The sequence below is a fragment of the Manacus candei genome, unplaced genomic scaffold (genome assembly GCF_025592945.1).
Source record: "Manacus candei isolate 608988 ecotype Guabito, Panama unplaced genomic scaffold, ASM2559294v1 h1tg000069l, whole genome shotgun sequence".
Classification (NCBI taxonomy): Eukaryota; Metazoa; Chordata; class Aves; order Passeriformes; family Pipridae; genus Manacus; species Manacus candei.
In genome coordinates this window covers 3,206,189-3,424,834 of record NW_026138117.1, presented here as the reverse complement: position 1 = coordinate 3,424,834, position 218,646 = coordinate 3,206,189, and the positions used below count along the sequence as shown (strand labels likewise).

Genomic DNA, 218,646 nt, shown 5'->3' with positions numbered 1-218,646 from the left:
AATTTTATATACTTTCTCTGTTAATCTTCTATAAGGCCTTCCTGAGCTTTGTTATCTGTTTTTTCCCCTCTTCCTTCCATTAATAGAATTCCTTCTCTACTGCTGCTTCCCCTTCAGGCAACTCATCCCTCCAGCAGCTTTAGCAGTTGGGCTGTTATTCAGCAGCGATAGGTTGTCATTGTTGATTGTCATTTTGATTTCAAGTTAAGTAAAATTTATATAATAGTGTAACACAATAATTCAGAGCACTCTGATTTCTGTAAAATGTGAAGAATGGAACATAAAAATGTAATTCTGTTGCCACTGAGTGTTTGAGAACTGCCAAATACAATTTTATTTGTGTGAAAGAGGACTGAGGACCACAGGTGGAGCTCCATGAGTTAGTTTTTCTAGTTACACAGAAAGAAAAACAGTGGAAGATAAAAACCCATGCTGCTTTCATTCAAAATGCAGAAAGAGAAGATGCTTGACAGGTAAGAATTCCTAAATTGCAAATAAAAAATACATCTGCATGCGTCTTTGTGTGTGTGTGTGTGTACATATATATTCATGGCTGGGCTTCGCCAACGCAGATTTGGGAAGGGCTCTACCCACATTTGCTACAGGCAGGCTCCTCTACTATGAGGGAATCTTCCACAGGGCTCCCGATGCAACCTGGAAGAGAGCAGGGCTGCAGCAGAGCTTTGGGGTTGAAACTAGTTAGTGGGACAGCACAAACAATAAGAACTGAAATACTCTTAAGGGGAGAGGATGCTGAACCCTGGAAAACAGCTCAGCAAAGGCCTTTCACATGGATAAAGTGGATGGAAAGAGAGCAGGGGAGAGCCAATGCATGTGTTTGGAGATTTGAACAAAAATACAAAATAACCACATAAAATTTCTTAAGTGCAGGTGTAGAAATGAGTTGTAAAAATGTCCTGTGTGAATTGGAAGAGCTGAGTGTCTTGAACATGTACAGAATATCACAGTTAAAGAGATTCAATATTGGAGAACTAATTTTGTTACATGAGCAGATACAGAAAAAGACATACACTGAAAGCATGTAGAATAGTGGTTCATTTTAGAAAGTTTGATGAAAGAAATATTAAAATAAATACAGGAATACCTAGTTTTATTGCATTAGGCTTGTCTGGCATGTTGTGAAACTATGCTTGAAGAGGAGTAAAAGCCTGGTATGACTAACTGTTCCCCAATTTGTGGACTTTCCCCGTTGAACTGCAAGAACTTTCCAGTTCCTCTTGGTTTAGGACTTTTAGTGCATTCCTGTTGAGCAATGGTAGCTGTATAGTCTGGAGGTGGGGAAAGGAGTGTTAATTTTCCCAAAGCACAATGTATTAAAGCAAACTGTTACTACTGTAGCTGGGATTTTGTTTTCTAGGTGTCAGGGAAAGCCGTAGCGGAAATCGTAAGGCCAGCAGGCACTGCTGTGACGGCCAGAATGCTGCTCGTAGCCACAGAGGGGTGCTGTTTATCCAAATAGTAGGAAACTCATTCTTCACTCTGCAAAGGGAAGAAATGGCATTACTCAAATTTATTGAGTTGGGGGAAGTGTTTTCCAGTGTGCCGATTTAATCAGAGTTCCTGAAAGCCTTTTTTTCCTCACGAGTTAATATTGCTGTATAGACCAAATCAGTGACTTTTCACAAGGAGGCTCCATTAAAGTAAAAATACCATCTATTTTCTGATGCTTTCTGGTGCTGAACCTGCTGACTTAAGCAATATGCAGTTTTTATTGTTCTAATAACTGCACCATATGGATTTTTGCATACAGTTGATGGATGTAAGGGCACTAAGTCAGCACACATTACAGCTCATTCTCGTTCCACGTACCTGGAACCATGGTTTCAACTCACAGCCAGTGGCCAGCTCCCATATTTGCACATCTGAAATTAAACTCTTGCATAATCATTAGATATTCAGTTGTGCTGACTGTTGTAGCATGGATGTTTTAGCTGTGATGACTTATCCTTTTGGAGTATTTCTTTAAACTGCTGCATTCAGCTGCTTCAGAGAAAGGAATCATCTTTTACAGAAACGTAGAATCATAGAACCATTTAGGCCAGAAAAATCATCAACTGTTGATAAGGACAAGGTATAGCAGGAGGATGGCAATGTAAAGCTGAAGGGGCTGAAAGTCCTTTCCCCTTCCAGAAGGCATTATAGTCTGTGCATATGGTGAAGGAGCATTAGAGTCTCCTGATTCCAGCTTCTGTGTATTTCCCTCGAGAGGCAGTGAGCCATCCTCCCGAGCCTCTGTTGTCTTCTACAGTGCCGTAAAGCAGGTTAATGTCCTCTCTCAGGGAGTCTTGTCTTCCGTGACAGCAACTCCAGAATGTGCCACTGAGTGATCCTGGGAGAGGCAGAAGCTGCTCCAGGTGCTTCCCAGCCAGTTCCTTGGAACTAAGCTAAAACAAGTGATTTTGTCCTGCCATGGACCCGTACTAAAAACACTCAGGAAACTTATCAGAACAGGTTGTGGTGGGTTTTGGGGTGCTTTTTTTTTGTTTTGTTGTTTTTTGTTTGGTTGGTTTGGATTGTTTCCCCCCCCCCCTTGGGAATATTTTATTAGCCCCAGAATTATAAAATGGGCAGTCTGTACCTCTTTTCTAGAATTATCTCTCCACCCACCTCACCCCCTTCATGCCCTTCCCAGCCAGTGTCTTTTGTCTCTTGTAGAATGACAGGCTCCAGATCCCATCTTGTTTAGGGCAAGGAATTGAACTGTGATTTTTCACAGCTTGCAAGAGTCCCATGTGAATCCCATTACTGCAGTGTTGGAACATCCCACTCACTGCTGCCACTCAGGGACTACTTGAGTGTTAACTTGTAAAATTTCGGGAGAGAGTCAGTGTAACCCTTGAAGGTCCCACAGTATTAATGACACTGACTCAAATATTTGCTTCACAATGGCACAAAGAGAGCAAAATCCAGTCTCAGATACAGGTCCTTCCTGAAGGACCACTGGAGATTCCAGCTTGACAGAAACACCTCAAGGGGATTTTATTAGGGGGCTATAAAATCTTTATTGGCATTTCCTTCTGCTTTCTGCATTTTTCTTGGTTAAAAAAAAAAAAAAAAAGAAAAAAAAGTTTTGTTTATGCCAGTCCTTGTGTTTCAGCAAATATTGTGATATTAGGCTTTTCACTGCTTCTTAAGATGCCTAATTTTTATTAGTTTCCCAGAGTTTAGGCTAGTATTTCATTATATTTTCTCTGGCTCCCACAGATGCTTGGGGCTTTGCTTTCTGGATATTTGATTTTTTCTTTTATATATATATATATATGTGTATACACACATTAAAAAAGTCATGCTCTGCTTGCTGCTAGATAACACAGCACACTAGCAGCAGTAAGCATGGTTAGCTGTTGTGTTTGGAGGGCTGCTGAAGAGTGTGCTGATCCAGTCATCTTGAAGACTCCTTTAGTATTTATGTGACTAAAACACCAGTTGAGCATAAAGCCTGTCCTTCAGTGGTGTTAGATATAAACAAGCACTGGGCAAAAGACTCAGTTTTGAAGCAGAACCTGTTTAACATGAGGTGACTGGACACTCTTCCAGCTGCACCAACCATGCAGTAGAAGCTGGGTTATTTTCAATCCCAGCATGTGGCTCTCTTCTAATGAACTGACTCAGCTGAAATTGTCATGGTTTCATGAGGCTGAAACACTGGAGCTCAGAAAACTTCCTCATAATTACAGTTTGGGGAAACAGACAAGGCCCACTCAAAGCTGTATTTAGTGTGAAAACAGCACTCTGGGTGAAATGGTTTCAGTGACAGAGAGCTTCTTACTTTGGGCACTCTTAATTTTACTTCTCATTTAGTCAGGCACTGTTCATTGTCAGCTAAAGTGCAGTGGACAACTTCAGTACAATTTCACCACAATGCTCCAGTGGTGAGAACCTGTTGTTTACTCACATTCTGCATCCTAGATCCTCCTAGAGTTTTCCCCAGTTTGGTGTTTCTCTTACAGGGCAGTGGCCAAGCTACATTATGTACCACTGTTGACAGAGCTGTGGCCAGGGCTGGACCCAGACCTGCTCATTGGTATACTGCTTCATTCCAAGTGTCTGCATCTGTGAAACAAACACTAACTTTTCTTTGACTGGAATTTTATATCCCATTCTGATATAGTCTTACACTTTAACAAAATCTCTAATGCCTTTCAAGAACTTCTGGAAATACAGCCCATTATAATTAAACTGATTTCACATGTTAGGGCCATACTTACCTACCTCAGGCTTCCTGGTTTTAGTAACAGGCCAGAAACTTTTTAGGCTTTTAATGTCTATTTCTTAATGTTAGCAGAATAGAATTGCTCTTTAGAAGCACCAAAATAATTACCAAAATTAACAGTAATTGCTTCTCTTCCTTGCTGGGAACTTTGCACTCTCAGTAGCTTCCAGGTCTGGAAGAGTAGAGTTGACTCATGGCAGTTTGGCCCCGATTCTACTCTGAAGAAATGTTTAAATTATCCTAAGCTCTGTTAGCTCCCTGGTGCTCAGGACAGTCTGTCTTCTGAGCACTCTGAGGTGTTTTTTCCTCTGTTTTTTTTACTCCAGACGGAACTTCCCTCATGTCTGAGCTTCTGTCTTCACTCTGCCTGTGAGAACAGTCACCTTTGCTGTCAAGCTTTTGACCTTAGATCTCCCTGTATTCAGGTTGTCCTCCCAGGATGCTGCAATGTTTTCAACCCCATGTAGATTTTTATGTAAGACTTTGCATATGCTTTGTCAAAAATATAATTTTCTTTTATTTTTACCCCATCATACGAGCTCTGTCCTATTATTCTGATTGTGGATGCTTCTGTCTCATTACCACCTCACCCCCTCTTAATATGAGTTTTCAACGCATGTAAAGAGTGACTATACCATAAAAGCTGGTGAGTACATACCTCAGGAGAAGGCAGCAAAAGCCATCTTGGACATGTACTTACCACCTCAGAGGTTTCTTTAGTTATACCAAACTTTTGCCCAGATTTTATTTCACCTAAATTCTGTCAGTGACAACTGTCATTTTAAGGCAGCTCTTTTGCTTTCTGTAACTAGGCATAAGAAAGTAAAGGTGCTTTCCAAAATAACCCTGGAGAAGGAAAATAGGACACTCAGGAGGTTTTTAGGCCTTGGATATTTTCTTTGGGAGAAAAACATGTTTTTTCCTCTCTTAGGAAACTGAAAGCTGTGTGTCAAAGATATTGATAGTTCAGGTGGTTTCACCTCAGAACTTAATGTTTAATTGGTGCTCAAAGGGAAGCTCTTCCAAAACAAGAACTAAGAATATTCTAATGGTGGATCAGGTTACTTGCAATATCACAAGGCAACATCTCACAGTTTTTTTGGGGGGGAAGTCTAAATGACTTGTGTTTTGCCTTATCTTGTTCAAAAGGGATTTTAAACCAGAATTTTTGTTTCCTGTCCTCCCTAATTAAACCACTGCAGACTATTAGTATCTCAGAATCCATTTCTGCTTCTACCCTCCACAGAATCAATTCCAATGCAAACACCTGCTGGGAAAGAAGTGGCACATGACCTTAAGCAGCTCCTTTCACCTTGAAGTTATTGCTAGTTATCTTCCCAAGTTCCATTTACAGAGCAGCAGGCCTTGGCATGTCAGGAGCTTAACTACTAATTCTTTATTTTCCCTTCATTTTCATGCAGTAGGAGACTCAGTTACTCAGAAGGAAATTGCATACAAATCCAAGTTGAACATTTCATGACCCTGCACGGCTCTAGAAATACCCAAATTTTAAGAACAAAGGAGTTCCAGCAGGTTCTTATTTGAGAGATCTTTATCTTCAAGCTTCTGCTGGTAGCAGCAAGAAGCCAGCAGTCTGACAGTTGTAGAGATTTTGTTTACATAATGCAAACTGGAAAAGGGCTCACTTGGTTAAATAAATAAGACACTCATTTCATTACACACAAAACCTTTATGCTACAAGCAATATTAATTAAAATATACTGTTCTTACTCTTTTGAAGGATGGATTCTGATAAAAATCTGCTGCTGTAAATTTTAAGCAGAGCCACTGAGTCATGAGTAATTTTATGTTGTTAGTCTCTTAATTCTTTCTGGTAATGGAAGGGTTCACTTTTACTTGGCTTTAGCTCAGAGGAATATACGCAGTCACTGGGGCTTGCCCTACTGTTAATGAAAGGAAACAGGCACCTTAAAGGGACAGATAAATTATATCTAAGAATAGCAATGTTCTTGTTCAGACCTATGCATGAACAGTGTTATAAAGGTATGGGTGTAACATAAACAGCAGCAGCTGCTATTATGCCTCATAATTGGAAACTCAAAACAGCACAGACATTTTTCCAGGTTTTTGCTATCCAGTGGATTGTCAAGAGCATGGCACTGTGTAACCTTGAAGAGTTTCTATTCTCTGCTATGATACAAACCCACGCTGTTGAGAAGCCAGGTCCCCTCTGCAGGGAAGTTTCTGGAAATGCAGGCCCTGTGCACAGTAGATTTTGGCCTAAAGGCAACACCAAGGAGAGTCATGCATGCACAAGTCCAGAAAACATGTGAGGAACAGAGCTATAGCACACAAACCTTGAAAAAAGCAGTATTTATTTTAAAGTACAACCCAAAGTTGTATCTGTAAGAAATGCACAAGGTATCTTGTTTCTTCCACAAGTCTTGGCTGTGTGCATTTCAGTTCAACTTAAAAATGCATTCAGGTTTACAAATGTACAAACAGCACAAAGTGTATTACAGTCTCAACAGAATGCTCTTACATTCAGCCACTTTGCTCTTAAGGTTTTCTGTTGGATTTGTTGGTATTTTTTGTTGATTTTTTTTCCTTTTTACATTCTTACAACCTGTGTTAACAAAGCCTTATTTTAAAAAAATACTCTGCATTTTAGCACAAAGTGCTTTTTGATTTTAAATTAGAACTTGGAGGATAACACTGGAAAAAATTTAAAAAACCAAACCAGTACTTTTCATAAAAGTATTGCATGCCAGGACCATTTTATAGTTCAAATTGTTTCCTAAAGATGGTGGATGGTAAAATATGAAACCAGTGAAACTGTTCATATTTACAGGTTTCAGCTGTAGTTGGGATTTGTGACCACACCCAGACTTTTTCAAGCTTATCTGCAATCTCACACTACCATATTGCAGGACAGACTTTAGAAAGGAGCAAATGATGAAAGCATGACTGACAGGGGGAGTGGGGGGGGAAGCAATGACCAGCAACGGCCTGAAAATGATGTTTCAAAAATTTGCATTCAGAATTGTATCGTGACCTGTATAAGAGTTCTTTCCTTTTACTTAACTTTAGTTTTCATGAGGATAGTGTGAATTAGACCAAGGATCTGAACTTCTTCTTCCAATCGTTGGGCTCCAAATTCTCCAAGGATTGTAGGTCTGTCCCATGTCTTCAGCAGGATTGGCAACGGTGGCAGCAGCAGGTGGCGGAGGAGCAGCAGAGGAGTTTTCACTACCCATGAGATCGATGCCTGACAACGCGTTTGTTGGAGTGGTGAAAGGAAGGCCACTGTTGAGGTTACTTGACCAAATGGAACTGCTGAACGGAGTAGTGGACCACAGGCCACTGGGGTTGCCAAGGATTGACTGCAGTAAAGACAGAGCCAGGTAAGTGGCAGTTTGGTAACCTCTATTTTCACCTTGTTTACAGCCCCCCTGAAAGAAAAGTATCTGAGCAGCAGCAGCAGCAGCAGCAAGCCTGCTCTGGAACCCCTCCTGTCTTCCCTGCAACATGGAGTTCTGAACTCCCTTTAGGAGAGCTTTCCCACAGGAACCACATTACTATGTAACTGAACACATTTGGGAGCTTCCCTGCAGAGTGCAGTCACATCATAGGCTTTTAGGCTGTTTTCATTTGAGCTTTTACATCCCCATACCATTGCTAATTTAAGCACTATGAGTATTCAAGCTTTAAACACACAAGGGCCAGAACACTCAAGCTTAAACAACCTAGTTAGAATGAGGTAGATAAATACGGTTCAAGTCTTGAAAAACCAACAAATTCAAGTTGCAATGGAAGGTAACAGCAAAGTCTTTTTATGATTTTTTTTTTTCTTTTCCAGCTGTTTGCAAACTTATCTCCCTGTATTCAGACATTTCTGTTTTGGATGAAGCTACCTGTGTTCAGCCCCACTGTTACTCCCCCATATTCCCAGTATATACTTTTCCCCCCATCCAAAACTTTTCCAGATGAGGGGAGAGGGGATAGGAGACCTAGCCATTTATCACTGAGTTCCAGTAAGTTTGTCCTGGCTCAAGACACTTGGAAGCCTCTGATGTGGTCACGGTGCAGATGCAGGTGTGCTGCATCATGTCACAAATGCATTTGGGATGCACAGGACAGGTACAGAAAGCCTAGAGAATACATGCAGGAACGAACAGGGCCCAGGTTCTGTCAACTGCTTTATTAAAGGCCAAACAGTAGCAAGCAACCAGCAGAGGAACCTAACCCGTGGTGTGGGGGAAAGTGATACCCAGAAACAGCCAAAGACAGAGATGGGAAAGGCTAGCATAACTTTCATGCTAATATTAGCAGAGAACCTGCCACATGTAGGCTTAGCACACCACATATCTCAGTGTCAACAGATTTAATGTACATATGCTGTAAATTCATTTGCAAATATACAGTAAACTTGATACATCCCAAAGGCAGTGGACTTGTTGAGTAACTGCTGTTAAGGTACAAACATCCTTATGTTTGGATTCACTAGGGGGAGAGATAGGGCACCTCTTCCCAAGATCTCCGCCTCTAGAAAACACACACTAAAGGTTAACCAGTATCAGTGTTCTCTGCATCTGGAGATTTAAATTAAAATCTCTTTAGGAAAGAAAACAAGGTAGACTCTGAAAATTTCTTCATTTCAGGTTTTTATTCTCTCCCCTGGAATGAAGAAGATAGGCTCAATCTAATCATACCTGCTATGGCTTGGACGCTAACACAATATCAAAGGGTCCTCACAGAATTTGCTACCAAGGGCTGGAGCATTGCTACCAAGAGCTGGCAGCTTTGAGCATTACTCGGGGGTTAACCCAGCCAATGTCATTAGGACTCTTTGATGTCACTGAGAAACTGAGCCAAATCAGGGTGACAGTGTATTACTGTCACACAAATAAATGGTTATATTTAAGCTATACAAGCATTAGGCTACTAAGCCTACAGCAGGAAACACTCTGCTGCACAGGCACAAACCCTAACACACTAAAGGTCCACCCTATTATGGGAAATAAATCAGAAGCAACCAGGAAAGAAGCAGAAAAGAAGAGTGCCTGATATGCCCTTTGAAAGCTGGTAGAGGAAGATAAAAAGTGGCTGGCAGGCAGAACTACACATGGGGAAACAGAGAAAAGGGGAGTAGGGGAATGTGCTTAGAAAGAAACCTGGATAAAAGTACCACAGCAATGCAGCCAAGGCTGAGGGGAGACAGGACCCAGAAGTCAAATGCTATTTAGTATAGAAGCACAGTTGTGCAGAAAAGGGGAAAGCAGGAGTTAGAATAAGGAAGGAAAACAATCAAAATCAACCCCCCCGAAACCTTCCTAGAAAAGAGGGTAACAACAGCCACTGTCTAAGTGCTGTTTGCAACAATGGCTTTGGCTCTTGTGCCAGAACAGAGGAAAGGGCAGGGCCCTGGCCTGGTACCTGCTCTCTTATTGAGCACTTAGAGCAGGGAGGCCCAGTAATAGGAAAAGCTAAGCTTTCCCGTTCTGGCTTGCCATAAGCATTTGAAAAAAATCACTGTTATTAGAAAGGTTTTGAATGTTTCAGTCAGTTTGCTGCTTCTTGTTTATTAAGTGACCTTCTCCTTGAATAAGCTCCTAAAATGTCTCCTCCCTAAATCAAAGAATTTAAAGGGAGTAACTGACAATTCTTCTATACCATTTGTCTTGGCTTCTGTCTCAATGCTTCCTGAAGCACACTTCCAAATATTTTTCAGAAGCAGACAGGAAATAGGAGTTAGGAGCTAGAGAGCTTGTTCCGGTTGTCCTCAAGCCCTCCTTCCATCAAATGCTGATGAAACCTGCCCTCCATGTGACCAAAAAGCAAAAAACTCTCCTTACATAGTTTTAGAGAGGTTCCAGCTCCAGTGTAACCACATGACAAGGGCAGGATCAGTGAGTCTGTGTATATAAGAAGCTGTGTGACCTTCTTCGGCTTCCCCTGCCCCCCCCCCATCTGAACTGCTCCCAGGTGAAGTAAACACTGCCTATTACTCACTACAAAAACATTTTCAGAAGTCAACATGAAGAATGATTTCTGCTGGCAGTGGAGGCAGCTGTTGCAGTCTAAGTTTTAGTCTGACAGAAGGATGGCACAAGGATGACAGTGTAGTGCTACAACCCATAAAAGGTGGGTTTTTTTCTTCTTTTTCTATACTCGAGATTTCCATCAAAATTAGTAGTCAGTTTAAAGACTTCACTTTATGCTCAGTCCTTTAGTGTTTTTTCTAAGCTGAAAAGAATATATTTAAGGTCTTTTAGATAAGCTTTTTGGGGACGTTTTGTTAATTTACAAGCAGGTGCGATGCTGGATTCAGAAAGCAGAATCAAACTCTGAAAGTTATCATACTGGCTAATTTGCAACTGTCCCTCAAACTAGAAGTGACTGAGCCAGTGCCCAGCCACTGCACAGGAGCAGAACACCTCTTTCTAAAATCCTGAAATGGAATACACTAAGTGCCGCAAGATGCTCTCGTAAGAAGTATTTTTATGTGAATATAAATATCCAGTGTACATGGATTCATCATCTGCAAGCAGGCAGACTTTGTCCAACAGCCATATCAACTTAACTACACAAAGATGAGTATGTGTAAATTCCCTCTTCCTTTATTCTTCAGTTTATTTTTTTCACCCCCAAATCCTCTGAATTAAATTAGATGGAGATACAGAACAAGTTGGTAACAGTAATAAAACACTGTATTTGGACTGAATACTTACTGCAGTCGTATGAGTTGGGGAACTCGAGCTTGTTGGCCAGGAGGGTACAGAGTCTGTAGCTGAAGGATCCCAGATGGATGATGGAACATTATTGAATTCACTCCAGTTTCTCTGAACATCCTGCCCATACGCAGATCGAGCTAAACCAAGTTTGCTAAAAACCTCTAAAAATAAAATGAAATAAAACTGAGTACATTACTCTTACTCTTTTTCCAAGAATAACACTCTTCACAGTCATTCCCCATACTTTTCTTGCAGGTCCTGCTGCAGTGAGATTAGAAGAGGTCACACAGTAATACAGATCTCATGTCACCTGGCTGACATCAGACAGTGGCTACAAAGTTAGTCACAGTTATGGTGGAAAAAGGGTTAAACACTTGCTGTGTATAATTCAGTACAAGCCTAAGAGATTGTGGACACACTCAACTGTGGATGCAGCAATACTGAGAGTCCTAGCAGTTCCTGGTAACAAGGTAACTACAGGTGGAGCAGGTGACTGGGCTGAAGGAGCCTCTAGTAGTGGCAGCATTCATTGGCCTCACAGCACTCCCTTCCCAGGTGACTCCTGGTAGGAGGCAACACTGGTGGTGCCCCATCCCCATCTCTGCTATGAAAAGGAGAGGGCAGCACCAGCAGTCCCAGCTCGCCTCTTCCCTGCACATGGAACTGGTCCCAGGCTCTTACTGGTGTCCCTCAGAGTCACTGGTGCCAAGGGTTGCTGATGAAGATGAAAAAACTCCACAGCAGCAGCATCTGCCATTGTTTGCATTTTTCAGCAGACATACAACTTTTTTGGTAGATAGCATTTTTCAGTCGACACACTATCCATTTTGCAGATGCCACAGTTTGCTTTGCTTATCATCTTTTGCAGCTGCCTTAAAACACACCATGGATCCCCAAATACCGTATGGAAATCTTCCCAAGTACACAGAGCATCCATGCCCTGCAATATAGCCCGCCTGCCCATCTCCGTGTCATTTACTAAAGGTTTACCTAAATATTTAAATACAGGAATTGACTGCTGGGCTTAGTATGCATCAGTTCATTGTACAGCTATACAAATACTGGAGGAAAACACAAGAGGAAAGCAGCAGGTCATCTGGGGCCATTGCCTCACTTACAGAGCAATGGTTTTATATGCTGGTCTTTATGCTCAGGAAACCACAGGCCTATTGGCACTCTTGTGAGACCTACAGTAAAGCTTTGGAGGAGGGGTGGAGGGAGGGGAAAAGACTAAGAAAAAAATTCAAATATCAGAAATTCCAAACCCAAGCATTTCCAGGCCATCAAACACTCAAAGAATTTCCACTAACACTTTCTCTGGACTGAAACAGAATATATCACCAAATTCTTAACACACTTTCCTACACAGTCTTCCCTTTTAGGTGTGAGGATGGGAATGCTGTCTGCACTTAAGACTATGCAATGGAGATACACCATTTCTTTACCTGTATTTGAATATGGAACAATATCTGAAAAGGAAAACTCACCTCCAGTTAAATTAAAAGAATGTCCAAATGCAGAGAATGAGTTGAGAGGCGTGAAATCGGGACTGCTGGGATTGCTGATAGGACTCCACAAACCCGAACTACATATTATGGAGTAACAGGAAAGCAATACACAACTTATTAACAAAGTACTATTGACAACATTAAGTTACTGATCTATGTACAAATGTATATGTACAAGTGTGTGTATATACTTAACCATATATGTATTTAATGGTGATTGAGAGTTATGAAATCAGCTTATTTTTGTTTCATAAGGGATCTCAGTGAAATACCATTTTCCTGTGTATACACCCACCTTGGAGCAACACAGTAATACAGACACAGTGCTCTTTAATCTGTAGATTGAGCATAAACACAAACTTGAGAGTGGCTCTTTTGAACAGTTTTTCAGCAAACTCACAGGGTCCAAGCCATAGCGCAGTTTTTTTGGCAAGCAGGTAAAAATTAGAGCCACTCAGAAGGGATACAAATGCTCATGCTCTGGCTTGTGGGTAAGCTTCTTGAAACTAACATGAGTTAACTGGAACCCGTGAGAAACATTCACAAAAACAAACACCCTCTCTTCCCCACCCAACTTCACTCAGAAAAACAATTCCTTTGCATATTGAAGCTTGAATTCAAGTCTCTTACCTATTCCACAAAGATAACCAGACACTGTTTTTTACAAGCGAGATCAGGATTCACTGCCAAAATATGCCAGAAAATACACGTGCCTTGGGGAACGTGACTGAGTGTAGCTGTATTCTGCTCCTACTCAGAACACAAAGCCCACTGATAGTTCTGATCTTGGTGTTAAAATTGGGAGTGAAAGGTATTGCTGTACAGCAAGATATTCTTCCTGTGAACTATTTCAAGAGACCTTGGTACACACTCTTCAGTACTGAGAGAGCCAAGCTGATTTCTCATTGTTCGAATGCCTGAGAACACAAGATTGTGTAAGGGGAAGTTCCTATCACATGTAGAACATCCTTCTTTCTAGTTTTGAGTCACTTGCAATTTCTAAACTTTTACACAACGTGAGAGATGCTGTGCTCAGGCTTTAAAAAATAGCTTAAAAAAAAGTAACCAGAATGAATTCTGTCACTCCCTTCAAAATGCCATTAATAGTTCACAATCTTCTTTTCTAGATGCTCGGTATTTGCCTAGAGAATATAAAAATTACCTGTCAGAGCCATCACTGTCAACAACTGTGTGGGAAATGCTGATATTGCTGGAAACATCCATCTTGCTTGGAGAAGCCTTTGGTAAACCACTGCCACCTGCAAGAATATGTATGTAAAAAATGAGGAAATAAACCCTAGCAAAATAACAGAACATTCAGGAAATATTCAGAAATATTTACAACTCCAGACTGGTTCTGTACCTGGGCTCTTGTCATAACCTGCAGCTACAGCAGCAAAAGTGGGGTTACCATTCCTGCCTGGAAGAGAAGCTGCCTTTGACAGCTTATGTTTGGTACCATTAGGCTGCTTGCTTTTCATTTCACTAAAAAGAAGAAAAAAAAAAAAAGAAAAAAAAAGAGTAAAGTTCTGGACTTCAGCAGTTTGATAAAAAAACCAGCAATTTAAGCTAGAATTTACGAAAACTTTCACAACAGCTCAACAGTTCCTGTAATTGCACCTTTTTCCAATCTACCAAGTTGTAAGAAACACCAGAAAAATATAAATAGTGTGGCAAGATATGCACAGTGGTGTATCTGCAAAAAAGCAGTTTCCACAGGAAGAGGAACCGGCAGGTTCCACAACTGCTCGGTGTCTGTGAAATCAGTAGGAGGCACCGATCTGGACTCACTTGCTGCAGCTGCTGTTCACAATGCTGCTGTAAGTGCCTCCTCGTGGCCCAAAAGCAAATGATGTGGGAGGAGGAGGAGATGGAGAGGCGGGTGTTGGTGAGGGCTGTCGCTGTTTCAGGAAAGCATCTGCATTCAGGGTTTGTAGAGAGAGCTTATAAAGGTTGTCTGTAGCTATAGAGAGAAACACAAAACATCTTTCATAGTATTTATATTACTACAAAGGCTTCTCGAACTTCTGCTATCCTTTCTGTTCAAATGGAGGAATTATGACAAAGGCTGTTTGCTCCCAGTGATGGAAGCAGCAGTTTCTTCTCTATGTTCACCTCTGGTTATTCAGGTTTACCATCTATTTTCAGAGAGACTGTATTGCAACAAAAGTGCCAAGACAAACAGATCTGTACAGAAGAAGGAATCTTTCCAAGTGAGTGCTGTGGAGAGGGATGATTTAAGTTCACAAGCAACCAAGAGGAAGGTGATTTGGTTCCCACACGAGGGAACATATAACGCAACGAAAATGCTTGTAAGAGTGTCCCCTGCCAACCACTGCATTAAAGTGTTCTCAGTGTTCCCTCTCAAGGACAAATCATCTAATTAGTTTCAACTTTGGCTGCAGCAGACTTGACCAACCAAAACCCCATCTGCTGTAGAAAATGCATATTTTTTGAGCAGTAATTCTCATTTCCTCAATTCCTCCAGCAGCTTCTAAATCCTGTTCATCACTGAAGAACTGTAGAATGGTCCATGTTCTGCCTGCACCATTTTCAAACCTCCCAAATCAAATCAGATGCTATCAATAAGGGGTCTACAGCAGAAAAACACAGCATAGCTATGCAGTGAAAAGGAGACAGGTTTCTATCTACAGATATTAATTGCAGAAGACTCATTCTGTCAATTGTCTAATGATTACTTACAGCTGCCAGCTTTGTGGAGAGGCACAGAGTCCCACTCTGGTGGTGGAGAATCCTTTTCCCCTTCTGAGCTGCTTGTGTTTCCTAGTTCTGGCCCAGAACCACTGGGGAGAAATTTGGCTAATACTGATGGCCTGCTCTCCATTAATTTACTGCTTGGACCTGTTAAAACAAAAGAAGAAAAGCAAGTGTATGGATAATAAACTGAACAGCTTTCTTCGCACACCAGACTTGTAATTAAGCACTCAAGAGGGGTTACAAACAACCAAATAAAAGTCTTGATGTATTTATAAAAAACAGCCTCACACTACCTCTTGTTTTGGGGAGGTTTCTTGATTTAGACCCACTCGTCAAAAGGTGCTGTGTAGAGATCTTGGATGGAAAGGGTTTGCGCTGCTTGTTTTCCAGTGAGGGAGTATAAGACAATTCCAAGGGACTAAATGAAAACAGAAATTCATTTATTTTGAAGTGCTGAAAAGGACTTTATACACATACATACATACACATTATATATATGGGCCATACATGCTTTCTAACAAAACAGTGGTCTCTTGTGGCTTTCTTATGAATAAGCAGAATTATGTTTTTCTCCTATATGCAACTCCACCCTTCATAGCCCTAGCTCATTTTCTACCCACACTGCTCCACATTTGTATTAGGGCTCACTCACCTTCCAGGAGCAGCTTTCATCCTGGAGCTCCAGGATTACAAAACCTGTTTGATTATAGAGAGGCAACAAGAGATAGCAACTACCCTTTTTCTACTCCGCCCCCACACAACCCTGTTAAGATCATGTGCTCCTAATATGCTATTGCCCTAAATGTATAGGACTGTTTTTTAGTCAATGATATAAAATTATTCAAATGCACCACCAAATTTATCTGGCTGTATACTGCTCTTTTTCTGTAGGTATTTGATTCCATCTCTCACACTTTCTAGTAGAAGGATCCTTCTTGTAGAAGGATTCCAAACCAGCTCTCATTGTGGTCTTTGAAAACTGTCACATGTAACGAACTTCTGAGTTATATGATAAAGGAAAGTACATAATGATAAGAATAAATAAGATAAGGAGGAGACTTTACCAGGCACGGTTTTGAGAAATATTTTGAAAAAAAATAATTTCTTCTAACTACTGAACTCAGTCTACTATTAAATACAGCAACAGGGAAAACATAGCCAATATACTACACCTCAGTTCAGTAAAGTTTACTTTTGTGGCACTTGGATAGCGACCTGGTTTCAGAATAATACTTTGGAATGAATTAGCTATAGTAAGACTAAGATTCTTCATTTTGCCCATTTCTATTTGCTGCAATCAACCACTTGACACTATGAGACAGCAGCAGCAGCCTTCTTTCATAACATATCCAAGACTCTGACCTTACTCCGTGATATGAAAATGAAAACTGCATGGCTGCAGTTTCACCAATGGCACCAACTAAAGGCACTCCTGTTGGTGCTGCCTCACTGTGCTGCCACTAGAAACATTAACCCCACTTGGTGTATGCAATGCCTATTATAAAAATCTTAACATTGCTTTGCCGGATTTTCATGTCTGGATTTAGCTGTCACTTATGTGCTATATTCCCCTTTAACTAATTTATTATTTACAAGCTTCAGATATTCCCTGATATCAAGGAAGGAAGAAGAAACTGTTTAAAGGTACCTGCTGTTGGTATTTGCCAAACTGGCAGCCACAACAGTCAAATACAGAGATTTTTATCAATACATCTTCCCTTCAAGCACAATACTTTCACTACTAAAAAAGTCTTTATTATGCTTACCTGGTTTTCACATCTACAGGGATTTCTTTCTTGATACCTGTAAGCACTTTTTTAGTTTTCTGTTTTACTGGGACTATTTCACTTTCAGGTTTTTCTGCTATAACTTTTCCCTTTTGTTTTTCAGGTTCCTATAAAAGACATAACATATTAATATTAATTAAAAGCAAAGTTTTTCTTGCATCACAACAAACATAGTATAAACAGGACTGAGGAAAGAATGCTATTGGAAAACATGAGCATTTTTGTAGCACTGAAGTTCTCTTTTTATTACTTAGTGAGTTTACCTATAAAATGTGGTATCTATTTTTTCCTATTTGGAGAAGTAGAAATCGAAATAGCAAATTAATGTGCTTCAAGCAGATCTGGTGTTTGCAAATACACAGCTCCTCCAGCCACGGCCTCTGAGTCTACTTAATAACATGCTAGCTCTGTACTGAGACGTTTACTGCATCTGCTGTAACGCAGTCCAGGCCACCTAAAACAGACTCTTCAACAAAGCAAAGAATATGAGACACTTTACCATTCTATTTATTATTTCCTTTAACCGTACTTCTAATACTTCCTAAATACACGTATACTCTCAAATAGCCATCTTGAAAAAAAATCAGTGGTGATTTTCAAGTGACAACTTACTAAACCATAACCTTTAAAATATATCACAGGGATTTCCTTTTTTTTTCCCCCCCCCAGTCTTTTCCAAAGTTCAAATTTACGATGTCAATTTAGGCTTTGTTTTCTTCCTTTCGCAATTACCTCTGCTCTGTTTAGTCCCACTACACAAACTGGGGATTTAGTTTATTACCTAGAAGCAAGTGAGTCAAATGAGTCAAATAAAGGTAGGGGTATTGTATGAGGTAATTAAGTTAGCTACTTACTGACAAGTTACTACCGTTGATCTGACCCTTTGTAATTGACAAAAGACATGGATTTAGCATACACCTTAATTATGGAGTGAAATTAGTGTCCATACTGTGGCATTTTATTCCACAAATAGAATAGGCCAGGAGGGTACCGAGAAACAATTCCCACAATGCTGCTGGCAGCTGGTGGCTTATTCAAGCCACAGTCACCCAGGCATTTTCAGTCCTGTGACTACATGATTCAAGAATGTTTGCACTCATAGAGGAGCAAATTTGATAGAGAAATGAAGGCAAGGATCGGGAAAGATGTTTTTTAATTAATGTTCTTCCTTTGTTAGGGTATTATATGAAAGCTGAGGGTGGCGTGGCGGAAAGAGACTGTGTTCCTACTTCACCAGGGGACACACCAGCTACACAAAGGCCTCCTTTTCTGAGCAGTGCTGTACCTCTTTGAGCAGTGGTTCCGTATCTGGGTTTGAGGTTTCTGTTGTGGTTGAAGAACTGTCATCATCTGCCAAGGAATCCTTCAGCTCATCCTCTTGTTGCTTTCCTTTCCCTCTTCTGTCCTTTTCTTCCCGTTTTTTCTGTGGCTTAGCCTTGCGCTGAATTGTTTTCCCTTTTCCTAGGAAGATATGGATGCTTCAGATTCTCAACAGCAGTACTCAGAGACAGGCTAGTTCCCTTCATTTCAGAGGCTAACCCACATGATTAAGCCTCTGAAATGTGTTGCCTATTAGGACACACCAACCACTTAACTGCCCCTTCACTGTGAGCAAAAGCATTAGACTTGCAGAACTCCGTTCTCCACCATCTCATTTATGCTCCTGAGCTGTACCCTCAGTGTCTCTCTGTGGATGTGGGCACTTGGCTCCCTATTATTCTTCTCTGCTCTTTTCCTGGGATTGCTTTTAAACACAGAATTCAATTTGACAGTTTAACCATGTAAGATTACATTTAAACATAAACTTCAGAAGTTGACACAAGCTTTATCATCTGAACAAACAAAGAACAGAAACTATTAGCATGTTTGTCATTTAGAAAAAACACAAAATAACTTGAAATAAGACTAGTGTGAATGAGAAAAATCACTAATAGTATTTGTCTAGCAAACAGCTAAAAAAACCAAACACCTCAAACCTGAAAATCTTACACCCAAGTATGCTTTCTCCTCTTTCAGAGTGGACTATTCTAAGATGTCTGACTAAGTTGACTGTAAAAAAGTTTAGCTTGACACATTAAAATGTTACTATATCTCAAAGCAGGGAAAACAATGCATTAAACACTCCAAGGGATGTCTGATCAATTTTCTTGAAGCAATACGCATACAAATAAATAATGCTTACTTTTCCAGCCATTTCAGGTTAACTGAGGTGCAGCACAGTAGAAGGTCAAAATGCAGAGGTTTAAGAGCCTTCAAAATCAAGCCAAAGGTCCTGGCTTGTGAGACAGGCAGGATTAGGCTCCCAAGGAATAAAAAAGTCATCAAAAAAAAAAAAAAAAGCATCATGACAGAGCAACTGTGCATGTGCGTGTGTGGAGTCTTCATCAGCTTACCATTGCCTGTTGCTGTTCTCTTAGAGGATGTAAGCTTTCACAACATTCTTATGTCTTTTATTAGATGTAATATGCCTTTACTCATAGGATCTTTCTAATATTCTGCCCTTTAGAACAAGCATTTTCATTTATGAGCCACACAGTGCCTGCATACAGCCTCCTGGACAGACTCAGCAGCTCACTCAAGCCTCAGTTAACCTGTGCTGAATAACTGGATTCAGCCTCTTCTTGGTTTGTACCAGCATGAGTTGGAACTGAGACTGGAAGCACCATGACAGCTGTTATATTTCATCTGGCAAAATGGTAAAGTTCGTACCAAACCAGAAATTTGCCAGTATTTTGGGAAATACCAAACCAAATACATATAAAGAAGTAGTTCCCTTAAACTTTGTTTTTTTAACACATAAATATCAATGGCTGTATCAAGAAAACAAAAGTAGTGGAATTACAAATATGCTTTTCAGCATGAATGCAAACAGATGCATAAATACAAGCACATCTTTCTACGGAAATTTTCTAAAGGTCTGCTTCTGGTATATTGGGGGTATTTTGGATGTGCCTCAGGTAGCCATGCTCCAAGATTTGCTTCAAATGCAGTCTAAATTCAGGATTGCTAAGCAGTTTAGTGTTCATCATTAGAAAATCTATGTAAAGTGTTGTAATGACATTAAAATATAATGCAAAGTAGCTTTTTAACAAAAATCTAATGCAGCCTCTGCAGCAGTGAGCTAACACACAAGTATTAGGAAGCTGAAAAAATAGACTATAAAAACAGGAATCCTGCACAGCATCTTATGACAGACAGTTTAGTCCAGAAGCTCGTGTTTCTGCAAATGTTTGTGACTAGTTCTATCTACTTACCTAAAGACAAATATCAGTGTGTGTATATAGATCCAGATAGAACTTCCTCTACAGTTTTACATTTTTAGAGAGGGCAAATGGAAATGGGTACACTACATTATCTGGATTGAGAATATGCTTTTGAAACTGAACTCAGTGGTCCCCATAAAGCATGTGCAGCTGCATCACAAAATCACACTCGAGTGCAAGAGTTGGTTCCTTCTTAGGCTGAACTAGAAATGGAAGATGTGCTCCAGAAGCACTCCTACCTCTTTAAGGCATTCAGTATGCAGACTGGATCAGTCCACTGCACATCTGCTCACACATGCCCTATGAGGACACTGCATCCTTACTGCCAGACACTTTGCTTTCCAGAGCTCCAGCACTGCACTGTTTGCCAACATAGACACTGTCCATGAAATCTACCTACTGTCACACCACCTTCTGGAAATCCATTTAGCCTTTATGGAATGAGTACCTGACAAACTGGTTGCAATTCTTTTAATTCCCCCAACTACATATACCCTTGCCAAAACCAAAACAGCATAAGTAGCATATTTCAGCAGGATCCCAAAGCCTCTCATCATTTCAGAGTCTCCACTTTGAAAGTCCAAATGCATTGTAACAGCCACTCTGAACTAATTAAGAACTTTCTGCTCATTACCACTTAACAGAGTGAAGCTTTCCTCTTTGGTGGTCCATGATCACACAGATGCTGTGGTGTTTATATGCCTTCCTATGACTCATTTTCTTAACTTGATCTCTAATAAGCAACACAGTATCAGTACCATTTCTGCACAACAGTATTGGTAGTAAAAGTGAAAATATGTTTAGAAATAAACACATTAAGATTAAATAATCACATAACTCTGAGACACAACTGAAATTGCTCATACAAAAATCATTATGAGAAGTTCTACTCTAACAAAGTGTTCATAAGAAGGAAATAACTGATGTATAATTTCAGAAGTCTAAACATATCTAATGTACAATATTAATTTTAAACTCTAGGCAACTGAAACGATGGATAAACAGTTCCAACTCAACTCTAACCTCATGCAAAAATGAATGTAACATATAGATACAGGTGCCATATGTTAATTTGCCGACCACCTGACATCAAGGATTTTTTACAACTGCAAGTCTGGACATGAAGAATTCCATTCCCAAACAGTACCACAGGGGCTTACCCATCTTTCTCTCTTCCCCTCCTCCCTGCCTCACTTTTCACAATACACTAGGACAACTTCCTTTTCCTTTCCTCAACCCTGAGCCTCAAGTATAAATCATGGAGGTGGGAGGCATGGATGCTAACCCAAAGGCAAAGGAGTAGCAACCAAAAGCATCTTTCTTCTCCCCGGGGATCAGATGTTTAGATATTCACACTTTGTTTCATCAAAACATTCCAGCATTTTTGCAGGAAGAATGACAAGCTAGCACAGCACAAACTTCACTGCCATAAAGCAACAGAAGTGTTTAAGACACAGGCACATACTGCAGGACAGAGAACACCAGAAGTTATTGTTTTTCACACTGTGAAAACATGACCTTTACAGCTGATTAAATCTTGTCCTGCGCCTTACATAATGAATCATCCTGTTAAAGCACAATTGTATTATTACCTTTGTTTTTTGCTAGTGGAGATGGGGGCTGCTCTGTAAACACATCAGGGGAAGGGGATTCTGGGTGGTCAAAGTCTTTTTCCATAGTTTCTATGAGCCCAGTGAGATCTGAATCCTCTGAGCTGTGCCTTCTGCTGCTGGCACATTCGCCATGAGGTGGGCTGAGAAGCGGGAGCTGTGGCAAAGTACTTTCAGTCTGTTGCTCTTGCTGCTGGGGCCCAGATGCTGGGGGTTGCTGGAGGGGCTGCTCTGCCAAAGCTGGTGCCTGCTGCTGCATTGGCTGCTGGTTCTGCCTCGTCCCCTTGGCTCTTCTGCCTGCAGCATGAGTCTGAGCTGTGGAACCCGAATCCAAGGTAAAGGGGCCCGTTCTGTTCACTGACTGCATGGAAGCTGCTTGTGCTGAAGTCCTGTTAGGTATGCTTGAACTGGTTTTGGATTTGATGTTTTCAACATCAGGTGCATTTCTATTGCTGTGAAGGTGTGCTGTTGCATTGCATTGTTTATGATTCCCTGCACCGGATCGTGAAGACGAACTGCCTGCTCCATAGATCCCTCTGGTTGAACTGTGATTAGAATCCGATCCAAGCATATTCAAGCTGGAAGAATAACATGTTTAAAACACACTTACAATGTTTCCATTCTTCACCATGAAAAAAGAATCACCATGTCCAAAAGAAGCCTTGAACTACACTGCTGTTGGCATGCAACCAGCAAAAATGTCTACAACTTGTCTGATAAGTCAGTAGCCTTCACCATTTCCCGTTCACTTGCTTGCTCTACATAGGAACCAAACTACAGTAAAATGACAGTCAATATATATATATATGTCAGAGGGAACACTGAAAGGAGAAGTTCTTTAGTTAACCTAAGACACCAAAGGTAGGAACTTCTGGCCTGCAATTTTTCTGCAGTCTATAACTTTCATTTTTGAGAGCATTAACAGCAATCTTGGTACAGTTTGGTTTTGGTGGGATTCTTTTCTTTCCTTTTTGTTTCAAAGAAAGGACATTCCTCACAATCACAAAAGTCATCTTTTAATCCAAGCCATCTTTTTATAAGTAACTGAGAAGATCTTTATTCATTCACCTATTCTATAGAGCAGTATTACTTTTTTACTGGCTTGATAATTAAAGAGGAAATAAATGGGAAAAATACCACAAGAACCCCAAACATTTACTTACTTTCCATCAGATGAAATTCCAACTATTCTCCTGAGATCAAGTGGCCTTCCCATATCAAAGGGAGGGTTTGAGGCCTCAAAGGACAAGCGTCTTCTAAATGGCTCCCAAATTCCTTGAGCTTCTAGATAGGCTGTTCCAATCACCAAGAGAAAGAGTACACTGCAGAGAAGAGAGGCAGTCATCTAAGGATTTATTTCTTAGTTTTGAGCATCTTAAGGTTAATGAGTTTAATCACACAGGACAAAAATTGTACCTTGTACTGAAAACGCTGAAAATTGCATCGAAACCACAATTTTGTCTGATAGAAACATAACACACAATAGCATAGTGTGATATATGCACATCACCAGCACTGAGAATGCAAACTAGATGCAAGTCTGACATGCAGTTGCCAAGAATAATAATCCAAATGAAAAAAAGTTGGACTTCAAAACCTGGAGCCACAAGCATGGTAAAAATCCAAACCAACAGTGATTTAGGGAAGGCTACAATAAACACCACCTTATCAAATTAAAAAACATGAACTATACAAACTCCTAGTGTTCATTCCTAGAAATTAAGGATAGCTTTGCAATGGTATGGAAGAATTATTTTAGTGACAACTACCAAACCCATACATGATGGCACCCTAAACGTAAGTGTGGCTGCCTATGCACAGGAACCTTGGAATATTATGAAATATGTTAGGACTCTTCTCTAGTTTGCTGCTAAGAAGGATGTTTGTACTTATAAAAAAAGACACAGTAAGGGATTAGTATTCTCTATTCTTTTGTAAAGTCTAATTAACAAGTACAGTAGATATAAATTATCCATGCAAACTACACTTATGAGCTGGTAAGCATTATTCACTGTCAAAAAACAAAAAAGAAACTCAGCCTATACATATCTAACAAATATACAGAAGTAAACCATGTAAGTACTTACTCAGCACTTTAAGTAATGCAGTGTTAGTGACTGCATTACTTAGGAAAGTGCTGAAGAGCAAAAAAAGAAAATGAAGTGGGCTGTAACTATGTTCTCTATTTCTTTTGTCAATCCCTAGAAGGAAAGACACCCTAAGTGAACATTTGTGTAACACAGTACAGCAAAATGGAAAAGCCAGTAACTTACTTTGAAGAAAAAAAAAAGCGCAGGAAATTACATGTACGTGAGAGTGTGACAATGCTTTGGATTTGCAGCACATAGAAAGACCACATTTTCATTACAGGCATCTACAGCACCAACTCCTTTCACACTTAGATATAGGCTTAACAGTAATAAACAGAAAAACAGCATTGTTGTTAGTGGTAAATCAAAACTCATACTGGTAAGTTTCCATGGTAGGGTTTTCCCTGGACAAAAGCAGTGGGGGTAAGTGTCTCACATCCAAGAGGTGAGCAGGGACAGACAGTTTATAACCTCAGATTTCAAATAAATAAAATAAGTAGATGTTAGACTATGTAAATGGTGGAATTTTCATCTCATAATTCAACCAGGCATAATGAACGTGTCTGTTTGCTGAGGAAAAAAGTGCATTAATATGCTGCTATGTAACCTGTGAGTCTGCAGTGTTGCAAACAATGTCCTTCAGGTTCTCAGAAATCCCATTATTAGTATCACCAGTTGTCTGTCACACAGCAGTGGCAGCAAAGTTAAATTCATCCAAGGCATCTGCTAAGCTCATTACAGTCACTGCCTCATATCTCTCTGAAGCACAATACTCCAGAAGGATGCTTACATTTCTATAGGAATTCATGGCTAGCAGTGCTTTAATACCTAATCTGATTCAAGACCCTACAAATTACCAGGGCTAAGAGGAGTATGTATCTCATTTAAGGAAACAGGCTCAAGCAAGAAGTATATTTTTTGTCCTTGCTTTGAGCACAAAGTTAGTACTCCTCAAGTCTTAAAAACTGTTCACACTCCATCTAGAGAAGTGTTTATTAATTTGTTCTCCTTTCTGACCTCACCCTATTTTACTTTACACCAATTACAGCATGTATGGAATACATATGTGCTTCTCTGTAACCTGTATTCAAGCAGCAGTAGTTCGTGTGTCTAAGAACAAACACACACACTACCTCATTATTCCTGAGATGATTATGTACAGTGCCAGTTCCCAATTGGGCCTGGGGAGAGCCTCTGCACATGTTGCCAACATGTGATATGGAAGTGATGCATTCAAGATAAATACGAATTCAGAGCCTCCTGCAGTGATGAATTTTAATTCACGTATGACTCTGGAAGCAGTGAAATCTGGTGTAAACCTGACAACAAAGTAAAGCATGTTAGAACTTTTCATGTGAATAGCACAAAAGTTTGAGGCAATTTTTATGACTCATAAATTAAAAAAAAAAACAAAACGACAAAAACCACAAAAAAACCCCCACAAAACCCCCACCAAAACAAACAAACAAAAAAATCAAACCTTATAACCCAACTCCATCAATTACCACACAGCCTAAACACACTTAAGAGTATCTATCAAATACCTCAAGAAGTGTTTGACTACATTCATTAATACCTATGCTTAACACATCTGATACTAGATTACTCCTGAGATACCATATTAAGTTATAATAACCAAAAATAAATTTCGACCAAATCTGTTAAAAAAAGCTATGAATACAGTAAAAATTTAACAGCAGCTCTAAGTAAGCAATGCAACCAACTACTATGGGAACTACAAAGTTTTTAAACATTTCACCTTTAAGTCATTAACGTGTGCCTTTTCAAAAACATCCCTACTACGTCATGGTCTCATCACAAACTAAGATTGTGTAGAAATACTAGTGAAGTTTCACTGCCTGCAGTATTTTGTACATCCACTTGCAGAACAGAAGCATCTTCTGAACTTGTTAGACAGAATATTCTGAGTAGTTAACTTTAAATCAAAGCACTGTTAAACGATCGGTGTTTGGTGCAGAGATCTTTTACAATAAAAACTGACAGAATTACACAATCACTATCATTAAGGCAACAGACAAAATATTCAAGACTAAAATACTGTTCATGACAATAACAATCCTTAGACTAAGGTTCTTTTCTACATACTGTAATGCACCAAAACCATATGTAAACCTAGATCCCACGTGCATTCACAACTAAAATGAAGGAAATGTATAAAATGCCATACAGTAACATTATTCTGACTCAGTAAGATATACTTACTGAATAGTAAGAGAAGTAATACTATATCCAGTCACAAAAACACAATATAATGAAAAATCAAAGTGTTTCCAAGTAGAGAGAAAAAATGTCATGATTGTGTAAAGTTATATAAAACCCCCAAACACTCAAAGCTTCAGTAAAAAGCCCTTAGAATTTAACCAAGAGAGTTTTCCTCTGAAACAAAATTAAAAATCCAAATGTAAGACTTGATTTAGATGTAAGAAAAAATACTTACAATATGACAATGTCTTTAGAGGCATTGGCACTTAGTGCAAATTCCTGACAGTTAACTACTTTAAATCCGTATCCTTCACATGTATAGCCACTGATTTCCATTGTTTTCACATTAATCTGCAGCTGTCCTGTATTTTCCACTTTAAATGTTCTTCTCAGTGTGAAATTTGGTTCTTTGTATTTCATTTCTAGAAAAAACCAGCAGAAACATGGTTAGTGTTATGCTAAACAGACATCTTTCACTACATTCATACTCTACAGCAGAATAGAGTGCTGTCAGTACTACAGCATAAGAGAGACTAGTGAGGCTCATGGAAATAAAATAAGTAACCTGTAGGAACATATCTCTGCAGCCAGATTCTTATCATTGTCAAGGCAGGGCATTTGTACAATTCCAGAGCCCTCTAACTCATCAGGGAAGAAATACCCTGAACCTCTGACAGCACTGCTACCTCATAAAAAAATCATCTAAGCTTCAAAGTTCTTTGATGTACTGCCTAATACCTTTGTGGTATTCTGTGAACAGTCCCATCAAACGAAGAATTAAAACTGTTGGGTTTTTTCTTTTGGTGTCTTAAAAATAAAAATCCATGGTTAGCTACACATATCTTATTAGTAAAAAAATACCTAAACCACAACATGTAAGAGGTAATGAGTAAACTTGACTTGAAGTTTTCTTATTCCTTCATCAAAAAAAGCAGAATAATCTCAGATAATAATTACCATGGTACCTTAGAAATATGTCTGGAAAACTGCAAAGTGGCAGAGCAGATTTTGACACCAGATACAACTAAACCTCTTCTATCAGTTCCTTCGGTTAATACAGGTACTCCTGGCTCTCCTCACAGAAGCAAGCCTGGGGCTACAGGGCAGAAAAACCTCTGATCTACAGTAGAATCTGGCTGCAATTTAATTTTCATCAAGGAGCATACCCGAACTTTTTCCCTGTTGGGTATGTGCTTAAAGATTCTGAAGGTGTGAGAAGAAAAAAAATACACAGAAGTTATGCCTGTGATCCAATTTGTCTTAAATTTAGGAATTACAGATTATGCTAATAAATATATCACGATCTTCATCTCCTGTGTCTTGCATTTTAATGAACACAGGGCTTCTGTTTTATCTTTCCTAGTTTTCAAGTTAAAATGAAAGACATATTTAATATTCTGCCTAAATAAAGTAGCAATTTTAAGATATTTAAAGGAAGGAAATTTCCGGGGCACTAGAACAGGGGGAGAATATTTCCACACATTTAAAGTTTTACATGTAAAATATAATTTCTTTTCTGTTCTGCATACTAGCTCAAGAAGTACTCACTTTCTGAACAGTCTTTTAATAATGCTTCTGTGATTTTAAAGCGTAAAGAACTTCCTGGACCTGGAGGTTTTCCTGCAATCCTCAAGCTCTCAGTTGTTCCTTGTCCTTGTACCATTATGGCATCTATTACAGTCAAATTATTTCTGTGTACAAAAAAAGGGGGAAACATTTATAAAAGCTTCTCTACGGACTATGAAGTTATATTCCAAATCTGGAGAACAAAAATATAAACAGTTCCACAGATAATTCCCTACAACATGGAAGTAAATACTGGGGATCTCAACCATAGTGTTTGCAAGACAAAAGGCCTAAGAAATCACAGCATATACAAATACAATGAAATACTTGTTAAAATTTGAATCTCTTATTAATGCATCACACACTTGATACAAAAGTGGAGTAGTTATTCAGAGCTCTTTAGTAAAGCCTGAACTTGCATTGTAGCTTGATCTTGTAATTGGCATCTGTAACCATTGTCTCTACTTTCAAAACAGTGTAGTATGTAGTTAAGAAATCAAGTTTCCAGGTATTGGTGGATGAAAAACCGGACATGAGCTGGCAATGTGCGCTTGAAACCCCCAAAGCTGACCACGTCCCAGGTTGCATCAAAAGCACAATGACCAGCAGGTCAAGGGAGGTGATTCTGCCCCTCTGCTCTGCTCTTGTGAGACTCCAACCTGGAGTACTGCATCCAGCTCTGGGGTGCCAGGACAGGAAGGATATCGACCTTCTGGAGTGAGACCAGAGGACTCAGGTCTGACAGGGCTTTGAGCAAGCTGAAGATGTCCCTGCTCACTGCAGGGGCGTTGGACTAATGACCTTGAAAGGTCTCTTCCAACCCAAACCCTTCTGCGATTCTCTGATAACAGTGGATTATATATTTATATTACTGAATATGTACTGAATACGGTTTAACAACTGTATAACGTCACAATTACATCTAAATTAAACCTTTCTGCAGACACACAGGATTTTACAATTATTCTTGTAAAAGCAACAGTTTCTTGACAGTTGATCATAAATATGACCTCATATATAAATAAAAAACATCAGAAAAACTCATACTCATTTTGGAAATATCTGTCTTACCTGATAACAATCAATGATGAAACAGTTTTATTAAGAACTGGAGTAAACTTTACTTTGACAGACTTTCTCTCACCAGGTTTTAATATCAAGCTTAAAACGGAATGACGAGTCAAGCCCTTTGTAAGTCCCATGGTGGTCTGCAGTGGTTGGACCTTAGAGTAGAGAAAACAAAGCAACACTTCACATATATTTGCTATATGGTATGGAATGGTATTATTTCAGCTAAAAAATTGGTCTTGTCATAAATAAGTGTACTACCCAGTGACATTTCTGTTTTCTTAACCAGAAACTCTGATGGCACATTAATTTCCCTATTTATTAGTAAATTGTTTTTGTTTATGGAGAAATAGAACAACATGACAGAACAGAACTGACCTGAACTACACCCATGTAGATTCATAAAGTTCTAGCAGAAGAAAGAGTTCAAAAGTTCTTATGTATGTATTTCAAATACTAAATTAGCTTTAAGTAATTATGGAATATTTTCTCTCCTCAGAATTTTCCATTGTTTATATATTCTAAAAATGTTTTAAGGGGAAAAAGCAAATAAAACCGAACTACCCAAAAAAAAACGTATTTTGCTAAGTTTGCCGTTTGACTTTAGACACTGCACAAACTGCAAATGGAGGGGAAAAGCCAGAGGAGAAAAGAAGTGCTTAGGATGTGGCACGCTCTATGTGAAAAGGCACATGAGGGTCCACAAAACTTAAATCACTTAAAAGAACCAACAAACCAATGGAAAACTCAATACTTTGCTAATTTTAGGATTAGTAACCACTATACTGAAGAAAATAAACCTCCGTCAGTAAGAGAACAAGTAAATGCAGTTTTCCTAGAACTTCTACAGTTGTATTATAATGTAAGCACATAGAAAAAGTGACACTTTATTGTTATATTTGTAGAAATATTACTTTTCTCAATTTCCTGAAAATATCCAAGAGAGGTATCACATTTTGCACAGTAATAATGAAACTTGAAGACATGTATGGCTGAACTCTTACAAAACGTTAAAATAACTAAATTGAAAATTATGAAGAATGTATTGAAGTACTTACACAATTTCTGAAGACCTGAAACTCTAGAGTCCTCTGATTGAAATTAGTTGGTTTACTCAAATTAAACCTGAAAAAAAAATCATATTTTTTATTTCTCCCGGATCAGGGAAGATGGTGACATACTTGCATTTAGAGATTTTAGCACAAATCAAGAATCCATGGTAAAATTCAATATGCAGCTGAAAGAATAATTTGTTTTTATTTTTCCATTTCCCCCCTTGTTCATCAAGTTAAGAAAGAAACGTAAACACAATTTAGCTCAACAAAAAATACATATGTGTGCTCAATGGCAACAGATTCACATCTCAACTGGCCTAATGATTCAAATTCTAGAACTGGCCAACACTGTAACTACCAACAAAACTGGCAAATCATGCATGCATTTTTTGTAAAATGCATTTTGCTGTAGAGTGAGAGCACTCCAAGGACTCCACAACAATACTCACCGTTCTAAGAGCTTATCAACAAAAGTGGATGGGTTAGAATACAGAGCTACGGGAAGAAACTGAATATACACAGGAACATCTGCTGGATTTTCTAGAAAAATTTCTTCTTCCTATTCAGAAACACAATTTTTAAAAGTTTGTTTTAGAACTAATGTAATTAGAAATACCTATTAAAATGATACTATCACCAAAATAACTTACTGATGAGCTGTTTGTGTTGGTGAGAGGGAAGTTTAGATGGCGAGGTGAAATAAGGATGGAAGGCCAGGCCATTTCTGCTGTAATTTTCAACCGGACATCCTTCTGAAGATCTGTGTCTACTTCAAATACAGCATTCAGTCTGGAGAAACAGTGGGAAAACTTACTTTAAAGGACTAAAACAGAAAAGCCTGTAAAAACCAGAGGGCTTAAAAGCATCCTGAAAACAACATTAGTTTGAGAAGCAAGAAGAGCTACACCTACTGCAGAAACAAATTTTGACAACATAACAGATTCAGATCAGTAGGAAAAATAACCCAAAGCTTATCTGATGATTTACAAAGGTATAAAGAGTAGAAAGGAAAAACTCCAATACAGCATCGAGACATCCACTATCCAGAAAATGTATTCTGCCTGCACATGTGTGATATACTGTAAATCTGTATGCATACTTTAGATGCAACGGATACACAGTCTCTGTGCCTATATTCCTAATAAATCTAAACCAAATTTGAACTAGTCACACTGTGAGCCACTATTTCTATTGCTGAATGAAGTTCTTTGCTATTAAGATACATTAATACATCTTAATATATGATTTGTTACAATGCTATAACCACCCTCCACAACAGACTTGGGTCCCATTCTCCTACAAGCTCTCCACATAATATAACAAAGAAGTGATAAGAGAGGTTATGCTTTTGTTGCTCTATTTTATTGTATACAGACATTTTGCTTCTTCACATACCTTTTTTGAAATGGCAGTCTGGATGCTATCATCACAAAAGACACGCAGTTGCTGTTAAGATTAACTTGTGTCTCTTGGAGATTAAATCAACTTTATGTATGAGAAGGCACACGTTTAAAAGGTATGTAGTAGTCTATGGAGTTTGACTTTTTCTAAATATTAAGTAGCAAACACTGATCATCTTTCATTCAGCAAATCTCAAAGTACAAGACAATTTACTAATTCACTGAAATGCAATAACCTCAGTACAGACAGAGGAATATTGAGGTTACTATTTTAAAGAAGTTTAAGCAGGGATACTGCACAAACAACAAAATCTGGTTTTGGAAGTTTTTTCAGAGTTAGAGAGTGCTTTGCTGTTGCCATCTTTTCAAAAACTGCAGCAAACTCCAGTGAATAGTAACTTTCCGTGTTGTGTTTGACTTGAAGAAATTATTACTGTTTTTTAACTTTTAAAATGCTCTCTTTAGAAGTTTTGCAGAGAAGGCCGAGCAATTCCTTTCTTGGTTCCCTCTCAAAAGGCAGAAAGAAAGAGAAACCTTGTATTAAGGTTTTTCAGAAATATAAGGTATTAAGAAACCTTGTATTTTATAAGAGCACACATATCAGAGTTTTCCAGTGATTTAAGGTCTGAGAAAATAACAGGGATAAAATACTTACCTATGGCTTGAGTTCTCTTTTATTTCTGTCCATTCTTTGAATAAGTTCTCATGCAAATCCCAGTCAGAATCCCATGCATCTTCTTGCATTGCTATGCTGTGCTGAACTTTAGATTCCGCTTTAAGAAATAATGTGGTTTTTTAACTCCTCAAATAACATCATTGCTTAAAGACAAAACTTATTTAAAATTATTTAAATTATGAAGTTGAACATTACTTACATTTAGTTAGAAAAGGCAATCCTACATAACAGCGATCTCCACATTGTGCACCAGGATCAAAATAAATATTTGCAATCTGCAAAACAGATAAGAGAAGATAAATCAACAGCACAGTAAATCTAATGACCAAAGAAAAAAGAAATAAGATTTCTGATGACTACAGAAACTTAACATATGTTATATAGAAGAGAGAACTCACAAACATTTAGAAATAAGGCATAAACAAACCTTTGATTTTTTCCCTGGTTCTAAATCGTCCTTATTACTTCTTAGCCTTCTATAAGAAAACCTTATATCTTCTGACAGGGACCGTATGTGTTGTATCTTCACTTTCTGAGAAAAGGAGTTCATAATATTCAGGCTCTGGTGAACTACTTTCCCCTAAAGAAAACAAAAGAGGGGAAAAGTGTGCAGGATATGCATTTTCCCTAGCATATGTATTTATTTATGCAGACTGGCAAGGACCACAGCAGTGCTGAAATGTTAAATCGAGATTTTTAACTATGTTATCTTAAAAAAATGTCACTTGCAACACTTCAAGGTAATAACTTTCTTGTTATTATTATATAATTGTATTCTTTCCTTCACCTGCTTCCAAACACAGTTCATCGCTTTCTAAAAATTAAGATTACCTTAGGAATCTTGAGGAGCTAGGAAAACAGTTCTCCTTAATCACATCATGTTTAAAAAAGTACCAGAAAAGGAAAGACAAGAGAAAACTTGCTAGTAATTAGAAATAACCTTAAAGGAATATTAAAGGGAAGCTATGGATTACAAACACTACAGGTGACAGAGGGCATTTAAAACACAGATACAACCCTTCTCCCTGCTCCCAATGTGATTAAGATATCAGTCACCAAAATGACAACATTTAAGAAGAAAACAGTGCTCTGTGCTCACGTTTTACACTTTACTTCAACACCCGGCCCTGACAAGTACAGAGTAAACAACTAATAAAAAACAAAACAAAAGGAAGAAATGTGCAATTCAGGACTGGTGGTGAGACTTCAGATTTATATAAAATAATACGAGCAAATATAAATACCCAAGACTATCTTCCAATGAACATGACTTGAGGTTTTAATATTCCCCTTAAACCAATAATAAAAAAAAATTCCCTATAGTAAGGACTGAAGTGGAGACATGAGAGAGATGGAACTTTTGTAGGCTCAATAGAAACAGGAAATAGTCACATACTGTAACACTTGCAATAGTAAAAACTGCAGAGGGAAAGAAACTACAAATCCCTAAACAGTACAGTCCTGTTAAACTGAATAGGAGGTACGTCTTCATCTGTGGAATCCTATGAGTAACAAACTGCCATCAACTGGGCAAGATACAGGTTTGTTAAACCCTGCAGAACAAACAAAATTTTACTGAGACCTTTATGTAGTATTTAGACATGAAACAACAGATGAGGGAAGACAGTTTTACTCATCAGCAGTAAGAAAACCAGAACAAGGCCTTTTAGCATACAGGCCCTCAAAGATGAGCTTTGATCAGGGAAAAGCTGAGAGGTGGCACTGTGAACTAAAGATGAGACTATGAAGCAGGAGTCAACACAGCTAAGATTTGTTTAAATCAAGAAACTGATCTTTACAAGGTCTGTATACACTGTCTGTGTATTGCTGACAAACTTCAATGGAACACCAGAAATCAGACTTAGGTGCAAATACAGTAAAATTATAAACAGAGACAGACAGTACTGGCAACCAGACAGCTGCAGGAGAACTACATCCCAGGTATGAACTGAAAAGCAAGCGTTACTAAAACAGTAGCACCAAGTTATTTCTGGATGGTGTAGATGTCAAATTTCTCTACCAAACACTGAAACAAGACAAACTGATGCTATTTTAGGCTTACTTTCATAAGTAATGGAGGCATTACAGAATAACTAGATGCAAGAGTAGCATGAATTCAGTGAGCACAAGTTTAGTTTGAAATGAATCCAAGAAAAAATACAAGTAAGCCTGGTGTCAATGTTCTCAAATATCAAAAGAGCTAAGTGATCAACTAATGGAAATAGTAAGTGAAGTTGACTACTCTGAAAAGCTTGGGGCTTGAACACAGGAAACAGTCTAGAATCTTGTCAAAGGTTATTATATCTGAATCTATACTTCCAAAGAAAAAGCAGGAGGCCAAATGTCACCTGAATGAATTATCATATGAAAACATCACTAGAAAAAGTACGAAGGCAATAAAAATCACACCAATCTAAGGAAGAGAAAAAATGATGACAGCAAGGAAGCTATGCCTCAGAGGCTGAGAAACACCAGTACTATAAGAAGTAGCACCTGCCAAAACAAAACAAAGCAAAAGTAAATAAACAAGGAAAAAAATGAAGCTGACCAAGACTTCTTTATGGTCCAAAATGGAACTAAATACTTCAATGTGGAATTCAAGAGGGACAATGAATTTGACAGGAATTCATCATTACAATAATTCCTAATAAATTAGGACACAGAACATAGAAACTGCCTTATCTGTGGTGAAGGGGAAATGGACCTTTAAGTTAGTTCAGTTTATCAAAAGCTTATGCAGCAGTTCATACATCAAGTTAAAAAAACGGCACTCAGAGTAATAAATACTCATATAATGGTGAGGCAATATAGTCAAATAGAAAATATGCATCCTAAAGATAAAAAATAACCAGTGATTTTTGCAACTGTAGGCATGAATGCTTCATCTCAAGAGTAGCAAAAGACTTCAGAACAATTTGTGACACAGGAGGTCAGAAGGGAGATGGAATGAATAATGACGCAAATGTCACTGAAGTCCTGCTGACTGACCTATCTTCCTCTGATGAGACCTATTCCATCACTTTTCAAAAAAGTTATCATTTATTTGACATGTAGTAAAACATTTGATAAACTGCCAGTGAAAAATTACTAAGTAAGAGTATACAAATTGCAAGATAAGCAGGAGATACTAAGGAGCTATCAGAAGAAGAACACACATTGCTCTACAATAGATTGACTCTATGCAGGCCACACAAGGAAACAAAACCCCCCAAAAATTTACACACACCATGCATGGAGTTAGTTTCATCCTTTTAGAAAATTGCCATCTCTATCTCCTTTTGCTCATTCCCAGCCCCCTTGAGTTTTAAAACTCTATCCCGATGATTTTTCCATCGTATTACATTCTCCACTTATCAGGAAGTCACATCAAGTTCAGACTTCATCAGAATACTAACTGCAAATTCCATATGCCTTGACTGCCCATGCTTCTATGGTTATTCTGAATGCCAAGTGAGAAGAAAGTATTACATGGTTCATATCTTGCTGCTTGAGTCTGCCCTGAGCAAAGAAACTGCTTTCAGCACTCACTGAATAAACACTACTGCAGGAGCATGGATAAAAACAGCCATTACATATTTCTGCAGAGACCTGTAGACCCACACAGCTTTCTTGCTTTCCTGTTCATGTACTCGACCATGCACCCTTCAGATCTACTTTCAGTGTGGAAACAGTACAACAGCGCTCCCACAGAGATCAAGGGCTCCTTATACTAAAGTATCAGTTCATTATCTGACTTGGTTGACTTTGTTGCCTTTGGTATAATACTTTAGGGATTTGGAGAAAGCATTTGTGCAATTTCATCTCTCTTATTCATGGTGCCAACATGCATGAATTGGTAATAACCAAGTCACCACAGCTACAGCAGAATGAAGCTGCAAAGAATCAGGTTTGGGACAATATCAGTATTCCAAGATGCTGTTCAAGCGGGCTGTAGAGGAGATGTAGGGGTAACTCATGTGTGAAACACGTGGGGGAAAAAAACCCCCAAAACCAAACCCCAAAATAATGACAAACTAAATCCTAACAGTTCAGTAGCACAATCTCTCCAGCAATTTGACATACAACAATTCAGGACAATGGTCTCCCCTGAAAAGGACAGATAAAGAAAAAACACAGCAGGAAAACATTTAATAATATGATCCAGCTCTCTTACCGGAAAAGAAGGTGGAAGAAAAATATGTTTTGGGGAGCAGGTCAACGAGCCTACAGCAATCACTGCCTTCACTGGTATAGTTAAAATCTGGACAAAAAAAAAAAAAAACAAACAACATGAAAAGTTTAGAAATTAATACTTACATTCCAGACTTTAAACATCTCTTCCACTTTTAAATTGTATAGAATAAAAAACCCCTTGAAATTCTGCAATTAATGTAGTCTAAGATTATATAAACATTTAAAACATGGAGACATGAATTAAGATTTCAACACATCATCACATTCCAGTCACTCCATACCGTCACCCATACATCCTTAGCACCATTCTATACGGAACAGAAAGCATACTTAAAATATAAGCTCTCTAGTAGGGCATTATATAGGTATCACTTTGTTGGAAAACAAGAGGGTAACATCTTTAAAGTAAATGAGTATGAGGGAAGAGGATACACACCCAACTTCTCAAAAAAACATTAGGAAGTCATGGTAAGACCTTGACATACATAGAAAAAATAATGTGGAAAGGATGGCAATGATATTCTTTCTGCTTATTATTAAAGTACTAATACAAGTAGAATAACTTTTAAGAACAAGAAAGAAAATTAAATGCTTCAGACTCTATAATTGAAGGGTCACATACATGTACAGACACATTAAAAAAATCTTAAAACCTCAGATAACTGGCAAAAATTAGGAATTTCCCATGTTCTGTAACATCATCAGAACACAATAAGTAATATAATTTCCTGACTTCAAAAGCAGAGAGTCACATTTGGGTTTTTTTCTACATATATCACAAAAAGATATTAAATTCACATTCCATTATCCAGTAGAATCTCTCTCCTGAAAAAATATGGCATATGAAGTTGAGAATTAACTGGTTGTTCTCTCCTGTACTAATCTTAGCATAAGAACTGTTTCATCAGTTGCCAGGAAACTGCAATATGATTTAGTGGACATGGTAGTATTTGGTCAAAGGACGGACTTGATCATCTTGGAGGCCTTTTCCCACCTTAATGATTCTATTGTTCTACAAAACAGCTTTCACAGTGGGTTTTGACCAAAAAAGTCGGAAATTATTGCTTAATTTCAGTAACTGATAATGTACTGAAAAGAACACTGTCAGCACGTGTTACACCCACAGATCCATGCACTGATGCTTTGAGGATGTCATGTCATTGAAAAATCCATACTGCAAAGCAGTAGGTCAGATTTAAATGGTTATTTCTGAAAGTCAGATGAAATTCGTAATGAAAGCATACTGTTGTATGACACAGGGTTAACTTGCAAAGATAACCTGACCTCCAGAGTTCCCTTCCAACCTCCCTCCCAGACCATATAACCTGTCCACTAATTCAACTCCTAAAACTTCACACTTAAAGACTCAACATTTCTTTTGGGCAACACCCATGAATATACAATAAATATACCTCATAATCTGTTGTGATTTGTACAGCTCCATCATGAATTCCTTCAAGTTCTTTTGCTATTAGATTTACTCTGAACACAGCATAATAGCCTGATGCTAGGACCACCTGTAAATGGTAGGAAAAGGGTCATCCATTGTATTCCTTTAAACGGAAAGAAGTTTCACTAAAAAAACATACCCAGTATCCTCTGATTCCTTTAAATTAACTCAAAATCCATTTAAAAGCACTGTCACTGGTACACAAAAAATTCACACACATAAGGGACTAACACTATCTATTCCTTGTGGTGATAAATTTCCACTCTTCTCTGATGAATGATGAGCATTATCTGAGGGCATAGAGATTGCTGTTTCTGCAGTTTACCCTTTCAAAATCTAACCAATTTGAATAAAATATTGCTTCTTAAAATAAATTTAGAAAATCTACATGCTTTATCATACTCACATTCAGATAAAAATTAAGAATTCTTACCTCTGCCCTGCCTAAAGTCAAACTGCAAGAAGTAGCAGAGGTTCTCTCTTTTTTTCTCCCCACCTAAATCTAGCTTTAAGCAATGAATTCAAAGGATTACTTACTGAAGACTGATCGGATGCAGTAGCATTTTGTAGTTCATGGTGGTTTGCAATTATCGTTGTTCTGTTTCCCTTTTCGGTTGTTAGAAGTTCTACGGCCAAACCATCCCCTATAATATGCCAACTTTTTATAGCCAGCTTAAAAAGAACAAAGGTATTCTTTTCAGTAACAACACTGATGTGAACTTTTTAAAAGATAAAATAAAAATAAATCCACCCTTACCTCTATTGGATTGCTGTTGATGACTGCAAATAAAATGCTGGTAGCTTCTGTTGCACTCAATATGCCAAAATCTATAAATCGTTCCTCAGTTTTTGGAGGCAGTACAAAGTACTAGAAAGATTGATAAAAGTATTTTAGCATGAGTTAAACATAAAGTGTGCTCAAACTCTAAGCTCATTAAACAATGCATTAATAAGTCTAGTCCCAAATCTTCGTTCGCGAAGCCAAGCCATGATGATGAATAAGTCTAATACAACAGTACCATGACAAGCTCAAAATTCTACACATTTTCTATGCAAAACTGAAGGGAACAAAAAAGAATTTTTCATCAGTAACTGAAATAGAAAAAAGAATTAAAAAGAGTCCTAGGAAGTCTGCCTCCAATTAGATTGAAGTAGCTAGAAAAAAAGAAAAATACTTACATCTAGAAATCCTGTGTATGCTCGGACAGGTAGGTGAAATTTAGAAGCATTGGTGATAAGTAGAATATTGTTATCTATGTGAACGGATGATGTGGAAGGCATAAAATGAAGTGTAAAAATATATCTGGATTCATTAGGTGGAATTAAGACTGGTTTACTGAAGTTCTGGACCTAGATCAGTGAACAATGAAGATCAATGTTATAATTGAACAAAGTGCATCACATTTAAGCATTTACAATTATGTAAAAGTATTCACTGAAATGAGACTTACTTTAAACATTGGTTTTGCTTCTTCTGGTAACACAACATCATGTATAAGGACTGCAAAACTGAATGTGTTAGTTAGATAGATCAGTCTTTCCACAGAATCAGCAGCACTGTCACGGATGTGAAAGAGTGTGGCACCATGATCAAATCCTAAATATCTATTAGAAGAAAACAGTGTAAGGAAATAAAGATTTTCCTCCAACATAAAGTGTTTTCCTTGCACAAAGACAAGAATTCATCAATTCAAACAGCAAAAAAGGTACATATCCCAATGCATGTTGAAGCTATGTTATTAGCATTACAGGGACTTTGATAATTAAGTAATTCAAATGAGGTAAGAAAATATGTAAAATAGCATAATAGGAGGACGTACTAAGATAGTTTGCAAGTCATGCATATTTCTTATTAATGAAATCAGGTGTCTGCAGCACAAGAGTTCTGATAGGTAAGGTTTAGCTTGTTTGCCTTTAAAATACTCTCTCAGTTTTGTTGACAAAGTAGCATCTCATTTAAAAAATTTTAAAGTCGACATAGCCATATTGTGTAAATAAATAACAAAAACCAAGAAAACACTGACAGTTCTTTCAAAATTTTGCTCAAAACCAAAAATATTTTCTCTACCCTTACTCATATTGCAACAGAACAGCAAATGCAAAACCAGAAAAATTTCCAATACTGCATTTTTAAAATGTCTCATCTGCAGTCTTCAGCTGCTCTGAAAAACAACTCCCTTCAAACAATTTGAACTCAAGCCTTGAAAACAGTTTATGAATTGCTAAGACTACCTCATCTACTTATTTAAAAACAGAAAAATTCAAACAAGTAATTGTAGTTCTAAATGAGCTCCAGATTCAGAAAGTTTGGGTATCACCTCTTTATATCCCACTCCCCCTCAAAAAGTCTAAATTCCCTGTTAATTTACAGCATTTAGCTTTTGAACTATGTTCAGTTACTGTAAGCTTACCCATCCAACACTTCTGCTTGATACGGTATTTCAAGTTTGGAGTAGCTCTTCTCTTTTGCTTTAACAGTTATTTTCCCAGAAGACTGTGATGCTTTTTTTGCTTTTGATGCTGTACACACAAGAATGTAAGAAGTTTGTTAAAGTAGACAAAAAAAATGATCTATTAGGTTAGACTAGAATTGAGTGGAAGAATAAAAGCACAGAGCTAGCTCAGAAATGTAGTATCATGGAAGGAAAAAAATGGATTTTAAGGAAATTTCAATAAGCAACTGGCATGGTGTAAAGCCTATGAAGCAAGGGATCTGAGTTCTGAATTTTTCCCATTTAAGACCAGTTAGATGATCTACCTGATTTAGTAAGCTTATCTACGATAGGGAAGCCTGGTTGTTTCTGTCATATAACTAACTTGAACATTTCCAGATGATAATATGGATCCCAGATGATCTGAACTCCCCAGTAGGGAGTATGGAATACATCTATCCCTCCACTAACAGAATAGAAGCCTGAGATTGCTGGGCTCCCCATTTAGAGCTACCAATTGAGAGGAACTTTGGGCCAGAAACACAACATCTTAGTAACAAAGTAATGAAAGACAAGTAAAACTTTACAGAAATAGAAGCAGAATCCATGTAAGAACCCAAACCACACAAGAACCAAGAATGATGCTCACAGGTCTGCTCCAAGATCACAGGTCAAGTAATGTCAGCTTGGTAGCAACAGTGCCAGAAAAGTCAAGGGATTCAAATACTAGTTAAGAGAAATCACCAAGCCCCTGAAGCTCCGTATGTATTTGGGCAGCTGAAATTGCAAATATTTAGAGCTGGCTGCTTCACTGATAAGAATTGGTCAAGTCAATTCCTTAAACACATTAAGCAGTTTGACTAGGCATTTGTCCCAGAACTTCCTTCTAAGACATACCATATGTTAGCCAGGAGGTCCTCATATAACAAATCCTACCAGTTTCAAAACCTGAACATATTATGACCTCAGGTTGACAGAGTTCAGCTATTTCAGGACTTATTTATAGGTTAAAACATACTTCACTCATCTTACAAAGCGTAAGCTATTAAATATCTAAAGTACTAATCACTAAATGATAATTAAAAAAAAAAAAATCAATCTTTTCCTCTTTATCCATATAACTTCTAAAATTATGTCTGTCACAAGTATTGCATCTATAAGGTTCCATTTTTAAGCAATCCAGGAAGAAAGACTTACAGCACCAATTAGTAGTTTAAAGCAGTAACATAGGAGTAGTTACCACCATTCTGACAGTTGATTAAAATCTCTATAAAAATTGAAGTGCCTTTCTACAAAATGTCAGTATAGTATTTACAGTCACACTATGGAATACCAGGTTGGAGGGGGCCTCAAGGACCATCTGGTCTATCCTTTCCCAGTAGAAGCACAGTCTAAACAAAATGGCTGAGCACCTTGGCCAGATGGATCTTAAGTGTCCAATACTGGGGAATCCACCCCTTCCTAGGGAGATTATTTCAATGGCTGATTGTTCTCATTGTGAAATTTTTTCTCTTCTGCCTAACTGGAATATCTCCAGGAATAACTTGTACCTGGTTTATTAGGATTTCTCAAAAACAATTGCCTGTTTAGACTAAAAATACATTTAAATCATCAGTGTCTTAACATAAGAATACTGTCATGTTTATTAGAAATATTAAGAATACCTTCTCTTCTCATCAGTCTAAGTTACTTGCCAATTATGAACAGAGACAATCCTTTCAAAAATAATTGAAGTTTAAAAGAACCATAAGCCTTTTCCAGGTAGGAAAATTCCATTTCCTTCTCAAAATTACAAATAGCATTTTGTTAAAAGAGTGAAAATAATTCATGAAGTTTCAGTAAGTTTTCAGAAGCACTTGAAAAGTTCTAAGAAGAGAGGAGTACTACTTACCATCAAAGCTAATACTTGCAACTTTGGTATATTTACTTTCAGAGGCTTTTAACGTAACTGGCTTGAAATGTACTGTTATAGCTTCGTTCTGTGGTGTAGGTCTAACGCTCTGCAAACAATCAAAATATGAAGCACCTGTAAATTCACGATTGCTAACAAGCGGTGCAGTTTTCACACATCTTTCACAATGATACAAGTGCAACTAGTTCTGCCCAAGTTTTTGCAGGTGTCTTTCCTATAACAAAGTATCCTAAAAAGCTGTTTTAGAATTTTTTTCAGGTACTGTAAATTACTCGGTCAGTATTCAGAAATATGGGAAATATAGAGTTCTCCTTGGAGATATTGAATGAAGTGACAGTATGGCCAGAAACATGTTAATAGAGTAGAAAATAAGCTTTATTTAAATTAAGATTTACTTTTTATTCTTAATGCTGCAGGGGTTACAATAGCTAGACTATTTGTTTCTGCGGCACTCACTAAGAAAGCAGTCAACTGACTTGTGCAGCTACCAGTGATGATACAGACATCTACCTTGTCTGTGATCCCATCTAAGTCTTCAGAGCTGCCACAGAGAAAAAAAATAACTAACTATATAGACAAAAGTTTTGCAAATCTGAGATGACACTCGTTCTACACTAACATTTTACAAGGTTACCTTTTACATCTGAGGATTACTGGTTTAAACTAAATGGAAAAGTAAATTGGGCATTACTGGAATAGCTGTTGTGTCAGTTATTAGCCAGAGCTGATTTGTAGAGGTACTCTTTGCTATGCAGCAGGATTAGGAATTCCATGTCATCATCTGGAGACTTTATAAAAGTTGCTAGCAAACTCTCTATTCTAGATTCCGCAGAGAGAAACTGGGCATGGAGCATTTAAACACTCTTATTCTTGTTTTGCTTAAAATTAGGATGGCTGCCATGATTCTTCCTCCCCAGCTGTCTTTTGCTTTAAGAACAGCTCAGCTGCTCACATAGCAGCTGTTAAGCCACAGCAAATTACAGGATGCTGTATTAAGGAAACTGAAATGAGTGCTGGTTTACCTTATGCTGGGCTGCAGTGGTTTAGCACCTGCTTGACAAGCAGCTGAGCCTTTCTTGGCCAGAGAGGAGCAAGGCAGACAGTTAGTGGTACAAACCAATTACCCTTCTTCCAAGCTAAGCTATCCTTGATTGTAAATTGAAGTCATAAAATTGTGCATACATAACTAAATTCTGCAGACCACATGATCCTTAGAGGAAACAAGCAGCACTACTCTAGCAGCTAATGAATAATCTCTGCTAACTCAACCGAAGTTTTTTATTTTGGATTTATAGTACTGACCTTTGTCCACCACCTAAACACACATGGTGCAGATATTTGCTATTTCTCCTCATGAATTGATTAAAAATGATCTCAATTTTCTTCTAATGAAATCCACACTACAAAACTGAAATCTTGATGTGTCTTTAAAAAAAACAACTCTCTTAAAGCAGATAAAACCAAAGAAGTAATGAAATTCACAACTTTTGCATGACAGAAAGGTCAACCATTTCTAGAAGCTAGCTTCATGCAAAATGCTTTCTTTAATTACTGGTTTGAAATAATGTTGATTTCATTTAGTAAATCAAAGTGGAAATATTCAAAAGGACAGTCTGTTGTCAGAAAAACAGCATCTCTTAAACCATGACTGTAACAAATCTAGATGTCTACAGCTAATTAATTTAGTAAAGTAATTTACAGTGTTTTGTTGAAAATTTCTGAACTACATAATGTATCTCTCACTTGTTGCTTGATTACATGCTATAAAGGGAAATACAGAATTAAGACAACTAGAGGAAAAATAAACATGCTTAGGAATCCTTTCAACTTCACGTTGTGCAAATTTCAACGTATCTCAATTAAGGCTCAAGCAAAACTTGTCCTGAATTAAAATTCATCAGATAGGGACATGAAAATACATGCAAAACAAGTTTCATCAAGAATCTAATACCACTAATTTTCTCTGAAAATTTTCTAACAGCAACTTCTGTGGGAAAGAATAATTCTAAATAGATATGCTTCAGTAACACATGGCTCTCCCACAGAATGCCCCATTCAAGATTCCTGACCCTGCTCTATGAAGACACATTCAATACTTAGCATAAGAGCAGAAAATTAAGACCTTAAATTTCTAAAGGACACAGAAGGGGGAGAAAACTTTGTGCTGTTGCGCAGTTCTTGAGAAAGATTTTGAAGGTTTAAGTACTCTCAGACTACATGTATTCTAATAAACTAAAAGACTGGCACATGTTCTTCCATGCTGTTTACCTGTCAGAAGCTCCAGAACTCAGTTTTATCTTATCCATCCATCCATCTAGTATATTGATCTAAAGACTGAGCAGGCTGTAGACTTTTGATTACAGGTAGTAAAGACACAGCTACCCTACTCCAAGATGAAAAAGCTCTGTGGCTACAGATAGCAGACCAAGGCTAGTTCTATTAGTGCAGAACCAACTCTCTACTCTTTTATTCAGTTTTACAGACACAATTGTCAGTAATTACTCGGCCTTCTGTTTAAACAGGGAAACACCTAACTAACTGAAGTTCACTATCTCCATAAGCACCATTCAGAACAGCCATCGAATAAACTACTACCAGATTTTAATCCTCAGCTTTGAGATGCATGCACTTAAATGTGCAGATTGAAAATATAATGCAGAAGCAAGCTACTTCTTGTAGGTTGATAAGAGAAATTAACCAGTAAAGTATGAGTATATGAGTTGTGACAGAATGAAATACTTGCTTATACATTTGTTTTCAATTTGACAGAACTCAGCTTCACTATGGCTGTCCTGAAGTTCCTGGTTCTTTATGCATCAAACATGATGAGGAACTCAAGTTTTGAAGTGTGTCTTTACTTTTAGCAATCAAATGGGCTCGAACTGCCTTAAGGAAACAAAATTTTCATTCTAGAGAAGGGATAAAAGGAAGTGTTCAATAATCTAAATTTACTAGGTTTTTGACAGCATGGTTTAATTGTTGCAGCAATGCAATAGTTTATCCAGTCATGAAATAAACATTATACTCCCCAGTAATGGAGCAAATCCTACAACATGAGGAAGATTTTATAAGGAGTTTTAAAACTTAAAAAAAAAAGTCAAGTGTCTAGCTGTTATTTTCCTCAACCAATTTTCTGGACTACAGCATGACTAAGTACTTGAAGGCAGAACAACTATAACTCTGGTAACAGTATTAGCAGTCTGTCACACACTGATGACCTGAAGATATTTAGTTCCTCCAACACCCAGCTTAAACATATGCTAAATATAGCCTTGGCCTTTTCTTCTGACATTAAGATGAAATTTGTCACACAGCTCTGTCTCACTGCTTTTAAACTCTAACTCTAAAGGGTCAGAACTCCATTTCTCAAGCTTTCCTAGAAGTAAACTATTCTCCAGGTTCCTTCCAAAAATTCTTTACTCTTGCTTACCACTTTGAAATCCCTTAATCGGCACAGAAGCAGAAATTCATACAGAGCTTCAAAAGGTAGAAAGGTTACAAACTTCCCAACAAAGCTGTGCCTTAATAAGAGGAACAACTGACTTGACAGCCATATGTGACACACTGAAAAATCTGGACCACATCTGGACTGATGTGGTAACTTTTTCATTGCAAAAGTGAGTCCCAAAGGCTTTAAGAATACCAAATTTACTGCTTTGATACACTGTAAAAGAATAATTTATCTGAAAAAGTTTTGTCATGACATGTCTAATGGTTATCAAATGACAGCCATCATCTTTGGTTTATAGTCCATGTTGTAAAGACCACAGATTTAAAAAAAATGGATAGGTTTTTTTTTTTTTAAATAGTGGAGTATGAATTAGGCACTACACTATCAGATATTAGAAGTGATACTGATGGTGTGAATACATGGTTACTTGCATTGTACTCAGGAAATATATTACATACTTAAAAAAACCCTCCAACCTTGAAAAAGTGTCCCTATGCCAAAATCCCATCAAATCTAAGAAGATGGACACTAAGATCTAGCTGGAAAAATAATAAATCTACCAACCTTCTGATTGTAAAAGTCATATACAGTTTTTTTAAAAAAAAACTCCACGGAAGGTGGGTCATAGCTTACAAAACCAGGAGAGACCTTATAGGATCACCTGACCTCATAAATGCAATAAAGCATTAGGAAGTCAGTGAATTAAATTCTGTTTGCACTATACTGCAAGTCTCTATTGACTTGAAAATCATTAGTGAATAACAACTTAGCAAGCACTGCAATGGACTGTCACAGTGAAAGGTTACCTTCATTTCTAAAAATGTGTCCTGTTTCTACTTTAAATTCATTAAGCCTCAGTTTCCAGTATCCTAAGGTTTTACTAGATCTGTACTATGAAAACACTGTTATAGTTACAACTATAACCTTTACAAACACACATTGTCTCCAAGAGCTCAGTAAGAAACCTCTGCCAATCCTTCAGTCATTCTTCTCGCTCCTCTGGTTTCTTTTCAACACTTCAACACTTTTTGAAGTGTACTGGGACAAGGTATAGCTAGCTAGCTACACAACTAAATCTGGAAAACACGGAAGACAGGAAGGGGAGAAAGAAGAAGTGAGAAAAATAGTGGGCAATGAGAAAAATCACACAGGAAAAAGGTATGAATGAACAAAGGCGGACTACCAGACTAGAGCCAAAATTCTGTAATAAAAACAGAAAATCCAAACTCTAGAATTCTGAAGCTGGTTGCACTTCACATCCAGCTTCAGTGATCTTACTGAAAAGGGCTCTAGAATGTGTGGGGTTTTTTCTTATTTCAAGCTACAAAGCAGATAAGCTCAAGAAAACAAAGGTCATTTTACAGTCAGCTCTTGAAAGCTACTCATTGCTTATCTTAAAAGATTATGTTGGGCAACCACTTTTTACACTGATGTGTAAATGTGATCTGTGTGTGATGAGGACAAAGAATCTCACAGACTCTGCATTAATCTCATTCAATGAACATGAGTTACTGCTCTCAAGTATAAAAGCTTTCAGAAGTTCAGATACTGCAGGCACAGTCTATAAATGCTGTTCAAAGCATCCGAGCATTCAAAGAAGGCTATGAAGCAAATTAATTTTACCATGCACAAAAATTATTTGCCTTCCTATTAAGTTACATTTTCAGTCACACTTCACCTAGCTTCTAATTCTGAACACTGCATGGCGAACCTGTGAATGATCAATTTTTTTGAGAGAAAGTAAATCCATATAGAAAGTTTCAAATTGAAAGGAAATAAAACTTACTGTAATTGGCACATCTTTTGTTCCTGAATTTAATAAATGCAGATTTAAAATTTTTGGCAGATCTGTTAAAGAAAAAAAACCACACCTGGCTATTAGGCTATTTTAACATAAGAAACATATACAAAGTCATCTGCACTAGCTGGTTCCTCAAATAAATCCACTGTTCAGAGTTAAAAAGTTAAGACTAACACGACAGAACAGCCAGTCTAAATAGCTAGTCCCAAGAAACTGACACACTTAAAAACTACAGTTTTGTGTATTAGTAGGTATTACAGGCTTCAGCTAACTACTCGTATTCGTAACATATTAAGAAACAAACAGGTTAAAAATACTACAATGAATGATTTTGCCAGATGCACCAGCAGAAACTAATCTTACATGTAAAATCTTTGTGTGTTAAGGAAGTTGCAAGGAAAAGTACCTCAGAAGCTATCTCTTTTTACTTGAAAAAAGATGATCTCTTTTTCTTCAGTAACAAATCCCTTTTACAGTTTCAAAAGATACCTTCAGTTTTACAACTTTCCAATGTATATGTTTTATTTCACCAAGCAATATTAATTTAATTAATGTTAAGCACAAATATGTAAGTAGTACTTGAAAAAAAATCTTATCATAAATAACAGATTTGATTAAGTTTGCACACCTTCACTATCCCCCGTGTCTGGAAACATTAAAACTTATGCAGATGTAAGGCAGTATTTCAAAACAAGTTCACAGACTAAGTAAACTGAAATGGTTTTCAGACTAAGTAATGTACAACTGTGTGAGACTAATGTTATTACTAGACCTAGAACCAGATGTGCAAACTACTGTTCGCTTGTACACATCTCAAGTATACTTGCTGGTGAATATATCTGTGCACTGTTGTAACACGCTATTATCAGTCTTTTAAGAAGTATCATTCCACAAGCAACCCTGAACAATACAAAGATAAGTGGGCTTTCCTCTTCCCACCCTACTCCTTATAAATACTTAGAGACCTGAAGAATGCTTTACCTTGTGTTCGTAGTGTACCAAAATCTAGCATTTCTGTTGATGAATAGATTCCTGGTGCTTTAAGGAAAAAAAATAAAAGTTATTTTCTTATTATACTAATATTATTATACTACTATTTTCTTATTACACTAAGAGTTAATTAATTTGAATAACTGAAAAAAAAAAAACCCAACCAAATCCACAAAACAAAACAAAATCAACGAAAACAATCACTCTTCTACAAACCTGTTGTAACTTCTACTTCAACAGGGAGAATGATAAATTCTGTGTTGTCTGAGGCATTTGTTTTTATTCTAATAAAGGCTGTATGATTATCTGCTTCCCTTGAAGAAAAGCTGGCTCTCATCACTCCTTTTGTTTCATACGGAGGTATTTCCTGATAAATAATCAAAGCACATTTATGAGAGTCCAGTAATTACCAAAAAAGCTGTCATACCAAATAATTACAATAGAAGCATTGAGTATAATTGTATTAAGAGAAAAACTTGCAAAAGCAGAAAGAGGTATACTCCATATTATTAAAATTACACTTTCATTTATAAATTAAATTAATATAGTTGTAAACACGTAAAATGACACTGATTAAAAACAGGTATATGCACGAGAACTTCCACATCCCAATTCTAAGTTTTATGTATTAATTTGTGGTAAAAGACAGTAGACTAAATTAACAGAATTCTACCAATAAACAAAAGTTGTTAATAAAAATGTTGTTGAGTACTGTAATATAGAATATTGGGTTTGCATATCCTAATTGTTTTTTCTCCAAAGCAGACACAAGCCATACAGTTTCAGTCCTAAACACAAACTGAAATAGTGCAGAACTCCAAGTAGCCAGAAGCTTGTGGGGCCATCATGTAACTTACAGCAAAAAGTCAAAATGCATTTTAGTTTCTGTACATGCCTATTCCATCAGTTCCAATCTGCATTCTTTCTGTATTTGGTGTACACAGCTGCAGCACAAGACTAACTTCAGCTCCGTAACTGAAATACCAATATCAGACAGCCTTCCCAATCACTTTACAGAAGGTGTGAGGATTGGGATTTTTATTTTGTTTTTAACAGAGGATGAAAGGTTTGATTTGAAATTTGGAACTTCCTACACTAAGTGGAAATAAATACAACAGAAAGCAGAAATTTTGGATGAGTAGTCCTTGCAATGATTGGTATTGTTTCAGTTGGCAGCTTATTTCATGTTTTTGAGGTAGGAAATTGGACAGGAAGTAATCAATTGTTTTATACTTCATCCAATCATCCGAGCATTTGGTATCAGAATAATTTTAGACAATTATGTAAATCCATATGTCAAAGTATCATCACCATAATTCAAATAATTTCTTCTACTTTGCAGCTTTTTCTAACTGCAGTGAAGCTCTTGACATAGTCAATACAATGATGTATCTGGGTGTTTCCTCCTACTGGTTTGATTTTTCTTATTGTTTTGAAATACCAGTGGCTGATAAGGGAAACAAGAGGATTAGTCTGCAAGACACAGAAAGTTTTCACATGCTAGTCACCAGTGCTTTTGCTGGTAACCTGGCCCAGAGAAGCTGAAAAGCTACATGCTCTGAAAAACATTCCTCTTGAGTTCTTTTGACAACAAGGAAGGGGCTATCTTTAGAAGCAATACAATTTGACTAAAACAGTGTCAAGACATTAGGACCTTCACCTTTTAAAATCAATTTTCCTGTTTACATCTAACCCTCAGCATCTCTTTCCACTGCATTTTTTAAAATGCTTGTGATCTGTGTTAGTACTTACTTGCAATTTTTGTATCTAACACTAAAACACTGCCATTCTAATGGACTTTCTCCAGAAAAAAGAATTAAGTATTGTGACTGTCCTTCATAGCTCACTTGGCAATATCCTAGCTTTACTCTTACAACAAGTTAAACTGTCACATGACAGCTGGACATTACCAACAGTGTAATACATAGCATAACGCCAAAACTTTACCATCAGGATGCTTCTAAATTTTATTTCACTTAAAGATATCAGGTGTTACTTAAAAACTATATTAAGTGAAGAACACAACAAAAAAGACTTAATGGGCCAGACCATGAGTCTGTTCAACCCACTACCTTGTCTCTAGCACCAGAGAGTAAAGAGTAACTGCAGGGCATGCATGTAGGAATATTTTCTAGAACAGTTTCCAGCCACTCTCGACTCATGATCTAGGGATTTACTGCAGCTAGACAAGCTGCTCTTTTATGTAGTAGTCCTTAATAGGACTTTCTTCCCTAAGTTTGTTCAGCTGCATTTTCAACCTATCTGTGCATTCACAGTAATTTGCAAGAAGGACTTTCTGAGTTAAAAAACACCACTAACAACAAAAAAGCCAACACAAAACCCCGTAACCAATAAATCTAACAAAATATGTATTTTTTTTCTGTGGGTTAGATCCAGCTCACAGGCGTCTGGGACATTGTCCTGAAAGCTCAGGTAGGTGTACTTTATTCTACTGGGAATTGTTTTGTTCTTTGCATTCCGAAAAAGCACAGCTCAATACATATGGCTTACTGTAATTAAACGTTTCATTTGATTCCTACTCCCATTACAGTAACAGACCATTATTATTTCCATTTTTATGGGATATTTTAATGATCACAAAACAAGAAATGAAGTAAGTAAAAAACCCCCAAAGCCTGAACTCATCAAAATAAAACCTCCCCAAGCAAGTACAATGAGTGCTGCAAGACACGGCTACTCACCCATAGCTTCCTCGTACCTCCCTGCTGACCTGTTGGAAGCTCTAAATGGAGATCACCTCCACTGGAATACATTTCTACCACCTGAGGTGGATAACAGAAAATCATTAGCACTCAGTTTTAAAGGGATCCTGTTCTAGTTATCAGGTATTATCACATGCAATGGCATAGCTTAGTGACTATTTGACTACTGGAGTATCTTATAAATTCACTTTAGTGACGATATAGCCATTAGCTAGTGCTACATTTATGTCTTTCTATAGCATTTCATAGTTTGTGGATCACTTACTTCACAGAATCAGAATTTGGTTAGGTAAAGACATCAATCCTGCCTTAACATAAGAATGCTTGCCAACATTACATACTACGTTACACCTTAACACCACCTTACACTGTGCAAAACAGGCAAAAGGAAGCTAAGAGGCATCACCAAATTAAAAGCACAAGATCTATTTAACTTTGTTTGCTTCAGTGTTCTTCCTAATTACCACTGAAGTTTAAATCTTTATTTTGCCGTAATTATAGCCATGTTAAAAATTGAAATTTTACTGTAAAACCTCAATTAGCAAATTAAGAGATCTGTGATTATAATCTACAATTTCTAGAACTGACTTGCATTTGAGCAGAAAAAACTTCACACAATATGAAAGACTTGACCTCAAACAGCTTTAAAATTCAAATAGAATTTTAAGAAGTTTCAAAATAAAAATTTCAGTTTAATATCATAAATGAGTATTTAATGATTTTCCTCTTAGGCTCACCTGCAAAGGTTCACTGTGGGGGTTATGTATATTTATTATAGGAGAAAAACTGCTATTTACAGGAACTCGTGCCCCAATAAATGGGCGCAATCGATAGGGGTTCGGAACTCCAATGCCAAACACCTGGTTCAGAAAAAGAAACACAAGCTTAAGCAGCTGTATGTAACTGTTGCAGAGCCTAAAATATGCTCACCAGTTTTAGTAATCCACCATGTACTCTTTTGATTAATTTTACAGTATAATTCTAATAAAATATTTTAAACCATTATCGTTTGCACCTGAAGGCCATTTCTCATAGCTACTACTTACTTACACTGACATACTGAGAAAACAGGAAGTCAAAATACCACCTTTCTTCTGACATTCTGAAACACTAAATACCAGCCATAGGTTAAAGAGATGTGAAATGTTCCTTTAATCATACTGTTATGAAACTATCCATATGGGAAGCGTTTCTGTTGTTGTTTGCAAAATGTTGTCATGGTAAGAGTCATAATCTTTCAACAAGAGTATTTTTATTTTTTTTTCATTTTTCATTCTCTCTCATCTGTCTGGTTATCTTTCTGAATCTCAAGTGAGTAATGCAAGTGACTTTTTGCCAGCCTAATGAATAGCAGTGTCTTGTCACAGGAGTAGATGAACACAGAGCTACAGAATGAGCCAGATCAGTACAATAAGCCACAAAAATAACATAAAAAAGGTGTTGAGAGGGTTTTAAATCCTACATAATTTCATCAATCTGGTTTACAGTACTGCCCTACAATATTTACAGTGGTGTATTTTTGTTTTACAACAGGCAGCAGGGATGGAAATTCCTTCAACTGGGTTGATGGAAAAAAAACCAAACCAACAACTCATCATTATTGTGCAAATATCCTTGGATGGTTAAGTGTCCCATAATAGATACTGCTTTGATTCACACAACTTTTTCTGAAACAGTGTAATTCTCTTACCTGATAAGTAAATACCCCATGATTAGAAGTGTTAATAAATAAAGTGTTCTCTACATTTCCCACTACTCTTGCGAGGAAAACTACATCAAAGGATGTATTCCCTCCTGGAAGAATTTTCTGGAAAAAAATAAAAGCAAGCAAGCAGAGGGATAAGCAAAACTGTTTACTGAAGACATTACACTACACAGATGAACAATGGTTTTTGTGCTACAGAAGATCTCTTATGTTCTTTATAGAAATACCGAAGTTAGAAAGTCTACTGCAAATTTAGAAAAAAGGAGTAGAAGTTTCAGACAAATAAACTGTGTAAAAAAATAATAAAAATACCAATAGTTTACAACTATTATCTAGTGCAGGATCGTATTTAATTGAATTCTTATGTTAAATTCTGAGTTCAGTTTATCACAGAAATATTTTAGTCTGACAGTTCACAGATCACTGGAGAAAAGCAATTACTTCAAGACTTCCATAAATGAGAAAGGTTGTTTATGGACAGGTTTTCTGAAGTTTTTAATGTTTATATGGCCCCTGCTAAGCCACAGGCCCTGCAGACAAAACTGAAACTAGAGGACTATATCTGACAACAAGGTGGTTAAGAGTTAACCCTGCTGACACCACGCTCTTGAACATGTAAGTTCCTGTAACATGATTACTTACAGCTGTTAGCGCATTGGAGTGACTGCTTCACACTAACACTACTTCACATGACTTAGAATTTTCAGAAAAAGTATAGGAACAGTTTGTTCCTGTAAGTGCTCTAAGGCAATGGAGTCACTTCAGCAGCAAAGAGATCTGCCGTTAAACCTTCAATTACAATATACATTTCCAACACAGTCAGAAGTCCCAGTGTTTCTGTGCTCAGTTCAAATTTGCTCTGAGACCAAGAACTGCAATACCTTAATACTTTTAGGTATGCCATTATTGCAGCAAGTTGCTCTTTAAAGAAGCTCTCATTTATACTGCAGAGGGGAAAGAAAAGTTCATTTTGAGAAAGCAAAATAACTTACCCTATTTTGGAAAAATGATGCATGAAAATGTGATGTTGTAGCAGATATTGATACTAATGTAATTGTTTCTTCTGAGCTAGGGTTATGTAGGTAAACTTTTTCCATTTTTGGCATTCCAACTGGCCTGTCAAAACACAGAAAATATTTTCGAAGCATCAGAAATCTAGACAATAGAGCATTGGGCTTTTTTCCATTAACCAGAAAGGAGTATAAAAGTGATGCATACTGACAATAGAACTTTGTGTTTAATGCTTTTTTTTTAAGTAACGTGTAAATTATACTTAGACTAATTACTTAGTTAACATCTTTTCCATTATTTTATTGCTTACTTTTCCTGAAGGTTTACCTAATGTTGCATCATCCTCATGAAATTCTATTGTCAGGTTTTTACTTCAGAATAGGTCAAGTTTTCTATTCCATGCTAGAATCCCTAAATAACTATCTTAAGACAGGGTTTACACAGTAACTTAAAATAAACAGAATATACCCTAGACAAAATTTGAAATGCCAGGTTTTTTTCCATTATAGATTTTAAGCAGTTTTACCCAGAACCCAGAATTTCTCTGGCATCATATTTTATAACATGCTCTACAGAATTAAGTAGGTAGACATGTGCAGCAACAACTTTTTTATATGTATAGTATTTGAACTCATACCTTAAGGAAAAAAACAAATGCTTGAAATAAATGTTAGAATTTAAGAATTCTAAAATATGGTAGTCACACAGTTAAACAACAGCACAATTTCACTAACAAAACATTCTAACAATTTATTTGACACAAGATTTGGGTTTGGTTTTGCTTACAACAGCTCCAGTTTCACCAACTATTTTTCAGACTTTATTGTCTTTTCAGAATTCTTTTCATGCCTTTTAACACACATGTTAAGCATCAGCACCAAAGCACTAATCAAGATGCAGATTACAAATTGCTCAATCTGGAATTTAAAATAGTTAACTCAACTTTCAGGCTACATGTACTCCATGTAGCACTCTCTCCCATGTCACTTGCTCCAAACGTTGCAAGGACAGCAAAACAATTGGTAAGAATTACTACCTGTAGTACCTGAAGTGATGATGACCAGCAACAGGCAGCTGTTCTACCCTCCTCAATTCACTTTAACAGGCCAAATTAGTAAGTGCTATTGCATTCACAGTTTTTCAACCTGGAGGGGGGTGTGAAGTATGTCCCAATGCACGAAGTTTGCTGTAAATTAAAGGCTCCATTGAATGGAGAATTTAGTAACAATAATCAAACTGCACTACAATTTACAAAGTGTTTGTGATGACAGAACCTCCTACTTATGAAACATGGGGTAAAGAGACAGATGCTAAAGACTATGCTAGTAATTCAAAGACACAATTACTAACCATCAATAAACAGCATCTTCATTAACAGAAGAATATATCTGCACTCTACTACTGTAAATTTCTTTGCTACTCACCACTACAACACCAAACACACGCGAAACCACACCAGAAAAAAGTGTCTGCTGATAGGGAGCTACCCAGCACTCCCTGAATTCTGAATCCACTGCTTCAAACACTCCTTCACTGACATCAGTACAGACGGCCTTGAGGATTTTATCTGCTAGGTAGCTATGAAAGGCATAAGCAAGCTTGTATAACAGTCAGGACTTTTGCAGCAAATTCCTTGTTTAGACAAAGCGGTCAAGCCTTAAAGTACTCTCTGATTTTACTAACATCAAAGTAAACATAAAAGGGACGAAATAAAATAGTCAACCTCTCCTAACACTGAAGAAAGCTCTTTGAGTCTTTCCTGAGGATCAACTGTCTGTTCCCTAGCTCTCATTGCAATTTCTGATTCTCCTTAGTGGAAGACGCGCTCCCAACATCTTGGTGCAACTCTTCTGCTTGCCACAGTGCAGTTTCTGGATACTTCCCTTTCCCACAGCATGTTCAGCAGCTCCTCAAGAAGGGGAAATCATCCTTCTCCTCTATTACAAAGCGCTCCAAGCTTCATAAGAGGAGCTAAGAGCTGAAAACAAGAATCAAGCAGAACAGTTCCTTAAAACCACAACAGCAGTAAGTGAGAGATGAGGTAGATTTTAAGCACTGTGAGCAAATGACATGATTACTATATCACCTGTGGTCTCTACAGAAAACCAGCTATATACTGAAAACCTAAAATCAGGGTTGACTTCAGTGACACTTTTTATGATGCATCATGTGTCAAACACCACAAAGCCAAGAAAATGATGTTGAATGAACTGGCAATACTGAAGCACCAGTATGTTCCTGTCAGAAAGGAAGTAAAACTCCTTATCTAGGAAATATTCCAAATATTAACAATCTTTTAAGGCCTTCATGCTTTTCTAGTTCTGAAGAGAAGGGACTATAAGACAGTCTATTTGAGAGGCTAAATTTATGAAAACAAACAGCCATGACTAACACCACAGTTCACTAACTTCATATTCCAGACTAAACTACCATGGTATTAATTATAAGTGATAAAGGCAGAAGGAACTTAAAAGGAATTCTGTTGTTAGGACTGTGTTTTATTTTACTGTTTTGCTGATCATTCTGATTTTGAAACAATGAGTCCAGTACTACATTTCGCTGAGATACAGCTTCCCTTATTTCTTTAAGTTTGATGTTAGCCAAATCTACAGAAATAGGACTTCATAAACCTCACCTGTTTTTCTGCTACCAGACATGGTAAAATCCAGGTAGAGCAGTGGACACCAGACACCCTTAATGAACATACATTCAAAGCAATAATCTCATCAGGGATGCTCTCCAAGCTGTAGATTATCAGACCACAATGATCTGCACAAGTATAGTGTTACCTGATGCCAAATTTCACAGCAGAATTTCCTGGAGCAGTCACAGCAAGTACTTTTCATTGTGAGAAGCTGGTACAGACACACATCTTCAGGTAAATATGAACTGTCAAGGCATGTAAGATTTTGCTCCTGATCCTCTGTCCCTGCATAATGCTAGGTCCACCTACACTGATAAAAAACCTGATACCACAACCTAGATGAGATGATGGTAATTAACAAAGGGGAGGTGCCTGTTCAAATGAGTCAAGATGCCTCTGTTCTGGTTCTTTACTGCTGGAACTCAACTCTTTTTGAAGTCTGAGTTGGTATCTGCAGTTACAGTAAGCATGCCCTTGTAATGGAATTAACTGCTACTCCAGGGATCAAGAGGTAGTTTCTTTTAACAATGGAAATCAGCTGTTGCAATTTCGGGGAGATGAGTCCTTGAGTTATTGGCTCAAAGCTGACTTGCAAAAATATCTAGCTACTCAGATTGAGAAAATGCCTTTTTAAAAGAGCAATTAATTTTTTCTTACTGTACATGGTTTAAGCACCTCTGTAAAATGCTCACTTGATTTATGATACAAATCTATTACTGAAAAGTAAAAGGATATAAATTCAGCAGATACATTCTTCCTGTTTCATCTCCTATTCTTTGTAATGAGACTGGAGAGAAAACTGAAGTCAATCAAAAGCTTCACAGTTATATTTTGAAATGCTGGGAATATACGTAAACATACTCAAGATTCAATTCCGGTAAATTCCTAATGAATTTGAGAGTTTTACATATGTTTTCCCCCAAGAATTTTTTTCATTTAGCATCTTCGGCCATTGTGGAAACATATGTAAGACTGGTTGTTGCCCAACATATCAGAAGTGGGTTAAATCATAGGTTAAATCAGTATCCTGTCATACAGTGTCCTATCAGACAGGGGTGAATAGCGTAGACGCCTAGAAGGCAAAAGTGTCATGTGAAAAGCATATAAAGTCAGGTGCCCAGAACACTCTCCTAGCCTCTAAATATATGTGGCTTGGGAACTTCCATAACCAATGAAGACAGTTCTCCAGTCAGAAGATCAGAGTGAGCAAGCTTCAACAGTAAGAACTTGGGTGTTGACTTGTAATGTATCCACCTACTTTTAATTAAAAGAAACAAAATGAGCTGGTTGTACAAGGTTACATCTAGAGACTGAAAGGGAGTGCCTTTTGTGCCATTCTGAAGAAAATAGTGGTTCCTTACACAAAGGAAGACTGCACGATGTACAAAACCAGAGAATTAGTGACTAGAGCATTCTTCCTGTTTCACATGAAACCGTATGCATCGCTGGTTGAGTGACACAGGCAAGTGGCTTCTTTAACTGAAGTCAGTAACTGGAGCACATATGTTGGAGAAAGCAAATGCATCTCCAACTCAGAAAAGCAAAGAAAACAGAAGGGGTTTGGGTTTACACACGTACTAGCCTACAAATCACTTGTTTCAAAGTTGGTGTCCACGTAACGTACTAAATGGAGCAAATGCCCCATTTTATGTCAGGAATCCAACTTAGATTCCATACAACAAAATCATACCTTTTCCAAACAGTTAGCAAACCCCCATATATAAAACGCCAGCAAGAAGATTTTATCCAACCGTGTCACCAAGTGTGGTCAGAATTAACCTAAAGGTGTAATCTAGGTGTAATCTAACTCTTATTTGTTTTGGCAGCATTTTGCACTCTAGCATGATATGCAACCAAAACCTGCAGTAGATCTGGACAAAATGTCAATACACTGTCAACACTTTCTCACGTTTAAAAAAATCCAAGGGAAATGAAAGTCTCATTTTGCAACATTTCTTTAAAATTCCAACAATCTCAAGCTCTCACACATTACAAGCGTATCAAATGTACTGTGTAAACATTTGGCTCTACATTATACATAACTTATAGGTCCTTTCACCAGGTGTAAATATACTTGTTTAAACTGTAAGAAAACCAGTGATTTGAGTAAACTCTCTAGCTGCTATAAGTATCCACTATTTACTGCTAAGAGATTAGAGTTCTTGAAGAAAACAGACCGATTTGCTAAACTTATACTAACCTTATGTTAAAGTAACTTCCATGATTTTAAGAACATTTATATCTACCATACCTAGTATATACAAACACTTCTTCTATAGCTCAGGGAAACTTGAAATAGTTAAACTGTTAACAATATCATTCTCCATTCTCTTACCATGCTTCTCCTCCCATACGTTTTTACAGCAGGAAAGCCTTGCAAGGGTGAAAACTAGTTTTCACTGCAATATAACACATTCATTATATGCCTTTACTTTTTAAATGCCCCTTTGCCTTGGTTTTCTTGGTTTTGGTTGATGCAATTAGAAGTATAACTGAAAGCAGTGCAGTCTAGATTCAAAGGGAGACATATTAAGACAGATTCAGCACAGCTGTATTCTCCAGATCTTTACCTATTCTGACACTATCCTGTCCTTAAAGCTACAGGAGTAAAATATGTCCCTTATGTTACCTAAAGTAACATAAGGTCTCCAGACCTGGAAGAAGCTCTCAAATATTTGAACATTGCCAAACAATTGCTTTCAAGGTCAGTAAAATCTTTCATAGAATATCCTGCTAAATACTACAGCTCACAAACAAGAAACACAAAACCATTACAAAAATCCCCTAATGAAAACACTTCAAAGGAAATGCAATGAGATTGTTTATCAAAAGAAAACTGAAAGACAGAACTTCAGAATACTGTCCTACCAATGAGAAAATTTTGTCTGAGAATGAGACGTTGCTCAAATTGAGTGAAGCAAGAACCTCCATTCACCATAAAAGCATATGTTCATCAAAGATTAAAATATTACTGTTGCCAAAAGTATGGTTTCATACAGTAGCAATCATTTATATGAAACAGGGGTAAGATGTCAACTTCATCTTTAAAATAATGCCACATTTTAAAATTTTGATGGTAAGCAGTTCTTCCTTATATTGTGTCAGTGTTCTAAAAGTACCCAAAGTACCTAAGTGCTCCATTATCAAAAGCTACTTCTACCAAAAAGCTTAGTTGTGAAGAACTTAAAGTTTACTTTTGATACAGTCAGATTTGAATTAATAAAGATTAAGGCAATGTATCAAGATCTGTGAATATCCGCATTCACCTACAAAGCAGGTGCAAGAACTGAATATAAACTGCTCTGCAACAACCTTCATTCACATGGGCCACCTGCAGGACCTCTCATATGAAGACCAATCTTAAACACAGAAAGCCATATAGGTAATAATTGTTCTTCCAAAATAGCCTCTGAGCAACCAAGTCCCAAAGCTATGGAAGATGAAATTATGGTTGCTGTTTGTACATTAGAACACCTCAGTTACTCCATTTCCATTTGACAACAGAGGAGAGGTAACAGTTTAAAAATGGAGAATATAAGCAACAGAATGCAGGTAAGAATGAAGTCAACTAGTTGTGGAGCTGGTTTTAGGTGGAGGGGTTTTTGCTCATTTTCTTTAAAGCCCTGAATCTCGAATATCCAAGATGTTGCAGAATTTGTTCCAGAAAAAGACTGGTGTTGCTTTAGAAACACAAGGAAGACATTTACACATTAAATAACCAAATGAGTATTCCACACGTAGTCCAAGCAGTCCCTTGGCACAGTGATACGGGATAACCTGCCACAGTTCTATCCCATTCCCAGAGGCTTAATATATACAGAGAACATTTGGGATTTCTTCAAGTGAGCTAAAGATTTGCATATCCTAACTTACAGCATACATTTCCTTTGATAAATGTGAGATTACCTGGACTGCCTTCAAAGTAGTAGAATATGGTAGTGTTTGTTTCATATTAAAATAGCATTAAAAACCCCCAACTGTTAATAAATCAGAAGTATAAGACCATTGTAATCTCATCTCCAGGGGAACACAGGAAGTGTGTCTACAGCACCTATTTATCAAGTTAATACAGATTTTGATTTTCTGAGATCCCTAGATAAAGTAACTTTTATTAAATATTATTCCTGCTCAAATTGGCACGTTTTTGAAACATCTGATTAAACCCACACACTCTCAGCAGACCAAAAATGTCACAGGAAGAATGACTTAGCTTCCAACTGAAATTAAATATTAAAACTGTCTTTAGCTTGGGCATGATACGTGTTGATAGCTCAGCTCAAACACGAACTTTGAACAAGTTTGCTCCATGAAGTGCTACATGCTACCTACTAACAAAACACCCTTTAGGTATAGTACTTATTCAGAAACTAAATATGCATTTTATGCCTTTCCTAAAATCCATGAATAACAAAGACAGAAAAGTCAGAATTTGAATGTGAAACCCCTGTCTGTTTTAGAAGGCAGAAAACCTCAAAAGCTTAAATACGCATTATTTGACTTCCAAGGTACTTGGCACCTGCAGTTTTTTCTCACCATAAGGCTGAATTACTCAGGATTTCTTAGAGCTGGCTCACAGATTTTAAATTGAACTTTGGGCCTCCATATCTAAACCTTTTCTAAAACTGCCTTTGACATCTTAGTGAAGTTTTAATAAATCAGAAGAGGGTTTCTACCTGAGACTATGATCTAAATGACAACAGATAAATTAATTATCATATGTTGTTAAAAAAATAGAACACATAATGAATCAAGATCTAACATAGAGGTTTCCTATTTATTTACAGTGCAGTTCTGCATTTACTGTACAGAGCCATTCCCAAGTAAGAGATCTGTTGCTACTTTAACACTGTACTAGATGGACATTATTTGTTCAGTGCTTTTAGCTCTGACCACGAACAGCTTACATAAAAAGCCAAAATATAATGAACAACAACTTAAAGTATTTATGATACTGTCTTGGATCTACTTTTAGCAAGGGGGAAAAAATGGTCTTTGGAAATCCACAAAGAAGCACATATAGCTTTTTCCGGATAAGCATGCAAACTCTAGATAACCCTTAAAAGCAAGGTATTTCAGAGCACATCACACTTTATTCATAGTAGAAAAAAGTGCATAAAATACATTTCAAATATCAAATTCTGGATTTACTATGAACTAGAAAGTTCTACCATTTTGAAGAGAAAATAATTTAAAACCAAATCAGTAGGTAAGTTAGAGGTAGGTAAATTAGAGGTAGGTAACTCTAACAAAAAGCACACTGCTCTACAAGTTTGAATTTGTACTGCAGTCACCAGAATGATTTGTTAACCATAATCTCATTTTGTTATAGCAGAACAGGGCTTACCACAAGGTCATTTGCTATTCAATTTAGAAACTCAATATCCTCTTACCTAGGACCAGTTACCGACATTAGAAAAAAACCAACAAAAATACACAACATCAAAAGCTAGAAGAAATTCTGAAAGAAAAAGGATGAGGGGACAGAGTGACTTATTCTGTCTTTAATCCGAAGTAGGATTACAATTTTGTTAGACTGAGCACAAATAAATTCTGCAAAATGAGGCACTTTCATAATAGCTTTGTTATTTAGTGACATTATATTGGATTGGGGTTTTTTGTATAGAGGTTATTTCTGAAAAGCTACTCTGTGCAAACAAAGTTACAGCTTCGCTTCTTTCAGAAAGACAGGAGTATACACCACGTCAACACACAGGAGCTTCCTTGCACATCTCTGTAGTCACACCATACAACAGTCTTTCCGACAGAAAAAGGGTACTATATTTTTATTAATAATCTGTGGTTTATCTGTAAATAAAGCAGCCTTTCATCCAGCAGTTGCACTGGCTGAGTATGGGGGAAGCAATGCTGTGTTCAGGCATATCTGGGCTGTTTTCATTCTTCCAGGTTGAACCGTTAATGAAATATTTGAAATGCCCTCACTGCAGTTTACATTGATCAAAGTATCAATCATGCACAGAGGCTGCATCCATGAACACCAACTCTAGAACCAATTTTGACTGCTAAGAGGGGTGGTAGCTACCCATACACAGTAACCAATTACTGTCAGGAAAAGTTAAGACTGAAATACTTCTCAGACAAACTGATTACAAACAGGTACACTGATGAAATTGTTAAATTTTCTTCCTCCTCCCTCTATGTTTTAGAGAAGTCAGAACAAAAACAGCAACCAACTGCGAGGTAGAGAGTACAGAGCTAGGTTCCTGGAGGCTGTTTGTTCTCCTTGAGGTTGTATTTTCCCAACTTGACATTTCTGTTCTAATAAGTGCAGATCCACTGCCACGTTGTTTGCCACCAAAGCAATAGTAAAATGGATGTGCTAGAGTAGATACTCCCTGATGTGGGTTATACACAGAAAGGTAATCACACCTCAGTATAAGTTCTAGACTTAAAACTGTCTGCTCCACAGTGCAGCTGTACAAGTATCTAAAAAATAAGTACAAGTACCTACACCACCAAAACCATGGCCACTGACAAGTCACTATACAATGTTTATAACTGAGTACACCAGCTTTCTGGAACATGTCGGTCAATTACATTTACAATCTATTAATGCAAATTATGTATACAACCTTCTCCACCAGCTCCATCTGCTTTAAATGCTCTTGTTGCTTGTCTGGGTTTTTTTGTTTGTTTGTTTGTTTAGGGGTCCCACCCACCCATCCCAGCTGGGTTTGTTTTTGGTTTGATTTTTAAATTTTATTTTAAAATTTTTTATTTGTCTAACTAAACAGATCAGATGACCTTTTCAACTTACTGTTCATGGAAATCCAGCATTGGTGGCTCAAACCGGAGGGGTCGGCAATTTCCCCGATACAGGGATACACTGCAAGAAAAATTGAAATGCTGTAAAAGATACTACTAACTGATACATTTTTGCTCCCTTCACATTTCAAATAGCCCTTCCTTAGCAAAACATTCATTAATACTAATAGAGTAACTAATTCAAAAGAAGAAACAAACAAAACAAACTCATCCAGTCAGAATATCGTAATTTTACCAGGCACTTATATGATTATGTGGTGTCTCCAAAGAAGATTACGTAAGAGTACATATCTTTAAAACGAATCTAATTGAGTGTAAACTTTTCCTCTATATAAGGATGGCTAAGTGAAACAGCTAAATAGGTTTACATCACCTTTCACAGAAATGTTCAAACATTGCTATAAAGGATGTTTTGGATATTGTCCAATGTCTAGCAGTAATTTACGTACACCTAATGAGTTTCTCTAGCTACATCTATATTACAACATAAACAATCTCAGACCCATCCGATGGTACTGAGGCCACACACAGAAAACAGCCCATATATATACTGTTCAAAATTTGCAATATCCTGAAGATGATGAGATTGCTCTGGAAACATTCTTTAGCTTTACCTATACTAACGCCCCACTGGGAACTCTTCAGGTGACTTCTAATAGATGAAGACCAAAACTTAGATAGCACTCAAACAATCCAGAAGGGAAGATGACAAAGTACCTGGAAGCAACCACTGCCACTTATTTTACCAGTACAGTTATACAGAGCACAATCAATAACCCACAACTGAATCTATGCGTGCTGATCAATTTACAGGTCTGTAAATTTGCATGTCGAATCATCTTTAATCCTACTTAGAGATTAGTCATTAAAAATACCTTTATCCACACAAAAGAAGTAAAACACTCTCAGGTCAAGAACAGGTATAGTCAGTCAGCTTTAGTATACAGTTCCCTAGGTGTGTGTGTGCACCCACATGCCACGCGTATATAGATCACAATATAACAGAAGTGAAGGTTTAAGATATAAATAGGAACAACTGTTCAGATCTACAAAAAAATTACAATTCTTGCTATTAAGTGCTGCTGTGACTCATTATAGTTGCCAAACAATATAGTTTAGCCTTCTCAGGCTAAAATCTAACCTCACAGAACAAACACTCAACAAAATGAAGTTTACGAAGACATTGGACATAAAAGAATACAATTGGAAAATTATATAGGCAGTGATGTTTTGAAAGAACAAAACAAATGGACAGTATGACTTCAAAGTTTATGGCCCCATTTTAAAAACCATTTACAGTGCACTTTTAAATGAAAATGGACATAAAAAGCTCACATATCTCCATTGTCAAGATAACACTAAACAGAAATCATTCCTCAACAGTGACTTTTAAAATAATTCTGTCAATTTCTTCCAAATTGAAAACTCTTAATGGTTGGACAGCACCTCTTTTTTATTGGTTATTATTGGTAAAAGGACACAAACTCCTTTTATGGACAAGTTATTAGAAAAATTTACAATATTTACAAAAGCGATAATTAATATCTTTATTTCAAATGCATTGAAAATACTGTCAAGAGTAACATGACCTAACTTGAACAATCAGACCATACACAATTCTGCACATACATGAAAAGCCTAGGCAACATTTTCTCAGACCACAGAGCTATATTATCCTGGACAGCCAGTCAGACAGCATAGAATGTTTAAATGGTTAAAGTTCGGTTAAGGCAGCGACATCATCATGAATGCCAACTATTGTAATAGAAGTAACAATTATAATAAGATTCAAATGGGAACAAGCAATATTGGAATTCCCAAACTTTGCATACTGAAAGGCCCAACATGAGTCAACTTGCAGCAGACTAGAAAATGATGATAATGTCTGCTCTGCTAGGCACTTGCTCACCAAAGGCAGGATACACCCATGGGTAGGGCAACTTTACAGCATAATGACGTTCAGTTAATTACTACTGTATGCATGTAGAACTATGGCTCCCGGTCTTATATCACAATTTAAACATTTTCCTTTCCTACCCCTGGAAGTTCTCTAACTTTTGAAGTCAAGGACAACATCATGGCTGGGCTTTGCGAACGAAGATTTGGGAAAGGCACTACCCATGTTTGTTGCAAGCACGCTGGTGGCTAAAAAGGCCAATACGAGATAGACACGTCTGGTTGCAAAAGGCACAGCAGAAAGACTCTTCAGGAGGTATATTCTGCAAGGCACCATTCTTTCTGCATTGCCTTTTCTTCTCAAGAGTGATCCTGCATGCGTTCTCAAAAGCATCAGCTGCATTGAAGATAGTGTGCCTGCATTTCATATTTTGTTAGGTTTCTCACAGCTACTTTCCATCTACTACAGCAGTCTACATGTGCAATGAACTCTCCCTTACCAGCAGGAGAATGATATATCTACCCTAGTTTTCTGCTTTGCTGGGATTCAGAGATGATATCATGACTAGAATCATGCAGCTACCCTGACAGGAAGTACTGAGCTCAAAATTGTAAAGAACATCTGGGGGTTTTTTTAATGTTATCAAGGTTCATAGAAAAAAAACTTGAGTGCAATGTTCACAGAACCCTGCGTAGGAAACGAAGCAGAAATGGAAAGAACAGACTGTCCTCTTCTACACTGTGTCAACACTTACCAGTTGATACCTGCTGTGACAAGGACAACAACATGAAAAGGAAAAGATGCATGTGGAAGAGAGGACTACTGGTATCTGCGAACAAGCTGCAGTAGACTAAGAACTAGCCAGGAATCATCTGAACCTATAACTTAAATGGCCTCAACACCTATTTCCTTCTGCAAGAATTTTGATTTTAAGAATGAAACCGGAGAGTGCACTACACACAGTTCCCAACATGATTGTTATCCTCACTGTTCCATCCACGCTATCATCCAAGTGAGTGGGCATTCACCTCAACTACCAACTACAGTATTGCTATTACCCAGAAGCCATCTACTATCAGATGCAATTCACTGAAGTGCAGCTTCATGTCTCAATAAGGTTAGTTACAGATGCAGTTATAAAAACGGTAACAAACAATGCCTGAAAAGACTGTGCGTGATATGGATGTCCATCTCTGCTGAATCACAATATTAATCCGTCCTAAGGACATTCTGCAGCACTTCTGTAATGCTTTGCTGTTTATCACAGAGTACTAGACACTGATAATTTTAGATAATCCATGCACATCTTTGCATTCAGAGACCAAGAAAATGCTACCAAATACAGTATTTAAAGATTTCTGCAAAGTTGGGCAGCAACTGTTGCTCTGTATCCTCACATTACCTTTCTAGCTGTTCTGAGATTTTCTGGAGGAGGACTGTGCTCTGTGGAATCTTATCTGTAACATCTTTAATTGCTACTGTAGAAAATTCAAATCTCAGCATATTCTACGTATAATTTTCCCACATTACTTTACCAGTTGTTTAAAGGGTTTTATTTCCTCTCCTGTGCCATAAATTGTGAAGGAATATAGACACCAGCATTAAACCATGAAACAGAAAGAGATCTTATGATTTTATTTAGCAACACAATCTCTTAAAAAGCTGATACTTTATTTCTATTACCATGAAATCAAATAAAAGTGTTTTCTAAAAGTAACAATTTGACCTTTTAAAATGAATAATAGGCAAATACCTCACAGTGGGTGCTTTTTGTGCCAGAATATCTTCAAAAGAGCCACCGCAAGGACTCTTTTAGCTAAAAATGTTCTGTAAGTAACATGAATGCAGCCACAACGTGTTAATATTAAAAAATAAGGCTGAGCTGCATATGTCAGAATATGGATTTTGAATTTTATAGTTAAAATTATTTTTAAAATGGGGTATTAATTACCAGCTCAGTGAGACACTGGACTCCCATCAAACAATTGATCACTTCAGTATCTAACAGCAGCCAATGCTACAAATGCACACAAATAAAGACTAGCAACAATTTTTTTCCATAACTACCCAGATAGTGATTGGCTCAGTTATGCCAACATTAATCCTGTATCAGGAAAACATACTCATGATATTAGGCACTAAACTTCAAGCTAACAATTCCTGAGGGGGGACTGTCTGGGGAAAGGGCGGGGAAAGAGCAGGGAGAAGCTTGAATAGATGCACTGTAACCTGACCATGGGCAAGAACAAAATTTGCATTGCTAGTTCATTCCCCTCCTTCCAATTAGTGCTAAAAAAGCAGATCAAAGAACTGAATAAACTGTCTAAATAGGAAAGAAACATCTGCAAGCTATATCAAGAAAAAGACACTATAATCTGTGTTAAGGACAAAGAAAGAGAGGTCATCTAGAGAAGTACTGGTTTTAGCAATGACATCAAAAAAGTCACCTAGAAAAACGCATAAAGGAAAGGTTCATGCAAAACCACTAACAGACAGACAGCAAATTGTGTATTTACTATGTAACACGGCACAGAAGAGCTTGCAATGCAGATCATTTATCACATTGTGACTGAACCCCAAAGAGACCAGTACTCTGAAGTGGAACGGACTACTTTCCTGGCAGACCTGGAGATTTTTCAAATATCTAAACCAGTGTTTTAATAGAACACATTCTAGAACACTGAAATTTCCAACACAGAAAGCAATCTTCTTAGTTGAGAAATTAAAATAAAATATCCTGGAGGCAAATCTAATCCATGGCCTCAAATTCAAGAACCGCCAAATTCAGTTCTTTTCTGGGAGACAAAAATAACGCACATATTGCACTAGAGGCCAATATATGCACTCTCTGCCATTGAGACTTGATGATTTAAACAAGATACTATTTCATTTTTAAAGTATCTACATAAGGTATTGCTCTATCCAAGACAAAATACACTAATCACGGTTATCTTAAGTTCAATTGCCATTCCTATAAATTCATGTTCTCATACCTGCAATCTGACTGACATTCTGCAGCACATAGCTACAGTTGTTTATGTTCCTGTCCACAGCTGGAGATGTTAGAGACTTTTCAAAACTTGCAAAAAGAAGGAACTTAAGCCCACATTTAAGCAACTATACACATAACAAAATAAGAATCAATCCAAAATGAAAAAAAGAATAGTTCTTTTACTTGATTTCCTGAGAAGGAACGGGAAACAGCCTCATGGACAAAACATAGCTGTATTTACTGAAAGTACACTATGACAATTTGTTTAATGCTATTGTACAAGAAACAAGTTTCATTATTACTGTTCAATGCACTCATTAATAAACAAGAATATCTGATGATTAGAGAAAAATTAGGGAACAGGGAAAAAAAGAGGCCACTTATTTTCCTTCTCAGATATTATACATGCCAAGTTCTTTGATAATAGATTATGTCTTTGGGATGGAAGAGGATGGGACAGGGTCATGGGTTGTTCAGCCTGGAGAAGAGAGACTCAGGGGTGAGTTTATCACTCTCTATATCAACCAGAAAGGAGATTGCAGCAAGGTGGAGGTAGGCCTCTTCCCCCAGGCAACCAGTGAAAGAACAAGAGGGATATGGCTTCATGTTGCACCAGGGGAGATTCAAGTTGAATATTATGAAAAAAATCTTTACTGAAAGAGGGATTAAGCATTGGAAAAGGCTTTCCAGGGAAGAGGTGAAGTCACCATCAAAAAAAGAGTAGATGTGGAAGTCTCTGATGTGGTTTAGTTGGCATAGTGGTACTCGGGTCAAGGTTGGACTTGATGATCTTGGAGGTCTTTTCCAATCTTAAGGATTCTATGATGAGACAGAGGGGTATGGACAAGAATCTATCAAAAGTAACATAATCGAGTTTTTCTTCAAAAGGACACCAAGAACTTTTGAAGTGGGCAAACAAACCCACTGCTTTCTCAATACAAGTAACTTTAGTAAAATGATTTTAAAAAGTCTAATTACACAGAATTACTCTGTGGTATACATTACAAAGTGTATTAAAGAATTCTTCAAGTTTTTATTCCATATGTTAAGTTTCTTCTTCATGAAGGGCCACAAAGATGATCAGAGAGAGAAAGCATCTCTCCTATGAAGACAAGTTGGGAGAGTTGGGGCCGTTCAGTCTGGAGAAGGCTCCAGGAAGACCTTACAGCACCTTCCAGTACCTAAAATGGGCTACAAGAGAGCTAGGGAGGGAATTTTCACAAGAGCATTTAGTGACAGAACAAGGGCAAATGACCTTAAACTGAAGAAGGGAAGGTTTAGATTACATATTAAGAAGAAATTCTTTACTGTGAGGGTGGTGAGACACTGGAACAGGTTGCCCAGAGAAGTTGTGGATGCCCCATCCCTGGAAATGTTCAAGGTCAGGGTGGATGAGGCTTGAGACACCTGGTCTAGTAGAAGGTATCCCTGCCCAGGGCAGGGGATGTGGAACTAGATGGTCTTTAAGGTCCCTTCCAACCCAAACTGTTCTATGATTCTATGATTTAGTTGTCCAATATTAAAAACTGCTTTACATTTTAGTTTCGTTTCCTATGTATGAGAAAAATAATTTAAAAAAAAAAATCACTATTTTTATTTGACTTTTTTACACTAAACCTTTATTATTCTTATGAAAATTATCACAAATCTTGCAACTAAAGTCTGTATTAAACGTTTAGAAATATGCTTACCTTTTCTGTTGATATGAACTGAGGCCTAAAGTTGTCTCAGTCTGTAAAAGAAAAAAAAAATTAAATTTAAGGCTGACAGCACTATACTTCCTGTGGGGGAAAAAAAACCAAAACAACTCAACTGCCACAAGTTGGTCAGACCCTGACAGACAAAAGGAGAAGTTCTGATCTGGAACAGAAAATGCAAATTGGCTTTTTCCAATTAAAGAAATCAAGCCTTCACTGAAAGACTGTTTGGTCCAGGACAAGAACTGTGGTGAGTTCCAGTGGCAAGAACTCCTACAAACTGTAAAACAACTAGCAACTTAACAACTTAAAAACTGAGAGAAGGAAAAGAAGTCCGGGAAATCATAACACTGTACAGAACAAAAGAAAAACCTAGCACAGATGTAAGAAGCAAATTAAAAAGAAAAGCATATAAACCAAGTAACAGTCAAGCAATTATCTCATTGATGTAATTTAACACCTAGAAAACAAAGAAGGCTATAATCTCCATTTGACTAGGAAACTTCATCTCCTCTCCTAATGATCTTCTAGCCTCTATTATTCATACCTTTCCTTCCACTCCACTGGACATTACGGTTAATTACCTGAAAACAAGGAGGTTAGGTTGTCCAGGGATTTCCAGTTAGTTTACTCTTGTATAAAAAATACCAACTGGCTTAGAAGGCTGCATATGGAACGTCCTCCTGATACAGCTAATGTTAAAACATACCCGCCTTTGAAAACTTCTGTCTTCCCACAGGATTTGGAGATCAAATTGAGGATTTTAGTCCTCCTCTTAAAGATTTCATGGTCAAGCTGAATATTTATGTCCTGAGAGTGGGAAGAAAGCTTACAGGACTGATAAAGTCTATGGTGCACCTTGGCTCTTCTGAGTTCACCTCTAGTATAAGGATGTTGCTTGTTTGCAAGGGGAATGCAAATTGGTCCCATCTCATTTCAGAACTAAAAGCCAAGTCCCTTGGTTGGACACTTCATTGATTTCTATTTCACCTACAAATTATACTTTCTTTTTTTGTTTTTCCTAAGATAAAAGTATTTTTAAATAGATTTTTTTAAATTATCTTTATTTAAAATATATTTTATTAGAGGAATTTTTATTTTGCTTTTTGGAGACACTTTTTGGAAATTTTATTACTACTATGAAATCACAGTCTACAAACATTAGTGTTTGATTCATGTCAAGGATCAATTCTGGACTGTAAATCTAAGTAGTGTTTCAAATTTAAAATGAAATTAGTTGGTTTATTCACCCTCCAATTTGCATCAAACTGAAGAAAGCTGGAAGTGTATTATTTACCATTGTAAAATAAAGCTAATCTGTTTGTTACTTGAGGATTTATTTGCAATTTTCAAAGTCTAAGCAGAACATCAATTTTATTTTTTTGGTTTAAAACGCTGAAATAGAGGTTTTAAAGAAAGACTGCCTTGCTAAAGGGACATTGCAGGAAGGGGTTCACATTTGCAGTATGGTGCAGTTTTTCCTCCCTGAAGAGAACACTAGGAGACAAGATAAGTTGTTTTATAAGTCAGCAAGCTTTCATTTAAACTTACCTATTGCATTTGTACTGTAATCAAGTACTGTAATCAAACAGGCCATTCCTTATTCTTCATTAAAAATACACTGGCTTGCAAAAGTTTCCATGTTTTCATAGCTAAGGTATACTACTCATATACTGATAAGCTTTCAGTTCAGCTTCTTAACTTCTGATGTCACACTTCATTTTCTATTTTCACTAAGATATAAGTAAATACTTACTATTCCAAAACAGTTTACAACAGGTTGTAAGAGAAATTCAACTAAAACGAAGAAAGACAAAAAATGTTTTTGTGAATTCTTTATTTTCCTTTATCTTTTAAACTGTCTTTATCTCAACCCAAGAGTTTTGTCACTTTTACTCTTCAGATTCTCTCTTCCATCCCACTGGGGAAAGTGAGTAAGCATCTGTGTGGGGCTTAGCTGCTGGTTGGGGTTAGACCACAACAGCCACACTTACTCTTATGAAGTTAACAGATATATAAAATATCCCGTAACCTTTATCAATGCCCTTGAAAGTGCATTATTCACTACAATTAAATAAAAGCTTCCTTTCAATAATTGTTTTTTTTTCCTGTTTGAAAACATAATCAAAGCATATAATTAAATTACCAGCAATTACCTGACAGTCAGATGATGGAGCTAAAATGCAACTACTAAATAGCCATGGCTGTCATTAACTGTTAGGAGTTAAATTATCTGACTGAACACTCAAGGTTTTCCCCTCTAGTTCTGAAATTCAAATTTGCTATGAAAATATTAAGTCTAATATCCATAGATCAAGTTTAAAATCACAAATCACTCTGGTAAGACTCATAAACCTCAAATATATTTAAGAGTAAAAATCTATCAAAGATTCACTTACAAGGAAATGCCTGGGTTTTGCTTTCAGATGTCTATTAAACAAGAAAAATTACTAATTAATTTTAATGACTCTTTCTGTATTTTGAGCAGAAGCTGTCTGCTTTCTGGTTTGTTTGATATTTTATGTGGGGAATTTGTTGGGGGTTTTTAAGTTTGTTTGGACTTTGGATCAGAGTCAATCAAAAGCAAAGAAATAGCATACCAACTTCAGCAGCCATAGTATCATGGAACTGAACCAAAAATAAATCTCATGTGGCAGTTTCTATAATTATCACTCATTTTTATTACATGTCAATCTTTTGAGTTGTGCAGTAAACAAAAACATACAACTGTGTTCAGTCACAAGTCCCAAATACTTTTTTTAAAAAATTTGATCAAGTATAATTGTGGGCCTACTGTACTACAGTCTAGCACGCTATTTTTCCTGTGTGACTGCACAAAAGTGTGAAACAAAAATGCCAGGAAGTAAAACAATGTGTCTGATCAATCCACTATTTAAAGTGTAGGTTTTGTTTAATACTGTCTGTTTATCAGGAAAAGACAAATAACATTATGTTCTGTAATTAATACAGCTTAGTCTTTTAATCTGCAAAGGATACATTGTAAAAGAGCAGCACTGGCAAAACACAATTTATATGAAACATTTATTAAATCTTATCTGTACTGGAGAAACATTGCAAATAACAAAATATTGCAATGTACAGATCAGGACATGGGCTGCATATGCACACTATCAATGTTTCAAGATACATAATAAGCTAAGTTACAGGGGGAAAACCTTCAACTGGATTTATTTCCCAATCCAAATGCCTAACAACAAAAACTAAGGTCAGCACAAAAGAAACAGTAGAAATTCACAACTGAGTGGGAAAAATAAGCAGGAGAGGGAAAAATCACCCCTCTTACCAGTACTGGGCATTTATAATTATAGAATCATAGAATCAACTGGGTTGGAAAAGACCTCTGAGATCATCAAGTCCAACCCTTGATCCAACACCGCCGTGGTTACTAGACCAAGGCACTAAGTGCCACATCCAGTCTCATCTTAAAAACCTCCAGGGACGGTGAATCCACCACCTCCCTGGGCAGCCCATTCCAATGGCTGATTACTCTCTCTGTAAAAAATTTCTTCCTAAAGATCCAACTTAATCCTTCCACCCAAAAGGCTGTGTTAAAGCCTTGAAGATAGATGATTTTTTTTTTAATTTAAAGATAGTATATAACATTTAGGCTGCTGCTACTAACAGTTTCATGCTTTAGTTTTCTAAGTTTATCTCTTATATAACCCTAGAAAGATTAGACTATAAATCAAAGGGATTTCCGAATAAAGATCTTGAGAAAACTTGTACAGTGAGTTAGAAAACTTGAAGGCAGTCAGCCAGCACCAGTTTAAAGACTTGGAACAGTTTCTCTCCAGAGGCTCATATCCTCAAGAAAGGTTTCACAGAGAATCTGTACCTCAAAGCACATTTTACAGACTCAGTACAGTTGTGGAAGACAGCACATATCTTGCACACATGGAGAATCAAAACACACACCTTATAGCCTGAATTTGTCTCTAAAGAAGTTGTTAGTTTCAGCCAGAACATAAAACCCAAAAAATACCACCAAAACACCAATCACAACCACCAAGTTAATTTTAACGTCTCACAAATTTGTTATAATAGCTATTCTTCACTTATTGGAAAGAGGTCATATTACCTGTCACTACACTTGGTTATCTAAACATAGGCATCTGCTGCCACTTTAGATAAATGTCCTAGGGCAACTTGCCTGATCTCAGACTGACGTCCAGGACAGTTTCTCCTATGCCCTGTGCCATATCTGCCAGGGCCACGTAGATCTCCAGGACAGCCCAGGACATCTCAAATAGCACTGGTTACTTATGTTTAGACAACTAAATTAGAGCTCAAAAGTCTTACACAAGGACAGTGGGGGAAAAGCAGGGAAGTTTTCTTAATCAAGACCTGGGGTTTCTGGACACCAAATATTTGTCTTTAATGTTAACAAAATTCTCAGTAACCAAAGCTTTCTGTATTCCTACACAAGAGTATCCACACTAATTTAAAAGACTGTTACAGTCTGAAAGACTCATTCAGAACACTTTACATCTTGCTATCTTATAGTAAGGCTGCTTCCTTCTTGTAGAAAAGCTATGTAGTGCTTGCAACTAAATGTTGAGAGGCAGCTACAAAACCAATATGTAGATGGCAGCTTAAATCTTCATTGCTGCACTCATGAGCTCTGTGCTAGTAAGCAGTATAATTAAAAGTAACATAATTAATGATGAATATCTTGCTTAAGGTAATGAAAAAAATTAACGCAGTAATCTGAAAGGTAGCTGAAAGTGGACTGAACTGAGTCACTTTTGCCATTCTCTTTCATGGCCCAAACTCACTCAAGGAAACAAAAACATCACTTGACTTCAGCTGATGCAACATATGCTATTGACATCAGCTTTGCAACAGTCACTCCTGGGTACCAGTTAATTATTTTTAAACTAAAGCCTGGGGATGGCAATTCCTCTGAAGGATTTCAGCTGCTCACAAACAATGAAAACGAAGTAAGATAGCTTTTATTCTTTTATAAAATCATACACACGTAAAAGAAAGCTCCAGAGCCCATTGAGTCAACCCTTGCTTAGGGGAGGCCTAGTGCAGGTCACTCACAGCTTTGGGACATCATGTTTTGGGTATCTCAAAAGACAGAAATTCTACAACTTCTTTGAGTAACCTGGTCCAGTGTTTGATCAGCCTCAAGCTTAAAACGTTTTTTCTTACATGGGTTTGGAGTGTCCCACGCTGAAACTTGTGTCCAAAGCCTCTCAACCTTCCACTGAGCACAATAAAAAATCTGGCTTCAATCAATTCTACACTGCCCACAGCAATCAGTTTTCCTTTTGGTCTTCTCTTCTAAAGGCTGAAGAAATACATCCTAACATGAGAAGCCTTCCATCCCCCTGACATTCTGGTATCCCTCTGCTGTGCCTCTTCTAGAGGCCTGTCTGTGCCTGCCTTGTACTGGGTAGCCCAGACTGGCCACAGTACTCCAGCTGCAGCCCCACAGGTGTGTGTGGGGGAAAAAAATCACACCCCTTATCTTCCAGTTCAGTAAGTGGGCAGTTGTCTTTGCTATAACAGCACGTGGACGAGTTCAAACTATTGTCTTTCCTGCTACTGCTACTACTGCCAGCCTGTGCTGTCACACAGGGTTGTTCTCTCCCAGGTGCAGGCCCTGCACTTGCCTTAGCTGAATGTCATGAGGTTCTTGTCAGCCTGCCAAAGTCCCTCTGAATAGCAGTCTTGCCTTCCAGTGCAACAACCAATTTGTTACCATCTCCAAACTCACTGAGAATACTCTCCATCATCCAGGCTGTACTGTCCTCAGTTCAGCTCCATCGCGGGTAACCAACCACCAGCTGAACTCTGTACTGTACAACACATCATCGAGATCAATGGCCCAGCCACATTATTGCCCACTCACACAGTCTGTATCTCAGCAGTTTGGCTATACAGATATCAATGGAGATCATATCACAACCCTTAAAAAGTCCATATACAATATAAAAATTTGAGTTAATTAAAAAATACAGGTAGACTTTACTCCCTGAAAACACTACTGTTGATACACCAGAACTGAATGGTTGCCACTTAAGATACTTCTTTACTCTAACACAGAGAATGTGTTAGAGTAATAAACACATTAGTCATGCAGAAAATACTAAAATTCCTCCAATCAACACTGCCAATTCCCACGCATGTAACTCAGTTCCACAGCTTCCGTGTTACAAAGCCACTGCAAGTCATATTAAGGTCCTGTCTATTTGACATTTAGGACCATTTTTATTCTCATTACCAGTTTTTGTGACTAGCAGTTAACAGCAGTTTATGAACAATGACAACAAATATGTATTAAGTATATATAATAACACAGGTTTTCTTTTTTCCCCTATTTCAGTTACTCTGCAAAGCAGTGCATATCAGTAAAATGTTTTCTAAGACTTCATCTGTAAAAAATCATTTCGTACACTTAAGATTATTGCAGCAGATTCATGTTAGAAGAATTTGACTGAAAAGTCTTACCACTTTCCTTTCTCATTTTTGGAATTCAAAAATACTATTACATACACAGAAGTCTGAATAAAAGATTGCTCGCTCTAGAAAATAGTAACCCCAACTACATTGTGCAGAAGAACATTAGATACCCAAGGTAAAAACTCTAACAATAAATGGAATACATGAGAAACAGCACCTTATGAACTAAAAACAAATGAAAATTTTGTTCTGAAAAAAATAAGTTTCCCTTTAGTGTTTGTTCACTTTTCAAAATAAAGTCCCCAAAAAGTGAGACAGTATGTTGGCTTAACATGAAAGGATAAATTATTAAAAGCAACAGTTGTACTGTATTTCAGCCCTCTTATATTTGCAGATGACATCAGCAGCAGGAGCTTGAAGCATCTGTCAGATCTGGACAAGACTTCAAATAATCAGGACACAGAGGAGATGGCCGGACACTGACAAAGAGAAGTTCAGTTGAAGGAGAACTCAAACCTAAAACTGGAAATGGAATAAGTGACTAACTGGTAGCACACTAAAGAAAACAATGTGTCTAGAGAGCACAGTGAAATACAAACTATACGAGCATATAAAATGCTGTCAAAACCTTACAACTCATTTTGGAATTACTAAAGCAAGTGCTACCACATGGGGAAAGAACTACTCTGTCCTCTCTCAGAGCACTAATGTCCCAATTAAATGCTATACTTTAAATAGCATATAGACAAAAATCTAGTAAAGAAACTTAGAGAGTGTTTTTATAAACTTGTATGAAGAAGCTGTAGGTAGATTTTAGTACAAAATTATCACTATGAAGAGGAAAAAAAAGAGACCCCCAACTTAACACGTATTTGAGAAAAAAGCAGCAGCAAAATTAGCTTAGGAATGAAACAAACCTGTACTTTAGGAAACATACCAAAGTTACTTCTCTAGAGGTTGTAATAATGAAAGAATCAAGCACCTGCCTAGAGTAGTCAATCTACACACAACACTACCTGAAAAAAGTACTAGATGAACTCCCAGGGTTCGTTCCAATCAACCAATTCTATGACTCAAGTGCCAACCAATTATACAGACACCTGTAAATCACCTGCTACTGAAGAAAAAACCCAAACCCTACACTTCATTTACATGATATTATTCTTACCCTATGTTCAGGATCTAAATAAATTATCTAAAGAATTCAAAAATTTGTTGAGTCCTTATCCTTAAAGGGTCTCATTCATGTGAAGAATAGAAAGAGTAAGAAAATTCTCTCATTCTTGTAACTTAACCCATGGACAGAAGTAGTGCAAATTTATTTAGATATAAACCTTTCATCTGAACATGTATGCTAAAGAATAGAATTTTCACTTTTGCTCTGGCAAGATGAGAAGTAAAACTACATGGTATAGCACTTTCTAAACCACAAACTGTAAGTCCACACCCAAAAAGTATCTTGCTCATGTTAACCACTAATACAAACTAATCAAATTTCCATGGTCAGTTTATTTTTACCAAATGTGATGCTTTTCTATTTCAATATTTAAAGATTTCTGCTCTTTCATAAATAATTGTTCTTGGTCTGGTAAAACCCAATCTTCCAAGACATTTAATTTATATTTTTACAACAAAAATCCTATAATATGATTGAAAAACATAAGAAGTATTTCACCAAGAGTATGCATTCCAAATAAGTACAAAAAAACAGCATTAAGAGGGATGACACTAACTGGAAGGAGGTGGTAAGAATCCCTAACAATAAAATTATTCAAGGCTTGGTATTTGATTTGCCTTACTTGGAAAGCAATTCTTTTAAACAAGAAAAAAGCTTGCTTCCACTGTAAAAATACCAAATTCTCAGGGGAGTGGGGATAAACCAAGGCTGGAGATGGCTTTGACACTTCAGTGATTAGTCACTTTATGCACTGAATTGGTTATTTTTCATATTAAAAAAAAAATCACCTGAAAGTGACAAAACATTAGGCAATACTGATTTACTCCTGCATCATGGTACTTGTGCTGTAATAATGGATGATATACAATGAACAAACATTTGTGAAAACTTACAGAAAGCCCAAGTAACTGCTGTTCACATGACATAAGTCTGTTTTTACAAGTGTATTTGTTTTGATTTTTTTTAATTGCAGTAAGTAGTCATGAGAGGTCACCATATTAAAATCTTTGTGAAAAAGAAACAAATAACTTGTAAGCTAGAGAAAACAGTATATGCTGTCATTCTGATTAAAAGGAACTGGTTTCACTTACACAGGTATTTTTGGCTTAAGAGCCACAATAATGTAAACCATACAAACCACTTACTAAAAATTTGGTTTTGCAACATATTAAGGTAAGTGGCAGCCAAATTCAATCCAAAGAACTGGAAATTTTATAGTGCAACAGGCAGAATTGCTGGACTTTGTCCCACTGTATTTAAACTAGTTCTCTTGCCTCTGCTGCATCTTGCAAAAAAGTTAGAGTGACTGACAATCCATTTTACTTTCCCATCTTTATATGACTTACTGAGTGGCTCACAGCAGTACCATTACTTTCTAGTTTAAGATCTACAGTGGTTAATAGAGTGCTAAAATAAGCAAGACAATTACAGATTTGTAAGATTCATTTGAATTAGTTAAAATATAGCTAAGTGAATTTGACTACACCATCTTTATATTAAAACACTGGGCCAGTGACGTGTCACATAATTTTTATTAAACCACTTGTGTGGAAGAATATATATTCTAATAGAGCACGTAAAAGAAACTAAGCCACGCGGTTTTTTCCTTATATTTACAGTGATACGTGGTATCTCCATTCAAGTTAAAGAAATATTCAAAGAGTCAAAAGCTTCAATAATTGAGAGTGTAACCAGCATATGGAAAACTTCCACCACTCTACATGTCCAAACATAAGCCTACATTAGATATTTATTATGAGAATGTGTTTAACACATGACAGCTAAACAACTGGTTCATGAGGAACCTGGGGTTTTTTTGTTTGCTTGTTTGGTAGAGGGGTTTTTTGGTTTGGGGTTTTTTGGTCTGTTTTTAATTGCAACCTTTTCTGTCACCAGTTTACATCACTTTGAAGGATCTTATTCTTGTAAATTATAATCTTAATACATATAGTGGGATATTTTTGATTTACTTTAAAGATCAAGAAGTGAAGAAGGAAAAGCAAGCCTAAACAACTGAACAAAAAACCCAAACAACTTAGGTACGGGGGGGGGGGCGGGGGGGGGGGGGGGAAAGACACCTTTATCGTTCTGAAACAAAAACTATTATCACAAGCCCAGAACTACACAGCTTTGACATATGTTGATTCTTCTGGAAACACAGTCACAAGCCATGTGTTCTTAATCATTTAAACAATTAACTGATTTCTTCTTTCTCCTCTCCTCCCTTTCAACCACTAGGACTAAAACCATTAAGGAATTTTAACAAAAGGTATTCTCAACATAAGTACAATCTACAAAATGCATGCATATGAAACTCTAATCAACAGAACTTCAGAATTACGTAGCTCTAGAGTCAAGCCACATTGCTATCTATTTCATCTCAACTACTACCACCATCTCAATATCAGCACATATACTTTAAAGTTAACTTTTTGCCTGTTTTGACTCACATCAAAAGAAAGCTGACAGAAATGGCAACACTATACCCGAAATACATAAAGGTAATTACTTCACTGCAGTAATTAGAATGTGTTTAAATCCAACTTGATCAAGTTGGATCCCAAGTACTGCCTTTAGGTTTGGGAATCTTGCAACACTTGCAGTTCCTCCAAATGAGTTATCCAATTGCATCCCAACTCTACATCAAGATAAGTCTTAAACACAATGAATCCTTATGTTTTTCTGAGAAAAAAGAACTGGACAAACTGACCAGAGAGAACCTGTAGTAAACTCCACCAGTTTCCCAACACAAAAGAATCAGGGAACCAGAACCTCAGGACACACCAAAGAATACTGCTGAAAATAACTCTAGAAGGTCCAAAGGTTTTATGCAGTAAAGTTTGATGCTTGTTTATTTTCAAAAATCCACTTACCCAGGAGTTTCAAAAAACAGCTATCACAAAGAAGATGAAACACTGCTAGATCAGATGGCTTACTCAGGCTACATACCTGCAATAGGTCTCCTTCATCAAAACGTAGCATTTCTATTATGCCATCCGACTGGATGAAAGCTGCAAAGAAAAACAAAAAACTAAGTAACTTCACAAAAAAACATTTAATTATTAAATAAAAAGAGTGACTTAAAACATCCAAAATCTGCTATACCTCATTCTGTACATAGACCTATGACTAACCAAAATAACAATGCAGAGTCTAAAAAACACCAACCAAAAAAAAATAAATTGTGACATTAATTTTCCTTGGAGAAGTACCACACTTGGCAAATCAGTATTTTGGCATAAAAATATTTAACTCCAAAGGGGACAATAACTTCTAGGGTCCCAAAAAAGATTGGTGGTATCAAGGTTACTCCAAACTTCAATAAAACAACTGAAGTTAATACATCTAAGCCCACAAAGAGTTCAGACATTTACAAACAGAATTTCTGTTTCATTTATACACCAAAAATCTTAACAGTACATCTGGAAAGCCTTGTTCACATTGTTCCCTAACCCTTGGCATGGCAACAACTCTCTCCATCTTGATAGTAACATATTAAAATATGAAAAAGTTCAGAAGTATTTGCACCATAAAACTAAATTCTATGAAAATTCAAGCCTCAGTCACATATAGGATCCTCAAATCCTCTACTTATTTCCTCTAAATGTTTGGACAGGCAAATTTTTTTTCAATTCCTCTCAAAATGCAGGGAATGCTACTTTCTTTTAAAGACAAAGAAATAAGGACAATGCCCTTCCCGTAAAATATAATAATGCATACAAGAATGAATATGATTTAAAGAGGAAAGAGAAGTTCAAATTGTTCTACATCTTACTCCTCAAAAGTCTACTGAGGCACACAAAAAAGCAGGTCTTCAGAATAAAATACAGGAACAACCTCAGATCAGAAAATTGTATTAAAAAAACCCAACAAAACCAAAACCCTATAAATAACTCCTTCTCTACCCTACGTTCTTTTTCCATGACTGTCGTTACCATTCAGCCAGATGAAGCTGAGGGAGTGGTAATACGCCCCTCTTTCCGAAAGAGGAACAACTTCAACAGGAAGAAGTTAGATTTCCCAGCACACAGAAGCACAGTGTGTGCTTCTGGAAGATGGATTTTGAATCCCAGTCTAAAAAAGGACCTTTAAACCTTCAAAAGCAGCCCAGCTCAGGTGGAGTGTGAAAATCACCCCAGAGGGGAAAGGGGGCATTCAGATTATAAACAATACACACGTCCTGCAATATTAATAGTGGTATGAACAGTCCTATTCAGTCATGTCAGCAATACCATAGAGGGTTTTTTTCTGTATGTATTGTCATTTCCTTAATGCTTTCCAAAACAAAGAAAACTCATCCTTGATCCAAGAATCAGGAGTTTGGTCAATCATTTATACTGAAGAACTATACAGAACATAGGGCAAGAGATTAAAAAACCAAACAAAACAAAACATTTAAACAGCTGTTACAAAATCAAGTCCTACAGTTCATGAAAATGTGGGCTTTTAAAACTTAAATTACTGGAGTAGGTCTTCCAGTTTAAAGTTCAATGCTAGAAACAAAGAATAAGTGAATTCTTCTCAATTTGACTGGCAATACATATGATGTAAGACATTCAAATCAATATTTAATTTTGGTTTTAAAACCACTCAGAAAAATCTGTAAGCGAACTGCAGTGCAAGACAATGAAGCTTGGACACATTAGGTTAAAACACAGAATATGATAGTTAATCACAATTACAGAGAAATGTCATGCTTATCATCTGTGCAAAAAACCAAATTACAGATTAGCTGATATGGAGGGAAAATTCTCAATTTTTAAGTTGGGGACAAATACAGAATAAAATTATGTTTTCTCATGTATTCGATTTATTGCAAGTTTAACAGTCACAGCTTAAAAAAAAAAAATACTTTCTCAATACAAGCACACCTTCCTAAGAGGCAAAACGAATTGCACTTCTGAAGTTGGGCTTTCTGTCATTCTCTTGTTTTCTAGATCTCTGCTTTGGAAACAAAGAACACACAGCACTTGACGGTGGCATCAGGCACAAGCAAAAAAATTATCAGAAAACACCTTTTTGTATTAATGATCTGTCAAAAACCAGCAAAGCATAAAAGGGTATTTTATCTAATCACAAATTCTTAATATTTTTCTGAGGCTTTTTTCTCTGTTTTAAGTATGATACAGTGTTGGTACAAAGAGCAGAAATTAGCAACAATTCTTCCACAAGGATAACATACACAGAAGCTCACAGAAATTCGCCCAAGCTTTCTACCCAAGCAGCTTGAATTCAGGCAGCCCTTCAGTAAACTCCAAACACTTTCTCAGCCCCTTTTTAGTTATTTCATCTTTGTGACAACTTATGAACAAAGCAACAGATGTTACAGAACATTTTGAGTGGATGACACTGTTAAACAGAAGTGCCATTCATCATTACATCATTTAAGAAGTGTTTACAGAGAGCAGGTGACAGTTAGTGTCAGGTGAAGTCAGAGGCACTGCAAAGCTTGGCTGCTGGCCATTTCATGGCAGTCGCATCTCAACTGAGATGCTGATGAAGTTGCTGTGGTTATACCTTTTATTTTGGTTTAGACTAACTTTCAAGCCTATGTTTCTACTTTATTGGTTATTTCATCAAAGCAAGGAAATGGCAAGTAAATACTTACACCTTCCTGAGATGAAAGCTTTTTTTTGGAACTGGCTTCTCAGACTCTCAATTCGGGATGAAGCAAGGAGTCACCTCATTCAAATGAGGCAAAGCCAATTACATTTTAAAAAGCTCCACTGACGAGTCATAAAGAATCACCCAAATCCCTGTAAGAGCAGCTCTCAGACTGTCTAATATGGACCACAGAGAGGACAAAGTCTTCTTCAAAGTGAAATGCTGACGGTGCCCTTCTGGGTATTTATTTGCCCATTCCAAAATTAGCAGCAGTTGCTCACCTTTTGCACTTGTGCTACCTGACCTAAGCAAGTTTACAAACTTCTGCAGTACAAGTCCAAAAATAGTCTTTTCTATCCTTTTACACAAAATATATATGTCACCAATAGAGAATAGGTTATTACCAATGCTCAAAGACTCTGCAAGCAATTAAGTATGAGGTCACTTGGGCATGCTTTATTAGGTGAACTATTCCTCATGCTACAGAGGAAGATGACTCTTTTCTGCTAAGTCCCTAACAATTTCTCCTGGAAAAACTTCTTCCCAAAGCTTGAGCTGGTCCATTACCAGACTAATACTGTAGCCAATACTTTGATACCCTCGAAGAATAAACTGTAGTAAATTAAGAACCATTACAGTCACCCTGCCACATGACTGGCAACTGCTTCAAGAGGGGCACAACACAACACAACATTTGGGGTAGGAAGCATTTTAGCTGTCACAGTATTATCTGCCACTGCACAAATCAGCAGCCAAGAAGGCAAATTACACATTAGGAAAATTATTTCTTCCTGACCCTACAGGCAATTGAAGCCCTGAAGGCTAATTACAATAGCTGTTAGTCAAACTTTAAATGTTACTAGTATGTTCATGGACCAAAGAAGGAAAATCCACAGATTTCAAGGCCATAAGAATCATAGTCTCTTTTCCTCTTCACCTGTGCTGAACAGAATATTTTCTTCGAAGAGGTAAATACAAATCTCCCTCAGCAGAAAACTTCTATCCTTTCAAGCTCCCACAAAAAGCAAATGTAACAGGTTCATGAAAATCTCTAAGAATTTCAGTCATTCTCACTACTAGGGTAGTAAATGATTTCAGGGTTAAATTTTTCCAGCTATAGCTTGTGTATTCCTGGTTTCCTCTTTTCAGACAGTAGGTCACTATTAACAGAAGACAGACAAACAAGTGCTAAAAATACTATAAGTTTCATTTTCTGTTTGTTTTCAATTTACCGCCTTTAAAATGCAACTTCTTTGATTAAGTCAGCTTTACTATAAAAAGCCCACAAAAGATATCAGAAAGAGATCATGAATGTAGTCTTTCTACTTGCTCCAGAACACCTTGTCCTGCTGAGAGCACTTTCCAAGCTTGGTAAAACAAAACCCACCATCATAGCCATGGCCCCTAGTCCCCAAACCACAGCTTTCTAGAACAGTAAATGCACTATCTAGTTATTATTACCAGTAGATTCTTAAATGCTTTCCCCTGCCCTTTCTGACATCATCACAGTGCTGGATGGTAAACACCTAACATAACAAAAATTAAATCAACAGTGGCCCAAAGAGATATTGAATTCACTTAAATTCCTCAAAGCTTAAGCAGCATCTTCTCACAAGTTTACACAGCTAGTAGACAAATCTTGCTCAAACACACCCCTAATTTGATTGTCCAAGCCTTTCACATTCGAGGTAAAAAAAAGCACAGGCCTATAAACCATCAAGTAACAAGAAGAAAATTTTAAAATCCTACACATATCCAAAGTAAATGGGAACTTAGTACCAAAACCACTTTATCCAATACCACTCTTTAGATGTGACTGAATTACACATAACAGAATAAATTTGCATTAATGTGAGACCAATGTGAACATGAACTCTTGGTGCACAACAATAAAAAAAAATTCTCCCTGGCTCACAGGTTATGAGGCCATCTCTGACTGAGATCCCATTTTTAAGGTGGCTTTGTAAACTTTTCATTCATTTAGCCACTGTCCGTTCCTTCACTTTAACAGAAATGTATATTCTGACACATACGCTTATAAAAACACTATCCTGAAATACAACTTAGCTCTGGAACAGCTACTCAACAGCAGTGCATTCATTTATTTTTATGTTAATCATAATATGTTCTCTTACAGGCTTGTAAGAACTCTTTTCTTCCCTAACTCTTGTCTAAACAAGTTGTCTAACTTTCTTGTAAGCTGTATTTATAAAAGCCAGCACCATCCAGTCTCTGAATTTTCTCCAAATTCTGAACATAGTATCCTAGCTTACTAAAATGGGGCCAGATCCATTATTTAAATAATTCCTAATTTACAGTAAGTTTTTTTTTTTAAAGTCCAGTTTCTAACCCTTTGTCTTAGTGACTAAGCTCACTTCAAGGTAACTATAACCACATGAGCCAATTACAATGTGCTAAATGCCACTCGATTCTGTCCATGTAATTGTAATTACTGCCTTTGTATCACTACTGGTTAAACAGCACATCTGACCCTGGAGGAGTTATTTTTAAAGCTCTGACTATGAATTAACTGCTTATGCACAATCACACAATTTCAATCATCCTGAACAGTGGAAAACTGAGCAGCATGTGAAATACAGGCAGGTGGATACAGAATGATAAAATAACATTATTATGGAATGGAAAATTACATTGTAAAAAACAAAATACTCCACAGATTAAGAAAAATAGAATTACACTGTAATTCAAGCAACCACTTCAATCAGCTTCAGGAATACAGAAGTCTGGACAGCCTCAAGAAACACATCCCAGTTCAGTGTTCAAAACAATACATTTGTTTAATGAAAGGCCTGTTCTCCAAGATGGAAGAGTCAGTGTAGCTATCTGCCTGAATTTCTGCCTACATCCCAACAGGTTCACTGGAAATGTAAAAGGTCATTCTCTTATGAACCAGTGAATGTCAGGCAATAGACAATCACCAGCCAGCAGGCCTGGTTTCCAGCTAAATCCTCTTGCACTCACATAGACTATTCGCTTGTTTATTTTTCAGTACTCCATAACAAAGCAAAATTAGTAATTTTCCCAAGAAACTTCACAAAGAGCCATCACAACAAAGAGAGAAAATACACACAAAGTAGTAAAGATCACATGCAAAAATGTCTCACTTTGAAGTCTTTTTACAAAGAAACATATGCTTTATTCTTTATTAAAAACTCTACTGACCACTCCTCAAAAGCCAACTAGCCAAATTTTTATTTTCTGTTTATGTATTAGAGATTTGAAACAGAACCATTCCTAGATAATGCACTTTAATCATCACATGAAAAGAAAAAGCAATACATTAAGCCAAAAACCAAAAAGACAGAATTTTCATCAAAACCCTCCTTTTGTACTACTGATTTAAAAAAAAAAAAAAATTAAGACTTTACACAACACGTACTCAAGTAAGCTCATATGCACCAACCCAGGCCCAAGTTAATACAAGCTCAACAGCCAGCTCACTTGCACTGTGATACCTGAGCACACTATTTCAGTGAGGCCAGGCTTTGCAGTGCCTCTGACTTCACCTGGCACTGTCACCTGCTCTCTGTAAACATTTCTTAAATGATATAATAATGAATGTGAGGGTAATGAAACAAAAGTCAAATAATTTGTATTTTACTGCACACAGCAGCACAAATTGAGTGTATTAACTGATAGCCAACTAATTCTGCCTATAGTATTTGGCTAAGTTATTTGTGTGTCATTTCTAACTTCAGATAAAAGACAAGCTCCTTTACACAGCAAGGGCCTTCCCTAGTAAGAAGAGCTGTCACATTGTTTTCAGCCACTCATCTCTTTTCCCCTTAGTTAAGACTGATGCAGATTTTTTGGAATTCAGTCATCAATTCAGCTTTTAAAGCCAGCTCCAAAACAGAAAGTGACAGCATGATTCTGATTCAGAACACAGGCTCCAGACAGACTATGAAGCCACCGCTTAGTGTGAGAAAGGAAGAAAGCGGCTCTCCATCCTGAAGCCACCGCTCCCACATCTGGCTCACAGTATTTGTTTCACACTTGAGAAGACAGTGCAAGACGGCTTGAAGGTTTCTTTCACATAGTTCTTTCACATCCAGTTAGATAGACTGGATATATCTCCGGTGAGAGATATATCCTTGCAATAAAACTACACAAACATATGTAGAAACAGAAAAGCTTACTGAAAGTAACACGTACTACCAATCTGCTTTTACTTTGTTATTTTCCTAACAAAATTATGTTAGGTGATTTTAGACTCACACACACACACACAAAAAAATCACACATTATTCAAATACCTTTATTTTCAGATGCTTATTCTGTACTCAGCTTGTATTTCCACCCTACAGAATTTGCATTTTCATCCACTTCAGTTTCATCTGATTTTTTTGTAATAAGAGTTTAAAAAATTATCTGCCATTGACCAAAATGGTCTATTTCAGATGGTAGCAATAAAGATCACAAAACTTCACCTGAAAATAAACCAAAATACTACTTTAAAAGTTGCCAGATGCTTTAAAATACCCGTGAAAAAAAATTTGCTTTAAGTTGCTCCTTTACTTTTAAACATTTCAATAATTTCATTTGTTCCTCCAAAGACATTATTTGCTGGCTCAAAAATGCTTCTCAGGAAATAATACTCAATTCCATTCACATGGGGTATGAATGAGAAAACTCATTTTAAAATAAATAAAAAAATAATAATTAAATAGGAAAGGAGAAATAATTCATCTAGAGAAAAACTTTAGTGCATGTTATTTTTAAGCCAAAGAGAACAATACTTCTGACACTCATAGAAACTTCTCATAAAACATTTAAAGAGAGCAAAAAATTTAAAAGGAAGTTAAAGAGAAAAACAAGCATCTGCAAATAGCATCCTTTTTTCTGGCTTTGGGTCATACAAAGTAAAGCTTTTTATTCTTTCTAATGATGGCAGTTGTTAATATTTTAAAATTTCGATATGTTAAATTAGGTTATACTCCTATAAATTAGTTGTTATTGAGCTGGTACAGGCATAAAATTAATTGGAACTATCCTCAAAAACAAGACACCCTATCCTGCAATGAGAAGAGGAAAACAGCAGCCACTTTAAACTACTCTTAAAGCTTTATCTTACTTTAGATTTTAGATGCAAGTTTTAGATCAGAAACTTTTCAGTGTGGCAGTAAGTTTTACCACTCAGGTAGCACTGCAAACTGATGCGTGCAAAAATAACATGGACTTACTGGAATTCTAACCTTTTTGGCATATAGAAACATTTAATATGTAGCAGGGAGATACCTCCTAACACATAAATGTCTTGCTAGCAATGTGAATGCAATCAGGTAAGACCTACAGCTTATGCTCTGTGGACACTCCTCAGTTTTCAACCCTTATTCCTAACCTTGCTACCCACTACAGAGGATGCTTTGTATCACTCATGGCATAGAAACTGTGAACTACTAAGTGACAGAGTTCTGCTCTCCTCCCTGCCCTGATTTTGCTTCTCTCCCCTTTTTTCTTTGGTCACTTACCAGGGTGGAACTGCAGGAATTTATAGAACAAGAAGGGTACTTGGACAACACATTAGTTTAGATTTTGTTGCATAACACTTGCAACTAAATTAATGCTAAATCACTGGAGAGAAGGATCACTGGGAGGGAGGAGCACAGTATCTCCACCCTCCCTATGCTCACGTGGCAACACTAAAGTGTCCACTGGAAACAGCTATTAAGCCTGGAGGACAAGTAACAACAGTGGCAAGATAACGCTTATTCCTCTGCCATACGAAGTCTATAAATACAACAATCGAAGGCCTGGAAAAGATAGAAAAAGCCCGATGTTAAAGCCCTGGTGTTAATGATGTGGCAGTAACGCTACTTATTGATTGCTTAGCAAAGCACCCTGTTGACTTGCCATGTGGGAACACAGACCAGCAGGAAAAAGCTGGCTGCAATGTCTGATAAAGCCAGAGGAGAAATGGGTGGAGAAGCACAACTGCAGAAAGTTTTGAAGGAAGATAAAATATAGGGCAAGAAAAATGAAACAAAACAGGGGAATTCCAGTTTGGGGGGAAAACTAAAACATTAAAAAAAAAAATTAAAGGTGCAAGTAGAGATAGGGAAATTAAATGCTTGCAGAAATTCAATTTAGCCACCTACAATACCTTGGAGGCAGTTACCCCTCAGAAGTAAATATACAGTCTCTTCTGGTCAGACTCCTTTACAAACAGCTGTGATGATCTGGTTTAACACCCTGTGCAACAGAGATCATGACTTCACCCAATAATTCCAAACCCTTAGGCTTAGTTACAGAATATGTTTTGGATAGACATCTAATTCTACTTTGAAGATTTCAACCACCCTACATCATTAAGTGGCCCCCTAACTAAGACAACAGTCATTTACCTTCACTCAAAATACCTCTCGCTTCTACTTTGACATGCCTAATATCAAGTCTCAACTTAAATAGCCATAGCTTTGCTAGATTAAAAGGCCCTTCAGCATCACAATTTTTCTCACAACATAAATATTTTTATATCTATAATAAATATCTAAATAAATAAATGTTATGCTCAATCTCCGAGTTCCTTGTTCTGCTATCTTTTTCCCTAGAGAAATTAAATTTAAACAAAGGAAGAATTCATTGGACTCATCAAGTACCAAGACTCCAATCAAATTTTCCCTGATGAACCAGTTCATTTCAGTCTTTTCTCCATCAGATAATGACATTCAGTAGTACTGATTGGCAGAGTGGCTTCACCTGTGAAGATTCAGTCTGTCAATGACAATGATCTCTCTCAGCATCAGATATAATCAGGTTTCCCCAAAACCAAGGAATTTATTAATCTTTTTATTTTGGAAGATACAGTTCAGTGAAAGCTATCTGGGCACATCATGACCTAGTTAAGCTACATGAAAGGCAACTGACAAGGTATATGATAATATAAAAGCAGCTACATCATAATATAAAAGTTCCACACATACACACCTTCCTTACCTTTTTATAGTTAGGAAAGAAAACTTAGATGGCAAGAGTAGCCTCAATGCTTTCTATTACATGCTTGACAACGATAATTTCTGGTACCCCTAGACTGCCCATTGCTGGCTCCACAGACTGAAGCTACACACAGGTCCAGAACATCAAAACAAACACACAAAGGAAGGAAACGGTTTCCATTAAGGACCAAGTACTCCATGTCACCTGTTGCAAGAAAGGAATGGCCAGATTTTGCAACATTTAATATCCATATCTCTCAGTATTTCCACAGACATATGAGTTGCATAGATTGTTAAGTGTTACTTTAATACATATTGTATATTAACATGTTAACCACAGTTCAATTTACTATCATATTACCAGCAGCTAGCAAAGATGGAAACTAATAGCTATATTACTCTTTGCGTGGAAGATCAGATATAAGTAATTCTGTTGAAACAAATTTTTCAAGAGAAAGAATAAAAACTAGGGAACAAATAAAGCCTATGTGATCCACGAACATACCAATAAGGAATGGTTGACAGGGTCTTGTTTTTATTCTATGATCACATTTTTTTAGTGATGCAGCAACCCATGAAGCCTTCTGGATCCAATTACAACTCCGCTCCTACCTAAACTATATCTAAATTACTATTACCATAGTACCAACTTCACCATGGAGTTACATAGAAACTCAGATTTCTCCTGTCTTACAGATATTCCCATCAGTTGCAAAGTTATTGCAACCTCCAAGTTTTAAGATCACAAGGGAGACAAAAAATACAGAGACAGAGTAATCAAGAGTGGAATGGACCTTATGACCTCACCCAGCTCAACCTTCTGCTGAAGTACAGTGAATGCTGAATTTGAACAATGTTGCTTAGGCTGTCGTTTAGCTTGGCCTTGAAAACCTCCAAGCTCAGATATTCCACAACCTCTCCAGAGAACCTGCTTCAATGCCTGACTGTCCTCATCGTGAAATGCAGTCTCATTATGTCAAGCCAGAACATCACAGTAATCCTGACTGGAAGGCCAAAACAGATGGAGGAGTCAGTGATCCATGTGAGAGTCAAGCCAAGCGGACCCACGCCTGTGCTGTGCTGCATGTCCAGGCTGGCTGTCAGGCCTGTGCTGCACATAGCCCCCGGCTGCAGGGCGAGCTCAGACAGCTCTCTGGAACTGAGGAGCCTGCGGGCAGCTCCCACTCCATACTGGCAATGCCACCTGGGTGGCCTTGCCTTTATCTAAAGTAGGGATGGAAATTCCCAGGTGAACATCCTTTCTCCTTGACAGTAAAATTATGAATATAGAGTTGTTTTCTTGCAAGGAAATCCAGCAATAGCTCTACAGACCAGCATGGAGTAACCCTTTCTATGGGCAGGGTATGCACAGTACGTTGCGTGTGCACTGATGGGCTGTTTGATGCTGCACAACTCAGGGTTCCCAGCATCAAAACAGATATATTATCTATGCTATTCTCTCTTTACAGCACTAGTTCTAATAAATAGAATTTTCAATGCTATTTTACAGTGTCTGAGTGCCTTTCTTGGATCATCACAGAACAGCATCTCCTGGCACAAAACAAACTTTCTCTGTTTCACTTTATGGCCACTGTCTCTCAGGCTCCTGACCTGTGTCTCTGTGAGGAGTTGGGCTCCATTTTCTCCATAAACTACTTCAATATTGGCAGGCTGCCACAAGATCCTCCAAAGCCTCACTTCCATGGGTCCCTCAGTCTCTATTCATAGGTCATGCACCCACTGATCATCTTTGTATCCTTCCAGTGGGATGGCAGAGAGCAAAACCACTGGACACAGTGGTTTAGGTGTGGTCTAATAAGTGCTGAGTAAACAGGAATAATCACTTTGTTCAGGGTAGTGGCTACACTCCTGCATGTTGCCAGGTCCATTGCTGACTCATTTCCAGGTTGTATCCCTCACAGGTGGTTATTCGGTCCCATAGGAAGGGCTTTACATTTGTCCTTTTCGGATTTCATGAAGGTCCTGTCAGCTCATTGTTCTGTCCGGTTTAGATCTCTCTGAAATGCAGACCTGCCCTTGAGTATTAGTACATTCCAGCTCCAGATCAGTGACAAAGCTACAAAGCAGGACAGGTCCCAGAATAGAGCCCGGAGATGCTCCTTGCAGCCAGACTCTGAGGTAGAGCACAAACCACTGCTGGGAATAAACCAAAACCAAACACTCTGCAGTTTATGTAGTTGCCTGGATAGTTTTTATCATTATCTACAAATTCCACCTGTAAATATTTGTACAGTATTGTGGTGTAAATCACTGATTCTTTAACACTTCTATATTTCTAGATTAGTTTATATTTATTTAGAAGCCTCAGATAACCAGTTTTTAAATTCATTTAACATTCATAACATTCATTTAACATATTTCAAACAGGGGACCCAAAATCCCCTAGTGGAAGCAGATGTCATGAAAAAGTAGCTGATTTCTTTACTCTATCTCAATATCATTATCTTCTATCATCTTCAACCCAAGTCAGACATTTTCAGTCTACAGTTTATCTATTACAAAAATAAAGAAATTTCATAAGCTAGACACATCAAACTATACTGAAGCCATTCTGTTTCCCACTCAGGAAACTACCTTGACATATTCCCAACAAAGTATGCCTGTTAGGAAACGAGAAAGCTTTCAGTTTTCAAAAGTTAGAATTATCTCTTTAAAAACCTTCTTTCTGAGAACTTCTCAGCCATTTTTTCTTCACTACCACTCTCCTCTATAAGGACCCCCTTCTATCAAGTTGATGAACAACAAGTATATAAGAGGTTTAGTGGAAATAAGTGTTTCAAATTATTTAAATCTGTACCATGCTTGTTTACAATTTTGTCTCCTACCATCGCTCCCTCAAATGGTAATGTAATCTGTTTAATATCAGTATTAGCTGTGCTTCCTCATTTAAACAACCTTAAAAAACCCCAACCCTATCACCAAGGGTTGTTTGGGATTTTTTAAAGTAACTTCAAAAAGTTTAAAAAGTACACATTCTATTACACCAAATCTGTACAGTCCAACATATATATAGGTATTCAATTGAAAAAACCTTCAGATACCCCTTAGGACATCGCTAAGACAAACAGCTTTACGAAGAATAGTTAATTGATCCGTTGATCAACTAACTTAAAAAACACTAAGCATGCTGCATTACAGTCAGTTGAACGGTTCTATTAAATAACATTTTGTAACTTCATACAGTACACAGACAGAAGGAGCTGTTATGTATATAGTTTCATTTCCTGTGCACCTCCTTCCACTAAATTTCACTCAGGTATCTCTAAAACCAGTTCGATAAGGACAGCAAAACTCCTGTTCTCAGACTGTTCTCTGTCAGTGCATGTCAGGTAGTAGGAAAAGAGGTATTAAAAATGCATCTGTGATAGTCTTAGCGAGAAGGCAAATCTGGTAAGTGTAGCAGGAAAATCTAAGACTACTGTAAAACTCCTCATTTTTTTTTCTTTTTCAGAAATTGGAATTACATTGCAATACTTCAGCTCTTTGCTATTTCCCCATTATATCCAAGGTTTTCAAAAAGAGAGAGAGAGAGTACATACAATCCTATTTTAGTCCCTTTAATACTCCAGAGCAAAAGTTATCAAGGCTGCTTATCAAAAAACGTTAACACCGTATTTTAAAAATGCAAATGCTGCATCACATCCTTGTTGCAGTCAGTAAATCAGTAATTATTCCATGTAGACAGCTGAGAAAACAGAAATACACAACAATCCTGCATCACGTTAAAATTTTACCAGCTGCCTCTAACAAATGCTATCTGACACAGGATTATTCTTTGCCTGTATTTATGACTAAAAAGATAAATACTTTCTGTTTAATTCTAATGGTCACTGGTTCCTTTGGTTTCTCCCCATGCAAGAAGAAATTCTTGGTATTAATAATTAAAAAATAATTAAAATGCTGAAATACTAACACAATTTTTAAAAAAAAAAACAAATTATTTTTTAAATTACTGTAGTTTCAACTCACAGGGACAATGGATCAAATCAGTTGCTTCCACTGTGAGGACCCACTGTGCTCAACTTTCAGAACTACAGGATAATGCAGGCTGGAAGTGACCCCAGAGGGTCCAGCCCAGTCCCCTGGTCAGAGTGTGTCCACTTAGAGCAGGATGTTCAAGGTATTACCCACTCCAGTTCTGAGTACACCCATGTATCACCAGGAAAAGTTCAAATTTAATTCAAATGCTGTCTTTTCGAGAAAAAAAGACATTTTCTTGAGCTCCTGTTATACCCAGGTAATCTTCATGCTGTAGACTGACAAAGTCAGAGGCACTACACTGGATAGAAGGTACTAGCAAGAGAAATAAAATAGGTTATTATAGACTTCTATTCTTGCTGAACCCACAAACATGGGAACAAACCAAACTGGTTCTAGCCTATGCTTCAGTCACACAACTTTTACTGCTAGTTATGCATGAACCACAACATCCACCATTCACAGTCAGACTCTCAGGTCATTTACAAAGTTTACTGTTTGAAAAGACACCGTGAACTCATAAGCTTAGTAAATCACACCACAGAACCACAACACGTATCACTTTAAGAAGAGCAAAACTGGGTAAGTTCTGAAATAAAGCAACACACAGCAAGTGTCCAAACTGTACTGCGAACAGGTGAATTTTTAACATGCACAAATGCATCTAAATGACTCAGAGCAATCCATATTGCAATACTGGCAATTGTTGACAAAAATCACAGCTGAAAGCTTTAAAGAATGCAAAGCTTATAGACCTCTGCAAACTCCAGAGGGGCTTCATCATGTTCAGAGCTACACAAATACATAGCAAGTCCCTTCAAGAGATGACACTCCAAGGCCCTGAACTGAGCACACTATCCTTAAATTGACCTCTACAGGTGAGGGCACCCCAGTCTGCTTCACACGTGCAGTATAACTGGACACTGGTGAGGGAGAAAGAGGTCCAGAGGAGGGAATAACACTCACTTTGAGATTACACTGAAGGTCACGGAGAATATGTCTAACTTCCTGTCCATTGCATGACAATTTTTCCTTTAATTTAGTCCAAAGATTTTGCAAACAAGTATGAGACTGTTCAATCCAAGCACATAGTTAATATTTTTCATTCACGAGCAAAGTCGCAGTGCAAACCTAATCAGCCTTCCCACATTCAAATTTCAAAACCCCAGTGAGATAGCACGGTCAGTTTTTATTCACTGTGTTTTCCTCACACTGTTCATGATTTTCATGTGCTACCTCAGCTACTAGAGTGTTTTCAGTTTGATTGAGGTCATTCTTTTTGCATCATATTTTGATTTAAGTCAGGGTCAAAACATAATCATTAAAGTAAATGGGGGCATGCTATAGATTAGTTCTGACAGCAGGATACGACATATATGTGAAGATACTCTTATGTTATTTTAAACTTGTAAGCTTTCTCCCACATCACCTTCCAGCACTAGTCTGCTTTTCACACTCATGTGAAGTATCCTGGATTGCTATTTTAGATATTAGTAAAAACCAAAAAGGAAGTTCCTCGACTGAGATTAGAAAGAATGACAAAAATGGAACCAGAACTCCAGCATCCCAGTGCACTTTTCTAATGACATCTCCCTTCAACTTCGTGATTATTTTACCCATTACTTACACTCCATAACTACCTTAGTTTCTGGAATGCTAGCAGACAATACATCAAGTTGTAGGGAAAAAAAAAATCCTATTTTCACTGACCTATCTGGTATCATAACTTTGATGTTTAAATACAAATGTTTGCCAGATCCAGCACTAAGACATAACTTCAAATATTACAGCTGGGGATTTAACTTAGCCTAAATATTAACCTTACTCTATTTGCACGTATCTTGTGAACAGATGGGTAGGTAAGAGAGCTATCAAAATAGTCTCAACAGGCTTTCAGTCAGCTGGCCAAATAAAAAGGGATTTAAAAAAAAAATTGGTTGTAAAAAAAGCATCCTCATGTTAGACATTTGTCTTCAAAACGTTTTACTGACCACGCGGTTATGGGGTTATGGCATTACTATTGGTTTCCTTCAACCTAAAACCCAGAAGGCTGTTGTGTGTATGTTGTGTGTCCCGTCCCTCCCCAAACCAACACCAACCAAACCAAACAAACAAAACCCCAAACAAAAACCACACATGCTCAAATATAAACCGAAAGCTGTCCTCAATCCATGTGTCAATACAGAATGTGATAATTACACTAGGAAAGGATAAGCCTATGAAAAGCCTGAAAATCATACATATTTGCAAAAGAAACTCCTAAGTTATCTTTGCCCCTCCTAAACAGCAAGAGTCTCTTTCAGACTGAATGCAGAAATTTTTCCCTGCCATGATATTCTTTTGCTATGGTTCACAGATTTCTTAAGTGAAAAAAAAACAAACAAACAAGAAATTTTACAACCTTCTCAGTCTTACTCATTCCTCAGCAATACATGGGCACTAAGGATCCAGCTAGGCACAAAAAAAGTAAAGTCACACATCAGCCTTTAGTTTGAAAATGATGTTTAAGTTTTTTTTGGCTGGTCCATATGCAGTTTTCTCTGCTCTCATATCTATTCAGACACCAGATAGTTTTCAGAAGTTCTATTTCTATAGAACAGAGAGTGTACAGCAATGTCACTGTTCCTCAAGTCTTTGATTTACAGCTTGAACACTCAAAGGACTTCAGTTTTGCTTTTTGCTGTTAGGCAAAGCTGTTTATGTTACATTTTTCCCCTCAAAACTTCTTAACTAAGATTGGGTACAAAAGCAGTCATGTCTATCCGGAACACTCCAGCATCAATCTTGTTTCTACTCATGACAGCTCCATGAAAAACTGCTTGCTGCTCCTTCTCCATAGAAGCACGAAGCCAGCATACTCTTCAGTGCATCAACTTCATCCTTCCTCCAGTTCCCCCTCATGTACATGCAAGGTAAGAGGAAAACAGTGTCCTCCACCTTCATTTTTCACTTTACTTTGTCATATGCTGACCTGTTCTTCTCACGCAATTGTCATTCATCTGACACCTGCTTCTTATCAGCTTTTTTTCTGCAGCAAATCCTCTGGAATATATACTGCATTGTTTTACTACAGCCACCTTCAACTCAGCAGTCCTCAGGAGCACTCAGCTCTAATCCCTCTCCACAGCTTCCTTCCTGCAGCTGTAGTGAAACATGTATGCCCACATGTGGAAGATGGAAAGGATATTCCTAGCTACTTCCCTGCTTCCTGATTATTATTTTTAAACTCTGCCTTACTACGTTTAACTTGACACAAACTGGTAAAAGCTAAGGCACTGAAGGACAGAGCCTGAAACACTCTCCCCTCCTTTCTTCTCAACTGCTGTTTAATTTTGAACTCCCATCTTGGTCTAAAGGCCCACTGTCCAAGCTGATTCTTCCTCTCCTGTGCTCATTTACTGTCTCTTGCAGACTGGTACTTAGTTTGTAGCTTAAGATCAGTGGGACTGGATCTCAAGTCCCTTTTATCTTTGTCTTGCTTTAAAACTGTTGTTTGGTTTTTGTTTTGTTTTGTTTTTTTTTAATCCAGGGTTTAAACAGGCATTGCACTCAGCAAAAGGAAGACTGTAAGACAACACTTTCTAACATGCCATCCACAAACACAGCTTGAGAATGAACGCTTAAGAAGTCAATAAAGGATGAATTAAAAAGCAAAACAAAACAAAACACAAAAACTCAAAACACCAAAGCAAGACTTACTAGTGACCCTAAATGCAGCAGAACAGATGGGAAGAAAAATGAGTGTGAGAAATCTGAAAAGACTAAAGGAAAACCGTGTTTTATTTGAGAAACAAATTCACTTTTTGAAAATGACAGAAGTATTGCTGAGATAAATTTTAAGTAATAGACTGTATCAACAAAAGGAAATGGTATCAGTACAAACTATTCACTTCTCTTGAAGGGCGTCAATATCTGTTCAAACTCTGTGAATCTAAAACTGGTTTTGTTTATTTAGGAATGGCAAAGAAGTCCATAGAGAAAAAAAACCCTGTGTGTTCTTCACAAATGAACCAAACTAGACCATGGCCCCAGCCATCAGAACTTTTAGAGCATGAATCAATTCCATCATACCAGTATATGACATCACTGACAACGCTTATAAACTCATATAACCTATTACCTGTGAAGGAATGCAATCACAAATAGAGTTAAAAATAGGAATTCCTCAAGCATTTGAACTCTTTTAGTATCTCAAGACACTACAGGCCACACTGACAAACTCACGCATTCTCATCATTCTAAAGACCTGGTATCATATTCGTGCTGTTATCTAAACGTTACAGTCTCTGAAGACAAAGTCAAGTGAACAGTGGATGTGCGACAACCAAAATTGGGGGGTTTTAATCACTTTCTAAGCAACATCAGCCTATTTGTAAAAACAAGCTACTTGGAAATTACTGGAACTGAGTCCTTCACTAAAAACACGTATCTACATTTATTCTTACACGTGCATTATTAGGATGCATTTCTTCCCTCAAGTCTGCTCTAGACACATAACTAGTCTCCTCACTAAAACTTCTATTCCATACCCTTCTTATTCTTTTTATTCTGTTTCTTCCTCTCAGTCCTCAAACTCCTGCCTCCTCCAGTGCAGCAACTTGCCTGAAAAGCAAGTTCTCTTGTCCAGCCAAAGTAAATCTGTTTCGCCTACTTCTGCAATACATTATATTTACCTGCTGCTTTTTAATGCTACCAAACAGCAACGCTTTCAAGTAGACCACGAGTCCGCACCTTGGAAATGCTTGAAAGCCGTTCTCAGCAATGCTACAGAATATACTTAGGTGTCTCGCTCCGGGCTTTTTTTCCTTGCTAAACCACAATGAAAAGACAGCGTGCCAAAATCACAGACACTGTGAGTTAGGGAAAGTCAGACGGGGACTTTATAAAGTTTGGAGAAAACGCCATCGATCCCGCGAAGGCGCCGGACACCTCTCAAAAGTTCGGGGAGGCGAAGGGGGGCCCCGTTGTCATTTGGTGAGAGATCAAAATCCAACCTATGCAAAAGCGCACATTTCTGCACTTTCTCATGCAGCTTCGCCCGTCTGTTTGGCTTGGCTCGGTCTCCCGCTGGAAGCCTGCCTCAGGGAAACCAGCTCAGTGCGAGAAAGCCTCCTATTTTTTTTTTTTTAAACTTCTTTCTTTCCCTTTTCCTCTGTTTAAAGGGCAGCTCCAGCTCCATCCCCGCCGCTGTCAGGGGAGGAGAAACCCCTGCCAAACGTCAGCGACACACACACACACACAGGGACGGACACACACAGACACAGAGACACACACACACACACACACGCACCCTGCCAGCCGGGCGGGGGACGCAGCGGTGCGACTCCCTGCACACCCAGGGCAGCGAGAGCCGGCGGGATGCGGGAGCCGGGGGGATGCGGGACAAGGGGCGGCGACCCCGGGGCGCCTTCCCGGCCGCCTCCCCCCACCCCGCCGCCGTCGCCCGGGAGCGGGCGCGGGCCACGGCCGCCAACGGCCCCGCCGCCACCGGAGGGAGGGGAGGAGAAGCGGGGGGAAGGGGGACAAGAAAGGGAAGGGAAATCTGGGTCTCACCTTCCTTCTCGGCCCGCGCCGTGTGGAGGAGCAGCGCCAACGCGAAGCGCAGCGCCGCGCCCCGCCAGGCGGCCGTCCAGCCGCCGGCGCGGGGGAAGGGGCAGCCACCGGGGGAGCAGCGGGGGCAGCGCGGGGAGCAGCGGGGGCAGCCGGGCGCCGCCGTCATCGCGCTGCCGCCGGCGCTGCGGGTGCGCCGGGTGTCCGTGTCCGCGTCTGCTCCGGCCGGGCCGCGGCGCGCGCGCGCGGAGGAGCTCGGGGAGGGGCGGGGCCGGGCGAGCACCCCCGCGAGCGCGCGCGCTGCGGCTCCTGACGCGCGTGTCCCGGGCGGGGGATGGCGAGGGGGCCGCCCCGCCCCCCGGGGAGGCCCCGCCCCCGGCCAGGCGAGGGCGCAGAGCAGGTGCCATTTTAAGTGTGGGCAAGGCGGCCTCACTTTCCCCCTGGTCTAGGCAGGGGGCTGGTGACCGGCTTGTTTTGGTTTAATTTTTTTATTTTAATTTTTTATTTTTTTTGTTTCTTAAACGCGACATTGGGTCTTTTGTAAACGCCGGCTGTTCGCGGCGGGGTCAGCCCACCTCCTTAGCGCTCTCTCTCCGTCGCCGGAAGGGCTGTGGTGACGCTGTTGTTGTTTCCCTGCGGAGGCTGTCGGCGTTCCTCCTGCCCGCGTCCAAGATGGTGGCGGGCGGGCGCCGAGCCGTTGTCTCTGTGCGCGGCGGCCTCGCTGGGGGGCGGGGGCGTTTCTCTCCGGTGTTTCTGCCCATTTCCCGTGTCCTGTCTTCCTTGCTGGAAGCCCAGGGTGTTGCGGAGCAGGGGTGTCGGCAGCCCTCCCCGTGAGGAAATCCGCTCCCTTCCCCCGCTGCTGGGCCTGGCCTGTCGGTGCAGCACCCTCGGCAGCAATAGAACCGGAGGAGAGGGAGGTTTTGCCCGCCTGAGGCGCGGCGTGAGGCCTGTGCTGGAGCCAGGGCGTGATAGCGGGCGCCTGCCGTTGCTGAGGGAAGACATGTACGCACTATGCCTTTGAGGGACACAAGTGGCCGTAAGGCCTTTGTGAATGCATGGAGGAAATTTGCGATGGGGAGAAGGCAAGTTGTTAAACGTGTGAGCTTGGTGTCTGTCAAGAGGATGTTGCGCTGGGAAATGGGTCCATGGAACCATCCTGACAGGACCTGTGATACCAGGTGTGCCGTCTCCCAGTGAGAGACATGAATTGGGTATTGCCTGTCCAAGATCAGGACTTACAGTGCCAAAGGCATCTTGGATAAAGCGTTAAAAGGAAAAGTCTATAGCACAAATAGTCTCTGTTTAGTGAAGAAAAGCCTTAGATTTTTAGAATAAAAAACCAGTATGCACCCATGTGCTATTTCTTAGCTCATTTCCCTACCTGATCAACATGTCACATTTGTTTTGAAGTGGCTGAACATGTCCTTGAGTTTCAGCTGTCAGAACAGCATAAAAGACTTGGGTAGTGTAATAAACCCAGAGTCTCTAAAGGCCTGACTAACAACCTAACTAAAATAGTATTGCTATGGCTTTTGCACAAACTTAACACACACTGTTCTTTTTTCTTAGAACTCCCCAAAGACACCTTGAAAGTCTGGATACAGCTGTTTTGTTGAACTATGGCCACAGCATCAATGAGGTTTATTTTTAAGAGTGAAATGGAAAGTTGGAAGCACTGGGTCGAAACCTTTCCCAGGAACAGTGGTCACTTCCTGAAGACATGGGAGGAGGAATCAAATTAAGTGCTTCTCTGAAATTACTAATCTTTCAGAGTTGCATAGTCTTTTAACTACTGCATAGAAAATGGGTATACACCAATCAGTGACTTATGAGCATGAATCTCTGTCGACAGTTATCAGAACCACCCAAACCACATATAAAGCCTGATTACTGCTGTGAGCAGAAGTCCACACTTTGACTTCTGTGGGTGATAGGTATGTACATCAAAGAGCATGATCAAACCTAAGAATGACAAACAGCAATTAATGCTGCATCTTTATTACAGTGGACCTGGTATGATCTTGATTTTACATCCGAACTAGGCTTCTGCTGTACATGCATTACTCTTCTGGAAAAAGAAGTCAACTCCTTCCTATTTCTCGTCTTTCAAAGCCAGTGTTGCACAACCAAGCATCCAGGCGTTGTAATTCAGGCTGTAGAACATCCTACCCACTGAAATGAATGGGAACTCTAATGAAACTGAGATGTAAGGATGGCAACATCTACCTTAGAGTAAAAATGGAAATGCCAACTATGCTGTTAAAAAAGGCCATAATATACATGAGAGAAGAACCATGAGTCCTACCATTATGGTATCTATGAAACTTTACAGCATTAAAATATGGGAAGTTTTTATTTGTTTGAAACACAGACCGTCTTTTGAAAAAGATATGAGTAGAAAACAAACAGGTCGTAGTACACATTCTCCTTTTCATCTTTGTCCAGAACTCCCACTGTTTTCTGTGCAGGAAAAACCAATACAATATGGTCCAATGTCTGTAAATGATAAAGCAAAAAGCATTCCATTAATTTATTTCTGATTTAGTCTGGGTTATATTGTTTCATACATGTTTGAGACTCTTCAAGTTGCTTGGTTTATGCATGCAGCACGTATAAATATTAACACTTGGATACTGCAGTATTGCTTGAGCCTATTGAACAATTTTTAAAAAACAATTTCTATACTGAAAAAAGCTTCTTACAATTAACTATGACAAGGTGTAGAATATAGTTCTTATAGAAATCTAGTTGTGTTGATAAACAGAAATTACATAACTACTGAGACACTAAAGTTCAACAGCCAACTTGTTAGATAAAGAAATGCCCTCAAATAGGGAACTGTACTCTGATTCCTGCAGCCATTCTCAGCTTTGTCAGCATGACGGCTAGAATAGAGTAAATTTAACACCAGAAGAGCTATGGTCAGTCCACCTTCAGCCTTGCCTGCCTTCAGTGAAAGGGTTTGTACCTAAAGACTGCTACATTTACTGAGGTGTGGTAGTTTAAAACATTCCTCCTAAAGCACACCAAAGTGCCAGCTTTCAATTATCATGCAAGTTACCTTTGTGGATAGTTTATACTTTTTTTTTTTTTTCTGGGCAGGGAACCAGAACTACTAAAATACAGATGTGTGGTTTTCTGCCACCTTTGATATGGAGACAAAAATTCCTGGGAGAGTGTCAGTGTGGTTAGTTAGGACCTGTAACCTCTTCAACTGCTGGTACTCAGTAGAGGTGATCTGCCTGACTGACTCCAAAAGCAATAATCCATTGTTTGAACCACCTTGTCTCTCTCCTGCACAGAGTTACCTCTTCTGTGGAACACCAATCAAATCCAGGTGATGTTGCACTTGAATAAATGAGAAATTTTTGTGAGGTCCATTTCTCCTGTTCTGCTGGGATGGCATGAACTCACAGTGGGAAATAGAGTCTCTTAAATCAACACTGAGATTGAGGTCATGAATGTACCTTGGGTTACTTTCTCTTTGCTTTTACCAAATGTTATACATGATTACTTGGTAGAAAGTAAATGAAGCAAAGAAAGAAATGGGGAGAGATAAGGCTGTTAGGTAATCCAATCAACTTTCCTGCTAGTACAGACTTACTTAGCTTGTTTATTAGTATGTTTCAAATTAAATAACTAAAAGAATTCCTCTGAAAAATTTGCACAAGCTCTGCTCTTCACTGCCAATAAGATTTTCTGACATTTGGTCTTTCCCCACCCTCTTTTCATTTACTCCTACTTGTTCCCATATGTAGAAGCCCAAGTATTTCCTCTCCATCCTTAAGGTTTGCATTACTTAAGTATTTGCTGGCTGGAGACATGTCTCCATGTACCTCTGCTTTAACAAAACTGGATGTATTAAGCTCTTTTAACCCTTCTCTATAAAACCACTCTTCCAGATAATTCTTTCTGTTGCTCCTTAAATTGCATCATTTGCCTCCATGTTATGATGGATGACACAGAAACAATGCACATACCAGCACTGAGTCTGCTAGGGAAAAGTTGTCCTCTTGGAAAAGTTTCAATAAGCTTGAGCTGCCAAAATGACTTTGCATCACATCAGTGCTCTGCATCCCTTGGCTGTGTTTTTGAGCACCCCAAAACAGGGTTCACTACCCAGTGGATCTGTGGTGTGTCTTTTACTTGCTGATACTGGACCTGTGTGCTGAAGGCAACCCTGCATTGAGCACTAGTGGCTCAGGACTCCCCTGCTGTTTCATTTTCCATGCCAGCTTCAAGTCATTGGAGGGCTTTGTTTCCAACATTTGTAGCACTGCAAAACTTTTGCATGAAGAAAACAGAGGAGATGTGATATATTTGGATTTTAATATTTCAGGATTGTCTACAAGATTTATTTTCAGCAAACCCTTGTTACTTTTTGCTCAGTGAATATTTTCAAGACAAACAGGGGTAAATTTGGGGGGTTTTATTATTTGTTTTACTTTGATTTTCTGTTTGCTTAACCACTCATCATCATATGCTTTTTGTTAACCCAGTAGGAAAAAATATCCTCAATTTCTGTAAGAATTTTACATTTTAGGAATTAAATGTAACAATCCAGAAGTTACTTTCTCAGAGAAAGGGATGATGACTTTTGATTGGGCTTGTAATTTAGGATACACCTTTGCCCAGTGAGAGCCTGCTTTCAGCTTTGCCATGTGGTTTACCAGTTCCCTCTAATAAAAGTAAGGATGCAGTATTTTGCTGGCAATAGTGCTATCTGTAGTATCACTACTGTGAGGTGCAGTGTGAACTTTTGCTGTGGATACATGCCTGGAAAGATGCATGAAATAAGTACTGGCCTCATTCATTTGAGCACCACTTCAGGTTTCCCTACTGCTACATCAGTGCCATGCAATTGCCATATAATTGTCCCTCTCTCCTACTGTGATCCAGGCAGAATGGACTGATTTGATCTTGGGTGACTTAATTAGTTGTGATCAGCATACAGGTTTGATATATAAAAGATGAAACCATGGAGGAGGCTGGCTAGAAATGGGTGTTGTGTGGCTGTAGTATAGTGCTATGAGGTGAATGACAGACCAGTGTTACTTGACCTAATGCATTTGCAGTATCCTTATGCCCTGTCCCATTCAGTGTTGTGCACTGGGTCATAGAGGACTTGGGGGATAGGACACAAAGGTCTCAATTCCACCACAACCACCAGGTTAGCTTTGTGCGTAAGAGTACTGCCAGTGAAGGGAACTGCTCCTGTTTGCCCATATGTTGTTTAGATTCCTTGCTAGTGTGCTCCAGACTTTCCAGATTCATTCCCCGAGGGTGCAGCAATTCAGCCCTATTTTGCTGTCAGCACAGTATTACTGCCTCCTCCAATGTTTGGCAACCTGGCAGTTTCTGGTGTAATGGATAGATATTTTGGTGTGACAGCAAGGTGTGTGATATTTATTCTACCCATACTCCACATGGATTCAGCAAAGCTGGAACTTCCTAACACGGCGCTTCTCTCAACCATAGTCTGGTAGAAATCCAAGACTGCTGACATGGTATAGTGTGGTATGGTATACCCACAGAATCATGCTGGGTATCTGTGTATCTGCTTATTTTGTGGTAAATCCCATGTCTTAAATTTTCTGCTTTTAGAGGAGGCATCTCATGCTGAAGCATCCATGACTGCAGAATGAATCCACTGATTGATTAGAAAGACAGAGAAAGGAGGAAGAAATAGAAAAGGAATGGGGGTGAACAAAGAATAGATGAACCAATACCTTGTTCTGCCCAAAGATACACAGAACTGTATCCTTATGTTCCTAAAGGTTTTTTGAGTGTTGAAACTTCATTGAAAACCTGTTCTTTCAGTTAAATGGGATTCTACCAAAAATGGTGATAAACTCAGCTATGTGTATCTTTTCTGATGAGAACATCCAGCTGCATTGCAACGATGTGCCAGTGCCAAAGTGTTTCTGTGTGTAGGTGAAAAGATGTTGATTAATACTCAGACTGGTGAGGTGCAACTGATTTTCATGGCAATTTTAAAATCATCAGTATGCTTGATTGTTTATCCAGTTGTCTCCATGCAGATTCAGAAGCTCAGCCACAGACACCTCCATCTGAAATTCTTGGCCAGAGTTTATTCAGTCCCAGATTACCACCAATGCATGTGGAACCTATGTCATAAGGAGGCATTTTTTATGAGGTGCTGTTGATTTCAATGCACAAGCTGAACAGAACAATAGAGGAAGCACGCAAAGGGGGCACACATCAGCCACTGTGGTTTCTGGTTCATGCCTGGGCCCCTGATCCTCAAAGAAGGAGACCAATGTCAGAGACATCTGCACATGGAGATCAACTTGCAGGATGAGGCAGGGTGAAATTCTGGTGGTAGAATTTGATTAATTGCCTTACGATTTGAAAACAGTTCCATCTGTTTCTTCCTGCTTTCTGTGCATGTGGTGTGTCTTCTCTGTCTTTAAAATCTCTCTTCTGGAAGAACTTGAGGAGTTTGATGATCAGCTTCTTCTCATTGCCCTTCAGACAGCTCTAGATATTTTCTCCATCTTAACTCAGTTATATGCTCTATGATATGAAGTATGAGTAAGGGGATGTCTGGATTTTCCTGTCCTTTCAGGTAGCCTATGTTAACATTAGTACTGTCATTCTGTGTACAGCTTCTTGGATATGCACTTCTCTTTTGCTCTTTGGTTTTCTCTTTCATTTCTATTTCTAGGTTGGATTGTATAAATGATGGCTCTTCACTCTTGTGACTTCCCCTTTGCTGCTGTGGGTTGAGTGTCTCTTTCAGTTCTGCATGTAAAAGAGAAAAAAAAAGATGAGACCAAAGGCTCTTATGGTGCAGCTTTGTAGGTTTAGAAAGATCTTCCCTGATATTTTATTGCTGTGGACTGATTGACATCACTTTAGCATGTCTCTAAGTGCCTATTAACTCATCTCTCACACTGAGAAATAAAGGCTCCCAAGAAGCACTACAGAGATATTCATCAGTGAGGGTTAGCCCCAGTATAGACTGTACTAGTGTGATCATTCAAGGCTGTATTCCCTCAGCTTCCATGTTTGTTCATGATCGCTTCATTTTCTTTTAAAATTTGCTGTGCAGTATTTTTTTGTGCTATAAGGCTCTGGGGGAAACAGAGAAGATGAGGTACAGAGCTCGTAAGTGTTGTCTCCTCTCTTTCGCTCTTCAGAGGAGATACCAGATCTGTCAGGGCAGAAAAAAAAGAGAAGTGGCACCGGCTGAGCAGGACAGGAGTAACACAGCTCCTGCCAGATGCTTAAGTAACAGCATGGGGCTGAGCAGTTCTGCAAATGGGATATAGCCAGTACTTTAGGAATTTGCTGCAGTTCCCAGCGCCAGCTCATTCTAACTGGGCTAGCATGTTGTACTGTCCTGTAAAATTTTATCTAGTGTCTATCAAATCCCAGTCTGCATAAGTTGAATTATGGCTGACTATGAGATATCACAGTCTTTTATTATACGCTAGAGTACAAAAAGATTCAAAAGATGAAGTGCTGCCTTGGATGAGGAGCTGTAGTAGGTTGGAGGGCTAAGGAAGCCTGAGTTGAGGCTCCTGAGTAACTAGTTGATTTTCTTGAAGAAATTTGTTTTTAATAAGAACCTGCTGCTCTCCTTCCAGGTGCTGCTTTCCCATCAGCAACACAAGAGCTGTCAGCGTTGCCGGTCCAAACTGAGGTATAGATGTCTGGGCACACATCAAGGTGGAGGTGGAATTTTGTTAACAGGGAGAACTAAGAACCCAGAGAAGACAGAGCATTTGGGAACTGATGCCCTCTCTGGAATATTAAAAGACCTTTTACATACCTCAGGGGTTATGTCTAGATGGATGAGTGTGGAGAGTTGCTTGCCTGCTCTTATACTTTGAGCTACCAGGCTGCAGGCCAGCTCTGATATGAAAACTGAAACCACAGCATTGTGACACTGTGCTTGTATTTACCATAACTGTTCTCTCTGCAGGACTTATCAACACAGCTCTGAGCTTTTGGTAAGTGCAGTTACCTGATACACAGACCAGTCTGGATAACATCCATCTGGCTCAGACTGTAAGCAGCTGCATGCACCACCCTGCACGGGCACTTTTTGTGAGTTGCAGTAGTCAGCTCCCACACAGCTACTGCAGCAGTCGTACACAGATACAGTGAGTTGCTAGTCACTGTGCAGTGGAAGCAAACTGTTCCTGTGACAACAACACTCTTAGCATATAATTTCATGTTTCATAGTATATAATCCCTTTGAATTGTTCAAGTAAAATGTAAAAATGACAATATATTGAAACCAAATGAAGAAAAAATTAAAACCAGAGCAGCTCTAAACTGACATTTTAAAATTACTTTGAAATGAAATTAAGCTTTTCAATAACAAATGGGTTTCTTGTGGCTCCAAAACAAACAGTAAGGAATGAAATACAGACTTATATGTGCATAAATGATTTAGGTGGCGAATGGGGAGGAGATGGTCGTAGAGGGCTGAGCTGAAGAAAGTACATTTGCAAGTTCCTGAAAAACCCATGTAGGAGAGAGTTCCACAGAAAAACTGAATACTATGACTCAGCTTGATCCAGATAAGGTTTTCATAGGGGAATAAAAGGCAAAACCTTTGATCTTGGTTGCTGTGATAGAAAATTGAGTAATAAATAATGGTTCTGTTAATGTCTTAATCATAGCTTATACATAATTTTCTCTTGCCAACATTCCTTTGCTTCTAGTTGTACTTTGACACAGTATGGTTGCATGAGTGTCTCAAGTAAACTCAATAGCTCTTCCAGGAGGAGGCCTGACTCCTTGTAGCCCACCAAAGCTGGATGTGTCAGAAGAAAGGGACTGGATGAAAAGCAGCCAAGGGGACTTTCTGGCTGGGGATTGTGTAGCTAGCCATCAGCCTGCTTTCACGGAAACACTAATAAGAGAAACATCCCCAGGGAACCATGTGGGCAAATGACACCAGATGGATCTAGGGAGTTCAGCTTCTTCCTTAAGCAACATCTGCTGGTATCGGAAGTATCCAGAAAGCCACACCACACTTAAAAATTAAACAAAACAAAAAATCTGCAACAGGAAGAACAACCCAAGGTAAGTTAGCTGCAAAAATCTGCATTTTAACGTAAAAGCTTCATGAAAATGTTGCGTAGCAGCAGTCATGCCAGATAGAGATGATTCAGTATCATAATTGAGTCTGAGCCGAATGAGATCTGGTCATGTCCAGAACTTTCAAGTATTAAACTCTTGATCCTGCTCAAAACATGATTATTTACTATGCCTTCTGGTTTACCTGCACATCGCTCCTAAAGTATGGGGGAATCAAATCACTTAAAAATTTTGGTAAGTGAAGCTTTCTTGGATTCTTGTGTTAGAGTCTTGTGAACTAGTTAAAGGCAGAAAACAGGTACAAAATGGGTACATTGATCGAACGGCAGGAAGAGGGAATACCAAGGCTTTGAATAGAAAACCTATAAATTTATAAGAAAATATATGAGAAAACATATTTTTGAAACTGTTATCCCTAATAAACAAACAAACAAAAAATGTAGTGCTACAGTGACATTCTGTGAAATTCTCAATTTTGTGATTGAATTACTACATTTTGTGATTGATAAATAAGTTGGTGCCATAGTGACTACCTGTATAGAAAGCTGTGCAAGTTTCTAGAGCCCAAGTGAAAACTGAGTTATTTATAGTTTAACATTTAATTTCTTTTTATACTCCATATCTTTGAAACCAGTGTCATTTTTAGCTCGTCAAAGTACAGAGGCACCAGTTTTGTTTTTCCAAACCTATGTATTTAAGGAAGGGTGTTTAAACGGTGCTGGCAACCTTGTATTTCTAAATGTTAGTGTTCTGGTTTTCATCTAAATAAAGAAAGCAGGATTGGCAGTTGAAAAATAAGTTTGTAGGCTCAAAAAGTACAATTGGAAAAAATATGTGGAGAAACAAAAATGCCAATCAACAATATCTGTGTTAAAATTGGACCATAACACCTGCTGCAATGTTACTGTTACCAGTGCAGTTGCTGTAGAAAGCAGAGTACCAGGGCCAAGTACAGAGGCAAGAGGAATTAACTTTTAGCTACTCCAGCAAGGCAGAGCCCTGTGAATCACACTAGGAAGCATAGATCAAATCCTCTTATGTAAACATCATACAGGGCTGGCACTAATCCTCCTCACGCCCGAGGAGGACTGCTGATGTGGCATTCTCCAAACACACATTTGCTTTGCGTAATTGTGGGCAGTCATTCTTGGGCACAGGAGGCCTAAGTGTAAGCCTTCATATTGTCTGCTCGGGGTGAGCAAAACTACATGGGGAAAAGCAAACTCTGGACATGGCCATGGTCTGCTAGGGCCACCTCATACATGTCTTGTCATCGCTGCTGTCCACAGAGACAGGACATCCTTCCCCCAGCACACCAGTGTCTCATGCCTGGGTCCAAGCCCATGAAGAGCTGGGTGGCCCATCTCAGTCCCAGGTCCTGCTGCATCTCTGGAGTCATGTCATTGGTCTCCTCCTGGGTTTTCCAGCAGTTGTCTGCTTCAGTGCAGAATGCTGAGGACTCATCTCCTGTTTCTCACCAATGTTTAACTTGCTGAATCAGAACTCCATGAAATGATTCAGACCTGGTTTCTGGTGACTAATACTGGGCACTCCCTTCCTCCTAGGCAGTGGTAGCTCCTCAGTGCTCCCAAGCCCTGTTCAGCCAGGCAGCTACAGGATTGGAGACCAGATGTGTTGCTGTCCCACTGAACAAGTGGTGGCTGGTTTTTGTTTATACAGCAATGCGAATTTTTAGTCTGAACTTATTTTTTTTCTTTTCAGTCTGTGCAGCTTTATGATCAAACAGTATAATCCCTGCACGCACAGATCCTATAGTTTATAGAGCTGGTCTTGAAGGAAGTCTGGGTGGGGTACTGTGAAATTCCTGTTGTTGCTTTTTTTCATTCATCTGGGATCAGATGTGGAATAAATATCTTAGGATGAAGACTTTATTGCAGGCATAGTTTTATCTATGTAAAGCTTTCTCCTACCATGTTATTTTTTTATTCACACAGAGAAGTCTAAAACTTAGAGGAGCACTTTGAGTAAGAGCTCTGGCCCAACTTCATTTTGCCTCTCCTTACCCATCAAACACACAAAAATGTAATATCATACAAACACAGCAATTTCCCACACAGAGAACCATACAGCATCACTGCCAGGTGCTCTCTGCAGCTTTTCCCTATTTTGTTCAGCAAGAATTTGAAAGCATTAGCAGTTTGATCACTGTTGTAATTTCCATGGTTGCAGGAAGCCCAGCAGTCCTTGCAGGCTCCAGCATGAGACTGCCTGCTCAAGTCTGGGAGATACCCCACATTCTTCATTCTAGATTATCAGTGAGACAGAAATGTTTGTTCTGCTGTCCAGGTCTATCCATCGTGTGCAATTTGTCTCTTTAAAGTTTCCGTGCAGAAGCCACTGACATCCCCAGAGAGTTAAACCTTCTTAGCTAATCTTCTAAAAAAGCTTCAGAGACCTTTTGGCCTAGGCTGGATCTTCCTCCTATGGGTTTTCTTGGGTATCTTCAGATTTTGTCTCTTAAATTAGATAATTTCTCATCCTCTGAAATATCTCTGGTGTATGCATGAATATGAAAGGTACTCTGCAGACCTTGTGGTGGTTTGTGCTCTGTCTTAATCTGTCAGTGTCAGTGTAACTGGATGATGCAGACTCCCAGTCAAAACCAATAACACATTCAGCTCTTGACTGCAGGAAAGTTTGCTGCTATTTGGAATTACATTTCTTACAATTATTGCAAAGCTTTGGCTCAGTTGTTCAGGAAGCCGCTGAGTAGGATTTTTTTAGTAGTTCCAGTATGGGAAGTTCGAGATGATGTAGCTTGGTCAGGCCATTTTCCACCACCCAATATAAAACCTCACAGTTATCCACTGTGACACGAAAAAAAAAGGCACATTGTGGTATGTCACCTGATACTACACCCAGTTGCATTGCTCAAATCCTTGCAAATTTAAGGTAAATGGGTTATATTAGAGCAATAGCTTCTATTCTTTGTCTTCTGTGAATATTTCCCTAATACCTGGGCAAAGCGGGATATTTCACACTTCTTTGCCATGACATGCTGTGAAATGTTTGGCTGTTGTCCTTAGAGTCTGGTAATGTCAATCTCTTTTTTTGTTCTTACTTAGAGCTCAACTTTTGATGCCACGAGGCAGCATCCTGACAAAGAGGAAACCCGATGGCACAGCTGTAGTTTCAAATACTCCAACAGGTTTACAAAGGCAAACTATTGCACAGTGGCCTAGTTTAGAACTGTCACAGGGAGCAATTAATCTTTGTCACTCCATACTCATTCTAGAAGCACTTGAAGCCCAAAGAAATCCCTGGAGCCACATTTCTTCCTGCCAGCTCTCTGTAGAGGGGCTCAGTTCTGCTCCAGAGCACATTTACTCGCTTCAGTAGCCCAGAACCCCTCCAGGGTCGCTACATGAAGGCAATTCCCAGTACAATAGCAATAGAAATACCAATCACACAACATAATCCACTGAGTTTTCACACACCCTGAAGCTGATGGATGATGAATTTCTTTTGGCCTTTGCATTAGCCGGTCATTAGTAGCTCCTGGTGTTATTCAGGCAGTACATTTCCTTCCCCTTCAGCCTCCTAAGTATTTTCCATGGATCATATTTTCACCAAATCACAACTCTTCAGCTGTTAATTTCTGCAGAGAGCCTGGACAGGTCTTCACATGTGTCACTCCAGTTGTTGGGTGCCGACATCTCTGTAGCTTTCCTGCTTTCCTGGATGCAGCTTCCCTCTGTTTGGGCAACTCCATCTCCTTTGGCCTTTGTCTCTACATCATCTGCGAATACCACCTGGCCCAGGTGTCCCTAAGAAACAGATTCTTTCACCTGACCCATGGGATGCCTATGAATGCATTGCAGTTGGGCCTTTTCCAACTATTTAGTCACTTCACTAGAAATGTTTCCTTGAAATGCTGCATCTGGTCTAAATGACTCACCCTGAGGCTGGGAATTCACAGCTGATACCTTTAAAAAACACCCTAAATTTCTGTCTCAGTGTTTATAGCTCTGTCAGAAGCCTGTTCATGGCATTATCAGTGACGTTATTTTCCGCAGCTGACAAAGTATGTTACCTTTCTGCAAACTCTTTTCAAAGTAAATGTTATGACAAAAGTTTCTAGTCTCCCACTGGGCACACAATCTGCCTGTATTACTCATTCCAAATTCAATACACAAAGTTCAGCCTCATCAAAACTGTCTTCTGACCAGAAGCAAAGGGAAACCCCCAGCAAAAGCTTCCTCCATGCAAATAACCACCCCTGTGGAGATTGCCCTTTTGCTGCTTTTTTGTTTGCTGTTTAATCGGCATTTCCAAGGAGCCAAATTTCTGCTTTTTCCTTCCTGCAAGAAACAGAAAAGATTTATAAGGCTCTGCTTTGCAAGATGCATGGCCTACATATTAAAAATTGTGACAAAAGATTTTGGCCTTGACATCCAGAAGCACTGTTAAGATGCTTTTGTGCTTTACCTTTCCCTTCAGAGAGTATTCGCTTAGTGACTGGAAAGCCCCCCTACTCAAGGCCAACAAACTTCTTTTTAGAAGTGCTTTTTCTGTTTTGTGCCCATTGCCTTAAGTGCAAAGAACACAATGACTACCAGGGAAAAGCCCAGCATGGAGAGCAGCATTGCCCTCCTTTACTGCTTCTGGCTCAGAGGCAGCAATTAGGGTATAAAGCTGGATAACGTGTTATTAATAAAATAGAGCACCATCACTCAGAGCAAGTGCTGTCTGACCTAATAAGTTCAAACTACTTATTCCCTCAGCTGCCTAGGCACTGGGTGTTGCAACCTAGAGGCAACTGAGTTGCTAGAAAGTTAATGGTTGAGTTAAAGACCTGCTCAGGTTTTTGCGGAGGAAGGCCTAAGTCAAGTCAAGGCAATGATGGGACACTCAGAAGACTCTTCTGAACCTGAATCTGGCCCTTGAACTGGGAGCTATCCCTGCAGACTCCTACTTTTAGGTGACCAGACTTGCTGCTAATATACTTTTCTTGGTAAATGAACGTCAACTAAGGCAATTTGCCAAACTGTCTTGTCCTCTTTCTTAGAGTGAAAGAATCACTCACACCTCTGCCAGTTTGTTTACTGTGTGCTCAAAGATTTGTAGCGTGATCAAAGGCACTGATCCAGGTGGGTTACCAATACTTTTGCAATAAAATAAAGGCTAGAATAATTTCTTACTGTGGCAGTAAAGTCTCACTTAACTTTATAAGCTCTTTAATGTAGAATGACTTTCATATAATACAACAGCTGATGTGTAAAGATAAACAGCATTATTTTATTTTTTCTGTGACTCATTTGACATCAGTCCACATTTATTCATACTTTGTGGAGCATAATGATAGGTAGAAAATTTATTTTAGTTACCAAGCAAATGAATATTTTAGTTCATTTAATTTATAGTGTATATCTATCTTTATAGTAAAATGTAGACATTTGAGGCCAAAGTCTTGTCTGAGGCCTATGGCTTGTGATCTCAGATTTGTAGGCAGCAGACAGCTTTTTTTATTGCTTTTTGTCTATGGGAGAACTAGAGTTAGTAATGCGGGTAAAATAGCAGCTGCTGAACTTTATTTCCATATGATCTAGCAATCATAGCACATACCATCACCTGATAACTTAGTTGTTATTTTTTACAGTCCTCACTCTGGTGGTTTCAGATATTTGAATTCTTTCTCCTTCTCCCAGTGTATCAGATGGCTCTAAACAGTTAGTGTGGTCCAAGAGACCCAATACAGAAAGCTCTGCTTTTTTTCTTTTCTTCATGGGGAAATTGCTTAGTAAGCAGTGCCTTCAGGGCTCATGAATAGAAATACTGGCTGCATGTCCAAGACTCCTGTCTCTGTGCCTGTCTCCTTGCTCAAGGAAGGCCAGTTTTCTTAATTTTTTCCCATCATTCTGAGTGTGAGCGTTATTGATCCCCTGTTGCCAAAGACATCCGAGATCTGTCCAGCCATCTGCTATATCCCTAAGACTGTGATGCTGCACCTCCCATCTCTGAGATGGAACTTTGGCAGCCTCTGGTCCCATCACACCTGGTTATCCTACTGCCTTCAACTTACGTAGCATATTGTAAACTTTTTATTATCAATAAAGACTCTGACAAAAGAGGAACCCAGGAAGTTATACAAGTTAAAAATTACTCAATTATAAAAGCACTTATCTTCTAAAGTGATCAAGAGATCAGTCATGGACTACTCCTCTTACTCGTTCTTCCAGCTACTAGACACTTCCACAAATACTACATAAAACCAATAAGCAGCTAAATGCTGTATGATGCTGAAGAATTTATATATGCCTGTTTCAGTTCTGCAATGTGTGCCATTCCTATGAATCCAGGCATGAAGAGCAAAACCACCTGTATTTTAAAAATGCTAAAAGAAATTACTTAAATACAGCTATTGGAAGTGGAACAAAGGATGCCAGCTTCAACAGGAAATCGACTTTTCTGGGTGTTCACAAAGTTGTGCTTTCTGCTCGTCTTACTTTGTTGATTTTCTGTATCTCCATGGTCCCACCACTTTTTGTGCTTGACTGCTGAACAGCTTTTGGTCATGGGCTTCTTTTGACTAAACAGACACAGCTGAAGTTTTCATGCTGCCTGAATTCTTTAATTGGAAAAGACTCAAGACAAATATGAGAGGCCACCAGATTCCTTCCTGTCATCTGTAAGTAATTTTCAAAGACTACAGAGAATGTTGTAGACAAGTCAAGTTTTCAGTAATCTCAGAAGGAGAGAGGGAATATCCTAAAGTAAATACCAAGTAGTATATGTTGTCTGTCCTGGGAGGCCAACATGCCAATCTAACTGAAAATATGCTCTTCATTAGAAAACTACTTGCAGCTTTAATCAGGTTTAGCTGATTTTTTTCAGAGTAACATATTTACCAAGGTGCAGGGCAACCTTGAGTATAACGTGACCTCTCACTCTGTTTTAGTAGAAAAAAAAATCAAATATCATTTTGTGCTGAAAATTCCCTTAATTATCATTGCAACACACAACAGACCTACTTCTGACAAGCCATCCCTAATGCCTTATGGAGTTAGGAGAATTAATGTGAAACAGGAAGTATGCTGATCGTAAGGGCTGGGCTTGTTCTCAGACAAAACAGTCGGTGGTTCCATGTGAAGTCAAGAAAAAATCAGCAAATAAAAGTTGTACCTCTTTAAATCTTGAAGGGTATTTACAGGAGAATTTCTGGAGAGGAGTGTACAGAAATGACAGTAAAGACTTCTTCAGTAAAGAGCATGTGTTTTTGTGCCTATGTTACATGGATAATTACATGAATGCTACCTGTAGGCAAAAATGTAATTTATGGGTTTCTACAACATAACCCATACATTGGTGGAAATAATTATATTAGTAATTAAAGGTATACCTTACACATGGCTTCTAGGATCAACAACTGTGGGAAACCACAACAGGTTCAGTATTGGGTTTGGTGACCAGATTGTGAAAGAAGGAATCCTGAGCTGCAGATACTCCTTGTTAGCAGCAGTGCCTTCAGATGGCATTTCAGGATGTTCTTACAAGCAGTACTACCCCTAGAGATCCTTTTGAAACATTTTATAAAGTCACAAAATAATTACATTTTTGTCCAACCTTATTTAGAAAATAGGCTCCTGGAGACAGTCATGACTTTTCTATATGCAGCCAGCCAGATCCCATGCAGAAGAGCTGTCTTCTGTTTCTGAGCACTGCATTTCTCTCTGGGCAACTTGTGAATGCAACAGTGAGACTGATTTTGTGGTGTAACAGCTCAAGTGGAAAAAGTGCACATGAATTCCAGAGGTTGGCTAAAAGTCTTAAACATGATACGTTCATCCCAAACTCTATGTAGACTGGATATTTCAGCACTGGATTCTGTTATGAAAATTACTTCATTTCATTTAGTTGATTTATGATTTAGTGTACAATTTCTTTGGGAATCAGATTAATGCTGATAAAAGTCCAAATGTCCAAGTTTTCAAGGAGAAGTTCTCTCTCTTCCTTTTTCCCTGGTTCCAAAACCTAGAAGAAAAGCCCCCAGATCGTCAAAGGTTTGTAGAATCATGGAATTATTAAGGTTGGGAAAGACTTCTAAGATCATCAGGTCCAATCATATTTAGCTAGCAACAATACTACTGTATGTAATAACAGGTCTGAACAGAAAGAATACTCAGTTTTTAAAAATTTTGCAGTTCTTGTGACAGATCCCAACTTTCTGGAAAAGTCTGAAGACATCCTTCAGATATATGTTCCTGATTACGCTCATCATCATGTGATTGCCTGGATTTAGCTGTAGCTTTCAGACTTTCAGCTTACAAGAAGATGTTTGGGGGCCATTCCCAAACATTTCTGTTCACTCATCCAAGCAGGACATAAGCTGTCCTCTAAAAATAGGGAAGCCAATTTAAAATTATTTTGTTTGGACCTGTATCCTGACATTGCACATAATTAAAGCACCCAGAGCCACATGAAAACACAGCTTCGAACCACAGGAGAAAAGTCATGGCTCAAGGATGTATTACACATACATGAGGACTACACGGATGACTTGACAGCTTACAGATGCTGGGGAGGAATACATTTCAGGAAGGCCAGGGCCGTAGATCATTGCCTGGCATCCCTGCAGCTTTGTAAGCTGTTCTCTCCGGGATCCGGTTTCAGAAAGGAATGTCGTCACGGGAGATTTTACCCGATGACTAAAATTGCTGACTTTCCAGCACAATGTTTAACCTCCCATTCCAGGCTCCACGCTTGCTTTATTTACTAATCCAGCCTGTAGCTGTTACATGGAGGAAGAATGGGGATAAATACTATGCCTTGGGAGCATATGTGTGAGTGGAGAAAGTACCGCTCATCATCGCAGCATTGTAGTTGTAGAGGCCCAAAGAACTTGATTTTAGTCACAGCATGGATTGTGATTTGGGTTGTCACAGTAGTCTCTCCTACAAAACAGTGGGAAGATCCCTCATTTGCAGTCAGGGAGCTATTACAAGGAGAGAGCATGAAATGGAATAGGAGTTCTCTCTCAGCTTTGATCCCAGAAGAAAAATTACCTATAGAATAGAGCATCCCAGGCTGCAGTATATCTTCTGTTATGTTCTCTGCGCTGCGAGGGAGGATCTGGACAGGGTCCACTGCAAAGGCAACAGCTGCAGGGAGGTTTTATGACCACATGGTTTTACTAGACGTGGCTTTTTGGTATCAGGAGATTGATTTGGGACAACTTCTACAAAGTATATCATTTGCTGTATTTCAACAAACCACTAGCCAAGGGTAAAACCTTTAACTGCTTGGAAAGATCAATAATACTTAAAGGATAACAGTTTCTTAATGTCACAGAAATACCAAGTTTCTTATTACCTGTTCTTTTGTAACAGCAAAAATATATCTCAAAATACAAAAGTTCAAAATGGGAAACCATGTAAGCATTGCTAACTTGTGCTGTGGACTTGGTTCAGTCGCTGTCGGTGTTCACATGTTCTTTATGAGTGACAAGGTTTTATCTTGAATCCCAGCTGAGTCATGGGATTTTATGAGATTATTCCCTCTTGTCCTTCCCCTCCTGTCAAAGAATGATGTTGGCAGCCATCGTGGAAGAATTTGAGACTGTAGGCTTCCTGAAGCTTAAAAAAGAGGAAGCAAACAAACGCACCTTTAATGTGTATATACACACAGAGGCATACACCCTTACACCCACAGCTGCATGGATAGACAGTGTGTCTGGGTGTCTGTCTGTGTGGAGGGAGGGCGGGAGAGAGAGAGAGAGAAACATTTCATGATCTGTGTGAAGGCAAGGATTTCAGGTTTTGTAAGGCAATTCCTGGCAATGCCAACCCTCTAAAAAAAACATTAATGAAAGTTTGGAGGTACATAGCCAGTTTGGAGAAGACTCAGTGTGTTGCCAGTCTAGGCCCTTTAGGAGTTGGAACACTTATGGCTGAATCTTGCAAGCATTTGATTCACTTGAGCTTCTTTGCACATGGATAGAGGTGATAGTAGACAGAGGGAGCTACCCATGAAGTAGCACAAAAGCTTCATCTCTTCCAGCAAGAGATTGCAGCACCCTGCCACTGCACTTAGTTTTCTCACTCGTGGTGGTAAAGTTTGCATCATACTTTGTGAGGTCAGATGCTAAGGGCTCAAAAATTACATTCCTCCTCATGAGTAAGCTTTAGCATGATCTGGAATGACTCATGAGGTTAAAGGGTTGTAAGGCCAAGCCATTTATGAAAATACTCTTTTAAATATTGTCTGGGTTTTCTGAGAAGGAAATTTTGTATGAAAAGCATGAAAAAATGCATTCAGTAGCTATTAAATATTTAAATATTTTTCAAGATTTGTAATTCTATATGCTGTAGACTCTCTTAGTTGTTTCTTATTTTTTCTATATGTCAAAAAAGTTTTAAAACAAAAAAAATATATAATGCCAGCAAATATTCCTACTATCCAATATATTCAGACTTAATTAACTTGTCAGGCTTGGTTTTTACCAAGCCCTTTCTGTGGCTATGACAAATTATATCTCCAGGTCTGATTATTCATTAAATGTCTACTGTGAATTTCAGGCTCCCTAATGCTTAAAATACAGTGCAGGTATAATGGGTTTAAAAATTAAAGTATGTTTCTTAATTTTATTTAATTTATTACTTTCAATTGCAGAATTTAAATTCTAAGGATGCTGCAGAACACATCAATTAACTATACTGAGCTAATTAACAATTATAATAATTTTTTTTACTGCAGCACATATATTTTCAGACCTGAAAGAGATGACTGGATGGTTTATTACTGAGATTAGCTTAAAAGCTTTGTTTTTATTTCAGTGGTGGGCACATTTTAATCCACTTTTGGGGTAGATAATGAATGACCGAATCTCATTGCATTTATTGGAAAGATTCAATGATGAAGTTAAACATTATTTTAGAGTATTGTTTCCCATGGTTTCTTGAGTCACATAATAAGGTCTTGGGATGAGCATCTCACTGATGTACTATAGTAAACTACAAAAACTGTGTTTGGGGAGCAGGATAGTTGAGGTTCTTAGTAGTTGATGCTCAGAAAATCCTGAGCCTGGCCCAGTGCACACCGATGGCTGCGAGGAAATTCCTTGAGATTCCAACAGATTCTGGCTTAGATGGGTTAGAGCTGTGTTGCAGTTGTATATTATTTTCATACGTCTGTTTCTCTGGAGAAAGTTATTTTATGGTTTTTGTTATGAAGATGACATATCACATATTTATTTATAAATAATGAACTATTGTACCATATGGTTGACTTTATTTTCTCCATTCAAGGCTATAAGCGAACCATAAGCACAGACTTGGGTAAAATTTGCATGAGAAATTATTTGTAGCATGCAGCCAAGCACCACTTCATTATGCTCACAGGAAACCCCCTCCCTTCTCAACAAAACAGAAATTTAAAAATAGGACTGTGTATGCAGGGCCTGATGTTAGCACTGCTGCCTTCAGCTGCACTCCTATAATTTATGACAGTTGTGTAGTTCGCGCAGATCTTCACAGGCTGAGAACACACAGAAAGAAATGCGATGTTTATGAAAGTGCCATTAGAGTAACGAGCAAGAAGGAGAATGAGTGTGAAAAACAAGTTTTAAGGATAACACAAGCTTACCAGTGTTGTCCTGGTAAATCTTTTAAGCTGGAAAGAAAAATGACACCTGGACAAGTTGCCAAAGATTGCTTCTCATTCACAAGTAGCTTCAAAATCCAAAGGAAATACTTTTCCAAGAGATTTTTCTGCTTCAGCTACTGCTGTGGGGCTGGGAAATGCATTAATTCAAGCAAGTGCTACAGCTTGTGTTAAAATCACAGATCGCAGAATCACAGAATATTCTGAGTTGGAAGGGACCTACAAGGATCATTGAGTCCAACTCTTAAATGAATGGCCCATACAGGGATCAAACCCACAACCTTGGTGAAGACCTCACTAACTCTAAGCTGAACTGAAAATCCACAACTCCTTGTGTCTTATTAAGCAAACACCTGTCAGGAAGATTAAGATTTGATAACAATAGGTTACATGTCTTGCTGCCCTTTTAAATGTGATATCTGTGATGATACTTTATTATCTCCTTTCCCTTCGTAACACCTTCCTCTTTGGCATCCTCTTCTGCATGAAAGAAGCCCCTGAGGTCATCTCTTCTATTTGTAATGTGTTTTCAAGTCTCTTTTCTGCTGTGGTGCCTGTAAGAAAACAGCTGCTGTTTTACAGTTAGAGAGAGGCACTCATAAAACAGGAGCTACAATAAATGTATAAGAAAGGGGTTTTTTTACATTTGTCAGTCTCCCTCTCTACAAAATGGTTATGGGGCTGTTCTCTTACAGTCTTATCTATGAAAGGCAACTCAATTGCAACATGGAGCACTAAGAACCTGTGGGAGGTTCTTATAATCATTAATTAAATATTTTAAACTAATCATATGAACACCCAGCCCCAGTTAACTGAAGCTGATTACATAAGCAGACATTTTACTGCTGTTGAACTTTCTTCACTGCTCAGCAAAAATAGCTGGAATAGCTGGAAAATAGTTTTTTTCTGATTTGTAAAACTAGTTTGTGCCACTGCCAGTTTCGGATAGTAACATGAATCCAGTTTTACAATCTGAGATGGAAAGCCTGGTTGAAGCCATAGTAGGCAACAAGCAATAAAATAATCCTTAAATGCTGGATGTTCCTCACTGCTGAATTGAAGCAGCTGCATTTAAGGCACTATCTGGCATTCATGGCATTCAGGGCAAATTATACCATTCAGTTTTTGAGGAAAGAAAATGAGTTCTGCAGTTAATGATGGTTTCAGTAGGGAGCAATTAGGATAAGACAAAAAAACCCCCAACAACATTCTGTATTCTCTTTCTGGCCCTTCCCTGGAGACTCTATGTGTACAACTACACAAGTCATTTGACTTTGGGCAGAAGGAGATAACACCTACCTCTTCATGGTGCCATGAGATTAGCCTCATATTTGTAAAGCACTCTGGCAAGATTAAGTGTTACTTGGGAGCCCTAAGGTCCTGTTTATGACACCACTCCAATACCCAGGACTTAACGGAAGGCAGACATTCCTCCTGCAAGCCCATGGCAGAGTATGCAAACAGCCTCCACCATAGTCATTCTTCTAATGAAGCCACCTTTGTCAGGCTATGCTGTGTTTTAATTACAGCTTAATTGGCTTAGCCTGTCATTGTTAATGTGCAGCTGTTAATATTTTGCTGTCTTTGATCCTGTGGTTATACTTATATTGAGCAGGTTTATGTTTTGAGAAGCAGTGCAGATCAGTGGGAATAAGAAAACAGAAGTAGAAGGGCAGGATTGTTTTACACTTAGCATCATTTCTTAGATGTTTCACTTGCCCATCTCTGCTTCTTTGGGAAGTGGGAAGTATCCTTCCTCTCTTTTTCTAAGCATCTCTGCACTTTTCTGTGCTTGTGGGAAAAGCAACTGGGCAATGACCTAATTCAATGCAAATGAAAGGGCTTTCCTCGCAAAGGATGGTAATTGGTGCAGTACTGCAGGTATGTGCAGGCACTGGGACTACTGAGAGAGGAAGACATCTGCCATAACAGGGTTGTAATCACCTTGTCCTTTCACTAATTGCTGAGAGCTGGAGCTCTTAAGTGCCATGCTATATTTTTATATAAAATCTATTAAATTGCTACATCCTGGCCATTTTCTCCACCTCATTATCTCTGTCCCTCAGCAGCCAGTCTCAAAAATGAATTCAGTTCCTGCATTCATGAAACTGGTGTGGTAGAGGACACTGTAAAGAATAAAAAGGATACAACTGCTCAGTACAATAAAATGAAATGGGCTGTAGGCTTGGCTTCCCCTCTCAAAATTAAACCAGGAATCATCTTTTAAACACAATGCCTTGTGTCAAAGCAGACTCTTACCTATTTTATCACTTTTATTCTGTGTCACGGGGATGCTGACAGTCACTCATGCTTACATTTTCACATATTTTTCAGCATAGTGATCAACTGGGAAGATTTTCAGGAATAGGTAATATACATTGTGATTTTGTAATAGTTGGATTCTTCATTCTCAGATGTGAAATCTTCTTAAGCTTTCTTTTATTTCTTATTAATTTTATCAACCTCTCCTCCAAAAATCCTGATTATATAGTTGTGTGTTCCAAGTATGAATTTCTCCAGAGTGTTAGAAATCACAAGACAAGGTAAAGCAAATAACTGAAAGAGAAGACTGCTGGAGCACTGCAAAAGAATTCTATTTTTCTTGCTACATATGCAGATCCATCCAAATATGTCCTCTTCAGAGGGGGTGAAACATGTTTCTGTCTTGCTGTGGGCTCATGATCTGTTCTCATTCAGCCCATCAGTTTCCTCAGTTCAGTGTATTTAACCAAGGCTAAAGGCTGGCTCACTCTGGCTTCTGGTTTCCAGGATGCTGATAATATTTTTCAAAACCGGATACTTTTTGGCACAATTTTTGTGCTGCTTGTTTATAGTTTGTGTCCAAAGGTTTTACAGCAGTGAGATTTGTTCTGTTTCTTTGAGAGTGCTCTGGGAAGACCTGAAAGGGGAAGCCTAATGGAGTCTCTGAGAGGACTCTTTACCAAGAAGTCAAAAGAGGGAGAGCAGGACTTTCTGTAGCAGTTTACTAAAGAGCTCCTTGTTTGCCGTTGGAGGCAACAGCATTTTCTGTGCTTACCATGATGACATGATAACAATACTAGAAACACAAAGGTACTCAGTAGTTGTTGTGTACTGTCATCATGTGCTTGTTTAAATACTTGTCAAAATAAGTGATTTTACAAAAAGCATATGAACTGTAAGGGCCAGCACCCTTTTGCTAGCTACCTACATCTTAGAGTGTATTTGTGCTCACTCTATGGCTAAACTGAAAAACCTTCTTTGATGTTGAGACCCTTTATTTTTCTGGCACAGATCACAAAGTGTGGACACAGTTGAAATCACAACTTTATATAAATATTCATTGCAAGATAACTTGAAGACAGCAGAATTTAAGGGCATCTGAAGGCAATGAAGGTAGCTTCAGGAAATGAAGTCTGATGTGATTATTGCTTGCAAATGTCATGGGCACACTGGGAATGACTTGATGGCAGAGGTTTTCTAATTGAACTGGATCTTTGGTACAGGATTCAGAGCTTTTAGGTGCAAAATGGTGGAAAGGCTTGCCTACAGTGTCTTCTTAAGCAAAGTAGAATAAAAGCAAAATACAGTAGCTCTCTGTAGAAAAATAAACATCCTGGGCTTCAGCAGAGTCTTTCAGATAGACTGTCTCCTTATTTCCCTATTGAATAGTGCTTTGGCTAGTATTTGAGAAAGGATGAAGAAAGGTAATGATAAATTCATTATAATCTTCTAAGAATTAAGAAACAGGACATAAAGTTATTCATTTTATGGATGAGTAACAGCTGAATCACAACTGAGACTTGAATTGGCAGACTCTTTGGATCTCTAATCCAAGTGAAATTCCAAAATAAGAAGTAATTTCAAAACAAGAAAATAAACTTTGAGGTTACCCATGAAAGGAGATTTTTGGATTTTTTTTTCCCCAGGACACCATTCTGAATGATGTATTTCTTTGTCCTTTATAAATTTTTCCTCAAGTTTTTTGAAAAGACAGTAATTTTGGCTCTTTACCATGCAGTGACATGGGAAGCTCAAGAGAAGGAAACTGAAAAAGCATAATTTCCTCAGATTTTTGGACTGTTGAGAAGCCCAGCTCTTGGAAGTCCTGGGAAAACCTTCACATGACTATCTATTTTGGAACCTGGAGCTGGGTTACTGTGGGATAATTCATACGACCACACAGACTAATCACAAGGGCCTTGTTATTTAAATGTGCCGATTACTTTTTTTTTGCAATAGCTCCTGCTCTTCTCCACATCCCACAATGCATTCCAGAGCTACTATGTTAATTGGAAGTATATTCCTGTATGTGAAGTGGACTTTAATTAGCACCTAAGGGGCACATTCTGGTGTCCTGACTCATGTGGCATGGAGGTGTACCTCTGTTGCTCCATCACAGCCTGTGGGACTTCTCATGAAGAAAGGTACTTCCTGGCCCAGATGAAGGCTGGCTTGGAAGCTCTGAGCCACCCAGATGGGATAAGAGACTCCACTGAATCTCCAGCATGGAATGCCATGGCCCGGGGCCCTAAATAACAATAGTTACACTAACACTTCTAATTATTTTGCTCAACTAATAAGCAACATGAACGGCTCCAGATTTTAAGTCTGTGAGCAAAGTAGGAACACTGTAAAATCTTGGATTCCAGGCAGTCTTGTAACAAATTAATAACTTTGACTACTATGTGAGTCATCTGTAAAATGGGCCCTGAGTTATGAAGACACACACCAACTGTGGGGGTATCACAGAAAATTAAAATTAATGTCACATATTACTGTTTCAATTACAATAAAAGTACTGCATCTGGAAGTGCTGAGAAAAGTGGGAGGGGCAAAAGTCCACTGATTAGCATAATTACATCCATGCATCTGCTTCCCAAAAGCAGGCTGTGAATTGGTTTCAGCTCAGTGTCAGCACCTCCTGCCAGCCATGCAGTGAGACAATTGTGAACAGACATCCCAGCTCCTGCTCTGTGGGATGAAGCTGGCAGTCAGGATGGAAAGAAACAAAAGGCACTGATTAAAACAAAAAGCCTAGTCTACAGGTTCTTCAGTTATGACATAAAAAGTCTTTTTTGTTGTTGCTGTTGTCTTAATGCTATTAATCGCCTTTCAAAGCCCTTGCAAAATGCACTTCCCTGACGATAATAAAACATTCCCTCCAAAATCAGTTCTCTGGCTCCTTCCTTGTTCTAAACCCACGTGCACTCAAAATCCTCACCTGCAGGACCATAGGTGCAGATGTCACTAAATACAACTTCTTTGACGGTTACTACAGAACGCTGCATGTTACTGTCCTTTTCATGGACATCCTATGACAATCCAGCAGGAGGAACCAGGGCCAACTTATAAATCACCTGAGCAGTGTCTCAACTGTGCTATCTCTGTGAGGCATCTCCTGCCCCATGACAGCTGGGGATTAAAATGTCAGCAAGTACTTCATGAAAATTGTTATCTATTAATTATTTCGTAACTCTGTAGAATATGAAACTATGCTGTAAAGAGTTATACAGACTTGAGAATTATTATCTTAATTGTTCTTTGACTGGAATTACAATGCACTGAGGTTACTAATCTCTTCTCAATGAGCTAAATGGTAGTAAAATATTTTAAATCCTTTAAAGTGAGGAGAGAGATGAAGTTATTTAAACACAAAGTCCTGCCTAAAAGTACTCTAAGCAATATATCCAGTACTCTAAGCATTATATCCATCACAAATATAGTAAGAAAATATATGAAAACTAAGAGATGAAAAATAGGTTTTAATTGTTTAACATATTTCTTTTCTTGTTTTATCAAAATGTTGTGCCGGATTTTATTAACACCAAATCTATTTTTTATTGTTAGAATACAATAAAATGTTTTAAAATATAGCATTATAGGTTTAATGTCTCCTGTTGAATCCAATGTAACTCATACAATGTGAAAAGACTGTTTATCTGCCAATGAAGAGAAAGCTAATTTTTAAATATTCTACATTTTGAAAATTACACAGTAGGTATTTTTTTTAAATGAAGTAACTGTCCAGTGTGCATCCCTCTGAGTAAAGAACTGTCATCTATGATATATTTCTTTTGGCCAAATAACGCTTAGAATGAATGAAGGTAGTAATTCACTTATTGTTCAAAACATGGGTCTCGATATAAACACAGTGACTGGGTATAAATGTTGCTTTCAGGATCGATATTTATAAATCAGTGATTATTGTTGGGCTGATACTGCATTTATGAAATGGAGATGAATATTTTTTGACGCCTTCTAACAGCAAGCCTTGCAATCTCATTTAAGATTTAGGAGGCAGCTTTGATACCTTTCCTTTTGGCACATAACCTTCAGCAGATTGGGTTTGGCAGAGCTGTGAGGCCTTCACCCACATTCTGGGTTCCATCTTCTCTGCTGCTTTATGGAGGGTTGGTGTAGATGTGGAGGGTGAAAGCTCAACGAACAGTGAGCTCTCTGCTGCTGGGGCACAGATCGCTGCACTTGAAAGCATCCTCCTCTCTCACTGAAACACGTGAAGGTGTGTCTCTCTTGACCCCTTGCACCAGTCAGAGCCCACTGGCAGGACCACACCTGCCCATCATTCACATAACTTGTAATGTTGGAGAGCCTGCAAACATTTCCTACTTCGCAGAGGTGCAAGCTGGCACGCTCAGCCTGGACAGGCAGGGCGTACGGGGGTGTGAGGAGATGGCTGCTCTCCACTGACTTGGCAAGGAAGGCAGGTGACTAGCTCTGATTAATCACCCATTTCATAGATGTCTGAAGTCACGAGGCAAATCCTTTTTTGTGGGCCTAAGTGACTGGCAACATGCCACCAGCAATTTTTACCACCAGTTATCTTGCTTGGTAACAACACAACACTATCTTCTGCATGAAAGAAACTAATACTGGTTAGCCTAAATCATTTTTCAAGCCGATACACTGTCCTTCGCTGTATATCTAATGGCTGAAGAACAGATGAGTCCACATCAACTTTATCTAAAATGGAAAAAGCTGGTTTCACAGTTGTCCACGGTAAAATATCCAACCTGGTCTATACTGGAGCAGCTTACTGATGTAGGTTTTCATTTGTACATTAAAATGTGGAATTTATTGTTACATACTATATACCTTGTAGAATGGTAGTGGAATATTTTGAGGAAACTTCCTTTACTCTGGATTCCTCTCCTCTGTCTCGTGTTGTGCTTGCTTTTATCTGTAGCTGCCTGCTGCTCACCTTCACACTGCCTCCACCTGGAGCAGCCATCGCTTCAGGGTCTTGCTATTATTTTCCTCATTTGGTGCCTCTCTTACCCCACCCTTGCTATCTATAGTTTTGGCAGTAATACAACAATATTACAGTATTTCTTGTCTCGACTTGATTAGAAATCTTAACATACGCACTTTGATTTGCTGTTACAGTGAAGATCCTCTGTTATCTGCTATACAAGATGGGCAATTTCTAATAAAAATATTGTTTTTAACAATTACTGATCTTTTTTTCTCGCATTCCCAACATTCCCTGATCTCATAGGCTTAGTCACTGTAACAAGGATTTCTAATGAATGCATATTTCTCTATAGAAGGCAGAAAACATGATAGAAATGTATGTAACACCCTGGCACATCCTCAAGAAAATCAAATAGAATGGCAGAATTCCTTGTGCATGCATTGATGATTTGATTTGAGTGTGAATGCTAGGGACACAGTACAGCTGGAAATCTGTGGGTGCAGTGTGGCTCTAGATATTTATAAATAAAGCAACCTGGCTTTCATAAAGGCTGTATCATTATAAAACAATGTCCTTTGAGTTGATTCAGCCTTTAGATACTATCAAAAAATTGCCTCCAAACTGACTGGAATCCCAGGGACTCTGAGGTATCTTAATAACTTTGTCACACATGACCTCTCTCTACCCTTTCACACCTGATGCTGCCAGAAAGATTTCAGTGTTTTTGAAGACAGGCACTTCATTTGCACTGTAATAGTTTGTGACCAAACCTCAATCTTCTGGTTTCCACAAACCACTGCACAACTGTGTCACTGTTGCTCCCTGGTACTTATGATAAGCCAAAACATCCCTTACTGGAGGAAATTGTTCATTCTCTGTCTCGCCTTGAAAGAACAAACTTTTAGCTTTGGCTTATCCTAGTGTATTCAGCTTGCTAAGCTATTTACTAGCTTTTAAATGTGCTGGCAAAATATTTGTTAGATTTTTGAACTCTTCTGGTACCCAAACAATTGAAGCATCTTCACTGTAAACTTCTGTCACTATGTGTGTATCAGCTGTGCTGATACACATTCAGTGTTTTTATGATGGTGCAAAATGAGTGTCTGAACCCAAAGCACATTTTAGTTTGGGTTTTACATGCTCTTATTTCAAATACTCCATTGAAAATTTCCCCTCCAGCGCAAATCAATCTACTCATTCATTCATTCTTTCACACTCTCACTCCTCCTGTCTCCCCATTTATGCCTCATTATCGTCTTTCATTTTCTGTCTTGCAATTAGCATCCCTACTCCTAAGAACAGATAAATGGGCAGGACCGTCTTGGTCACTTCACTCCTTTGTATATCAACCTTTTAAGCTGCTTGTATCCCACCAATTCTCCAGCTTTAAATCTGTTCCACGTCCTCACTGTTCTCACATTTAAGAACTTTGTTCCCTTTTCTAAACTAGAATTATGAGTGGCTAGCTTAGTCTCCTTCATTTGCCTCTTGTACTAGCATTGGGAAAAAAAACCAACCACCTTACTTTCTCACTTCTGCTCTATATGCTTCCCTATGCTTCCCAGACTCTTTACCTCTACTGGCATACCTCATTTCTCGATAAACTACTAGATTTCTTCAATGCCCTGTCCTGGGGGTTCACAGACCAAAGGATATTAGCAGGCAGATGTAAGTGGGAGCATAGGGGACTTTCTACACATTTTAACTAGAATCATCCTGTGATGGGAAGACAGAGATAGGAAAATGTCATGGCAAATAATGAGATGATTCCTCACCGGAATAAGAAACCAGTTCTCTTTCCACTCACCTGAAAAAGAACCCCTCAGTTCAAGGGCAAGCTGTAAACAAGAGTGACTTCCAAAAATGGGAAGAAGCACATCACTGACAATGAACTTGGGAAAGAACAAGAGCTGTGAGACCCTCTTCTTTATTTGCTGAGGAAGACAGGAAGCACTTCCATGCATTTCATGCCTCATACTCCTCCTTTCAGTATAGTCTCTCCAGTATGGGCATGGTGCCTGATAGCATGCTTTCGTGCTTGTGCAAGCAGGCTACCTGGAAAGAAATTCATGTGATCTAAGTAAGGCAATATTACCCCATAGCAGTGAAGAATCAGCAATGTTTGTATCTTTCATCCTCCATTCCAGAAGACACAAACACCGTGTAGGTACCAGGGAGCGGCAAACCTTGATGTGCTGTGCCTATCTTGAAAACAAAGGTCATGGAGATCTGCTATCTTTTCTTTTTATTATTATTTTTTATTTTAAATTCTGATTGGCCTGTTATGCACTGCTCCAAGTAGCATTGCTTCTTCAGTGACAAGCGCACCTCCATTAATACCTGATCATGCTACATGTGGCGACTGGAAGACAAATTTGCAGGGATGGAGAAGTTTCTGTTTGCTTCTGTCAGTTTGGAAACACTTCTAGTTAAGTATAGATCTAAAGAAAACTATAAGGAAGAAATAAAATTAAAAGCTGCAGAATGGTATGTGCATATTCAGCAACTACCCTTCTTGCAAGACTGCACATGGCAGATTCGGGAAGCAGCAGTGGATGACTAAGTAGAGAAAACATGTACAACTCAAAAACACAGGTGTGCTGTTGAAGACAACCAGTTGCTGGCTTCTTTTGGAAACACGACTCTCTTTCCTCAAGGCCTGAAACTAGATTTTTAAACATGGGCACTACACATCCAGAGGAGATGCCCGGCTTTGCATTATTACTCTATGGCTAGCATTTTAGTCCTACAGATATAACAGTTTGGTTAGATCTATGCACAGTGACAGTAGCCTCCTGTTCCCGTGCCTTCCTCCTCCAGTTCAGTGCTCCTACAGTGTGGGACTCAGTTTATCCAGTGCATCCGATTTGTTATGGAGATTGTGAGGCAAGGAGTAAAAAGCCTTTATACACATCACTTCCACCATGCCAGTCCAGCCCTTTCCCATTTTCCTATTAAGTGTATCCACATCTTTAATATGGATCCCACTTCTACAGCTTGAATTCTTGCTTCTCCCTGCCATCGCACATCAATCACATTCTTCTTAGCTCCCCTCCTGTCTCTTGCTTTTACCCCTAAAATTTTAGTTTATCCCCATTTGCCCTTTACCATGCCTTCCTTCATCCCCACTACACAGTGCCTGTTTTTTCATTTCATGCCACCTCCCTGCAATGTCCTCACCCAAAAGTGTGATTACTTCTTTCTAAGTTCACAACAGATAGACTAAGGGGCCCAGGGGCTATAAGTCAGTCCCAAGCTGTAGGCTGCACAGTTCTGACACGCAGAACTTAAGGACTTACCTTAAAAACTGAAGGAGCAATTTAAAGGGTGTCTGGAAACTTAAAATACTTCGGGTAAATGTACAATGCAATCCTGTATAGGTGTGATTGAGCCTGCTCTAAATCCAGCTCTTCTGCCCAGTGCTCTGTCCTGCCTTGGTTGCCTGACTTGTAGGCAGGAACAGGTGAAATCCCACGCTCATTCCACTACACTGCTGCTGATACCAGAGGCAACTCTTCTATGGCTGATTTACCTCTGGGCTTTGCAGACATACTATCAAGAATTTTTTTAGAAATTTTTTAGGAGGCCCTTGAAGGGTGAGAACAACATACACCTGAAAACAGTATTTAAAATATTTTACTTTTTTGACTTTTTTTTATGCTTTATATATTTTGTGCTGATTAACTGGTTTGAGGTATATGTGGTCTTTGGGGTTTTTTTAGACAATCACTGTAAATGATGTGTCTAAGGGCAGCATTAACTCAGGTTCAGTCCAGCTTGCTTTTGTTCTTTTCCTTACCCCTTGCAACGGATTCCTGTCTCTCTTTGAAAGGGAGTCAACAGGAAACATGACACTCACAGGAAGGATGTGTGACAGCATTAAACTTCCTGGTGAAGCTTCATTCTTTGTACTATCACAGCCATAAGCATCAGTGCCATAAGTATCCTTACCTACTGATCCTGTGTATCACTATGAGAGACTGTCTCTTTCTCAATACATTAGCAGTTAGATTAGATGCACCATGTACAATGCTTTGCATGGATAAAGAATTTTTGCAAATTTATGTTAAATGTGGTTTTAATTATCTAAAAGAAAAAAGAGATTATGTTAAAGAGTTTTTTTTCTTAAATGGAAGACAGAAAAAGAGTGGATTATGTTTTTATTTTTGTTGAAAAGGAATCATCAAAAAACACAAGCCAAGAGTTTCATTTCTAAGCACTGCTATAGAAAAATATAGAGAAATACACAGAGAAAATGCTTACAATGCCAATTTTTAGCCATAAGAAAAAGTGATCAAATATATCTATTGATAGGTGAAATACTGGAGTCAGGACAAAGTCATGCTTGCTAATGCAGTCTCAGACCCATGTTGCAATGCATTCTCCAATGAATGATATAATAACATGCTTTCCACCCGTCAATATTACTGTGTCATTCAGCCTAAAGGTCAGATGACAGAATGGCTCCAGATTTAATTTTATCATCCCTGTACAAGGAGTGAATTCTCACTTCCAACTTACTAGGATCCCTGCCTCCTATATTAGTCAGCCCTGCCCCATTCAGCAGGCAGCATCTGGAGAATACATTCCTCATTTTCCACACAAGTTGCAGAGCGGACAATGGTCAAGGCAGGGCTTTGACTTGAACAAGGAACAACGTTTATGTGATGTGCAGGAAGCATTTTATTTTCCTAAGAACTTTACCTAAGAGACGACAGCCAGTAGATCACGAAGCCTGTGGGAGCCAGAAGTACCTTTGCATTTGTCAGCCTTTGCCCCTGGGCTTGTCAGGTGGTTCTATAAACCCTGCAGTTCAAAGCATTGTGAGGAATGTTTTCTTGCAACACATTTTGTTTAGCATAGCCAAGCCTTGAGTGAACGCTTCTGGCACACCCTATGCATAGAAAGTTTCAGCACATATAACCCTCTTTATTTTTTTAACTTCTAATTACTACATTTACAGACATTTAGGCATGAGAATGGATGTAGTTTTACTGTATAGTGGAGAAAAGATTACCTGAGTGAGGAATTTTAGGTGTTAGATAAAAACATTTCTGTTGCTGGAAGTAGCATAACAAATCAAGAGATTGACCAGTTTGATTTTTGGGCATCTGCTTATAAATCCATTGCCCTTACATTTTCAAGAGAAATTTTTTAAGCCCCCCACCAAAAAATGTAGGTCTCTACAGAAGCTTGCACTCTGGCAGTCATGGTGTCTGAAAGGATCCTGAGAACATTTAGTACCTACTATTTTTAATGATATAATGAGAAAATGTTTCATGCCTGAGAAATAAATGCCTTTTCTATACCTCAGGGCAAGAGTTGTGCAATCCCGAATGACTTGCCATGCCTAGGCTAGTCTTCAAACCCTTGTTTCCAACTGTATGAGAAGCTGGAGCTCCAGGAAATCATGTTCCCATCCCAACTGCATGCCTTGTAAGGAACTTTTCTTGCGTATCACTGTTTACCAATCCTGGAGAGCTGAAGTCAGTGCTTTGGTGTGCTGCAAGACGGCCTGTGGGTGTGTCTTTCCATATGGACATCAATATGTAGATAAGGCTGATCCGTTGATCCTGTAAAGTGACCGATCTTTTATTACTCTGTGATTGCATAGTAAACCAGAGCAAAACAGGGAAAGTGTAAAGCTCAGCACTATCTCTCAGCTGGAAACTGCACTCACAAACTACAGACCAAATACTGCAACCCCAGCCAGACCTGGGGTTCTGGCTATCTGACATCAATGGGAGCTTTTTAATACTATGTTCAGGTTTCTGGTGCACATCTTTTTGTATATTTTACTACACTAGAATAATTTTTAGTTTGGCTTCTCTGGGAGAAGAGGGAAGGAATTGGGTCTGTTCAGCCTCAAGAAAAGATGACTGAGAGGGGACCTCATTATTGTGTATAAATATCTAAAGGGGGGGTGTCAAGAGGATGGAGCAGGGCACTTCTCAGTGCTGCCAGCCACTAGGACACGAGGCAATGGGCAGAAACTGATGCACAGGAAGTTCCAACTGAACATGTGGAAGAACTTTACTGTGCAGGTGACTGTGCACTGGAACTGTTGCCCACAGAGGATGTGGAGCCTTCCTCACTGGAGATATTCAAGAACCGTCTGGACACAGTCTCGTGCCATTTGCTCTAGGACAACCCTGCTTGAGCAGGGAGGTTGGACCAGATGATCCACTGTGGTCCCTTCCAACCTGATCCATTCTGTGGTTCTATGTAATTCTGGGAGCACAGCAACTCCCTAGCCAGGGTGTATTGTTCCTCTGACTTAAATAAAGGACAAGCGTGGTTGCTCTTGGTATAAATATTGTCAACGGCTTAGCCTAAATTAAGAATTAACGAGAACAGAAAGCTTGAATCTGCTATATATAGATTTCTGCGACTGAGTTGGCCTGTGTATTTCTGGCTCCCAAATGAATGAATGCACGGCGTGTTCCCGGCGCCTGTTGACAATGAATTTACTGCCCATGGATTTCCCCGCGGCAGCAGCAGCAGTGGCCAGGACAGCGGCAGGGGCAGCAGCAGTGTCCAGGACAGCGGCAGGGGCAGGAGCAGTGGCCAGGACAGCGGCAGGGGCAGGAGCAGTGGCCAGGACAGCGGCAGGGGCGGTGGCAAGGGCAGGGGCAGGGGGGGCAGCGGCAGGGGAGGGGGGGACAGCAGCAGTGGCCGGGCCAGCGGCAGCGGCCCCGGAGCCGCCCGTGCCCGCGCCCTGTGCCGTCCCGCGGGCCGCCCTCGGGCCGCTCTGCCCTCGCGCTTTCCCTCCTCCCCGCCCGGTGGTTGGGGCGCGGGGCTGAGGCGAGGCCGCGCCGTAGCAACCGGGCGGTCTCCGGGCTCACAGGCGCACTGAGGGCGGGCGGGCGGTGGCGCGGCCGGAGGCAGGTGAGGGCCGCCGGGCTGGGGGAGGAGAGGCGGCGGCGGCGGCAGAGGCGGCGGCCCCACGTCCCGCCGCAGGGCAGCGGGGGGTGTGCCGCCGAGCCGTGATCCTTCACCCCAGAGGCCTCGGCTTCTCTCCCCCGCCCGTTTCCATGCGGCGTATCCGGGGACGCGGCCGGTTACCTCAGGTGGCCGCTGCGAGGGCGCAGCGCCAGTGAGTGGCGTGGCCATGCCTCACCCTGGCCCTTGCTCCGCACCCCCGCTTCAGGCCCTGCTGGGGTTTTGACCCCTCTGACCCATTTGAGAGGGAACCTTGTCAGTATGTATAAATATCTAAAGGGGGGTGCCAAGAGGATGGAGCCAGGCTCTTCTCGGTGCTGCCAACCACTAGGACACGAGGCAATGGGCAGAAACTGAGCATGTGGAAGAACTTTCCTGTGTGAGTGACCGTGCGCTGGAACAGATTGTTCAGAGGGGTTGCGGAGTCTCCCTTCTGGAGATACTCCCGAATTGTCTGGATGCAATCCTGTGCCATATGCTCTAGGACAACCCTGCTTCAGCAGGGAGGTTGACCAGATGACCCACTGTGGTCCCTTCCAGCCTTTCCTGTTCTGTGATTCTGTGATTGAATTTCTTCAGTGGGCAGCCGTCCACCTCAGCCCCCCCCTCCTTTCACCGGGGGTTCAGTGTTTCGGATGGTGTGTGGTGGCTTCTTGTGCTATAGGGAGTGTGGGCTTTCCTGAGGCATTCCCTCCTGTGAGGGGCAGCCAGGTGGAATGGCCTCAGCAAACACTGCCATCCACACGTGTCTTACAAACTCTGAGCAGGTGCTGGGTGAAAGTTTTTGTGGTTTATTTGCACTGGCCCGAGTGGAAAGCTTAGAGGTGCCCAGATGAACTCTGGTTCATCATTGGAAAATAACCTGTTTGGATTCAGATCTTGGGCTGAAGGTTATCCCAGCTGTCATCGGTTTTGAACTTGCTGTTCCAAGACTTGAGGTAAAACTTGCAGTTTCCATTGAAAGTTGCTTTGTCTCCTTTCAAATGCTCCTTTTCATACAGAGGCAGTGTTTCATGTCCAGGTGCTGTTCAAGCAGCTGAGCATGGTGCTGGAGGCTACACCCCTGGGCATCTGGAAAATGTGATGGCACCTGGGATTCATTCTCTGATGCAGGCTGCCACCTGAAATGTGTCTCAGCTACTACTGTGAGAGTGTTGTGGTACTGTTTCTGCATTCTGAGAGAGAAATGGCACAAGCTTGGTGGCTTGGTATGGCCATTCACTATGGCTGTTTTCTGCCACGGCTCCCCTGTAGCAAGGGCTCCTTTTTACTGTGCTGATCAGGCTAGTCAGGAGCTGTGCTGCTGGGGAGCATCTTCTGCACAACACCTAGAGAGTTAGGGTGCAGAACAGAGTCCTGGTTTTTTAAAGTCATCCCTTCCTTTTACACTGTTCATGTCTTTCTGCATGAGCAGGACAAAGACTGGAATGTTTTATATGTTTCCATATGAGCATTTAAACCCATATGAGAGGAATAAATAGCATGTTCCATTCTGTAATAAAGAAAGAGGGAAGAGACTAAGTCCTTGGGTTAATATTTTATCCCATTTTTCCTTTTCCTGTGGGAAAAACTGCTTGACGACAATAGCTAACAGCTGTGCCTGCTGAGTGGTTCATAAATATCCCTCATTCATTCATCTTATTTATTAAAAGAAGAACCAAGTAAATGACAAAGCATGATGCCTCAAAGCAGTACTCAAAGCAATATATGCTACCTTGCTTTGTCTGGCATTTTGTTTTCTGTTCATGTGCTGTGTCTTATTCACAGTTGGGCCTTATACCACATTCTTGTACATGTATACACACCTAATTCTTTTTCTTTGTGAATCATCTTGTAGTCTTATAGGCAAAGTTGTGAATCTCTTCACAAAATTGTATCTCAGATACTCCCAGGTTTAGTCATAAATTGGATTATAACAAAGGTTAGGTATACTGCAAAGCAATAATAGAATGTAATACAACTGGCTGACAGCAGGCCAAAACACCACAGTTATTTTTCTAGTATATTGTCTCTTTTTTATTATAATTTAGAGTGAAGGAAGGGAAATGATATTACCAATTTCCTACTTTCTCATTTTTGAGTATGGGGCTCACTGTCAAATTTGACTTCAGCCTTTCTTGACATAGGGAGTGGCTATTCTTTTTACTTTATACTATTATTTTTCTTGAGAAAAATCTTGATCTCATGAGGAAAATCTTGATCTCATCCTTCTGCAGTTTATTATTGGCTGGACCTGTGGAGCTCATCTCCAGTTCATATTTACCTTTGCATGGCAATATTTTAAATTTCTTAAAACATCATAATTCCTCAGGGTTTAAGAAGAAAGCAAAGAGGAGCTGCCAATCAAGAGATCTGTCATGACTGCCAGTACATCCAAGAGAATTGCCTGGAGTGACTGTGAGTATTTCAACACTGTTTTTGCATAGATTCCATGTTTTCCCAGATAATTTCCAGTTTCCTTTGAAACTTTGTAGCATGCATGCTGCTAGCTGTATACAAGCCATTTTGAAGCTGTGCTACTCTTCCCTGGGCTGTGTGTGGGGTGCTGTGCTTGCCTTTATGTGTTTTTGAAGAAGGAAACTGGGAATGACTGTTCAAGTGACTACGAACAATGCCTGACTATATACAGAGCTCGAGGAGCTGCAAACCTTCACCTGCCTCTCTCTAGAGTTAACATCTGTTGCTGCTGCTTCTGTGTGGAGCAAAGGAGAAGGGCTGGTAAAATGCCAACCTCTACAAGCATGCCAGCCAGCATCCTGCTTGTAGGACTGATTACTGTGAAAGAGCTGGTGCCAGTCTACACTGTATAGAAGCTCTCTGTCACTGAAAGATGATTTCTGAAGATAGAGTCTCATTTCCTGTATGTAGTGTTAACTGAGGAATTATCTAATGAACCTTTGTAACCAGGTCAGTTGTTATAATATTTGATCTTAGCAGAGAGTTCTGATCATATTCCATACTAGACTGAAGATTATTTTGTAGTCATTAAAGATAAAAGTATCCTTCTTTGTATTTTGGAGCAGTTTGATGCATGCAGTACATTTACAGGCAACTTACAGTATATGGGTAATGGAGAACTAGGATATACCAGATGATGCTGGGGAAAATGAATAGAAAATTTCAAAGTCCACAGAAAATACACTTAGATACAGCAAGGGTATTTAATCAACTAGAGGCAGCTTAACTCATGCAGAGTATTTTGGGAATGAACAGGAAATACCAAGGTCCTCCTAGAACCTCTGTGCTGAGGAACAGAGGCATTACTGTTGTCATTGCTTCCATTTCTCCCTCAGCCACTCTCTGCTCTGAGCTGTCTCTGCTGCCAGATGCAAGCGGAGCAAGCCCAGCCAACTATACATCGGTGCTGAGATGTGTTCCATGGCCCACAGAATTTAAAATGAAAATGTACCTTCATTTCTATGATTTCCTGTCCATGCACATGATATGTCACAGCCCAGAGCAGATACTGCCAGAACCATCATTTATACTTGAGGAAAATTGTGTGAGGAGAGGGAGTTTCACCAGCCTTGCAATAAAGTCAGGATCTGCTGCAGGCATTGCTATTGCTTATGGTAGGACTTCAACATCTATTTGCTGGGAAATCATGTTTATTGCATAATGCTACTAAATGTACATGTAGTGATGGTCTGACAATCTTTCAATGCCTATTATGAGTTCTGATTCCCAAGGCTTAGGAGAGATGTCTTAGGAGCTGGAAGAATTTCCATTTGGCAAACCAGACTTAGATTTCAGGGCTTGAATTTCAGCACACAAGAGACATTTTCTTTAATAAATTGAAGATAAATGTGTATGAATGAAGAAAAAGATATAACAGCAAGTAGATATGTCGAACTGAGAGCAGCTTTCCAGATTAAGAACATTGTTTATTATAAAAAAAGAAAACAAGAGATGAGCTATATATGTACAGAGGACCATGGAATATACATGAAGAAAGGAGATAATTAATTTCATTTGGTTTTGGAATTGTTTGGTTAAAGTATAAAAGTTGTGTTTCCCTCATTTATCTTTACAACAGATGTCTTCGATTCAAAGCACAGGCAAGATCTTGAAGATTCCCATGAGGCCCACAGGAAAGAATCAAAAGAGAAGGAAAGAAGACTGGCAGTCAGTCAGTGGAGCACAGATGTACAATCCCTTGTTTCATCTTCTGAATGGCTTCAACGTTTTGGTCTCAAAAGAAACAAATTGTCCCTCTCCCAGATTTTGTCACAGATTGGATTCCAGCACAGGAAAGGTATAAGACAAATCAATAATAGGATAATAAACCCTAACTTTGAGTATTCTGTAGGGTCACACTACTTTTGCACCCCAATGTATGCATTGCAGATTTTTACATTGTCTCTTATGATAATGGCAGAAAGGGAAGCTGTATCCATAGTTGCTGATGTTACCAGTTCAGAGAACTGAGAAACTCCATCTCTCTTTAATGTGAGTACTTAGGATCTGAGAAGGGCTTTCCTTACTCAACTCTACTGACACTTTACCCGGGCTCCTGTTCACATCCTGTCCAATTTAGCTGTAGTGGGCAGTAGCTCAGGCTGCTGAAGCTGCTAGTATTTTTCCTGCAGATAGCATGTGATAAAATCTCTATCTGTTTTCACATTGCAAATATAATGTATGTTGATGCTCAGGGTTAGCTAACCTGCTTGGGAATAGTATAGTATTTCCAGGTATTCAGCTTTAAGCAAACAGTTATATTTAATTAGAATTCAGTCTGCTTTTTGTGCAAAGTCAGGCTATAGAAAAATGTTCCTTTGCAGTTATCTGACAGCTGGAGGGGAAGAGTTTGCTAATAATTATTAACTGCTGCCATAATGGTGCTTTGCAGAGCATGGTAAGATATTGCTTTCTTTGAACAGCTTGCTGCCTGAGAAGTAGGAATTGTAATGTATTGCAATTGTTCTAGGTTGCATAACTTAAGATTTTGGCTGGCCTGTGTCCATGGGGCATTCAAAGATCACCAGTGCAGTTCCTGAAATACTGTATGCTGCAGATGAAGAAGAAGCTGTTAAGCAGGGTAAAAGTTGTCACGGTGTTAGGAGCAGAATGTACTGGCTTGGCAAGGCAGCATGCTGTACAGATAGCCGCTTTATGACGTTAAATGTTCCCACCCCTAATGTTTTCCTATCAGTGGTGATCCTGCAGAAGATTTCTAGCTACTGAAAGAGCAGAACGCAACCTTTTCCTTAGATGCACTCAATTCTGCACCCATTTAGTTGTGTAAGAGAACAGCATTATCTGTACCAGATTTTGTATTTTGTTTGACAGACAAATATTTGCAAGTCCTGTTGTGAGGTTGCCTAAACCTCCATTTATTAAAGTCCCATGTAGCCTTTTGGCCTATAAATAATTAGATGTGGGGGTTTTCCCCACTTCTGACTAAACTATCAGGGAGCAGCAAAAGCAGGGCTGCTCTATGAGGGCAGAGTGAGCCAGGAGCCAAAAAGGGACTGCAGCCCAGGCAGTGCCCTCACTGAAGATAATGCAGTCCTGCAGCAGGGTGAGCTGATTAACCGTGTCTAGGGCCCAGCCAGGGAGTGGAGCCAGGAGCAACAGGAGATGGAGCTAGAGGTAAGACTAGAGCCAAGGCCATCACACAGGTCTCAGAGTATCCATTAAACAGAACTGCAGACAAGGCTATAATACAGGGCTGAGGGATCTACCCAGCAGAGAGGTCCACTAGCAGAACTTGAGACGGGTATACCTACGACGTGGCTAGAGCAGAGACTGTGTGCCCAGGCCTGATGTACCCTGTGAAACTCCGTGTGATGCACCTAGAAACCCCAGCTGAGGCTGATGAAGGCAGTCAGGGCCTGTTGGGGGCCTCAGGGCCCCATCATAGATATAGAAAGAAAATAATTGTAAAACAAAAACAAAATTAGAATTTGTCTGAAGTTTCTTAATGTCAAGTGCTCGATACTGATGCATGTGCCTCATATAGATGATATACACATCAGCCTGAAAAATATCTGTTTGAAGTAGTCTTAAAGATTAGCAGCTTGATCTCTTGTAAATTTTACTGTAGATTATGTGACCACCTTGGGGAAAGCTGTGGCTTCTCGGTATGCAGATGGTCTGTTTCCTCAGTACAAGAGAGCACAAGATGGCAGTGTGTATAATGTAAGTGTGGCTGACTTGTGGTTACTTCCTTGTGCACTTAGAAGTTATTATCACTGTGGCAGAATGATGTGACTAAAATGCCTCCCTGCGTCATAAATACTTAAATTCTTTGTGAGAACTTTATCTTTTGATAATTTTTTCTTCTTTTCTGTCAAACTGTTATTGATAACCATCAGTGGTAGAAAAGCTAGCTATCTTTTTTCATTTCAAAATGTTATGCTCTTGCCTTGCTGCAGCATTGCAGTAAATCTTTTCCAGACAAGATGCAGTTTCTAAGCAACATTTACCCTGTCTTGAAAGAGGGAACCCTTAAAAAGAAGATGCTCAGAATGAGTTAAAAAAAATAAAATCATAATCAATAAAACAAATCAGGATGCTGAAATAAGAAGACAAAATGCGCTGTCATTGCCAATGCAAAGCACTGCTTTACTTAGTGCCAGGAGGTCACAAAAGGCTCAGCCTATTCTATAGAGACAGCTAGCTGGATCTCTGCCCAGGCTTGTGTTCTAAGGAATGTCTTAGCAACAGCTGCTGGCGGCCCTATTGTTAAGAGGATGGATTCTGATTGAAGAGATGTGCCTGTGAGCGGGGAAGGGAGAGAGTTAATTTATAGAGGATTTTACAAAAGCAAATGGCTTGTCATTTTTTCTGATGACTGGAGTAACTTCTGAGGGACAAGGGTAAAGAATCATTTCAGGGAGCCTTTTTCCCTCATTTTTTTCCCATATGAAATATCTACATAATGTCTTTTAATCTTAGGACATGATGAGAGCAGCAGTGAAAACGTTTTTGCCACTATACAAGATCTGGTCAGATCTCATTTAGGATATTGTGTACAATATTGTGTACAATTACCACAGGCTGAGATGAAGCGATTCAAACCAGAGCAGGTACTGGGAAGAGCTAGTAGGATGAACTGCAGTGGAGTGCTGATCTTATAAGAGGGCTTGGTTGATGCTGAAAAAATGTCTGACAAAGACTGATGAAGGGTTGTGTTATTACCCCTTGAATGCTACAGAAAGGCAAATGACAGGGATAGAGAAAAGCTATGGTTTTCTATGCTAAAAGGGATGCTAGTCCAAAAATAAATGGGTATGAATTGCCGTGAATAAAATTCATCTGGACAGTCATAAGTTTTCCAGCCCTCAGAGAAATGGAAATCTGGACTGGCTAAATACAAGTAAGAGAGTATTGCAAGAAAACGTCTTTATTTTAAAATGGAGTTTGGTCAGTGTAGTGCAATAAGCTTTTTTGTATGAGTCTGACTGTCATAGGAGGAAACTGGATTTCTAAATGCTCCTTCCCAAGCCTACATTCCTTTGGCAGACTGCCTGAGACTCTGTATCTGGGAGGCACATTACAGGGCAGTAGCTGATATTAAAGGACACAGAAAAATACAAATGAGAGGGAAAAGTGTGCAGACTGGCACAGAAAATTACTTCTCCCTGAGAAATGTTCTTGTTTAAAAACATTTGTATAGTCAAGATTTTGTACTTAGTCCCAGAAAGGTAGTTAGAGATAGAAGGCAATCAGTCAATTGGCTCACATGGGTCAGAGATTTTGGGGGAATATCTTTACTGGAATCTGTGGTGCATTTTTAAACCCACAGGTCATGGTGAATGTGTATACATGTATTCATAGGAAGGATCTGCTGGTTTTAATTTTGATACTGAATCTAGACTTTTCTTATATTTCTGAAATGGTATGGGAAGTTTTAGATGTTGATTGCAGTTATCTGAACTAAATTTCTCTAAATACCTACCTGCAAATAGTTAATCTGTAATGCTGGCTGGTTTTAGTGAAATAATAGTACAAACAAGAAACATTTTGCATTTTCCTTTCAAATGCTAAAGACAAGGTGGAGATTGAAGTGCCCCAAAACCAAACCGTATGCTCCCTTGTATTGCTGTAAAAAAAATTTAAGAGCCAGTCAAAATTCTAGTCTAAGAAGGTACAAAGTTTCTCTGTCTTGTTTGTTCACCCATCTGCTCTGCAGCCCTTTCTACATCCTAGACTGTGTTCAGCTCATTCTAATTGCTCCAGTTTTGAGACAGACAAGTCAGACAACCCACTGGCACTGTCCCATGCTCATATAAAAAGATTATGAAAAGCAATTAGGAACAAAATGCAGTGCCTTTTCTTTATAGCTTAGATGCATTTGTCAAGTATTTGCTCTTGAAATAGTGGAAGGAAAATGGGTTGTTCCTTGGTTGGCATATCTGACACTTGCAAACCAGCTATTGCAGCTGTGCTGAGCTTGGGGCTGCATTTGTATTATTTGTCTTGATGTTCAATTTCCTTCTCTCCCTTATTTAAATGAAGCTGACAGCCAAAAAAGAACTGATTCTTCATTTTGTGGATTGTCTAATGGGAGCTATTGAGCTGTATAAGCAGCGAATGGAATGGTTAACCAGTGAGAGCCGGCAGATATTTGGAGTGATTCAAGAACGGTGCATTGTCATTGTTTTGGATTTTGGCACTGCAGCTCCAACTGAATTTGATCTATGTCGGGATGCACTTTCTATGGTACTTGTGGAACAGGTGATCCAAATTGCCAGATTCAACCTCATTCGGTAAGCTGAAAGAATCATAGAATCAGAGTGGTTTGGGTTGGAAGATGCTTTTGAAGGTCATCTGGTCCAACAACCCTGCAATGAGCAGGGGCACATTGCACTGGATCACATTGCTCAAAGCCCCATCCAGCCTGACTTTGAATGTTTCCAGGGATGAGGCATCTCTCACTTCTTTGGGCACCCGTTCTGTGTTTGAGTACCCTCATTGTAAAAAAATTCTTCCCTATATCTGGTCTGAATCTACTTTCTTTTAGTTTAAAATCATCACCCCTTCTCCTATTGCTACAAGCCCTACTAAAAAGTCTCTCCCAATTTTTCTTATAAGTCCCTTTAAGTGCTGAAAGGCCACAGTCACGTTTGCCCAGAGCCCTCTCCAAGCTGAACAAAGAAGTCCATGTTCGCCCATTGCTGGAGAATAGAAAGGAGTTGCATATTATATAGCTATGTACTTGTATAAGATGCTTTCTATACTGTAAGTTGTCATGATTCATGTCATTCATCTATAGATTTTTCCACCAAGATCCTCCCCTAGTCACTTGAAGTTGCTACTTCCATTTAAAAGAAGACCACTGTTATCATGAAGAAAAGATAAAGAGGAACAGAACCCAAATACTGATATATGCAGTCTACAAATGTAGGACAGAAACCCAAAAAGATAGGTGGACTTTACAATAGCAGTAGTGCCCTTTAGGCATTGAAATATTCGAGAGTGAAAAAGTGAGGTCCTATCTGACCATCGAGGCATTCTTGTATTTTTAGGCATTAAGGTTTCTGCCTTGCAGCTAAATTAACACTCCACCGAGTGCCATAGGCATAGTGTTTTGTATTTCTATAGCTTTCCATGGTCACAGAAATCAGTAGCAGAACTAGGAAACAATAGTAGATTTCCATAACAAAAGGCAAGCACTTGTTCCCTAAAAGGAGTAAATGAATTAGCCGTTAGTACAAAATGGAGAATAGAAGCAGCTATTCAAATTTTACCTATCTCTGCTAAAATTCTCATATGCATAAAAGTTTGAACTTGTAAGATTGGGTTTGGATAGATTAGTGGAAAAAAATTATGCACAAATTAGTTCATATAATTTTAAAATTGGTTCCACAATGCTAACTTGAAACTGCACTGTGATTCTTAATGCTATTTTACCCAAGAATTGTCTAACAGATTTGTACTGCTCTACTGCTCTATTTTAATTCTCTAGATTGTGATACAAGTGAGATTTGAAAAAAAAGAATAATAGAATGGTTTGGGTTGGAAGGGACATTAAAGATCATCTAGCTCCAACGCCCCTGCCATGGGCAGGCACACCAACCAGACCAGGTTGCTTAAAGCCCAATCCAACTCGGCCTTGAACACTTCCAGCGTTGGGACATCCACAGTTTCTTTGGGGCCACCTGTTGCAGAAGTAAATATTTTCCAAAGTAGATAACTTCCATAGCTTTTGAGAAGAACAGAGAACTTTTTCTTCAAAAATGAACTGTAAAGCCTAGTCAAAATTGAGACATAATAATTAAGTTCATCAATTTGTTTGGTTTTGCAGGAAAGAGACAAAGGACAGTGGAGCATATAAATTATTACTTTAAAAGAATCTTGGGATACATATTTGTATGTATACATACGTGGGATACAAATTTGCAGGAAACTCTTCAAAACAGTGCTTAATGGAATGTCACAGATACTGGAACCAGTTGATTTTTTAGTTCCTTTTTATGTATAAGTGAACAGCCAAACATGCTCATTTGCTTTGTACTTCTTCCATTAAGACTAAACCCTTTAACAACTAAAATATCAAAAAGCTTAGCATCACAAATTTCATTTTTCATAGGTAGCTAAAGATCAACCTTACTAGAAAAAAAGTGTCAGTTAAACTGTTCTGATGCAAAGGTTGTGCAGCAAGTTGTGGAACAAGACCTGTAGAAGACTTTTTTTTTTCATGCACGTATTTTAAAAACCTGATTGAGTTTTTATGTTAAAGTGAGATATGAATCAGGAACTCTTTTTGACATACTTTAGGTCTCCTGACCCTACTTTGGAAACAGTTGTCTCAAAAAAATTATATATAACTGCAGTATTTTTCTAATTATGTTATTTTCCCTCTGCTTTTTTTATTTCAAGTCTAGATTTAGTATCTGTGGTATATTGTAATTATTACTTAAGAATATAAAAGAATTGTAATAATAGCAGAGCTCTGCTCTCTTGTTCTGCCAGCATTATTCTCACTCTTTCTGATTTATAGTTAATCTCATTTTCAGGGCTGCACAGGATCTTATGAAGTGGCAACAGAAACCTACTCCTGTGTCTGACCATACTGTAAAGGCTGCTGTTATGTGGCTCTGGAAGCTGGACCATATGACAGCTGTCAGCCATACCAACTCTGCTGAAGCCCTGCTGGAAGCCATGGGTGATGAGGCGGTAAGCTCATACATCTTTTCAGAAGCCTCAAGTAAATCCAAGAATATACAATGCCAGACTGGCTGCTGTGATTTGCCTGATGAATGTTGCAAAGATAAATATTAATGACAGCATTTGGAAAGGGTTTTTTTCCCCACAAGTGTAGCTGCGTACTATGCTTACTGATGGCCTGTTTATGTAAATGTACTGTATTTTGAATGCAGAAACTTGTTTATTTTCTTTTCTGGAGTACCCAGAATAAATAATGTATTCAATCATTAAGGGAAAGAGAAAGTATTTTCCCTTCCACTTTCTTTGCTTTATATATTTTTCAGGGCTTCAAGCTTGTGAGAAAATTGTTAGTATGAACATTATTGAAGACAGAGAAACCATTTTTATTTTGTTATGTATCCAACGTGCTAATGAAAAATTATATTTAAAATCCAAAATAGTGATACAGAGATTTATGTAAGCATTAACTCATGGTAGGGATACACAAATCCTTTTTCACCAGCCAGGTTATTGCTAGAGTTTCTTCCATGACAGAGACAAAGCCATGCACAGTTATTCCTGCAATTAAATGCTGTTAATTTTGAAAAGTACCATATTACTTTAATCATTATAGCAGAGTCACAAGACGTGAAACATATAAGCTATCATTTGAGCTAGTCACTTAAAACTTGAGTTATTAAAGAGATATTTTTTGACATTTGCTTACAATGTACATTCTTTCAGTTCCCTAATACCTGAATTTAATAAAAAATTGTGCCTACTGTGTATGGAGTAGAATCATTGGTTTTAACTGCCACTAACATCCATCCCTGTGCACAGATCCAGTCCTACCTCCTTTGTAAATTTCTTTCTGGGATGTTGTTTGAAGGAGAAGGTAAATTTGGCTTGAGTTACCTTCTGGTTCCCTATGCTGCTGGATTGTTAGCCAGATGAACCTTGGTGTCTGGAAACTGATATTAAAAAAGGAATTGTGTGAGGAACAAATTGTGCACCAGTGAGACTTTTTATGACTGCTTTTTAAAATGTCTCCTTCATAAATTTTATTAACATTTTCAATATGCAGTATAGTACTGATTTCCTGAAGGGTAACTAAAAAGACCATATTTAGATTTCAGTATTGTTTGGATGAAAAAAAGTCTCGTTGGGCCTGGTGGCTCTCTGTTTGAATAAACAGAAATTAAAATCTGTCCAATAGTGAGACATCTATTATTTTTGTCTGGATATAGGTGGGCTAAGGGGCAATCTGGGGGAGTCAACTGTGGCAGGTGCTCAACATAAAAAAACCTTCAATTACTCCTAAATAAAGTGATTATCATTCATAATTGTCAGTTCACTTGGGTGCAAATGTCACTGTACTGCAGCTGGTGGAGACCCCACTCAGTCCTAGGCAAAAGCTGTCTGCTTACTGAACTTGTCATAAATGACTCATTCCTCAGAAATGGCTTCATCAAAAGAAGTTGCTCCAAAAGAATATCTCTTTTTTTCCCTCTACACATGGCTCTTCCTGTCATTCCTTTAGCTGGCCTTTTCTTCCCATGTGTGGTGACTCCTTAGATTTCCTTTCCTCATGAGCTGTCTTCTTCTGTCAGGTTGCACTCCTTTGAGCTCTGTATGCCACAGATGCATCCACCACAGATGCATCCACAGTGTCTAACTTGTGGTTCTGTAGAAGTGCCACTCCGTGGAGTGTGGATCACCCATCCAAAACATGCCTCCCCACCAAGACCAAGACTATGAGGAACTGTTCGTGTTGTTCTCCGTCCTGTTCTTGTATAAAGTTTTTTCGCTTGTTTAGATGTATAAATTACAATTTTCAAAATATGAAGGACTAAATTGAAAGGTTTTAACCTTTCCCCACTAATCTATAGGAACATTTCCTTTGTTTCATTGCTGAGTTTGAAGTTGAGTGAATAATCTGTAGTTAGCAATTTTTTAAAATTTTCTTGTAAGGAGTTGGTTCTTTATCAGCTATGCCCAACAAATGTCAGCATTTTGAAAAGCTGCAGAGGCAGACAGTGTGAGAAAGTGTGAAAATTTCTATTCTTATTGAACATCAACTTTATGAATTATTGGCAGTCTTAGGAGGGAGGTGGAGAAGATGTGAATCTGAAGGAACACAGGAAATAGTGGTTGTGCAATATGCATACACTCCTCTGGGCCAGGAGCCTCTTCAGCAAAAGCAATAGAAATGTAGTATTGTCCAAGAACTGAGTCCCATCTGGGAGATTTGTGTGCATGCTCAGATAGCTTTTAGCTGCAGGAGGCAGAGAGGGAACTTTGTAAAACTGAACTAGAATACAGATAGGTGCAAGAGTTGCAAGAGTTCCTTCTTTTTGTTTCTGTGCACCTTTTCTAAGATTAACAAGTATTTTTGTTAATCTTGAATTTTAATGAAACAGAACGATTCTTCTCTTTACCATTAGTATTTATCTAGAATTATCAGTGAGTGATGCTAGGACACCTGGTTGACCACAGACCTTCTTGCTCCCAAGCAAATGGAGTCTGTAACTATGGGCCCTGCCTCCCATGGAGTGTCTCACCCCTCTACAAAATCCAAGAGAAATTCAAGGTGGCAAGGTGCTGCTTTGTTAATTTGCCTGGTCTAGCCAAAGATTGAGTTGCTGCTTGGGAGAGACATCTTCCAGTGCTGAGGAGCAGCCTAAGTAGTTGTGCCAAAAGGTTGATGAGGGAGGAAGCCTGAAATCCAGGAGTCCATGTCAGCTTGTATTCATAAACTTATGATGTGGGATAGTACAGGGATCCTACAGCCTGAAAGCTTTGAGTACAAATTGGACAAAAGATGTTCATGTGCTAGTCTGTTGACTCAGGAAGCTGAAATATAAATCAGTATCAAAGGCAGTAGAGGAAATGTATGAGCACACTTGCAGGTGATATTGAATTTGCTTTACTACTGCATGAAATTGTATGAGTGCAGAAACATTTCCTCAGTGCCATCCTGAACTCAAATAGTCGTCTTCTCTTTTGTGTGCACATCCAGGGATTCCTAGTCATATTTGTAGAATCACAGAATCACAGAATGGTTTGGCTTGGAAGGGACCTTAAAGATCATCTAGTTGCAACCCCCTGCCATTAACAGGGATGCCTTTCACTAGACCAGGTTGCTCAAAGCCCCATCCACCTTGGCCTTGAACACTTCCAGGGATGAGGCATCTACAGTTTCAATGGGAAACCTGTTCCACTGCCTCACCACCCTCACAGTAAAGAATTTTTTCCTTATATCTAATCTACATCTGTTCTCCTTTATCTTAAGGTCCTTCCCCCTTGTCTTATCACTACAAGCCCTTATGAACAGTTGTTCTCCAGCTTTCATGTAGGCCCCTTTACGTACTGGAAGGTGCCTTCTCTTCTCCAGATGGAACAACTCTTTCAGCCTCTCTTCATAGGAGAGGTGCTCCAACTCTCTGATCGTCTTCATGGCTCTCCTCTGGACTTGCTCCATCAGATCCCTGTCCTTCTTGTGTTGGGGACCCTGGAGCTGGATGCAGTACTCCAGTATGAGTGGAATAGAGGGTGAGACTCACCTCCCTGGACCTGCAGGCCACACTGCTTTTTGTACAGTCCAGGACATGGTTGGCTTTCTGGGCTGTGAGTGCACATTGCTGACACATGTTGAGCTTCTCATCAGCCAGCACAACCAAGGACCTTCAACCAAGGACTGCTCTCAATCCATTCTCCACCCAGCCTCTACTTGTGCTTGGGATTGCCCTGACCCAGGTGCAGGACCTTGCACTTGGCCTTGTTGAACTTCATGAGGTTCACACAGGCCCACCTCTGAAGCCTGTCCAGGTCTGTCTGGATGCCCTCCCTTCCCTCCAGCATGTTGACCACACCACACAACCTGGTGTCATTGACAAACTCAATCTCACTGTCCATATCACTGACAAAGATGTTAAAAGTTGCTGGTCTCAGTACCAACCCCTGAGGAACACAATTTATCACTGATCTCCACTTGGACATCGAGCCGTTGACCATAAATCAGTGCGACATCCAGTCAATTCCTCATCCACCAAGTGGTCCATCCATCAAATCCCTGTCTCTCCAGATTAGAAACAAAGATGTCTTGCAGAACAGTGTCAAATGCTTAGCATGAGTCCAGGTAGATGAGGTCAGTAATCCCATTGTAGAAGGTCACCAAATTTGTCAGACATGATTTGCCTTTAGTGAACTCATGTTCACTGTCGCCAGTCAGCTCCTTATTTTTCATGTGCCTTGACATAGTTTTAGGATGATCTGCTCCATGAGGATGTTTGAGTGTATTTTTTCAGTTAGGCAACTATTTATTAGATATTTATCAGTAGGTATGTTGATATGCTGTATGTATTGTCTTGAAAGCCATTGTGGGTTAGCTGTTTGTTTAATTTGGTTTTAATGATTGTGAAAATTCAAGAAACCGTGAGGATTGTTAGCATGGGTAAGTGCAGGTAACGTAAAATCCCTCATAATATAATACTCAAGCAATAACTAAAGGGCATTTCTTCAGCTTCTCTCTCTTCTTGCAATAACATTTTCAGAATATAAGTGCATTTGGCCTTATAAACCTGCCAAACTCCCTCTGCTATGGAAGCTTAAAAAATACAAAATATCTGTAAATACCAGCCATAGCATTCAAATAATGATGCATCTTTCCTAGCCTCAAAATACATGCAGGCAGTAAAACTATGTCTGGTATAAAAATTCCTACAGATTTTCAGCCCTGACAAGGCACCAACAAAGCGTGTTTCTTCACAAAAGTGTAATGTGGCACAGAGCCTTGTCCTTCCTTACACTTCTCTTTGGTTTCAGTTAACTTCTGTGGAAAGTGTTGCATTGGGCAGAATCAGACGCGAGGGCTGTGGGTCAGGTTCTCTTCTCACTTCAGGAAATTTTGTATGGAATTCACTTGAATTCCATGCATAAATGAGAGGAAGAACCAAAGGTCTGAAAATCTTATCGCCCAAGTAATGCATCAGTTCTACCAATTTTTCTTACCAATACATGGCACAGGACAGTGCTTGAATCCATGCCAGACATTTTTGTAAAACAATATCTTCCAGTTGCCATTTTTCTTTCTGTTTAATGATAGGTTGAAGCCGTTTATTACTTTGCTGTGGGTGATGTTCCAGTGGACACAAAACAGCTACTCCTTGAGAAGGTTTCTGATGGCCCCTGTCCAATCAACACTGTGTCTTTCAATGCTAGGGAAGAAGAAACTATTATTTTTCTGAAGGAGCTGAGCCGCTTGGCCTCTGGCAGGTATGACAAAGAAGGGCAGTAAAGATTTCAGTACTCATAAAGTGCTTTGCTGATAGGAATGGCATCAGAACATATCTAAATATAATCCATGAGGAAAATGAGACAAAACAGTTCCGTGAGTGATTGGGGGAAATTGGGGAAATAGTCTTAAGTGACATGAGTAGAATGCAGACCCTACTTAAACAGACTGTCTTTTTCCATGTATGTGCTCACTGGCTTGCAGAAAGGCCATTCCTTCTTTATATCCTAAATCGTCTGTTGTCTGCCCCTCTTTTGAAGTCTGGAAAATTGTTCAGGGGAAGGGTTCATAACATAAACTAAAACAAGTTTTTATTGTATTTATCTGTACATTGGTAGTATCCACAGGCACCAGAAAAGGATCTAGAGTTTTCTTGGCTCAAGTGCCATACAGACATGTACTGAAAAGGAAATGCCTGTCCTAAATGGGTGGTTCATGGAGTAACAGAAAATTGATGAGGTGTTCTTCATCTGGCCTGGTTGTGTGGAAAAGCAGTTCTGTACCATGCTCTCTAGCATCCATTTGGTATGATTGGTGGAAACTGATATATTCCATATGGCTTGTTGGCTACTTTATCCTGGGAGTCAGCCATGTGGTGAAAATCAGCATTCAGTAGAAAGGGATAAGATTACTTAAATCTTGATTCTGATGTCAAAATAAGGAAAACAAATGAACAAATACAAAACCCCACAATACTAAACTCATGCTGAACAGCAGGAGGGCAGTAGGAGTCAGTAGGTGTTTGTCTGCGTAAGAGAAGTCACCAAAAATTTACAGACTTGTGAAATGGCTGCTAGCTCTTTCTGTTTTACTGTTGTTTGTGCAAAAGTGGGAGGACCTCCAACAGCAGAAATCTCCAAAATGACAGCAGAGAATTGGTAAGATGGAAGCTACTTAGCTCTTTCATAGCCATCTGTGTTTAAAAATAGCTTTTAAGAGATGGAGTGTCTGCCAAAAACAAGACTGTGGAAAAGTGTTATGTTTGCTCTGGTCTCGTGCATTTAAAATGATTGTGGTCATTTAGAACTGTGGTACCTCCATGGTACCAGGTACATTGCCAGTCACTATCCTTCATTTTCTTTTGGCAGAGTTTTTACCTCCTTTATTAAAGGAAAGTGAACGTTTCTTCTATGGTAAAGAGAGAGGCGAAAAGGGGAGCTGAGAGGAATTGTTTTGTTTGATATGATTCTCACTGTCTTCTTTTTGCATGAGTCCAGCTTTGCTGCAGAGACTTACTGGGCCAATTAATATCTTGCTGGCAGATATTTATTTGCCCAATAACTGTCTACAAGTTTAAGTCAGCTTTCCCATAGAAGCAGCCCAGTTCATGGGCTTTTCATGGCTTGAGCCTTTTTCTCGTGTAGTTCTGTTTTAGAAACACATCTTCTTCCTGCTCTGAGAGCTTCTCTCTTTTGACAGTGAGGGTAAATGAAGTCTGCTTGTCATCCTGATTTGTATGTCGATAATGAAATAAATATTCCTGTTAGGCTTTCAACTGGGAGGATAATCTGATAAAAAGGTGATAGTGTCATCTCAGACATCTCGAATTACATGCCTGCTCAGCATGTTAAAAGCATTAATTAAAATTAGATTTCCAGGAAATTGAAAAGTAGGGTGCCTTGGAGTAAGTAATACCCAAATGAAAGAATGTTCTACATGAGAAGACTTCAGAAGGTACAGAAATGTATGTAAAAAGTTTGATAATATTCGTTATCTCATTGTAGTTGAAGGTTTAGATACAGATTAGCAAATAATTCTGAAGTTGTACACCACTATGCTCTTGCATGTGTGACATACATCTCTTTAAAATTAGGAAGGTGTTTATGTGATTTGTGTACTGGTGGAAACTCATTTTGTATTACAGATTCCATGCTTTTGCTGAGAAGAAAGACTATAGACAAGCTACTGGAGCTGCATTAAAATATGAAGACGATGGAAAAGGTCTAATTGCCCTGAACTCTGGAAAACTGAAAGGGCGAATGCCACTAGGTAGACAATATAAAACACAAGATTATACTGATATTTTCAGTGAGATTTTAGAATAGAAATGTAATATAGGACGCTTGCTGAGTATAAAATAAAAAAACCCTCTGTAGATATGGGTGGGGTGAGGACAGGACTGGTCAAATGGAAATTCTGTGGGTGGCAAAGTGAGGGCAAAAAAAGAGAGAAGTGAAGAGAGTAGAGGATGTGCACGTGAGAATGAGAGAGAAGTGAAAAAAGCGAAAAGATCATTTGTTTAGGAAGATGAAGAATAGTACTGGTGTGCTTATGCCAGTGACCTTGTGGAAATGTATAGAGAAATGGCAGAAAGGAAGAGAAGTAGTGTGGAAGACCATATGATACAACAGCCACATCAATATAAACTAAGTTTGTATAAGGGGATCAAATCAACACGAGGTTCACTTGCTCCTCTCAAGAATTTGTCATAAAGAAAGGCTACAAGCATAGTAAAGTGGCCATATAGAAGGCAGTGCAAAGTGGTGGTGGCTGTGGGAGGATAGATGAAAAAAAACCCGGTAGGAAACAACCAAAATAAACAGTTTCACTACAGGGTGGAGCTGGGCAGAAAACTCTCAATGTGTTTCTTACTAGTTACAGTGCTGCTTCCTCTGGGTAAATGTTCAGTGGACTGGACTGGAGTTTCAGCCAGGTCAGGAGGAGACTGGTTTGTGGTATGCAATGAGGTTTGTGTGTAAAATCTGTGATGTTCTTTTTTTAGCAGGATGGTAAAAAAAAAAGTTTCTTGAGATATCAGGAGTCATCAGACCTCTTTATTCTAATAGGTCAAATCCCCATTATGCTGGTGGCATTAATGTTGCCCCAAAGATACAACAGTGTTATCCTCTTCTCACTGCTTGGGAATGTGTGGCTTAAGGTGGATTTAGTGGCTCATGTAAGGTTGTTTACCAGTCTTGGACTAACTGACCATTTTTGAACTGTAGTCTAGTTCCAAGTGTACCAAGTTATCCTTCACTAGGACTGTGATTTTAACAGTACAAGAGAACCATAGTGGGGGACAGAAATAAGGGAGTGAGGTTCACCTGATTTTTTGCTTTGTGAAGGGACACTCAAGCCTCACCCGTGCAGGGTTTGGAAACCAACAGCAGCCTGCTTCAAAACATGATCTCTCGTTTCATACTAATTCAGAGCAGTATAATGATCACCTTCAGTCTGCCGTGGTCTTGCTGGACCACATTTGGGGGTGTACATGGGGGGAGCTGGCTCACTCTTCCCCAGGGCAGTCAGCCTGTTTCAATAGATAGGCCTAGAGCTCCTGTATGACTGAAACTACTTCCTCACCAGTTTCTAAAGCTGAAAGCTGAATAGCTTTAATCGCTCAAAGGGGCAGTAATCCCCTTGAAGTGCATTGTCTGTTGTGTCTTATTGCTATTATGGAGTAGAATTTACACATTAAAAAGGAACACAATTAGCTTTCTGCATTTACTGGGTATTACAAGCACAGTCGTGACATCACTGGCAGCCAATCAGTGTTTCAGTCGTATGCAGAATCTGAAGTCCTTTCAGAAAAGAAAACACATTGAAGACATTATTCTGGTCTGTGTCTGATGTCTGTTGTTTCAGAAACTCCTTCAAGGGTGTAATAATAAGGCAATAAAAATAAAAGCATCGATTACTCACTAATGGGCTCTGAAACTGGTTCTTGGATGTGTGGCATAAACTGTACAAGGAAATAAATAGAGAATGAACCAGAGATTTAATCATCCAAATGTGGTGTTTCTGGAAAATAAGGAGAGGCACAGGAATATTTTGATTATGTTCCTTTTTGCACCACAAGTGCAACAGCTGGAAAGTGAAACTCATCATCATGTTTTACGGACTGGAAAAGCTGTTTTAAGGACATTGGATAGTTTTCTCGGTATTCACTGCATATCAGCATTTTGCAAATACATGATATCTTTATGTTCACTCTTGTTCATTTGCCTAGCCAAAACAAGTCAGAAGTGAACTATTTAAAACTTTAGATAAGAGCTCCCTTCTCCCCTGTTTTGCATCTTGAGCAGTCATTTAGAAAGCAAGCGTGAGAAACTGCCAAATTTGAATTTTTTTTACACTCATTTTGAGTGGGTGCTTGAGATCAAAACAGGTGTAAGCCAGTAAAGAATTAAGGTCCTTATGCTGGCAGCCTCAGATTTACTTAAGGCAGAGAAATGCTTTTACATAAAACCTAATTTCACCAATGTGATGATATCTCCTCATCCAGCACTAATTTTCCTGTTATCACTTCTGCCTACATTCTTTGTGCAGTTTATTCATCTGCAAAAAGCTGCAGAATTAAGCAGTCTTGTTATGTAGTTAAAATGTAAAGGGACAGGAGATGACATTTAAATTGGAACTTGAAGACACAGAGGGCAAGAAATGGTGGAAGCTGTGGAGAAAAAAGGTTCTTTCTGAAAAGGGGGACATTTGTGTCATCTTCTTGGAGTAACAGGGATATAAGTGCTACACAGATCTTGAAAAGCAATGGTGTTTTGAACTAGATCCTGAAATGAATAGACGGTCCTCAGTGGCTGAAATGGAAACAGTAAATCTCTGTGCAGTGTGTTTCTGTGTGGTGGAATAGATGAGCTTGCATGTGTAAAGAAAATGCAAATGAACTGAAATCAGTATTTTACTGATGTGATAAATCCAAACAAGCATGTGTCTACCCTCCTTGTGAACCGAGTAAGGCTGTATTCTTAGGTGTACTTGCTTTTCCACATTTACGTGATAGTCACAGGGAAAATTTCAGATTGTTGTGTGTAAAAACGGGAAGCCTAAGACCGTCATCCCACTGTATGTATGGCATTGAAGTCAATGAACTCTGCACTGTTTATGTACACCAACGTGGGAAAGATCAAAACCTCCCTTTGGAGAGCCAGGATAATGACTGAAGAGTAGCTACTTTGCCTAGAAGCTGTAGCAAAGATAATTGCCCCTGCTTTTCCCTTGCACGTGCTTTGTCTAGTCTCAGCAGCCTTGGCCTGGCAAACCTCTTTGCTAATGTGTAGAGAGTGATGCAGATAGCTGCTCTGCGATGCCACATGGGATTCAAAGTTCATTTGCTTTGTGCCTTTGTCCAGTGGGAAGGGGGCAGAATGGGACTCAGTACTGCTTGACTTGGCAGGCGCACAGATAAAAGGTGTGCTCTTTTGTGCCTTCATTCATACCCCTCTAAGTGGGGATTTTAAAAATCAGTGCTTGAGGGAATATTGCTATGTTCTGCTGCCACATAGAGGCTGAGGAAGGGACTGGCTGTGAAATAATCAGTTTTCCCACCTTGCCTTGCCAGCAAATTGATTTTGAAATAGATTTTATTCCATTATGTTTGGATTTGCTGTCTTCCACATCTAAGTCTTATAACCAGAAAAGTAAGAAGTGCTTCTGTTTTCCCTAAGTTGTTTCTGTATTGGTATTTGCCACATGTTTCAAAGATGCTATACGTTTTGTAGGCTTTTTTTTTTTTAACTATGGGCTTTTTTTTCTTAGCAACATGAAAATCAAATATGTAACAGTGAGTTGTTGAACAGGATGAGTTTGTTTGGAGGTAGGTAGGCATGGAGAAGCTACTTCTTTTAAGATTGCCTGACTGTTAAATAACTGGGGAATGGAAATGAGAGCAGTTATGAGTTTCCATGTACCTGTGCAAGTGTTTTGTGTTTTCACTTAGACCTACCATCTTGCTTCTCAATTCTCTGGTGTCAGCAAAATGCTTCTGCCCCTTGCCACATGCTGTCCCCACATCCTTCCTCATCCTCTTCCTCTTTTTCAGAGCTTTCCTTATCCTGGAACATTACCCAGCGTGGGGTGCTCTGCAGGGTTGCAATAGCTGTGGGGAGAGCTGAGGAGAACTGACTGTGCTTGGCCAGGGACAGGCTGCAGGGCATTTTGGCCGGCTCCCTAATACGTGACTGGTGGCCACCCTCCTGCCATTGCAGTGTGGTGGTTTTTGAACCAGAACCGGGGGCTCCCCAGGGGTGTGGCTGTTACACTGCCAGCCAGGGCAGCGGGATAGTGCTTCTTGGCAGAGGGATACCAGGAGGGCCCTTTCTCTCTCTGGATAAAGGGATCTTTTTAAGACAGGGTCTTTCCTGGGACATGAATGCCTGAAGGTGTACAAGAGATTGTGGGCCTGGATTGGTTGGAAACTGCACCATTTAGGGGAGTGACTTTCTTTGGTTGGTGGTCCCCAAAAAATGGCACTTCTGAGGTGTGAGTGCAGGGAATTTAAACCAAAGTGAGGTTCGTGCTTTCTTGGTCATTTACCAGTGATGTGCTTTGAGGGACAGGCCACAGGTTGAGAGCCACACCTGGAAGATACTATGCACTGCATGTGTATGTATGTTTTGATCTGGGGGGCTCAGTTTCGAAAGACACAGCTTTTCTTTTCCACTTCTCCTTAGCTGTAGAGGAAAAGGGGACAAGGCAGTGGTGGAGGAGAGCTTCCCATGTAGAGAGAGAAAGTTGCTGCGGATATCACTGCTTGCAACCTTCTCTCCCAGTTGAATTCAGGAAAAAATGTTCCCAGAAAAAAGGTTTTCTAAGCAACTGGAATTTCATAATGTGCAGTTGTTGGTGCCCGCATTTGTCCTGTATACTGTCATCAAAGGTACTTACTTTGAAAGTGCATGCAGTTTTGCTTAACTGTGCTGCAGCATAAATAAGGAAAAAATACCTTCTTGTGTAACAGCAATTCAATGTATGTGTCTTAAAGGGGACAGTAACAATAATCCTGTAAAATTGATGAGTCTGTAGCATCAATTTAAGGGGAAACAAAACAAAACCATTATATCATTGGCATTGTTTTAGTGGTAGTTGAAATATACATACTTCTTTCAGTATATTCAAATGTAACATTAAAAATGTTAATAAAATTGAATTTAGATCACATTAATTGACAGCTCATATCTGGCAGATACTCAGATTTAGTTGGAGGCAGTGCCACTGGAATTGCATTCTTAACAACCTTAAACTTGGAAATATGTGCATGTGTGGTGTGAATGCATGTGTTTTGTGGTTTTAACTGTGACAAAGGTATATGTTTACACATTCAGTGGCTGAGTACTCATCAGAAAATCTCTAGATCTGTTTGTCCTTGAATTTTGCTGATGCTCAGATTTTGTATTTCTGGTGAGAGATTGTTTCTAAAAGAAAAGTCGACTTCTTTCTAAAGTGTTTGAAAAGAATGCTTTTCTTAAGCTTAAAAGGGAATGATTACAGATGGAGGTTTTTTCTCCCTTTTGTGTTTTATGTTGTGGAATGATCTGCCTCACTAAAGCTTTTTGTGATTTAGGAAATGTTGATCTTTGTCCTAATGGCTGCAGCAGATGTTTTTGAAATGCAGGAAGGTCCCAGGAGGTGGCAGTGTACAATAACACATTTCAAAATATTTCTTGGAAACTGAGAGCATTTCACAATTAAAATTGAGTTCTTATTTTGTGTAACTTTCGTATTAGTATTATTTCAGGGAAGTTTATCAAAGAACAAAATGATCAGGTTTGTTTGTTTACTGATAACTTACTTTAGTAGGCAAGTTTGTGTGTCTTATCTTTCATACAGTGAACCACCACTGTATATTAACTGAACCACTAGATGATAAGATATAACTTGCCTTGTTCAGCATCTTTATGTGCAATTCATTAATAGGTTGTGATCTGCAACAGGTTGTAGCCTGCGTTTGTGGTTAGGTTAGCTGATGATTCAGTTTCTTTCAAATTTTTGCTGTAACAGTACACACAGTTTCTCTGCATTGTCCTATTGCAATTTAATCTCTGAGACTAACCCAATTTAACACATCTTTAGTAGTGAACATTCTGCTTAGATATACAGTGTGACTCAATTTTAGTAATTGTACTCTATGGAATAAATACATATTTTAATTATTTTAATAAAGAAAAACATGTCTGTTGAGATTAAGAAAACCTTAGGAAAGCTTTGCATCTTTCCTTTTTTTGGGATTTTTTTTTTTTTGACAATATAGCCTGATAGTAAAGCAGTTTTTTTCTTTTAACATTTATTTATGACTGTTGAGAATTGTTGGGATGAAAATCTTTAGCAAAATTTCATCACAGTCTTCAGGAATGAAGATTTAATTTTAAATAAAATTGTTTATATACTTTAAGGAAACTGAAAGAGTTGAAAATGTCTTCTCTTTAAACTTTCAAAATTGGGGTTTTGAAGTCTATCAGAAAACAGCACTTGTCACTTCAATGGGACCTCAAGAAAACAAAGTTATATGGCAACATCTGGATATACCAATGACTTTGTAATAATTGAGGAGTTATAAATTGTGGAAATGTTATCAAAATGTCAAGTTCTATTTAGGATTTCTTTTGCAGTAGCTGGTGTCCGTGAAGATGTCTTTTTGATCTGGAAGGAGTTGGAGGAAGCCAGGAATACAGTGAGACAAGTTCAGAAAATTTTATCAGAATCTGACCAGCCTGCTTCTCAAGATGGTATAATTTATGTTTCTTTCACAGACTTACCATTATATTCATGATCAGTATTTTATTTGTGAACAGTTTTCATTACTCATCCATTTGGGGATGGTTTTCTCAGAAATGTCTATATACAGGTAACATCTATACTTGTTATCTAAATTTAGGGTTGCCTGAAACTTTCCAATACAAATCTCTGTTTATTATGGCTTAAACTTGCCAAACTTTAACAGGTTGAGGTGAAACACAACATTTTTAGTTCACTAGTGACTAGGTTTACAAGTTTTCTGCATTTTAAGATATGAAAATTCTTTTTGCTTTTTGTGGTCTCTCCCTTTCTGCCTGGGCCAGTAATTCTTTAATTTTATTCCACACAGTGCTGGGGAAGTACCTCGTCCTTCTCCCATCATGGTCATCTTGGGATGGCCCAGTTCATTCCTCTAAAAAGAAAAAAGTGTGCATTTGAATTGTAATCAAAGGCAGAAGACTGAAAACAATTCTGGATGAGCACTCTGACAAATCTTGTCTTAAGAAACTTGGAGGAATACCCACATTTTTCATTAAACTAATAGTTCCCACCAGTGTGTTTAGCCTAGAACTTGATCCATTTGTTGTTCTGTGCATCTTGATTGTGGATTGAACACTGTTGGAGACAGCAGCATAGCTGGTTTCTGAAGTTCTGGAAGGCTTGAATAGGGGATGGTGAGGTGCTACTCAGCCCTTCTAAGATGGAGATTCTCTGGGCATGCTCTGGAGCAGAATGATCACACTGAGAAGACTTAAATAATGAAAACCTAGGAATCTGTAGAGTCTAGGCAGCTTCAGCATTGGACTGCAATCAAGGGGATGGATTTTCAGGATCATAACCATGATTGTCAGTGCCTATAATCTTCACCCTGGTTTTAAAATACTTATGCAGTCTCTACTGGTACTTTTTGTGTAAGTTGATACAAGATTCAGGTTGAATTAGCATAAGTCATGGGTGATTTTGTGTAGCTATAGTATTGTTTTTACAGTGCAATTGCTTTTACTTTGGCTAGATGGAGGCTGAGGCCAGATGCCACTTTCTGAATCACCTGCTGAGGAATGTTTTGTGCTGTCAGTTGGTCGGGAACTTGAAGTGTGTTAAGATACGTGACCGGGATGGTGATGATAATTTGAAGCTGGAAACTTTTCTTTGCTGCTGGGTTTGAATTTCTGTCCATAACATAGCTCTGCATGATTAAAACTAGAGTTTTTTCTTCTGTGAAGGCATAATACAGTTCTTTATACTGATAATAGCATCTTCTGAGTTAGTAAGCCTTCCCATATGAAGTTAAACAGCTCTTCTGTAATACATATCAACCAAGAGACCACAATAAAGCTGCAAGAGCAGCCCTAATTTCAGTGTTTATTTGTGTGTTCCTGACTGTGCAGCTTTAGTGTTCTTTCAGTGTTTGCCTTCATATATAATCACTTCATAAATAATTTAAAAGAAATTAAATTAACAGTATGATTTATTTGGTCAGTTCTTCAGCATTATTTGACTGTTACTCGTTCATCCAAATAACTGCAGTCTTTCAGTTTGCCTGCATTTCTTCCACATTTTACCTTCCTGTTTAAAATACTTTGCTGCAAAATGTAGTTTGTTATGAACACTGTGATGTTCTGCAGGAGAAGAAACAGAGAAAGAGTAAACTTTTCTGCTGTCACTCCAGATAATGCACTGGTTACCTGAACTGAGACATGACTTTTTACACAAAGCATGTGGAAAAAAGAAAACAAGTTTTCTTTTTAAAATTCTGCAAGTACATTTGTGGCACTTGTTTTTAGGACCACAGGCAGTCATAAAGCAAATATTTTCACATGAGTAGGCTCCACCCATGCATGTACCTTAATGTTGGCTGATCTCTCTGTGTGTAAGGGCAGTAGATGCTTCCATAGGTTTGTTTACAGGCTCGGGATCTCAATGCTGTTATCACTGTAGCTGCATCTAAATGGAATAGACATTTATACCACCCAGGTCCACCAAAATTAAAGTGTGACAAAACAAATTCACGCTGCTATGAGACCCACTGCAGGGTCATTTGGTTTAGTTGTGTTTTATCGAGGTAGTGATGAGTGAGTGTAGAGCGCTCTATCTTATTACCAGTATCCAGAGATGTGCAGTGCCCTACCTTAAGATGGCCCTTGGAAAAATTTGTAAGGCAATATGATATGAAAGGGTAAACATAAGAACAGTTATACCAGATCAGACAAAAAAAAAAGGCCACTTTTCTTCAGTATCAGTTGAAAATGCTTGAAAGAGGGTGTAGAACTAGAGATGGTCCTCCCTGGGCTGCAGGTGGGTCTCTGCACCCCGATGCTCCTCCATGGGCTGCAGGGGCACAGCTGCTCCACCACGGTCTGCACCACGGGCTGCAGGGGCTCAGCTCTGGTGCCTGGAGCACCTCCTGCCCCTCCTTCTGCACTGACCTTGGTGTCTGCCTTGTTGTTCCCATCTTCTCACTCTGCTCTTTCCTGGCTGGAATTCTTTTGGCAGAATGGCTTTCTGTTCATAAATATGTTATCACGGAGGTGTTACTGTCACACTTAATTGGCTTGGCCTTGGCTAGTGGCAGGAAGTCTGTCCTGGAGCTGGCTGGCATTGACTCCACCAGACAGGAGACACTTCTGGCAGCTTCTAAGAGGCCACTTCTGTAACCCCCCCCCACTACCAAAACCTACCCACAGAAACCCACTACAAAATGTTAACCAACTCAACTGTATTTTCAGTTATATCTTCTGTAGTTTCATTTTCTCAAGTGATTCTTCTTGAATTTAGACATGTTATACAGGAATACTTTCTGGCATTTTGTAATTAAACTATTAAGAGTATTCCTTTTATATGTTGATCTTGTCACTGTTTAATGTCTTCTGATGTTGGATTTTTTTTCCAGTTATAAAGGAATTCGTTACAATGAGTTGTCTGATAAGAAAAAAAAACACAACCAAAGTAGAGGCTGTTAAAAATTACTCAGAAATATCTGCTCACTCCAATGCTGTCAGAGCTAGCAGAAAAAGTTTGAAAATTTTGACTCTAGTATCATAATCTGGTTTTGAAAATAGTATAACCAAACTGAACCACGTTATACAGGAAATTTTGTTTGTTGTATTTTCTTTATTAGCAACCAAAACTGATCATCCATTACAAAATCATGTATATGACAAGTATTTGACTTCTGAGAAGTGGTTGCAGAAATATGGCTTGAAAGCTCAGAAGCTCACACCGTATGATGCACTTGCTGATTGTATTTTCCGCCATGTAGATGGGATTGTTGACATAAAAACTAAACCAGAGGATGAATCTTCACAAACTGATGCTGTGAGTGTTGTTAATTTTCCCTCTCATCCTGTGAGTTGTTTGTTTTTTCTTTTGAAGCTTGAAAACTTGGCTGGTGGAGGAATTTATGATATAGTATATGGCCTCATTGTTTTGTAGTTTTTTTAAAATCATCTTATTAATTATGGGGACAAAGAATGTCATGAAAAGAATGTTTCAAAGGGCTATTTTAAAGACTCCTTGCCAGTTCCCATGTAATCTGAAAGGAAAGATCAGGACTGGCTTAAGCAATGCCATCATTTTCTATGTATTTCTGTGTGGTGGAGCAAAGATTGCTTGTCTTCAGAATATGTGTTAGTCTCACCTGCTGCAGTGTTTGCAGGTACTTAAACAAATTTGGATTAATATGTCTTCTATTTGTTTTTCTCAAGCTTTACCATTACACTGTTTGATGTAATGGTAAAGCTTCTGCTTTTGCTAGCTACAAGAATAAAACCAGTTTCTATTGACTTGCTAGGAGCGAATTCTGTGACCATCCTATCTCATGTTTATTTCTGCACCTGTTCATGTGCAACAAGCATGTACATTTGAAGTTTGTTCACCAAATATTAAAGGCACTGCAAAATAATGTGTTTTGGAACATGAAATGGGTTTTTCTTTGTTGTAGGAGACAAAAAGGAAGGTAATCCATGCAAGATACTGTGACAGGTTTGTACATACCCTCTGGAAAGATGGATCTGTAGTTCACATATATGTTAGTACAGAAAAGTATAAGCAGTACGAAGAGAAAATGAGGACAGCTCTCAGACAAGTGGAAGGAAGGTTAGTGTTCACATAAACTCAGTTTGTATTGTTTTACATGGTTGCTGAAATGTTTGACATTTACTGTTATAATAAGCTGAAGTGGTTGGTAAACTGACAGTAGTGGTACTGAGCCAGAAAAGATCAGAATCTTATATGTAGGATTTCTTAGTAGCCATGTAAGAAAATTGATGAACAGTTTTATCTTTTGTTCTCCTTCTGAAACACAAATGTGAAAGTCAGTCTGCACATTTTTGAATTACTGCTGAAAGTGCCAAAAAGTATTGGGACTATAGGGTGGCAGGGAACTTAAAGAATCATCAATAAAACTTAATAAATATTCATCCTGTATGTTTAGTATCCCTTGAGATACCTTGAACACCAAGTAGCACAGCTACAGTACAGCATGCTGATAATGGTTATCTTTTGCAATTTCTTGTTGAAGACAAGTTTGAACAGTCTAGATCAGAGTCAGGGCATGAGCTATTAAGTAATGCACATGATGAGAAGTTCAGTGCTCAAACTACCTGCCTGGTTTACATTTCTGTAACCATATAGACAGTCTTAGATTTTGTAGGGCATCTACCAAAAAATAGGCAGTCTGAGGGTCTGATTAATCTGTCCTAAAGATGCCCCTAGAGTAAATTGGCTTTTAAAGCTACACTAGAAGACAAAGGTAACCTATCGTAGAACTGAGAGAAAGAATAAATGTTGCCCTCTGTTTTGTATATTAGGGCAACAAGATGTCTCACTGAAGAAAGCATGTGAACTTCCATTTTATTGATGAATTTTTCAGTTTATTGCTGCTTCTCTACCAAAAGTATAGCAACCTGATTACATTTAGCAGGGTGAAACAGAATTTTTGTATTCCTTTTAGTTTTTCTTCATCTTACTCTACGTAGGATAACATTTATGTAGTGTCAAAGGAAAATTTGAGATAAACAGTTTTAGTGAGTGTATATTTTTGAAATCCAAGCTGAGATTATGGGTTTGCTATTTTGAGTGGTTCATCTCAGTGTTAAAAAGTCCTGGTAGACCTCATCAAACACTTTTGGGGAAATAATTAATGACAAAATAGCTATCGGTAGCAAATGTAATAGGATCCTTAAGTTTCCATGATATCATTTTTTTTAAACCTCTGTGGAGATGAGTAATATTTTCCCCAGGACCATTATATTCCATCTGTTAAACATCTCTTTTTCGGAGTAGATGGGTACTTTACGACTCTCAAGGGAAATCAGATTTGGACTTGCTGCAGCCATTACTGAGGAAGGATTTTTGTGCACAGCAGTATGTATGCACGTATTTAACTGGCAGGCACACTCCAATCCTCTTTAAAATGTAAAACTTAGTCTGTAGTTAAGGCTCGAGGTCAGCAAACCATTGAAGCATCTGCTTTATATTAAGGCTCTTCAAAATGCTTAAGTTCCTTGCAGAATAGGTTCTCAAGTGGTTTCCTGAGAAGGGAGGCACAGTAGTGTGTGATTAAATGATTTACTGAGTTCAGACTGGTGAACAGTTACAGTGACAATAGTTATAGTTGCTTCCACATGGGATTTCCCAGCTTAAACTACCTGATAATTGACTTTATAGAGGTGCTGTATTGTTGGGGTTTTTTTTTGTCTGTCTCTGGATTTCTACTGAAATTATAAAATAAAAATGTGTTGTTACGTAATGACACAGGATGGGTTCATCAAGGGCAATATACCACTTCTCACAGTGACTACTAACAGGTGTTTAGGGAAAGAGAATAAGAAGTACAGCAATGATAAAAAGATCCTACCTGTTAGATTCTGATATGCAGAGCTCCAAAGATCTTATGGAACAGGTTTTGATACTTTTGTCCCTCCCCTAGGATTAAGTGGCTTCAACAAGGAAGCAGAGGGCTCTTTGGTAATGTGTTTGAAGATAATGTCTATATTCTCATTGATACATCCCAGTCTATGAACAACAAGCTGCCACTGGTGAAGGAAAAAATATTTCAGCTCATACAGGTAGGACAAAGTGATGATTCTGAAGGCTAGGAGCATTTTAGAGTAGGCTCATCTCTTCTGGATGGCTGTTATTTCACTTTCTATTTATTTTTATTTCTTTAAATAGCAGCTTTACAAAAGTATTTATATTTTTCTTCATGTGCTCATTTTTCAATTAAAAATTTGTATTTTTGCTTCATTTATACAAATATTTGAAAAAAGCTAGAGAAAATGTTATAAAATAAAAAAGCTTATGTTGTTCTTTCTTGCAAACCACCTTCCTCCTAAAAAAAAGATAAAAAACAAAACAAGAAAAAAACACACAGAGAAAAAGCTATACAATGAAATACCTTTTGGCATTTTCATTTATCATCCAGTTCCATTGGCATGTTGTGATTTGTAATGTGTGTTCTAAATTCACTTTCATACTTCTACAATAGAGGGCGTAGAACGTTTTGAACTTGATTGAATCTTGCAGGGACTCAGAACTTTGCAATGGGACTTGCAAAGTGCAGAAGTACCTCAAAAGCTGTGACTACTGGGAGACACACCTAAGACAGAATTTGTCTCACCTAGTTTTAGAAGTCTACAATGATGTCAGCTTAGCGTACATTAATATTTGAAATGGGTACTCTTAAAACATGATTAATCTTAAATTTCTTTAACCCTAAGAGAAGTAACTGACAAATAAAAATTCAATCAGTCTGGCATTGATAGAATCATTAGTAGGACTAAAAATATTAAAACTATGACAGAGAGGTTTTTGAGCTAGGTGCAGTCATAGGACATAGTATCTTGTGGTCCTCTAAGCAGATCAACTCTAGAAATTTATTAGATACTGTGCCAGAAGGTTTCACAAGCAGCTGCACAAAAATGGTGATGAAAGGGAGGCAAAGGTTTCAGTCTCTGAAAGTTTGTACTAGCTTGCACAAATTTTCCCTGACTTACTACTTTTCTCCAAAAGCAACTTCAGCAAATTCCTAACTTATTTTTTCCTGCTTTCCCCTTGCCAGTGCTCTTTGTTTGATTCTTGTTCTCTTTCTCTAAATGATGTCTTTCTTTCTGATTTCAATTTCCTTTGGTAAGCAGTGATAATCTCTTTCTTACACCACTGATCCTACCCAGTTTCATCTCTCTGTTTCATGCCCTCCTAGACATTTGCTGTTCAAGTAGTTTGAGAAATATGAGTTTATGGAGACTTACTTTGGGAATTTCAAGTAACCTTAATAGTTGTAAGTGATAATTGTCTCTGTCTTTGTATATCTCTCTGTACTCCATAACTGAATATTATTGTAACCATATAATCAACTATATAATAATTAAAACAACTGCTAGTACTCAGTATTTCAGGATACAAGTATTCTTTCTTTTAACAGTATGTAAAATTCAGATGCTATCTCTTGCAGGAACAATTGAGACACAAGAAGAGATTTAACTTTGTGAAATTTAGTGCCCAAGCAGTGGCATGGCAAGAGAAACTTGCTGAAGTTAATGAGGAAAATTTGCAAGATGCTTGGCTTTGGATAAAACAGCTTGAGGTAATATGGCAACTAATTATCACAAAGCGTGCTTGTACAAAGTTGTATTTGTTTCCTCATTTTCTGTGTGGCTGGGGTGATTTTGGACTGACTAAGTATTTGACTTGAGTAAGCTGAAAATATATATGATGTATAGACCTTAGTGGATCTGAGTACAACATATCATCTGTCAGGTGTAATAACCCTTTAACAGAGGACCTGTTTATCAAATCATATTAATAATTCAACTTACAGCCTTCTATGTTTAGTAGCCACAATGCAGACATTGGCCCATTTGATTTCTGCAGGAAACATGTCAGTGCTCAGATCTCATGTCTAAATTTGTCATTCTGGCTGCAGGGCTGCTGCGTGGTTATGAGAGCTGTTGCTGGCAGACTTACAGCTCAGAAGTGGTACAGGAAACATGTCAGCAACATGGAGAAGCATTTCTAGTCCCTGTTGATGAATAGATAGGCAGGTGACTTTAACTGTGATAGAAACATGAGAACAACCATACTCAGACCAAACATCTATCTGTCTACCCAATATTCTTTCTCTGACAGTGGCCAAAATCTGAGCACTTTCCCCTGAAACAGAGTAGAAATGCTTGTAGTCAGCCACAACCATCCCCCACATTGTAACTGTCATCAGCTTTAGGATCACCTAATGTGTCAAATGTGGACAAGTTATGAGCACAGGACTGCGAATCAGTTGCCCAGTGCTACAGATGTATCCCATGTTATATTTTCTGACACAAACCCCCTCATGTTTAAGTAATAAAACTTCTCAGCATTATGACAGCTCTTCCTCAGACTTAATACGAAATTCCTGGGGATGAGGGAACTGGGGAAGCTACATAATGCCTCTGAGACTATAAAGCAAGATAAATAACAGTATTCTCAGAAAATACTAACAGACCAACACATAGAGAAAAGAAAGTTTTAGTGTGGCTTCACTGAGCAGTTGGCGAATACTTAAAACTGAGGTTAGTTAATTTTACTTGAGACTTGAAAATTTGGCTCTGTTTAAATCATATATGTTGTACAGCTTCATGCAAGTTCAATAATACATTGAGCTACCATAATTTGATACCATCTTATATATGCATTTGGGAATGGCCTTGTTCATCATTATTCATAAAATTGTTAATTGTTTATTATAAATTTCATTTGAAATTCAGATCTAGATATCTGAAGTGGTGCAGGAAATGGTACAAGAGCAGACTACTTTTTTCAGTGTTGGCATCTGCTGGTGACCTTTTAGTCTCTTTTAAGCAGTGCATGTGTAAGTCTGAGATCAGAAAGCTGACTTTACAGTGAAACTGAAATCAACAGAGGATTGGTCTGGAATATTAATCCTTGTAGCTCCTTTGATCTCATTTTATACACTTTGGTCCCAGGATTATGAATAAGGCAGCTGAGCTATAAACAGTAACTAACTGTTCCTTAAAAATCCTTTAGATGTGATAACATTAAAAATTTTAGAGGTGGTAATGTCGCATAGTTGAAGTATGTCAATGTTGTTTAAACACTGATAAAACCAGTGTCCATTTGTAACAGTAGCAATTGAGAAACCTAAAATGAACAGCTTTCACTATAAGGTACATAATTATTTTCCTCACATCATCAGCATCCACCCTATGTTCCCATGACGTGAAAAGAAGTGAAAGAAGTTGTTTTGTTTCAAATTAGCTCAAAACCAGGTACCATTATCAAAAGAGCCAGGATGGCCAGTTTACACATAATAATGAGTGATGTGTCTAAAACTTTATGATGCTTACTAAAACATTAGGAATATTAGATAAATTTAGCACAAACAAAATGTCTCTGGCTAGTTATTTCTTATGAGTGGGTACTGATAAGGATTGCTTGTGAATTAGAAGATAGGATTATAAAGTATATGAGCTGTCTTGCTGCTTGGCCCACACACTCTTATGCAGCTATACAGAATCACTGTCAGAATGTACCTCCTATTTCATTTTACCTGATTTACTTACTTTACCCTTTCTAATAGAACTTGGTGGAGGTGGGAAGGACTGGAAGAAGTCTTAACGCAATTATTAGGACTGAAAAAATAATGCTATCTGTTAACATTTTTTTATGCATGGGTCAATGTTAGAGATTTATGTTTATCTTCTGCAATGCATTATGTATGTGGATCCCAAGTTTCTTGTTGCACCACTACAATCCTCTCTGCCCTCCAGAGGAGTATTCAGATGTTATACAACCATAAAACAGGTCCAAATATTTTCAGGGATTTTGCTTTGTCCCCAGAAAAAGACTAAGACTTGATGAAACACTTTTCCATACTGGTAAAACTTTACATGTACCTTTAATTTGGAAGGTTTGGTACACTGCATGTTTGAAAGGTGGCCATTTGAAGATGTAAACTGTAGGTTTTAGGTTCCTATAAGCCATAAAATGCATTTCAGTGAGTTTAGAGTTGCGTTTAGTCTAAAAAGAAACAAAAATCACGATCACAAAGTATGTGAATGACATACATAGGAAAAATGCTAGTATTACTCCAAAACTTTTTTTAGTGGGCACAGTATTACTTTACTGGGCATGTTTTGTTGCTATAGATAACTTTTGTGCTAAAATAATTTAAGAACAGAGGCAAAGAACTGTTAGTATTTATAGCTGTTTCTTTGTCTCTTTCTTCTTGATTTCCTAGGTTGGAAGTTCCACAAATACACTCAAAGCTCTCCAGATTGCTCTTGCTGATACTGACACTCAGGCTATTTATCTCTTAACGGATGGGAGACCTGACCAGGTATTTCTAAAATGAGAAAACAGAAGATGCAGAAAAGTGGTGTCAGAAGTCAGAAGTGGGAGATGAATATCATGCCTACAGTGCTGAGTCTTGTGCAGTCTCTTGGATGTTTATTTGCATTGTTTCACAGTTTTTCTATCTAGAAGCATATATTAATGTTTTACCAAAGAATAATTTGGCTTAATATACACTTATTAATATTCTTATTTTTAATATTTTTATTAAGTTCAAAATTAATGAATACCTGATTTCTTTTTACCTGGTTACTAATGCCTTTTATGATTTATGTTTTGTTTCCTGATATTGAATCGACTTTTCTGTGAACTAATTTTGTTTATTAAAAATATCTATACTCATATACTTCCAAAAATATTTTTATATATATCCAGTGATAATAAACACCAAAACAGTATTTTAATTTCCTATACTTTAGTAATTTCTTTTAAGACTTCAGAAACAAAGAGTACTGCATCATGGCTAGGCTTTGCAAATGAAGATTTTTACATCCTGTACCTTAATGCATTGTCAGTGTTTCAAAATCTGTTTTAAATTAGCTCATTTTATGTAATTATGAAATAACAATCCATATAAGGTGGATGCTTTTAACTGGTCTATATCTGTCTATAAGCAACAGTATGACTGATTACATTCTTACAAATTCACCATGTTTTGATAAATACATTTCTAGATGCTGTATTTTTAATATACTTTTTTTCCAATTTTCAGCCCTCCCAAATAATTTTTGCTGAAGTCCATCTTCATTGTAAAATTCCCATCCATACTGTTTCATTCAACTGTGATGATATAGAAGCTAATAAATTTTTGTATGAACTATCTACTAAAACAGAGGGACGGTTTCATTATTACAACATTTATTTGACTGATCCTGATACTGCAGAGTTTATTCTTGTGAGTATCTGAAAATAAATATATCTGCTTCTTCATGCTGTTGAAGGAACCACAACTTGCATTATTGTGATTTCATGTTACAATAGATTATTAAAAAAAAAGAGGGTTAATCCTAGTCATCTTCAAAGTGATGTAAAAGCAATAAGTATGACATTTTTTGCTTGTTAAATTTTATTAGACTGCAACAAAAAAGCCCGAATGTCATGCAAAGTACATTTGTAATGCTACTGTTGGAAACACATTCCCCCTCCCCTAGCCCCCCGCCTGAAACCCAAAACCTAAAAATACATGCAGACCAAATTCAGCTCTGGAAGAAACATGTGTGATCTCTGCTGTCTCAGAAATAAGTTACTGTTTAAAATGAAACTATGTTTTGTATCCTGTTAAAAAATGAGAGAATGCAGAGCTGAATTTGAATGATGATGAATGATTCCATCAATTTTGTTAAAAGATTGCTCTACAGTAGCCACTTGGGAGAGATCCATAATGAGTAAAATGACTAGAATAGCAGTCATCTATCAGGTGTGACTAAGCAGCTCAATCTAACAATCCCCAGTAGAAAATTTCTGAATAGACTAACAGAATCATCCATTTGAAACATATTCTTATTTTTAATTAAAAGCAACACTTAATTGATTCCACAAATTTTAGAAATGGTTGTGGTGGAACAATGAGAACAAGGAATAAGACAGTAGCAGGAAACTTGAACTTTGTGAACACCAATTAGAAGGAAGATGTGAAAATAATCCAGCTCTTGAAAAGTATCAGAGAGTGTACTGGGCAATTTGAGTGATCCTGATGGTGTGGACTGTGTGACACTGCTTGTATTGGACAGATGAGTGCCAAAGTCTGTATTGTACATCTCTACACTTCTGGCCCTGTGGGAGTTGTAAGGGGATCATCATTGGAATTTCCTTCCTGTTTCCTCCTCCTTAATCCAAATGATTCTTAGTCACTCCAGTGTTCCCTTGAAGAGTATGTTTTGTCATTCCCAGGGACAGTATGTGATACAGCTGTAGAATGACAGGCCACCAGTTGTATGTAACTGGTATTGTATTTTATTTATTTGCTTATTTATTTTCTTGCTTGCTGGAAGTGAGTGGAGCTGCTGACCTCAGTACATTATTCAGAAATATGGCTGTTCATTGCTCAAGGGGTAACTGGCTAGTTAGGGAATGCTTATCTTTTTCCTAGAAAGGAAGAATAATTTGAAAGGCTGTAATGCCAAGCACAAGAGTCTACCTGAAAGAGTCTACAAAATTTGGAAGCTGTCCTGAGCCATTATTCAAAATTATTATGAGAACTTGCATAGTTTCAGTTCAGAAATGAAACTTGTTTAGGCCTAGTTGTACTAAAACATATGATTTTCTTTTTGTTAGAATAAAGACATACATCTTTTGAAACGAGAAATTGATCAAGGAGAAAAAGACCTAGAGAAAGTAAAGACCTTTCATGTCAAAAGCCTGATGATGGATTCTTTTAATGAAGAAAATTATCCAGAGAATAAGTATGTCCTCATACTGTTTTGTTAATAAGACATAAGAGCTATCTGTTACATTTCTCCTTTTAATTGTCTTGCATTTTTAACCTCTGACATTCTCCTTTTAAAAGAAAGGTTGTTGCTTTGTTGTTTTGAGGTGGTTTTTTTTAACAGCTAAGGTAATGCAAAAGAAAAATCTGGAAAAATGCACCAATACCATGGTGCCTGAAACAAAATTATCTCAAATATATCAATAGTCTCAAGATATTAGGAATAATTAAAGCATAGAGGGGAAATTATTTTTCTGTCTCCAACACATGGTAGAGTTGTTCCCTCTGATCTCAAGGATTAATGAAAAATTATTGTCGTATAGGTACGGCTGGCTTGGATTTCATGACTAAATTGCCACTCATTGGGATATGCTGATTGAAACATAAATTATGTACAAATATATTTGTGTATTTACCTGTGAAGTAATAGTATAAAAGTAAAAAATTGCATTAAAAGAAATCAGATTTTTAAGACAGAAATCTATTAAAAACAGTAAGTTAAAGTAAAGGTATAAAAAATAGAGTAAAATAAATGAAAATTGGAGAGTGCTGTGGAATGATTTCATATGTATGGAAGGGCAGGTAGGATGTCCAGCATAAAAATATTTTAAAGTGTTTATTTTAGAAATTTCATATTTTTTATTAATGCTGGCACTTAGAGATATATATATATGCATATATATGTGTGTCAGATATTTTCATTGCTGATGATAGGTTTATTCTTACCCCTGGGATTCAAAGTAGCTATTACAGAACATTCTATCCTTATTAAAAGGATATGAGGGTGTTACCTTAAAAGTAATGAACATCTTTTAAATAAACTAAGAAAGGACTTTTAAATAATTTTAAAAACTGAGAATATTTTAACCTCCTTTGAACTCCCCTTTGAAATGCAGATTAATATAACAGAGAAAATATTTTACGCTGTTCGAAACATCTGAAAACAGTATTTAAATTACCAGAAAACTTCAGCTTAGCATTTCTTAAACCAGTGTTATATACTTGAAATAACTTCTTTTTGACACTTACAAGCACTAACCACTTACAAGCACTTAAACAAGCTGTATCCAAACATGCTGAAGAGCTGAGTACTTCTCTTAGCAGTAGGCTGCTCTGTGCTTCAGAAGAGCCAGCACGGACTCCACACCAGCAAACCTGGCAAACAACTGCTGACAGTCCAGCCCGAAGAAAGAAATTATTATATGCAGGTAAGACTCAAATGAACTGTAGTTGTTACCAGAATTTATTCACTAACTTGAAAAGATCCTGTTGCAAATAGCAAAAAGCATCCCTTTTGTAGGAACAAATGAAGTATGATGATATAAATAATCATCCTTTTGAAAATCTAACTAACTTATCTTCATTTTTACTTTCAGCCATCTTATTCATCTGGCCAAAACAGACAAACAAATGTCTGCTCATTTGTCCTTCATCACAGGCCCTGCAATAAAAAATTAACCCCTTTAACAAAATGTTTTGAAAGCTCTGTAAATGTTTTTTTAACAGTAGATATTAAACCCTTATCTCTTTTTATTCTAAGAAAGTACGTATCTGGCAAGAATGAAGAGCTGATCTATGTTTCACTAGTTACAGCATTACTTACACTAATATTTCCCTTACTACACCCATAACACTATATTTCTCTTGGAAGTATCCTTTGTATATCCACTGTATCCTTGCAGTCTGAAACCAAGTTTACCCAGCTGAAGTAAAAGAAACCTTCATCCTTGAGGAAAATACAAAGTACAACTTTGTGTTGTATAAAGTACAAACAATTTTGTGTTTGAGGTCGTTTGTAGGCAGTCCCTTTAAAATTGGGACAGAATACCAAGGAGGAACTCAAAAATCCCAGGCATGTACTTGTAAGTTAGTAAGTTAGCTCTTTTAGCTCTTCCTTTCTTTCCCTTTCACCACCTACAGAGCAAACAAAGAGCAGCCTGCTGCGAATCCTGAGCCATGGTGTGAAATCTAGGGAAGAAAGCCCAGAGGAAAGAACATCTCCAGAGGAAAAAAGTTTTTCTGTCAAGAAGAGTGAGAAATGTACAACTATTCTGAAAGGCAAGTTGGCAGAACAGGAAGCTCTGAGTGGGGCAGAGGATAACATTTCTTCTGCTGCATTTGTAAGTAGTGGCACCTCATTTGAGGCAAAACTGTGCAGATCTGCAGTACAAAGGACTGAAACACAACAGAGATGTGGAGACTTGGACATGCAGAATGGTATTGTAACAGTGTCTTTACAACTGTGGCCAGACTCCTGCCAGTGCCCAAACTATACAGTTTACAACAGCTTAGTTGTGTTCACAGTATGCAGCAGTTGTGATACAGCTATGCCTTATACTGCTGAAAGGATATCACAGTTGCTTCTTATCAACATAAGAAATAGATCTTGACAATCTTGTTGTACCTGTGGTACAGTAATACACTATTCTTGTGGAACAGTAGTTTGTGGTTATGATCAATGTTGGGGTTAAAAGATGAGAGTGGTGGTTCTAATTCTGTGGTACCAATGTAAAAAGAGGTTGCACTCATTAATATGCTTAGACTTACAAAACCCATGCTCTCTGGGACAGACACATATGTAGAGATAATAGTGTTTTCAAGGGGGCTTAGATATAAATCCAGATAGTTTTCATTTCTTTCAGTAATTCATGCAACTCTGAACTTTATGATAGGTTTGCTAAGTCATTCTAAAACCTCACATATGATGCTTAAAAATGTTTGACTTTTTTACATTTCATCATGTTATGTTTAGTTTTTTATATATCTTTATACAGAATTTCATAGTGTATACCCTAAAGTAGCTACTCCTGGCCATCTTATTAGTAGTAGTACTTGGTATCACATCTTGACTTGGGAATTAAACTGGTTAATATTTGGTTTGGGGTAAAAAAAAAAACAAAAACAAACTAATTTATGTTTAAAAAAAAGATTTTCCACCTATTTTATACATTCCTCATTGATTAATTAGGGCTCATGTGGTATATAGTAACACTTACTTTTGATCAAGCACCAAGAAACAAAGGAAACCTAATTCTCATTGATTAATTTAGCAAATGAAATAGCCATTATTGTGTAGTCTTTGTGATGCTGCTAGTAGGCTCAAATAAAAAAATGGCACTATTATATGTCAGCTTATTTATGTATACTTTTGTGTGCACAAAACCTCTAAGATAATGAAATGGAGTTGTTTTCCCTTAGATCTGAAAATGCAGAATGTGAAAAAGGCATCTAAAAGGTATGTGTGTGCATATGTAAATACATCACAAAAATTATAGTTTCTATTTTTCTGCAGTCATTTCAGACCTGTCAAATGTGTTTCTACCTTGTGCTACATCTTACAGTCTCTTTTCTAGCCCTCTAGATATCTCTTCAGCTCTCTGGTTAAAGACCCATGGCTTGGTTGCTAGGCGACTCACCATCATGGATGCCTTAGCTCCTACAGCTGTCCCTCATGGTACCAAATACATCCCAGTTCTGGACAAGCATGTAGTTTCTAAAGTATTTGATGAGGTAAAACTCTTACGCTGTAAGTAAAACTTAGTAGTGTTTTTCAAAAGGATTTTTAAAATTAATTTCTATAAATGTCATAATAGCATTCTCTGGTGTTCATTGTAGATAGTTCATGTGCACTAAATGTATAATGCATATCTATATGGTCATTCATGCATCAGTAAGAAGATAAAACTGATAGTTAATAGCAGTACTTCTCGCATATTTTACCCTTAAGCTCTTTCACAGTTACCAGTTGATGGCAGTGTGCAGCCAGCAGCTGTTTGGCAATTTCTTGAGCACCACAGCCTCTCCTAATATGTATTAATTTACTGGAGTATGTATTTCAAGTTCATAAAGTCATTTTGTGCAGGTGCACAGTTGGTGGACTTGTGGATTCTCAAGGTTTACATGTGATCACTAAGACCTTTTGAAAAGTACTGGAATTCAGTAACTAAAATTTAGTTCTAATAGGTGTATAGACAGCTGCGAGGTTGTGAATTATATATCATAAAACTTTTATTATTTATGGTGAATTGTATATCATAAAGCTCTAATTGCCATTCCACTTAAAGGAAATCCATTTTGTGACAAGTTGCTCTAATTATTCTTGTGTGATGCATCCTATGAAAGTCCTTTGAATATGCTGCAGCTTGTTGTGATTAATAAAAACTTTTCCTTTAAACAGTACTCAAAGAAAAAGCTGAACAAGATCTTTTTAAACAATAAAGAGTGAACAAGGGATTTGTAATAGAATGGGGTATAGAACTAAGGAAAAGATTTATAACAAATGTACACAGTTGTACATTTTAAAGTTTCCATGCTTGTTTTTTAAATATAGGAACTGGAATTTTGGCTGTAGCGTGCAGACTGTGGAATAAAAACTAGTTCCTCTGTTTTAGTAAAACCAAGTCAAAACCAAGATCTGTAAGGATTTTTTGAAGTGTGAAATTTTTTTTTTACACAATTAAAAGATATCTTTTTATATGAAAACATTTTAAAATGTATGTTTTAACATTTCAGAAAATGGCCATTTTTAAAAAAAATTCAGACATCCAATGGTTACAAAACTGTACAAAACAATCTACTGTAAATGAAATGTTAAACAAAGACATTGTGAATTTCACATAACTCTTATATCTGATTTCTAAGCAGTCACTTCTTTTCCCATCTTCTTCTAAATATACCTAAGAGAAGCTCTTTCTTCCATGTTTCTTGATGAAGAGTCCTTTCAATCCTTTGCAGACAACCCTGAGCTGCATGTGAATTGCTACTAGCAAAAACAACCCAGTCTGTAAAACAATGGTCTTTGAAAGAAATCAAAACAAGTGATTTGTACAGGCCATTTTTAATGGCAAGTCATAAAAGCTTCTGCTAGTCTAGTTCAAGACTGAGTTTAAGTTCAGCATTAGAATGAACCAGTACTGTGCAGAGTCTAAAAAGTAATTCTTGGGCTTTCTTTAGATTTCGGGATGTAAAGACAAAATAATAATTTTTGTAATTTTTTCATACCTGCTGATTCCCATTAGTTGTATTCAGATACTCAGTTTCTCAGGCAGTGGAGAATTATTGTTCTATGTGTAGACAAATGGATTTTTCTGGATCTAAAGCTGAGTATAGAAAGGAAAAATAAGGTTGGGGGTTGCACACAAATTGGAACCAGTAGGATTTGTGAGCTACAGAACCTTCTCCCTCAAGCTTCATGCCAGAAAATTGAGGGAAACAGAAAATAGGTTCTGAGACTAGACATAGAGCTTGAATAGGAGACTTTAAGGATCTTTATCATTCCAGTACTTCAGAAGGTTTCATTGAAGATAATAAATATACAGATATTTTTGCATTCTTCCCTCTAAGATCTTAGTTTTCTTGGTGTGGAATGCAGACATCCTTGTTTGCTTTTCAGGGGGTGGTATGATTTTTATTTTCAGCCTTTGCTAACAGTTGTGATGGAGTAACTACAAGCAGTTTTCTTCCCTCAGAGATGCAGCAAGCAAAAGGTTTCCATGACAACTGTTCATTATCAAGAGGCCGACCTGTTGTTTTCAGTTCTGTGTGACCTGTCAGCTTCACCCCAGTTATTTCAAAGAGTTTAATTTATTGAACTCCCCATCCAGATTCATATTCAGAAAAAAAATCATGGCTTGGGAGCTTCTCTAAATTGTGGTATGGTAATTCTGGAGGAAATACTGTTGCATATAGAATCATGCGAGTATATATTGCAGATTGTGGCATCATAAGTACAGCTTTGGAAGTCATGGAGTTTTGACTCAATGTTTTGCTCAAAAGAATCAGGTTCAGATTCAACCAACAAAAACATCTTTCTTTTGTCTAAAGTAAGAAAGATTTTATAAGGTTATTGTGTTTTGGTTTTGTCTCTAAAATTTTGAAATTTTGGGTTTGAAGTAAAAGCCATTTTGAAACAAGTGAATTCTTCTGATATGAAAGTTAAAGTATTTAGAAAACTATGAAACATTTTGGCACTAAAAAAGTTTCCCTGTGATTTCTTTCAGCTGAATCTGTCAAATTTACCTTGACTTTGTGAGCAGTTTTCATTGTTCTCAAAGTGTGCATAATATTTAAAGTTTACTGTTTGCTAAGAACATATTCTTTTCTGGTTTTATTCTTCAATAGTATAATAATGTATTTATGCTTGTCTGCCCCTCATATTGTGTTCAAAGTGTTTTATAAACTATATTAAATATTCACATTGTAAATTGTGCTGTTTGCACTTGGAGTTACTCTGAGAATTTGTAAGGCAGTGTGGAAGTGGGCTCCTACATGGTGAGGCTCTGCTGAACTTTTAGCTTGGTTTGAGTAACATTGTAGACAACAATCATGGCAGTAGGGAACTTGAAGAGGGGTAATCAGTTCCTTGCCTTTCAGCCTTCAGACTTCATCTGGAAATGACAAGTAGCCAGGTTTCACTGCTCAGAATTCTGGGCAGAGATTGATCTCCTCTGTCTCTGTCAAGGTACTTCACTGACATGTTCCCATTCTCTTTAGCTTTTAAGTGATCTTAAGATTAATGTTAGAAGCCTTGATGTGGTCTGGCACTGATTTGACACGGATTTATTAATCAGAGAGAAGATGTCCTCAGAAAGAGAGGGGGATATAAAGCCACACCACTGCTCCTGGAAAAATGGTTTATATTGCGGTACTTTGGAATCCACCTTGGCTGTGATGATTTAAACACAAATAAAACATCACTGAAAAATGTTCTCAATTAAATAAGTCTTTTTATTGCTCTAGTTGCTGATTATTTGTCTTATTCTCCCAATAGGGGTCTTAGTTTAACTTAATTTCTCATCTATATCCTGATCTCAGACAGGCACTTGGGGAAGATTCCCGCTCAACCATATGCGTTGAAGAGGAAGAGTATCATTCTCCATCTTCTGCAATTTTTGCCTTTTTTTCTGTTTATATTCAACACCAGGACATTGATGTATAAAATAGCTTTTCTTACGCAAACTGCTGAGTAATTTAAGAGGCTGAAAGATGGGGGGATTTTGGACTGACAGTTTGGAAGGCATTTTTCCTCCTCTCTGTCATCCTTTTCTACCCTTTTCTGTGGCTTTTGAAGATCCACTTGCAAATATATAGCTTTCTATATTATAATGACGTTGACTTATGTAGGTGCTATATTGTGAGATTTGAAAAATATTGAAGTTCCTGATTCTGATGAATCTGATTAGGTTCTTAAGCCTTATTGTGGTTAATTAAGACTAGTTTCAGTGAGCAATATCTACCTTGTTCTCTCTTTGATGATCAGTGTGATGGTGAAAAATGTCTCTCTATAGCTATAATACACTAATTCCTTATAAAATTAGGTGCTCCACAATAAGAACATTAAATACACTTAAATATGTACTCTCACACCTGTATGCTAGAATTAGATGCTAATAGGTATAAGAGAGTGTTATTTTAAGGCAATATAGTATGGAATTGCTCTAGACGTTTGTTTCCTTCTGACCTAGCCTTCCATTATTAGAGTGAGTTGTTTGACAGTACTGATTTAGTTAGAAATAACTAATAGTTAGGAATCTTAGTTTGTAGCTTATGCATTTCAGAAGAACTGTCTAGAAACTGCATCTTAATACTGACATTTGCTTGGTGTGCTCAAATTTTTCTTTCTGCAGCATTCTAGTGTTCCTTCTGGCTGTTCTGACCCTCAGCATTCAGTCATTCTGGTGGAGGAAAATTTGTATGATAAATAAAATCTTTTTCTTTTATTTTGTAATAGATATTACCGTTGGCCCATGTTAGCAATGACAAGAAGGAGATCACACTAATTAATCCTCAGGCAGTGAATCTTGTTGCCTATAAAGAGAAGCTGGAGCAAGCAATTAAATCCTACAAAAGGCAAGTCTACTCACCAGAAATTTATCATGTTTGCAGTAAAAAGCAGAATGAAAAACCAGCAGATGATAGGCAAGGAGATAATAAAAACATGTTGAACATGTTGCCCAGGTCATGTTCGTTCAGTGACAAAAGCAAAATTCTTTTACTTGCTGGGAATAAACCTGAAAGCAGTCATCCCTGTGGAGAAATCTCCCATAAACATACAGTGTTAGCCAGACTTTTAACTTATAATTAAGTTCCTAAATCCATAGGCTGGTATTTAAATTAGGGACCTGCTTTTTGCTGCCAGCTGTATCACTTAACTATGGATGCAAGAATATAACTGAGGCACCAATAAGATACTGACAATTTTAATTTGGTTGGGTTTTTTTAAGAGACATGTGTTGTGCTTATTAATTCAATGTTGGGAAAAGCACAACAGAAGTAAACAGGACAAAGACATTAGATCCCTAAGCTATTTATTTCCATGATATGACTTTGTGCATTTTTTTTGAAACAATGCAATTATTTGGCTTTAGTGTAATTCAGTAATCATATGAAAGCTTCAACTAGTATTATTTTAATAAATATTTTTTAGGCTATATTCTGTAGCATTTACAGATGTAATTGTTTTATATGACCAAAACCCTCTTGATGACAAGGGCTTACTCGTTGCTTTTTGGTTAATTCCACTTTAAGGTTTGGGGATTTTCTTCCTCTGTAGCTCTTTTTAAAGCATGTAATAGCTCAGTTTTTCATCCCTATTGTCCTATATACATCTTTTTTGGTAAAAATCAAGAAGTATGATTTGCAAATGCTACTTGATATGTCTAATATTAATGGATATTATCTATTGGTTTTGTGTGTTCTGTCACTGAGACAATACTGTTATTTTCAGGATGATGAAGAACTGATAGAAATGGATTTGTTACTCGTTTTGATAGTAGGTTCAACTGGTGTATTTGTAATGGTGACTTCTGAAAAAAAAAATCAAGTTTTTCGCTGCTGTGCCATACCATTCAATATTTTGCATTTATTGACTTCGATTTTCAGGGAAATAAAAATGTTTTCTGGTTGAATTCTGGTGATCTTCTACTGACAGCATTTTCACAGTCTCCCTAAAAATTTGATGATTAGGAGTACTGTTTACTTATGTTTACCCACAAAGGTCAATGAATCAGTGTATTTACAATAGTAGGATTGAGTTCCCACTTCTGTGAAAAAGATGTGTAGAAGAAAGATCTGTCTGAAGATCATTATAATTGACAATGTAAAAAAGAGATCTCTTTGTTTTATCTCCACATGTAAAACAGCAACCCAGTCAAAATCATTTTGCTCTAAATGCCATAGTACTTTTCTAGTAATTGAATTTGCAAAAGTTGCAGTTCAGCTTTGTGAATAGTTGCTGGTCACAAATTTATTCTGACATGTAGAGATGAAAAATACATCAGGGTATGTGGGTTTCAAGGACAGAAGCAAGCGTAATAATATCTTCCCCATATGTAGATTGACCTTAGCATCAGGTTTAGAGGAAGAAAAGTGGTGAGGGCAGAATTTTTGTACTCTGACAAAGAGAATATACAGTACTGAAGGAGCAAAACACTGGAAGCTTCATAATGTGTATGGTCTTGTACAGCCAGAAGCTTTTACAAATGAGTTAGTTATGAGTATGCACATTTAGAAGGATGAAATAGTCAGTGGAGCATGCTGAGATTGCAGATTGTGAGCAAACTAAGTAATTTACATTCTAAAAATGCTGGGATTTGGTTTCTAGTCGATAAAATGAATCATCAAGAAATTAATATTCAAAATCTGTTGGTAATGTGCTTTTTTCCTACATGCATCAGTAAATCTCTCAAGACTGCTAATATTCTAATGGTTACAATCTGAATTTTTCCTAGCAGTGAATTTGTTCTTGTATTTCCAAAGGAAATTCTGAAATTGTTCTGTAATTACAGCAATTAGCATCATCGTAGAGATTTATTTCTGTAGTATGAAATGAAGTAATTTAATGGTGGCTTATTTGTTTGAGATGTTTATGGAGAAAGCCATAAGCTAGGTGATCTAATAAGAGTTTATAATTTGTGTCTAGAAAGCAAAAGCAGAAAGTTTAGTGGTGCTTTTAGAAGATCTCAGAACTGCATTGCTTTGGGATAATCACTTCTGTTTTCCTGTTAGTAGCTTTTCTTCATAGACAGAGTTTAATGAATTAGAAACCTGAGTAGAACAATGGATGGGTAATCTTAGCAGAAAAAAAAATTAGCATTACTACATTCAGGCTATGTTTTCTGAAACTGTTTAATTGGAAAAACTGTGCAGCTTAACTGGCGTTTAATCAGTTTTGTTATTTGATTTAGCTTGCTGCTGCTGAAGAGAACCATCCATAGAAAATCCTGTCAGGAAGCAGCAGCGATTGCCATTAAACCTTCTATGACCCTGAAATAGTCGTGCTGCTACTTGATGGAAGATGCTGTTTTCCCATCTTTTTTTGCAGTTGATAATTTCATAGCTGAATGATAAAGATACAAGTTGATGATACAGTGCTCTTGGAATACAAATCAGTGCAGATGTCTTAAGAAACTGTTTATTTGTTAGTTTTGAGCTGATCAGCTGTGCAAGGAACTGCATTCCCTCAAAAACTGCTTTGCTTTCTTTAATAGGCGCCTGAACCTAGTTGTTTGGAGAGCACTATCTCAGGAGGAAAGAGACAAGTAAGCTATCATTTTTGGTTTTCTAATGTACCTCTGAAAGGCTGGTCATAAATATTTGATAGCTTTTTGTCACTATTTTTATAACCAACTGGTTTAACTTTCAAATGTTTCATAACTATATCTTGCTTTCAAAAATGTATATGTGATATGGAGTGATACTAAATTCTGGACCTCCTTTTGCGATGCTACTTATTTTAAAGGAAAAGACTTGCCTTCCATTTGAATGCCGCTGATCTATTCTTAGTCAGTGTGAAGTGTCAGGGCCTTGAGAGGGCAGCATGTCATTGCCTTTGGCATCAAAGTAAATCTTCTCTCATCCTGTAAAACGCACTTCAGTGGCTTGTTTGTAAAAGTGTAATAAGTACCTTAACAGGTGCTAGAACTATATATCACACTAGGAGCTTGTACTACTTTAACTAGCCTATTTCTGTATATTGATTTAGAAAACTAGTAACTGTATAGACAGGACTGACATCAGTGAAGTTAGCATCTGTTTGCATCAGAGAATAAAGTGAAGATCAATTAATGAAAACTGAATGGGCCTGAAATATTCCTACGCAGAAAAACACGAATGAAAACTAGAATGCTTATAAGAAGACTTAAGCTAATGAGTAAAAAAACCCAGAGTTCTATCATTAATAAGGAGAACTATAACTCTATTCTGGTGTAGAGACGAAATCAAGACTTCTAAACAAAAGAACAGCATATAATTGGGAAAAAAAGAAGGAAATAGGTGTCTGTTGATAAACAATGAGTTGTACAGTATACAAATTTGACAGTGTCATCCAAAATATCTCGTTTTTGGTACCATGTGGACAACTGTGCATGTAATAAAAAAAAGAAGTCTTAGCAATTGTACAGTCTGCTAGAGGGGCATATTAAATCATTAATATTGGTGCATAGATATTGAAATATTTGATCTATTTCTCTTCTAAGTTTACAATTTGAGTGACCAGGTTCACGTGTTACAGAAGAATGACAACATACTTTCAAAATTAGTAATCTGAATAGAGAGAGTAATAAACAAAGTCTAGTAACTTGGTCACAGGAGTCCTGAAATTATTGACTGAGGAGCCTTCTGGTTTGCTAGTGTGTATTAAAATGCTACCTCAGATACTAGGGAAATTCGATTTCACTAGAGCAGTGGTAATACTGTGCTTGTGTTCAAAGTGTTTAGGAGATCCAACTCAGGAGATATTAGCTTGACCTTTGTTATGAATTAATAATGGGTTCAGGAAATAGAGACAAAAAATCTAGGTAAATAATTATACTGGTCAGCTTAATTTCAGTACAAAACAGTTCCTAGAGGAGTAGAGAGATAAGCAGTGACAAAGAGTATGGCAACGTGATTAGGCATCACTGTGGTTGCATGCGTTGATAAGGCAGACACTTCAATACTCTCCCTAGATCTAGACTTCATGGGGTTTTTTTACATGTTGGCAAAGCTGTAGAGAAGAGCCAGAAAACAGCTAAAAGGACTAAAAAGAATTATGTTACTTCCAACTGAAGATGTAAAGAGTTCTACCTATTCTGGATTTTAGAAGGTTCAGCTTCTTTGGGTTTTTTAATCAACAAGATGACTGTATCTATTTCACCTTTGTAAGTACCTTTGGTGTGTGACTTCAAACTGGCTGTTTAGTCCCATGGACATTGGCATAATCTGAACCATGGATGGAAGCAAACTCCTGGTCACTGAGGGAAATTGAGCAGTGCAGGACTGATAGAGGAAAAAATAGTAGGGGATTGTCTCTTTTTGTGTGATCAGTCCAGATTCCTGTGGCAAATCAGGACTCAGTATCTGTCAGGTGCCATTTTAGGTTGTTTCCATACTTGCCACTTCATTCTACCTGCTCTTCCAGAAGTCCAGGGGTTTTAATGATTTCTCAGTTGTGTCTACAAGTTCTTTGTTGATGCCTCACATATTCTAGGACATCTGAAATGACACCAGGCATCTATACTCAGCCACTTGAATTGCTCTGTAGATGTCTTTGTATGAGATACAGTTAAGCCAGATATGATTGTCTGACTAGACACAACAGTATCTGGATGAAATACAAGAACTTGCGGCATACAAAAGATATATTGGATGAATCTGATGCTTTATTCTGCCTTTATGCTTTGTGATTCTATCTGTAAAGTACTGACATAATTAAAATTTTTCTACTTGTGATTATTAATTTTTCAAATACATTTTTTAAGATTTAAAGAGGATGGGCCAGTCCAATATATGCAGCATAAAGAAACTTTGCTAGAGGCTTTAGAGAATTTGGGATGGCCAATTTCCTATGAAGATGTAAAATTGCTAGAAGATGAAATACTGGCAGCATTAACATATATGCAACAAGCCTCTGATCTTCAGGAAGCTGTCAAAAAGGAAACTGAGAAAAGCTCAGAATCACACATAAGCAACAATAAAAAGGTAATATATTGGAAGGGATTTTTTTTCTCGTTAGATATTCCTCTTCGGTATGTGTTTCTGGAATAATTTTGTTCCATGATTATAGCTGATAAACCAGACATTTAGTGTGATGCTAAATAAAATGGATAGAGGAAAGAAGGTAGTTAAAAAGAGAGCAAGCTTTCAATGACTTTTTTGAAGCACTGGGGATACAGAAGTTCTGAAGTTGAGAGAACCACAGAAATCAAACCTCTTAAAAATTAATTGGAGCAAAGCATCCTCTGCAACAACAGCAGAGAAAGAACAGATACATTAAAGGCAATTATATTATAAGATCTGGTTGGGTTAATATCTGATAAAGAGGACTAAAAGATCTTGTAATGTTGGAGTAATTCACTATAATCTCCCATGGTATCTTTCTTGTAAAATAAAAGATGTAGAGAAGAGGTGGGAGTCAGCTTCATATTCATACACTAAAATTTAACTGTCCATAAAATGGGGATATACATGAACTGGTGGCCAATCTCACAGCCTTGTGAACTGAGTCAGTGGCATCTGGAGCTCATGCTGAAGCAGACACCCACTTTTGGCAAGGCAGAGTGCTCTCTCCATTTCATTATTACATTAGTCTAGCATTAATACAGTAGTCTAGCTACTCTGAAAATGTTATTGAAGTTTGTGATTTTATATATGTATAGATGTATCTGTATATATGTGTGTTCATGTCCCAGATGAACATCTGATTTTACTTGGAATGCTATTGAGAGGTGTAATGAAACAAGTATGGAAATACATGGAGCAATAGGTATAAAATTAAAGTTAGTCAGGCTGCCCTATTGGAAGAGAGAATATACTTTTTCATTTTAGAGTTTTGAAAAGTGATTTAATCTTCCCCAATGGAAAGATTTCTGAATATAGTATTGATGCTTTGAAATTCACAGTACTTAGCTCTGGAAAAAAACCCAAAACGTTTCTCTTATTCAGTTTCAAGTTTTTTCATCTTAAAGCTTCATCAAATGATGCTTCCCTGGGTGTCCTGCTGCCTCTGCAGAAGTGCTGTCTAGGTGGAGTAATACTACGATAATATTAAAATCAGCTCTCTAGGAAATGAACAAGAAAGAAAATCTTTCCTCAGACTTCCAAGTTCCAATAGAGGATAAGGAAAAACAAATAGAGAATTAATTATAAAGCTCATATGTTAATATATTCCTTTTCTTGTTCATTATTTTATATAATTGAGTGAGGGAAGCTACCATGTGGTTGGCCTAGTTGCAGTGAATACTGAGGGAAGTCTTATGCTTTGTATTATGTAAGAAGCATAATCAAATATTCATCATAGTTATTTTATGTCCCAATGTATGCATATAAACATATACAAAACCGTATACAGACATACATACATCAGTTTAAAGAGGTTATGTAAGTGAAACTGAAATGGTCATGGTACAAACCTATAGTGTGAATGCTCCGCAATGAATGAGAATGTACAATTGGAATTTGAAACTGTAAATTATGCCAAGTATTCCTCTTCTCTGTGTACCAGAATATAACAACAGCATTTTGTTTTATTTGACATTCATTGACTGAGATGTAACTTTTTTTTCACAAAGAAGAACCATAGTTTTCGCAATAAGTTGTGGCCTTTTATATACTATGACATAAGTTATAAAAAATAAATTTTGTTAAATTGTATAAAATATATTATGATAGCTCAGGCATTGTATAAAATATATTTTGATAGCTCAGACCATGTATGAAAATAAGTGATTATGGAAAGGATCACTTTCAGTTTTCTATAGTTTTTGAGATTTTTTTTGCATTAAGTACATCTGAAAACATTTTAATATCTTCAAAAAACAGATGATTCATTTTACTTTAGTCTGAAAATATTATATTGCTAATACAGCTATTTTGATTATTGATTTTCCTCTGCTATATAATATCCAATACAAGAGCAGCAGAAACATGTCCATGTTTCATTTGTTGGCTGTAATTAGCTGTTGCCTTGGAACAACCAATGTGTGCTCTCAGACATGATGTGATTAACACTGTGCAATCTCTTATCCTGAGTCAACCCGCTTTAGGAGTCTAATCAAAGTGGCATCTTCAGTAATTGCTAATCTACAACTGAAAGGCTTTAAGAGTGAGAGGCAGAAAGGCAGATGTAATTAGAATTCTGTTTATGTGGTAGAAAAACAGTGGAAAAAATTTTAAAAATTGGGGAGTCTTTTAAAAATGCTGTCGGAGATTTTGCCAGCTGTGATGTCTGTCTACAAAATGAGTATAAAGAAATAAATGGCCAGCTGAAATATGTTACAACAAGGAAATAGCTGATATGGCACTGAATGAAAATTGTCATTGTGAGATGGGGTAGAAAAATCACCATTATCCTGGAGCACTGCTCAACAAGACAGACCTCTGAATTTCTTCCTGCTTTTTTTCACTGAATTTAGAATAAAACCTCTTAGTTTTTAGCTTTTATGAGTTCTGAATTACCTACACAACTTCTTAAAAGAATTAGTAATCCTTTTTGGATGTCCTTGCTATGAGAGCTTTCTATTTAAGCCTACAACTGAATTAGTGGTCTAGTTATCCTCCCTCTATGCTCCGACCTTCTCTGGGAGCTGTGTTCAGGCTGCTTTGTTTGGACACATCTGTGAAAGGTAGGCTGTGCCAGTGCCTTATTGGAGGAGAATGAAGCAGACATCCACCTGCACGGGGCCATGAGATGACCAAAGACCTCCAGTGATGCAAGAAGTAAATGCATTAGGAAATGAGCAAACACATTTAGTTATTATCAGGCAAAATATAGAACCTTGAACATTGATGATTACCTGGTTGGAGGGCTAACTGTAGACTGTATTATACTCAGTTTACTCAGTTCTTTTTGCTGTACCAATTAAAGCATGAGTTGACACAAGTCTCCCTCTTCAGGCTGGCACTCAGCTTTCATCTAAGATACTGAAAATGAGAAAGGTATCTTTTACTTTGGTTTGATTTTTTTTCCTAATAAGTAACTGCTTTGACTTAAAATATTTTGTTTTCTGTTTTGATCTTGTAAGGCATAACAGTCATCCACCAGTTTTTTAGCATTTTTTTTTCCTCACTGAATTATAAAACTCTTTACAACATTATGTGACATTAAAAAAAAATTTTTCAGGGTCCCCTACCCATCTCTCATTAGACAATTTCAGGTCTACTGGGGTCATGGCGTTCCTATTGTCCAAGTGTGATAGATTCCAGGATAGTTTGGTGCTTGCTGTTAATGGTTTAACAATTTAATGTAAAGTGTTTCTTCCTCCAGTGTTGCAATGTTGGGCATGATGGAGAACATTCCTTCTCATACTAAATATTTCTGTTTCTGCATAGGGGTGGATTTCAGATTTTGCAGAGAAATAAAGTTGCATTCATTGCTTAACTTTCATTAAGAATATACTTTTAAAAGTACTATGTTTTCCTTAGGATGACCTTGAACGTGTAAGGCCCACACTTGTTTGTGATCCTACTGAATAGTCACCATATGATTAAAAATAACTTAAAATAGTTAATAAGCACAATGTGTTTTGTAAAGCATGTTTATTTGGGTGGAAAGGGACCTCTAGTGGCTCACTGAGTCTCTTCTTTCTGAAAAATGTATTTCATATACAGTCGATTTAATTATTCCTAATGCAATATTTATAGCCGAGACTCGATTCTTTGTAAGAATGGAAATTCTGGATCTCCCTTTTATATCCTGGTGTCCTATTTCTTACGCTCCTCATTCTTCCTCACTATTTAAGGATCACTAATCTCTCTCTGTTGATACCTTTTTTGCATTCATATGTTTCCCAAACAGCTTGGCATCTCCTCTCCTTGTTCTTGTGTCTCTTTTAGTAAAAACAAGCATCCCAAATAGCACAACAACTAAAAAGTTATAACTACAAAGAAATATTGGGTGAAATTTTCCATTGTCATCAGTGAAGTACCTGCTGAACAGATAGCGTGTAGGTGCAAGAAGATAGGCTCTTTCATAAAAATGGACTGTGGTCTATGCAGAATGGGTTTGGTGTCACTGACAACCTGGGAAAAGCAGTGGTTGCTTGGCTCTGAGGTGTCAGGATTATGAAAAGCCAAAATTCAAGCCAAGATACATGGAGATCTGTGGATAGTCTTCCTATCCATTCTCATTTATAGTAGCAAAGGGCAAAACCTAATTTTTTGAAAGGGAATTAAAAAATGTAGCAGCTATTGGAAGGTAAACAAAGTCTCCTTCACTTGATGTGTTTTTTTGCATTGCTTTCAACAGTAGCAGAGCTAAACAGGCTGAAAATCCTTGAGAATCAGATGGGGCTCTTTTGTAATAAACATACTAAATGCCAGAAATGAGCACTCTGACAGTGTCTGAGCTGTGCGAGAGGAAGGAGGGATGGAGGGATGGATTTGAATTTAGACAATGTTTCTGAGCCACCTGAATTCTGCAGGACTGAATCCTCATTGTGGATGCTTGTGTCATCTTTAGTATTTGGATTAATGCAGAGTGCTGGAAAGTTGCCCAAGTTATTAGTCAAGCATAACAAATTAGTTGATAATAAATATTCAGCAGCAGCTGTCCCTTTGAAGCCTGAGGAATTAACTAAATGGCTTACCCAAATACCTTTTTGTGTCTGTGGAACTGTAAGTCTGCAATCAAATCAGCCTTTGTTGGGTTGTACTTCCAGCAGTCAGTTAAGCACTGTGAAGAGCCTCTGGTTTAGACTGAGTTTGAAAAACAGAGTTGTTGATATAATTAATATTCTATAGGGATAAAGAATAAGCTAGAAAAATCCCATATATCTCCCATTTAAAATATCTCCTCGCCTTTATGTGTGTGTGTGTGTGTGTTTTGCTTATTTTTAGGACTTTTTTTTAGGGCTATTTGTGATTTTTGTGGGGGAGTTTGGAAAAAAGAGACTGATAATTATAATGAAACTGAGAACGAACTATTTAGTCAAAGTTATTCATATCTTTTCCATCATTATTGACTTTTAGAGAAAATCAAGTATCAAATCAAATACATCTTTTTGGGAAGAAAAATGTCACCAGGCAAGAAAACAGGTCATAAATGCCCTAACAAGCAGGAGTTTTACAAAGAGTCTGAGTTACAATAGTTTTTCAGAGCAGTGTGTAGATATGTGGAAAATCTTGAGATTTCAAGTTGTGTATTTTTATGATTCAGAAGAACTGTGTAAGAGATGGATGCTTGCAAATTGTTCATGAGGTAGGCTAATAAATATTTTAAAAATTAATGGTGAAACTGATTTTTTTAATGGTGAAAATCAGTTTCACCATTTTCATTTAATGATGAAACTGATTTATTATAAACAAGCTTCCTGAATGGGAAGATATTCTTTCTTCCAGAAAAAAGGAGATTCAGGAACATGGTTTACTTTAAGACAAACAACACTGAGACTCCGTAAAATATTAATGTGAGATGTAAAAGGCTTTAAGGTAAAAGAATATGGTGACTGTAAAGTCATGTACACAGAAGCTCAGAAAGCCTGACAGTGTATTTTCATATGGAGCCACTTGTGAGTGTCTGACTATTTTTGACATACTGCATTTCCCACAGCCCTCTGCCTCAGTTGTTGTGTGAAATCCATTCTTCGTTCAGTTACTACTAATGGCAGTCACTGATTTCAATTAAGAATTGAGTCAGTCCACAGCAAGCTGGCCTGTCGTAGTTTGAGACCCCCAAAATCCAATTCCCGAGTACAAGCCCCCCTCCCACAACTCACCCCAGTGTGAGATGGGTTTTCCAGACACAACACAAGACTCAATATGGGGGGAAGAGAATTATATTACAGTCACTACACAAATAAATATTATAATACATTATATACATAATCTTAACTGTCTCTCCTATGATAAAGCAGTATTTACATTGGATCAAATCTCTTCTCCCTCCAATAAGAGTTCAGAAGGGAAGAAGGAAAGATCCTTTCCACGTTTCAGGGCAGCAGTGTCTCTCTTCTTCCATGCAGCAGTTGTAGCTGAAGTTGTAGCTGGATCTCTTCCCATTACACACAAGGGAGGTCTCCTTTAACCCCTCTCAACCCTTCGACTCCAAGTGAAGGTCTCTCTCCCGTGGACTGCGATAACCGGGACAAAGGTTCGCTTCACCACGTCATATCACAAAGTGCAGGGCATCTTCATGAAAGTCCCTGCCTCAGTGGATTCAAGCTCCCCTGAGTCAGAACGTTAGGGCAACTTTCAGTTGAAAGTCTTTGCCTCAAGTGTTCTATCAGAGCTCCCTTGCTCTGTCTCGAAACTGCCAGCTTGGCAGCAGCAGGGGGGGGCAAGGCCCTTCTCCGCATTCTGTCTGGCTGTCCCGGTCCAGCTTCCAGGATGTCTGAGCTTCTTAGCTCCTCTCTCTCTGGTGCTGCTGCACTCCAAGACTCCCCTCAAGTAGGAGTCCATCTCCTCCTCCTAGGAGGGGTCTCAAAAGGGTTTTGGGGGGTTTGGTTCAGTTCTTACCCCAAAACTGTTTTTGTTGAGCTTTCTCTGCTCTGTTGCCGGCTCTCTCTCTCTCTCCATCAGACATCTCTGTGTCTCTGCTTAGTTGCATGCTGTCTTTGCTGCTTCTTCTTATCTCTTGACTTTCGGCCATAGCCTTCCACTCAGCGCTGCCTCTGCTGCCGCTTTTCTGTCTTCTGCTGCCCACTCACAGTGGAGAAAGACTCCCTCAGCTTTTCAGTTACAGACCTCAGTCCAGTTTAACACTGTTTCCGAGTTTCTGCAACTTCAGCTGGGGGCTGGGGGGCTGTGGCCCCCCAGCGGGGCTCCTGCCCCTTCTCCCCTTGTGGTCTCAGAACATGGCCACTTCTCCAACCAGCTCACCATCCTTCTTTTCCAGTCTGGTGTGATATGTTTAAATTTTGCAGGGGCGCTGATTGGGTCAACACCAAGAGAGACACCACCCCCTCAGGGGTTACCATTTTTTTTAACTCCAGGGGGAAAAACCACTTTTCTTCCCCACCACATGACCGCATTGGTATTTTTATTCTCATTATCCAGTAAGTGGAACCCTAGACTTATGAGCAATTCAGCAGGAAACTTCAGGGTTCTGTGAGGCTGTGGTGTGTGTTAGAGGAGCTGTAGTCAAAGGATCTGCCCCCCAAAGAGGAGGATTAGTGTATGATGTGGGACAGAATGTTGGACAGTTACAGCTCTGGAAAATATGGTATAATATTTTGCTAAAATGGAATGTTTTAAAATTCCTGAAAATTTTAATTCTGAATTTTAATGAGTCATCCCATACAGTGAGGTACTTTTAATGAAAATCATATTTTTGTGAAGACTCTCCTAGCTGGACAAAATGAATGTATGGAGCAAATTCTCTTATTCTGAAAAAGTTGATTTTTGCTTACCATATCCTTGAGTATGAATTGTGCAACTTTGTAAATTTTTTTGTAGGAAAATGGTAGTTGGATCTATAATTCATTAAGGTAAATTTCTACCTGAACATATGAAAATATAGGTATTGTTATGACCATATAGAACAGGATTTAATAGTGAAAAGTCTTAGATGAACTTATCCGTGAGTATTTACTGTACTTATAACTATTCTGAAAGTTTAAAATAATTATGGTTTACTGTGTGTTTTCTACAGAGGTTATAGCATTACATTGTCTAAATTTTTAATTAATTCCAAAGAAGAGATTAAGGCTGACTGTATTAACTGTTGTGGCCAAAATAATTGTATCAAATTACAGAGACATGAAGAAGCAACTATGAAGTCAAAGTCTAAGACAGGACAAAAATGGCAAATATTTGTGACTCACAAAAGCCAAAAGGTAATTGCAAGATCAAACGTCACAGGATTTTATTATCCAGGTATATATTTTTGTCCACATTTTCCATATTATTTAGTGTTTCTTAGTGCTAATAAAACATAAGTTTTGGTCATAATTATCTGCTTCTTTCTTAATGAAATTTAATATTGTATGTGTATATTCATGCAAAATGAATATATATTTTGTATGAGCACATATATACATTTATAAGAAGACATACATTTTGTAAAGTTAGAAAGCAATGATATGAAGAGTATGTAAGGAAATCCTTTTGAGTAACTGAGTACCCAAAAGTATCAACTATCCCTATTTGCTGTCTCCCTTGAATATTTCTGTTGATCATTTGGCAAAAGCCAAGCTTTTGCATGTGTTCAAAAAATTCACTAAATGCTGCTGACCTTTTGTTGAGTTTTAAGCAAGAATTATTAAGTAAAATTGAGTTCTGTAATTTCTTAAGAAAAATCATTTGTGTATTTATTTTTGTGTTACCTTTACTTATTTTGGTTTTTTTTTTTTTCAATTACATATTTTTAACTGTGTAATAGTTTCATTATGCCAACTCTCATCCACCTGATCAGCTTACAGATTTCAGAGCTGTGCTTGAAAAAGACTCTTAATTTTATTTTTATAGCATTTATTAATAATAGCTAGTAAGACAGGAGGTTTTTTTAGGTACAAATTTATCTAGTGCCCTAGCACAGCTTACCCTCGCTAAATGAAAGCGAAGAACTTATAGTATAGACATGTTTGACCTCAGTGATATGTGACAGCCTTTAGGATTTAAAAAAAAAAAACGTTTCCACAAGGGGTGAAGGAAAAATAATTTGAATATTTTATTATGTTGTTTTTTAGGAACTGTGATAAAGAATGTCAGTTCTACCTGTGCACTTGTTGACTTCAGCAATGGGGAGAGCTGGGATGTACCTGTGAAGTTCACTATACCTGTGGGAGGTGCTATGCCATGCCCACATCTGCAGGTGAAAAATTGGGATTTTTTATGACAGCAAATAGGCATTTTTAATTTTGTTTATTTGGCCAGGCCTAGAGTAAAGGATAGACTTCTTTTAGCTTTCAAATAGCTACTTTCAACATGCTGTTTTTTATTTGTTTGAAGCTTGTTTTTGTTGTAGTCCCATTTCTTTCTTTATTAAAATTCTACATTCTAACTTATTTTGTATTGTATTCTATATAAAACATGAATATTTCCCCAGCTATAGAAGAAAGGTGAGCTATTTATTAGCAGAATTATTGTTTCCTAGCACATAGATTATAAATCAAAGAGAGCCTTTTATACACAGTGTGATGTGCAGCAAGTTTTAACCATTTGTTTTTTGTAGCATGTCTTAAATCCAGCAAATAACTGTATAGTAAGGCAAATAACTAATTAAAAAAAATAAAATTCTTATTCAATTTCTGGTTTTATTTAAAATTTATCAGCTGACTATCTGTAATCGTAGTTGTTTTTTCAGGTGATTCTTATTTTACATGCAAGAGAGGGAATGGATACAGAAAAGATACAGAATGGATCTAGCTATTTTGAGTGCACAAAACGTTTTTATAAGCACTTTGTTACACTTAAAACTAGATTCATGGTTTTGTTTTTTTTTTCCTGTTTGAAATGAAGGCAAATTCTGATACAGTAGTTCCTGGTATTCTGTAAGGAGAAGTTCCAACTCTAGAGATCTGCAGATTTTGATAGAAAATTGTGACTAGTGTGTTAAGTTTTAAAACAATTTTGGATAAGTCAGTTATATTATGGAATTACCTAAAATTCCCAAGGTTGGTTTAAAAGTTTATTGAAAACGTAAAAATTTGCATGAAGTCCAAGGGAATGCACAGTTGCAAGAGTTTCCTCATTCAGTTCAACTTGCTAGCTGAGCCCAGGTACCTTTAGTAGGGCTTTCTCCTTTATTTTTATTTTGTGTTCTTGATTCAGTGGCAGTTGTGTGATCAGTACATGCAAGGACCAAGTTCTTTTCTTTCGAAGATCCATATTAAAGCATGTGAACATGATAGAATGATGATTCATGTAAAAGTATCTTAGTATTTACCTTTTATGTCTTGTAAAACTCACAAGTTACGTGGCTCTTGCACTGGTCCTTTCCTGATGTGCAGGTTGGAGACTATGTGTTTGCCAGAACTGGGACACAGGCAGGAAATGAGTATTATGTACCTGCCATTGTCATTGCAACACCAGAGAGGGTGGAAACAGGTAACAAACTCTACACAGTACTGATGTTCAACAACAGGAAGGTAAGTAAACCTAGAAGATGATACCTACCTGGCAATAATTTTACCAGTATTCTGTTTTTGAAGAGGCAGATAGAATTTTCCATGCTAATCAGCTCACTGTCGCATTCCCTGTCTCCAGCTAACTAAATTAAAGCAGATTCTGGAGCTCAGTGAAGAGCTCATGTAATAGAACTGAATCAAGAAACTCTGTAGGATAATTTATTCTTAAATCGTACTCAGTTCTTTCCTCTATGATCTATTTGGTGGCTTGCTTAAGTTCCATACTGGTAAAATGAGAAACACAGGGAATTTTATCACAGTCAGTATAGTCTGAAATTAATTTTGTTATGTTTGTTTGGTTGGTTTTTTTGTTCGTAAGCCATTATGATAATTTTACTGCATTTTTCATAGTGCGTATTAAAAAAATGTACTTTGTACTTGAAACTTTCAATTATCTTTATTAAAGGCTGATTACAGTTATATTAAAACAGTTGACTTTTTATACACATGTATCTTCATTGGTTTTGAGATTCAGATTTAAATTAGATGCATGTTGATTGTGTTATTACAGGAACACTGTGTAAGAAGTGAGCTTATTAAAATCAGCCAAACAAAGTATGCCTATTCCTGTCAGTACATAAGAACAGTGCAGATGGTGGATTATGAGATGTGAGTATATTTGAACCTAGAAATATAAAGGTTTTTTATATGAATCCTAAATGCTGCACTTTGAGTTCAGCTATGCTGTCAGATTTCTGTATGTAGTACTCTAACTACAGCTGTTCTGATCTGTCTTACTCTACACATGCAACCAAGTTTATCTGACAGTTTATTGCCCTATTTTCATTCTGGAAACATTAGTGGGGTTTGAAGCTAAGTCCCAGGAAGTTGTTAAGAGCATTGCTGGAAGGTGGGATGGAGTTTCTATTTGTTGTAGACTTTATTTTCCTTTTAAGATAATTATTGTGATATGAAGCTACACATTAAATTGCAAGTTGTTTCTAAGATATTAGTTCGTCTTCTGGGCTTGAATCTGGGGAATGATGCAGATAGAGTGTGTAGGATGAGTATGCTACTTAAGTTCTGCAGAACTTATGTGCAGCAGGGGTAACGTTTTTCTGATGTGAAGTATACACTGAACATGCAGTGGTTCCAGGTAATTGTGGATTACATTTTCGTCTTGCATCAAGTTCTAGTTCTAGTTTAACCTATTTGAAATAGCATGGAATTGTGATAACCTTCAGAGCACCAACAACCTCTGAGTTAGCAGCAACAAACCTTAGGAAGGAGAATAAGATCAGAACAATCATCTAGGGATATTTCTCCAGAGTACATCCCCAATGTACAGCAATTCGTGATTTAAGAATTCTCTGAAGCAGAATTGAGTCTCTGTATTAAACAGCCCTGATGGAAGTTTCTTCCATGAATTTGTGCAGTTACTTTTTTGAACCCATGTAAACCTTCATCTTCCATAGCTTCTTCCCAGAGGGAGCTGCACAGTTTCACGTTTTGTGTGAGAAGACACAGTTTTGTTTTGAATCTTCCATGTGCCTTGACATCCCACAGGATGACAGATTTCCTCTTCCATGTATGTCAGTTGTAGTATGAGCACTGCTACCAAAGAACTGTATAATCTCCGCTATGGGAGGTTTATTCCCAAGAGGAGGCATGGACAGGACAAATTACACCATTAAAGGCAATTTTAGATCACAGAATGGGAAAGGTTGGAAGGGACCACAGAGCGTCATCTGGTCCAACCTCCCTGCTCAAGCAGGGTTGTCCTAGAGCACATGGCACAGGATTGCATCCAGACACTTCCTAAATATCTCCAGTGAGGGAGACTCCACAACCTCTCTGGGCAACCTGTTCAAGTGCACAGTCACCTGCAGATGTTCTTACTTTTCATTGAAATGTTCTAATATGATTATCATTATTAAAGATTACATCTAAAAATTATAGGTGAGAGTACCAGTTGTGGGCTGATCTATGGATTCCCTGAGAATGATGGAACAAAAAGCAACTAAGATTCAAGTCCCACATATTTTCTAGTAGTGATTCCAGTACAGTTTGAAACTTCTACCAACTTGCACCCACAGCACACAAACCAATAAATGCCTCCCTGTTACTGAGCAGAATTCCAAATCTGGAAATACTTCAGTGTCTTTTCCCAGACCAGATCACTGACATGGTGGTTGCCTCTTTTCCCTAAAAAGCAAACCTGAAGAACATGGTTCCCTACTTAATGCATACAACCAGTTGAAATGAGGCAGGCATATAACTGATCTGAGTTCCAGCAAAAACAGTAGAAGTCTTTCCCTTCTACTAAGTTGGATTATATTCTAAATGAGGTACCATATTAAGAAAAGACGTGACTAAATGTATAAACAATAAGAATAGCTTCCATTCTACATGCTTTGTTTCATGACTGAGTGCTTTAATATAAAATTTAATATTCACGCTCCAAACAGAATTTATTAGCAAGCTGAATTGCCATTGTTATGTACAAATGATGAGAACATTGAGTTATTCACAGGAAAACAGAGGAATTCTTTGGAGAATTGACTGAAATGAATGCACTAAATGGAGTTTCCATTAAAGCACCTAATTTGAAGAGGGCATCAAAGTGTGCTTTCTAATGAAACTTGTTATTTATTGTATTCTAAAATAGATCCCTACCTTCTATGTCATACTTAAACGGGAACAGTGCAGCATATTGCTCATGGGTGCACACAAATTTAATGAAAATATGCTGACATTGTTGATAGAAACGAAGAGGAAGCATAATTTAATTGGAAAGGAATCAAAAAGTTTGAATGCAGTATGATATTAGAAGCTCAAAAAGAGACAATCTTTTTGTGCTAAGTCCTGTAGTAGGAGGGGAAGGAAAATTAAAATGCATAGCCCAGGCTTCCAGTGTACATAGACATATTAAAATAGCTTGTCTAACTCCAGCTCTGAGTTCTTTGGGATTGTCTTTTGATGTTCTTGTGGTGTGTACTAGGAGTCATGCTTAATTCATGAATCTTTAGAGGTACTAATATAGCTCTCAGCTTTTTAGTATTGGACACTAGTGTCTGTTTGGGGTGTTTTTCTGCCATCACAATAGAAAGAAATAATTATGGCAGAGCAAGCACTCTGCAAATGTAGCTAACAAGTTCCATATGCAAAGTAAAACACTGTGTGATCTGGACTGACACCTTAAAAGAACATTATTGCCCAAATTCTTTATGGAGTCATAAGAGTGAGATAGAATTAGGGGCCAGAGCCCTGTTTTAGGCTACTGTTTACTTATTTTATAAGTAAAAGGGAAACTGAATTGTAAGACATTTACAGCCCTATGAAATGGTCAAGAGTGTGACAAATCATTCTCTTGTTAGTACTGTGAGATGTGGAAAAAGGTGAAATCTACATCTTGTAAAAAGGATTTAAGATAGTATGATATGTATGCTTTTAGCTTTGCAAACTTCCTTGTGTGGTTTTTTAGCCTGGACAGTGAGACCACAAAGCCCTATCCTCGTTCACCTCTGGAAGATGAAGGAGGAGAAGAAGCGAAGAAAAGTACTGTCGAAGAAAAGAGGGGGAAAAAGAAAAAGAAGAGAGCGGTAGACAATCCCAGGGAGAAGATGTCAGACTTTGATAATCTTGTATTTGTCTCCAGAAGTGAAGTAAAACAGAGAGGAAGAAATTCACAGTCTAGTAATAAAGAAGAATTTGGAGGTAAAGAAGTAGGTCTGGAAAATTATAAATGTTAGGAATTAAACAGTTCTGATGGGCCTTTAGTTATTCCCCAGACAAGGAACTAGTATTCTAGGTGTTATCCCAGTTTGCTTTCCCATGTCCTATGTGATGTTCTTTCATCTCCTTTGGAAACCACTCTTGACACTTTCTCAGCATGTGTTTCCACAGCAAAGGCAATAAATGAATTAAGCATGTTCCAGCACATGCTACCATAATTTCCCTAACAGTTGTAGTAGCAGTGAAGATGCAATAACACCAACCTTAGTACCTGCTTATAAGCTGAGTATGTATTCCAGTCCCTCAACTGTTTGTTACTTGTGTTACGTGTTAATATCTGTATTGCAGATATTAAATTATTGCATCTGTAGCTCAGTGCCTCAGAGGGTAAATTGCTTTTAGTGTATGAGCTAGCTCAGTTAAAGCTGATATTGGTATCTGTACTCCTTGTCACTCTGCAGTGGAGCCCTGGCCTAGTGTATGTCTGCCATTACATGCCAGTCAGCTCTTCATTTTAAAGATCATATTGTCAGTGGAAAGACAAGAGAATTTTTATTCATACTTGCTAGGTGTATCTCCTTGTACCATTTTAAACATGTTCTTAACATCCTCATTATTTATTTACCTCCAGAAGTAGTGGATTATTAGATTCACTCAATCATAACATTGTCAATCAACTTGATTTCACTCCTCTGAATTTTCCTTCTATGTCCTCATTCATCTTTTAAAGACTGTCTGCAAATTCCATTTACATTGTTTCTAATGGATATTATGGTGCCCATTATATAATTGGCATTTTAGGAGTGGCCTGGTCAGAACAGAGGTGCTGGCCTTGTCCAGTAGCTGTCTGAGAGACCACAGCTCCACAAGTAGGGCTGCTTCACTGGAGATCCTCGTTATCCCAGGTGCCGTCCTATTGGACATCTTGAGATGCAGATACTGAGTAAATGTGAAATAATGCTAATGTGATCAGCAAGTCCTGTAACTGATTCCATGCAGCTTGAAGGAAAGATTAAACAAGAGCAGTGGTTATCTGTGCATTTTAATCCTGCCTAGATTTAGCAAATAATCTCATAGTACTCTAACAAGCCTTCAAGGTGCTATGCAGGTTGAATATGCTAAATAGAGTACCCTGTCCTCTTCTTATGATACCATGAATATCGAATATGGCTTTTTTTTTTATTTAGATGTATTTTCATTTACATATCCTTCTGTGTTTTATCAGAAAGGGAAAAGTCAGTGAGTTGATGAAGTAACACTATGTGGTCATTTTCACAGGGTTTCATTTCAGTCTTTATACATGACTGTGTATTTATTCTCTTCAGGTGTAGATATTTGCCCGTTTTTGTACTATGTTAATGTTTCACAGCACTTTGTGTTTATAATTTTTTAAGTTATATCAAATGGGTTACTTGACTTCTGACGTACACATCTATTTTAACTGTGTTAATACTGGATTTCATTTTAAAGAGTGAAGAGAATAAATAAAACAAATTTGCCTGGCATTGTTTTTTCCTTCTACCCAAGGTTCAGTCTAGTATGAGCTATTAGCTTACATTTACTGCCTGGCAGTTCAGTATATGTTGATCACCAGATCTGTGAGATTCACCTATACAGGTTAACACTTTTCATAGTAGTAGTCATATTTAATGACTTTGATGTAAGTGTTAAGTAACATGGCTGAGAAGTTGGAAAGCTCTGCTGGTCTAATGAATTATTCAGTTAGTCTCTGTGGACCAGATATTAAAAATATCAGATATCTAGCAATGGACTTTCCCTTAATGGAGTTTTTATTATGTTGAAATAAGGCTGGATATTCAAGTCAGGAGCCTAAATAGCAAAAGTAATTATAAGGTGAAACATTCTATTTTCATCTTCAGACCCTGCATAACTCTGAAATCTCGGTTGTTGCCCTTCATATGCCTGACACACCAATGTTCATCAGAGTGATCCCTTTCCAGGTTTTCCTAGTAGTTGCTTTCAATACTTCATTATTTCTTGATTGTTTATAACAGAGGCATTTTTAAAAAATAGAGTCAGCATCTCAGAGAAATATCTTAAATAGCTGCAATAATAACTTTGGTAGCTAAATACCTTTTATGGTAACTAGGTTATACTTATATTTTTTGAGATTTCTAAGACAGTCTGTTAAACTGGGAACTGGTTTATCTGAAAGCTGTATAATTCTCCCACATGTTCTTTTCCTCTTTATATCGAATACCCAAATAATTTGGATATCTTAACTTTTGAAATAGATCGATAATCTTGACCTGTTTGCCTGAAGTAAAGGCATTTTCTTCATATTTATACACAAGTTTTCCTTATGTGTGTATGTGTGTAATGCATTAAAAGCATTCAATGCCATCAGTATTTCTTGCATTTTCTTTCCAAAGGTTTGTCTTGTCACTTCCTATGTCCGGATCCATATATATGTATATATTTAATAGTCTGATTGAGCTATGTTTCGTAACTACTCAGTCTGTCAATCAGCACTTCTTCCTACAGTTCTGCTGACTTCATGTGTACATTCATCTGTTATATCAGGAAGTTCTCCTCAACTTGAATGAGCATTGCCAGATATGGAGATGGATTTTTGTGCTCTCCAAGATAATGTGGATTCAGCTACATAGCTCTTATATAGGTGGTTGATGAAGCCATTTATTTCCATAAACCCTTGTATTTCCACATACAGCTGCCCTGTATGAATTAAAGGAGCATTTTGGAATGTTTGTGGTTTGATTTGTGCTCAGTTAAAGTATTTCTGATAGTTAAGAGGTATCAACAACCCATTTCTGTTGTTCCCACTGAGGGAAACAACAGTAATGGAAGTGAATAAAGATTAAGTAATTTTGTTAGTTATTTAGTGTATATTAGCTTCATTATTGTCTTGAAGTGTAATTTTGTCAGTTATTTAGTGTATATTAGCTTCATTATTGTCTTGAAGTGTAATTTTGTCTTATTTCTTCCAGAACTATTATATTTGAAACGTTATTATTTTGATGTGTATGCTTGCCTCTCTTACTGTGTTAGTTAGCTCTGTAAGTTTATAAGAGAGCGAATGAAGGCCTGGCAAATTTCTGCTGACTGTTAGTGGGCTAATGATTCTTTGTCCAGGTAACTCAAGTAATAATGTTTGATGGAACAAGATCATTGATACTTAACTCCACTCATGGTTATTGCAATAATTGTTGGTATAGATACTTTAAAAATCATGTATCTCTTTCTATAGAAAAATTCTTCTCCCTGTCTTTCTAGTCTTTTCTCTGTTCTATAATGAACATGACCTCTGAAATCAATCTTCATTACATGTGATTTCCCTGTCAATTTTCTAAATCTGTATCTAGTAAAAAAAATAAATTGGAAAAAAATATGGAGTGAAGGATGGGTATGATACTTATAATAGACTGCACTGCCTGATGCATTAGCAAATAATAGCTAACAGAGACAAAATCTCCTTTTCATTTATAATGAGATGTGGCTTGAAGCAATTTTGTTGATAATTACAATAACTGGCAATATGGAGTAGTTGGGAGACCTCTGAAAATGCACATTTTCTATCCTTTTATGTGGCAAATGTAGTTCCTATGAATTGGGTTCAAGAGTGTAACAGCTGTGGCATCTGGCAGTCTAGTGGATTGGCTGGATTTCCCACAGTAGGATTTAACATTTTTAGCACCCACTCATTTTCCAGTCTCATTTTCCAAGCTAGTTCATTCAGCATTTGGAGAAGGCTATCATAAAAAAGCAGTGTTCCCATCTGTTGGTCATGGCTTGTTTAATAAGCAGTTGATGTCAATTCAGCTATGCTTGCTTATGGTCCTTACTGCAGCTGTGTGTGGTTAAGGGCTCCCCAATGGCTTCCAGATTTAGCTTTTGCTTGTCTCTTTTGTTTGGTACAGCTTGGCTGGAACCACTCTCTCCTCTCAGCATTGTCAGCTAATGGAAAGAGGAAAGTGTGCTAAACTTTCCATCTCTTTCTCTGTAAGGAATGAAACATGGAGACAGGCAAGGAAAGAAAGTGCCATTGGTGTAGGAGGCATGTGTTGGGGTATCTGAAGGTGGAGAGGAAGGGCAGTTCAGTCCAGATCCTGGGAGCAAGTCCAGAATGGGTTATTTCAACATCTTGGGAAGATACATAGAGAGCATGTGCACCAGGTAAAGAAAATAAACAGTTTGTGAATTGTATGTGATGGGAGCAGTCATTTAACAGTGCATCTTTCGTTTTACTCAGGGAAACAGTATAGTCATGATACCTTTCAGTATATCAGTCTGGCAATGTTTTTGTGCTGCAGACTGACAGGATACAGTGAAGAAATTTCCTGACCCTCACACAGGTGAACTCCAGATTCCTGTCTCTTAGGATGCTGAAGAAGAGACAGAATGCTCCTTTTGTGTGTCTAAGTGCTGACAATGTGCATTTATAAGACAATTTTCAAAGGTACACTTTTGATTTTTAAAACACAGCTTCAGAGTTTCAGTGGTAGCTATGGATGACTGTCACTCCTAAAACTAATCCTACTCAAATCTTGTACTCTTTATGTAGTCGGTCTGTGCTCTTGCTTCCTCACCCTGTATATCATATCTTTATTTTTCAGATGACTCCCACAGTTTTGTTTTCTACTACACAAGTGTTTCTTATATGATCATTGAAAACCAAAAAATCCCCTCTAAAGAAATATATGAAGCAGAAGAGAGTAAACACTTTTGTTTTACTTTGTTTCTTCCTATTTTATTCTCTTTCATTTTTCATCGTCTGGTTGTGATTGTCATTGTTCTGTGCCAGGAGGGTGCCTGGTAGTTGGTGGTCTCATTTAATATGACTATAAAAAGTGACTTTTCAGTGACACAAATAGAAAACCAGAGAAGACAAACCTGGTTGTACTGGACAGACAAAGGTCCATATAGCCTGGCCCTGTCCCCAGCAGAGGAAGAGTAAGAACAAAGGCTGGCCTGTGAATAACAACAGCTACAAGCTTAGAAAATGAGAATACTTAAAAATACCTAAAAATCAGACTGGTTTGAACTCATGGGCATGAAAGCAGAAAGGAAAGTAGTGAAAAGCACCTTTACACAGGACTGCTACTCTATTAATATAGTCATGGAGTTATTTGTTTCATGATAAATTTCAAGGGATGTTTGAACTGTAATATCCAAGCTCACGGTGGGTCAGTGTGTTCTCTCACTAAAGAGTACCTGTTCTCTCCTAGCATCTTCATTCTCCGTTTCATCACCCTGGTGTTCATCGAGGTGTCAAACTCTGCAGTCACCAAGACCTTCGACACCCAACTCACTGAAGTCTCGCTGTTGCTTGAGCAGTCCATCTGCAGAAAATTCTCCAGAGCCTGGTAAAAGCAACATCCGCCGGATTATCAGGGTCAACATGGAGCAGTGAGGATTGGCAATCCGGCCTCAGCACCACTGCACAGAGCTCAGGAAGCCACATTAAGGGTGCGTGATGCAGGAGCTTGGGAGGAATGAATGAGGCTGCAGATACAAAAGATTTTTAGCATCTACAACTGTGAAATTCTATTTCTTGAATCAAAAATAAACTTATTAGTTAATAATAAATTATTTTTCAGACTTACTTTGGATGTATGAAAGAGAAACAGTGCCAGAGGTTCAGCTGTGCTGCTGAGTAGTATCAATATGAGAAAAGAGAACAGAAAATTTGTCTTTTCCAAATTACTCTGTGCTTACAGTAGAACTATTTGATTTACTAACTGTAAGTCTTTCTTATGAAATACCTTTTCCTACAACTCCTTTTGCAGAGCCTCAGTCTGTAAGGCAGCTGGGAAGACCTGCTGCAGGGTGCTTACCCAGTTGTCCACTGTTGCTGACTTTTACACGTATCTGTCCTAAAGCTTTTCCACTGATGGGGATTGTCCTATGAGAACACAGTTGAGGTGCTTTGCCCTTGAAAACTAACCTCTTAGTAACACAGACGTAGACTAAGGGTTGTTTGTTATAGAGTGCTACTCTGGAGGCAGAGGAATTGCTTCAGTATTACAGCATTATACATGAAAGCAGGAATTGCATCCAGACATATTTAGGAGCGTCTCTGCTCTAGATCCCAAATAATTGATAGGTGACTGAACCCAGTTAAAAAAACCCCCAAAACCAAGTAAAGATTAATTTTCTCTATCCAGCAAATGTAGTGTGATATTCTGATTTGATTTTACAGATGTAGGAAGGTCACATCTGATTTATGGCAAAGCTGGAAGAGACACTTTCCAGGCCAGTGTGGGGACAGCACCTGGAGCTGCTTGTGGTGCTTATTACCAAATCTCAAGGAGCAACTCAGAGAAGGAGAAGGTGTCACATTATTTTCAGATGAATGTGTGTCCCCTGCTGTAGGAGAACTAAAAGTACCATACTAAATACCCTGCTTCTCTTGATTTTTTGGCTGTGCTTCTATTTACAAACACACTGAAAATCTCAAACCACACTCTTGGCTTCACATTTTTAACGGCCGTTAATACAAAATGAGAATAGCCTGGTGCCATCATTTAGGAGAGAGTATAAAAACATTGTATTTCTGTGGTCAATGGAGGCAAACAGAGTCTTTGAGGATATATTTATCTCTTTTCCTTCAGGCGTATTTCAGTTGGCTACTCTAGGTAGCTAGTTCAGGTGTACAGTTGGCCAGGAAAGTTGTATACACTGTCTGGGAAGATATTTCCCAGAAGAACATTGACCTATCAGTTTTGGGGAAATTCTGAGGTTTTGAGATCTGTTTCTGTCACAGTTTGGAGCACACACACACACACACAAAATCCCCCAACAAAATAAAACGCAAAACTCCGGAGTTTTTTATTTAGTAAAGGAGAATTATAGTTTGTGTAGCCAAAATGACCTTGAAGCCAAGATACTTCAGTGGAGATATGAGAGTGTTGAAATTTCTGCATGGCCTGACTCAGGGAAGACTCAAACCTGGGGAAAAACTGTAATTCTGAAATGGTCTATCCTGAAGTTCCAGTTTGCATACATCATGTTACCTTCTGTTCTGCAAGTCAGGCTCCTTACTCCATCATGTCTTGGAGTATTCTCTTGGAGAACAGAGCTGATACACAGATGGAGTCCTTGGTTTTAGGGAGTCACTGAGGATTTTTTTACACAATAGAAAAATTGGAAGTGATATCACTAATATAACTATACCTAGGACAGGACAGCTGGAAAGAAATATTTCTACCGTGGATAAGAATATTTTTGTTTTCTGAAGGAAATGGCACTACCAATAGATGGAAAAGCACTGTGCATGGCTGTAGAAAAAATTTCTAAATGAAAAGTTTAGATATCTATTTTATTCTCAAGAATGACTTTCAATCACACAGATTTTAGAATTTACCCACTCACATTTTTTGCAGAAGATGTGTCTCAAACAGACTTAATTCAGCAGAGACGTGATCATCTCACCTGTGTCATCTGTGATTACTGTGTATTTGAGGCTGAGCATGTGTAATTCCAAGTGCATGAACAAAATGGAGTGTGGGCCAATTTTGTATGTACATACTGTTAAGTGCAGATGGATTGTATGCCAACCCATAATGATAAAGACTAAGATCCCTTTGAAAAAAATGGCTCAAGAAACTTAGTATTCCACTGCATGCAATACATATTTGTGAGAAATACAAAGAGAAATGTTAACCAAGAGCAGGATTAAAACTGGCAGCAGAGGTAGTCTGAATGGTTAATTCTTCTTCTGCATAAAGTGTGGTCATCAATCATTGTTGGTTATTTAGACAAGTTACATTTAAAAACTGATTTATTATAAAAATATGGATGGTGATGGATGAGTTTATTTTTCACTTGTTATTAAGAATCCATTTCACTGTTCCTTTCTGGGTGTGCTGTCTGACCTCAAAAGCACCTCTCATGGGGTAACATATTAATTTTCCCTACTGTGGACCACAAGACCTTTTTCCTGCCTGAGTTTGGTTAAATGTTTTGTTGCATTGCTTTGTATTAAGCTTGGAAACTGCCAGTATGGTTTATTCTCTTCATTCAAACATTCCTGTTGGTCCCTTTGCACAAAGTGGACTCTGTCCTGAGTTCCACACCCTGGTGCAGATGTACAGGAGGTTATGTTTTCATATGCTTGTTTCTCTCCTCCATCTGTTTTAAAGAGACAAGTAGTGTTATGATGATCTATCAACAAGATGAATTTTCCAATTAGATTTGCCATATGTCTGAGCTTGACCAGGAAGGTCTAATCTCAGGTTCTGTCAATAGAGCACAACTGGATCATCAAAAAAACCAGATTGCTTCTTCATCATACTGCCTCATACAAAGATGGCAGTGGTGGGGTTTGGGTTGCCAAGACTGTGCTTAGATTCCTTCTTTGTGATTCTTGGCCAACTACAAAGATAGCACTTTTACTATTTGGTAAAGAAAGATAGTCTACAGAGCAACAACAAACAAACACACACCCCCCAAACAAAGGAACAGAAAAGAATATTCACTCCCACCTGTATTTGCCATTCTGGATCAAACTCTGGATCCAGGGACTGGGACTCAGCCCCTTGTATTCAGCATGGCATGAAACACACAGGGAGAGAACACCTGTTCACTGTCCTATTGGTAGTGTGGCCATGAAACTCTCAGGGTCCAAGGGAAGTAAGAATAGATAAAAGGGGAAATATGAGTAAAGGCTTTTATGAGAGCAGCTGTTAGAACTGGAGGAAGTGGAAAAGTGTTTGAAAATTAATTCCTTTAGAAAGTCATCAGTAATCTCCTACTCAGTTGTGAACATGAAATCAGAGCAATGTCCTATCTTCCACGAAAAAGGGCAGCTTCACAGAAGTTTGTATAGGAAACTTTGACTCAATCTGCACAAGAATGCGAAGGACCTTTTCCTCCATGGCTGTTTCCTTGCTTGCCTAGGCAAGTGAGAACACTGCTTCCCTTGGCTGCTGCATAAATACAGCTGAGCTCCTAAGGCTCAGTCTTTTGATAAACAGTGCTGTGAGAGATCCAATAATTCTTCTTAAACACACATCCACATGGCTCTGAGTGGATCTGGGGCCCAACTGTAACCCTCTCCCATTGATAAAATGAGGGTGTTGGCATCAAAGCTGAGGTTTTCCCTCAGCTATGAGGTGCTTCTCCTGGGAGAAGAGGCTGCTCAGCAGAAAACGGTGCAGGCTTTGCCTGCGATGCCAGTCCTCCCCACATTAGCCCTGGAGCAAATGCTGTCCCTACCCAAGTTACAAGAAGTAGTTTGCTGATGAAGCCTTGCTGGTTCTGCAAAGACACACCTCAACCCAGCTTAGTAGTGCCCAGGTTCCAATTTAATGAAAACATGCTGGAGAGCAAATCTGTGTGAGGGATGATTTCAATATATTCTAAGCTCAGTCTTCTAATTACAGGGCTGTAAGAAAAGATCAAAAGCAAGCAAATACAAACACATCTGTGGCCTAAACTGAACAGCAGTTCTTTTTGCCCAGTTCTTCTACTCCAACCAGCTCTTAAGCTTGGGGCCTCAGCACCAGCAGTGTCACCCCTTCCTCTGAAAGTTGTCCCACATCTCAGTCCTTAGTAGCTTTAGAAGAGGTAATTGTCCATCTCCAGTAGCATTCCCTGCTCCAGACAGTTTCCCCTGCAGATAACTCACAGCTGAGCATTGTGGCATGTGTGTAGCTGCCTCTCTGCCTCCCTCTTTTCCACATGGTCTTTAGCTGCCTGAGGCTTTTGAGGAAAGGATGTTGGGAAATTCAGAACACAGGCTTCGACACAGTCACAGCTACCTGCATGCACTGATCTTGAGCTCAGATTTGTGACTGTAAGCTGAGTTTTTGCTATGTCAGACAGTGATGAGGAGACTGGAGATCGCTTCACACCTCATCTTTGTTTTATGTTTTTTATCTCCAGCAGAGAGGAAAGTTCAAAGAGGGATGGAGATTTAGTACAGGAGATGCCGTAGTTTTCAGAGAAGCTGATGAGACAGGAACATTTTAGAACTTTTTCTCAGACTGCTCATATCTTTTTCTTCTAGAAATAGCCTTTCATCTGGAGAGACATGGTTATGGACAGGTATATAAGATTTTTCAGGCAACCGTTATATGGTTCAGCATAAAAAGAAGGATGGTGATATATTACAGGCACTCATTTGCAAAGGTGCTTTTTTTTTTTCTTCCTAGAGCTTGCCTTTGATCTCATTGATGCATTTATTCCCCAGCACCTGAGTGGTTCTTCTGTGACATTTTGTTAGGACTATTGTCCTAATTTTCAGTAGTTTTAAAAAAATAATTACTGTAATTGAATTTCACAAGAGTGGTCAAGGCAAGATTAGATGGAAGGCCTTTGATTTTAGGGCTGTGGCTAATTCCAGCACCTTTAGTTCCCCTGAGATAACTTGTGAGTTCCAGGCTCAGCTGAGAAAAAAACTCAGGGCTAACCTAAACAGTCTGGCAGATCTTCCCTGGTTTTGCTGTAAAGATACAGAACAGACATTCAAACCTGCAGCAAGGTTTGTTCCCAGGAGCTCACAAGCTCCAGCCAAGCTCTCCCTAGTTCTGGAATGTATTTTGAGTTCACAGCATGGCACACCTGAGTTCACATATAGGTTACCATATTTTTGCCTCTCCTTTTAAACTTTTCCAGGCAGATTTTTTTCCTGCAAACAGTTTTGTCAGTCCCCCTAGTCAACCAGAAGCCACATGATGGTGGCTATTTCAGCATTAGTCAGCCCTGTTGAGAAGTAGCCTGCACTGGTTTAAAATCCACCTTGCACTGCTGGAGCTACACAGCTGCTAGTAGGCTCAGAGTTAAAGCAGAGCTTGGGTGCTTGTGCTTGAAAACAAAATCTGGAACAGCAGTAAGTAATAAAAATTTGACTTTTCAAGCTCAGCATTCTCCTCAGATTAAATCACTAACATTGCATCCTCCTTGGATTGCCCTGTTAGCACCTACCTGAAGCCACAGCTGGTGCAGTACATGGTGCCACACTGTCAGGGCTGCTCCTGCACTCTGGGTCCTGCACTGGTGGAGTTGGTGCAGGGTCTGGCCCTTCAGGCCTTGGAGCATTGGTCTCCCTGCTTGCTGAGATGTAGTGGGATTGTGTTTGCTAGGAACATGAAAGGGGATTTCTAGGGGAAGACAGTCTCCTTATGTGCCAGCAATTCATAGAATTACCATCTCCCCATGCTCTTTCTGATACAAGGTACTGTGAGTCTACTCACTTTTCATGGCTGAAATGGAAACCCAAGATACCAAGAAATGTGTGTGGGGAGCAAATTCAGGCAACGTAGTGAATATAGATGGGAATACAGTGGAAAATTTTTTGTTTTCTTTCTACTATACTTCACATTTTTCACCTTGTCTGCCTGTCTGCAGAGCCTGGCTTTGTTCTGGAAGTCTTTTCACACATACTGCATTCATTTACCACCCACAGGTGCTGCCTGTTTATTCTTTTCTCCTGTTTTCATTGATATAACATGAAAGTCACCTTGAACTGAAAGAGCTTTGCCCTTGCTAGGCATGAAAAGTATTAAAAATATAAATATAAGCACACAAAATACAGGGACTATGCAAGTTTTTGTAGGTATGGCTGTTATAGGAAGTCATGGATACAGAATCTGAATTGTCCACAAAAAGGCAAGGTGCCTTGGGATTTAATAGATAACTCACAGAATCGTGGCAGACTAGACACCAAGGCAGGGTGTGTTATATCTTTCAGTATTTATCTTGGTCCATTTCTTCCTGAACAGAAGTATATTTTGGTACTTACAGACCATTTTTTATTTACATCATAAGAGATGACAGGGGGTCAGTATGTCATTTGTCTGTGAATAAATTATAAGATGGACAGAAAGTAGAGGAGAAAAAATCTTCTACAAGAAGATTCCTGCCAAGATTTACCCTCAACCTTTCTATTGTGCAGCTGCTTTACAAAGGTGATGGAAACTCAGACCTTTTCTTGGCAAACAAGAGGCAGCACTTCAGCGTAACAGCTTGGCATTGAGTGCTTAAATATTTTTGCACATGAATTTAAAAATATGTTTCCAGACAATTACGCCTGCCATGCTGTCAGCTGAGTGTTCCTGTTTATTCCCTTAATTAAATATATAGCTAAATGCTTTCAGTCATGTTAGTGTTGGCTGGGACGAGTGATGCTGTGCTTGCTGGTCCTTTCAGCTCTGCCAGCCCTCATGGTCAGAGAGCAGCTACACGCTGCTGTCATCCTGAGCACAAAAGCTACACAGACTTCCTTTGTGTCTTCCAGGAAATTAATTTTCTTTGCCTCTTCTTTCTCATTTTGTTACTGTGGAATGTTTAGCTTAATTCTGGCTGTAAGAGCAGCAGGAGATTGCAGAGTTTAACTCCACAGAGAAATGGGTTACACTGAAAAGCCTAAGAGGGTGTGCTTTTTAAGTGGCACAAACCAGCAAAGCCCCATCATTTTTCATAGTTGGTGGGAATTTTGAGAATCCTTTCTCCCATAAATGTGTGACATTTTGTGCAGGGTCCACCAAGAGGAACTTTCCTAGTGACAAATTTATGGCTGACTAGTAACCTAGTATGGCTGACTAGTAATCCTTTTCTCTCCCTGCCTACCCACCTTGTATTACTTAAAAATAGATTAATGCATTCAAATGACCAATCTGACCAGTTTGACCATTACCTGTAAAATTCGGCTGCAACAGCCTTGAAGTTCACAGCATGCCAAAGTACTGAAACAATATTCCTCTCGTCCCACCAGCAACGGTGTCTCCCACTGAAACTATTGTTCCTGTATATATGTGACCTTGTGTGTGCATGTGGTTTATAGGTGCTTCAGCAAGCACTTTTTAACTTCAGAGAAGTCAGGGAGAAGCTGAGAGGTCAAGTCCACTCCTGCACAGAAACTGGCAAAGACAGATCTCAGAATGCATTGGCTCCTGTGAAGCAGGTAATAGTAAAGAAAGTTTTAGTGTACACTGTACCTACATGCACATCTGTTGCTGTTTTGAATTTTTTTTCCCTTGAATTAGACTACAAGCACTTCTACAAGGGCCTGGGTCTTCTAATGAGCTGTGTAATGCTTACTGTTTTGGTCTGGCACTGCTGTTTTGCTCTTTCCAGCAGTGGTCTCAGGTAACTCTAAGGGGTTGTTGTTACATTGACACCAGACGCCAGTGTACATGACTTCAGTTAGTTCCCTTAATATTCACCTGGCACTTACAACTATATAATACTTTAAAAATGTGTCTTATTTGTGATCTTTGCTGCCTAAAAGACCTAGGGAGAAAAAAACTCCAGGGCAATTTCAGTAGGAGGTAAGATAAGGGAAAGTTTTAATGAAGCCTCTCAGGCTCTGGGAATACAAACCACGCACGCACCCCCTGACCCAGGTGTTACAATTTTTATGATGACATCCATCCAATCCCTGCTCATCCACCCCCTGGTCTTTGCCTCGTTCTGCCCCACGACCCTCCCCTCAGGAATTGAGTCTGGGGGAGTTTTGTGACCCCCTCTTCCTCATCTTCATCTTCTTCAGAGCACGTACAGGCCTTGGAGGCTTTCCAAAGTTCTGGGTTTGAAGGTTGCTTTGCCTGGGTAATATCTTGTTGTCCAGGCCAGGGTGCAGATGTTCTTAAACAGAATGAAGGCCTACCTTGAAAAAGAGACTAAATATGCTGCTGGAAATTAGGGGGAATTGATATGGAATAGGGCAATAAGGTTGCGTATGTGTAAGTACTGTGCTAAAGAGTGAGGGATACAATAAATGCAGCTACTTCTAAAATCCAGAAAAATTAAAAAATCAAAAACCTCCAAGGCAACACCTTCATGGGGTTTCATGAACTAAAATGTACAAAGAAAGTTAGCCAAGTCTGTGGTAAGGTCCATGCTTGACAATTTTCATCTGAGAGTTGAAATCTAAATGCAAGCACTTGCTGAGGAGTATTGGTGTGTCCAGGATACAGATTCAGCATCAAACTGAATGGAGAGGGAGCAAAATCCCATGATTCGGGATGCAGATGTGATGCTCATGAATACTGTAGCCACAAATATGCTTCCTGAGCAAGTCTAAACAAATTAAGGAACTTTAAAAATGTCTCTTTATTTTGCTTTCTCTTCATACGCACAGAATCTAAACAAAGAGGATGAAGAGCAGTTGCCTAGACTCATCAGTCCAATGCTATCTGAGATGCCCAGGGGTCTCCAAGATATCTGATTCAGAGTGTCATATATGACATAAGACTTATGAAAGACTCATTTTGTCTGGTTGCTGGATGCTGGGTGAGATAATCCACTGCACCTAAAATAGCACTGAGCCTTGTCAGTTAAGTCATTCCCCAGGTGAGTATTGCAGGAGAGGCTTAGGTTTGTCCATTTATATCCATTACCATTTCTATCTGCTTAATTATGGGAAGAGGGGAAGAAATCATTCTGCCATTAGAAAACTGCAGAAAAGAAAGGTAAATCTACTGATACCAAGGCATGCCATACAAACCTCTAATTAAAAATATTTTCTGAGCTGCTACCCAGAAAGTCATCAAAAGAACAATTATCCAATCTGCAAGGTACATTAAAAATCATTCAACTTCACAAATTTGTCACAAATGGCATAAAAATAGGGGGGTCAGTCTCCTAGATAACAAATGACAGGATGAGAGGAAATGGCCTCAAGTTGTGGCAGGAGAGGTTCAGATTAGATATTATGAAAAATTCCTTCACTGAAAGGGTTGTCAAGCACTGAAATAGGCTGCTCTGGAAAGTGGTGGAGTCATCATCCCTGGAGGTATTTAAAAGATGTGTAGATGTGGCATTTGAGGACATGGTTTAGTGGTGAACTTGGAAGTGTTATGTTAATGGTTAGCCTTGATGATCTTAAAGATCTTTTCCAACCTAAACAATTCTAACCTTCTATGATTCTAAGAGGGGTTTTTTTGCAATTCTTTTCTTTTTTCTTTACTCTGCTCTTGAAGGTGAGGCGATGGACAGGTTCCTCAGTGCGATTTACACTGAGACACAGCTGTACTTACCAGCACCTGACTTTTTGTTGTGAATTGTAGCAAACAGGACTTGTTCCATATTGTGAACTCAAATTTTCCTTTAAGCTAACACCCTCTACTGTTCAGTCCTGCATATTATGCATAAACAAAACGTAGCCACGATTACAGTGACTGCTGACTTCTGTGTGGTACAGCAATTTGTAGAGTATCGTCCTAATTTTAGTTTTGTTATTCTTTGAAATGAGTACAGCACTAATTTAATTACCTGACCTACCCTGTACATCTTTTAGAAAAAGCGACATGCAACAATGTCACTTTTCAATAGCTTTGATGTAGTACATATCTTTGGGATTTATTTTTCAAAATATCTGTGACTCCTGCTGTGCCAAGAATGGCCTGATCACACTTTTATGTTGTTGAATATCAGGACTTTACTTTAGCAATCAGAAGTTTGTGAAGTTGATTTTTCTTATTTTTTATGCTGCATTTTTATTTGACATTGTTACGAATGTTGAATGGAGTTTCCTTGTGAATGGTGATTGCTCATATTTCAAAGTTTGGATCTTAGAGAAGACATTCCTCTTCTTTTCTGTGTTTAAAGAGTCGACATGAATGAGTTATCAGACTCAGAACTGCCATGCAAATCAGACATCTGGCTTGCCTACCTCTAAATTACAGGCGTGTGCCATTCACCGGCTGTTCATGTAGCGATCAGTCCATGCTTTGAGGATAAGGGCAAAGCAAATGAAATAGCCCTAGAATGAAATATTATTTGTCACTAGAAGAAGGGTGCTAAAGCCAAAGGGACTCTTAGTTCTTTTCTAGAAAATACAGCTACATGGCAATGGAAAAGGCAGAAGAAACTTCTGAGCTCTCCTTCCCAGTCTCTCAGTAGCATCATACAAGCGTCTGAGGCTCAGTTTTAGTCTCTCTATTTTTGCATAAAAACACCTAGCACAGCATGCTTTCCAGCAATCCCCACCTCCCATGGCAAGAAAAGGATTTAAGGATAACCTAACTTTAGGAATCCTGCTTTCTAGGGTTATGAAACTTGTCCTTCAGGGCTATTCTTCATATGTAAGCTAATAAATGAGGAGCTTATCTTAATAAATATATTCTGCTGAAACATTCCTTCCCCTCTAACCAGTGCCAGCATCAAATCAGCCAGTACTTTTTCTTTCGTGCATAGGCAGGTGCAAGCATTGATTCTTACCAGCCACTTGGGATTTTAGCAGGGTAATCTCATGCGTTCTTCTGTATTACTGCCAGTCTCTGAAACTTCTTCCAAAAACTCTCTGGATCTGTCTCTAGCCCTCAGGAAAACCACTCAGAGTTTTCCCCGAGTTTCCTCTGTGCTGAAAAGAAGAGGCACCATTCTGGGAAATCCCTTTCCCAATGGCAGCTGTTCTGCCATTTCTCATTTGACTTTCCAAGTGGCATCAAAAGATTAGTTGCAATCTCTTTGCAGGCTGCTAATCCAGAGTGCTGTATTACAGTGCCTTGCTGTCCCTCTGAATATGACATTAAGTTGTCAATAAACAGCATAGTGTTCGTAGGTGCTACAAAGGCATTAACAGAGACATATTGATACCATTGCCTTGAGCCCCACTGAAATAGCTGCAACACCCCCAAGGCAATTCCACAGGCCTACTCAAGGCAAGAGGCACAACTTCAGGCTGTTTCCTCTTGTTCAATCACTTGTTACCTGGGAGAAGAACCTGACTGCCCACCTGGCTCCTATCTCCTTTCAGGCAGTTGTAGAGAGAGATGAGGTCTCCCCTGAGCCTCCTCTTCTCCAGACTCAACAACCTCACCTCCCTCAGCCACTCCCCTTGAGTCCTCCTCATTCCTCATGCACTAGTAGCATCAGCTTTGGAACTTATATGATAGTTACTGCTATGGAGGGTCTTTGACCATTGTATTAGACTTTTAAGCATGGTGTTAGTTTGATGAAATAAAACTCCCATTGGTATGGAATTAGGACAAGCTTGCCTGAAACCAGGATGATTTCACTGTCTTGAGGAATATAGGCATTGTGGTTAGTTATGATGGGCTATACCAGTCCATGGTAAGTTATCATGCCTTAACCATGTGTGTGTGTAAGTTAAAAGGAATTAGGGCATAGGTAGCCTAGTGCTCACACTACAAAAGAAGGTATCTGCCCCAAAGAGAGACAAGAGTCATCTGACAAAAACTTGTCTCTCACACCAAGAGTGCAGTGAGATCCAGTAATGTGCTCAGTTCAGGTACATCAGCGAGGGAGTGCGTTGGTCACTGACCCCAGCTAGCAGACAGCTTGTTTGTTCAAGCAAAGCTTGTGTACAGAATGTTCTCATTGGCAAAGATTTCCAATGTCTTTGCCTTTACTGTCTGTGATCATCTTGATATTGTAATACAACAGTTCCCATCTGTTCTAGCCAAGTGATATTTGTTTTTTGAAAGCATTTCTTATTTCAGCACTTCACCTGTGCCTTATCTAACTTGTGTGAAAGAATAAAGACATTGAACAGTGCCAGATAAATGAAGATTCATCAGGACACAGTGCTCTACTGAAATATTGAGCTTTCTATCACATTTTCAAACGCTGGCTTTTTATAACTATTCTAACACTTATTAAGTGAGACATATTTTACACCTTGAGCTCTGCATACAGTAAATGGAAATAAATGATGTTGGCTAAAATAATTCCAAGGCAAAATCATAGAATGGTTTGGATTAGAAGGGACCTTATAGATCATCTTGTTCCAAAATGAAGACGATAGGATTTTTTTCTTCTCTCTACCCAGTGGTTGAGGCAAGTCACTGCTTTCTCCTCAAGATGCTGTTGAAATGAGGGTCAGAACATGGGCACTTGGAGCTGCTAGCTCACAGTAGCCCTCCTATACACTTTCTTTAGTTCTTTAATTTCTTTGGTTCTAGGTTTACAGCTTGAGACTCTGTTTACAGACAGCAGTTAGAGACCTACCACTCATCATTTGTCTCCTGTACCTCAGGAGGACCAGAGTCTGAGCAATTTGTTGTTAGATCCATGTAAAGATATTTCTGAGTTCGTGAGAGAGACATCTTTAATCTGTGATTGCCAACATTTGGCTGCAGTCTGTCAGCCAGGTTTCCTCAGACTCATCAGTGAGGCCCAGCCATGACAGCAACTGCCATCATAAAGCACAATGAGAAAGGCTTTTAAGCCCCAATTTGTATTTCACGTAAGTGTCTCTCTTTCCTGTGCTTGCTGCTAATGGACCATCATTATGTAACTGGAAATGTCAATTTATTCTGTTTGGAGTAGCTGGGCTGTATCCCTATCAGTGCCTCAGGCCTGACTAGCATTTGCTAAAATTCCCCTAGAGACAGCAGGATAGTTTTATTTTCACTAAGAGATAGGATTGTCCTGAGAACCAACATAAAAAAATAAGTGCTCTTGTGTGTACTTATTATCCCAAGCTAGTCACCTGGGAAACATTAACAATGCTGCCTTTGCAATCATGTTTGTTTAAATAAAGCAGCACGAAAATTCACAGGAAAATCTCCACAGCTCCCCGAGCATCTGTAGTGCTTTTGCATGGCTCACCGAGCCTGTGTCTTCAGGCAGTCTGACTCACACAAGATGGTAAGTGAACTCACAGGTAGGCTTGCAGTCAGCAGGAATTTCCACACCTCTCCTAGGGCAGGAGCCAGTGTACCTGCTGATGGGTGACCATGTGCTCCCTACCCCTCGGGGCTCTCTTCTGACACAGAACGGGGCAGGGGCACGTACCTGCTTTTCTGTGAGAGGCTCCGTCTGTGAGCTGCGGTGTGACACAACTGACAGAGCTTTGTGCTCACCGGGGCAGCAGGCAGGAAGGTTCCTTATCTGTCTATGCCTTGGTCTGCTCTTATGCAAATGCCTCTATTTGCCATGTCAGGAACACCAAGTAGTATTAAAGGCTTTCAGTTCGTTCTTTGGAAAGTTCAGCCTGTAATGGTTTGTACTGTGTTGTACTGTGATTTCACTTGGAAAAACAACTGGGTCTAGGAGAATGCTAAGGCTGTTGTATATATATCAAGGATCCAATCCTTTTACACCAAAATGTGTGGGATGCTTTTCATTGATTTCAAAGGGACACAGCAGCTGTTGTGCATTCAGCATTTATTTTTATTCAAACCAAGGAAAAGGCCATTCATTTTGGTTAAAAAAAGAATTGCAGAGTCCTATCCTTTCCCCTTACTATACCTCCCCCGCAGTGGTGCAGATTAAGGTAAAATAAATAGAGCTCACTCACTTATAATTAGGACAACGTGGAGATTACAGGGTAGAACACTAAACAGGTATGTATGCTCTTTTGCTTTTACTTGTCAGAACATCTCTGGCTCAATGGGGCTAGTTTACAAAAATGGCTTGGCCAGGTTCAGTTTTCTACAGTAGTCAGTTCCTTGCAGGATCAAGCTGATTCAGAACTGTGAAAATACCTGTGATGTGGATTTCACATACCCCATTTGGACATTTCTATCCCTTGTTTCTGTTTATTCTGTCTTTTGGATGCTTTTGTCTTGCATTTGCATGTGTGAATCGCACGGTTTTGTTCAGCGAAGCTCCCATCCCGCAGATCCTCTCCAAATCATAACTCAGATTGTTCATATGAGAATTGCTTTTTAAGGCAGAACAAATCAGTGCTTCTCTTGGGAAGGAAACCAAATGAGCTTTTCTTAGGTTGGCAATTCAGTCCAATTATTTCACTGATCTTTGTTCATTTAATTCATTTGAAGTGGAACAATCAGAAGAAACAGGTCAGAGCTACAATGCAAACAGGAAATTACGATTTCCCAATCTGAGGAAAATGAGATTTTAGAACACATTCCTTTATTTTTTATTTACTTATGAAGCCTTATTCTTTTGTCATGCATCCTGGTAGTGCTTTATTGCAGAGCACAGCAGTCTTGGGAGAACTATTAGAATAACGTCAGTGCCCCTCACAACAGAACTGTGTAGCTAAAGCCACAGGTACTGTAAATAAGCTCAACTCTATTGATTGCCTGGGACCAGTTTAGAGTAGCTAAAAAATTGCAGTTCACAGGAGGGAAAGGATGAGGTTTCACTCCTTGGATACCATAATTACATAGAAACATAGAGTATCCTGAGCTGGAAGGAACCAATGTGGATCACTAAAGTCCAACCCCTGACCACGCACAGGATAATCCCAAGAATTACACCATGTGCCTGAGAGCATTGTCCAAATGCTTCTTGAACTCTGTCAGGTTTGGTGCTGTGACCACTTTCCGATGGGGAGC

General features: G+C 38.4%; 2 protein-coding genes and 2 long non-coding RNA genes across 6 annotated transcripts; 2 read left to right on the top strand and 2 right to left on the bottom strand.

Moving 5' to 3' along the window:
* Positions 1-6,553: 6,553 nt before the first annotated feature.
* TMEM131 (transmembrane protein 131) lies at positions 6,554-99,551 on the bottom strand. The gene is made up of 41 exons (XM_051806781.1): positions 99,276-99,551; positions 80,113-80,174; positions 69,549-69,589; positions 62,961-63,029; positions 53,523-53,646; positions 52,516-52,632; positions 51,563-51,685; positions 50,805-50,885; positions 48,319-48,469; positions 48,094-48,150; positions 47,098-47,159; positions 41,840-41,948; positions 39,928-40,036; positions 38,968-39,121; positions 38,696-38,866; positions 38,274-38,384; positions 38,054-38,188; positions 37,479-37,583; positions 36,047-36,133; positions 32,321-32,473; positions 32,093-32,168; positions 31,873-31,990; positions 30,468-30,606; positions 30,267-30,376; positions 29,821-29,887; positions 28,766-28,917; positions 27,677-27,819; positions 26,364-26,550; positions 25,039-25,224; positions 22,979-23,137; positions 21,798-22,393; positions 18,228-18,403; positions 16,922-17,049; positions 15,449-15,573; positions 15,141-15,299; positions 14,229-14,400; positions 13,801-13,922; positions 13,600-13,696; positions 12,417-12,514; positions 10,927-11,090; positions 6,554-7,578 (listed from the first exon to the last, which is right to left on the bottom strand). The coding sequence occupies exons 1-41, from the start codon at positions 99,439-99,441 to the stop codon at positions 7,282-7,284; spliced, it is 5,658 nt and encodes a 1,885-aa protein (XP_051662741.1). The 5' UTR covers positions 99,442-99,551; the 3' UTR covers positions 6,554-7,281.
* Positions 99,552-99,574: 23 nt separating this feature from the next.
* On the top strand, positions 99,575-127,999 carry LOC127479621 (uncharacterized). Of its 2 annotated transcripts, none has more exons than XR_007907619.1 (3): positions 99,575-99,672; positions 100,842-108,335; positions 124,835-127,999. It is a non-coding gene; the product is annotated as an uncharacterized LOC127479621 (long non-coding RNA). The 2 variants fall into 2 exon arrangements; XR_007907618.1 differs by having other exon boundaries at positions 123,970-127,999.
* Positions 102,904-122,718, bottom strand: LOC127479623 (uncharacterized). 2 transcript variants are annotated; one of them, XR_007907621.1, is made up of 3 exons: positions 121,269-122,718; positions 115,711-120,523; positions 102,904-106,037 (listed from the first exon to the last, which is right to left on the bottom strand). It is a non-coding gene; the product is annotated as an uncharacterized LOC127479623 (long non-coding RNA). The 2 variants fall into 2 exon arrangements; XR_007907620.1 differs by lacking the exon at positions 102,904-106,037 and having other exon boundaries at positions 115,008-120,099; positions 120,429-120,523.
* An 8,418-nt stretch (positions 128,000-136,417) lies between the features above and the next one.
* On the top strand, positions 136,418-204,568 carry VWA3B (von Willebrand factor A domain containing 3B). Its single transcript, XM_051806840.1, has 28 exons — positions 136,418-136,503; positions 138,143-138,361; positions 140,153-140,247; positions 142,570-142,820; positions 145,071-145,230; positions 150,305-150,474; positions 152,358-152,482; positions 158,833-158,949; positions 162,078-162,274; positions 162,900-163,054; positions 164,889-165,027; positions 166,413-166,544; positions 169,197-169,295; positions 170,022-170,204; positions 171,584-171,711; positions 172,836-172,942; positions 173,655-173,819; positions 174,933-174,969; positions 175,088-175,244; positions 179,464-179,582; positions 182,222-182,272; positions 184,472-184,691; positions 192,401-192,521; positions 193,334-193,458; positions 194,597-194,734; positions 195,285-195,382; positions 198,198-198,430; positions 203,656-204,568. Exons 1-28 carry the CDS (start codon positions 136,464-136,466, stop codon positions 203,838-203,840), a joined length of 3,966 nt encoding a protein of 1,321 aa, XP_051662800.1. The 5' UTR covers positions 136,418-136,463; the 3' UTR covers positions 203,841-204,568.
* The last annotated feature ends 14,078 nt before the right edge of the window (positions 204,569-218,646 follow it).

Bases quoted from the DNA above. Each gene is read 5' to 3' on its own strand.
- TMEM131 (XM_051806781.1), bottom strand. From the start codon at position 99,441: ATGACGGCGGCGCCCGGCTGCCCCCGCTGCTCCCCGCGCTGCCCCCGC. The intron at 48,151-48,318 runs GTTTGTAGAAGA...TTTTCCTTAAAG, and splicing joins TGAAGTAGAAGTTACAACAG to CACCAGGAATCTATTCATCA. The intron at 23,138-25,038 runs GTAGTGTGTGTG...TCTTCTCTGCAG, and splicing joins ATCATCTCAGGAATAATGAG to TGTACTCTTTCTCTTGGTGA.
- VWA3B (XM_051806840.1), top strand. From the start codon at position 136,464: ATGACTGCCAGTACATCCAAGAGAATTGCCTGGAGTGACT. The intron at 136,504-138,142 runs GTGAGTATTTCA...TCTTTACAACAG, and splicing joins GAGAATTGCCTGGAGTGACT to ATGTCTTCGATTCAAAGCAC. The intron at 140,248-142,569 runs GTAAGTGTGGCT...ATTTAAATGAAG, and splicing joins AAGATGGCAGTGTGTATAAT to CTGACAGCCAAAAAAGAACT.